The following is a 243366-nucleotide window of genomic DNA, read 5'->3' as shown; positions in this document are numbered from 1 at the left end:
GCAGTGAAACGAAACCTTTTTAATTAAATCTAAAAACAACTGTTTTTAGATATGACATAAATGATATTATCTCATGGATAAATATCGATATCGATAACGAAACATTCATGAAACCTATCTAAAACATCGTTGACGAAAATAGAATTCGACGAATCGATGTTTCCGATATGTCGAAGCCTGCTTGCACTCCCTTACATCTTGTCGATTGAATAGAATTGACAAGAGCCTTCTATGAACCGATTTCATAATATCCAAACTAGGGATTCTAGATTGAATTCGGAAACAGTTTCCACGAAAAACATTCCGTCTTTATATAGCGTGAATATTTCAGTATTTGCACGAATATTGAAGCCAACAAAAAGGGTATAAAACTAGGTATCAGAGCTCCAAAAGAAATCGTTGAAAAAGAATGTTGTATGGATAGGTATGTGCATTGAATTCGCAGAAGTGAAATAAATGGAATTCGCTTATATGTAATTGTACTTGTTCGAGCTTGTTATTCACCCATGTGAAAGACTTTCTATGAATATTGAGTCGTACATCTTTTTCATTCGTCCGAGTTTAATGGAACACAAAAGCTGGCACATTCATGACATATTTTCTTGCGATATTTTGCTTGAATTTCCTATCGTTCTCGAGACGAGATATATTAGGTTTCTTTTCAATATTCTTCGTATGAAGCAATCAACACGAAATGATACTCGAATCTGCAAATTGTTATTCTTCATATACAGGGTGGCTACTTTTTCGATGGGATTGTATTGGTAACTTTTAAACCATAAGATTTAGAAGGTCGGTCAAATGGAGAAAAAGTTGCATCCATAGAAGCATTATCAAGCAGTTCAAACAAATCGAGATTATCAGGTTCTGTTATTGAGATATCATAAAAAAAGTAAATTCTGCCATTTTGATTTTTCTTTTTTTCCCACTTTATTTCAAATATTATCAAAAAATGTTACTCGAATTTTTTATTCGACAGTAAATTGTTCTCAATTTGACCTAATCAGATTTCGTATCCAACGTTTCGTGCTCTATGGGCCACCCTCAACCTCATTTTTTTCAATACGGAACTGTATATTTTATGTCACTTTTCGAAATAACTTTTAACGCTGAATTCAACGATATATCATACAATGTCATTCAAAGTTGATTTTCAGGTGATTTTGACCCTTATCCAAATTTCTTTGGGTCGGATCTGTATTACATTTCGGTACCTTTAGTTTAATTACCAACAAGCAATTTTTCGATGAGAAAATCAACTTACTCATCTTGAACTAAATGGAACGTATCAGAATCAAATCAAGAAACAAACAAGTAATAATTATTTACATATTTCAATTCATAATAATTGAACGAATTATCATTTAATGAAAGAGAAATCGAATGATTATTCGAAAGTAAATGAAAATGAATGAAGTAAGTGTTCGAAATGTCCACCATTTTGTAAAATGCACTTAACGGTTCTGGAACCCATACTTCTTATACATTTGCTTATTTCGTCTTCTTGAATGCCTTCTAATACATTATCAATCTTCTCGCGAGAAATCACTATTTTGATATCATTACGATATAAGTTTTGCAAGGCTTGGTATTCAAATTTAAAATCATTGTATTCGCGTCTCTTGACTATTTTATTAACAGCAGTTTTTGATAAATTGCATTCACTACAGATCCGACCCAAAGAAAATTGGATAAGGGTCAAAATCACCTGAAAATCAACTTTGAATGACATTGTATGATATATCGTTGAATTCAGCGTTAAAAGTTATTTCGAAAAGTGTCATAAAATATACAGGTCCGAATTGAAAAAAATGAGGTTGAGGGTGGCCCAGAGAGCACGAAACGTTGGATACGAAATCTGATTACGTCAAATTCAGAAAAATTTATTGTCGAATAAAAAATTCGAGTAACATTTTTTGATAATATTTGAAATAAAGTGGGAAAAAAAGAAAAATCAAAATGGGAGAATTTACTTTTTTTATGATATCTCAATAACAGAACCTGATAATCTCGATTTGTTTGAACTACTTGATAATGCTTCTATGCATGCAACTTCTTCTCCATATGACCGACCTTCTAACTCTTATGGTTTAAAAGTTACCAATACAATCCCATTGAAAAAGTGGCCACCCTGTATACACAAAAATATCAAAATGATATGATCTGTGATCACGCAAATATATTCGGTATTTCTCTTCTACTATTTGTTCATCATTCGTCATTCTGTAGACAAATTTGAAATTTTCTTCACACGATACAAAAGTACTAGTATGTATGTTAACATGTACGAAGCTGTACATGTGATTTTTATGATTTAACAATTTCTGGACGTTGTTGAAGGTATGATTGAATGAATACAAATTACTGAATACAAATTACTGAATACAAATGACATAAGAAATGTCAAAACATAATTCCTAGACAGTATTAGCACTATAATAATTTAAAATTGTACCTACTTAATTCCTATTAAAAAAACCCTTTCATTTTATCTCCTGTGTGTTCAGCGATTTTTATGAATTACCAATGGAAAATTTATCTGCGCTGTCCTGATGGGCTGAAAATGGAACATCATTTGACAAATTTGGCCACGGTCCACATTTTTCTCTTTCCGAAAGTCAAATGACCAGTCTTCAGTTGTAAAATCGAAGGGAATTTAGGAATGAATATTGTGTCTTGATTGTTTGCCTTCGAATTCTCAAGATATGGTATTGCAGGAAAAACTCTGAGACCATCCAGATATTTTTTCAATTGAATTTCAGACTACACAATCGTGAGATATAAGAATCAGATTCATCAAAAATTACAGTACGAAAGCTTATTGAGAGATTCTAATTTTCTGTTTGTCACTTCCGTAAAGAGTGATAAAACGGAGTTTATCCTTCTCAAATAGACCTCTGCGACTTATAGCTTACTAAGACCTCCATTTTCCACAATCTTGAAGTGAACTAGACGGTTAGGGCATGTAAGGACCGAACAAAAGAGCCGGCAAAATTAAATTACATGCTCAATGTGTTCATGATCAGAAGGAATCTGTAATGATTCTTATTCCAGATATTGTTCAAGTCCCCCAAAAATCAATCGAAAACGAATAAGAATATTGATTATTTCATTATACAAGGTGATTCACCGGGATGGTCTATTTTATGAAAAACTAATCATAATTTTGGGATGAAAATTTGCATATTGCGGTTTGAGACAATGATCTTTCTCCGTAGAATATTTTCAGACCGCTGCAACTATATAAAAAAGCAAAGACTGAGTACAACCAATTATTAAGACACTCTAAATTGAATTATAATAAAAAAATTATACTTAATTCCGATAACGTTTGCAAAACAGTTTGGAAATTAGTAAACAACGAATTAAACATCAAAGTTAAATCTCAGAAAAAGATTACACTACGGGTCGATGGGGAACTCATCTCCTGTCCCCAGAAGGTTTCGGAGGCTTTTGCCGAATATTTTACTGAAGTGAATGTTGTCTCTATACTTAAACATTTTGGCGTTTTCTTGTCTGGTTCATGCACCTTGCAGACTTCCCTAAACTGTAATTTCTTCTTCTTTCCCGCTACTGCCGAGGAAGTTTCATCCACCATTTGCTGTCTGAAGAATAGTAGTAGCGCAGGTCCTGATATGATATCTGCCAGGGCCCTGAAATTCATTTCTCCTTTAATATCTGAACCCCTGGCTGCTCTGCTGAATGAATCAGTGTCCTCTGGTCACTTCCCAACTATCCTCAAATTGGCGAGGATTATACCAGTCCATAAAAGGGGTGACGCACAAGATATAACAAACTATCGACCTATCTCCATCCTTAGCCAATTGTCAAAAATCTTAGAGAAAGTCATATATAATCGCATGTACAATTATTTGACAAAGTATTCCATACTATCGAGTCAACAACATGGCTTCAGGCATGGCAGGTCGACACAATCGGCCGGTTGTGAATTTTTCGAGTATGTTTACAGCTGCCTGGATGGCGGTGACTACGTGGCAGGTATTTTTTTTGATCTGTCGAAGGCATTCGACACGCTGCAGCATGACTTCATTTTGAATAAGATGTATCAGATGGGATTCAGGGGCGTGTTTCTTGATTGGGTCAAGAGTTTTCTATCTGATCGAAAAGTTTATGTGAGATTGAATGACGGTTCATCTGACGAATACACCAACAACATGGGTGTCGCTCAGGGATCTGTACTGGGCCCGCTTCTGTTCTTATTATTTATTAATGATCTGCCTGCATACGTTGTAGCCCATACTCTCATAATGTTCGCTGATGATACTTCTATCGCTATTGGAGCGGAAAATTTGCAGGAATTGAAGTCGCTGTGCGAAACGATAGTACAGTATTTCATTGATTGGTGCCACAGAAACGCACTTATTCTCAATATGACGAAGTCGGTAATAGTTAGGTTTCGGAATCAAGATAACCCGAGTGTCGAACCCTTCATTATAAAACACAAACAGGAAGAATTGAGGGCGACCGACGACGTGAAATTTCTGGGCTTATATGTGGACGGAAACCTTAGGTGGCATCTCCACATTGATCATGTTTGTGGGAGGCTGAACAGTGCTTACTATGCCTTGTTGCGTCTCAGGAGTTGTCTTCCTGTCGAGGAGCTACTCACTATTTATTACAGCATGGTTTACAGTCATCTAAATTACAACGTGGTTCTTTTGGGCTCCTCGACAGTGTCAAGTCGAGTTTTCATTTCTCAGAAGCGTATCGTACGACTTATTTTCGGACTTCGGCCATGCGATTCATGTCGTCCGATTTTCGGTCAATTTGGTATGCTTCCCTTCCCATGTATTTACATTCTTAATTGCCTCAATTATATCCACCTTAACATCAGTAAATACAAGAGATGCTCTGACTTTCATGGGTATGAAACACGCCATACTGATACCATAGCCTTCCCCAAACATCGTACAGCTAAATATGAGTCCTCACCGAGCTTTATGGGCATTAAATTGTACAACCGTTTGCCTAGTAGGTTGAAATCAATGAATGGAAGGTCTTTCAAGCGAGAAGTAAAGTTGCTATTGATTAAAGGATGCTACTATAGTGTTGGAGAGTTCCTTAGGGACTCCATTCTTTGAATCTGTTTTTTTTTTGTTTTTTTTCTCTCTATGAAATTGTATACTATTTTTATATGACTTGTCCTATACATTTGTTTAATGTCAGGAAGGATCAATAAAGTTTATTATTATTATTATTATTATTGTTTGTACCGGAAACTGACTACTACTTCCTTATTTCAAATGGCACACTCAGTATATTATTGCATCATTAGATAGCTTTTTTGACGACAATTTCGGCAATATGCCAAACCTTTGGTTGAAACTCAACGGTTCATGAGTTAATGGGATTCTTATGGAGAAAATATTGTCGATGAGGAATCATATTTTTTCGGATATTTCGGCAGAAAAAGCTTTTTTTGGAAAAATTGTTTTTTTTTCGATTCTGCAAGTACGTTCTATTAAAAGACTGTTTTCGGTTTGGAGCAAGAATGTACAGGGTGTTTATAAGGAGATCATGAACTTGCACAACTCAAATTCATCAAAACTCAAGATTCTCAAATTAGAACCAATATTTGTTTTATTTCAGTCGATTCCACATACTAAAATAGTGGGGGTTACTTAAGCCCCTATATCCCCCTATACCTAAAATGAATACTTCAGGAGTTTTCCAAGAATAACGTTAAATGAGGAAAAACCGCAATTCTTCACTGTGTGGAGTCGTCTGTGACCTCCGTAAAACACAAAAAGAAACTTAAATTCGATGTTTGAATAACTTAATAAAAAAACTGTGACTCTTCATCGCCACAATTTTTTTTCTTAAAAATCCCTTCAACTCATGAACTATGATTTTATTGATTCTCTCATCTTTAGATTCTAAAAAATTTCAACTCCAAATGTCCTAAAAGGTTCATTATTGGACATACTGAACCAAACTACACCCAAAATATTCTTTATAACATAGCAGTACCACAGAATTATATTATTATAATTTCGTGTTGAATTCGCATATATGCCTATTCTGTATAAAGAAAAAGCAAATGATATTTTCTCGATTCTACTCAAATGAACCCATGAATCTGTGTAAAAGCGATTCATCTCCAGTATCTTTCAGCATTGTTCAAAATGATGAACGAGCAGACCTCTGGATTATGAAGTGCTAGTAAAAACAATCAGAGGATTACATAGATGATTAATTTTGTAACACAGTTCGGAGTGTTGACTAACCATTTCAGCATTTTCTCAAGATTAACTCAAATTCGAGATATTATCCATTCATCATAATCTGAGACTGCTTGGGGTATTTCCTAGCATCCCATCAATCCGTTTGAAACAAACAAAAAATAAAAGTTATTCAATTATTTCATATGAACCGTTATACAGGGTTTCCCGGGAAGAATGCGACAAACGGATGCCATGAATGGTCATCATGAAGGATTCGTATCAAGAGGTTTCAATCGCATCAAAATTTGAAATTATTCGGTCGATTAGTTAACCAGTTATTGAACTATGAAATTTCACTCGTGAGATGAACATCACCCTGTATATCCCAACCGAAGACACTCAGGCGATTGAAACCCCTTGATGACCTCCATTCATGGTACCCGTTTGTCTCATTCTTCCTGGGACACCCTGTATAAACATCATTTTGATTGAAAATATTTCAAATTTCACTTCACATCTCCTCTAACACAAAATGTATCGACTTGTACGGGAGAATTCATATAATAAAAATCAATTACGGAAATTAATCATCAGTTCCAAAATTTCGAGAATGAATCATTCTGAAACCCTAAGGGCAACCACCAGTCTTAAAAAAATATGGGTTCAAATATCATCTAATCAATACATACCCCTCAATTTCCTGATAATGTGTCCTCAACTTTCGAAGCTATGATATTTTATAAGTTTGAATCTTTCAATTTTTTACTTTCAGATTAAGCTATTCGACATTATGAAAGATATTGCGCTATTTATCGATTAAACCCTCAGAAATGATTAACAGTATCTGATAAAAAAATATGTTGTGAAATATGCATACTCTATTATTATTATTATCAGTTAGCCTTCCTTGAACTGTGACCAATTTGATCTTTTATTCTTAACCCTACCTATTCATACAAACCCAGGGAGTCCGTCGATACGGTTAACGAAACCGACGACATCCTTAGGAGCCTTGGCTATTACTTCGTGAATATCCTGATCTGACTTTCCCTTGTGAGTGGTTCTCAAGCCAGTCAGTCCCGGACATTTGAACAGTTGTTTTATGGTATTACGGCACTCCTATGTTAGTAGAGACCCCTGGCTATAATATTCCAGGGATCTCAGCGTAAGGCCTATATACCTTAATACCTGTGCCTCTTTCTGATTTTGATCCATCGGTATACCATAAGGAGGACTTTTTATCCAAGCGATTTATGAAGTTCATTGAACTGAGACGACATAAAGGAAGGTAATTTGAAATCGAATAAATTTATGATAATTTATTGAATTTGCCCTAGTTAGAAAGTTCGTATCGTCGGTGGATCATTGGTATAAACGATAAAAAGAAGAGGTCCCCGAATGGAGCCCTGTGATACACCTCGCGAGACACGGAATGCCTCCGAAATCATTCCTTTCCAATCAATTACCTGGGATCTATCTGTCAAAAAGGACTTGAGTATGGAAAGAGCCTCACCCCGAACACCGTAATACTCCATCTTGTCTAACAGAATTTCCTTCACCACAAAATCGAATGCCTTGGATAGGTCGCAGAACAACACTTCGCATTCTTCTCCCGTTCAAGGCATCGGTAATTGCTTCCCAAAGACTAATCAACGCAGTTATGGTGGACTTTCCCTTGGTGAAGCCATGTTGATCATTACTTAAGATATTATTTTTCTCCAGGAAACTCAGCAACCTCCGCCTGTGTAACTCCTCAAGAAGTTTAGACAGAACAGGAAACACCGATATAGGCCTGTAATTGTTTGGATCATTGACATCTCCTTTCTTGAATATTGGCACGATTCTTGCTGCTTTCAACTTTGATGTCTGTTCCAGAATTGATTGAACACCTCACATAGTATTCTTGATATGTGAGGAAATATCTTTTTCAAAACGATGGTGTTCATTCCCTACACATCTTGATTGAATTTGCTTTTCAATTTTTCTACAATGTTCTCAAGTTCTGTCACGTCTGTGGGATGGTTGAACATTGTATGAGGAGACATTCCTGATTTATATTTTTGAAGCTCGTTTCTACCCTGGAAGACTTACACGTGTGCGACACACTCTGGTATCACATCCGAGGGTTTTTGAATCCAATTGATTCAATATCCTTATATATCCATTCCAGTTTCCCGGATAGGGATTTTCAATGCGGGATATTCTTGTCGTCGGCATACGCGAGTATCCAAATCACTTTCAGCGAGCCTCTCCTGGAGATCATCCATGACCAAGCTCCACAATAGGGGAGGCAGCACCCCTCCTTGAGTATATCCCCTGCATGTTCCCCCCAAACAGACCACAACAATTCGCCCCCTCTACATAGCCGATATACACTCAACAGTGGAGGATTAAACTTTTTGCATCATCAACCCAACATATGGAGACATGCCCCCCAATGTCACCAAACATTGCTAGAATAATCTCCTAAGCGGAGAGAGTGCCCTCCACCTCTCCAAGGAGAAGATGAAGGGCGTCTACAGGTTATACCCGCCCAATAAGCAATCTGTTTTTTATAGAGCTTCAGATTTTCCCTTATATTGTTGTTTATTTTGTATCCATGGCCTTCAGGAGAAAGGAGGTGGGGCATATTGGCCGATTGGACTTGCATACTCTAAGAACCCGAATAATTGATCACGGAATTAGGAACGAAATAGGTTGTCATGACGTCAACTGGACACGTGTGACAGTTGCATTTTCGTTTGTTTGGATTTTTTAACATCTGATCCCTTCCCAACAATAAGGGTCAATAACAAAAGATTTCGAAGTCGGTAGTCCACTAACGAAGCTGCATTATAATAGAGGTCTATTGAAAAAAGCCCTGATTCCAGATAAGTACCTCGTTGAAATAATTCTTCATATGTTATTCCAATTATGCTGGATTTTCTCTTTTTCAATGTCTCATGAAAAACTGAACAGAATAATAAAGCTCCTTTTATAACGCACAATACAAAGTATTAAGTATTTTCTTCATATAAGAAATGGTAATCTTTTCCACGTGCGTCTTAAGTTTGACCTTCTGGTAGCATTGACGTCAATAGATATGTCTCTTACCCTAAAAATATCAACCACTCGTATTAAAGCTTATGATAAAAGCATACCAACATTTTCGAATAACGATGCAGCTTAAGAATATCAAAGGCGTAGAAATGGGGGGTACTGGAGGTAACCACCCCCTCCCCACCCAAGATTTTCAAAATATAAAATTCAGAAATCTCGCAATGATGAAAATGAAAATTTCTCCATAAAATGAACCAATAATAATCATTTTGCTTTTCTTTGAAATCGACACGTTAGTGAAAAATCGGACCCCTTTACGGTTTATGAATTTATTATCGCTTTCAAGATGAGTATTTTTATTGAACTACGAGCTCGTCTTTGTCCGAGGTTTATTATTTTCCTTTATCTATCCAGCTTTCTCGGCATCGAGCCTTATTTACCATCTGTGATTTTTGCATTCATATATCATCGGTATACACTTACCTGTTGTTTTCGGTTTTTTGTATTATTCTCGTCACAAAAGTACAATATGTAGTTATCAAAGAACTGAACTGAGTAATTCGCATCGAAAAATTGTCTAGGCTAGGTTGTACAATTTATTGTGTTTCATTCAAATTGCAATTTATTTGTGAAGACATCAGTTTTTAATTGATCTCTACAGGTATTCCTAAATTGGAGGTAGAAATGAAAATGATAGATTTCTCGGATCATTTCAAGAAAAAAGTGCAATAACATGAGTCCGCAAACGCTTTGTGGTTTTGAGATATAGGTTTTGAAGTTCAAGATTTTCTCCCAAAGCACTTTCCCTTCACAAGATATTCAACTTGAATTGGCATAGATATTCCAATTTCAAGTTTTCATCATGTGATATCCTAATTTCGAATGCAAATCTACAGGGTGAATTTTTCTGGAAGGGTGACCGCTTCTTTCCTCCAGAATTATTTTTTGTGAACCACTGGTAGTTTAGAAAAATTCAAAAAGAAACTCTGGTTCAGTACTACACTTCTTGGTTTGTTGTAGCTTTTCGTATCTGCAATCGATTTCGAGAAAAAAATTCAAACAGCTATCTAAAGTAATTCTCAGGAAAATCCGAATTATTATAAAGATCCAGTTAGGTAGCTGTGATAAATAATTTGATTATAAGTTTTGGTACTTATTCATCAACTATGTAGCGAATATTAATAAAGATTCGATAAACTGGTTAAGCATCACAAACAAGTAGGACGACAAGAAACAACCAGTATCTCCAAAACAAAGCATCTGCGTGCTAATGTTTATGGGCCATTTCATGATCCTAGGAATCTCTCATTTTCATTCAACTTCAATTCAGGAACACCCAGTATAAGATAACAACAATCGTGTTGGTAATGAAAAAAAAATTCGAGGATTTTGGTTCAAACTTCGTCATCAAACCTCTTTTTCTCACATTATAGATATGAGTAAACAATGTCGTCAAAAAATTTCTTTTCAATTACCCCCCAAGAAAAAAAAGATCTACGCCCATGGGGAATATCCGGGTATTTGCACGTGTGCTTTAGATGAATATTTTTGTGACGTTTGAAACCATCGAAAACATTCAGGATGATTGCGAGAAATATTTAATTCAATACAATTACAGAACATATTACTTCTCTCCCCAAAGTTCAGAGGCAAACATTATTCAGTAAAAATCAAATTGTGAAACGAAAAATGCATTCATCCTCTTCACCTCTTCTGATGATTTGAAACTTCAGCTGGGAGTTCTGTAAGTTGATTGTGACGCTACCAACATTCATGCGAATAGCTCTCATAGTTTCCGAGAAAATCCCTGGACGGCAGCAGGATTGTTTTTTTATTCGATTTTTGAATTCTATACATTCCAAAACGTTGTTAACAGTGGAAATTTCTGGGAAAAAGGATTGAAAGCTGTTTTCGTTGAACTATTCCGAAGGTTTGTTTTTGCAAATAATAAACCAGTTGGCCATTCTCGAATTTTCCGAGGAAAATTTTCGATATGAACCAACCTGAATAAAATTATTTCACTACTGAAATATACTCTACTTATATCATTCAAGTACCCATACAATATTCCGTTCTAATATATCAGAAAATATCTTCTCGCTTATACTCCATACGATTTGGGAGTTATCAAATATTAAATAAATAATAAATAAAACTTCCTCGAGTAGTGAGAAGTTTTTTCCACTCAGATATTATCATTTCAATATTACAAATATTTTGTTGAGTCTTTATTGAGATTTACAATATACTTTTTAGAGTATTGAGTGAATGTTATGTTATGTTATGATTATGATATCAAATTATGTTTGGCCAAGTCTGTTTTAACCTTCGTGAGTTAAATGGATTTTCTGTAATTTGATCAATCAGTTGGTTGGTATGATCTTCTAGTTTCTAGTGTTGTTGCAGATTTTCAGAAGCTGTTTTGACGTTTTCATGAGATGTAAGTAAAGCCACATCGTCTGCAGAAGTTGCTATGGTGGTGTTCTCATTTTCCGTTATGTCTGAAATATAGATGATATATAGAAGTGGTGCCAATAAACTTCTCTGTGGGACTCCGGATTTGACTTTGGAAGAGGTAAATATTTCTTCTCTTTATTTCACGACGAAATAACAGTATGACTTCAGAATCATGTAATATGGTTGTGGAAGAAGTCGCTTAAGTTTGATTTGCAGTCCGTTGTGCCAAACCTTGTCGAGTGCTTGAGATGAGTCCAGAAATACTGTTGAGCAGAATTTGTTTTTCGAGATTGTTGAGATGGTGTTTACGATGCATTGAATTTGATGTGCTGTCATGTGTTTTCTACATAGTTGATGGTCCAGTACCTACTAGTTGGTGCATGTCTTCTTTCAGCCTTTTCGGAGAAAGTTTCTCAAATAGTTTACCCAAGATTGTTAACATACTTATAGGCCTTTATGATTCAACTTTGTGTTCTGGTTCACCTGGTTTGGCTATCATTATAACCTCAGCATACTTCCATATGATGGAGAAAAAGGATATGCTCATCATTCTACTATTGTGGGTTGTACAACAACTTTTTAAGGTAACTTTTTAGGTTACGTTATGAAGTTGTAACTGGGTGCCTTCTTGTTTTTGAGTCTTCTTATTTCATTGGCCATTTCTATTGGTGTGAAAGGTTTTGACATTACAAATATGAATTTTCTTCTTTGAATGCTTCAAACCTTTGAGATTTGTCTATAACTGTTCCGTGTGAGCCTTCATCAGTTCGAACCTGCTTTTATGTATCCACCCCTGGAAAGTTTGACTAACTAATTAATTAATTACACGAGTTTTGCAACTCCAATACAAGAAAAAGCAGAATTCTACGAAATTCTGAGTATGAATAACCTCCAGTGAAATATCAGAATTGTTCTATGCGTATTTATGTTATCTTGTATTGTGTTATGTTCTGATAATGAAGCTAGTGCGTTGTTAACAGAACCAACTGATGTTGTAGTTGGCCAAAACTGTCGAAATACAGTAATATTTTCGAGCTTGAATACTCGTGTAGTCTATTTCACATGTTTCTGACTATAATTCATCTGACTTCAGCCGAAAAGTTATATCCGACTTTATTTCTACTGTGAAAATATAAACGACAGAAATTATATATATCATCTTCCCGCTAAAAGATTCAAATTGGTATCAGAAGAAAGCTCATCAAAAAACATAACTTTTGCAACAAGTCTAATCATGATAATGGAAGTCCTTCATACGTAAATTCGAGAAAAACAGGTTTGAGGGTGTTTTTCACCCTCTCATCTCCTCGCTCAGAGATTCAAATTGGTGTCAAAAGGAACCCTATCAAACGAAAAAATTCCACAAGAAGTACAAACTTGATAGCGAAAGTCCTTCATGTGGAAATTCGATGAAAACAGTTTCAAGGGAGTTTTTCACACTCTCATCCTCTCGCTAAAAGATTCAAATTCATATCAGAAGAAAGCTCATCAAAAAGCAAAAGTTTTATAAAAAGTCTCATCTTGATAGTGGAAGTCCTTCATATGTGAATTCGAGAAAAACAGATTTGAGGGTGTTTTTCACTCTCTCGTCCTCTCGCTAAGAGAATCAAATTGATGTCAAAAGGAACCCTTTCAAAAGGAAGAATTTCACAAGAAGTACAAACTTGATAGCGAAAGTCCTTCATGTGGAAATTCTATAAAAACAGGTTCAAGAGAGTTTTTCACCCTCTCATCCTCTCGCTAAAATATTCAAATTGGTATCAGAAGAAAGCTCATCGAAAAGCATAAGTTCAAAAAAAGTCTCATCTTGATAGTGGAAGTCCTCCATATGTAAATTTGAGAAAAACAGATTTGAGGGTGTTTTTCACCCTCTCTTCCCCTCGCTAAGAGATTCAAATTGGTGTCAAAAAGAACCCTAACAAATAGCAGAAATTCTACAAAAAGTTCCATTTTCATAGTGGAAATCCTTCAGGTGGAAATTCGAGAAAAACTGGTTTGAGGGTGTTTATCACCCTCTCATCCCCTGACTATGAAATTTTCAGTGATATTGAAAGAAAGTTTCTCAAAAACCAGAAATTTTCTGAATGTCCCATCTTGATAGTGGAAGTTCTTCATGTGGAAATTCGAAAAAACAGGTTTGAGGGTAATTTTTTATCCTCTCATTCCCTCCCTAAGAAATTTTCTATTGTATTGCAAGAAAGCTCCTCAAAAAGTAGAAATTCTTTGAAATTACCATCTTGATAGTGGAAGTCCTTCATGTAAAAAACAAGTAAAACAGGTACAAGGGTGTTTTCCACCCTCTCATCCCCTCGTTAAGAGACTCAGATTGGTATCAGAAGAAAGTTTTTTAGGTAGTAGACATTTTACAAAAGGCTTTATTTGGTAGTGGAAGTCCTTCAGGTGAAAATTCGAGAAAAACAGGTTCGAGGGTGTTTTTCACCTCCATATCCGCTCTCTTAGGGAGCGGATAGGGAGGCGAAAAACGGAATACGGAATGGTTTCGCTGAAAAATTGGACATGTTATCAGGTGAAGGTATTTCAGTTGCAAGGAACTTGTACTAGTCTTCATTATTATGTTCATCAAAGATAATTCTCGCTAAGAGATTCAGATTGATATCAGAGTACAGCTTATCAAAAAGCAGAAATTCTGCAAAAAATCCCATTTTGATAATGGAAGTCCTCCATGTGAAAATACGAAAAAAAACAGGTTCAAGGTTGCTTTTCACCCTCTCATCCCCTCGCTAAGAGATTCAGATTGGTACCAGAAGAATGTTTTTTAAATAACAGATATTTAACAAGAAGTTCTATTTGGATAGTGAAAATCTTTCATGTGGGAATTCGAGAAAAACATGTTCAAGGTTGTTTTTCACCCTCTCATCCCCTCGCTAAGAGATTCAGATAGGTATCAGAAGAATGTTATTCAAATAACAGATATTTAACAAAAAGTTCTATTTGGATAGTGGAAGTCTTTCATGTGGAAATTTGAGAAAAACAGGTTTAAGGTTGTTTTTCACCCTCTTGTACCCTCGCTAAGAGATTCAGATTGGTATCAGAAGAATGTTTTTCAAAAACCAGACTTTTTACAAAAAGTCCTATCTTCATAGTGGAAGTCCTTCAGGTGGGAATTCGAAAAAAACAGGTCTGAGGGTGTTTTTCACCATCCCATTCCCTCGCTGAAAGATTCGAATTGGTGTCAAAAGGAACCCTATCAAAAAGCAGAAATTCCACAACAAGCACAAACTTGATAGCGAAAGTCCTTCATACGAAAATTCGATAAAAAAAGGTTCAAGGGAGTTTTTTGCCTCTCATCCTCTCGCTAAAAGATTCAAATTGGTATCAGAAGAAAGCTCATCAAAAACCATGAGTTCTACAAAAAGTCTCATCTTGATAGTGGAAGTCCTTCATATGTATTTTCGAAAAAAAACAGGTTTGAGGAGGTTTTTCACCCTTTCATCCCCTCGCGAAGAGATTCAAATTGGTCTCAAAAGGAACCCTAACAAATAGCAGAAATTCTACAAAAAGTTCCAACTTCATAGTGGAAATCCTTCAAATGGAAATTCGAAAAAAAACTGGTTTGAGGGTGCTTATCACCCTCTCATCTCCTGACTATGAAATTTTTAAGTGATATTGAAAGAGAACTTTTCAAAAAGCAGGAATTTTCTGAAAGTCCCATCTTGATAGTGTAAGTTCTTCATGTGGAAATTCGAAAAAACAGGTTTGAGGGTATTTTTAATCCTCGCATTTCCTCCCTAAGGAATTTTCCGTTGTATTGCAAGAAAGCTCCTCAAAAAGCAGAAATTCTTTGAAATTTCCATCTTGATTGTGGAGGTCCTTCATGTAAAAAACAAGGCAAGGGTGTTTTCCACCCTCTCATCCTCTTGTTAAGAGACTCAGATTGGTATCAGAAGAAAGTTTTTTAGGTAGCAAACATTACAAAAGGCTTTATTTAGTAGTGGAAGTCCTTCATGTGAAAATTCGAGAAAAACAGGTTCGAGGGTGTTTTTCACCTCCATATCCGCTCTCTTAGGGAGCGGATAGGGAGGCGAAAAACGGAATTCGGAATGGTTTCGCTGAAAAAGAGGACATGTTATAAGGTGAAGGTATTTCAGTTGCAAGGAACTTGTACTAGTCTTCATTATTATGTTCATCTAGTACTGCGTTTCTAATTTGTGTAACTTCTATATATTCATAGAATGTCGGATTAATTCCCCAGATATTGCAATATTTCTCTTCTTTCCACCATTATAGTATTAATAATTTATTACCCTCAGTATTTCTACGCTCTTGGGGTAGGCGAATGGTTTTGAGGAACAACTATAAAGCTGATGGAACGCTTGAATGAAGGAAATCAAGGCTAGTAGCTCAAGGTTTCAGTCAACAGTCAATCAATCTCTTGCACCTGTTGCGCAATTAAGCTCAATACGACTCATTGTAGCTTTAGCTGCTCGTTTCGGAATGCAAATTCATCAACTTGACGTTACATGTGCTTATTTGAATGGTGAGCTTGAAGAGGAGATATACAGGGTGGCCATTTGAAAACGAAACAGACGAGATTACAGACGAAATAAAGTTTTTCGATAGAAATGCTCGGACAGGTCGATTTCTGTTTCGAGGGGGACAACTTAAGATGTAGGTTACGGACGCATAGCGCTTCAACCCTTGCTGCTACAACCCCCCCCCCTCCCCAATTTTTGAATAGGGAAGATGGGGTGAGTGATACCTCATTTGAAAGGTATTTTTATACTGATTTCAGCACAGTTATTGTTTTTTCATTTTATGCATTAGTTCTCGAAATATTCATGCGTTAGTTAGTTATGAAGGAAGCCACAGTCATGGTTGTTTTGAAGCTCAAAATGTCGATTTTTCACAAAACACTACAAGTGCCATGAAAACACCACTTCATTTTCAAATACTTAGTTGAGAATATTTCGAGAACTAATGCATAAAATGAAAAAACAATTACTGTGCTGAAATCAGTATAAAAATACCTTTCAAATGAGGTATCATTCACCCCATCTTCCCTATTCAAAATTTGGGGGTGAGGGTTGTAGTAGCAAGGGTTGAAGCGCTATGCGTCCGTAACCTACATCTAAAGTTGTCCCCCTCGAAACAGAAATCGACCTGTCCGAGCTTTTCCATCGAAAAACTTTATTTCGTCTGTAATCTCGTCTGTTTCGTTTTCAAATGGCCACCCTGTATATGGAACACGTAGGCAACTCACTGATATTCTCAAAATAATCATCGACAACGGATATACATAGGCCGATATTGAAACGAAAGCGGAGAATATGCTTGAAGATCTTCAGAGTGGTAATAATGTTTGTCTTCTGAAGAAGTCTTTAGATGGACTGCGCCAAGCCCGGAAGAAGTTGGTATGAAAAACTGAACTCACTATTGAAATCCATTGGAACTGAACCTACCATATGTGTGTATAGAATGAATAAAGGGAAACATTTAACTTTAATCAAGATCTATGTTGACGACATCCTGATTGCTTGTCGCAATGTAGCAATAATTTTCGAAGTGAAGAATAAACTTTGTTGGATATTTCAACTCAAAGATATGAAAGAAGTTGGCTACTGTCTCGGAATAGAATTCTCACGAAATGGAAACATCAGAGAGGTTATATCACAGACTTATTACTGCGTTTTGGTATGTCCGAATCAAAACCATTGAACACTCCTCTTGATCCGAATGTGAAGTTATTGAAATCAATCTTCAGGTGATGAGGAATACAAAGTTCCATTTCGATAGTTGGTTACATGGCCGGATATCAGTTTTACTGCCAGCTGTCTAGGTAAATTCAACAAGTTCTATGACAAATCAAACAAAATCCATTGGACTGCTGCAAAAGGAGTACTTCGATATTTGAAAGGAAGGCTGAATTTTGGTATTATCTACAAACCAGACATTGAGCCTCTAAGAGGATTTGTTGAAGCCGATTGGGGTAACAATCTCGTTGATACTCATAGATGATCTATGCTGGATATTCTTTTATTTTCGCCGGTGGACCTGTATCATGGGATTTAAATAAACAACGAACTCTTGCACTTTGATCCGCCAAGGCTGAATATATTGGATTTACGGAAGCTGCCAAGGAAGCGATTTATTTACTTCGATTTTTATCAGATTTGGAATTCAAGAACTTAGGAAATATCTCAGTTTTCAACGATAATCGGAGTGCTTTGATGCTTGCAGAAAATCCTATTTTTCATCCAACATCTACGGATTACATGCTAGCAGATATTTTGACAAAAAATTTACCCAAACCGAAACACGAATTGTGTATGGAAATTTTAGGAATGGTAACCTCACTGAAGAAAAAGACATCGTGTTTTGAGGGGAAGTGTTAGAGCAGAAGATTATACTCTGACACTACTACTATGGAGAACATAGATGACAGTTCAACAGGGACGGCTCGAGTAATTTTGGCGCTCCTGCTGAAAAAGTAACAATAACAACAGTGATCCTGGGATGAAACACTGCATTCTCACCGAGCGCGGTCCCAGGGGGAGGGGGGTCAAGGGGGTCATGACCCCCTCCCAAAATGGAACCACCTAACAGTTACTATGCGTTTCAAGCAGACAATGGAATGGTCCCATAAAAAAACATAAAACATAAAAAAAAGCCCATAAGGGGCCCCCCCTTTCAAAATGTAAGGCTAGGACCGCCCTTGACTCCCACGAGAGAGGGCGGATCTTCTAAATGAGATGGGAAGGACTCACCAATACATACTTTTAAAAAACAACAAGATGGACTTCATTTTAATAAACCAGAGTACGGAAAAATTGAAAAAATTCAGGGTACACTATAGAGGACATGATATCAATTTAAGTTCAATTATGTTCAATTTTACCCTTAACAAGTGCATTCATTATTCATGTCACATTCCTGATGCGCAAATTGTTGTCCCTTTGATATCGACGAGTACAAAGGAAATTGAAAGAAAATTGCAGTAAAAATAGCAGGAACGTTTTATTGATAATATTTCTTTGTATATCAACTACAATTTCGCCAGATATGGAATTGAATTGGTTCTAATTGAAAATTAACAAGAAATTATTAACTTCTATGTATTTGCCCAGGACTTCGGACATCAGACAATTTCTGAATGAAGACCATGGGTGCCCGCAGGGGGAGGGGCAGGGGGGCCATGGCCCCCCCTGAGATTTTGATTGCCTCATTTTTCAGCACAACTCCCTCAATATTACTTTCTCAATCCAAAGGTCAAGGAAAAAAGGAAAATGATGGATTCACAACAATTTTCCGGTTTTCAATGGAATTACTATACATGTGTATACATATAAGTGTAACTTATAGCAGAGGTATTTTTTGAATTGAAAACTTTTTTAGACGCGTTGAGCACTTTTTGGGTGAAGAAAAATCATGGAACCGAACGCACTCCATGCGTGTCAATTTTTTTATAAATTCATGTCATATATACTCTCCTATTGTCTTTAATAGATGAAGGTAAGAAAAAAAGTGTTGCAGAAAATAGAAAAAAAAATTTTACCGATTATAAAAACAATAGTTTTTTGCGGAACTCACGATATGCCTCATGGAGAGAGCACCAAGAACTCTGGCAATTTTAGTGATCTCTTGAAATTCAGAGTAGACGCGGGTGATAAAGATTTCGAGATCCAAGAAGAAGCAAATTTTTCGAAGTATTTCAGTGTAATGGCTGACGAGTCTGCTGATATTTCTGGACATGAGCAGTTATCTATTGGAATACGATATGTACATGAGCAAAATGAAAATTTTACAGTGAATGCAGAGTTTCTTGGATTCGTACAATTGAAGAAATTGAATGCTGATTGCATAGCTGTTTCAATCCTTGAGTTTATGGAAAAATCTGGTTTGAATTTTGACAAACTTGTAGCACAAGGTTATGATGAATGCTCAACAATGGCTGGTGAAATTCACGGGGTTCAAAAGATCATAAGAGATAAGTACAAGAAAGTAATTCATTTCCATTGTGCCTACCATAGGTTGAATTAAGTAATAAATGACATCAGTAAAATTACTGAAATTCGTAATAGCATTGGCACCGTTAAGCACATTATAGTCTTTTTTCGAGAGAGTACTTTGAAAAGAAATCTGATTCCAAATATTTCTTTGTCTTGTGAAACTCGTTGGTCAGCTGAATATAAATCTTTGCGGGTTTCCTCTGAAAACTACACTCAAAACTCTTTCTGCTCTAAAATCTGGAGAAATTTCAATGAATTCTTCAACAACAGAAAGAGCTGCTCAGTTATGGGCTGCAATAAACTTTCACTTTTGTGGTTTGTTTGACGGTAGCAAGTAAATATTCAAATATATTGCAACCAATAGCAAATACACTACAAGGTGTTTCTATTAATTTTGTGGATGTTCACCGTCATATAAATTTAATTATTGAAATATTTGGAAAACATGATGCATGCTTCACAGAAATTTTTCCAAAGCGTCATCTATTGCTTAGTCACAATATAGAGATTGGAAAACCACGAATTTGCGGTAGACAAATGTATAGATCTAATTATTAAGCAGATTCAGCTGAAGATTACTTCGCATATTTAGATCATTTGATTCCAGCCCTTGAAACGAGATACTCGAAAGAACATGTAATGCTTTTTTCTTTGTTCAATTTTTTGCCAAGTAATTCAAAATCACTAGATATTGAATTTTTTTTTGCATAGCCCTCCCCCCTCTTATGAATATAAATACAGAAATTGATAAAAACGAAATACTGATGTCGCCTATACAATCATGGACGTTTTTCAATAATTTTCATTTTGCCCCCACTGAGAAAAATTTCTGCGGGCGCCCATGATGACGGCATATTTGGAATTTGTATCACAAAGGAAAATTTAAATTGGTTACTATTTCTACTGTTCTGCTTTCACGTTTTTGATGTACATACCATTTTTTTTTATTATTTCCACGTTTTTGCCATCATGATATTTCAAAGAGAGGCATGCACTGCAAATTGATTATTTGCATCATATAGTCAGTAGAGAATGTCACGAAATACATCATGTACAATGAAATAATTTTTGGAATTTCATATTTTGGACATATCCTGTACCTTTTGTATATTTTTTTCTACTCATACATGTGAATATGTGGTTTTAGTGGATGTCTATATATTATTATTCATTGAAAAAACCAGATCGGATACATAAATGGAAAAGGTTAAATGAATTTTGGGCCAACCCAAAAAGTTTCATAGAAAAATATTGCTAAATTTTTCGAACGAATTTCTTTAATGCTATTTTTGGTATTAGTAAATCGCCAGAAATCGTAAAGTAGGGAAAAACACTGCAAAATTTACACTATGATCTTTTATTTATTTCTTATTGAAATTATTATTGAAAATAATCGACCAAAAGTGTTCAGATAGTTCAGATAGTTCCGCATGGAAAAAGAGAGATAGAGGTATATTGAAAGAAAAACTAGAATTTGAATAAACAACCTTTACAAACAAAGAACTGAATTGAAATTTCCATACTTACGACCTTCTCATCAATAACAGTTCTAATAAAATAAATTAGGTAAAATGGACAGAGCCCATGGGTCCACAAGTGATAAAAGAAAAAATAACTCATTGCCATGAACATCGATAAAAGCCGAGTGAGTCTGTTCAAGTAGGTTGGTAATATGGTCATTGAATAGACACGATATTTCACGAAATAAATTACGGTAATCTACAATAATAATAAAATAGACCAAAAAACAGCTGTTTTAAAGTTACTACCTTAATATTTCTTGTTGCGCTCTTCGATTTTGAAGATGATGCTTTAGAAGTAATACCTATTAGGGATGAAGGGGTTGAAAGGATAAGAATATTATTTCTGATCCAATTCAGAAAATGATTAAATTCTCCGAACAAGAATTCATCCACAATCTAAACTTAGTCTATTTAATGATGATACAAAACACTAATGATTTCAGATGAAGATGAAATAATATTTCCTCAGATGAATATGAACTATTTTAATTATTCAACGATGATAACCGGCGCAAGAAGAACTATAAATTTATCAAATTGTCACTTGAGCGAAAAGAATCTATTGATAACATGAATTTTACGGAGCCGAGATTGATGTGTTGCCTATAGATGGTATCAGGTCATTTTCATAAGCGAACGAACATAGGTTTTTTCCACATTAATATATCGCGATAGAGATGCTAGAAGCCGTGCAATTAAGACGTATTTATGTATATATCACTTTAACGAAAATATATGACTCAAATCATGTACAAAAAAATACTATGAGAAAATATAATGGATGAAAAATGATCTTCGAAAATGTCTGATATATTGCCACAGGCGCAATAATACCTAGATACGGCTCTGCTTTTCATTATTCCAATTAATTTTGCGAAGAATTGATATGAGAATTTCATATTTTTATGAACGTCACTCGGATATTTCACAGGTTGATTAATACTATGTATGTTCTTTCGCAGAATACTGTTGAGAATAGTAGTAGTTAAATGAAAAATACCTTTTATAATCATTTTAATAGGAATTCCCATCATTTTTGACTTCAAATGAATTTTCAGAATTCAGATTTTCATTATCTTTCCAGCTATGCATTGAGTTATTTGAATAGTTTGAATTTTTTAGCGATACAGGAAGTACACTATTGTTTCTCATCTCATTCAGGAGCGGTTTCAGTTCTTCTAGATGTAATGATTTTGCTATAAATTCTATTTATCAAGGTTAATTCTCAATTATATATTGTATTTCTAGATGATGAGATTCACAAATCAATGAATTATGTTTCCAGCCAATAGTAGCATTGAATTATCCACTTACTTGAATTTTCAATGTCGATATGAAATTATTCTTCATCATATTATGATTTTATCGTTGTGTATTTCTACTGAATGATTCCATAAAATTTCTGAATAAATTTGGTGTGTTCGTTGGGATATTTCAATATATACTTGCTGTTTCCAATGTCAGCGGTGAGAAATAGGAGAGTATTCATATCAAGGGCTATTTTTTTAAGAAAAAAACTTCTTTTAAGATCGAATACTGGATACGACGATACGGGATATAAATCCCAGAGCCCTCTAGCGAGAATGTCTCGAAGCAGTATCAGTGTTAAAGAGTGATACTAGCGCTCTATAAGGTACTGTAACACACGGCATCCTGTAAGTTTCAGAAACACAAACCAGTATATTCAAGGAAAGTGTACACGCTTTCAAGCTTCCTCTATCGTCCTATCAGAATAGAAAATATAAACGAACTAAAGCCGGCTTGTGGGGGTGTACTGTAACTGGAACGCATTGATTTAAAATTCCTTTTTTCATCAATCTTATATGCCCCATTATCAATGGTTCAAGCAGCATAAGCACTGGCGCTGATGCAAAACCTTTTTCAAGTAATAACAACAAAATCATTCGAATAATACATCTGAATACAAATATACCTATCAGATTTAAAATAACTTGATTTGAGGTAGAGAACCTTGAAGAATGCACTTTGACTTCATCTATCCTAAGGCTGATTGAGATGGTTCAGGAGAGATTTGAACTTGTGCTTAGAATGGATGAATTTCAGATCCCGAAGAAAATCTAATATATAAAAAGCCGAAAAATAACATGACGCCGCTGTTCTGCACAAACTACACTGGCGCTAAGAAAGTTCGCGCACTTTTTATCAGCTTTTCTCTGGAAATGATCGATAATTATATCTCATTTCTCTACAATAGATTTTAATTATATTAAGCCGGGGTTTTAGACCAGTAAATACTTCAAAATCAGTGGTAAAACGCGCTGAGAAGACAGTAGAGATATCAACTAAACTCATCAGCCTTCATCTGAATAAATGGAATTTTTCTCAAAAATTCGTTTATCCTACAAAACCAACGCTTCATTCGAACTTTGAAGAACTTCTTCAACTACCTCTTCATATCTTTTTAATTTATTTTTGTAGAAACAGACGAATGATCGTATTTAAATGAATAAGCCTCATTAATTACTTCCGTGTAAGCCAAGTTTCTGTAATATAGTTATATATAGGATTGATATTTTGAAATATATTTTCTGTTGTATAACTGGTGTGAGATCTTGAACTCGGAAAAGTATAATTTTATCAAGCCCCACTTGTCGGTATACAGTGGTCGATCGAGTTGCTTCAGCAACCAGAAGAAAGATGCAACTGTTGTCTAGACTGCCTGAGGCATACCTGACCATCAACTTTCACTAAGAATTCGTTTTCGCTGAATACTCCACAATCTCTAGTAGGTACAACACCTAGTATTTTGGGATAAAAGTATTATATTAACTGTTGAATTTGTGATCTTCAGTTACGGTACATTCCTTAGACATTTTGCGGTGAGGCATAATCGACTTCGTTTTCAGAATGGTTCAACGTTTCGTGTCGGTTGTGTAGTTCATTTACGTGACAAATACACAATTCTGTTCCGTCTGTATTTCACGAAAAAAAGTGAATCCATACGGGTAACACATCAATACCATCACCAGCGACAGAACGCCACCCATGACTGAGTCACATCGGACATCCTGTATATAAACGTACGTAAAAAATTTCCTTGGTTCAATCCGATGCATCCTCAATGTTTTGTGTATGTTTAACACTGTAGAATGCGTTTTGCAAAACGTATTTACACGTTCGAATCGATAAAAGCACATACCGCCATTTTAATCTATCTCATTCTGCTTTCGATGTTGTAAACAAACAACCTAGGAACACTATTGATTTTGGAGTTACCGCGACTGTATAATCCAAAAGTGGAGATCTGAGAATTTGTTCGAAATAGATTATTTCAAAACTTGGATAAAAATAGTATGTCACCTAGATAATTACATTTCCTAAGTCGATAACTCATTTCCTGTTCCAGTTCTTCAAAAATCCAATCTGAATAACGAACTATTCCCATAAAAACATCACCCTATTAGGGTATTTCGACCGAATATAACAACAAACCCCGAAGCTGAAGCTTCCGTTCGTGAAATAAACTACCTTCAAAGGTACCTGACTTTAAGGTCAACCCTTTTACTACTCGGTATATATTTATAATTCGAGTTATCCGAGTTTTTTACGACGAAATTAGAGAGCCTGTATTTTTTGTGCGTTCCGAAACATATGTTTAGTATCTCGTAGGGTGAAGAAGCATCCCTTTCATTCCATTCTGACTTTTCTCCTCAATTTTCATCAATCCCCTATAATTGACTAGTATCCTATCATAATAAATGTTTTCAGGCATAGATAATCGAATGACGTTCAATGGTTTTGAAGGTTTTTTATAATGGGAATACTTCTGAATCCTGGTCTAACCGCTTACGCTTATTATTTTGGAGATCAGATCCGAGCAGTTTGAATAAAGGTAGGCTCGTTAATGAATCGAATGTATATTTTTTCACATCATTATCACCACTCACTGCTTGAGCAAACTCGGACGGTTATCTCTGAAATCGAGTGTATTTCCATAATCTACGACTATCTTCCATTTGATCAACAACAATAACTCAGGGAACGGTTTTCACAATAGCTCATTCCATTTTAGGAAGGAGATATTTCTAAGTCTTGTAGTAATTAATAAGGCTAACCTAGATCTTTGACACTCAACAAAAACTCAACGTGTCAATCCAAGATATTCTCATCATAAAAATCTATTGCATTTCATGATTCCCTACACTTGAATTTTTGGGCGGGGTGATATTCATAAACATATTCCTATACAATTCTAATTCTCAATGGGAACCAAATCGCCTAAATTCAATATCACATAGATGGCCCCGAAGAGCTCAACTGAAAAAAGGAAATAGAGTAAAAATTGTCGAATCTAGTGCCTGCCCACAAGTTCATTCAAGTATTCATCGTTCTTCCCATAGAAAACTGAAATTAAAGATGATTACATAAATTTTTCAATATTTCAGCCAACTACCAATGATTGAAGGAATTTGAATGAGGATATGGGCACTAGATCGGACATTATTCCAGACACTTTAGAAAGCGACGATGACTTCTGTGACATTTTTTTCATGTTCGAAAACGCCGAGATTGGTCTCAAAAAAGACGACGTGTCTTCGGAAAATTCAGAAGATCCACCCACCCAACATTCCAATATCCTAGAAGAATACGCTGTGATTGATAATGACACTCCAACAACAAACTCCGAAGAAGAAACGAATGAATCATCATCAACAGACGATAACAAAGACTTGGAGAAATACAAAGAACTTGCTTTTCTTTATTTCTCTAAATTCGAGGACTTGGAGAAAGAATATAGAAATTTGCAGAAAAAATACAGCGAGTCGAATCGAACCAACAAAGAACTTACGGAAGTTCTTGACAAAGCCAAAAAACAAAGAGATGATGCTACCAAAGAAAAGGAAAATATGGTTATTAAATACGCAGTCGGCGAAAAAAAGATTTTGGCGGAAAATCAATCCAGGGAAAGAGCGGAAAAGCATTACAAAGAAATGAAAAGAGAAAAAGAAATTCAAGAACATAAAGTACGAACTCTGATATCGGAAAAGGCAAGAATATGTCAAATGTTCGATAACAAAGTTCACGAACAAAAAGCACTTCAACAAGAATTCGAGCGTCAGAAGAACGATATTGCCACATTAGAAATAGAACTGAAACGGTGCCAAAACAATTTGAAAAATGAAATAGAAGAGCATAAAGAAAGTCAAAAAATGATAGATAGCCTGAACAAGAAACTCCTGGAATCAGGTGATCAGATGGAACAAGTGAAAAGGGAAGCCCAAGAATCTATAAAATCTTACAAATATTCGGAAGAAAATCAAGCCTTTCTACTGGACCAAAGGTGTAAAGAACAACAAGCTGCTCTTATCCTGATGAAACACGAAAGGGACGACAGAGAAAACCAAGTGAAAACTTTGCAAACCTCTTTAGAACGACTTCAGTCAAAACACCAAGACATGTTACAAGAAAATAACGACCTCTCACAAAGAGTTCAACAACTGGAAATGGAAAGGTTAGAATCTAGGCAGAAATTGAGTGAATTGAGAGGTTGCGCTGACCAACAATTACAGTATTCTGCTGATTTGCAAATGAAGACTGCCCAGTTAGAACAGTACAAACTCCAGTTCCTCAATGAACAAGAACAATTGAAAGCATGCCAAGAGCAAATGACCATTTTGAAATGTAGAAATTCCGATCTAGAAAGTGATATTGAAGCGTGTAGAACCAGGGAAGCGGAACTCTTATTGTTTACCCAACAATTAACAGATAAAAACGTGAGACTTCAATCTGAATTTACCGCCCTAGAAACTAGAATTCATCAGTTGACCTCCGAACAAACTCATATAAAAAGATCGACAAAGGAGCATGAAACGAAAGCTGCTATGCTCCTTGGACAACTTTCTGAACAAAAACAGAAGTACCTGGACGAAATTGACCTATTAAGGAAAAATTTTAGTGAGGAAAAAGAACAGAATTCAAAATTAAAACAAGAGCTTTACGATCAGAAAGGAGAAAACACTATCATCAAAAGGAAATACGAATTGTCCTTGAAGGAGGTGCAAAAAGAGCTGAATAGTTGCAGAAAGAGTTTGGAGGAATATAAGAACGCCGATAGAAGTACTAGCTCCTCTAGGTCATCGCTTAGTGGTGCTATTGAGAAGAGTAGTGAAGGATACAGTGAAGAAAATGTTAAGGTCATACAGCCTGATGCAGAAATAAATCGACAAACCCTGATAGAACATATAGTTAAATTACAAAGGATAAGTGCTAGAAAATCTGAAAAGATCGATTTTCTGGAAGAACATGTTAACACCCTGATTGCTGAACTACAGAAAAAATCGAAACTTCTTCAAGTTTACATGTTGAGGGAACAAGCAGGTACTCTAACCTCAGATAAAATGGACAATACAAAAGCAGATTTGGCTAAACTAAACGGTATTATGGCGTCAATGTATAGTTCAAGGGTTGCAGATGAAAATTTAACTCTGGAACTCTCTCTGGATATCAACAGAAAGTTACAAGCTGTACTCGAAGATGCACTGTTGAAAAATATTACCCTGAAAAAAAGTGTTGATACACTAGGTGAAGAGATAGATAGGTTGAATAAATTGATAAAATGTTAAAATATATTATAATTCCAAATATACTTAAATTATATAACAATTGTTTTTCATTATTCAATTATTGTTTTATTAATCTCCTTATAATTTTAAGAATTCAATATGGGTGACTGAAACACCTATCTGATATCTGGTAGTTGTTTTAGTTTTACCCATTTCATACACTGCAGAAAGGGTGTTTCTTAAATAATTTCAATATAATAATAATAAACTTAATTTAGCAATCGGCTATTGAAAACAATACAATTCTTTTAAATAATCCCTTGGTTTTTTGCCCCTTAAATTATTGAATCGATATCAAATAAGCTTTTAATGGAATAAAGTCAACACTATCATTCGATTTGTGTAGAAATTTCTGAGGGAAGAAGAATTTTTTTTCTATATCAAATATGTAGTATTGCAGAATTCCTTGAATAGTGAATTAGAAAACTATAATATTATTATGTGATGGCATCGAGAGAATCGAACACTTAGGTATCTTCTTGAAAACTAAATATTTTGGGTATCATATATAAACCTGTTTTCCAGCAAATTCAATTTTCTCTATCACATTAATCGAATACTATTCGAGAAAGAACGAAATGTTCTGGGATGCACGTTCCATGAAAAAAACTCCAGTGGATTAGATACATGAAATCAAAATCGAAGCTTGACGATGTATCCAGCTATCGTAACTTTCTCTGGCTCAGTTATTATAACTCGTACATAATCAGCTTAACGGAACCATGGCTCTTTTGAATCCTTTCTCAAGCCACAGAAAGCAATTAGAATAGATAATGGAGGTGAGTATGCTGAGGGTACTGTCTGTTGGGTGTCATAAGAAAAGAATATAACGAACAATAAAATCAGACATTAAACACTAACCACTTTCGCTATCATATGTACGAATCGTCGTTGTACACGACACTCAAGGTTGTATCACTTAAGAGTCTATTTCGATCGATTCAAAGAATTGAAATTACTTTTATTATTCGGTAACTGTATCGAAAAAATATCAATAATGGTCATTGTGAGGCAGAAACGAAGAGCCTATAATACACAGATTGGTTTAGTTTCGAGTTCAGTCTCCTCCGTTTGAATAATCTACATTTGTTTATTTTTTATACACCACTGTTTCTCTTACGAAGGGTGGAAAGTTCTGCTTAGAAGTATTGATGGGAATATTAATTCGACCTTGAAAATTAGAGACTCTACTATCGCTTTCGTCTATCAAGTTAGGAACTAGTAGAAATATTGTGTTGTAATCATTAGAATACACCGCATATTACACTATGGTTTTTCAATTTCCTTTTTCAACGCAAACTATCTCGAATCTTGCAGGAATAAATATCAATTGAAAAAAATCCCGTCATCATTAGACAATTTCAAAAAAATCATATTCCCTGAACAATAAGTTCTCTATTTCAATTTTTAATTTTAGATATTCCAAAATGTTAACTTTATCCAGGGTGGGCTTAAAATTTATCTCCGCGACTAATTCCAAAGGTTTGATATTGAAAATGAAAAACTAAAATAAGACATGCTCTGAAATGAAATCAGGACCTTTTGGGCTCTTGTTCAATTTCGCATTCTGAAAATTCTAAAAAATATCTGAATCGAAAACTTCCTGATCTTTGACATGTCATGAAAATATACAGGGTACTCCGGGAGTAACTGTACATACTCTTTTTAGAGGTAGAGTAGGACTAGGTGAGTACGGATTGACTGCAAAATATTAATTTCTCTAATTCTGTGGTTATTCCGTTCATTCTTCCACATCTTGTAGAACAAAATCGTGCGAGAATATATCAGAAACGCACTGTTTTTATGGTTATATTTTATTATTCTATGTTGGCACTCCGAACTTTCCGCAACGGCTTTATCTGTCAATTCATCAATCTGCCTTAAAGAAATCAGTTCTGCCAACCAACATTTTTCAATGCAAAAATCACTAAATTATATTTATGGAAATATTTAATTAATTTCAATGAAAATGCAATGAATTAGAGAAAATAATGTATAATACTCGTACAGAAGGCTCATTCTACCACTCGTTCATTCCAAAACTCGCCACTTCGTGGCTCGTTTTTGAATTTTGAACTCGTGGAAGAATATCAATGCCTTCTGCACTTGTATTATAAATAACTATTCTGCTTTTCATTAGAAAGCTACACGGTGAGGTTGTATGTTCATAGAAATAATGAAACCACCATCAGAACCAAACTTATCGGCGGAATTTATTGAAACTTGGGATATAATTGACACATGCCAAGGTCCGGAATCATTTTTTCTCATTTCAAGTGTTCATGTTGAAAATATCACTTTGTATTTCGAATTCGAAGTCCAATTCATGCAATTTTGCCATTGTTTTCATTGATTTGTGACACGCCGCATTGTCTTGATGAAACAGCACCTTTTTTTTCTTCAAATGGGGCCGGTTTTTAACGATTTCATCCTTCAACCGATTGAATAACGCTATATAATAATCGCTGTTTATGGTCTGGCCCTTTTGGCGGTAATCATTGAATATTACACCTTACGCATCCCAGAATACTCATGCCATAACCTTGCCAGCTGACGGTTGTGTTTTTCCTCGCTTTGAATTCGGTTCATCGTGTGTAGTCCACTACGCTGACTGTGGATTGGACTACGAAGTGAAATGATTGAGCCATGTTTCATTCATTGTCACATATCGACGCAAAAATTCAGGTTTATGGCACTTAAATATCTTCAAACACTACTGCTCAGAATCATCAACACGTTGTTGCTTTTGATCGATTGTCAGCTCACGCGGCACCCATTTTGCACACAACTTTTTCATGTACAAATATTCGTGAATGATATCTCGATCAACTTCACTTCACGGTCATTCAAAATTATACTTTTTTTTCGTCGTTGACAGCCCCTTTTGGGCGTCCACTGCGTTCGCCGTCTTCGGTGCTCATTTCACCCCGTTTAAACTTAGCATACCAATCAAAGATGGTTGATTTTTCTGGTGCAGATCCCGGAAACTCTTCATCAAGCCAAGATTTTGCTTCAATCGTATTCTTTCCCTCCAAAAAGCAATATTTCATCAGCGCACGAAATTTTTTTTTTCCATCTTTTCTCGGACAACAAAAGTAGCTACACTCACGACGCAATATCTCACAAACCAATAGTCGGACTGATGTCAAATTTTGACACGTATCGTTTGAAGGTTAAACTGAAAATCATATGGATTTAATACTAGCACCGCCATCTGTGCATCAGACCGGGGACTTTTCAATTGGCCTAATATAGATTTTTCCGGTCGAATGTTATAGTGTTTACGGTCGGTCGGTTGGACGGACGGACAGAATAGAATTGAAGGATGGATTCGTCACTAATGAGTCAAACTTTATCGTTTGAGACTCAAACGTCTCCAAAGTTGGAAAATTACCAACATTGTGGCCAAATGATAAAGCGATGTGTTCGGTGAATAAACACTCAAAATTCAAATTAGTAGTGAATATATCCTTAATTACTTGAGTTTGAAAATTGATAAAAATTCCTTAAATTAAAAATTTGTATGTTATTCAATAAAAATTTGTTATGCTCTTCATGGGCCTAAAATACATTATACCAGTAATATTCATTCATTCGGTATGTTTTTTAATCCTTCTCCAATTTCGATTCGATACAATAAATTACCACGATTGAGGATACGATTAAATAATCAGACAATATTCTGGGAAGATTAACAATTATGGCGTATTATAAATAAATTGAATATGTCTGGGATGTCTCATTTATTTATTTATGCACTACTTATGCATTCCATAGATTTCGAACAGAGATTAATGTTATTCAAATGGTTATATATGTTTTCGTCGAATGAATTCAAGGTGATTTTTTGAAAAGTCATTATGACGATCGAGAAAAATGCATTTCAAAATATAATGCCGGACTCAGAGCCGACAAATATTGACGTTTGCAGTCTCGGGTGGAATAATCCCATCACAAATAAAAAAATTTACGAAAATTTTGTTTTTTATTCATGTGGGATTTGAACTGTCTACAGTTAAACCGCACAGCAACAAGAATGAGTTAGCAATTAAACGAAGTCTTAATAAATAACATTTTTCTCCTACACCCATTGTCAAATATTGATATATCATTGTTCTTCGTAGAAGATGTTTTTCGTCTAATTCCCCTGAAGAAGGCTGCAAAACTTGTGCGAGATTAATTATGGGATTCCTCTTGCTCTGTTCGTTTACTTCATCCAACATTTTTGGTGTTGGTGTTCACGCGTTTAATTAATCAGTATGCAGTTTATGTTTCTCACAAAGATTATATTGAAACAATTGAAGAACGTTTCCATTGGGGTACATTTCAGAAGATGTACCACACATAAGTAAAATGAAGATTATACACTATATCACGTTGGATATAATTCTGACATTTTCTGTTGAAGTGTTGTAAAAAAAGAGATACCCGATAAGATCAAAATCTCAGAGCTCAACAGACATAATGCGTTGTTATAGTCATAATCCAAGGAATACTGACCTAACCCTCATAATCTACCTGACTTGGTCCCACCTAAGTATTCACTACCTGTTCAAAAACTATTTTGATTTCAAACACAGTCAACATATCATTATGCAGTTATCTAATGTGGCTGCGTAACCATTAGCATTCTGACCAGAATCGTTGAAATTTTCAGCTCCTAGATTCATTTTGATGCGACATGATCCAACTGAGATTAGAATAGGAATTGTCATCACATGGGGAGTTTTGGTGAAGGTATGTTTTTACCTTGTATGACATTCTTTCTGTTAAAATACTCCTATGGAATATATGAAAGTAAGACGAATCCAATGTTATTCATCGAATTCAATTTAATATTTGCGAAAGAGGCACTTACAATGAAACATTCATACATTCTTATATCGGAAGTGTGTTTCTGCATAAATGTCCATTCTCCACCTCTGACATTGTTGCCCTATAGCAGTGCGGTTTTCAATCTAGAACAATATCTCTTACCGCGATCTACTTAAATAAAGTAACAATAAAATTGTGAAATCATTTTGAAGAAGCTGAACGTGAAAAGTGTATTCAACACGATGAGCTAACTGCTGCTCCTGTGTGCGAAATTCTTATGCAAAGCACTACCATCGTCCTAGAAAGTTGACTATTATTCGCATTGATATTTTATACATTTGTCGACCTCATACAATTTGTAAATATCGCGAAAAAAGGAAAGTGAGATAGTTTAATTCAGTCGTGTATGCTTGTCCTGAATTTGAAAAAAACCTTTTCGAAAAATCATGATCATCCTCTTTGGCACGCTAAGAAGAGGAATAAACTATTTGATCCAAAAGATGAGATGGCTTGTTTGCTACATCATAGATATAAACCTAGCAATATATTCATAAGTCAGGATGTTTAGGAATCATACTCCAACTTATATCGATCTTCATCAATCTCACATTTATAATTGAAATTAGAGAACCTGTTCTTGGGAACATTGGAGAGATAGACACTGAAGATACAGTTCTGTTTGGCAAACTTCTGAATTGGCTCGACCTTCGAATTTTAAGTCATAGACACAGCAAATCCATCCAAGTCTGAAAAATTGTTTCCTCACTTAATTCTGAAGTGAGTTTTTCATGATATTATCAAATGTTCAATTATTAAATTTAAAGATTATTCTGGTGAAATAATAGTGAACGATCTTGAAGAATAGTTGGTTATAAAAATCGGAAGTAACTAGAATTAAATATTGTTCAAGTGCGAATGATATCTTCTATCTTACTTAAATTTTCATCCTACATTTTTATTTCGAATAATTCTGAAAATCGTTCGAGGAATTCATTGCCAATGATTTTTTTAACCAACCAGAGCACTGAAAATGGGAGGATCAAATATAGAAAACATTTCTGAAAAAATGTACACGAAAAAATCATCAAGTTATTAGGTATACAACTTTGCTTCCACCGTTTTGTGATATATGGCTGTAGCGGTAAGAGGTAGTTGAAATAAATAGATCGAAGATGTCATACAATGAGCTTAGGTATTTGTTAACATAATTCCATCAAAATATTAGTCGATTTGTGTCTGCATCATCAAAAGTTATTCTCGATTAAATGTCAGCTTACGAGCCAAATTCTCGTCATTTGCGGGAGGTTTTAATGGTCTGATTCAATATAAACAAAACTGCAGCTGAGGATCATCGAATGCTCTCAAATACCTATGGTAGGGTCACTATTAATGAAAGAACGTGCCGAGAGAGGTTTCAACGCTTCAAGAAGGGTGATTTTGACGTGGAAGACCAGCATGGCGGTAGTAGAGAGAAGTTTTTCGAAGATGCAGAATTGGAGGCATTACTAGATCAATACTCGGGTCAAAAGCAAATAAAAATTGGCAGGATCATTGGGAGTGACGCAACAAGCCATTTCAAAACGACTGAAAGTCATTGGAATGATTTAGAAACAAGGAAATTGGGTGCCCTACGAGTTAAAGCCGAGAGGTGTTGAACGGCCTTTGTTTGCTTGTGAAAAGCTGCTTGCAAGGCGAAGACGAAAGGGATTTCTGCATCGCATTGTGACTAAAGACGAAAAATGTATTAATTATCATAATCCCAAGCGCATAAAATGATGAGGATATCCTGGCCATGCTTCCACGTTGACGGCCGATGCGAATATCCACCGTTCCAAGATCATGCTCAGTATTTGGTGGGACCACCTCGGTGTAGTGTGTTATGATTTGTTGAAACCGGCTGAAACAATTACTGGCAATCGTTATCGAATGCAAATAATGCATTTGAGCCGAGCATTCAAAGACAAATGGCCGCAATACAACGAGAAACATGATAAAGTGATTTTAGAGCATGCCAATGCTCAACCGATTGCGAAAGTGGCCAAGACATACTTGGAAACGTAGAAAAGGGGAGTCCTACCCCACCCGCCGTATTCTCCAGACGTTGCTTCCTCCGACTATCACTTGTTTCGATCACTGGCACAAGGCCTCTGACTTACCAGCACTTCCGGTCTCATGGAGAAGTAAAAAATTGGATCCATTCGTGGATCGCTTCGAAAGATGACCAGTTTTTTCAACGCGGGATTCGTACGCTGCACGAAAGATGGGAGAAAGTATTGGCAAGGGATGGACAATACTTTGAATCATAAATGTGTGACCAGTTTTTACAATAAAGCCTCGAATTTCGGAAAAAAACGGCGGAAGCAGAGTTGTACGCCTATGTATATTCCTATCAGGTTTTCGGAGTTGTAATTTGAAATATATTTTAAGTGGTGTAGAGGGAGATTTCAGCCAAACTTTTAGTCGTCTGTCCAAAAGGTTGGTCGAATTACCATTCGTCTGCAGCAATAACGTTCCGCTTCTTTCATTCTTGAAGATGGCAAGCATGTTAAGTCCGGTGTCTACCTGATAAATTTTGGAATTTTATGTTTGTGCTTTGAATTTAATTCGGTTGCTTCTCCTCTAAATAACCTGACAAGCGATCCCCTTTTTATCGGAAAGGTTCGAGCATTTCTTTTTCGTATTCGGTCTCTTTTATTGTTCATTAACAAGTTGAGGAATCCTGTTCGTAGGTCAGAATGTTCGGAAGATATTTTTCAATGTTGCTCTTACGAAAACTCCAAACAATCGAAGTCGGTCGACTTTTAGTTTCGTTGAAATCTGAACAGATAATCGGAATCTGGAATCTCTCGAACTAATTGGATGCCAAAAATGCTGCAGATCTCGATCGACTCAGTTTCTTCTCGATGGAATTACAAAACGAAAATTATTTTCGGTCAGATTTTTTCCTTTCATTTTTTTCGCCTTAATTTTCTGTGAATCTTTTCCTTCAGCTTTTATAAACTCAATTGACAACTAAACTGAACTCAGTACAGTGCATTCCATTTTGGGTGAGACAGCCAGGTTTCTCGCTTGTTATTTAAGATAGAGCCTTGCGGCTTTCACGTTCCTGTCCTACTTTTTCGTGATACTCAAGTTGGTCTAATCAGATTCTGTATAACTCTTTCCGTTCAAAAGATACAGGGTGATTTTGGAAATTGATACTTTTCGGACCCCTTCTTTATCTCCGAAATTATAAGAAATAATGCTGAGCTGAAAACTACGTCTGAATCAGAATTTTGCGTAGAATCCAGTGGCGTACTCAATATTTTTTTCGGGGTATGGTTTTGAAGATTCAACACAAACCTATATTTTTTTTAATGGAACACCCTATATATCATTACTTCGTTGAATTCGTTATTTTTTTCCCTTCAACGTTATTCCCTTCAATGATATATGATACTATGTAGGTAGGATGTTCAGAAATGTTAAAAAAACACTAAAACGTCAAATAATGATGATTTTTTTGTAAATGGGCCATGAATTTTCTATGTTTCAATAAGAGGATTATTACTTTCGATTTTTGAAAATAGTAGGTCATTGATGACACAAACATCCTTGTTGTTATTATGGTTACTATGCATTTGGGAGCATTGTTTTATCAAGTAGGCATTGGAGGGAAAAAACCAATCTGATCTAGCTGTCATCACTATAAATTATTGTTATTATTATTGATTCTTCTTTTCTATGGGAAATCCATTGCCCATTAACAAAAAATCATCATTATTTGATTTGATTTTTAGTGTTTTTTTAACATTTCTGAACATCCTACCTACATAGTGTCATATATCATTTTGAAGAGAAAAAAAATAACGAATTCAACGAAGTAATAATACACATAGTGTTCCATTTAAAAAAACATAAGTTTGTGTTGAATCTTCTAAACCATACCCCGAAAAAAAAAATGAGTACGCCACTGGATTATACGCAGAATTCTGATTCAGAAGTAGTTTTTACCTCAGCATTATTTCTAATAACTTCGGAGATAAAGAAGTAGTCCGAAAAGTATCAATTTCCAAAATTACCCTGTATCTTTTGAACGGAAACAGTTATGCACAATCTGATTAGACCAACTTGAGTTTCACGAAAAAGTAGGACAGGAACGTGAAAACCCCAAGGCTCTATCGAGAAGCGAGAAACCTAGCTGTCTCACCCAAAATGGGATGCACTGTACAGTTCTGAACCCGTTGAAGACAATCTGTGAATTGTTATAAATTCTGAGAAGAAATATTTTTTATTCTTCCTACCTAATACTCTCTGAGGCCCGTTGGGAATATTCGAATTATTTTATTTCTAAATACTGGAAAGGCTGGCATAACTCTGGCGTTTCTCTCAGGAACTTGATGTCCAGCGTTCTATTATCTGATAGGTATATTCAATCGGTAACTATATTCCATGTGGTGTATGTTGGTAGATAGAAGGCTGAAGAAATGTTCGAATGGAACCTGTTATTTCGAAATAGTTTGTGTTAATTCAGTAACTGATTGGGAAATGCTTGATTTAATATGCATTTCATTGACACAGGTGTTAGAACACACTTTGTCTAAGAAGACGATTTTCCTAGGTTATACGATACCAACATCATTTACAATATCGAGATAGTTTTGATGATGTGTGGAAATCTTCACACCTGTCAAATCCGATTTCATTCGACATAAGTTGTTATACACTTAACAGATGCTCTCAGACTGCTATAATTTAAAATCATGACGAAACAAACGTGATTTCGGCTATACTGAGGTATCACGTAAGATTTTGAATAACCATTAGAAATTACTGGAGAAGACGTATTCGAATATAAAATGATTTCCGTTTTTTTCTCACACTAAACCAGTTGATGCAATACATGTTTTTCGAAGGTTCAGTAGCAAACATTCAAATCAGAAAAATCAGAAAATTGCAATAGTTTTGTTCCCTTAGTGCTTATTCTTTTCCTATTTCATTAGAACAAACTCCTACTTACGATTGTTGAAATATACACTGTCCTTGGCATAACACCAACGATCTGATTAGCTATCAACATTGTCAATTATTGGTCTAGCAATTTTATTTAATGGAGAAACAACTTTTCGAACTGACACACCCAACTCAGAATTCATTTCAATCTGAAAATAACTCCGACAGAGGTAGTGTTCTACCATAATTTTAAAAATTGAATAAACCCTGAAACATTAAATTTAAGTAAACAATGAAAATCGAATTAGTTTACCTAACATATCACTACTGATTCAAGTAATTTTTAGTAATTTTGACATCGTATATCCTGAAAATAACAAGGAACAAAAATATGTAGTTTAGATATTATATTTTTTCGAAAAATTTTCCGAAAAATCTTAGTAAATTCCATATTCTCATCTCTAATGTCATTCAATGCTTCAAAATGATAGTGGAAAACAACAAATCGAGCTATCAGAATTGAATAAACACAATTTTGAATGGTGGCCAGCAAACTTTCGTAACAGACAGAAAAAATTGTTTGAAAAAACCCACTGTAAGTGCAATCCTTCTTATACTAAAAGATCTTCCAAGTAGAAATATAATATCATTGAAATATCATGTCAAAGTTTCAATATTATATTTCTTAAATCTTTTTCATCAATCTGTGGAGCATGAGCGAAAAAAACAGAAGTTTAGACATCGCGGAACCTACCACGAAGTGTAAGGAAGTGGAGGAAATAACTAACATTCAGGGAAATCAATTTTCTCTGATTTTTCATATATTTTTGGCCCTAGGAGAGGGCCTGATCTCCTGATCCAGCAAGCGAAGAGTATTGTGTTTTGTACTTGCTTGTTTTCATACCCAACTTAATTCGGAAACCACGGAAGTACGTCACAGACCGAGAAAAATACGTGAAAACAATGACAAACTAAGCACTAAATTCTGTTACGTTACAATTCCTGTCAGTTCTCACCCGTTATTGGTAAACAGTTACGATGACTTAAATCTTTTGAAATTTGTTTTTCTGTAATTTTTTGAACATTTCTGGCCCTAGATGAGAACCATGGGGTCGTCCCCGGTCTAGTACGCGGAGGGTGATTTTTACTTCCTTGATTCGTACCCAAATGAATTTGGAGGCCTCTGATGTCCGCCACTGACCGAGATAAATACGTGAGAACTGAGAATTGCCAACCAACTAAGCACTATATTCTGTTTAATCTATGAAAAAACCGAAATGACAACATACATATTTTCAATAAATGAAACTCCTTCTCCGTAATTTTTCGAACATTTCTGGCCCTAGAGGAGAACCGTGGGGTGGCCCTCGGCCCAGTGCGCGAGGCGTGTTTTGAGTTATAATTCTTGTCACCCGTAAGTGGTGGAGATGATAAACAGTAGCGATAACTTAAATCTTTTTGAAATTTGATTTTCTGTAATTTTTCGAACATTTCCGGCCCTAGAGGAGAACCGTGGGGTGGCCCACGGTCCAGTGCGCGGAGCGTGTTTGGGTTATTATTCCTCTCACCTGTTAGTGGTGGAGTTGGAAAACAGTTACGATAATATAAATATTTTTGAAATTTGTTTTTCTGTAATTTTTCGAACATTTCTGGCCCTAGAGGAGAACCGTGGGGTGGCCCTCGGCCCAGTGCGCGAGGCGTGTTTTGAGTTATAATTCTTGTCACCCGTAAGTGGTGGAGATGATAAACAGTAGCGATAACTTAAATCTTTTTGAAATTTGATTTTCTGTAATTTTTCGAACATTTCCGGCCCTAGAGGAGAACCGTGGGGTGGCCCACGGTCCAGTGCGCGGAGCGTGTTTGGGTTATTATTCCTCTCACCTGTTAGTGGTGGAGTTGGAAAACAGTTACGATAATATAAATATTTTTGAAATTTGTTTTTCTGTAATTTTTCGAACATTTCTGGCCCTAGAGGAGACCCGTGGGGTGGCCCTCGTTCCAGTGCACGAGTCGTGTCTTGAGTTATAATTCTTGTCACCCGAAAGTGGTGGAGATGGTAAACAGTAGCGATAACTTTAATCTTTTTGAAATTTGATTTTCTGTAATTTTTCGAACATTTCCGGCCCTAGAGGAGAACCGTGGGGTGGCCCACGGTCCAGTGCGCGGAGCGTGTTTGGGTTATTATTCCTCTCACCTGTTAGTGGTGGAGTTGGAAAACAGTTACGATAATATAAATCTTTTTGAAATTTGTTTTTCTGTAATTTTTTGAACATTTCTGGCCCTAAATGAGAACCATGGGGTCGCCCCCGGTCCAGTACTCGGAGCGTGATTTCTACTTCCTTGATTCGTACCCAAATGAATTTGGAGGCCTCCGATGTCCGCCACTGACCGAGATAAATACGTGAGAACTGAGAATTGCCAACGAACTAAGCACTATATTCTGTTTAATCTATGAAAATACCGAGATGACAACATAAATATTTTCAATGAATTAAACTCCTTTTCCGTAATTTTTCGAACATTTCTGGCCCTAGAGGAGACCCGTGGGGTGGCCCTCGTTCCAGTGCACGAGTCGTGTCTTGAGTTATAATTCTTGTCACCCGTAAGTGGTGGAGATGGTAAACAGTAGCGATAACTTTAATCTTTTTGAAATTTGATTTTCTGTAATTTTTCGAACATTTCCGGCCCTAGAGGAGAACCGTGGGGTGGCCCACGGTCCAGTACGCCAAACGTGTTTGGGTTATAATTCCTGTCACCTGTTAGTGGTGGAGTTGGTAAACAGTTACTATAACTCAAATCTCTTTGAAATTCGTTTTTCTGTAATTTTTCGAACATTTCTGGCCCTAGGTGAGAACCATGGGGACGTCCCAGGTCCAGTACGCGGAGCGTGGTTTCTACTTCCTTGATTCGTACCCAAATGAATTTGGAGGCCTCCGATGTCCGCCACTGACCGAGATAAATACGTGAGAACTGAGAATGGCCAACCAACTAAGCACTAAATTCTGTTTAATCTGTTACCCGCTGGTGGTGGAATTAGTCGAAAAAAGAACAGTGACGATAACCTACATCTTTTCGGTCCGGGTCGGATCCTCTCTGCGATCTCGCTTCGCCGTCCTCACACGAATTTAGTCGTATGCTAATGGCTGCTGACGACTGAGCAGACAGTTCTTACTGAGTCACTGAATCGATCGCTAGGATCAAAGCCGACGACGGAGAAAGTGTATTCTCGCTTTCGCAAAAGTTATAATCTGTTTCTGTTTCACCCAGTGATTTACTTCGGAGACTTTATTTTTAATAACGGCGGAGTGCAAGTGAATCTAGTTGGCTCGCATCGGCATGATTTTCACATAACAGGTGATGATTTTCTGCTAGAATTCGTTTTGCACATTGGAAATTGACAGTAGAATATTTTTGATATTCGAACGTCGATCATTTTTATACACAACAGTAGGAATGATATTTTTCTTGAAATGAATTTCCTAAATTTCCACTACTCAATGAAATGTAATATATTTTTCAAACACCCAAATTATATATATATATATATATATATATGCCGATTTTTTCCGGAGTAATAATAACACATACTCGTGTACAGTTTTCCACTTTATTTTTTCCATCAAAGATCAATAGAAGTTTTTCTCCAATAAATCTCTCAATAACATAAATATGAAATGAAATATTACGCTTTCATTATCAAAATAATCAAAAATTTTGTTATTTTTTTAATGTTCAATCATCAAAAATTAATACTTACTTTTATTTCCTTTACAACATGAATAATTTCATTCTTTATTAAGACATTTATTTTATTCATTATTTCCTTCACTATAAATCAACTAAATACTGCGTATTTCTGACTTTTATTGATTTTTAATCCAACTATTCATTAAATAACTATCTATTATTTGTTGAAGTACCTTTTCTTATGGAATTTTCTGAAATTCCATATATAAAAAGAAAGAAATATAAAAAAAACTTTTATTAAAGTGTTTTCTCGAAAAGACAATAAAGGAATATTTGATTCTCAGCGCTCAACATTCAAATGATGAATTCATTAAAAAAAAATTGAAATTGGTATATTTATGTATTGATATCTCTTAGAAGTTATGGAATATAAATGCCGGTTACTTTTTGAGTTTCATTACGATTATTTTTAATCATCAGTCGATTCAATTTCTTAATGTATTCATAATTCGTACGTTGATCGCTGAAAATCAAGTACATATTTCAGTATTCCATAACAAACAGTGAGATCTAAGTTTGTTTTCTTTCATTTCAACATTTCATGAATCCGTATCGTATCTTCAAAATTTCTGAAATAATCATCAACTTTTATAACTGAATTACCATTTTATGGATATTCAAAAATTTCAAAATACGCGCACCGGTTGCTGTTGAAGTTTGATTTTACGCTTCGCAATCATCAGGACCATTGATATTTTTCCAAGAACTAAAAGATTATTGCATCGGTCGACTAAATTCCAAAATATTAGCGTGTTTTCAGTTTTTTTATGTTATCGATTTCTGAAAGGTGCTGTATCATCAATTTAAATAATACCCTAATCTTTATTATTATGTCTGTTATTGATAACGACTTCTCCTTTGAAAGTGTAAAAGAATTTTTGTGCATTCACAAGAAACAACAAAAGGTACAAAAAAACAGTAATATCTTGTTGGTTCTTCCTACTAAAACCCTAAATATATTCAAGTGCCAATTAAACGTTTCTGGATAATTGAGTTTATTTAAATTGTAAAAATTAGAGTTATGATATTATTCGATGTTCTCTACTCAACTAATAGATCTTCGCAACCTATGGCCATCCGGGTATTGAGGGAATTAGAATGAGTTCAAAATATGGATTAAAAAATATTTGTTGTTCATTAGATTTATTCTCAGGGCGCAATAATAGTTCAGCTAAATGTAGTATATGGAATAATATCACTATCTCTATTTCCAAATTTCAAAAAGGCCCGGTTTTCCAGAAACTCCAACTTAGGACATCCTGTATATGAATATTTTCACATTAATGTGTCATCTTGTAAAATGGTCGAATGCTGATTTCTTCAAGAGAAACGAGGACATCTGCCTCAGACTTGCGTTATTATAATTCATCATTTCTATTTTTTTAAATTGTTGACAATTTGATAAGTGCGTTATCTCGATATTGCAGAAAGCATTTTGAATTGAGATCTCGATAAGAGAAGGCCTAGATTCTCTCCAGAAAGTGCATTTTTAAATTATCATTCAAATTTCGTATGATCAACGATAATATCTGAAGTGTCTGAAGATATGGTTATGCACTAGCTGAGATAAATGCTAGCTTGCATTTTTCCACTTTCACTTTTTTATCCCGATCAATTTCCTAGATATCTCTGAAAGTCATTCGAATTGAAATGAAAAGTTAAATAGCGTACGTTGATTATCCATGTCCTTGACCCCTATTCCTACAGCAATGTTACGATTTCTCCTAGTACAATGAGGCAAAGCTCTTGGCGACGAGTAATATGAAACCATTTATAGCAAAACTGACCTACCTGACGAATTTTCATATAGAGTATCATATGTTCGACGTCTACAGAACGATTTGGTCACGTACTGTTTTGACTGTTGTGCATATAATCATTCATAAGCTGTCCTTATGCATCTAGAGATGTGTCATTATGGTCCAGAAAACTATAACACTATCCACTACCTTGTAGACGTTGTTTTTGTTCCGCATGTTTCAATTGTTACTTTGTTGCCAAACCATTCAGTTGGAAACTGTGCTACATTTGAAAATTGATATATGCGATCCACAGAAAAAGGCTTTCTGCTCTCAATTCTAAACCCTAAAAATGTTTCCCCTCAATTTCATTAATCTTATTTTCCTATTGCCGGAGCTTTGTTGCTGATGGCAGCTTTGATAGATTTTTCATCCTTTCTTAGTAGAAAAGAAATTGTTTTCCGATTTCAAAATTTCCACTGACAGAATGCATTTCAGTCCATCCTGAACAACTTTGGTCGCGTTTTTGTCTATTTGCCACAGTCTTAGTGTCCGCACATTTTTGTAACAGCCTAAGATTTTATAATTCTTATTTAACATAGAAAATGGCTATTCAGTTCGGCCAGTTCAGGCTTTGCAAAAGTCAATTTCCATATCTCAGTTGTACTACGCTGGATACCGTTCCACTAGTCCGATTTTGATGAAATTTTGTCTTGGTATATTGAAATATCCTAAGAATTTCAATTTTTTTGAATATATGGTGTGCCTTGAACAAAATTTCACGGGTAACATTGTTACAAAACCAAAAATAACTTACTTTGAATGACGAATGAGCGAAGGCCGAGAAAGCATATAGTGGCACACCCATTGACAATGTTTATTACCTTTTTTTACAACCAAGAAAATATCTTGCCATATACCCGATATTTCATAGTAGCATGTATGTATTCCCATTATTTTCGTATTCAAATCTGCAAAATTCATATTTTATTAACAGGTTTCCTTATTCAGTAATTACATCGGTAATTTACCAATCTTGTCGTCTTTATTACAGAATATTTCCCTCCTGTCAAAAATTCTATGTATATGGAGAACAATTATCGAAAATTACAGCGATAATTGCATTGTAGGAAGCGAAACTGCACTGCGATAATTGTCCTGTTCATAGATGCATAGTTTCTATGCATCTTACACAGTTCGAATCTATGACAATTCCATTCTACATCAGTTTGACAAGTAATGTAACAGTTTATTCGGGAAATATTCCCCCGAATTACACTCGTGCATCAAAATGACCGGATAATTTCGCATTCCAGCGTGTTTTCTTTGAAAAACTGCATTCGGTCATTTTCATTTTTGGAGAAAGAGCCCTCCACCTTCGGTGTCGGGCTCTTTCTCCAAAAATGAAAATGAACTCATGCAGTTTTTATGACAACACGCTGTCATGCAAAATTATCGGTAATTTTGATGCACTTGTGCAATTACTTACGATAATTTCATCGCGAATGTAGATCATGACCTGTGTTCACTTTCACCTCAGAACAAGCTCGAAGAAAAAAGTATTGTTTGTTTACTTTTTTTAAAGGTTTAAAGGTTGAGAGATATTTTTATCGCATATACCTGGAGTTGCTTTTGCTTGCAGGCATTATGCGAATATTTGCTTGCCAGATAAAATGGTGTGTGAATAGAATAAGATAATATTAAAAATTGGGTCTGTTCTCAGAAATATGTCTGCCTTTAAGTGAATACTGCATTATAATGATCGATGGTTCGAGTAGGGATTCACGGATTGACTTGATTTTCAAGCTACTTGGCATGACTTGACTTGAAATCAAGTCAAGCTCGGGCCAAGTAGTAGTTTTTCAATCTCAAGTCCAGTATTTATTCATCAAATACTTGAATTCCATCAAACTACTCGATTTTCAGCATTTTGAAATGGGAACCAAAAATGAATCACTAAAAATAATAACAAAATAAAAATGTGAAAAAATACAGTTTCTCAATATTCAGAAAACTCCAAGCACTGTTTGATTACATTATCTGCTAGCTTAAGAGCTAGCAGAAGCCGCGATTTCTCTTACAATTCGAGAGGAAAAAAATGTTTCTATAGGATAATAAATTGGCCTAAAATTATTGCCAAAAATAAATCTGAAGTTTCAAAGTGCTTCTGCTAGCTTCCTAATATCTCCCCTAATATTTTTGAATATTTCCAAAAGCGAGGTATCGCTGGAAAAGATTTACAAGATAAAATAATCAAATATAGAATTCTTTAAATATGACTCTTCGAGGTACTACATACAAGATACTTTCCGAAATTGTATCTGAAATAGTAAATATTGAGTAGCTTGATATCCAGTCCAGCAATAACTATCTAAAATCAAGTTAAGTCAGGCTCAAGTATGTAACTTTTCACGAGCTTGATTCTCAAATCAAGTAGTTGGCTAAAATATCAAGCAACTTGGCTTGATGAATCCCTAGACTCGAGCATAAAAATCGCACTTTAATGCATAATCCAAAAATGGAGAATATGTTTTTGTCAGATCACAATTCAAAAACATCCAAGACACGCTCTTTGAATGAAGAACACAGTTGGCTTCCGTTCTGGATAGAATCAAATTAATTTTGCTATATTTGAACATAATTGCCGAAGAAAAAAAAATGTCTGACCTCGTTTACTTAATTGGAAAAGTATAGGTGTTCACCGAGTTTTATGTAACTTTCTGAAACATATTATGGAACGAGAACTAGATACGTATTTCACGTATACGACACCACGCATGTTGTCGAAAATAATATCATATCACTTCATATCAGGTTTAGATATTTTCGTTTATTATTTCCAATAATAAAACTCCAAACTTTGAGGAGAGAGCATAATTCTGCATGCACTCTAAGAAGTTAGATACATGAAAATCTGTTGATATAGGTGGAGCATTCATCCTCCTCATTCGATAATACAATTATTGAATTGTGAATACTATAAATCAAACGAACAAATTCACATAAATTTATTATTAAACAGAATTTATATGATATTCAAGTTGGTATCTTTCATAATAAATCTCTGAGATCGTTAGCGAATGAAAAATTCAACCTTCACGTTTTAGAATGTATAAAATTCAATAATTCGTGTGCCGTCCATAGCTTACGAATTATAAAAACAAAAACCAGAGTGGTAGAGTTTCAGTCAGGACACCCAGGTTGAGACTCTCAAGAAACCAAATTTATTTTTATTTCGTAAACCGCGAAATAAAAGGAAATAATAAATATAAGAATGAAGTATGATGTGTTTTTGTAATGATTCAAAATGTTGCGTGGAATAGCAATAGCTGGACAATAATTGTAATATTGTTATGGTTTCTGATAGCTCTATCACGTCACGATGTCTCTAATTTTCGAATATTGAGCTGGAAATGCAATTGCGTCCTAAAATTCAATTCTGCCCTTGCGTGCATAAACTCTCAGATGAGGGAACAAGATTTGAAATTAAGTTTGTTTATGTGAAATTATAATTCGAATGTTCATGCCGAATTCCAATAGGATCGTATCATCATAAATTATAAATCACAGTTCTGTGGTGTCCAATAGCAGAGCCGTATCTAAGTACTATTGCGCCTGTGGCAATATATTAGACAGCCAACCCCCCAGTATCGAAGATTTTTTTTTCTTCCATTATGTTTTTTTTATAATTTTTTTTTTCGTTATTTAAGTCATATATTTTCGTTTTACTGTCCTTGTGCTTATTTTAGGCTTAGTACTTAGGGCGTAGATTTTTTTTTTCTTATGGGGAGAGGTAATCGAAAAAAATTTTTCACAACAACGTTTACGTTTAAGAGGTTTAAATGACGAACTTTGAACCAAATTACTCGAAATATTTTTTTTATTAACAATTCGATTGTTCTTACCTCATACTAGGTTTCCTGAAATGGAGTTGCGAATGAGAATAAGAGATTCCTTGGATAATTTTAAGAATAAAATGTCCCTCAAACATGAGCTTTGTTTTCCAGATACAGGGTGTTTCTTCTTGTATGGTCGTTTTTTTCATTGATGCTTATATCAGTTTATCGAATCTTCATTAATCTTCGCTACAGAATGGGTAAATAAGTCCAAAAATTAATTTATTCATCACAGCTCACTTACTGGACGTTTATAATAATTTAGATTTTCCTGAGGATTACTACAGAGCTATTTGAATTTTTTCTCGGAATCGATAGCAGATACGACAGAACTACAACAAACCAAAAACTGTAGTACTAGACCGGAGTTTCTTTTTACATTTTTTTGAAGTACCAGTACTCCACTAAAAAATAGTTCTGGAGGAAATAAGCGGGTACCCTTCCAGAAAAAATATAAGCGGCATCGCCGACAAAGCGGATACATAAAAGAAAATAATAAACCTCGGACAAAGACGTTCTCGTAGTGCAGTAAAAGTACGCATCTTGAAAGCGATAATAAACTCATAAACCTTAACAGGGCTCGATTATTTTTAGTGCCGCGTCGATTTCAAAAGAGAATAAAATGATTATTGGTTCATTTTATGAAAAAAATTTCGTTCTTCGTCTTTGCGAGAATTCTGAAATTTTATATTTAGGATTTTGGGAAGGGGAAGGTTATTAACCCCAGTAACCGTCATTTCTACGCTAGGGAACGCCAGGAATATTTTGAATGCATGCCACCTTTGAAACGCCCTAGATACGGCTCTGTCCAATAGGCTTATAAAAGACGAGCGCTCGAAAGCTTCAAGCATTGACTTCACGTCGATGCCTTCCGCATCTTCTTAAAATTGACCCTTCAAGATGACCATCAATAGAATAATAAGGAATACCCTTTAAATGCGTTGAGTAAACGGAAACTTGAGGAGCTGTATTCGAGAGCCTAGGCCAAGCCTTTCTTTATGATAATAATAAAATTGTCACGACTACAGCCCAAGCAACAAACACTTGGTTGCGTCACATATTTCGGAGTATATGCCATTTAAATATTTAATAACTTGTCGACGATTGTTTTCATAATAATTGTTTTAGAGACTCAATCCTGCTGGGACCCAACAATTCATTAGTTCAATCAATGTGATCTAATTTGATACTGGGATTGTTTGACCCGTTTTATGGAATAAGTAGACTTGTAGTCACAATAATTTATTGTTGATTATGGGCAGACTTGATACGATAGATCAGACAAGAACGTCACATCATCGTTTATGCCAGTTTATCTCTGTACGTGGAACTATACAACTTTTGTCTACTCTTCATTCATAATCAGTTCAGTTGTTCAGTGCAGTACCGAACTGGTTCTGTACCATGTATGAGTTCTTGAATTATGCCCTTGGAGACCACAAAATTGTATACATACCAGGTGTCCCAAGTTATGGTATACAAGCAATATCTAAATTGCTTTTTATAACATCAAAGTACCTTCCCAATGATGTTTAAAAAAGGTTCGTACATTTGACAGCCTGTGGTAGCTACCCCTCACTTTTCATTTTCAAATGGCACCCCCTGTATATTGTCAGTGGATATTGCGTGTCATTCTATTTGGAATACAACGACAGCACATACTTGGTATTTTTTCATTAATAACAACAAAAACGTTAACATTTTGTGAAGTATGAATTGCAACCAAAATACCTACTATGCAATTCAAAAAACGCAGAAACATTTAAAGCAAGTTTTTCGCTATGAAAAACATCGGTTTTTTAAAACAAATAATTCATCTACTTCTCATATGTGATGTTTGTTCAATCATGGTTGGAGGCATTTAATTTTTATAATTAAATAACGTAAAAGAAGTCACAAAATATTAATGTTTTTGTTGTTGTTACTGAAAAAATAGTGCTATCGTTGTATTCTAAATAGAATAACAATTTTCAGCAACAATATACGGGGGGTGCCATTTGAAAATGAAAAGTGAGAGGTTGCTACCAAATGTAACAATTTTTTTCATACATACATCATTGGAAAAGTACATTGATGTTATTCAAAGCAGTTTTAATTTTTTTTTTTTATCTTGTCAAATAAGCTATATATTGCATGTATACGATAACTTGGGACACCCTGTATAGATATATCCGGTCAAAATCTCCGTCTTCACGAACTTTCTATGAATTTGATGACGCGATCAACACAAGTTTTGCATAAAGCTTGAAAATTTATTTTATATTCATTAGAAAATCTAAACTCAATGCGACATATTGTCACTCAGGTATTTTGATGAATGTACACAAAATAAAGCTTAAAATCCAAATATTCCAAATATACACTCAAAATCTCATCCCAATCGGAACTGTTAGCACAGAAATATTGGTTATCTTTTTCAATATTATTCTTACGTGATCAGCTTGAAATTCTGCAGTTAGCTTGACATAGGTTCTTCCTACCAACACTTTAAATTTGAACTACTTCAGTTTTGTGGTCACGGTACTCTTCTTCTTCGATATTCTTCTTGAATTTTTTGGTTTTTGTTATCCGATCGAAACAACATTTCGAACTGCTATATTTACGGAACTCCTTGTCGAATTATGCCCTTTATCGGAGCCACTTTGAAAATCTCAAACATCTTTCCGTTCGAGAGTTATCTTATTTACGACCGGACCACAGAATGTCACAATCGACGACAAAAGCTAGATTAAAATTATTTGTTTTTCTTACTATAACGTTGTATTTAACCTGATGTACAAGCAGAAGTAGTGACTTCGAATTCAATCACCTCAGAAAAATCTCAAGTTGACAACTTTCTTATGTCAAGGACATTTAAAAACTCACGGTAATTTACAGACGGGCTTACTACACTTTAAATTTAAATTCAGGAATAGAAACGCCTAGCCTTTGGACATTCCTACTTCACGGCATGCATTCTTCTCTTGTCACTGTTGAATAACTGAAATTCAAATAATTTCGAATTTGAAACACGGAAGAATTGTGGCATATGTCTCTGCCGGATCATTTGTGTGGCAACAAACTCATTATTTTGGAAGTGTTGCATAAGAAGGTTGTCGCAATATCTAAGATACAAAATTTCAGTTTATCTCTCTCTTCATTGCGACATTTCGATTTATGAAAAGAATATGCGGTTTTTGACTAATATCAATTGTTGATTTGACTCGTTTTGTTTATCAATGAATTACCAAATCGATCTTCACTGCTAAGTTTAACGCATTTTTCATATAAAAGATTTTTTGATCATCATTAAAACATATTTGATATTTCTGAATTGGAAGGGAATTAGAATTTTCCGATTTTCTACCCTACATTTTCATGAAAAAATGATCGAAATGAAACCTCAAAATTATTAATTCATTTGCAACATACGATTTATAATTTATTCTATATTTTCAATCTGTGAAAATTTGAAAAATTCATATCTCCAGAACTATGAGTGCTAGAACATTGCGGTGAAGAAATTTGTAGACAGTATTATTATAGAAATACAGTTTTATGATTGATCGTTGCAAATTATCTGAGAAATGTTTTTTTTTATTTATTTGTGTGCATGTTTTTTTGCTTTAAAAATTCTTGGATTATCTATTTGAACTTAGAAAATAAATGCTGTATGGTTTTTAAAGAAATTTCATATAGTTTCCGTGGAAACTGTGGACGGTTTACGAACGATTTTTTTTATATTCGATTTTTGGATTCTATACATTTCAAATTAGTGGATGGGTCAATTTTGTTACTCGAACGAATCCAAAAGTTTATAATTGAAAATAATGAAGCAAAATCAGAGCTTTCGCGGCTATATCGATTATGAGAATCGTAGTAGCACCCACCTTTCTGCACCTTCTATATTTCCAATCTGTTAAAATTTGAAAAATTCATATCTCCGGAACTATAAGTGCTAGAATTTTGCGGTACAGAAATTTTTAGAGAGCATTATTTTAGAAATATACACTGTGTCCGTAAAGTATGGAACAAATTCAAATTCAGCTAAACAGACCATTTTAGGAAATAATCCTGAAACACTTCGATTTTTGATTTTAATTTACCGTATTACTCTAGCTGAGCTAATTCCAAAAATGTATCACATGTTGATTCCCATTGGTACAGGGTGGACAAAAATACAATAATTTTGTGTGTGCTCATAAAGTAACGCGTAACATTCTTTATTAGTTAATAATTAAATATTATCGAAAATACTTATTGTTTAGCGGCAATTGGTTTGAATGTATCACTCTGTAGTTTGTTACATTTTTAGATTAATAAAAATGAGCTGTTTCCAAACATGTTTGGTACTTGTGGTCTAGCCGAAAGAATATGAAAGAAATAATTTCTTATTTTTATCCATTTTTATCAATCTAAAAATGTAACAAACTACATAGTGTTACATTCAAATCAATTGCCGCTAGACAAGAAGTATTTTTGATAATATTGTTAATTTAAATAATAACTAAGAATGTTACGCATTACTTTATGAGCACACACAAAACTTTTATATTCTTGTCCACCCTGTAACAATTGGAATCAACATGTGATACATTCATATAACTTCATGATTGATCGTTGCTAATTTACTGAGAAATGTTTTTTTTCTTTGGTTGTGTGCATGTTTTTTATGCTTTAAAAATTCTTGGATTATCTTTTGGAGCTTGTAAGATCAATGTGGTATGGAACATGATTTTTTCAAAGAAATTTCACGAGGATTGCTCATATAATTTCCGTGAAAGCGAAGGACGGTTTACGAACGATTCGATTTTTGGATTCTATACTTTTCAAATTCGAGGGTGGGTCAATTTTTTTTCTCGAACGATTCCAAAATTTTATCATTGAAAATAATGAACCAAAATCTGAATTTTCGCGGCTATATTGATTGTAAGAATCCTAGTAGCACCCACCTTTCTACACCTAGCTATTATCAAAATGGTTTCTAATGGTTTTTACGTCATATAATAGTAATAATGAAGCAACAACACATTTAACAACTCGAACGGGCAATGACCCAGATCGACATAAGTTTAAGCTGATAGCAAAATACTTCATCTCGTCTGAAACTTTCCTTTATACAGAGATGAAGAAGCCAATACGCAGTTCATTTACCTACGCACACGTTAAAATCGACCTGGTCTCGACGTAAGAGAGAAATTTCGTTCCCCCCTTCCATCTCAACGAAATAAATTTTCATTTTCGTTTATATTCACGCCTTCAAAATGCAAATGAACATCCAACAAATAATCGCTAATATATGCCGTACATTATGTAGAACCCAATTCCGAATTTTTATTTAGCGGCGAAGTGTGGTCGAGACATCTTCATCTCCTTTGGTTCACCATAACCTTGATTTTTTTTACATCCGGTATACATTCGAAATTCAATAGATACTTAGTGACTCTCATTATCCGTGTATTAGACGAATTAGTTTCGTAGTGCGGTGTCTTGATGGCCAACGCTGTTTTTAAGTTACGTAATAGTGGTTTTAACAGTTCCAAAAACTGTGGTTTGTTGGCAGTTCGACCAACCGCAATGTGAGTTTGATTACGGCTCTGCTACACTCTCAAAGGGATTTTTCATCATAACTTATTTATCGTTATACTTTAATACAAACGTGTAATCCGTCACTGGTTGTGGAACTATGCTTCTCTGTCCTCGAAAGTCGAAATACATTGTTTTCGGTCTTGGCTCAGAAGTAATGGAACTTAAATATCAGAAAATTGACAAATTTGTGTCTATTTCTTCACAATAATAAATCTTTATGATATATTTAGTTTATTTGTCTTGGAAAATATTTCCAATTCTAAAAATGACAAAGTTCATAACCAAACAAAAGAAAATTCAAAATAACTAAAACTGTACAAATTGAGTAAAAGGTTAACAAATTGAATAACTAAATTAACATAAAGGGAGATGTTCGTTTCGGAATTTTTGTATTTAATAATACAATTTTTCCTATAGTTCCTATAGTTCAATAAAATTACCGAATTTACCAAATCACCACTTGTACATCTACTTCACAAAAATTGCAATTGAGGAACTTCAAACTAACTAAACGTGTCTGTTTCTCTAGTGAAGATTCACAGAAAAATCAATTACTTCAGGTAGTCATAGTTTTCTTTCTTGTTATTCCCATGAAATACATATACAAATCGACATTTACAATTGAAAAAACAATTCTAGAAATTTTAAATTTATCCTTTTGTCGATAATGACTCTTAATCAATAGTTCAACAAAATCACCGAATTTACCAAATCACCACTTGTACATCTACTTCACAAAAATTGCAATTGAGGAACTTCAAACTAACTAAACGTGTCTGTTTCTCTAGTGAAGATTCACAGAAAAATCAATTACTTCAGGTAGTCATAGTTTTCTTTCTTGTTATTCCCATGAAATACATATACAAATCGACATTTACAATTGAAAAAACAATTCTAGAAATTTTAAATTTATCCTTTTGTCGATAATGACTCTTAATAAATGATTACTTCAAATTATAAATGTTGAATGAGTCTACTTGATGAAGTAGACTTATTTAACTTTTGTCATGGAACTTATTTCCGAAAAGAATCACCCATCTTCCATTCTACATTTCTGTGTTTTCTCGATGATCAGATATGGTATCGTTAAACCACACATATAAGTGATACCTACTCTAAATCGTTCAAAACTGCTTCTTATGTTTTCGATGAACGACAGGGTTTTTCAATAGGAATGATAGGTACAATTTTAATTGGTTTTAATAGCAACACTCTGTATTATTTTTTACATTTCCTTTGTTAATCATGGAAAGACACACGCTTCAATAACTGTGACATTGTTGAACTGTTTTAGTGCGATCAGTTGTGAGAAATGAGCAAAATTCAAGAAAATTTCATTGGCAATATTAGGTGAATACTGATTCTAGTTTCAGCTCCATCAGTTTCAGGAATTTTTTGGTTTTTCCTCCTGAAAATATCGCAAATCGTATTAGCATCACAACGAACAGCAGCCAAAGTTTCAAATCAGAAGAGGAAGACTGCTTTTTCATATCATAATTTGCTTTTTACTGAATAATATTGGGTTTGGGAAATTTTTAGAATATATGGAAATAAGAAGCCATTGACAAAATGTGCAGTGTGCTTTCTTTTCGTTTTCCACTTAATGAGCTATATATTCAATGACAGGCTTAAGATACACGTGGAAAAGATTACCGGTACCTATTTTGGTTTGTTCTGAAAGAAACTCTATTGTTCATTTCAGTTTTTCCTGTGACATTGTTATTGAGAAAATCCAACATAATTGGGAAATTTCAATAAGAATGAATTCAACAATGTACCTAGAGTTAAAGCAAAAAGAGTATTAGAGCTACCAGAATAGCAAGCGGAGCTGGTAGAAAATATTGCCGGTTTCTATTCAAAGAAAATCCTGTGTTTTGTTGGTTCTGAAAAAAAATCTATTATGCAACTCAGTTTTTCATATGACTTTGTTATTGGGAAAATCCAAGATAATTGGGAATCACATAAAGACTTTTTTCGAAATCTATTATTCAGTTCAGTTTTTCATGTGACATTGTAATATAAGAAATCCGGGATAATTGGAAAACATATGAAGAATGATTTCAACCATGTATCTGAAATAAAAGCAAAACGAGCGGATACTCCTTTGTTTGATATGACTATTGTATATTGCAGCTTCGATATTAGAATATTCCAGACTACTTTCTCTCCATATATTTTGAAATTTCTCGGTTTCTTACAAAAGGCCAATTGAAAAGTCCCCGGTCTACTATAGTAAAACACATTTTTCGGGAAAATTCGATTTTATTATTCAACATAGTTGCCTTCAAGGGCGATACAGCGATCATAGCGATCTTCCAACTTTTCGATACCATTTTTGTAGTACGATTTGTCTTTGGCTTCAAAATAGGCCTCAGTTTCGGCGATTACTTTTTCATTGGCGCTAAATTTCTTTCCAGCGAGCATTCTTTTGAGGTCTGAGAACAGGAAAAAGTCGCTGGGATCCAGATCTGGCGAATAGGGTGGATGCAGAAGCAATTCGAAGCCCAATTCATGCAATTTTGCCATTGTTTTCATTGATTTGTGACACGGCGCATTGTCTTGATAAAACAACACATTTTTTTAACGATTTCATCCTTCAAACGATCCGATAACGCTATATAATAATCGCTGTTGATGGTCTGGCCGCTTTGGAGGTAATCAATGAACCTTGCGCATCCCAAAATACTAATGCCATAACTTTGCCAGCTGACTGTTGTGTTTTTCCTCGCTTTGAATGCGGTTCATCGTGTGCAGTCTACTCAGCTGACTGTCGATTGGACTCCTGAGTGAAATGATGGAGCCATGTTTCATCCATTGTCACATATGGACGCAAAAATTCAGGTTCATTGCACTTAATCAGCAAACACTGCTCAGAATCATTAACACGTTGTTGCTTCCCATCGATTGTGAGCTCACGCGGCATCCATTTTGCACACAGCTTTATCATGTACAAATAATATTCTTGAAGGTTATGATGTACACGTTCAGATGATATCTCCACAATGTCTGCTATCTCGATCAACTTCACTTTACGGTCATTCAAAATAATTTAGTGAACTTTTTTGATTTTTTCGTCGGTGACAGCCTCTTTTGGGCGTCCACTACGTTCGCCGTCCACTACGTTTCACCATGTTTAAACTTAGCATACCAAACAAGTATGGTTGATTTTCCTGGTGCAGACCGCGGAAACTCTTCATCAAGCCAAGATTTTGCTTCAACTGTATTTTTTTCTTTCAAAAAGCAATATTTTATCAGCACCTGAAATTCTTTTGTCCCATATTTTTTCAAATGAAAAAAGTAGCTACACTAACAATTTTGAACGTATCGTTTGAAGGATGGTACTAAACTAAAAATCATTTATTACTAGCACCGCCATCTGTGCATCAGACTGGGGACTTTTCAATGGGCCTTTATTGATTAAGTGCCTTCCCCTGGTTTTCAGCTAGAACCGCCCTCTGTTGGACAAGGGTAATAATTGGTGAAATTATTGAATCCGAATCCCTCCTGAAAGCTCTCAGGAATGAATATGCCTTTCGATTTATATCAATTCAGAAAAAATATTACTTGTTATTTGTTATTATTCTCGTGTCAAATTTTGACACGTATCGTTTGAAGGTTGGAACTAACTAAAAATCATATGGATTTAATACTAGCACCGCCATCAGTGCATCAGACCGGGGACTTTTCAATTGGCCTAATATTAAGGGGGAATAGATATTGAGAAATATAAAACAACGTGACACATTCCTGTGCTTTAAAAAATACTATTTAAGAATCATGTAAATCAAAGAACGAAAAAACTCATATGACCATTAATACATTCTGATATTCTAGGATACTTCCTAAATCATTTTTCTATTCCTTCGCCAATATGGCTGCTTATATAGGGCTTCAAAATAGAAATTTTACAATGTATTATGGTTATACCATTTTAAATTATTTCATGCCTATTATCGCTGCGAGACTAAACCATTCTGATTCAAAATCTTTTTTCAGGCTAAACTGAGAAGAAGATAAAGCAGCGACGTAATTCGTCATGTCTATCAAATCCATATCCAATGCCAATATCTTGAATTCGCTGGATTCCAAACTGGAACCTCTTAACTCCAAACTGTTGAGACCCATCGAGACCAAATACATTGAACCTATGGATTCCAAACTAGAACCCATGAACACCAAACTGCTGAGTCCCCTTGAGCCAAAATTCATCGAGCCTATGGACAACAACATAAGCAACAATAATGGATCACAAAATGGCAAGATTCTAATGGATGACTCCGAGGTGCCGGAAGAAGAGAAAGCTTTGAACCAAACAGGTCATGATGATGGACCAGATGACAGTGACACTGAATGCGGCCTTGGAAGATGTGCTCCCAATAATATACAGAGCTGGGCGACCAAAGAAATATTCCTTATAGTGTTTTGTCTGTCGTGGGTGCTACAAGGGATGTTCCACACGTACTTCGTTAGTGCTATCACGACGATAGAGAAACTGTTTCAGATACAGTCCAAGGTGACCGGGATGATCATGAGTGCTACAGAGATTGGCCAGATAGGGTCGTCTCTGCTTCTCACTTATTACGGGGGGCAAGGGCACAGACCGAAGTGGATTGCTGGAGGAATGATGCTCTTTGCCATTTCCACTTTTACTTGTTCTTTACCTCATTTCATATATGGCAAACAGCTGATAAGAGCAAATGAGCTGAGTGGCTTAACCACAGATCCAAACACTTGTACCAGCTCTGGTGAAGCTATGGAGATCTTTTCTTGTAGTGATAGTCCATGGAATAACCTGACCAATCCAAATGGTATGGTATATGATTCTCAAGGTATTTTACATACAGCTGGAAACGTGACTGCAATCGACCAAAGGTTACATCATTCTGTCACCAAGATTGTCTTATCAGTATTCTTCATCAGTTTACTGGGTGTTGGTATGGGACAGACAGCTGTATACACCCTGGGAATACCCTACATTGATGACAACGTAGCTAGCAAGGAATCACCCTTATATTTTAGTGAGTATAAATATCTTTCAAAATATTTTTTGAGTAACTACGATGACGTGGGGTTGTGGTTATTTATATTGAGGAAGCACAATATTAAAGCTTGTCAAAAACAGTATAAAACCTCGTCAAAATGTTCAAATTGAGATACACTGCTCAAAAAAATTAACGCACATTATGGAAATCTCAAATTTATTCTACAACTGAAGGTGTTCTCAATGATAATTATTTTTATCAGAATTATGCATGCATATGTTATCCACTTTCAACGTTTTTCTTCAATACAGATGTTTTTTTCCAGCAGGAATAAAAAAAGATGAGATTATGAGATTTTGAATGTATTGGCTCCATTCTGAAATCAGTTGTTCTCGATCAATTCTAGTGATCAATAGTTTTTCTTTCGTTTGATTTTCTACACTCGATCGCTTGCAACGCGAAACATGCAATTTGACCCAAGCGGTAATTTTGCGAGAAGAAGGGTAGACATACAGAAGAATTTCTGAAAGGTTTGGAGTTTCCCATACAAGTGTGTCCAGAATGTTGCAGTGATTCAGGGAGACAGGTATGAATGTCCGAAGACCAGGACAGGGTAGACCCCGGATAACAACTGCCATTCAAGAACGTTACTTGAGAGTTTCTTCGTTGAGACAACGGTTTGCAACCGCTCGCCTCCTTCAAAATCAGCTTGAGCAAACTCATGGGGTCCAAATTAGAACTCAGACAATAAGAAATCGCCTCAGAAAATATGATTTAAGTCCCCGTGTCGCGGCAAGAGGCCCAGCTCTTACCCCAGCCCATCGAAGGGCGCGTTTGAATTTTGCGAGAGAGCATATCCATTGGGAAGAGGCTGATTGGGAAAGAGTTTTCTTCACAGATGAGTCTAGATTCTGCCTCTACCATTGTGATCGACGTTCCCTTGTATACAGGCGTCCACATGAAAGATATGCTCAGTGCAATTTCCTGAATACTACTGGTTTCGGGGGAGGATAGATTATGATATGCGGTGGAATATTTTTGACTGCTCGCACAGACCAAGTGGTCGTTTATAATGGAGTTATGAATGCTGATAGGTATATAAGGAACATTCTTGATGAGCATGTAGTGCCATTTGCCCCATACATTGGTGAAAATTTCATTTTTATGGACGATAATGCCAGACCCCATCGTGCGCGCATCGTTCAGGAGTACCTTGAAGAGGTTGAAGTCTCTCGAATGGAATGGCCAGCAAGAAGTCCAGATCTCAATCCGATTGAGCAGGTTTGGGACAACCTCAATAGAAGGCTGAGAAGTTCAGAAAATCATCCAGCTACTCTTAATGACTTAGGAATCCAACTCAGAGAAATCTGGGAAGGATTAGATCAGAACATTTTAAGATAACTCATTTTGAGTATGAACCGTCGTTGCCGAACTGTAATTAACGCAAGGGGTGGAAATACCAAGTATTAAATCACTTATCAGCATTCCAGTATTTTGAAAATTGTTTATTCCTTTTCTTTCACATAAAATTCGGAGAAAACCGATTTTTTTTCCATTTAATGTGTCTTGTTTCGTTTAAAACCTTTCCGAGAGAACATAAAAAATGAGTTATAAAGTCAATGTAGAGTTAACTTTCATTAAAATTGAGATTTTCAGAATGTGCGTTAATTTTTTTGGGCAGTGTATTTGGAAATGAAGTCATATTTTCAGTTTATGAACATTTAGATAATCCTCACTGTTTTTGAGCTCTGGAAAATAATTTGTACTTTTTCAGATTTCAGCATTCTGCCTGTGTGATATTGTTTATGGCTATACAGGCATATATTTTGTATAAGTTGCTCCAATGAAAACCTTCTTATGATCCCAATCGGTTGATACAAATTAAAAATACCGTATACTACCTACAAAATATGCAGGTACACGTGTATCCTAAAAACAAATTGTGTTCTTCCCAAATTATTCTACAATTACCATATCTGGGTCACAAAACGATCTGAAAAATGAAAATTACTCGAATTATGATATTGAGGATAGGTTATGTGGGACATTCATTTAGCCCACATCGAAAGAATTATCTTCGTGCGGTTTTATTATCGAATCATCATCAATTCTCAAGTCGTGTCATATTCGATGTTTTGTGCTTATTATAGGTTCTTTTTCACCGTGCCTTGAATTTCAAACCTAAAATTCATTGTTTACGTGATATTCTTTATAATGGATAATTTATGGAGGGAACATTTGAGATGTTTCCATTATCTATGTGGTTGGTTGATTGCCCAATTTGTTCTTTCTGCACTCAGTTTTCCCATATTTGTTTCGAATGAGATTTTGGGATTTGAACTCCGGTGATTTTCATTTTTCATTCCCAGTTCCCAGATGGGCTCGTTTATTTACAAATGTTGAGTTCTGAGTCATGTTGTCTCATAAAAACTGAATAATCCTTCCATTTCAGACTGACTTTTCTTGAAATAAAAGATTTATTCTCAAATTTCCATGTATGGGATCGTATTCATGAATCCATGAAAATTTTAGGAAAAAAGAATATTTCTACATGCGATTTCAATGTCGCACCTTTCTCCCAAGTGGAACCCGATAAAAATCTATTCCAGTTCTTTTCTAAGATCTATTTCTGATGTACATCACCCAATTCCGAAAACCATTCGCTCCAGTAAAATAAAATTCTATAGTCAACACGTGTTTCTTTGATGAAGAAGATCTGGATTTCTGGATGCCTTCTCGAAATATCTCCACTTCTATTTATATCACATATCGTTCAATTCCAGATATTAGGGTTTCGTTATTCCAGAGGAAAAAAGAATTTTCATAAAGTAGGTCATCTTTTTTATCAGATGCTACTCATGAGAAATGATTGTGGAATGAAACTTTCCTATTTTTACTCCACCAGGCATTTAATAAGTAAAAGGGGGATATTCCTTTTATATTTATGGTTATTTATTCCTTTTCATATCACAGCATTCCATACAAATTTTTCATAATAATAGTTCCTCGTGGACAAAATATAATGAAAAAAATACGAATGATAACTCGGGTATGATTCAATTATCTGTCTAGCTCTGTATATATTTTGAACTCATAAAATTACTTACTGTATAAAATAAGTAAGATTAAAGACGTATAATAGTATGAAAATTCTGAATGGAAAACTTTGTTATTTTTTTTAACCGAATTAGATTTCGTCAATAGAATAACATTAGGGACTTTGTCAAGAAAAAATGTGATTGCAATATGGTACAGCGTTGAAATGACATGGAGTCACCTCCACATCTCACTTTGGTCGTTAGCGCAACAATAATGAACAACCCACGCTTCTCTTTTCAATATTGCATTATTATCGAAAGATTATTTATAGACATTCATTTATATTCACTTTCTCACGTAGACAAACGATTCTATTCTGGTTAAGTTCTCGACATCGTAAACTCAAGCTTAAGAAATTCCGACAAACAGATATGAGTTTCAAAAATGTTTTGAGGTCAGAAATGAACAGTTTTTCTCATGTGTAACACATGCGCTCATTGAAGGTATAATTAACACATATACATACACGTTGAGAGTAGTCGATGTATATACATATAATTTATTCCATGGATTTGACGACCAGCATATGTATATTTCAGGTACAGAAATACAAAATTGTTGTATTTCTTTTACCAGTCTGAGGAGAATATGAACTGTAAAAAATAAAATATGGAACAGATAATGAATTTATTAGCCTCTCTGTAGTGTCTATTATCAATTAATTTCATTATCCGTAAAGTGAATGTTTGAGAATACATATATATTTCTTTTCTGTTGACAGTGTATTTCCTAGATACTTTTTTTTTCATCTAAAATTCTCTTTATCGGTGAAAGAACTGCAACTTGAATCCTGAAAATAATAACAGTTTAGTATGGAACCAGTTGCAAACTATAGCGAAACAACATATTTCAGTTTGCTATTTCACCTTTGACTTATGTTGATCATCAAATTTAATCATCTAGCTGACTCTGAAAACTGTTTCTTTGCCAGAGTAGGACCAAGATGATAACTCATACACTCAAATGCATACTATTAGTTATTTAATAATGATAACAGGTCTTTATTTTAACCTCAGCGAAGTCAAGCTGATAGCTTCTCCACTCAACTGAAGATGTCAAAAGATGACAGCTTCAAAAGTAACAGCGGGCTTTTCAAAATGTAACCTCTTATTGGAGAGTATCATCGAGTATATAAACTTGGTGATTTTATGGTTAGAATAGATAAAGTAGTGAGCAATACCATATATTCCGAATTAATTCAAAATAGGACCATTATTTGCTGTTCTCTGACCCCTACTATCGATTTTCTGTGCTCCAAAATCACATGGATCGAAACAACTAGTTCTGCACGATAAGAACTCTTCTATCTAAGCACGAATTGTATTTTCATTCAAACAATACGGGAACATTGGTCGTTGACGTATAATACATAGGTTGAAGCCAATAAAGGTACTCACGCAAGCTGTATATACGTGGTGTGAATAACTTTGTCAACTATATGATTACAGTTATAGAAGTTATATAACTTCGCAACATTATTTTTGCATAGCAGGAAGCAGTTGCTTTCTTATATGAGGGGATTGTCATACGGCTGATGCATAACTGTCAAGTTCAATATACATATCATCTAAGAGGGGTCATATTATAGGGTATATGGCAGTATAAAAATGTAATATATTAAGATTAGACTTTCAACATTGGTTCATCAAAAAATATCAAATATACAAAAAAGAACACTGGAAAGTATATAGGGCGAATTCACTATGACGCCAATTTGTAGTGCACACGTGTGTAATTTAAATTTTGCTCCTAATTTCGATATTTTTACAATAGAAAGTGTTAGAAATTTTGAGAATTTGAACAAGTTTATTTTCATAATAAGATCAAACGGATTTATACAGTAAGAATATCAGAATAATCAAAAGAGAAAACTAACATATCCGAGTGACGTCACTGATGACGTGTTAGGTAAAATTTTTGTGGCCTCTTTGAGTTATATTGTTTGATAGCTATTTTTTGTGAGAAATATTTAAACGAAGTGAAAATATTTCTTCATAAATTGAGAGAATTTGTCAAATAGCCTATCGAAACCCACCTATAAATTATTTTGGGTTCATCTGTGGATTTTGTGATATTGGATAAATTATCATCAGGATTCAATAAAAAGATTGCGATGAATTGGAATTGAAGTGCGTCCACCCTTCATTGTAAATCAACAACTTATTAGCACAATTCTTATTATTTCTTTTTAATAATTATGTGCTGTGGATGATGAACTAAGAATATCTATAACAAAAACAGTTCGATCTTCCTCGGTTATTTCTAATAGGGTCTTAACACCTTTAAAGTAGATTTCAAATCGGTCTCAAGACCGGCTTTTCGACATTCAAACAATTTCTTTTTCAAACGGTACTCTTATGAAATCGATAGGATATACGAATAGAGAAATGCGTTTCGGAGCAGTCAAAAAACCAAGCGAGAAAGATTCAGTTGCTATTGATGTACATTAACGTGGCCTCAGAGAAAGTACCTGCTTATTCTCATGAGACCGATATATATCTCAAAATGTGAAGTAACTACTTATATAAAAAAACATCAACCTCATTTTTGGGGACCTACTTCTGTGAGGTTCACTTGTTTCTGGTTTATTGAACTGGCTCAACAAATTTTCGAAGAACGAATAGAAATTGTTGGTTGCTCTACATTTGGAAAGATAAGTTTATACCAAGATTAATGAACCTTTGAGCTGTACGGGATATTGTATTGAAAAAAGTTCCAAACTTATTTCTCCTGCTATTTAAATCAGACTTTTTCACGTTCTTGGAAGGAATTTTTATAAATTCAAGTTCTGAAATGTTAAGAAAAGTTCCGTTCGAACGACTCATATAATGACATAGCGTACAACTTTGCTTCATCGTTTTTTTCCGAAATTCGAGGCTTTATTGTGAAAAACTGGGTATACATTCAATATTGATTGGGGTTTGGTGCGATAAAAAAATGTTTACAAAAAATATGAAAGTTATCGCATGGGAATGGGGAAAGCTCAATTCCAGAAATGCAGGTTATAACGAAGCTTCGTAATTATTTGCTCAACATGGATTGAGGTTTGGTGTGATGAAAAATTCCTAGAAAAAATATAAAAGTTATCGCATGTGAATGGGGAAAGCTCAATTCAAGAAATGCACGTTATAACGAAGCATCTATTCAACCCCAAAATTCAACTGGGAATAATAATTCATATTTGACTCGTAGTTTGAATACCTAATGAGATATCGAATACAGTATCGAGATTGATCAGAATCAACGATACGAAGAGCACGTGCAGGTTGATTAACGTGGACCTTCATCATAACACCACTTCTTGTTATATTTTTGAATAGCAACTCAGCAACGTGGATGACCTGAAATGCATCCAGAATGAAGGGAACTCGGAAGCGGCGAACGATCACTAATGATATTTCGAAAATTAAAAATGATCGGCATAATAAAATTGGCAGTCCGAACTCAGCACGACGCATAAATATTGGATATTCGACAATTGATTCTTGTTCAGATATTGCTTTCGCGTTTTTTTCCGGAATCTTTATTGTAAAAAACTGGGTATACATTCAACTTGGATAGGGTTTGGTGTGATGAAGAATTTTTACAAAAAATATAAAAGTTTCGCGAAGCTCAATTCAAGGAATGCACGTTATAACAAAGCATCTATTCAACCCCAAAATTCAACTGGGAATAATAATTCAATATAAGATATTCGACAATTGATTCTTGTTCAGATATTGCTTCCAGGTTACGAAATACTCGCCTGAAAACTGAATTAATTTTCAATCTTATCATGGAAACTCGATGAATGAAATTTATTAAGAATTTATTGGCTATACCTCTAGTCTTCTCTGATGCACTCGATGCACTGAGTGCTAATAGCACTGGCCTCAGTTCAGCCAGGATTGACACCGCTGAAGAAGAAAATCATCTATTTCCTCTAACCTGAAACCATGCGACTGGGTTTCTCGATTTTGAAAAAGTTCGCGAAATGAAAAAGTAAACTTGATTGATGGTAATTTCAGAATCTGAATGACTAGAACCCACATTTGAACTATATAAAACAATCTGAATCCCTGAGTACTAATTATCACCCAGCGCAGTCTATTGTCCGCTATCCTCAAACCTTACGAATGGATTTCTGTTCCGAAAAAATTGTCTAAGTGAAAACGTGAAAAGAATGATACATAAGCGTACAACTTTGCTTCTGACGTTTATTTCCGAAATTCGAGGCTTTATTCTAAAAAACTTGTTAGACATTTATGATTCAAAGTATTGTCCATCACTGGCCACTACTTTTTCCCATCTTTCGGGCAGCGTACGAATCCAGTGTTAAAAAAACTGGTCATCTTTTGAAGCGATCCACGAATCGATCAAATTTTTTCCGAAACTCGAGGCTTTATTGTAAAAAACTGGGTATACATTCAACATGTATTGGGGTTTGGTGTGATGAAAAATGCTTACAAAAAATATAAAAGTTATCGCAAAGCTCAATTCAAGAAATACACGTTATAACGAAGCATCTATTCAACCCCAAAATTCAACTGGGAATAATAATTCATATTTGACTCGTAGGGTGAATACCTAATGAGATATCGAATATTGTATCGAGATTGGTGGAAATCAACGATACGTAGAGCACGTGCAGGTTAATTAACGTGGACCTTCATCATAACACCTCTTCTTGTTATTTTTTTGAATAGCAACTCGGCAACGTGGATGACCTGAAATGCATCCAGAATCAAAGGAAGCTCGGAAGCGACGAACTAGCACTAATGATACCTATTTCAAAAATTAAAAATGATCGGTATACATGTAATTGACATTCCGAATTCAGCATGACGCCTCAATATTGCATATTCGACAATTGATTATTGTTAACTTCAGATATTGCTTCCGGGTTACGAAATACTCGCCTGAGAACAGAATTAATTTTCAATCTTATCATGGAAACTGCATGAAGCATGAAATTATTAAGAATTTATTGGCTATACCCCTAGCCTTCTCTGATGCACTCGATGCTCTAAGTGCTAATTAGCGCTGGCCTCAGTTCTGCTAGAATTGACACCGCTGAAGAAAATCATCTATTCCCTCTCGTTTTTGAAAAAGTTCGCGAAATGAAAAAGTAAACCTGGTTGATGGTAATTTCAGAATCTGAAAAACTAGAACCCACATTTGAACTATATAAAACAATCTGAATCCCTGAGTACCAATTATCACCCAGCGCAGTCTATTGTCCGCTATCCTCAAACCTTACGAATGGATTTCTGTTCCGAAAAAATTGTCTAAGTGAAAACGTGAAAAGAATGATAATAATAATACATAAGCGTACAACTTTGCTTCTGACGTTTATTTCCGAAATTCGAGGCTTTATTCTAAAAAACTTGTTAGACATTTATGATTCAAAGTATTGTCCATCACTGGCCACTACTTTTTCCCATCTTTCGGGCAGCGTACGAATCCAGTGTTAAAAAAACTGGTCATCTTTTGAAGCGATGCACGAATCGATCAAATTTTTTCCGATACTCGATACATTCAACATGGATTGGGGTTTGGTGTGATGAAAAATTTTTACAAAAAAAATATAAAAGTTATCGCGAAGCTCAATTCAAGAAATGCACGTTATAACGAAGCATCTATTCAACCCCAAAATTCAACTGGGAATAATAATTCATATTGGACTCGCAGGGTGAATACCTAATGAGATATCGAATATTGTATCGAGATTGGTGGAAATCAACGATACGTAGAGCACGTGCAGGTTAATTAACGTGGACCTTCATCATAACACCTCTTCTTGTTATTTTTTGAATAGCAACTCGGCAACTTGGATGACCTGAAATGCATCCAGAATGAAGGGAGCTCGGAAGTGGCGAACTATCACTAATGATATTTCGAAAATTGAAAATGATCGGTATTCATGAAATTGGCATTCCGAATTCAGCATGACGTTTCAATATTGGATATTTGACAATTGATTCTTGTTCAGATATTGCTTCCGAGTTACGAAATATTCGCCTGAAAACAGTATTAATTTTCAATCTTATCATGGAAACTGCATGAAGCATGAAATTATACCCCTAGCCTTCTCTGATGTACTCGATGCTCTAAGTGCTAATTAGCGCTGGCCTCAGTTCAGCTAGAATTGACACCGCTGAAGAAAATCATCTATTCCCTCTCGTTTTTGAAAAAGTTCGCGAAATGAAAAAGTAAACCTGGTTGATGGTAATTTCAGAATCTGAAAAAATGGAACCCTCATTTGAACTATAGAAAACAATCAAATCCTTGAGTACTAATTATCACCCAGCGCAGTCTCTTGTCCGCTATCCTCAAACCTTACGAATGGATTTCTGTTCCGAAAAAATGGTCTAAGTGAAAACGTGAAAAGAATGATAATTATAATACATAAGCGTACAACTTTGCTTCCGCCGTTTTTTCCCGAAATTCGAGGCTTAATTCTAAAAAACTGGTTATACATTTATGGTTCAAAGTATTGTCCATCGCTGGCCACTACTTTTTCCCATCTTTCGGGCAGCGTACGAATCCCGCGTTGAAAAAACTGGTCATCTTTTGAAGCGATCCACGAATCGATCGAATTTTTTCCGAAACTCGAGGCTTTATTGTAAAAAACTGGGTATACGTTCAACATGGATTGGGTTTTGGTGTGATGAAAAATTTTTACAAAACATATTAAAGTTATCGCAAAGCCCAATTCAAGAAATGCACGTTTCAACGAAGCATTTATTCAACCCCAAAATTCAACTGGGAATAATAATTCATATTTGACTCGTAGGGTGAATACCTAATGAGATATCGAATACTGTATCGAGATTGGTGGAAATCAATGATACGTAGAGCACGTGCAGGTTAATTAACGTGGACCTTCATCATAACACCTCTTCTTGTTATTTTTTTGAATAGCAACTCGGCAACGTGGATGACCTGAAATGCATCCAGAATGAAGGGAGCTCGGAAGCGGCGAACTATCACTAATGATATTTCGAAAATTAAAAATGATCGGTATACTGAAATTGGCATTCCAAATTCAGCATGACGCCTCAATATTGGATATTCGACAATTGATTATTGTTGACTTCAGATATGGCTTCCAGGTCACGAAACACAGAATTAATGTTTCAATCTTATCATGGAAACTCGATGCATGGAATTATTATGAATTTATTGGCTATACCCCTAGCCTTCTCTGATGCACTCGATGCACTGAGTGCTAATTAGCACTGGCCTCAGTTTAGCCAGGATTGACACCCCTGAAGAAAAAAACATCTATTTCCCCTAACCTGAAACCATGCGATTGGTTTTCTTGTTTTTGAAAATGTTCTCGAAATGAAAAAGTAATCATTATTGATGGTAATTTCAGAATCTGAAAAACTAGAACCCACATTTGAACTTTACAAAACAATCAAATCCCTGAGTACGAATTATCACCCAGCGCAGTCTATTGTCCGCTATCCTCAAACCTTACGAATGGATTTCTGTTCCAAAAAAATTTGTGAAAACGTGAAAAGAATGATAATTATAATAATACATAAGCGTACAACTTTGCTTCCGCCGTTTTTTCCCGAAATTCAAGGCTTTATTTTGAAAAACTGGTTATACATTTATGATTCAAGGTGCTGTCCATCGCTGATCAATACTTTCTCCTATCTTCCGGGCAGCGTACGAATCCCACGTTGAAAAAACTGTTCATCTTTTGAAGCGATCCACGAATCGATGAATCAATGAACAGAAAAACTGACGTTTATTTCAGAATTTTACAATTTCTATTTTTTCGAGCCTTACTTGCCAAATTGATAAACTGAATACTGCACACAAATTTCATCGACTTGAATTTATTAACTGATTCATAACTAATCTAAACTAGATAGCTTACTAACTTACAATCACAAAAGTAACATCATAACCATAATAGTCATAGATTTTTTCAATGAAACAATTAAACCAAATTCAAACATCATTTTAAAATTTGTCTTTTCAATTGTTATAACTTCAAATTATTAATTAATTTTTATTTCTACAGTTAATTCATCTATTGTATAGTCACTAACCCTTTCAATTATTTGGTGATGCCCTTGAAAATTTGAAAGAACATGAAGTTATACTTCAATTTTTGTGATGATAAGATTGTTACTAACTTTGATAAGTGAAGGTCATGATCATACATTTGAATGGTCAATCTAAAATTTCGGTGTCAGCTGACTTCCTGCGTTTTGGCTATTATCGAATCATTTGAATGAGTATTTGAAGGAGTAAATGTCTTTTAGACAGACAAAGGAATCCTCGTTGTTTCTCTATAACAAAAAAATATCGTACGAAGTTATTTATTTCTACATAAATCGAAACAGTGTTATCGAAGCCTTTCAAATTGGGAACTAGAAATCAATATTGTGTATTGTCGAAACTCGAGGAGCAATTCGGGATAACAACAGCATCAGAAAGTTATTATTGTTCTCTCTTTTATTACACAGGATATGATTCTAATATTGTGAACCAATTCTCAGGTTTATCCTTGGGATTTTATTTTATTCAGGAATATTTAGTTTTATTGATAGACAGTGAAGATTTAACCTTGAATTCAATTATCCCCCAAATCGATGAAATGAGATGGATCTGTTCAACAATTGGCAGAATAAGGTCCCTCAGAAACTGAATCACTTATCGCATTCAGAATAATCTGTATCTTTTATTATTTTTTCACCTTGAAGTTGGTAGTATTGAATTGTTGAATGCCTAAGTGATCGATCAACCACACAATAAATAATTTATGAGATTCAAAATGTACATACATGGAGGTTCCGAAATCAATTATTTGAGATGTGATGAATCGTTTTTTTGTATTGTTGGTCAATCAATGATTTGAATTATTTCTCAATAATTGGTTTGGTTTTTCTTCTTCCCATCAATTCTTTTTAAAATACATCATGCAAAAGCTCCTGACTTCTCATTTTTCAAAAATGATTTGCAGCAATCTTGGATAAAATGATAAAAATAATGAAGATAACAAATGGGGTGGTCATCATATTTGATACAAAATCAAATTTAATCTCCTTTCATCTCGAGTTTTTCAGTATACTATACTATTATTATTGGTAATATCCTTGAAGTGTATGAAAATTTTGTAAATTTTTTTCTTGAGTGAGATGTCCCCAATAAGAAATAATGTACAACCCACAGAGCCAGGGATGTTGATGGTTAGCTATAATTGTTTCAAGTAGGTTGAATCTCTTCCGCCCAGATAGAGATAACATCTCTTGTAAATTGAGATTCATCTGTAGAAATTATGTGCGGAAACAGTCACTGAGAATTTCACTCGTGGTGGTCCAAATTGAAATCTATTACCTACTTGTTGAACTTATTGCATTAATTTCTCTCCAAACCACGAGAATTTCCATGATTATATTCATTATACACTTCTGCAAGATTGCAAATTTTTTTGTCATCCTGTGAATCTCCAAGTTTCTCTTCAATGATTCTTTAAAAAAAAATGTTTTACAATTTTCACAATGGATTTTCTCGAACTCCATCTATCGATAGTTTTTTTTATGGTAGTAATTTTTGATATCATAATACAAGGTGATTCACCGGCATGGCCTATAAGACGTTTATGGAAAATGAATCATAATTTTGAACTGAAAATTTATATATTGGGGTTCGAGATAATGATTTTTCAACCTGAAATATTTTTAGATCTCTACAACTTCCGGTTATACCGAAAACAGACTGCGTTTTCCTTATTTCGAATGGCACACTCAGTATATTATTACTTTAGATGGAGTTATTTCCGACCTCAAATTTATCCAATAGGCGGATGTCAAAACGTTTTATTGAGGACAGGTACATAAAAAAAAAAAATAAAAAAAATAAAAATTCATATTCAAGCGCCATCTTTGGGCGACTGTAACTAAGCAGGAGGAGGCTCAAAAAAAAAGGTTAAATGGAAGACCCACCCTATTTTTTGATAAGGAATAGCTCCCAGAATTTTTTCGCAACTATTCATATAAATTCATTCAATATTGTGTATTATTTTAAAATTTCAACGAAAATAAATGACTCAAATTATGAACGAAAAAATACTATAAGAAAATTTTAGAAAATTGGGGGCGCTGTCTAATATATTGCCACAGGCGCAAGAGTACCTAGATACGGCTCTGCCCCCCTGAATAATAAGAAACCGAGATATTACAAAATATTTGGAAAGAAAGTAGTCTGGAATATTCTAATATCGAAGCTGTAATACACAATAGTCATATCAAACAAAGGAGTATCCGCTCGTTTTGCTTTTATTTCAGATACATCGTTGAAATCATTCTTCATATGTTTTCCAATTATCCTGGATTTTTGTATAACAATGTCATATAAAAAACTGAATTGCATAATAGATTTTTTTCAGAACCAACAAAAAACAGGATTTTCTTTGAATAAGAACCGGCAATATTTTCTACCAGATCTGCTTGTAGCTCTAATACTCTTTTTGCTTTAATTCCAGGTACATTGTTGAATTCATTCTTATTATATAATTTCCCAATTATGTTGGATTTTCTTAATAACAATGTCACATGAAAAACTGATCTGAATAATAGAGTTTCTTTCAGAACGAACAAAACAGTATTTTTCTTTGAATAGGTACCGGTAATCTTTTCCACGTGTTTCTTAAGCCTGTCATTGAATAGATTCGAATATATAGCTCACTAAGGGGAAAAAACGAAAAGAAAACACACTGCAGATTTTCTACAATGGCTTATTATTTCCATTTATTCTAAAAACATCTTTCTGTGTTTTCCGGAAGTCACGGACTAGTCCACACAGTGAGGAATTTTTCCTCATTTAAGGTTCCTCCTCGATAACTCTTTAAGTATTCATTTTAGGGTTTGCGTAAGTATTTGTAATTTTCATTCGAAGAATCGACTGCAATGATAAAAAATATAGGTTTTAATTCAAAAATCTTAAGTTTTGAATTCGAGTTGTCCAATTCATGATCTTCTAATAAACACCCTGTACATTTTTGGTCCAAACCGCAAACAGTATTATAATACTACGTATTTTCAGACTCGAAACAGAAAAAAAATATTATTAAAAAGCTTTTTCTGCCCAAGAATTCGAAAAAATGTGAGTCCTCATCGCCGCATTTTTGAGTTTTAACCCAAGGTATGGCATATTGCCGAAATTATCGTCCAAAAAGCTATCTAATGCTGCAATTATATACTGGGTGCGCCATTTGATATAAGTAAGTAGTAGTCTGTTTCCGATAAAACTGGAAGTTGTAGAGATCCAAAAATATTTTAGGAAGAAAGATCATTGTCTCAAACCGCAATATGGAAATTTTCAGCTCAAAATTATGATTAGTTTTCCATAAATAGGCCATCCCGGTGAATCATCCTGTATTTTGTTAACGATATACCTACTCTGATTTGGCAGAATAATAAAGTTATGAACATTTCAAAAAACTCTAATAATCATAATTCATACATGTTGTCATGAGAAAGTTGAACATGTGTATTATTTGTGTATTCTCGTTTCTTTGCGTTTAGAACTTTCCATTTCGACATTTTCTATAATAAAATATAGTAATTATTTTGGGAGATTATTTTTCTCCTCAAAAATATAAGTATTTTAAAACTCAGGGCAGCATGTAGAATATTTTTCGTCAATGATTGCAAAATAAATGTAAGTTATAAACCAGACAAGTTCGGATACATCTTGAGATCATTTTATAGCGATTTTCATCTGTAATGCTATCTGATTGGAATCTGAAATCTAAATTGACCATTTGGGGCCCTTTTCGGGTATAGCAGGGTCATCAGGTCAATCCGCCACAGTAGACAGCTGCCGAAATTGAAATTTGGTAAGGAAATGATGTTGAATAGAATGTTACGTAAGTAAATACCCTAGAGCGATTTAGACGGTCTGAACTTCAAGGTGAAACGAAGAGAAAATGTCGTGTTTTGTATCGTTCGAGTTTGGTCTAGGGACTGGGAATTTTGAGCGGAAGACGCAGACAAAGCATCTGAATGAATATGGAAGACATCCGTGATACATAATAAATAAACATCGAATCCGTTTCGTGCAGTAAAATGGGATTTTAAAGATGAAATATTGGTCCTGTCTGGCCATTGAAAATTTACAGAAGAAAAGATCTCCAGAATAAGCTTATTTGACTGTATGTGAATACCTAACAGAAATGAAGGCCCTGTTGGAATATTGAATTAAACTCACGTCTTTATCATGGGTAGAAATTCTTTTAACCACAATAATTGGATTTGTGCTGCCCCCCTCTGAAATATCGAACGAGCAGAACAATACAACATGAATTTAACGTAAATTGGATGGACCTGTTTCTATAGGTTCTGAAAACTATTTTTCGTTACCAGCACCATCTTTTTTATGCAACACTTATGAATACATATAATAGCAGGCCAATTGAAACGTCACCGGTCTACCATAGTTAAACACATTTTTTTTGGCAAAATTCGATTTTATTATTCAACATAATTGCCTTCTAAGGCGATACAGCGATTATAGCAATCTTCCAACTTTTCAATACCATTTTTGTAATACGATTTGTCTTTCGCTTCAAAATAGACCTCAGTTTCGGCGATTACTTCTTCATTGGCGCTAAATTTCTTTCCAGCGAGCATTCTTTTGAGGTCTGATAACAGCAAAAAGTCGCTTGGGCCAGATCTAGCGAATTCATGCAATTTTGCCATTGTTTTCATTGATTTTTGACACGGCGCATTGTCTTGATGAAACAGCACCTCTTTTTTTCTTCAAATGGGGCCGCTTTTTAACGATTTAATCCTTTAAACGATCCAATAACGCTATTTAATAATCGCTGTTGATGGTCTGGCCCTTTTGGGGGTATTATACATTGCGCATCCCAGAATATTGATGCCATAACCTTGCCAGCTGACTGTTGTGTTTTTCCTCGCTTTGGATTCGGTTCATCGTGTGCAGTCCAGTCAGCTGACTGTCGATTGAACTCCGGAGTGAAATGATGGAGCCATATTTAATCCATTGTCACATATCGATGAAAAAAGGCAGGTTTATTGCACTTAAACAGCTTCACTCTGATCAGAATCATTAACACGTTGTTTCTTTTGATCTATTGTGACCTCACGCGGCACCTATTTTGCACACAACTTTCTCATGTACAAATATTCGTGAATGATATGATGTACACGTTCAGATGATATCTTCACAATGTCTGCTATCTCGATCAACTTCACTTTACGGTCATTCAAAATTATTTTGTGAACTTTTTCGATTTTTCCGTCGGTGATTTAGTACTAGCACAGCCATCTGTGCATCAGACCTGGGACTTTTCAATGGGCCTTTATTGATTAAGTGCCTTCCTTTGGTTTCCAGCTATTGATCTACTAGAACCGCCCTCTGTTGGACAAGGGTAATAATTGAATACGAATCGCCCCTTACAATTCAATGAAATTTACGGTCATTCAAAATTATTTTGTGAACTTTTTAAATTTTTTCGTCGGTGACAGCCTATTTTGGGCGTCCACTGCGTTCGCCGTCTTCGGTGCTCATTTCACCACGTTTAAACTTCAATCAATGATGGTTGATGGCCAAGATTCTGCTTCAACTGTATTTTTTTCCTTCAAGAAGAAATATTGTATCAGCACACGAAATTCTTTTATTTCCATCTTTTTTCAAATAATAAAAGAAGCTACACTCACAACGTACTATCTCACAAACTAATGGCCGGACTGTTGTCAAATTTTGAACGTATCGTTTGAAGGATGGTATTAACTAAAAATCATATGGATTTAATACTAGCCCCGCCATCTGTGCATCAGACTGTGGACTTTTCATAGGGCCTTTATTGATTAAGTGCCTTCCTTTGGTTTCCAGCTATTTATCTACTAGAACCGCCCTCTGTTGGACAAGGGTAATAATAATGAAAGCTCTAGGGAATGAATATGCCTTTGGATTTATGAAAGCTGGCATCGCCAGAACTCAGAAAATGTGGCGATATGGCACTTTTTTTTCAAAAAATCAAATGCTGCAGTTTGTGAAGATTATTATTACTATGAAACTAAAGGTTTGGCTATTAAAGTTATTTCATTAGAACAATATCACCGTTGAGAAAAATTCAATATAATGAAACACAAAATAAGTATGATTCACACAAATTCATTATATTGTTCTCTGAAATAATACACTCACGTAAACGAATACCTAATGCAATCGTCAAATATCAATTATTTTTCTTTCGATTGAAATGTTTGCCTTGAAGTAGTAATTTGAGTTTAGAACTCAAAAAAAATTGTGAACCAAAAAAAAAAGTGGGCCTCAACGATTTGAGATGAATATCTACGGTAGTTTCTCAATAAGCTTTGGATTTGGAATCGCAACAAGTTCATCGGCACTGGTCAAATCTATTGCGTCTTCAAATCCTACTCATTGTTATTCCACTACCTTGAAATGGTACCCAACAATTTTCTTAATTTATCATGAGCTCAATTCGACAGTGTTCCAGAGGCCTATAATAATTATTCGATTATGGATTCATGGTAGGAATTCTTTGAATGTATTTTGATGTTATGATAAGGTATGTGACCATGAAAATAAATGTCAATTTTTTCGGTATCTAGGTATTGAAGGAATGGCGATTTAGTTAGTAACTCTAGAAACATCAAAAATTTCGGCCTATTTTTTTCATTGATGATTTCTCCACTGTCATAACTGAGTGGAATTTTCCAAACTATTCTGAAAAAATGATGGTCGAAAAACAATTCAAATATTCAAAAGATATTCACTTGTAGTCTTTCAGCTCTTCTCAATCAATTTTGATTAATTATTTCCAATGATGAACCTTTGGAATCGTTCGAAGGGAAAATTTCAATTCCCTCCTAAAAATTTCTCGCATCAAAATAGAGGTTTGAATAAAAATTCGTCCAAAGCTTTTCTGGGAAACTATTAGGATTATATGCATAAAATTTGGCACATATATCTGAATACGACACCGCTTTAGTAGTATCTCCAAGCTCTAGAATATAACAATGAATTTTCAAAGGAAAAATTCCAGCAATCCACAACGAAAATTTGGATAAACATAAGTTATAAACGTATATTTTGATGCAGATTTCAGAACCCACCGGTAGATACAAACTTGTTTCACATAATTTTAATCGAAAAAGAAAATAATAAACCATAGTGTACCTAAAACTGCAGTTTTGTTTCGGTATTTCTTTCCGAGTAATGATGAAGGAGTTCAACTCGGTTTTGAATATTTAAGATATTCAAACTATTGAAAGCAAAAGTCCAACTAAGTCATATACACAGATGGGGCATGTTAAAATTGAAAGAAATGTTTTTCACTCATGACACGTGAATAAATGGGCCATTGTCTGCAATTTGTTATGCTCTAATTGTGTAAGTGCCAAATGAAAGTGAAATTTCATTCATTAATTCACGTTTTATTTTCTACTATGACTTCATATATTCTCAGTTATTTGGATAACCATTTGATATTATTATTATCAATGAATATGTTGATTTAATTCACTTTTACTGATTATTATTTTATTCATTACGAAACTTCTAGCATATAAATTTATGAACATATTAAAAGTTTCATATAACTAATCCATGACCCTGGGAATAGGTTTGTCGGTCAAACCCTACCTTCGACTGGAAAAGTCAACCAACCATAATAATCAGTAACTGTGACGAACTTCTCCTTTCAGTTGATAAAGTTCAATTTTAATATACGACGAAATTTGACTACTTTCCAGAAAAAAATTCACGTTGGAATGACCAACTTCCAAAAACAAGGAAATAATAGATAACAGGCCAATTGAAAAGTCCCCTGTCTACCATAGTAAAATACATTTTTTCGGCAAAATTCAATTTTATCATTCAATATAGTCGCCTTCGAGGGCGATACAGAGATTATAGCGATCTACCAACTTTTCGATACCATTTTTGTAGTACGATTTGTCTTTCACTTCAAAATAGGCCTCAATTTCGGCGATTACTTCTTCATTGGAGCTGAATTTCTTTCCAGCAAGCTTTCTTTTGAGGTCGGAGAACAGGATAAAGTCGCTGGGGGCCAGATCTGGCGAATCTGGTAGATGCAGAAGCAATTCGAAGCTCAATTCATGCAATTTTGTCATTGTTTTCATTGATTTGTGACACGACGCATTGTCTTGATGAAACAGCACCTTTTTTTTCGAATGGGGCCGTTCTTTAACGATTTAATCCTTTAAACGATCCAATAACGCTATATAAAAATCGCTCTTGATGTTCTGGCCCTTTTGGAGGTAATCAATGAATATTATGCCTTGCGCATCCCAAAATACTGATGCCATAACCTTGCCAGCTGACTGTTGTGTTTTTCCTTGCTTTGGATTCGGTTCATCGTGTGCAGTCCACTCAGCTGACTGTCGAATTGTCGATTGGACTCCGAAGTGAAATGATGGAGCCATGTTTCATACATTGTCACATATCGAGGCGAAAATTCAGGTTTGTTGCACTTAAACAGCTTCAAACACTGCTCAGAATCATTGACACGTTGTTGATTTCGATCGATTGTGAGCTCGTGCGGCACCCATTTTGCACACAGCTTCCTCATGTACAAATATTCGTGAATGATATGATGTAAACATTCAGATGATATCTTCACAATGTCTGCTATCTCGATCAACTTCACTTTATAGTAATTCAAAAATATTTTGTGAACTTTTTCGATTTTTTCGTCGGTGATTTAGTACTAGCACCGCCATCTGTGCATCAGACCTGGGACTTTTCAATGGGCCTTTATTGATTAAGTGCCTTCCTTTGGTTTCCAGCTATTGATCTACTAGAACCGCCCTCTGTTGGACAGGGGTAATAATTGGTGAATCCGAATCCTCCTTACAATTCAATGAAAGCTATAAGAAATGAATATGCCTTTCGATTTATGGATTTATATCAATCCAGGAAAAATATAACTTGTTATTCGTCATTATTTTCGGATAGAATGTATTACAATCGTCGCATGTACCATCCATGAATAGCAGAAGGATTATAAATCAAAATCTCCAATTAAATATAAAAGAAAGTCAATTCAATAGGTCGAATTGATCGGAGAGATTCACTGCAGATAAAGCTTTGTATTGGTACACCCTCGCGTCCATATAAAGTACAACAATGCCTTTGTTTTACACAATAGATGACCATTTCAACAACTGCCATACATTCTCCAAATGTTTTCAATTTGAAGCATATTATGCCATCATTGAGGTAGAGTTAGTTGAGATAAAAAAAATTTGGTCCCCTGTCTACCATACTAAAACAAATTTTTTTGGCATTATTCGAATTTATTATTCAACATAGTTGCCTTCGAGGGCGATACAGCGATTATAGCGATCTTCCAACTTTTCGATATCATTTTTGTAGTACGATTCGTCTTTCGCTTCAAAATAGGCCTCAGTTTCGGCGATTACTTCTTCATTGGCGCTAAATTTCTTTCCAGCGAGTATTCCTGAGAATAGGAAGAAGTCGCTGGGAGCCAGATCTGGCGAATTCGGTGGATGCAGAAGCAATTCGAAGCTCAATTCATGCAATTTTGTCATTGTTTTGATTGATTTGTGACACGGCGCATTGTCTTGATGAAACAGCACCATTTTTTCGAATGGGGCCGTTCTTTAACGATTAAATCCTTTGAACGATCCAATAACGCTATATAATAATCGCTGTTGATGTTTTGGCCCTTTTGGAGGTACTCAATGAATATTATACCTTGCGCATCCCAAAATACTTATGCCATAATTTTGCCAGCTGGCTGTTGTGTTTTTCCTCGTTTTGGATTCGGTTTATCGTGTGCAGTCCACTCAGCTGACTGTCGATTGAACTCCGAAGTGAAATGATGGAGCCATATTTCATCCATTGTCACATATCGAAGGAAGAAGTCAGGTTTATTGCATTCAAACACTGCTCAGAATCAATAACACGTTGTTGATTTTGATCGATTGTGAGCTCGCGCGGCACCCATTTTGCACACAGCATTCTCATGTACAAATTTTCGTGAATGATATGATGTACACGTTCAGATGATATCTTAACAATGTCTGCTATCTCGATCAACTTCACTTTACGGTCATTCAAAATAATTTTGTGAACTTTTTTGAATTTTTCGTCGGTGACAGCCTCTTTTGGGCGTCCTCTACGTTTTATGTCTTCGGTGATGATTGCACCACGTTTAAACTTAGCATACCAATCACGGATGTTTGATTTTTCTGGTGCAGACCCCGGAAGCTCTTCATCAAGCCAAGATTCTGCTTCAACAGTATTTTTTCCCTTCAAGAAGCAATATTTTATCAGCACACGAAATTCTTTCTTTTGCATCTTTTTCCAAATAACAAAAGTAGCTACACTCACAATGCAATATCTAACAAACTAATGTTCGGACTGCTGTCAAATTTTGAACGTATCGTTTGAAGGATATGATTGAAAATCATATGGATTCAATACAAGCACCGCCATCTGTGCATCAGACTTGAGACTGGAGACTTTTCAATGGGCCTTTATTGATTAAGTGCCTTCCTTTGGTTTCCAGCTAGAACCTCCCTCTGTTGGACAAGAGTAATAATTAGTGAAAATATTGAATTCGAATCCCCCCACAGACTTTTCAATGGGCATCTATTGATTTTTTTGGTTTCCAGCTATTGATCTACTAGCACCGCCCTCTGTTGAACAAGGGTAATAATTGGTGAAATTATTGAATCGCAGAATGCATTTCAGTCATTCAGACAAGGGCGTAGAAATGGCGGGAAACTGGGTGTAATTACACCCCAAGATTTCCAAAATATAAAATTTTAGAATTCTCGCAAAGACGAAGAACGAACTTTTGCCATAAAATGAACTAATAATCATTTTACTTTTCTTTGAAGTCCACACGGCAGTAAAAAATCGGATCCTTTTACGAGTTTTAGGTATGATTATTACTTTTATGGCATTACGAGCACGTCTATGTCCGAGTTCTATTATTTTCCTTTATCTATCCGCTTTATCGGCGTCGCCCTTCTTTTTGAAATCTGCATCGGTATACACTTACTCGTTGTTTTCGATTTTGTATCAATTTCGTCACAAAATTTCAACACTGGAGTTATCAAAGAGCTGAACAGAGTAATTGGCATCGAAAATTATCTGTGCTATATTCTACAATTTAATGTTTCATCCAAATTGAAATTTATTTATTTGAATTGATTATGCAGGGTATCCTTAAACTGGAGGTATGAAAAAAAATGACAGATTCCTCGGATCATTTTAAGAAGTAAAGTCCTATATAACATGGGTCCACAAACGCTTTGTTTGCTTTGTCGGGATACAGGGTTTTAAAGTTTGGTTTTTTCTAGATTTTTTTTTCTCATAGCACCTTCCCTTCACCAGATATTCAACGTGAATTTGTCATAGATATTCCAATTTGTAGTTTTGAACATGTGATATGCTAATTTTAAATGCCATCTGAAGGGAATATTTTTCCTGGAAAAGTTCCCGATTCTTTCCTCCAGAATTTTTTTTTTGTGAATCACTGGTAGTTTGGGAAATGACCTAGGTTCGAAGCGAAAATTTATAAATAAATAAAACCTCTTTTTCTCACATTATAGATATGAACTGTTGGCTTTTTGAAAGAAGCATAAAATCATTACCATAGTTGTTTTTTCTGTTAAACATTTTGTTGCTTTCTAAATGCATCACTTTCTGCTGAGTGAAACAACCAAGAGCACAAACAAACTTGAATACTTATTATAATATTGAAAGTTTTATTTCCAAGTTAGAGGAGAGATTTGCCCCCTTTATTTTTATAGGTCTGCAAAATCAGTATTAAATCTTCTGTAAATAATATTGGGAAAGATCTTAATTCTTCTTTTTTTTTCAGCTATAACAATAGGAGTGAGAATTCTTGGTCCTGCTCTTGGTTTTATTGTGGGATCTTATTGCTCAACATTTTACGCTGATCTATCTGTAGATCCTCAAATAGACACTGCCGACCCTAGATGGGTAGGAGCATGGTGGTTGGGTGAGTATATATAGAATCAATAAGTACTAAATTTGAAGCTGAGGTAGAAGGTAAATCAGCTGTAGATTTTTCAATAATATTACTGAGAAAAACACTGTCATGAAGTTAAACAAGTTCGAGCGCCAATTGTACCGAAGAGAACCTTATAGCTGTATATAGGTTATATGAGGTCTCCAAGGGTGCAATTGGCTCATTAATTACCGAGCGCTCAAATACTGCTGATTTCACGTCAGTCCAAGCCGTTTTTTATTCTTCTTGAATTTATTCATTCAGCATGTTTCAAGAAGCTTGAAATTATTTTTCCCCTTATACAAGCAAAATTTCAGTTTTCATTAGATTTGATTATAAAGGAGAGAGTTTATTAAGGAATTGAAAAATGATGAAAGCACTAACGGGAAGTCAAAAACTTTTGGGATCTCATCAATTCATGCTTTTAAATTCCTATGTGAACTCTCTTCTTCATAATCAAATCTGATAGCAATGAAAATGCAGTGACAATTTAAATGTTAGTAGATTATCAGGTTTCTACCTGCACCATGGTTGATTGTATCAACGAATATAATAGAGTCTATGAAATTTTCAGGTCTGGTTGTTATCTCAGGAATGCTAATGTTGACATCTATAGCCATGTTCACCTTTCCCAAAAGACTGAAGGACTCAAGACAAGTTCGAAAAATACCTAAACGTGGAAATAAAAAACATCCAAGCATCAGAGGTAAATTTAGCTTGATATATAAAAACGCTACAAACTTGACTCAGTTGTCTATTATCATTTATTATTGATCACTAAGCAATCGATATTGTGCTAAAATAATCTGCCAATGAGTGTGCTTCCTCATTTCCTGATCAGCACTCCACTCTAAGTTAATTTTCAAATTTTCCTTCCTCTGAAGAAGTTTTCCAAAGAATTTTGCCTACTTATAATAAGATTGTGATATATAAGGTTGTTACATATAATGGATATTCCTCCTGGGGGGGATATATCACCCTTATCCCCCCTTGGATACGCCACTGGGTAATTTCGATTTTCTAACACTATTACCACTTGAAAAGTTTTAATTTACGCAGCTGCAATTCCTATTGAATTCCATATTTTAGCAAATTTTAACAAAATTGGTCGAGTGGAACGTCAGTAGAGCGTACCGTACATCCAAAAAAGCTAAAATTATCTACTTAACAGGCCAGTTGAAAAGTCCCTGGTCTGATGCACAGATGGCGGTGATAGTATTAAATTCATATGATTTTCAAACGATCCGTGGTCAAAATTTGACAGCAGTCCGACCATTAGTCTGTGAGATATTGCCTTGTGAGTGTAGCTACTTTTGTTAATTAAAACAAGATGGAAAAAAAAGAATGCCGAGTGCTGACAAAATATTGCTTTTTAAAGGCTAAAAATACAGTTGAAGCAAAATATTGGCCTGATGAAGAGTTAACGGGGTCTGCACCAGGAAAATCAATCATCATTGATAGACGCCCAAAAGAGGCTATCACCGACGAAAAAATAAAAAAAGTTCACAAAATAAGTTTGAATGACCGTAAAGTGAAATTGGCCGAAATAGCAGACATTGTGAAGATATCATCTGAACGTGTACATTATATCATTCATGAATATTTGTACATGAGAAAGCTGTGTGCAAAATGAGAGCTACGTGAGCTCACAATAATAATGACAAATAACAAGTTATATTTTTCCTGTATTGATATAAATTCATAAATCGAAAGGCATATTGATTCCTAAGAGCTTTCATTGAATTGTAAGGGGGGATTCGGATTCAATAATTCCATCAATTATTACCCTTGTCCAACAGAGGGCGGTTCTAGTAGATCAATAGCTGGAAACCAAAAAAATCAATAGATGTCCATTGAAAAGTCTCCACTCTGATGCACAGATGGCGGTGCTAGTATTATAGTTGAAGTTGAAGTAATCATATCTCATTTGAATTAATTTGAAGATTAATTGATGAGAGTAGTTTTTCCAGTTTTCCAGTATTAAATCCATATGCTTTTTAGTTAGAACCATCCTTCAAACGATACGTTCAAAATTTGACAGCAGTCCGATTAGTTTGTGAGATATTGCGTTGTGAGTGTAGCTACTTTTGTTATTTGAAAAAAGATGAAAAGAAAAGATAAAATATTGCTTTTTGAAGAGTTTCCTCGGTCTGCACCAGGAAAATCAACCATCCTTGAAGTTTAAACGTGGTGAAATGAGCACCGAAGACGGCAGAAGCAGTGGACGCCCAAAAAAAGCTGTCACCGACGAAAAAATCAAAAAAATTCACAAAATAATTTTGAATGACCGTAAAGTGAAGTTGATCGAGATAGCAGACATTGTTAAGATATCATCTGAACGTGTACATCATATTATTCACGAATATTTGTACATGAGAATGCTCTGTGTGTGGAATGGCTGCCGCGCGAGCTCAAAATCGATCAAAAGCAACAACGTGTTAATGATTCTGAGCAGTGTTTGAAGCTGTTTAGGTGCAATAATCCTGAATTTTTGCGTCGATATGTGAGAATGGATGAAACATGGATCCATCATTTCACTCCGGAGTCCAATCGACAGTCAGCTGAGTGGACTGCACACGATGAACCGAATCCAAAGCGAGGAAAAACACAACTGCCAGCTGGCAAGGTTATGGCACAGTATTCTAGGATGCGCAAGGAATAATATTGACTGATTACCTCCAAAAGGGCCAGACTATCAACAGCGATTATTATATAGCGTTATTGGATTGTTTAAAGGATGAAATCGTTAAAAGACTGTTATATCCAAAAAAGCATAAATTGACTACTTACCACCCCAACCAAACATCCATACCAATTTTGTTCAACATCGGGCTAGTCGAACACAAAATATGGAAATATTGGAAATTTCACGTACCTATGCTCAACACGTTCCCTAAATTTTCCATCTGAGGCTGAACGTTCAAAACAAATTTCATTGGATATGAATTGTAAGAGTGAATGAATTAAAATGAAACAAAACGAAATGCGATATTAAAATGGATGGAATATTAGAAATCAATTGTCCAATCTAAATATTTATATTCAGATATATTTTGAAGATTTCAATATTAGATAAGACACAAAGTTGCAAAGCAATAATTTTTACAATGGAAGTGGGTTAAAGACAATGCTGCAAACTAGAGAAGAAAGCAAGGACCTTTATACGGATAAACCAGTTTTAGCAAAAACTAACTATCGACTATAATTCGATAAGAAGGAGCGCTTATGAATTCAGGTCCCAGTCTGATATACACAATAAATTTCGTGAGGGAACTACATAAATTTTTGAACTAAACCGGCATTACGAGTCAGCCGAAATTGTTACCTCCATTCTTTCTCAAAGTAGTTCCATCAAAAAGCATGGTACTCACTCAGAATTTCACGACATTATAACAATAAAGACTTTATTTATCGAAAGGCAGCTTAACCCAATCGAAAGGTGATAACCTGACCTACAAACAAAGAATATCAACCCTATCAGACACTCTTGAAAGTATATGATATAATTTAATAATCTCACTCTTGTATTTATGCGACAGAAGGCCTTAGTATACTAAATACTTGAATCAGCAGTCAGTTTTGTGAAGCTTATATTGGAGTTGTTCCTTTTTGATTCAAATATTAAATACATTAGACGAAAAGATTCGAATTTACTTCTGGAACTTCATTAGTGCTTTTTAATGAGATATAATTAAAATGATGCAAATCATATAGAAACATCTTATTCAGCAATAAAATTTCAACGATATTAATTGTGAATCCATTATTTCACTTATCCCAATCGGCTGTTATTAGGACCTTAGTTAAGGGTTATCAATCAAGAGTTATCTTTTTTTGAATAAGAATAAAAATAAAACGGTGTAAGATACCCGTGTGTCATCTCATGATTTGTAACTTGTACATCTAATTGCAACGGAAAATTATTTCACAAACGGAATTTTTCAAAATTTATGATAGAATTTTGATATCTGATGATATTCTCAATCTGAAAAAAATTAATCATAAAATTCTGTTTCAGATTTCCCAAAAACTGTGAAAAGACTGCTCAAAAATGATATTCTCATGTACAGAACAGCCAGCAGTGTCCTGCATATTCTTCCTGTAGCTGGCTTATACACTTTCCTGCCAAAATACCTCGAAAGTCAATTCAGGTTACCAACACCATCAGCCAATATGATTTCAGGTAAGAAACAATCGAAGAAATCCAAAGAAAATTATAATTCAAAAAAGTTATCTCATATAGAACTGAGAATTTATCCACCTGAAGATGGTGTGGTTGTAGAGTAGTTTTTATATATTCAATGTGATAACAATTCTGATTTTGATTTCTTTCAGGTGTTGGTGGTATCCTTGTTATGGGCGTTGGTATAATCATAAGTGGATTCTTCATTTTGAGGGTTAAACCGAATCCAAGATTTGTAGCAGGATGGATAGCAAGCACAGCATTCATTTATGCTTTAGGTAAGCTTAATTTTCTTGCAACTAGAAAATTCCTCAATTCGAAATGTATTTCTAATAATTTTCTCTTGATCATTTTTGCAGGAATGGGCATTTTGATGTTTATAGGATGCCCTCTTGATGATCTAGCAGGCTTAACCATGAAAGAAAAGTAAACATTTAAGATAATATGAAATGTAAAAAGAAATTAATTTGTCTGTTTCAGTATTCATACTTTTGATATGTCTTGCTCAAGAGAAGCTTGTGACTGTAACCTTGATAAATTTGCTCCTATTTGTGGTGAAGATGGAATAACTTACCTATCACCGTGCCAAGCTGGATGTAAAAATGTGACACAGGAAAAAGGAAAGATCCTCAATTATTCCAACTGCGTATGCATTCCTTCCAGCAATCCATTCAATGATACCATGCTGAACGATAAAAATTTATATGGAAATGCAACTGTTGGATATTGCGAAACTAAATGCACAAATTTCACCTGGTACCTAATTGTGTTCTCCGTATTTGTCTTCGTTCATTCTACCTCAGAAGTTGGTTCTATTTTGCTCATTTTGAGATGTGTAGAATCTAGAGACAAAGCCATGGCACTTGGCTTGATACAATTCGCCATAGGGTTATTTGGGAATGTTCCTTGTCCTATCATTTATGGAGCTGTGGTAGACTCAGCTTGCCTGGTGTGGAAAAAAGCTTGTGGCGAGGAAGGGGCTTGTGGACTCTATGACTCTAAAATGTTCAGAATGTTTTTCCATGGTACGTAGAATCTCCACCTAAAAAACACACTATCAAGAATTATAAGTGTTCAATATTCAGTTTTAAGTATAAGTAAAATTCATTTCATCTTTATTGGAAATTTTTTTTTTCACAGGATCCACTAGTGCCCTATTGCTCTGTGCTTTTCTGGTCGATGTAGTGGTATGGTACAAAGCTGGAAATATTAAATTCTTGGACGAAAAAGACAAAGAAAAAGACGAAATCCAGACGAAAAATAATGAAATCAAGAATGATACAGCATCAGATTAACAAAAACCCCGGAGGATTTTCCTTCACAAAGATATTAATTAATATTTGTATACCTACCTATATTGACTGAATTTACTCAAGGCAGCTCGATTTTTGTATATAGAAAAAAGTTATTTTGAACAACTTTTACCTTGAATGACTATAGTGTAAGGGAGGACCTTCGTGTTCGTTTTGAAAAAATAAACGCGACATTTTCGATTTGTTTTATCGTAGTCTTACATTAATTTAAACCAAATTCAGGAGCATATTCGGCATCGAGTATAGATATGTTAGTTTTGATTGAATTTTTACTTAGGAATATCCGCAAAACCTATTTTATCGATTATTTTTAATTTCAGATGCATTTCACTTAAATTTTAACGCACTTATAAGATCTGAAAATATGAAACGAGCATTCTTCAACTGTGATAATAATAATAATTTTTAATATTTTACAGTTAATATTTTCGGTATGAGACTTTTAGGTATCATAAGCCGCTATCAATCCAAACAAACTATGTATTTTAATTCTAAAGAGGGGAACAGTGACTATAAGCTGTTGTTTCTCATACGAATAAAAACTTTATTTAGAATGTTTAACGTTTTAACACACTTGAAATATATTGATCGAAAATACATTTTATATGGGGCATCTAGAGAAGAATTATTCTTGGTAATTTTATAAAAAAAACTATTGAAATTGAAAATTAAATGAGATTATTAACGAACCATTTTAAATATAAAGACTTGAAAAAATGCTTTGTAGATCTAATTCTAAGTATATTTTTGTGGTAAATTTCAGATTGGATTCTGAATATTCTTTCATATTAAAAGCAACATCGACTATTTGTGATTGTTAGTGTTCGAAAATGTTATTGATGGCTAGAAAAAAGGACTGAATATTCGAAGATTATGTTATGTAATTGATCAACTTTTTCATCAGTGGCTTTCTAGCTCTAAATTCTAAGCTTGCTTTCGTATTCTTCTTATTACTGTGATTGCAGAAATAAGAGGACAATACCCACATCACATTTTCATTAGATTTACTAAAAGAAAATCTTGAGAGCATCACTATAATTAAGTATAATGTTATGAAACGATGTAATAGACTAAACTTCAAAAAAAATATAATGAATGATTGTTACTAGTATAGGAAATGTGTGTTCTTCAGATAATCTTCAGTTCCTCGTATAAAAGAAGCCACAAACAATTTAGTTTAATTTAGTGATAATCCTGTTCTTGTTTTTTATTTAGTTTTAACATAGCTTATACATTAAACCTACTTTAATCCTGAATTAGAAATTAGGTATAGTTACCAATTGATTAATTATCTATGTTGAATGTTTAGAAATATACATTGTGTGCCATACAACATTGGTATAACGTAAATTTTCATAACTACAATTTGTTAAAGGAGTAATATGCGATTACTCATTATTAATCAGAATTTAATTCTGTAGGCAATGTTGTCATTTAGTTTAAACTCGTTGTATACAAATTGGCTATTCACTTCCAAGCATGTTATATAGGAACAAGTATGGCCTAAATCGGATCACATTTTTTATCTATCCATTTCTTACTGCCATAATTACCTATTTTCGGCATAATGAAAATAGTTTCAGGGTTATTTTATAATAGATTTCATTACATCTGTCTCCATAAAGCTCAATACTTGAATACTGTGATCGCTATAATACTGCAGTTACATTGTGCAATTTTTACAATATATGTGAAAAAACAACAAAACACAATTAATTTATACAATAGGAATAAATCATCACAATATGTGATAACTTGTTACTGGTTATTTTATACAAAAGCTGAATAAACTAGTACCACTTTTGTACATAAACACATGATATCGAAATTATTTTGTTTTATTTTATGTCTTTTTTATGCATACCTATTCTTTGGAGCGAAAAACATGCTCTACGCTATTTCTTCTTGCTGAATGATTGCAGGTAGTTCAAATATACCCTACAAGATAAGATTATTATTTGAACAATACTCGAGTATCGTAGACATTACTTCAATATCAATTGAATTTTAAATTCAATGAAATTTTGAGGAGAATAAAGCCAGCAACTGGTATGAAAGTAGTCGTGAAGAATGTATCCATACATTAGTCAAGTGGGAAGTTCAATTTCAAATATTCCTATAATCACTCATAGCAATCAAAATTAGTCATAAGAGGTTATTTCATGGAAAATGTTTTATCAGGAATTACCTTGATATATTTTCTGATAATCTAATGAAATATTCAATTAATGCAGCTTGTTATCGATGATATCATTCAAGGATCAATTTATATTAAGTACTCATAAACAGGGCAGAGTCTACTAGGTAACAAAAATAGTGTCTGAAATGTACAGGGTGGGCAAATTTCGATGTTTTAGCACTACAACTTTTAAACCAGATGAGATAGACAAAATCTGATACCCTATTCTCGGTTTCTTTCTCTGAGAAACTAACAAGGGTAGTATTTATTTTTGGCCACCTTCTTTTGTTTTCGAGTTATAACCGAAAATTGGAAAAATGGCGATATCGAAAAACATTTATATCTCCGCTAATACTGATGATAGAGCTCTGAAATTAAAACATTATACAGGCACTTTTTTACGTAGAATCATGTTTTGTCAAATAGGAACACCAGATTTTTGTGCCATTTTCTGAAAGCTTAATTTTTCCTGATTTCAAAAATATATAACATCGAATGATTCGTATTAAAATAAATAATAGAAAATGGCCAAACGATTTATACTAACTGACAAAGAAACTGTGCACCCAGAAGGCGCTGTTTAAATTTTAAATTTTTTTGGTAAAACATATGTAGTATAGCAAGGAGTAAATTATTGAAATTTTCAGAAAAAAAACGAAGGGTTCACAATTTCTTTTTAATAAATTTGTCCACCGCGATTATCTTCACACTTCCCAACACGTCTTGGCATTGATGCAATAAGATGGTCTATTTCTTCTTGAGGGATACTATCCCAAGCTACTTGTACTTCATCTCTCAGAGCCGCCAAAGTCCGTGAAGGCTGGAATAAATGTCCAAGCCTTCTATCCATAATTTCCAAAACATGCTCTATGAGCAGAATATCAGGGGATCTGGTCGGCCATGGCAAAAGATTCACATGGGTCGCTTCGAAAAAATTCGAACTAACTCTGTCAACATGAGTTCGGGCTTTATCTTGATGAAATATTGGATTCTCGAGCCGGTTAAGGTAAGGGAGAACATATGGCTCCACAATTTCTTGAAGGTAACGCAGAGCTGTCATGTTACCTCGAATGAAGAATAAAGGAGTAAATGATTGACATTTACTCCTTGCTATACTATCTATGTTTAAAAAAAAAATTTAAACAGCTCCTTCTGGGTGTTGCAGTTTATTTGTCAGTTAGTATATATATACTACAAATTCCAAAATATCTCTCTATTCAATTTTCAAGGGTCCTTCGAAATTATCATTAATTATTTCACCTAGAGAAGTTCAGAAAAGATAGTATTTGAATCAAAGCTCAATCCGGTCCTGCGATAAGATATAAAGTCAAATGAATCAAAGAGTATTCGATGAGATAAGATATATTTTATACAATTAATAAAGGTGAGACCTGAATAGGAACTGACTAGCACTCAATAATGTACATCTTTGATCGTTTTTATAAATCGCTACAACAATGATATGGTGAAAATTGCAATGTTGTATTTGAAACGTAGATTCAAAGGATGTTTTCCTCTAGTTGAAATTGATAGAGATTACAAGAGAGCATTATTATTGTCCCCTTCAAACATCAAAGGATTTTTATGAACTTCGTCTTTTAGATTAACTCTAGCAACAATAAGTGCTTTCGGCGTTGCATCACTGCAAGAGACATAACAATAGACCTAACGATCCTAATAATATAGTTGATATTAACCATCACAAACAACAATTTACATTAAAAATAAGCCAGGGATGATTCAAATATCTAGTAGAGCAACTGTATTTCTCTTGAAGTATTAGCTATAGAAAACCAGTCTTCATATATAACATAAAAAGCGCAAGTCATTTTTTCCCTGCTCAGAAGCCTCAAATTACTTATATTTATTCTCCAACATTGTTCTGCGAGAAATACTCACATCCAATACAAGTTTTTTTAATGTCAAAAAGGATTTCAATCTATTTCATTTAATTGAACGCATTTCTCATTATTGACAGGACTTGCTATTTACGAATGCAGTCGCATGAAATATTATTTGTCTTCCAGATATTCTTTCTTGAAATTATATATTATTTCGAAAAAGGATACATATAACCATCGGCTAAACTGACGCAATGTCATGAACACCAGTTATTACTAAAAGTATATATCTAGTCAATTCTGAAATGATATTCGAAATGGTATTGTTTGAAATTATAGAAAAAGTTCTGATGTAATTAAAACGAATTCATGTACTGGACCATGAGCAATATGCATTGTAGCTTATACGAAGGGGTCTCTCGCTATAATTTTAATTTCTCATTTTTACGCGCTTAAGAACTGAAAAAGATCAGCGAGTTAAAAGAGAAGTGATTCCCAAAGTGGTCCAGTTGGACCCCCGGGGGTCCACAGGAGCCTCGAAGGGGTCCATGGTGTCGTTAAGAACAATTGGGGGCCCACGAAAATTTTTCTAGTTTCGATTGTAAAGAACAAAAATATCAGCTTGACTTCACTCACCAAACTGCGTAGTGCCACAGTGTAATCCTCTAATTGTTAATATCCAATTTTATTGTGTTATTCCAAAATATTCAACGCTTTCAAATGAATTTGCAAAAATGTTATCCTTCTTTACCGAATTTAATTGTATAACCCTTTCTTGGTTTTTACGATCACCCTTTTTATAACTGAATTTCCATAAAAATATTCTGCACTCTAAATAAGTTCAGAACTGCACGGTTCCACAATGTAATCCTCGAACTGCTAATATCCAAATTTATTGTGTTTTTCCTAAATATTCATCAATTTGTTCAAATTTCAAATAATTTACTAACTGACAAAGAAACTGCAATACCCAAAAGGAGCTGTTTAAAATTTTTTTTGGTAAAACATAGATAGTACAGCAAGGAGTAAATGATTGGAATTTGCAGAAAAAACGAAGGTTCACAATTTTTTAATAAGTTTGTTAATAATGTGTTTGTTCACCGCGATTATTTATACACTCCCCGACACATTTAATATATATTTATTTAATATTCTCGGCATTGATGCAATAAGATGGTCTATTTCTTCTTGAGGGATACTATGACAATCTAACTGTACTTCATGTCTCAGAGCTGCCAAAGTCCTTGGAGGCTGGGGTAAATTTCAAAGCCTTCTACCCATGATGCCCCAAACATTCTCTATGGGCGGAAGATCGGGGGATCTGTGCGGCCATGTCAAAAGATTCACATGGGTCGCTTCAAAAAAGTTTAAACTAACTCTGGCAACATGACGTCGGGCATTATCTTGCTGAAATATTGGATTCTCGAGCCGGTTAAGGTAAGGGAGAACTTATGGCTTCACTATTTCTTGAAGTTAACGCAGTGCTGTCATGTTACCTCCAAAGACTAAAGGTAACCTACTTGCATGTGCAATAGCACCCCATGCCATAACACCTACTGTCCGGTGTACATGAAGCTCAACATCAAACTATGGTTCACGTATTTCTCCCCGACGTCGTCTAACCCTCCTTCGGCCATCATGTGCAACAAAGCAGAATCAAGATTCATCAGAAAAGACGACCTGATGCCATTCCACATTCCAATGTTGACGTTCTCTGCACCACTGTAATCGTTGCCGGCGATGCTCAATCGTCAGAGGTAACACAAGATGGGGGTCGATAATGCTGCATTCCAAAAGACCTTATCCGACGGTAAACCGTTCAGCCAGTTACAGGATGGCCTTGTTGTCCTAACCACTCATCAACCAAAGATCGAGTTGTCGCAAATCGGTCTCTAACAGCCATAAGTCTTAGACGTCGATCTTGAACTTCATTTGTGCCCCTTCGACGTCCGGTGCCTACTCTTCTTCGATTTTGGGCATTATCAAACCAAGCTTGACAACATCTCATTACAGAAGTTGGTTTTCTGTCCGTTAGCGATTTCTCGAAATGGGAACCTCGCCTCTCGTAGACCAATGATTGGATCTCTTTCAAATTCACTTAGCTGGCTATAAATTTCGCGTACACGTGCTCTAGGCATTTCAACAAAAACTAAACGTCGACTTTGGATCTCTTCGAACAGCTGGTTTGTTGAAAACTTAAAACTTGCAAAAAACCACTACAATATTCAAGTAACAATAATTGCTTACATGAAAAAACCTTTACGATTTTTTCTCCAAATTCAATCATTTACTCCTTGCTATACTATCTATGTAAAATTTTAATTTACATAGCTGCCTTCAAGTGTTGCAATTTCTTTGTCAGTTAGTATAGCTGGAATTTGCATAATGGACAAAAATGTTATCCGTCTTTATCGAATTAATTGATTTATTATGGGTCTACCGAAACCGGTAAAGCTTTGAAAGAGGTCCACGAAAAAAAGGTTTGGGAACCACTGAAATACAGCATTTATTATGCCCAAACGTATCTATTTTCCGAATTTTGAGCTAAGAATGTTCGTAAATGATTTGATACGAATCACTGATGGACAATTCAAGGTTAAAATCATTTATGTCCGACAATTCAGCTACGCAGATTAAACACATAAAAAATTTCGGAGGATAGACTAGTTGTTTCGACTTTTTTCTTGCGAAGAAATGACACGATGCACAAAATTACAACAAAGACAATTAAAGTGTCTAGATCAGGGCAAATTTTTTTTATTGAAAATTCCGTTAATTCAAGAATTCAAGAAAAAGATAGCTTTCATTCGAAGCAGACCAATTTGAAATTCCTTCTTCTGATTTAGGGATGATGATACCTAATGGCATATATTTATCTGGAAAATCGAACCTTCCCAGCATGCATTTATTATTTTCATTGAAGGTATGATTTTTTGTTTCATTAAGATTACTGTTACAAAAAAGTGACAAGTTGTATTCTGATGAAAGTAGGTATCACATTATTTTATGTTTTTCTTTCCTGTTACATCAAAGCAATAGTATTATATTTGCGAAACTAAATTTCAGTCTTCACGACAGTATGCTTTTCTATTTTTCATTCATTGACATAAATAACAAATTGATGCAGAATAAACCAAGAAAAAGTACTGTACAGTATCTTACTTAAGTACTTGAGCGTGAAACATTCTGAAGATGAATAAATGAGCATTAGAGATAAAAAAATTATCAGTTCCTTCTTGAGCAATGAATTAATAGGTAAACATATAAAATGGTTCAGTTCATAAATAGTTTACAATCATTTTATTTGTTTAAACTATCGTTTTCATGTTAACCAAATATTGACATTATTTTTCCGCTTTACGTATTTGCACCAAATTTGTCATCTTATTACCTAATACCGTTGTCAGGAGTGAATCGAACAAGTCATACTTCAATTTTCTGAATGCTCTCTAGAATCTTGAAACACGATAACCGAACAAATATCTTCATAAAACCAGCTTGTTCTACCATCCTAGGAAATCTCAATAAAAAAATAAAAGATTAAATAACGAATTTATCTGCCAACGAACTGTATTCCTCTCTAATTTGGCTAGAAAACTTTTTCTCCAAGAATTTATATTTCAGAATATTTATTCGACTTTCACTTAAATTACGTTATGGAGTGAGATTTAAATTTAGTTCATTTCATTATTTTATCCACACATTATCTTCCTCATTATTTCATTGTGCATATTTTATTCTTTGCTCGAGTTCGTTAACATATTTTGGTCGCCTTTAATCCTCTTGAAGATTATCTGAAGAATAAATCATATTAAATTTCATTATGATTTATTATTTCTTCTTTATAGAATATCTCAACACGTGAAAACAAATGTATTGATAATAAATATCAGAAAAAAACAATTTTAATAAATATCTTGAGGTATTGGTTCCTAAATCTAATTGAAATTTCAAAAATTTCTATCTATACGTGAGATAAGTAATATAGGATTCACTATCATCGTAGTGATAGGTACCTATATGGGTGTTTTCATCATTTCATGATTGTATTTCCGAAAAATGAATTTGTTTTCATATTCCACAACATAAACTGTCAAATATTTATCCTCAAACGATTCAATAATGGTAATATTGAACTAAAATAGAAGCTTTATATTCTCAAGCAGCCAAGTAATAATTTTGGCAGGCACAGTTATAGCAAAAAATAATTCTTCATAATTTTTCAAATAGATATACTTACCGAATTTCATCATTATAAATCTCCTAGTAGTTCTAGTTAAGGAAAAGTAATTATTACTTTTGTTCTGAAATAAGGATAGCATTCTTCCATAGCTTTGATGGTTATATTTCTAGTAAACCTAAATTCAAATTAGTTTAGTTTAACCAAACTGTAAGTGGAGACTTCAGTCTGTTATTTCCAGAGGTGGGTGAAAAGTACAAAAATTGAAAAACCTCTTGATTTTGAGAAATATTTATTGAAAATATTAACAATTCTGAATTTCGAATTACAAGAAGGATAAATAAAAGATAAAACTATTTATAACTGACTTAGATTGACATCTAAAAAGGATTACAATATAAATAACAAAGATATACTTATATGAAATGATATATTTTTCTATAATTTTTGACTATTAATCGTAATAATGGATGAAGCGATCCAACAAGATTCCAAACTGCAAAAATATTCCAACCCTTAATGTGGAATGAACACAATTCAAATATTTTTGTTAATATTAGTTATCAAAATATTCAGTCTCTTCTTATCAATATTATCCATTATTTCGATGACAAAATAAAAAGGCTTTTGAAAGACTCATGAAATTGTGTTGCTTTAGAATAATGTGCTGGATATATCACAATTACGAAAAACTGTAAAAATAAATATAATGCATTCACTGGGTTCAACAAACTTCGCCAATATCTGTATGAAGCAATTTTAGAAAATAAAAATATTCTCGAAATACAATGATTAGAAACTGACGTGAATAAGAAATATGTCTGGTGATACATAACCCTTGTATTTCGAAGAAATTGTCTAATTGAACATACAAGAGCTCAATCTTTATGTCTTTCAAATAAGAGTATGCCATTTCCTAATCTGTTAATTGTATATAAATAAAGTTTGACAATACTAAATTATGCAGATGTATTTGTACGTTTAGATGGTGGAATTAGGTGATCAGGCAACTTCAAGGGTAGGTCGTTTCCTTCAACTTTTACCTCAATCAAATGCATTGCTAAAGCGAACTCGTCTTCATCTAACATACCATCCTTATCTATATCGGCAAGTTTCCATATCTTACTGAGAACTGTGTTGGGTAGCTTGGACTTGACCATTTCCGCTTTGGCAGCTGTAAGTAATTATAATATTACAAGATGGCAATATTAAACAATACACGAACTAATGACGGTAGAAAATTAAAACAACTGGTTTACTCCCCCTCCCTACAATCAAGGTCACGGGTTTTTCAGATACAATTTGCTCCAATGCAAGGATGTAAGGAGTTGCACTACATTTTGATTTATAAAGGGTTATCCAATAGGAGGTTTCTTTTTGATATCGAAAAAACGAGTATATTTTAAGGGAAATCAATGGATGTTCAATTCATTGTGAAGAGGAAGGAATGCCATTAACGTTGAAAAACGCCAAAATGGCAGCCACGGCTACGATTGCAGCACCACATCCCTTTCATGAAATTCGAACAATTGTGTCTATGTAACCGGCCAATTGAAAAGTTCCAGGTCTACCATAGTAAAACAATTTTTTTTGGCACGATTCGATTTTATTATTCAACATAGTTGACTTCGAGGGCGATACAGCGATTATAGCGATCTTTTCGGTTCCATTTTTGTAGTACGATTTGTCTTTAGCTTCAAAATGGGCCTCATTTTCGGCGAGCATTTTTTTGAGGTCTGAAAACAGAAAAAAGTCGCTGGGGGCGAGATCTGGCGAATACGGTGTATGCAGAAGAAATTCGAAGCCCAATTCACGCAATTTTGTCATTGTTTTCATTGATTTGTGACACGGCGCAATGTCTTGATGAAACAGAACTTTTTTTCTTTAAATGAGGCCGTTTTTTAACGATTTCATCCTTCAAACGATCCAATAACGCTATATAATAATCGCTGTTTATGGTCTGGCACTTTTTGAGGTAATCAATGAATATAACACCTTGCGCATCCCAGGACACTGATGCCATAACCTTGCCAGCTGACTGTTGAGTTTTTTCTCACTTTGGATTCGGTTCATCGTGTGCAGTCCACTCAGCTGACTGTCGATTGGACTCCGGAGTGAAATGATGGAGCCATATTTCATCCATTGTCACATATCGACTCAAAAATTCAGGTTTATTGCATTTAAACAGCTTCAAACACTGCTCAGAATCATTAACACGTTGTTGCTTTTGATCGATTGTGAACTCGCGCGGCACCCATTTTGCACACAGCTTTCTCATGTACAAATATTCGTGAATGATATGATGTTCACGTTCAGATAATATCTTCACAATGTCTGCTATCTCGATCAACTTCACTTTATGGTCATTCAGAATTATTTTATGAACTTTTTTGATGTTTTCGTCGGTGACAGCCTCTTTTGGGCGTCCACTGCGTTCGCCGTCTTCGGTGCTCATTTCACCACGTTTAAACTTATAATGGTTGATTTTTAAACAATGATGGTTGATTTTTCTAATGCAGACCCCGGAAACTCTTCATCAAGCCAAGATTTTGCGTCAACTGTATTTTTTTCCTTCAAAAAGGAGTATTTCATCAACACACGAAATTTTTTTTCCATTTTTTCTTTAAATAACAAAAGTAGCTACACTCACAACGCAATATCTCACAAACTAATGGTCGAACTGCTGTCAAATTTTGTCACGTATCGTTTGAAGGTTGGTACTAATGAAAATTCATATGGATTTAATACTAGCACCGCCATCTGTGCATCAGACCGAGGACTTTTCAATCGGCCAAATAAGTCGTCGATAACTTCATGAATTTCATCTTTAAGATCTTTAATCGATCGCGGAGCATTGGCGTAGACCCTATCTTTCACGAGGCCCGAAGAAAAAAGTCTTCAAGGGGTTGTCAAATGTCAAAAGATGACAGATCCAAAAGTGACAGCTGTCCAGATAGTGGGCTATTCAAAATGAAACTTCCTATTGGAAAACCCTTTACATCATTCGCGATTCCATCCATTGCCCAATCTACTCCAAATCAACCAAACATGAAAACCGCAGTCCAAATTTTGGACGTTCCTTCATTCATGAGCTTACTGGAAACTACAGCAGAATTCTAAAATTTTATCTAGTTAAGTATGATGAAACGATTTTAGTGATTATTTACATATTCCAAAATTCAACCTAGTTCTTGTTCAACTTGAAATTTTCCATCAAGCTTGAAATTGTTATTATGCATCTAAACGCAAAATTTTAATTTATATTAAAACGAGTTACATATTCCAGTTTCCACTATTCATATCAGAAATTCGAATAATTTTAGAACTATGTATATATAATGCAACTCTGCAATATCCGTGCAAAAAACCAGATAGCGATTCCTTAACATTGAAGTACTTATCAATGATATTATGAAACAGCGATAAAAATATAAGACCAATATAAATTCTATTTCGTGTGAACGTTCACTCCGATAAATTTATTGTTGAATATTTCTCTTTAAAAATGCCACATTTATACTGCAGATATGATATTATCTCTTTATTTATAAAACAATTCAAAAACTGAATTAAACTGGCAGAATTCGAACTTGGATTGTATTCAGAATGAAAATTTGAAATCTCAAACTACGAAAATATTGTTAGGTTTTCTACGTGGAAACTTCATGTTGTATTGTTTTTCAAGAATAATTTTCCTAGCCTTATGCTCAAAATAAATAATACTCGTCTGTTGGCCATGAATAATTCCATAAAAATTTTGGTGAGCGAAAAACAAGGAAGCATTGTGACATACCCAATGGCAGAATTTTTTTTCAAACTAGCAACCTTCAAAATAGTGAGAGAATTGCTGCCTTTTCGGAAGATAAAAATTGAAAAAAAAAACTTTTCCCACATTCAGAAAATGCATTGGAAGGATTCCATAGATATATAATTATAAACAACAAACCAAAAGTGCAATATGCCTGTATGTATATGAACATATTTCAACATCCTCATTTTGTTCATTTCAAATACCTCGCAGAATTATATAAGCCTATACTATATATTTCCATTTAGTTCTCTAAGGCGTTTGCCATTTAAACTGACTCTGAGAGGAAATTACAATTTAAGTAGCCATTTTCATGTCCTCATAATATCAAATTACCATAAATACATTTCGTTAATGCATGAATTGTATAGAAAATTTATGGAGTACAAAATGGCAAGAAGTTTTTTTTGCGTTTTCGTAAGTTCAAACACATATTTGTCTGATTTATTAACGTAAACACAAATAATACATTGCGAAATATAAATTATATATGAGTCATAGGTGAGATTGGTCCAGATGAGAGTGGTTTCTTATAGGAAAGAATGTAATATCTGATGAAACCAAATGTCAGGTGAATTTAGTAATAAAACAATTTAGGAGTTGTGAGGTATCCAAATGCAATTTTGAGCGTAAATGAAACGATTTTGTCAATGAGAACTCGTTGATTCTTCTCAGTTGACATATTAGTTATCATAATGATGATCATTCGTTGGATATCAGCGTAAATAGAGATACTCAATACCATAACAAAAATGAATCAATTCGTAACACTGTCCTTCGAAGAATTCAAAACAAAAGACATGATGAGCACTATAGTGAATAGATACAACTGAAAATTAGAATGGGATGTGGACACACCTTTCAAAACACAATAATTCACGCTGTTCAATCAATCTGATCGGATCGCCGCTATATAAGGTCATTTTATGCATTGTTCACAAAGGGATATTGGCGATTTTATATTTTACTCATAAATAATGAGTTTTGGAGGCATCCTGACGAGCGGATGAACAGCATCTTTGACGACTTAAAATGGGATATATTCAGGAAAACCCATCTCAATTAGTTACTCATTCCAAGTAAATTACACATAGATAATAAAACCTTTTTTATTTTTTCAGGAAATTTCTATGAAAATTTAATTATCTGTTCTAGATTTCTTGCTCATTTTAGTCTTCTCAATACCAAACATGTTTCAAAATAATCAAAAGAGGCTCCAATACATATAAATCAGCATAAACATGAAATAGTTTTATATACACAATTATAATCAATTGTGTGCATTCATTCTTCAAATGGAATTCAGAAGACTACATTTTGAGAAAATAATTCCAATAGTGATGTGCTTTATTATTTAAACCCATTCCACCGAACTGTATCAGTTATAGGATATAAAATATTTTCTCTCTATAAGATTAAAAAGTTCATCAGTAGAAATATCGAACCAAATTGATGAGCGAACAAAGTCATCTCTCCCATACCAGCACATGCAAGCTAATCGGTGGTTACTGAATCAAAATAGAATACTAGCCAAAGATCTGTACTATTGAATTCCTAATGTATTAGTATGGATAATGAAACTTACCCATGCCGGTTACTTTGCCATCACCAGAGGACAACCTCTGGAAGATTTCATCGTATTCATGTCTTTTCCTTCCAACAATCCAATCCAATTCCCCAGCACCAGCATCAATACCTTCTCCTCTCTTGTAGCCGAAAGGCGATGCAGTATCTTCAACACTGTTGAAAGCTCCTCCCTTAACTGGACCTTGCGTCTCAACATTATTAGTTTCTTCCAACGGAATTTGTGCCATCAATGTAGAAATATCATCAGCCAACATACGATCAACAATCTCTAGAAGTTTAGGTTTCATTGGTTGAAATTTAGTGAAATCCATGTTGTATAACACTTCCTGCATTTTCTTCAATTCAGGAAAATCACCAGGAGATATTAAATGTTCTTTTTGAATTCTATCATATATAGTACCTAAGTTCTTGATCAAATCTTTTTTCTTTGAATCTTTTCCAAATACAGACGGCATTTCTTTTCTTAATTCGGAGATGATGTAAGCATGCACTTTGGCTAACCTTGCTCTTTTAATCAAGTCATTCAATTTTCTTAGAGCCGCATTACGGGGTAGAGATTGCAGATCCTTAAATAAATCTTGTTCTTCATCTTCAAATAATCTTCTATTCACATCATACCTCAGAGGTTGGTCCCAAAATGATCCAATATAAACTCTGGCAACTTCAGGGGTTTGTAAAACTTTTCCTAGAGACCACATAAGAGCACCATAAACCCTCATCAATTGTTGATGGTCAATCATATCTGCTTTGTTCAAAACAATTCGAATTTTATCATCATGACCACGCAAAGCTTCAATGGACCTACGAAATTCATCTGAAATGTCCAATTTATGTGCATCAAAGAGTAAAATTATCCTATCTACTCTTTCGGCAAACCATTCTAAAACTCCAGTGAAATCATATCCTCTGTCAACTCTCTGTTTTTCCCCAGATAATATTCCAGGAGTATCAATAATGGATATATTCTGTAAGACTGGAGAGTCAACTAAAGAACATTGTAGACGATTTAAAAATGCATTCCCAAATTTAGATAATGGTCTGAATTGTCGTTTTGGGTCTACGACAAGAGCATTTCCAGGTATCATACCCTCTTTCTCATCGTACATGACAGCTATAAATCTATCTGTTGTTGGTTCTGGTCCTATTCTTATCCCTGGGAAATCTCTCTCCAACAGATATTTGATGAAAGTCGTTTTACCAGTAGAATACTGACCAACTAAAAGTATCATTGGCTTTGCATCGAAATCGGAATCCTCCAATTGAGGAGAATGGAAATCGTGGAAATTGTAGCATTGTTCTAGAGGCAATAGTTTGGTTGAGTATATGTTTTTAAGGCCTTCCACTACATTGCCATAACGTTCGCTCTTAGTACTGTCTCTTTTAAGCCAACTGAACATTGTTATGTAGAAAAATAGTTCTTTTCACTTATAAAACTAACCACCCACAACTGAGTACCTCACGATGTTTGACAGTGAATGAATCTAATCATCACATAGCTCAAACAATAATGACATTTCTCGTCCACGATTACCCCCACACGTTAACCAAACTTTGGATAGTTGTCAATTCTGACATATCTCCTTTGACATCGAAACGTCAGATTTCTTAGAACTGATGTATACAAGGGTATTCCATAAAATATTGGCTCTATTAGTCCGTTGAATATATTCTTCTATTCAATTCAATAAAAACCTTTTAACCACTTTCAGTGTGTGTAGAAAAAGATTCAATTTCATTATTTTCTATTCTATTAAGATTATGACTGCTACATAACCTCATCGAAATAGATTCTAGCATACTTCCAATGAGCTCAATTTTTGCTATTATGTGCTAAATTGATTAACTTCAAACATATTCAATTGAAACCTTTCAAATATAACAACTTTATCTATTCAATAGCACTCGCATATGTTAGATAAAGACTGTTCACTCAGAAAGTATATACATACTTTCATCGTTCTAAGTAGAAACGCTCTAGGAATATAAAGAAAACTAATAATATATGTAGATTGAACGGAATTTAATGTTGTTAAAGGTTGAATGATAAAATTATAATATACAAAAAGGAAAGGAACATTCGGAAAGAGAAATATTGAAATTGAATAACACTATACAATAAAACATGCAAACATTCTGAACTCTTATGGGAGAAACAATATTATTGATCAAAATACAGTACATCAAAGAAAAAGAACTAGAGTTCATGGTTCTACTCTTTGACACGTATCAAATCTAACGACATACATCTAAAATTACAAATTCAATTTTTTATCACAGATATATTCGAAGTTTAGCCTGGAAAATTAGTGGTGACATATCGATAGAAATGGCACAATTTTTCTGTATTATAAAACAGATACATTTAATTTATGACTGGTATAGTTTGTTGAGAATATAAATAATGTGCAGCAAATTTACATTAAATACATTCGATTTCATTAAAACTAATTGCTCAAATAGTTAATATATTGCACTGGTTAATACTTCCATTGAATAATTGAAATAAACTAAGAAATATTCATCATAAAGAAACTTCAAAAGATTTATTAACTGATATTCGTACAAGAAGAACAGAAAACTGAACTGATAACCCAAAATTTATAAATTTATGACAAAGAAAATATATCAAATTTTCCTGGTTGAAAATAATTTGAATAAACAGTATTTTGGTATTTCTCATTTCAGATTTTTATACACTTCCCACCACCTCAAAGTTGCTCTCTGAAGGGAAGGTGGCTTATTGCAGATATAATTAATGAATGAGATTTTGTGGATTTTTTGGGCAACATGGTCCTTTCTCAGTAGCAAGATAAATAATTGAATCACAGAATCTCATTCATATTCTACTAGTATAAAAAAGTACTTTTTCATTGGGTATCACAAACTGAATCTGATTCAGCAATACAAATTCAACCTTATTGTTGCAAGCCAATTCATAAGTTTCAATATGTACATGATTCAATCACCAACATCACTATCATGGTCCCCTATTAAAAACAAGAATTCAAATGCCATACTTAAAAGTAGAGTTCCCAAGAGATCTCCTAAGGCTGTCAAATAAGGAATAGCTGAGTTATCAGGATCAATATTCACTTTCCACATACCTAAAATCATTACTTGAGCTATATAAAGTAACAGAACAACCTGTATCATAGCCGCTGTCAAGTAAACTAATAAGAAAATGAAAGTGAAAGATGTATGTCCTGCTTGCAGATAACTTATAGTATAAGAGAATATTAGATGTCCAGGTATAACCATCAATAAAAGCATCTGAGCTGTACTAGCATGTGAAGTTTCCTTAGTATCACAAAATGCAGCACTTGGTTTCAAACAAATTGTCATATTACTTGGAAGATGGCCCAGCCTTGCTTTCATATGAAGTTCTGTAGAAATCCTACTGGCTTGGACAGCAACCAAATTACCTCCAACACCATTTATAACCAGCTGAAATACAGCAACTCCCTTGTATTTAGCAACGGTATAGTCCAAAATTAAACCACCAACACTACTTATAATCATGGCACTCACAACTGGTGTCCACCCAGTGCAAAGAACTTGTTGGGAATACTTTTCTCTACTTGCCATCCATGCCCATATTGGTATTAATAACAAGGCAATAACTATAGATACTACACATAACCAAATATTCTTTTCTAGAGTTTTAAGGTAGAAAGACGCCAATGATGACAAACATGCCAAAGTTGTTAGGTCCCCCAAACTAGCAGCAATAGGAGTGGCAACATTATCAGGATTTATATTGAAACTTTTTGAACATAATATTACCCCTATCATGACTAAACCTAGTATAAAACTAGCACCAAGTGCTGTTACTACACTGGATGCACAAAGTAAAAGTACATGTTCAATATTAATACCTCCATTTGGCATCCATGCAAGTAACACTGCTGCAATTGATGCTAAAAAGCCCACAACTGTAGCTTGACAGAGGATTAATGATAGATTTCCAACAATCAGATTTAATTTCATCTTTGGATTATCAAAATGTCCAATATTTGCGTGGGTAGACAGTCGTGATGCCAAAGTCATTTCCAGATTACCTTTTAAACCTAAAAGTGCTGGCACTAGTATATAAACTTCAGACACTTCTTGATATACTGGCCAATGTTGCACTTTATCAAGTAATAAACTTGCAGCTACCATACCAAATCCAGCAAGGATGAAAGGTATGAACATCTGTACGGAAGTAGCCCATAATGATTCTTTTACATCTGGTACTTCAATTTCTAACTCTCCTCCGTTGAGTAGCTGACAAGTGTCCGATGTTTCTTCATACTCTTCCTCATCCTGAAATAATTTAAATCATGAAGTAAATCTTAATTAGTATTAAGTACAGATCCTCACAACAGGATTATCATCTTCCAATGTGGGATTTTCTTCGAGCATAGTATCAGGTGAATCTGTTTCTTTTGAACTCTTAACTCTTCTCCTTCTTCTCAGATTCTCCAGGACCATGGTAAATTGTTTATTTTCAAAACAATGCTCTGTTTGAAGACTGGGAGCATTCTGATATTTTACTTATGCCACTCCTGCCAATGCCAAGATATATCTGGATCACAGCTTGTTTTTGTTACTATAATAATTATAGATTGCATCGTTTTATCAAGTGCATTTCGATGATAATACGGTTTCACAAATTTCACACGATTATTGATGAAGTGTTCATATATAAAAGAGTAAAGGATAAGTTGATTTTTTTTTATTTCTTCAAATGAATTGTGTATATTAGGGAACACGTAATCCGTACTCTTGTAAAAATAAAGGAGTTTGGATGTGTGTATTCGTGTCACTCACTTTCTGATTAATTTCAAACGTGTATTTACTTTACCGTCAGCTGATCCACACGGAATGCACGTCTTTGCTTGTTAATATTTTTTTGGGCATGGTTAAAAATTTTGAACCAACTTCATGTCTATTTCAACATGGATTGCATTGGTCAACTTAAAAATCTCAGAATTACTTAAAATTAATGCATAATTGATATATTTCCATTCCCGGTCAAAAACCGAAACAATCTGGTGGTGAAAACCTAACGGATCGTTAAAAATATAAGATTGAAAACTCTTTAAAACCTCAGCTAAGAATGTATTGAGTGTATTGTTTCTGATATTTCTTTTTTAACCGAAGGAATACCTATTTGATGCAGAATAACTGAATGAATTAAATGATTCTTTTCGGAATGAGAATAATAATAATAATAATTTCTTCAAAACTATTGAGTATTGATAACTTTATTGGTTGATTACAGTAGATTCAAAAACTGAATATATGAATTCTTAGGAATACCGAAAAAATATCTAATTTAACGTTGATCTATTAATCAAGGAAATGTTACAAGATTTTAATTTATCGAATTTGAATATAGTCCCATGCTTACAAGAGATTTCGAACTGAATATTAGATTCTGAATTCGCATTTGTTTTATTTATATAAACCATAATTATTTTAGATACCTAGTAGAAATGGATTACGAATACCTAATTGGTGCAAATTATCATATGTTAACTACATGAGAAATTTGCTGCAGTAGTACTCTAAAATATTCAGTAACTTGTGAAATGTTTTATTCTGAAATCAAATTTTCAGGATAACCTGTGACCAAAAATATCTTAACGCCAAAGGCATCTATTCGTCACATTTTTTTTCAGAAAATATATTCAAGGGCCTGCTTTTTCATAGGAAACTTTGTATTCAATCATATTTTTATGATTTCAGCGATAATATACCTCAATTCCAATTATTATATATCATTTGAAGTGAGTATCATTGACGAAAGTGATCCTAGGGAACCGATAGAAAAATTTCCGATAAAACTGGAATCATTTTTTTAATTTTAAATGAAAAATTTCATTTCATGAATATAATATAAAATTCCAATCTGTTGAATGGATGCGCTTAGGAATAGAGCATCCACCCTAAATTCGTTTCTGGAATTCTATTATATGGCGACATCTAGACGAAAAATATTTAACTCAGTTCCAGTTTGACCTACGACATCTAATATAGAATTCTATTGTTACTTTTAGCGGTCTGTATTAGTTCAATAAAGTGTGTATAGATGACATAGAAACAAATTTTGAACTGAAGTGAATTTTTTTAGAAAATTAAATTATTGCATGCCCTCTCAATAATCTCAAGTGCGCCTCTCAAAATTTATTCCACATAACTCCAAATATCTCAGTTCTGCGGTTTCTTAGGATGCAACCGATAATAGATAGACTTTCAGCTGGGAATATATTTTATTAAATAAAATTTTGAAGGTGTCCAAACAAAGTTTGTTTTAATGTTATGGGTAATCCGATATTTTCTTGAAATTTGTCACTTTGATCACATTTTTGAAGTAGAAAAAAGTGGAAATGTCGAGAATTTGAGCAATACATATTTTCTGATATCAAAAATTGCAAGACATTTCCACATTCTTCCACTTTGAAAATGTGAAGGCCATATTTAAGGTATTGAGAATGAGTCCCATTAACAAAATACTAACTACGTATATTTCCGTTTTTTCAAATTGATAAACATCAATTTTCTCATTTTATCTCAATTAGCTGTAAGATATGACATCTTTCCAAGTGTGTTAAATTGAAACAGAAATAAAATCATTAAATTATTTGTAACATTTATGTAAATAATCATTTTTTAGGAGTATATATATGTACAAATTCATAATACAGGCCTTAACAATATAGAGTAAAGGCACACATTTCTCAAGTGTGGTTATTACTTATTCCTAAATACACAGGGGTGCTAAAAAAAAACATCTTTGCTCTGGTATTTGGCTCTTTACAAGAGCTGAACAAAATTCTTCCCTAAACTTGTCGAAACTTCCTACATACCTGAGAAAGATACAATCATAGCCATCCTTTATAATATACACACCAAACAATATAAATTAAGAGGGGTAATATTCAATGTCAAGATGTTTGATGTAAAATCAAACTATCCGAATGAAATGTCTGCTCAAATTCATTAGACAGGCTTTGAAGTTTGAATTATTTCCATTGAATATTCTGGTTGAAATAGACATTGCATTAAAAACTTATCTTGTGAATAAATCATCCCTCCTCGTCAATCCACTACAAGTTAATTATAATTGAAATTAGATACACATCGTTATACAACATTGTATATCTAGGTAATATGGCAATAAAACAACATAACTTAAATAATATTACTAGTAGTATTAGGTATGAATAATAAATAAAAGCTTCAACTAAATTATTCATTAATTTCTAAACTTTCATAAAGATTTAACATTAATGTACATTCAGTCTTGAAGAGATGGATCTAGGATGTTTTGAGAAAATATCAAACAATTTAATTTACACTCTCAATATCAAAAATCTATTTTTTTTTAATGATTCATATATTCAGATATGTTTCAGTTCGAACAAAATATACAAATATTGATGAAGTTATTGCTATTCCACATTTTATTAATTTTAATTTTTTTGAAAATATTTGGAGATAATGTGAAGAGATATTTATTAAACATTGAAGTTGAAAATGCTGAATCTAATCTACTTTGGTCATATTAAATAAAAAAATGTTTAAGATACCATGAATATTCGAAAAAGGAAGGATAACCTGCCTTGTGTTTATGAATTGGAAAAAAACATAAGATCATAAATTATGTGTGAGAATTCTCCTCATAAATAAATGTATATTTGTACCACACATCGAACATGTGATATGGTAATTTTCAAACTATTGTCCAAGTTAACTCTAGTTGAAAATGGATGAATAATGAATGAATATTATTGCCATGGATTTATTTAACCGATGCGGTAGTAGTTTTGGGGCATCAGTTTATATTTTTTTATGTAAATAGCCGAATATGAATATACGGGTGATTTTTGATGATTTTAAGGATCTATGTACCACTATGAAGTAAAGTTTCAATAAATGCTCATTGTTCTAAATACATGCTTCGAAAAATTAATTGACTCGTAGAATTTGATAAAATCCCATTATTAACCCACCTTTAAGGTTTATTTCCTGTTCACATATCCCTTCGATTTTTCTCAGAATTAATTGTCATGTTCTTTTCACATGACTGTTCGTAAATGTATAAAAAATAAGACATGCCTATACAATAAAAAACTAAATTAATGTGGAAAATAATATTACACACAGCCAATTAATCCACTTTTACAGACTAGAAAGACTCTTATGGCCAACTAATGACTATTCGCGATAAAAAAAAATTATACACTGCATCCTTGTGACACTTCATCGTTTGATTTTTCTCTCCACCTACATTGCAAATTGCTGTTACTATTCCTCAAATTTTCTTCGAGTTCCAAAAGCTGTCCCATGAAATTCAAATTCGGTGATATTATGGGCCTGACTGTTTTGACCAGTTTATAAGCTTCTACCATGGACATCTGTTTGTATTTCATGATGTATGCTATAGCAATAGTTGCGCTTCTTGATACTCCTGCCTGACAGTGTACTAACACCCTTGTACCATTTTTCCTTGCCTCTTCTGAAACAATTAAAATATAATTTAGCAATTGAGGAATTTTTCAATATCTTGTGAAAATATCTTAGTTTAGTTGAAATAAAACGAGGTCTAAGATCCCAAGTTACCTTTGTCTACCTTCTAATATTCGGAACATCCCTTGTGATGATTGTCAAGAAAAAATAATAATAAAAAATGGTGCTGTTTCATCAAGACAATGCGCTGTGTCACAAATCAATGAAAACAAGGGCAAAATTGCATGGGCTTCGAATTGCTTTTGCATCCACCGTATTCGCCAGATCTGGCCCCCAGCGTCTTTTTCTTGTTCTCAGACCTCAAAAGGAATTTAGCGCCAATGAAGAAGTAATCGCCGAAACTGGGTCTATTTTGAAGCGAAAGACAAATCGTAATACAAAAATAGTATCGAAAATTTGGAATATCGCTATAATCGCTGTATTGCCGTTGAAGGCAACTATGTTGAATAATAAAATCGAATTGTGCCAAAAAAATGTGTTTTACTGTGGTAGACCGAGGACTTCTCAATTGGGCTGTTAAGTAAAGCCTGCTAAAATTTTTACTCAATAGGTGAATTATCCGTAGATTCTGGTGGTCACTATCGATCTCGCTATTTCAGTGTGTTTGTCTTGTTCAAATGTAAGTTTGGCATTATAAATAAACCCTGGTGTAAAATGAAAAGCGTTTTAAGAAACGCTGTAAATTTATAAGTAGGCTTTCAATCGAGCAGTGTAGTGCATTTTCCGGAATTGATGACTCTTAAGGTAAATAGAACGTGATATATTCGCGCAACGGAGTGTTCCACTATGTCGATTGCAAGTTGGAAGGTTGGATGATTGGTTGAAAAAACATTCAATTGCGGACTGTATACAAATAAAACTATCAATCGAATAGTGTAAATAAATAATCACATTGTCAAGTGTCGTCATCCTGTTCCACACTCAAGCAAGCCGAATCTGGCGGTATCAAACAAGGCATTGATCCCCGGATTTGGTCCAGGATTTATAAATAAAGAACTAGGAAGGGCTAAATTTCTACACGATGATCCATACTCAAATATAACCGGCCGGTGTATTTTCGTCTTCCTGTCTGCGTGAGTCATCTGTTGTCCCCTTTACTTCGTCTTGGGACATGACTAGGCCCCGTCTCTCCCTCAGCGAACTTATTAACACTGTCCTAATTTCTGAACGTTTATTATTGGAAAATGTCACGGATGGTCCTGGTGATTTATTCGGTCTAAGTTTAGAATTCCCCGTTAAAAAACCCATTGTAGCGTTTCGACATTTTGGATGTTGGCGATCGATGCCAAAAAAAATAATTGGTGAGGTCATTTCGGTATAAAAATTCGCAACAGTGAGTCACCGAACAGAGAAACGTAGATTTGACAAACGTCTAGATGTGTTTACATGCAACGAAAATATTCCAACGCAGAACTGTGTGTGTACCTTTTTCACATTAAAACATTGAACTATTGTGTCTGCATACGATTTTAATAGTTTCCACGAAAGTTTCAGAAAAACAGAAATGACCTTGGAATCGTAAATACCTACATCTATTCCTTTTTTTCTCTCCTGATGTCTAGAAGGTCTTTATTTCTATGAAAAACGGCAACTAAAAATACCAAATATGCCAATACGTGAGTTCCTTTGGCATTGGAATTTGAAACAATGACTCAACGAACCTCAGTTTCTGAATACTAGGCTAAATGAAAAGTCCCCGGTCTGATGCACAGATGGCGGTGCTAGTATTACATCCATATACGATACGTGTCATATTTGACAACAGTCCGACCATTAGTGTTGTGTGAGTGTAGCTACTTTTGTTATTTGAAAAAAGATGGAAAAAAAGAATTTCGTGTGCTGATAAAATATTGCTTTTTGAAGGGAAAAAATACAGTTGAAGTGAAATCTGGGCTCTGATGAAGAGTTTCCGGGGTCTGCATCAGAAAAATCAACCATCATTGATTGGTATGCTAAGTTTAAAACCTGTGAAATGAGCATAGAAGACGGCGAACGTAGTGGACGCCCAAAAGAGGCTGTCATCGGCGAAAAAATCAAAAAAGTTCACAAACTTATGGCATCAGTATCCTGGGATGCGCAAGGTGTAATATTCATCGATTAACTCCAAAAGGGCCAGAACATAAACAGCGATTATTATATATTATTTATTAGATCGGTTAAAGGATAAAATCGTTAAAAAACGGCCCCATTTGAGAAAAAAATGGTGCTGTTTCATCAAGACACACAAATCAATGAAAATAATGGCAAAATTGCTTGAATTGGGCTTCGAATTGCTTCTGCATCCACCGTATTCGCCAGATCTGACCCCAGCGACTTTTTCCTCTTCTCAGACCTCAAAAGAATGCTCGCTGGAAAGAAATTTAGCGCCAATGAAGAAGTAATCGCCGAAACTGAGGCCTATTTTCAAGCGAAAGACAAATCGTACTACAAAAATGGTATCAAAAACTTGGAAGATCGCTATAATCGCTGTATCGCCCTTGAAGGCAACTATGTTGAATAATAAAATCGAATTTTGACAAAAAATGTGTTTTACTATGGTAGACCGGGGCTTTTCAATAGGCCGGTTAATACACTGTGAACTGGTAATATTTTTTATAGCGAAAAATGATTTGAAATTACACAACAAGGACAATGGAATGAAAATAAAAATTTTTCGGAACGAACGAGAAATTTATCAATGAGAACCTCAATTGTCAGGCCAAAATACTTTTTCCGACAAGTGAGGAACAGCTGACCTGTACAGACATATTTTTTTCGCGTAAATATCAAAACACAACCTTCAAATTTCAACTCAAGCGATAATAATAACAATAAAAAAACCTATTCATTAGCTCAGTTGGTCCAATATGCAATTTCCAACATGATGTTTTTGCGTCATTGACGTTGCAATAACTTTCTTGTGGAACATTTTAGCCGATCACCTTGACGTATAAGTATAATATATTGCCGATAAATTACTTAAAAAGAACATCTCGGTCTTATCCACTTCCCGTTTCCGTGTTGAATGGACTGAAATGAGTATTTCCGGTAAAACAACAGGAAAATGGTTTAGCTAATCGTTTTATTTTTTCCATGAAATCATTGCGCTAAATGATTAAACGAGAGACCTGATCATTGTAACCCATTGCAAAAACGAAACCAAATTATTGCCCGACATTTGTTGGGCTTCCTCAAGGGTCTATTATTGTTCCCTTCAACTATTCTGAATGACTTAAATATCAGTGATTTTCAGATTTTTGAGATATTTAGTTTGAAGGGCTGATGGTGAATATACTATCTCTATAGATAACTTGATTTGTTCACAGCTATAATGATATTCTGATTGAGATTTTCCTGAATCTGAAGTCGTCAATTATTCTACTTTTGCTACCACCATATAATTTACATGGTAGACAATCTACTGCTTTGGTAAAAAATAATTGTAAACACTTACTACCTTCCACAGTTTTTAATAATTTACGACAATTGTTTCGCCGTCATTGCAAAGTGTTCACTTTGCAATGTAACCCTGATGAAGCCGCTTAGACGGCGAAACAATTGTCGTAAATTATTAAAAACTGTGTAGCAAGTGTTTACAATTATTTTTTACCAAATCAATATGATTTTCCACCAAGTAAGGACTGAATCAATTAAATACAATCCACTGCGTTTTCCGAAATCGATTGAAACATGCATTTCAAATTCCTGTTACTCAAAACGAAAAAATCGAAAGGTTTACCTAATGAATCATCACTTTCAGTTGTACTGTATGTAAATTACCAGCCAGTATTTATAGCATTTCGTTTACTTGTTGCATAGGAAATATCGAGATAGTAGCTACATACATAACAAACCACTGAACAGAAAACGATAGTCTTTGAAAACTACGTAAGCTTTATCAATGATCCAACGGACTGGAGGTCGATTCACATAAGATTTCGTTCAATAATATCGAATTCGATTACATTTTTTCTTTCATTTCATTGCAATCCGAAAATGCTTTGTGGATTCAGGATTTATGGATGAATTGATAAGGTGGATTTTTTCAAGCTATGGAAATCACACGAGAAAGATATGGTTTATTATTTTCAAGAAGAGTTGAAGAAAAAAAAATCAGTTGTTCCTATTTCAGATGGAGAGAGTGAAAGATAAGGAAAAACGAAAGAGCAAGCTGTCCGAAACATAATTCCTGAAAGCAATCCCCACCTGCCAATAAAAAACATGGAAGATCTTTGACTCGATTGATAACGCAGACTTTTTTCCAGCTATGGAAATTAAATGAGAAAGAGATGGTTTATTATTTCCAAAGAGAGTGGAAGAAAGAAATCAGTTTTTCCTATTTCAGATGGAGAAAGTGAAAGGTAAGAAAAAACGAAAGGACGAGCTGTCAAAAACAGAATTCCTGGAAGCAACCCCCACCTGCCGATAAAAAACATGGAGGATCTTTGACTCGATTTATATCCCTCCCAAAAAAACCGTTCGCATGAAGGAAAATATCTGCACGAAGTCTGTCACTGACAGCTCCAGCAGAGATGGGCGTTTCACAGATTCCAATACAGAGAGAAGCAGAATAGAAGCCAGTGACTCACTCTCTTGTAAGCTGGGGCAACGGCCCTCTTCCCATGTGCAACCAGGACCGTAACAAATCTTTCACATAACGAAGGAACACTTGATACCTTTATCTGATTATTCGCTCAACGAAAAAAAACTGTATACTCGATTCGGAAATCTATCAAAAAAATATCCTGCTATTGAAGAGGTTTTTGAGAGACACAGAAGTATTTTTAAGATTTTTTTTTCATCAATCATTTAATTCGATTACTTAATATTTCCACTGGAGTATCTATGAGCAGAGGGGACTCCATTATACAGGGTACCTAACTGAGCTGATCATGCAGAATAAGTTATCAATAACCGGTGGTGATGTTGGTGCAGAAGGAGCCGGTCCGGCCCTGGCGACGAAGTGCCGATGGCGATGAGTAATGAATGCCTCTGACAAAACTCTAGGCAACCGACAAGGCCGTTACCCAAAAGCCATTCATAACAACTCGTACACATGCTTTCTCTTCTTTTAGGTACAGCAGCAGCCGGTGTGGCTGGTCGGTCAACTAAATGTATGCCTGTCTCCTTATTGGCTGGCCAGATCGCTTGCTGGCGTTTAGAGAGACGAAAACGTTAACAGGAAATAGGTCCAGCATCCTTGGAGGTTGCAACGCACCGGTTCCATCGAAAAAGTAACTCGAGAAAAAGTATACGTATGTGCAGCTGTCGATTGGATACAGTCTGCACAGGAGATACATTTCTTTCTCTGGTTCCAGTTTCGTTCGAATGCAGAAACCTTTCTTGCTATATTCTCAGACTGGTCAAGTCTGTGTATGTCTCCTTTTGGTTTGCACCACACTTTGAATCCCTTCAATAAGCATAGAGCTCCATCGATAAGGTCAGCTGTCAGCTAATTTTTGATCTAGGAATAGCTTCGAAAACCTAATTGTATTGTCTGTCTTCATTTGGAGATGAATTGGAAATGATACAACAGCTCAAATGAGACCAATAGGTCTTATTCTTAGTATTACTCATCTAATGCAACAGGGCATTTCACTTTGAGTTAAGGTAGTACCAAACACCAAAGAAATGTAGCTCACAAACTCAAGTTACTAGGTAGGCAGATACATCTCAATATTAACCTTAATCTGAGATACTCAACTATTGTATTGATCAACAATTAACCTTTGTTGTTCATTACAAAAGAAAAATATTTCCTTTTCTATTTTACTCCCTATGAGAATAAGGAAACGAATAGCACCATTAGTGCTTTAATTGGCCGTCTCAAATAGAACCGTTCTTCAAAAAAGTGAAACCGTACATAGCTGCAATTGTTCCAGGCTGATTCATCTTTCGCGTTTTCAAGATCACCATAATGAGTGATATACACAACGAGTCATACCACATTTGGGGCGAATTTAACGACTCATTCTACATCATTATCAATAAGTCTGATTCACATAAATTTCCATATTCACATATGGAGCAACTCCAAGGTACTACTGATCTATAAACCACATCAATTGTAATTTCCACGAAAAAGGAAATCCCTATCTGTATTGATAAAAACCGGAAACTGCAGATAGCTCGGAGACTCATGATACCATGTTTTCCGTATCCGTAACCTAACTCTTTTTGAGCGCTCGTTCCCTGAAACAATTGCTCTATGATTTCGTCACAGTGCCTGTATTGGTCTCAAACGATAGGTTCGATTCACTGATGACGAATCCTTTCTCAAATTCTATTTTGTCCTGATAACTTTCGAAGGGAAGGACTTAGAAACTTGAAATTTTCAGGGTGGATTCGTATACTGAATGGCAAAAAATCAGAGTAGAAGTTCCGTAAATATTGCCGATCGAAATCCTGTTAATCTCAAAACTGTAGATTCGATTGAAAATTTGCATTTCGATGTAGAATGACAATGCTCGAACAACACTGTTGTTTGTGATCACAACCATAGAAAAACCAAGAAAAATATCGAAAAGAATATTTCCGTGACCACAAAACCGACTTAGATCAATGATCTAATAATAGAAAGAGTGAGATGGGGAATCGACACTCTAACATAAAGGTAAGACGCACGATGTACCTCGTGACTTACGGCCTAACCAACCATTATTTTGATTGGTTGAACATATTGAACCAATCGATCATTGAATCGCGTGATTATGATTGGTTGAAATTCAAACATTTTCATCCTATCCCTTGTTGCACGTGACCTAGGACTTAACCTTTTCCCTCTAATGTTGGAGTCAATGCTCTGCGCTGTACGATTATTGGTTGAGATTTTGAACCATCGGAAACTCAATCAGAATATCGAAATAATAACTCTTTAGAATCATTCGACAAAATAAAATGCAACCTCATACAGTTTAAATTTAGGAATGTATGAAATCGAAAAAAGTTTGAAGGCACTGATGTGAATTTAGAAGATTTTGAGCGCTCGTTCATACATGCCCCAGTTGCACCCTTGAAGACTACATATATACCTACATATTTACTCAAAATGTCCTGAATTTTCAATTTATGCATGTTTGTATTCGATAAACCATAACATAAGCGTTTTCAAATACATATTTAAAAACGCAAGATATGTTCTGTCATGATAAATTAAATATAAACCTCAAGGTTATAATTCTTAGAATCATTGAGAACTGGAAATCACAAATAGCGGATATTTCTGAAGTGGCTGGTTGGAAGAATCAAAAAAGTAATTTTTAGATTAAGTGAGATAGTTCATGTGATTAATTAGTTTATTCAACTATTCAAGTTTGTTCATGATAGAAAAATTAATAATTTATTAATTAATTGAATCTGAATTGGAACCAAACTGGGATAAGCCGCACTTAAATTAAAAAAATTAAAATTTAAACGATCCTTAACAAAATATAACCTTATTCACTACAACACAACAGCTGTAACTTTCGCACTCACCAATGAAATCGAAAGCCTCTTCAAAATACTGCTTGAGATTCTGGTGTCCCGAATCGGAAGCTGGAATCTGTTTATACTTGATCCCCCTTTCTTCGTGGTATCCAGGAAGTTGTGAAGTGACGTTCAGGACACATGTCGTTCCTAGGTTCTGCAAACACGACAAATCCGCAGCATCCTTACTGTTTCCCAGGTACAAAAAGGGCAGCAATCTAGACGCTGGGTGAGAATCTATATCCTCGAGTGTTGGACAGGAAGCGGATGTTGACAGACCCCTTGTTACAACTTCCTCGCACAGGTCCCTGTGTTTCTTCGAGAAATCTCGATGTCCCCCTGAAAAAGAAAAATTGCAATCAAAAACACTGCAAAATTTATTCAATGGTTTATAATTTTCAAATACTATTCAATGAAAAGTAAATTGTGAAATGAAAAAAAGCATTCAACATCTTCGGATTCGAACTTGTGAGCGCAATATTGGTTGTACAGGGTGAGCAAATTTCGATGTTTTAGCACTACAATTTCATATTGTAGATCAGTAAAAATTAAGCTTCCAAATAATGGCACAGAAATCCAGTGTTCCCATTCAAAAAGACATAACTTTGGGTCACAACTTCGTGATTAAAAATCTTGCTGAAAAGACGAGCACACCACTGGATTCTACGTGAAAAAGTGTCTGTATAATGTTTTAATTTCAGAGCTCTATCTAGTATCAGCGGAGAAATTTTTTTTTTTTGATATCGCCATTTTTCCAAACAATAAAAGGTGGCCAAAAATTAATACTACTCAAGTTAGTTTCTCAGAAAAAGGGACGACAATGGGTATCAGATTTTGTCTATCTTCTCTGGTTTGAAAGTTGTAGTGCGAAAACATCGAAATTTGCCACCCTGTACAAATCGTAAGCATCTAGACTAATCATATGTGATTCTGATATTATCTGAATTATTTTCAAAGATTACTGAAAAAATTATAACTCTGAAACTAATTGAGCAAGAGCCTTGCGGTGAAAATTAATCGATTCAGTTCACTTTCAAAATTTCATAATTCTGTTAATATGAACTTTTCAAAATTTGAATTCATGATTTTTTTGTCAAGCTTGAAATGGTTATTAAAAATCTGCATAAATTTCAGCTTGATTTGTTTATCGTCAATGAAATATTTTTATTCTGATATCTACTTGAATTTTGTGTGGTTCTGACGACGTCATCCAATGTAAATGTTCCAAGAAAGTTGAATAGTTATTAACCCACAAAAATATCAACTAGGTTGGATAAAAAAACTTGAATACAAAAATTACCAACTTCACTTTACTTCCAGTAATTTTTTACGAGTGAATTATCTGTTTATGGTTATCAACTTAGTAATATCCATTCGTAATATTTGAACAAGATGATTATATGATCAAAATCGATCCACTCCTTGCAATTCCTTCTGAAATAGGTCATTATTAACAAATTTACACTGTAGTTAGTCATTTCAATGTTGAATTTCCACAGAAGAAAAATAATCGTTCATACAAACATGAATAATTGCAAATATTGAACGAGGCAGACAAATTTCAGAGGAACAAAAGAGTGAGTCATTTTCAAAGAGTTCTACGTATTCTTCTGAAGATAAATAGAAGGCAAGAGTTGAATGAGGTATTTGTTTTAAGTTATTTAACAAAACCAAGTTTGAGTCAAGATATAGTACAACATGGCTGAACCGACACGCTGAGCCTTGGCCATCGAGATCTCCAGATATTTTACCAATTTACCAGATAAGTGAATGACGTTACTTTAAAGTGTAACCTATTGACGAAATATAATGTATTATATGTCTATAATACTACCTTACCTCGTATCGCTTCGAAGTTTATTGTTTATTGTTGGCGTTTCGATTAATTTTTGCATGATTTAATTGTCGTTTACTCATGATAGTGCACCCAATAAATTCTGTTGAATTTATTCAACATTCAACAAGGAGAAATTGTCATAATTTGTCTTGAAACTTGAATTTTTCGCCGAATCAAGTCCTTTTTAGGAATTCGTGACGTATTTCTAAATTACAGGAAGGGATTTCAGAACAGAATTCGATTGTGGAATGCGAAATTGAAACATAAGCCGTTTGCATCGCTATCCAACGCATCAGTTCAATTCAAGTTTATCAGGAAGATATCACAGTTTAGTCGAGAACTCGATGACTAATTTTTTAAACGACCTCTTTATACAAAGATACTTACACGTTTCTTTGCTGAGTCATTTTTCGCGATACATTTCACATCGACATTGATATCCAGAACTGCAGAGGGCAATCAATACAAGAAGAAATAAACAAATCGTATAAGTCGTTCTGTAATGAAAGGACCACTCTGTTGGAGAGTGAAAGACCAAAGATGAGTGAGTCATGGAACCTTCAAAGTTCTACCGGCTAAAGAAGGAAAACCCGATTCCATCATTCACAAGCAATGCAGCGTATTTATCACATCTTGCAAATTGAGATTTGGATGCTGAGTTATAAGTTACAACCCAATTATAGCAAACGAGGGCGGAATATTATATTTCAAATTAGACGTTTATATATCGCATTCATTTTGGTTTTCACCCCTGGAAAGTCGCACAGAATTGTGGAATATGCAATCTGGAATATCTCGCAGAAAAATGAAAGATTATATGACCACAGTTCAAACAAACATTTAGTTTCTATCCGGCTTATTCAACCTGACGATTTCGTGAGTCCACAATGGAAATATATAAATAGAATAATCTGAAATCGATTCTATAAAAGTAATATTAGACCAATTGAAAAGTCCCAGGTCTGATGCACAGATGGCGGTGCTAGTATTAAATCCATATGATTTTTAGCTAGTACCATCAACCATCAAACGATACGTGTCAAAATTTGACAGCAGTCCGACCATTAGTTTGTGAGATATTGCGTTGTGAGTGTAACTACTTTTTGAAAACAGATGGAAAAAAAGAATTTAGTGTGCTGATAAAATATTGCTTTTTCAAGGGAAAAATACAGTTGAAACAAAATCTTGGCTTGATGATGAGTTTCCGGGGTTTGCACCAGGAAAATCAACCATCATTGATTGATATGTTAAGTTTAAACGTGGTGAAATGACCACCGAAGACGGCGAACGCAGTGGACGCCCAAAAGAGGCTGTCACCGACAAAAAAATTGAGAAGTTTACAAAATAATTTTGAATGACCGTAAAGTGAAGTTGAAGATATCATCTGAACGTGTACATCATATAATTCACGAATATTTGTACATGAAAAAGCTGTGTGCAAAATGGGTGCCGCGCGAGCTCACAATCGATCAAAAGCAACAACGTGGTAATGATTCTGAGTGCTATTTGAAGCGGTTTAAGTGCAATAAACCTAAATTTTTGCGTCGATATGTGACAATGGATGAAACATGACTCCATCATTTCAATTCGGAGTCCAATCGACAGTCAGCTGAGTGTACTGCAAACGATGAACCGAATCCAAAGCGAGGAAAAACACAACAGTCAGCTGGCAAGGTTATGACATCAGTATTCTGGCATGCGCAAGGTATAATATTCATTGGTTACCTCCAAAAGGTCCAGACCATCAACAGCGATTATTATATAGTGTTATTGGATCATTCAAAGGATGAAATCGTCAAAAAACGGCCCCATTTGAAGAAAAAAAGGTGATGTTTCATCAAGATAATGCGCCGTGTCCAAATCAATGAAAACAATGGCAAAATTGCATGAATTGGGCTTCTAATTGCTTCTTCATCCAACGTATTCGCCAGATCTGATCCCCAGCGACCTTTTCCTATTCTCAGACCTCGAAAGAATGCTCGCTGGAAAGAAATTTAGCGCCAATGAAGAAGTAATCGCCGAAACTGAGGCCTATTTTGAAGCGAAAGACAAATCGTAGGTACTACAAAAATGGTATGGAAAAGTTGGAAGATCGCTAAAATAGCTGTATCGCCTTCGAAGGCAGCTATGTTGAATAATAAAATCGAATTTTGCCAAAAAAATGTGTAGACCGGGGACTTTTCAATCGGCCTGTTAGGTAACTTTCGTGTGAATTTGCAGCTTTCTTATATAAGAACTCTTTAGTGCCGTATAGCCATGAAATTACAATGTTTACAAACATTACAAAAGGCGAGCTTATCAAAATGTCATTTTGACAACCCTTCGAAAAACAATATTGATAAATAAAGCTAATAGACTCTAAAATTGAAAAAGGACTAAAACTATAGTTGATTTCAACTCAATGTTCTATAAAATATAAAACTGAATTGCTCCCGATTAAGGAATAAGCAAATAAGAAAATGAAAGAGGGAAATATATCTCTGTGTTGCCACTATATTAAATACAATATTTTGAACCCTAAAGTTTAAACTGCAATAGTTTCTGAGTTATGAATTTTTCAATGACCCCCTCAATATATGAGATTTAGATCCTAATTAGATCAAGAGTCCAGTTGTCAAAACCTTTAGTCAGTACCTGCAGCATTCAGTTTCCGCAGCGAAAAGCTACTAAATACTTTTTTTAGAAGTAGTTTTTCATTGAAAACTCATTGGATTTTTATAATTGACACAATTTTTTTTTAAGAACTAAACAAAATGGCGATAAAGAAACACAAAATTGGGCAATAATAAAATTTGCAACCATTTACGCTGTATATTTCCTTATCGATCAGACAAAAAAAAAATTGATATTTTCAACCACCTATACATTCTTTATTTGGGGTGATTTGAAAAGAGCGTATCCGGATTGGACCAAGATTTAGGGGGGTGACATGCGGTTGCCGTGCTTGTTGGGGTTGTAGTTTGAAAAAAAACCATTGTTCAATTGTTTGGTATTGGAGTATGGGATATTTTCGACAACGGATAAGTGATTCATACTTCGCAACCCTAATCATTTGCTAGAGGGATCTCCTCCGGATGGTAGATGACTCATGATGTTCGATGAGGGCAAGGGAATCTCCTTGTGAAAATTTGGTCAATTAGTCATAACGGTTACGTAAATATTGGGGCGTCAACGTATTCAAAATTGTTATTTATTACTCACTCCTCTATTCTTCCAGATTTCTGAATTGTTTGACCTATTGATATTGAAAACATTACCAGATGGTGGTAAACAGACGATCGTTTGGTATGCAGTTCTTTCATCTTACATTTTCAAATATATTTTTGGAAAATCTGGAATTTGGAAGAAATGGAATTTTTAAAAAAATTTTAAATACACCATTGATTCAATTCATGGATTTTCGAGCCTGAAAATTTATTATTTGAAAAAATTTCCTGACGAAACGATAGGACCAATTTCAATGGTGTCAATAGAATTTTTTTACTGGCAACTTCAACTTGAATATTGAATCTTTGAATATTTCTGAAATCGAAACTAAATATTACAACCATTGAGGATATCTGATATTGTAACGTTGTAACTAAGAATAAGTAATTTGAAAGATGCTTAAGTAGAGGAGTGTATCACAGAAAGCTGAGGAAGAAGATGAAGAAAAAGGAGAATTTGAGCCAATAAGAAAAATCAATTAGTCTTTACCCTCTGACAAAATTCAAACCTGGATAATTCTGTTTAATTTTTTTTAATGAGATGGAAAATATAATTCTGTATGTTATGTTTACCTTTACCAAATCAATAGGGAATTTCATCCCATTGGTATCTGGATATTGATTAATTGACTCGATACACTTCATTTATCAACAAAAATTCATGCATTGTAGTTTATTCAGGTAGGAAATGGAATAGTCAAACTGGCACGCATCAAAACAAATAAATTATGATTTGTTGAACTTTTTAATTTCTATAATTGAATTTGTTAGGTATTTGCCCAATTGAGATGATTGATTTAGTAAACAATAATCACCTAACAAATTCAATAATAAATATTTAAGTAGATATATTTTGTCTTATAACTGTTCCTATCGAAGCAAAAGTTTAGAAAGCGATTCAAATTGTAGTATTATGAATGATACTAAAACTTTTACAGTCAGGTATGGTGTGATTCACTTGTTGAGTTTTGTGGGGTCACTTCTGCCTTTTGAAAGATCTTGGATCATAATTGGTTGGGTGCATTAATTGTTTTCCAAGAAAAACAACCAGTTTTCCACAGTATCAACAAAGTGGAGAATGCCTTTTTTCCTTGTTATTTACAGCAGTTATATTGAGAGAACGGGAATGATAATATGTTGATTGCGAAGGTAGACCTTTAGATTTATGAGAAAAACTCTACAATCAATGAAAAATAAACAAGAGGCTGATTCAGTGACATATAGAATCAGCTGAATTATCGAATGTGTTGAAGATTTATCTACATGTGTGTGACATCAATAAAAAACTGAAATATCAACAAGGAATCACCATTTGTAATAATGAATATAAAAAAAGGACTAGAAGTCAGGAAAAAGTTCAATGTTTACATCACTTGTCATGAATGTTGAACTCACTGTTTGTTTGTTGTAGAGGCATGAATCTCAGCACAAGACATGCATTAGGCCTTTTCACTCTCATTCTGATGGATTTGATGTAAAAGTTCACTAAAGTATTAACACAAAACCGATCACCTAAGTGATGCTGTCACTCGGAAAACCACTATGTATACAATAATGGGTCATATACCATTGTTTATCACTAGCTGTGTTGTCGAGATACAACCAACCAAGTTGTAGTCGCTAGTGTGGATACAGCTGTCTGTTCTGTATGCCAGCAACTAAAAAGGTGGGGATGCCGAGGTATGCGTCATACTCGGGACACCACTAATGCTTATATCTGCGTCATGTTCCGACCCTGAAGGACGATAAGAATATCCCCTAGATCACACATCATTAAGTATTGTTTACACTGGAAGTTTTACCGATGGGTGATCAGTGGATCATTCAAAAGCGCTACCGTTCAAAAATAGCGTCGTAAGGTCGCATCCTTGGGGGACACCAATTTTCAACTACACCACTCCCCCATTATAATCAGAGTCGAATAAAAACATGGCAGATCTTCACAAAATTTAATAAATTTCGAATAATAAATAATATTGCTAGAATGCTTGAAATTTCCCTTGCCAATTACCAAATGCGAATTTTCATTTCGATCGAATTTGCAGTTTTGAAATGAACAGGAAAACAAGATTTCGAACGGTCATATTCACGGACCCTCGCATGAATTGGGCTTCGAATTGGTTCTGCATCCACCGTATTCGCCAGATCTGGTCCCCAGCGACTTTTTCCTGTTCTCAGACCTCAAAAGAATTTACGAAATTTCGAATAATAAATAATATTGCTAGAATGCTTGAAATTTCTATTGCCAATTACCAAATGCAAATTTTCATTTCGATTGAATCTGTAGTTTTGAAATGAACAGAAAAACAAGATTTCGAACGGTCATACACATACGGAACCTCTGGTCAGATTTTAGCGAACTGGACTGGCGGCATTCAAGCTACTTTGGAAATTGAACGTTTCTACAGGTTTTTTCTTTGGATATTTATCGAGTTTACAACCATCAGAGTCAAAATTCGGCTCAAAAATTGAAAATTACAGATAACGTGACGAAATGATAGAGTGGTCAGCTTGGTGACAAGACCTCGAAAATTGTCAAAAGAATATTCAAATTAAACATGTTACAATTCAGATTAAACATGTTCACAATTTTAAACCAAAAATTTGCGATTTTTCAGCTGATCTTGATTCATTCAAAACAGCAATTATGCCCAAAATGATTCACCAGATAAATACAGTAATATATTGATTTCGAACGATTATCCTCTGTTTACAGATGATTCTACTACCCGTTGCTCAACTGTTATTCATGTTTCTTCAGATTTCCTAGAATTCTGGAAGATGTAGATCGTGAGTCATATGAGTTTTTTGGACATTCATTATGTATGTTTCTCGAAAATAAAGCAGGTAACGAATTAGCACTATTAAAAATAAAATGATTGGTTTAAAATGAGCTGATATATCCTGTAAAATAGAAGGAAATGCTTATCTCATCGAATTATTCCAGTTATAATTTCCTTTCAAACATTACTTTCAATTTCGGGGCGAAAAATCTTTTCAAATGTGTATGTAAAGCTTTAGGTAAATTGTTCACGTAAATAATCAAACAATTTCGATGGTACGTAATTTGCTTGGTTCAAAATGCGCAAAGCGTACCATTTCTGTATGTATAGCTGCACTATACGAGCAGAGTTTGGGATCTAGTGATTCATTTTCATACAAATTTCGTCATTCATTAAATCTCCATTCCATTCATGATATGAATGTTATGTTGTATGAATAAATTTCCGGTCTGCAATATTTTACACGCAGCGAATTTCAGAGGTCACAAATCACAAATGCTTTATCAAGAAACGGGTTCTGATTCAAGAGGACCCATTGTGTTATCAAGAAAGCTTCGTTCGTCAACTTTCATCTGAGGAGTTGTACACAAAACGTATTCCGTAGTAGATATTTCATTTCTTTTGCTTCTCTACCGTTCTCATTCAACGGACTGAAGGAGGATTATTCTTTTCGAAATACGGAAAAATGCCATTGAATTGGAAGTTCGTTAATGGGCTCTTTTATATAATAACAATACCGTGAAAAATGTCCTAAAAACTCATATATTCTACCCAAGGGCGTAGAGCTTCTTTTCTTGGGGTGGATAATCGAAAAAAAATTCTTACAACAACGTTAACTCATATCTGTAATGTGAGAAAAAGAGGTTTTAATAACGAACTTTGAACCAAATTACTCAAAATATTTTTTTATTACCAATTTCGATTGTGTTATACTGGAGTTTCCTTAAATGGAAATGAAAATGAGAGATTCCTTGGATAATTTTAAGAATAAAAAGTCTCATAAACATGAGCCCGCAAACGCTTTGTTTCAGAGATATAGCGTGTTTCTTGTATAGTCGTACTTTTTAGTGATGCTTGTATCAGTTTATCGAATCTTTATGGGTAAATAAGTACCAAAACTTAATAATAATAATAATTAATTTATTCATCACAGCTTACTATCTGGATGTTCATAATAATTTGGATTTTCCTGAGGATTACTACAGTTATTTGAATTTTTTTTTCTCGAAATCGATAGCAGATACGACAAAACTACAACAAACAAAAAAGTGTAGTACAAGACTAAAGTTTCTTTTCACATTTTTCTAAAGTATCGATGCTTCTCCAAAAAATAGTTCTGTAGGAAATAAGCGGGTACCCTTCCAGAAAAGATATCACCCTGTAGATTTGCATACAAAATAAGCATATCACAGGATGAAAATTTTAAATTGGAATATCTATGCCAATTCAAGTTAAATATCTTGTGAAGGAGAGGATATATGAGAAAAAAACTTGAACTTTAACACCGGTATCTAAAAAACAAAGCGTTTGCGGACTCATGTTATAGGACTTTTTTTCTTAAAATGATTCGAGAAATCTGTCATTTTCATTTGTACCTCCAATTTAGGAACACCATTTAGATATAATCAATTCAAAACCGATATCTGCACAAATAAATTTCAATTTGAATGAAACCTAATAAATTGTATAACACAGTCCAGACAATTTTTCGATGCGAATTACTCAGTTCAGTTCTTTGTCAACTACAGTATTGAAATTTTGTGACGAGAATGATACAAAAAACCGAAAACAATTGAAGTGTATTCCGATGACGAATGCAAAATTTACAGATGGCAAATAAGGAGCATCGCCGACAAAGCGGTCAGATAAAGGAAAATAATAAACCTCGGACATAGACGTACTCGTAGTGCAATAAAAGTACTCATCTTGAAAGCGATAATAAACTCATAAAACGTAAAAGGGTCTGATTTTTTACTGCCGTGTCGATTTCAAAGGAAAGTAAAATGATTATTGGTTCATTTTAAAGAAAAATTTTCGTTTTTTGTCTTCGCAAGAATTCTGGAAATTTATATATTATTATTGTTCTTCAATAACAGTTTTTTTGAGAGTCTCAACAGATTCATTCTCTCTAATTTTGAAATTTCAGGGCATCAAAAACAACAATAAATTCTAACTTCAAACGAATTGATAAACAAAAAAAATTAAAAACTTTTAAATAAGTATTATCTACATCAAAATGAAAGAAAAGAGTTGATTGTTATAAAATTGCATATCTTCGAATTTTACTTTTTGCTTGCTATTTTATGTGAAACATTTCAGTGAATTGAAAATATCTATTTGTCAAAAACTTAACACATAATCGTGAACATTTTTACCGGAAAGTGCTAGCAATTTCGACATTATTTTCCAATATGTTTTTGGAACAATCGAATCCGCTGGATATTTATTCAAATTCAAATTCAAATTCAAATTTATTCATCGACAAGTTAGTACAATAGATTCATACAGTGTATGCATAACTTAATTATAACAAACCTACTTAATGTACATCAAATTGAGCATGTATCAAGGGTAGAAAATTTCGCCTAAGTTGCATAACAACTTGTGTGCTACTCTTTTCAACCCAACAAAATAACTATTACTTCTAATACAAACTATTTTATAGTGACAGAGTGGACCAATAGAGAGGCATTTTTTTTTTGTTGTTTTTTTGTAAAATGTAAGATGCGCAACATCATGTAAATAACTGGGCAAAGTATTGTGGATTTTCTGCAATAAAATTTTTAACTTCGGTTTTAAATCTTCGTTGGCGATGGATTAATCTTCTTATATTTAATGGCAAAATGTTAAATATTTTCGGAATCAAAAAAGTCAGAAACCGCTGGCAAACGTTAGAGTGAAACAAAGGCAATTGTAAGTTTTCATTGAGGTTCGATCTTGTTGAATGTCCATGTGATATGACAGGAAATAGCTGCATTATTTTCAGAAAGTATGAGAGACTAGAATTCACATATAAGTTCCTCAGGTTGAACAAACCACTACCGGAATATAATTCTATTGTTGGGAACATGCGTGGTTTCCTGAATATGATCTTTAAAGCTGAATTTTGGCAGACTTGTAAGTTGTATAAAGCATTGTCATAAGCACTTCCCCACATAGTTATACAATATTTCAATATTGATTCTATCAGCGATTTATACACAATTATGATTAATCTCTTGTTTAAAACGTCTCTTAACTGATATAACTTATAGAAAACTTTCCTCATCCTAGTACATAAATAAGCAGTGTGACAATTCCATTTCAAGTTTTGATCTATTATCACGCCAAGATATTTTATCATTGCACATTTTTTTATGAAAGTTGAACAACAACAATCTGGTTTGGTGCAGTTTTCTTCATGAATACAAATTTCAAAAATATCCGGTTGATCTGAGGATGTCGCAGAGAAAGTCATAAAGTAGGATTTCGATATATTAAGACTCAGAAGACTTCCACTCAGCCATTCTTGCATGATACCGATTCCGACTTCAGCTCTTCCGTATACTTCCTCCCAAGACCTTCCATCAAACAATAATACCGTATCATCCGCATAGGATATAACTTTACAATTCCTTATTAAGCTTCCAATATTGTTGATGTAGATCAAAAAAAGAATAGGGCCGAGAACAGTGCCCTGGGGTATACCTGTCGTAATCGTCTTATGTGTACTGAAGGAGTTATTTATTTTAGTTTTTTGTGTTCTGTTAGTTAGGTAGTCTCTTATTAATTCCAATGGTCCATCTCTAATTCCCATCCTCTCCAATCTATCGAGAAGAATGTTATGAGGAACGGTGTCAAATGCCTTCTTTAAATCAAGAAATATTGCTAGACTTTTTTGTTTTCTCTGTAAATTCTCATTGATGTTTCTTATTAAGGTAAATACTGCATCCTCAGTGCTTCTATTCTTTCTGAATCCGAATTGGTTTTCATAAAAATGATTATCTTTTTCCAAATATTCTACGATTCTATCTTTAAGACATTTTTCGAATATTTTATTGAAGTTGTTTATTATTGAAATTGGCCGATAGTTCGTGAGTAGTGTTGGGTCCCCATCCTTAAAGATTGGTGTCACAATAGAAGTCTTCCATTCCTGAGGTATTTTAGATGTTATTAAACAAAGATTTATCATGTACTCTAAAGGTTTTAATATATATATATGAATATTTTTGATAACCTCGGCTCTTATTCCGTCATCACCCGGGCTTGAATTATCTTTAAGAGTGTTTATATGTTGAATCAGCTCATTTTCGTTAACCGGACGTAAAAAAATAGAGTGCGGATTTATATATGCCGTGTGTCTCTGATTGTTATGTTGTACAATATTGTTTTGGAGATCGGAACCGATACTAATGAAGAACTCATTGAAAGTATTAGTCATTTTTTGTTCATCATGTATTACTTCATTATTATGTATAATTTTTTTAATTTGCTGCTTGTTTCGTTTTCGTGTTCTGGTCGTTTCATTTATTGTCTCCCATATCTTTTTGTAGTTGTTTTTTGATTCGACGATTTTATTCCTAAGATAATTGTTTTTGGCCAACTTAATTATCTTATTGAGGGTATTTCGAAAATGTTTATATTCATTTAGTAATTCGACAGAATAATTTACGTTTAGTGATTTCTTAAGTTGATCCCTCTTCTTTATAGATGCCATAATGCCCTCCGTAATCCACAATTTTCTCTTTCTATTTTTATTATTCAGCCTAATTGTTTGAGTCGATTGCAATATGTAACTCTTCAACCTTTCAATAAAAAACCCATAAGCCCGTCCAACACACTCACTCTGATAGACCCCCGACCAGTCCTCCTTGCTGAGAATCTTTTTGAGTTGATTTAAGTCAAGTCTCTGTCTGAAATTATCGTTATCATGTTTTAAATTTTTTTCTTTTTGAATGGATAACCCTATAGTATAATGATCCGTTAGTGCCGAGTGTAGAACAAACGGTGTAATTGTATTATTTTGTTCGTGAAAATCCTTAACTTTAATAAATAGATGATCTATGAGGGTAGCAGACAGTTCTGTTTCCCTCGTTGGTTTATTGATACACGAGAAATAAGCGTTTTGTGACATTATATTCAAGTATTTGTTCACTTGTTTATCGTTTATATCTAACAGATTTATATTCACATCTCCAACAAATATATCCACTCCAGTAGGTTTAATCTCAGAAAGTAAGTCTTCCAGTTCGCCTAAGAATGTATCCAACTTGCCGGATGGTGATCTATAACATGCGGTTATACCAAAAGAAGTATTGTCATCTAGTTCAATTTCACATCGTAAAATATTGGTTTCATTTAGTTGAAATAATGAATGTTTCACAGTAAAATTTTCTCTGAGATAAATCACTAGACCATCGTTTTTGTTTAATAGAGATTCATTATATAAAATTTTAAAGCCCTGCAGTTGAAAGTTATTCACATTTTCCAAAATGAAAGTCTCCGAAAAAATCATAACATCTATATTATTTAAGTTTATCATATTTAAATAGATAACAAGTTCATCGAAGTTTTTCTGAAGACTACGAATGTTCATATGTAGAATGTTAAGTTTATTTTTCCCAGTAAAGATAGCGCCTACCTCCACAGGATCCTCTACGATTTTAGCATCAAGCTCTGCAAGCTCATCCACCATCTCCATATAGTCCAACTCCACCATAATTCGAAGAAAAAATTTAGAAATAACAAATGCCCCGTAGAATATCACCAAAAATCAACTGTATTCATGTAAACCATTTAGCTCCCCTGTGCTGCATCAAAATTTGTAATATTAAAATACGTGGTTAGAGTGATCAAATATCTCCGCTAGAAGAAATTCTCTTAATTGTATTTTCATCTAATCTGATGAAAATGTTGCCAAAGCGTGTAAACATTTGTTTTCTATCATATTTTTTAGTTGCTTCTCTGTATAAATTTAATCTGTGTTTACTTAGATCTTCCGTAATGCCAATCTTAGTTCCTTTCAATTTCGATGTGTTTTTAAGTACATTCAGTTTGTTTTGAAACTTATCGAATTTAATTATCACTGGTCGCAATTTATTGTATTGTTTTATTTTTCAATATTTATTCAAATTCTCAGAGCAGAAATTTGAGTTGATTTAATACCAAGAGGGTAGGTTAATAGATCGTTACAAATAATAAAATGGTTCCATTCAGTTTATCAATGGGTGTTACAGATGAACCCACACCATAATAAACACTTTTCTCAGTCACACAATGAATGGATCAGAAACGCCCCTCATGAGTCACTAGGATTTTTCATTTGTTTTCCCGCCAATCTGTCTAACAAGAAAATCGGCAGCATATGGTCTCACATGAGGTCACTCCGTACAGTAGTACAAGGGGAGATTGTGAATCATTTTCATTCTTACGCAAGGTGACGTCATTCATTCATGGCAATGGGTAGGTCATGTGGTTGTACGGACAATTTCCTGTTGGGTAGTTTTCGAAATTGGGCGATAATGACTGTCTTAATTGTTGCGCCAGTTCCGCTTGGATGGCAGATATGTTTAAATTTCAGAGATAAGTTAATGATTAAGAACGTGTTCTTAATTGGTTGGATCTCAGTTTCAGGCAATGCATAATGTGCGAAACTCTGAATTTTCACAGAAGGTAATACATTTTTCGGAATATTCAGAGTTCGTTATGATGCAATAATATACTGGGTGTGTCATTCAGGATAAGAAATTTGAGGTCTGAAAATAATTTAGGGAGAAAGATCATTGTCTTAAACCCCAACATGCAAATTCTCAGGACAAAATAGGCCATCGCGGTGAATCATCCTGTATTTATTTCCCGGAAAAGACGGAATACAAGCAATTAAAAACTTTATCAGGAAAAGCTCGAGATGAAATCGTTGAAATAGCCTGATTCATACGAAAAACAGGATATTATCCGAACAAATGGAAAACGGCGGATATAATCTTAATTTGGAACGAAGGAAAAGTCAAAAAAGACGTAACGAACTATCCATCCATAAGCCTCTTATCGGCAATTAGTGAAGTTATAGAGAAATTAATTCATAGATTTCGTAGAAGAAAAGAAAATAATTCCAGATCACTAGTTTCGCAAAGATCATTCATTCACCAACTGGTACGTCTCACTGGAAATATCAAGGACCAAATGAACAGATACTGGTGGAATATTTCTCGACATAGAAAAGGCATTTGATAAAATGCGGCATCAACCTAACTTTAAAATATTACATGGCAAATAGAAAATTCAGAATGAATATTGATAATACCAGATCGACGATTATAGAGAAATTGAAGCTGGAGTTCCCCAAGGATCGGTGATAGGACCGCTGCTGTTCAACTCATACATGGCAGACATACAAAAAAAGGAAAGATGCAAGATAGCCCAGTTTGCAGATTACACCGCTATCTACTATCAGAACACGGAAAGCAATAACAAGTCAGTTACAGATAGACGCAGATAAACTGATGAAATACTTCAAGAAATGGAGATTCAAAGTAAACAAGACGAAAACAGTTTCAATATACAACAATAAAGAAAGAGAAAGCAGGAAACGTCTAAATAGAAAATCAGACGATAGAATGGAAAATGGAGCAAAACACCTGGGTGCAACTCTAGAAGTCTAGATGAAAGATTGAATTTAAGGAAATAGCTACAAGAAAACAAGAAAAAGGCATGAAAATTGTATTGGAGACTCTACCTGCTACTCAAGCTAACTAAAGTTAACTTCCCTGTCACCGACGAAAAGATCAAAAAAGTTCACACAATAATTTTGAAGTGAAGTGAAATTGATCGAGATATTCTGTACATGAGGAAGCGGTGGATATGTGACAATGGATGAAACATGGCCCCATCATTTCACTCCGGAGTCCAATCGACAGTCAGCTGAGTGAACTGCACACGATGAACCGAATCGAAAGCAAGGAAAAACACACCAGTCAGCTGGCAAGCTTATGGCATCAGTATTCTGGGATGCGCAAGGTATAATATTCATTGGTTACCTCCAAAAGGGCCAGACCATCATCAGCGATTATTATATAGTGTTATTGGATCGTTTGAAGGATGAAATCGTCAAAAAACGGCCCCATTTGAAGAAAAAAAATGGTGCTGTTTCATCAAGACAATGCGCCGTGTCAAAAATCAATGAAAACAATGACAAAATTGCATGAATTGGGCTTCGAATTGCTTCTGCATCCACCGTATGTATTTTCTAGATCTGGCCCCCAGCGACTTTTTCCTGATCTCAGACATCTAAAGAATGCTCCCTGGAAAGAAATTTAGAGCCAATGAAGAAGTAATCGCCGAAACTGAGGCCTATTTTGAAGCGAAGGACAAATAGTACTACAAAAATGGTATCGAAAAGTTGTAAGATCGCTATGTTGAATAATAAAATAGAATTTCGCCAAAAAAATGTGTTTTACTATGGTAGACCGGGGACTTTTCGGGGCCTGTTATATTTCACTTAACTTCATTTATTTGTTTTCCTCTCACATTTCCAACGAATCTAAATCATGATTTTCCGAATAAACCAATCGGTATTATACACAAACCCGTCCATATGTAGATCATGCAACGATTTCATGTCAATCAAAAGAGTTCGAAGTTTGACCTCTCTAGGTGAAGTGCATAATGAGTTAGCGTCCGTATGAAAATATGAATAGAATTTTTCATTCGGAAAATCATGAATACACACGTGTGTGAATCGTTTGAACGACGACTCAATGAATGATAATTCTAATTTATGCAGTGACTCACAAGATAGCACGGATTTTTATCAGTCTGTTGTCTGAACAATATTTGTGTAACATCCTCATATTATTCAGTGGTATAATAGGTCGTGTTCACAATTCCGATTATTTCCACCATAAGGTAGTTCTTCAGAAAACGTATGAATAAGTCAATCTGAATGTAAAAATAAGTGAGCTTTGGTCGGCGCATAGTGAATGCGATCTTTGCGCTTATAGGTTACGTTTGATAATTCCGAAGTTAAAGTCGAATGAAATTTCGATTGATGTTATAATTGAAAAGAATGCCTTCCTATACAGGGTGTTTCGAAATTCAGTATCAGGATTTTAGGGGCGTATTTTTCAGATCGTTAAAGTTTCATGATTTTTTTTAGGTTTTTTTCATAGTTCTTTCAGTTTTTAAGATATAAGACCAATTGAAAAGTCCCCGGTCTGATGCACAGATGGCGGAGCTAGTATTAAATCCATATGGTTTTTAGTTAGTACCAACCTTCAAACGATACGTGTCAAAATTTGACAGCAGTACGACCATTAGTGTGTGAAATATTGCGTTGTGAGTGTAGTTACTTTTGTTATTTGAAAAAAGATGGGAAAAGAAGAATATCGTGTGCTGATAAAGTATTGCTTTTTGAAGGGAAAGCAATACAGTTGAAGCAAAATCTCGGCTTGATGAAGAGTTTCCGGAGTCTGCACCAGGAAAATCAGCCATCATTGATTGCTAAGTTTAAACGTGGTGAAATGATTACCGAAGACGGCGAACGCAGTGGACGCCCAAAAGAGGCTGTCACCGACGAAAAAATCAAAAAAGTTCACCAAATAATTTTCAATTACCCTAAAGTGAAGTTGATCAAATGGCAGACATTGAGAAGATATCATCTGAACGTGTACATCATATCATTCACGAATATTTGTACATGAGAAAGCTGTGTGCAAAATGGGTGTCGCGCGAGCTCAGAATCGATCAAAAGCAACAATGATTTTGAGTGCTGTTTGAAAAGTGCAATAAACCTGAATTTTTGCGTCGATATGTAACAATGGATGAAACATGACTCCATCATTTCACTCCGGAGTCCAATCGACAGTCAGCTGAGTGTACTGCACACGATGAACCGAATCCAAAGCGAGGAAAAACACAACAGTCAGCTGGCAAGGTTATGGCAGCAGTATTCTGGGATGCGCAACGTATAATATCCATTGGTTACCTCCAAAAGGTCCAGACCATCAACAGCGATTATTATATAGTGTTATTGGATCATTTAAAGGATGAAATTCGTAAAAAAACGGCCCCATTTGAAGAAAAAAAATGCTGTTTAATCAAGACAATGCGCCGTGTCACAAATCAATGAAAAAAATGGCAAAATTGCATGAATTGGGCTTCGAATTGCTTTTGCATCCACCGTATTCGCCAGATCTGGTCCCCAGCGACTTTTTCCTGTTCTCAGACCTCAAAATAATGCTCGCTGGAATGGAATTTAGTGCCAATGAAGAAGTAATCACCGAAACTGAAGCGAAGAGAAAGACAAAAAAGGTATCGAAAAGTTGGAAGATCGCTATAATCGCTGTATCGCCTCGAAGGAAACTATGTAGAATAATAAAATCGAATTTTTCCATTAAAAAGATGCCTGAGAAGAATAACAGAGGATCTTTTAGAGAAAATTCGTATAAATTAGGCAAAGCATGGCGACGAAATTTTATTTTGCCGGGACGCTTAAATGTCTGGCGGCAGCCCTGCGTTCGATAATTTTCGAAAATTTCCACAAAAAAAAACCAAATATCATGTTAAACGGGGAAATTTATGAAAATTATGAAATGTAAGTAGAAAGATAGAGTATTCTCTATACGCTGGATCAAAAACACATCTGTTTTCAGATATCGTTGTATCGACATAGTTAGAAATAAACTAAAATAGATTGTTTCCATTTATCTATTAGAAGGTTACTTTGCAAATTGTAGAAAATATATGTTGAGAAAATTTTCGAGATATTTTAACGTTATTAATACATTTCCTATCAGTCGAAGATCGTGTTGGATTCATAAAAATTTAATTCGAGGTGATTGAAATGCTCAATTATCTACTCAATTAATTATAATTTTGTCGATTAAATGGCAAATGGCTCCATTTTTTTCCCAGATTACCTTTTTCGTGAACAAGCGAAAAATGTGTTTTTCCAAAACATGGCCATTCGATGAGTCATATATTTTTCGACCATGTGTTTCTCGTGTGTTTAGGTCCTTGTTCAGGTATCAAAGGCTGTTTATGACCTGAATCATTTCAATATGAACCCGGATTACCACAATATGACTAAGCAGTATACCTGTAACCCTAGCAAAAGACGATTGTTTCCAGGAATGCTCCAATTATATATATGATGAATTCGAGTGAATATTATGAAATCACAATTTCCCAGATTGGACACAAATTGTAATTATGCTAATTAATCACAAAGTAGGAGTGAGTAAGTAAGTCTTTTTATGTTTCCCTGTGTTACCTATAATGCGCAATTCTTTCAAACGCTGCAAATTTCACACAATACAGGGTCTTTCACGAGGAACCTCACCCATATTTATACGGGAAACTACTGAACGTATTTTCATGAAATTCAGCACTTATAAGTATTTCACGATGCTGATGAAATCTAAAATATTTTCAAGGCATGAGCACCTCCGGTTTTTCCGGAAATGACGTCAACTTCCGTTTTTCAAATTAGAACACCATTTTTTTATTGCAGAAATAGATTCCTTAGAAAATTTCAAGTTATTTTGATGTAACATTTTTCAGTTTTGGTTGGAAAATTCTCTCTGAGCGGGAAAATTCGAAAAAAAAATCGAAAATAGAGCTCCGCTGAAACAAGAATAACTTCGAGGTTTTTGGATGGAAAATTTTCATTTTTGGGATTTTTCAAGATGTAAGATTGATGTATCCACTTTAAAAATCGAAATCGCGATTCATGATACAGGGGGTGACAAAATCGCTTTCAAAGTTAGGGATGACAAAATCGTGAGAAATAAATTTTTTCAAATTAGAACCCCATTTTTTTATGACAGATATTGAATCTACGTTAAAAAATAATGTGAGTGTATGCATCGCACCCTTGCCCTAAACAGGATATTTTCTGAGTTATTCACAAAAAACTGTTTTTCGTCTTGAATTTTCAGCTATTTCTTTTCCCTTCACGCCAAAAAGATGAAATTTTCAGGAACTGTTACTTAAACCATGTTTTAGATTTTACTACCCTAATATGCAAGAGAAAAAAGTTACAGATTGTTCCTAAATAGATGGCGAATTTTGATTCGAATTTGTATCGGAAACCTCTTTATTTCAACTAATCGGCCATCGGTTTTCTCTCCAGTGATAAATAAATAATTCCTTATGAACCATATGCAAAAACTTACCATGTTTTACATTCTTTTTTTTTAATGATATCTATCATTAAAACTTACCATGTTTTACATTCTTTTTTTTTTATGATATCTATCATTAAAAAAAAGAATGTAAAACATGGTAAGTTTTTGCATATGGTTCATAAGGAATTATTTATTTATCACTGGAGAGAAAACCGATGGCCGATTAGTTGAAATAAAGAGGTTTCCGATACAAATTCGAATCAAAATTCGCCATCTATTTAGGAACAACCTGTAACTTTTTTCTCTTGCATATTAGGGTAGTAAAATCTAAAACGTTTCAGCGGAGCTCTATTTTCGATTTTTTTTTCGAATTTTCCCGCTCAGAGAGAATTTTCCAACCAAAACTGAAAAATGTTACATCAAAATAACTTGAAATTTTCTAAGGAATCTATTTCTGCAATAAAAAAATGGTGTTCTAATTTGAAAAACGGAAGTTGACGTCATTTCCGGAAAAACCGGAGGTGCTCATGCCTTGAAAAGATTTTAGATTTCATCAGCATCGTGAAATACTCATAAGTGCTGAATTTCATGAAAATACGTTCAGTAGTTTCCCGTATAAATATGGGTGAGGTTCCTCGTGAAAGACCCTGTATAATCCAGTATAATTTCTTCATACAGGGAATTGGGAGCATCAACACATTATAACTCGATTTTGAAACCCATTTTCATGTTATTAATTGATTTAACTAAATAGTGCTCGATCGGTCGATTACTGCGCTAGGAGAATAATTCAAATTTTGACAGCACTCAGCGCATAAGCTTAAATTATTTTTATCTCTACAGGCTGGTCCGAAAGTGGTCCCACTCTGTTGTTTCAATTTGGAATGCCCAATTTTTATATCATACTCATAATCTCCATGAAATTCTGATTTCGAAATACCCCACTTTCCATCATTTATATGTAGGGATCCATCAAGCTGAGTAGCTTGACATTTTAACCAACTACTTGAAAATCAAGCTTGTGAAATTTGACATACTTGAGCTTGACTTGACTTGATTTTAGATATTTATTGCTTGACTTGATATCAAGCTACTTGATATTACTTGAGCTTGATACGCATGGCATATATTTCTGCAATCTCGTGTGCGCTTAGACTAAATAAGGGGATTTCTCGAACCCCGAGAGACTTTTTGATCTGAAGGGCCTTCACTTTCATCAACCTCAAAGAATTCTATTAAATTGGAAGAGCTTTAAGTTATTGCGAAATTCATTTAATTGAACGGACTGTGAGGCTTTTGAGTAATAAAACATGCTAACTCGTCAAAGGACCATTCGAAATAAATGGAATTGTGAATGCAATAGTTGTTGCGGAAATATACCTACTGCTCTTTAAAAGTTAGGGAACATACGTATTGTATAATGTTCTGAAATGTATTTATATAACTAAGTACATAAAAACACATTTTAGAGCAGTTTTTGTAGCTTTTCCTTACTTATGTTACTTGAAACAATGATTGCACAAGAGTAAATTTGTATGAATTTTCTCTCAAGTTACTTAATTTTTAAAGAGCAGTTTGAAGGTTTCCATAAACCAACGAAATAGGGATTAATCAAGCCAAGTAGGTTGTCATTTTAACCAACAACTTGATTTGAAAATCAAGCTCGTGAATAAGTACATACTTGATCTTGGCTTGACTTTATTTCAGATATTTATTGCTTGATTTGATATCAAGCTACTTGATATTACTTGAGCTTGATATGCACGCATCGCACGGCATATATTTCTGCAATCTCGTGCGCGCTTAGACTAAATAAGGGGATTCTTCGAGCGCCGAGGGAATGAAGCATTCGCCATGAGTGACTTCATTAGTAGTTTTCTCACATACCTATCAAATTTATTGGTAGATATTGGTAGTTTCAGAAATATCTTTCCAAACTTGGCCAAAATGGCCGAGAATTTTTTAACAACGCCAGCATCTTCAGCTCCTGTTGAAAGATAAGTTTCCAGAGGTGCTCTTACTGTTACAAAGACCCGCAACAGGTTAGGCGACAAATCTATAAGATGCCTCATGAGTCTTAGAACCAGGATGAAAAATTATGAAATCAAACAAAGCCTGGAGGTTTCTCATATTAAGAAACTTTATTCTTTCATTATTTTTTTATTTTGTATGATTTATAGTGATTTAATTCAAATGTCTATTTCGAAACGTTTGATATTTTCAGTTCTTTTATACAAAAAGTTTAATTAATAGAAGTGTTTTTCGCAAGGTTTCTTCTCATTTCATTTTTTTTTATTGATGTGACACTACACAATTGAACTGCTAAAAATCAAGTAGCTTGATGTGATTCTAGTACATGATAAATAAATACTTGACTTGAAATCAAGTCAAGCTCGAGCTTAACTTAATATCAATTAAATACAAGCCAAATCCGAGGCCAAATCAAAGAAATTAGCAAAATATTCAAAAACATTTTTTTTTTAAAAATTAAATGGAGACCATGTGAAATTTTTCAAAAAAACTAGCCTACGTCAAAAAATACCACAGGGTATTTCGAAATCATAATTTCATGGAAATTATGACTACGATATAAAAATTGGGCATTCCTATTTGAAGAATAGGGTGGTGTCGTGATTCACCACTTTCGGACCAACCTATAGAGTCAGAAATGATTTGATTATTTGCAGAGTGTTATCGATTCCGTCAAAATTTGAATCATTTTCCAAGCCCAAAATTTACAAGAGTTACAGACCGATTGAGCACTATTGACTCGCCCTGTATATCATGATGTTCGAATTATATGTTCTGTTTATGACCAAACTCACACAAATTTCAAACCGTAATGCAACTTTGCGGAAAATTTGCAGCTTTAATCTGTTTACCGCATCATATATTCTGCATATGTTTTTCGTCAAAATCAGATGAAATAATTCTCAGTATAAATAAAGTTTCAAGATAAGAAAATTCTGTAGGATATTGCATCTTTCCAAGGTGATAATGATTCAATACAAGATCTGATTTTATATTGTCTATGTTTCAAAAAACAAATAAATATTTATTTTATTTAAAACCTTCCAAGTTTCTAAGTCAGTCATCATTTCTTACTAGAAATAATATTGTTGGTAGTTTTTTTTTTAACTCATCTAGTTTACATGATTATTTTCGTTAAGATATAATCATAAATGCTTAAATAAACCACTGACATAATTAGAATATATTTTTTTTTTAATATTGATGCAATGGGTTCAAGTTCATTCTGAATTCTTCGTAGTGAATTCAAATGACGTATCTCTGAGAATTTCAAGCGTATAATTGGAATTTTTGGTATTTTATCTAAATTTCGTTAAGAAATTTTATAATGCTACGCAAAAGTCCTCATTTGTTATTATTTTGCACTGATAACCACTAGAATATTATTCCAAATAATTAATTAATGTGAGCATATCTTTCAGAAGATATAAAATCATAGCGAAAATTAGATAATGAACCGAAAGTCTGCCTATTTTACACCACATCCCGTTTTGATTTATTATTTAATTTTCGAAAAAAATTAAAAAATAAAAATTAAAATTAACTACTCTGAAATGTTTGCGGAAATACAATCCGTACATCAGGAGCTTTCCTCGGAAACCTCAATAACGAATTGCATGCTACATTTCTCATATTTCTCTAATGCCTCGAAAGATTTAGCTCAAATTTCAACAGTATGAACACATGTTAAAAATTTAATATGTCTATTCGGTTTTGGGGAGAACAGCATATTTCATTTTGGGACAGTTCAATTTAGGAAATCTTTACATCGTAATGACCCTCAAACTGAAGCTTAGAAAAAGTTTTTATAATACAATTGGGCAGGTACCTGAAGCTCAAATTTTTTGCCCTAAACATAGAGCAAATCAACTAGTTAATCGACAGTGCCGGTAATAATATTGGAAAGTTATTGAGAAAAATATCACTGCGTTCCTGGGTTTTCAAATATACCCTTTCCAGAGATTTGAAGAGAAGAGGTGTAGAATACCATAAGAGGAAGAAATTTAGCAACACACAAAGTCATCGTCATGGATGATGCTAAGTTCTTTACCCTAAGTAACTTCAAGGAAACGACAAAATAGCTGATGAATGAAGGATTTTAGTTTGGTGCGTGATATTAACTGGTAAAATTTCCAGGCCTTAATAAGTTAGAGGTGAAGCTATGAGAATAAAAGTTACATTAAAAACTGCTCAACAAAATTGGTTGAATTTATCCACCAGAATCATGCTCACGATGATATTATGCAGGACTCAGATCTCTAATTGGTTGAATCCTGACAACATACCTATTTTAACAATCCACGAAATTTACAGCAAGCTCAGGCGATTGAAGTTCTAGGCTATTTTGTATATGAATATTATTTCAAATACCAGTTCTGAAATATCGCCGTAAAATCATGTTTTTTTTTTAAATGGAATGAAAAAATTTGTACCGAAACTTTTGAGACGTACGTTAGTCCTGGCAGTGTATTTTTCAAATTATGGATCGATGTTTGTAGTATATTCTTTATATAAGCTCAAGGCTGAGACAATCAGCTCCTGATTAATTATGATAATCGAGCTATAAGCACTTCTGTTTCAATTTTCGTCCGATCATTCGTATCCAAATCGAGGAAATTTGTCACAATCGCTTGTGAAATCCATATATCACACGTGATGAGTAATTGAATGAAAACAACAAAATTTTGATTATCTTTATGAGTTAAGCTGAATGAGTGATAGGTTGACTACACTACACAATGTCGTATTGATTTCGAAACAGTCAGTAGCTTATCTGGGTGACCTATCATGGAACAAATCGTTTTAGATTACGTCTGATACGTTTAAAAATAGAAACGCCTTCGAAAATATCTTCAGAAGATCGTGAGTCACCTTTTAGGTGCGTTGATCGAAAAGTCCATATTGAGTTTTAGAGCACTCACCTAGTAGAAGTGTAGGTTCCTTGTTTTCTTCAACTATGGATGATAATACCAGAAACAACGGATGCGTTGTGGTGATCCTATCCTTATCGTTCGTAGCTTCATCGTATACAATCACTTCCTTGTATGCCATCTTCCTTAAAGTCTCTTTGCTATCTCTAGTGGAAGCTAGATCAGCCAGTGTGGCTTTGCCTCTCTGTAATCTCTTCCTGTTGTACCTATCTGAACAGTTGACGTTTATTGCTCCGATGATATGGTTTAGGTTGTAGGCCGTGAAAGACCTACAGTCTAGCAGCACGAAATTCCTCGGTCTTCCACTTTCCAACTTTTGCTTAAGTCCATCGGTATCCAAGCATCTGACTTTCTTCAAAATCAGACTTCTTTGGATAGAAGAACTTTCTGCGCATGGACTGGCAGGTAGGCTCACACTCGAGGTATCCAGCTTGCAACGTTTCGGTGGTGAGGATGTTAGCACGTTTAGGGTTGATGGACCAGGTTCACTTTTACTTCTGTTGAGCAGAGGCAGCTTCAGACCGTCTCTAGATCTGCTCGACTCCAAACAAACTGACATGATGGCTGAGCGGTAAGATGGTAGGACGTCACTCGCTAAATCTGAAATAGCCAAAACGAAAAGTTGTGTAGGTGCCAACAAACTGATGATCAACCATGATGATAATATGCCATTGGTTGTGGAAATGCAGAGAACTCTTTCGACGAAAACGGAGATATTAGTAATTCCTACTCGGATAATAGGTTTTTTTTAGATCGAATGCATTCGTGGATGACTAAACCCTTCAGTTTCTACTTAGTTAGTATTTCTAGGGAAATTGAGGAGTCATTACTGACTGAATCAACACGAAGAAGTACGCTGAATGACCCCTATAAAGATAACATGGCACCTGTAGAACAAGTTGGTAAAAATGCAAACAAAGGACTTTACTAGTTGAATAGCAGGTGCCACAATGAATAGTATCTGCCTACACTGGTTGATAAGAAATCTGTTTCGCTTACATTTTGCTTCGATACAATCGGATGTTTCAAATCCTAAATTATTACGTTGCAAACGGAATATTATTCTAATTTGTTTTTAGAAAACTTGACACCTCGAGGCTTCGACAGTACTCGAACATTGTTAAATTTCGAACAACTTCATGTTAAAAATAATTGAACGTTACGGCTATTTTTGTGAAGGTAGTCTAAACTGAAGGTATCCAGGTAAAAGCATATTTCTTTGCATTCTTCCGCAGGCATTATTGAATAGAACTGGACGAGTCGTTAATCGAGTTTCAAGCTCCTATTGCGATAGGTTAGCGATAACGAAACAGTTAAAAAAAAATTCATCGACTTACCGTTTACGATCACAAATCGAATTATTCGAAAATCATTGCGGAATTGTCCAGATATTCACAATCATAATGGAACATGATGAAACCACGTACACTGTTCAACTCCCACTAAGGGAAAAGGTCCTGTCATTTTCCGATGACGAGGAAAATAACATTTTCTTTGGCGATATACGAACTATCAGCAGCTTTGTAATGTGTCTTACGTGAATACACTCTTACGGAATAAAACAGAATGAGTCACCAGGACGGTGAAACCCGCATTGCGATTCTTTGGGTATCATTGGTAGACAATATGCGCATGCCACAAAGTGATGACTAATATCTATCTGTCCTACATATATATATACATCATGCAGTGGATCCCAAACGTTCTACCTGTAAAGGAATTTACCGAACCATTATGCGATATGGACAATGAAGAATACAGAAAAAAAAAACTGTAATTTTGACAAAAAAATTTGTTTTTTACAATTTTTTTCTTCGCGTTTTTACTTAAAATTTTTTTTGTTCATTTCGCGGAATATCTTCACTCAATACTATACAAACACTACATGAATTTTCGTACCGAATCTATTTTTTTGTCATCCTGTATTCATTATTTTCACATGCAAATGTCAGTTTTGCACAGTTTGTCATGTTCAACACAATATTCTTTGTTTTGTACCGGAATTTCACAACACATAATCGGAAAAGAATAAACTAACTATGCGATTGTGCTTTAAGGTTAGTCAGTCCCCAATTTAATACACTATATGCATTTTTTCTTGATTCTTGCAAAATTTTCAAAATCTTGAACTTATTTCGAAAATAAGTTAGTGAAGTTACTTCCCATCCAGACTTAAATTTCATTTAATACTTCAATTAACACTTTTGCTTCAAGAACAAGAAGGTAGAGTTGAATTATATCATCGCATCCACCAGAATATTTATTGATAATATCCTATGAAATTAGGTATACATATGAAGATCTAGGATGTTTCTTATAGTGCACTATTTTTTGGATTACCTCGGTACCCATCTTTACCTTATTCTCAGAAAAAACCTATGGATGCTATTATTCTCATTGAATATAAGTTTGCTACAATAATAATCATACAATTTTATTTTAAATGGTATATTTTATTAAGAAATCATATGAAGATTTTTGCATCAATATAGGCACTTAATTCAGTATTCTAAACATGAATCTAAATCCAAACTTAGAAACATAAAATGATGTTATGAATTGAAAAAATAAATGCATGTTTGAAAGTTTAGATGTTTCTCTTTCCAAAAGTAGATAATATTTTGGCATCAAATTATGGGAGTCCTTCAAATTTGTCTATTTCGGATGATATTGATCATCGATCGGTAAATTTAAAACATTTTCGAAACTGATGATGCTTTTTTACTTTACTTCTAGTTTTTTCTTTAATCTTGGCGTTTTTTCTAAACTCCAGCAAATACCCAAAATATTCAAATAAATCTTCTCTGAAATATATAAGGTGTTTTATAGTTCCATTGGATAAGAAAAACTTTCATATTTTTTCCGTATATGAAAGCTAAATGCCAAATTTCAAAACTTTTTTATCGATGATTTCAGTGAAATTTAATCAAGTAATAGATGGACGGACATAATCGATGTTTACCTCGATTTTTTTTATCAGCTCATTATTAAAAATTTATAGAAAACTTAGCAAAATGATAGCTTACTGATCGCCTTAAAAAAGCAGGCAAAAATACAGAATATAAGACTTATTCTGAGCTACTATGTTGTTCAATTATGGTCTTTAATTTTTTGGAATGAAAGTAACTATTTGAAAATCAAAATTTTCTGAAATACCTACAAGTAACATATATTGTATGAATGAATGGAGTCGATTCATGTATATTTCGTTGATCGATTAGAAACACTGTGAAAAAACATTTTGAGGTTCTCTTTATCAAGAAATAAAATATTTACTTTATTTAGGAACTTGCTGATGTTAACTATGGATGACGGACTGAATCGTTGTTTTGACGATAAAAAGCTTTATTCATAACGCTGACAATCACGATATTAGCTACTGGAAAAATTATTCCTCGTTCTAATCTCGAGATCTTCATTTCGAAAATTTTCTACTAGATCTACAAGACTGTCATGATTCATTCTAAGTTTTCCGTAAACCAACTTGTTGATGGAAATCTAGTTGACCTTTTGAAACATACATCCTGTATAGAGTCCAAGAGTATAGGTCCAAGCTATCATTAATTTTAATTAATCGGAAAATCAGATTTTTTCAGGACAAATCAATGAACTTCTCAAAATCTCCAAGTTGTATGTTTATATCATTTTAATGAGTTGAGGTTGTATTCTAGTTGTTCTTGAAATAATAATGGAAAATGCTTCAACTGTGAAATCATAATTAATTCAATTTCTCGAACAATGTTTTGTGATTTATTGAAGTGAGTCATCTTGCGTCAATTTATTATTTATTAATTTTCGAGTAATGGTATTGTTTATTTTGTTCAACTTCTGGTATACGCTATATAGTTAATTATTACGATGATAAAATAAATCATTATCGACAATGATAAGTTCTAATAGTTATCAACAGAAACATTACCAGTGCATAGGTCGGTGTTATGGAAAAAAATTAAGTTTGGAAGCATGACTATTTTTCTACAAGATTTTATTATTGCCACGTTTTACGTGTGGGCAAATTTCGATGTTTTAGCACTTCAACTTTTAAATCAGAGTTTAAGTAAATTTAGTAAAGATTAAGTATAGAAAAATGTACCTAAAATACAAGGTTGAGTGGTCAAAAGGTTCAGGTCTGTCTCATCTTGTTTTTTGTTGATTTGATCTATTTCTATTGTTCTTAATTGTGGAGATCTTCAAAATTACGCTCAAGTTGTATTTTGAAATAATGCTTGCCATACAACGCATTGATATAAGAATATTGCTGTTAAACAACATAAAGTTGATACTGCAGAATTGTTGTGTTAAATAAATTTTATTTACTTTCAATCAATCATTCATCAAAATTCAAAATGAATTTTCGTCAAATGGAGGCCGAAATAACAAAACATGAAATGCATATCCCCGATTTTAGCCTATACGCGTAGGATATAAAACTCCTCGCCGTCGGCTTTCTCACTCATCGCTAAGAGGAACATTCACTCAATCCCAGATATTTTTCATTTTATTATTATTATTACACATAAGTAAAGGCTGAGGACAGAGTCCCCTGTAAGCCCAAGAACTAAAAAAATCAACAAGTTGATATACAGGGTGGGCAAATTTCGATGTTTTTGCACTACAACTTTTAAACCAGAAGAGATAGACAAAATCTTATCGTTCTATTTTTCTGAGGAACTAACAGTAGTATTCATTTTTCGCCAACTTCTTTTGTTTTCGAGTTACGAGCGAAAATGGGAAAAATGGCGATATCGAAAAACATTTATATCTACGCTAATACTGATAATGGAGCTCTGGAATGAAAACATCTTACAGGCACTTTTTCACGTAAAATCCAGTTTCAAAATGGATTCGGAAATAATGAAAATATCCACATGATCGATTCTTCCAATCGAGAGAGTTTTAATGAGATGCATGCATCAGAAGATCATTTTCATAGGTGCCCAGAATGGATACGCACAAGGGAGACCGGGGCTAGTCGGTTATAGGGGTAAGTTTCATAGGTGGGGCAGCATCTTGTTGGATAAAATATTTTCTCTCTCGATAAGAGCTAAATTATCTAAATAATGATTTGTCACCGTTATATTTTTTTCTGGGAACATATTAAGGACAAACTCTATAAAAATAGTTACGAAAATATAAATGAACTCAGAGAAAATTTCCTAGGTTTCTTTAACACAGTTTCAAATATTCATCTATTGAATTTGGTGCAAAGTAGGTATCGAGAAGAGGTGAGACTGTGCATTGCAGCGGATGGTAAATGTTTTGAGCATCTTCTGTAAAAACTCTATCCTCATTCAAAGTTGTTACTGACCAATTGTTATCACTATTAGGTTGAATATTATTTATTGTTTGTTCCTTTCCTAATTGAATTGTGGAGTTCAATCATATATGCGTTTATTTCATATGCTATTTTAAATTGATTGGTACTTGTGCGTATTCATTCTGGAGAGAAAATAATCTTCTGATATCATAAGAACTCTCTCTGTTGAAACAGTGGATCTTTTCGTTATTTCCGAATCCATTTTTGAATAAAAATTTATAAAATATATCTTAATTCGAATATTGAAGAATTTAGTAAGGAGCATAGAAATAATCAAATTGACGGAAGGACAATATTCTTTTTATATGAATTTCTTTTTTCTGTGCTCATCAACAGATGAACCATAGAAATATTAGGACTCTTAGATAAAAAAAGGTTTCTGACCATTTTCTTTTATTTATACACAATGTTATATATTTCTGAAATTAGGAAAAATTAAGCTTTCAAAAAATGGCACAGAAATCTAGTGTTTCCATTTGCAGAAACAAAACCTGTTGAAAAAACGAGCACGCCACTGGATTTTACGTGAAAAAGTGCCTGTATGATGTGTTAAGGTCAAAACTCTATCATCAGTATTAGCGGAGATATAAATGTTTTTCGATACCGCCATTTTTCAAATTTTTTCTTATAACTCTAAAACGAAAGAAGTTTGCCAAAAAATGAATACAGATAGGCAGATACATAGGTACATATGTGAAATAAGATTTTGTTCGGAATTAGATATCATGAAAGTACATAAGTAAAGCTTCCTAAAATTAAAAAAAAACTGTATATCTTTCGAGAATTGACTTAAGATAATTATTTTTCGTATGCTCTCTTTTCTTATTTACACAATTAGACTTTATTTATAATATATATTATAATTTATAAATAAGCTATTTTTTCATACTTACCTGGTTCTAGGGTGAACAAAAAAAATTTAAGGTAATAGTTTAGTAAAAAACTGGGAAAATGAATGGTAATGTTAAATTCTTATCTGCATTTAATAGAATGGAAGGTTATATAAGATTGAAAAATATATAGTAGTCAGTTCGAAAGAAGGATGATAGATAGTGTCTACAGTTCCTCATGCCTGGAAGGGAATTTCTTCAGTATCGCTACGTAGAGATTGTAGAAAGCATATATGCTGACTGTTATTATGACCACCAATGCTGTTCCAAAGACCACACTTAGGAAGCTTCCATCTATAACACCACCGTTTGACTTCCTTTGGTCTGTTGACTGATCTAAGTATTGTCGTTCAGCCATCATTTTCTTCATGACATTGAGCCGTTGACGAAGCTCGTCAACATTTTCTTCACCGGTAACAATATTGGGTAAATCTGAAAAAAAATACGATATTGACAGTACATATTTCCTGAAAAATTATTTTTAATATTGGAACTTCTTGCAAAGTACCTATCTTGTCTTCATCAGATTCATAGAAACTCAATCGGTACTTATATGGAAAAACAAAAACCTAATATTCGAGTGACAACAGATCTGACCAAGTTAAAAATTAGAGTGTTTATATATAATCTTATCTATACTAAGGAGAACGAAAACAAAATAAAAAAACTATCTAGTTTTCATGGTTATAATACAAGAAATGAGGGAACATTATTTATACCTAAGCATAAAACTAGTAAATTTGAAAAATCTCCATCATATCAATGTATAAAATTGTATAACCATGTGCCAGATTATATAAAATCTCTTAATGTAAATAAATTTAAGAAAGTTGTTAAAGCATTGATGTTGAAAAAATGTTATTATTGTGTAAATGATTATCTTTGTGACTCATTTGAAACTGGTTAATTATGTTTTTCACTGACTTGTCCTATGCACTTGTTTGTTTTACAGGATTAATAAACTATTACTATAAGTATTAATAGCAATTCTAAGTTTCGTGAAAAATTTCGTGATGAGAGTTGGGTATAAATCATATAAAATTAAATCAGAATATCAGAAAAAATGAAGAAAGCATTTAAGTGAAAACGAGAGCTTTTGAGTACTTTTGTTTATTTTGCGCGGATAGTGCTCCACATTGCTGCATGAATTTTTCGAGAATTAAAACATAAATTCTAAACTATTATTACTAATCCTTCATCACGAAATATTCCAACATATATAAAAACATGTAATAAATCACAATATAGAAATTCATCATAAAAATATACGGGGTTTGAACCCATAATCATTCGTTTCGAAATCCGAATGAAACATTCAGAAGTCCGTAACTTGAAATCTACACAGTCTAGACTCTAGAGCATTGCGGTGAAAATTCTTTCATTTTTATTCATATCCCAGATAGTATAATGGTATGAGAAATTTCCATGTTTTCATTCATTTTAGTAAAAATTTGAATAATTTTTCCATGAAAAAGAAGTCTGATATGCGATGAAACAAAATTATTTACCTACTACTATGGAAACATAGTAATGGAATCGATATGAATGAAAACAAACTCGCACAAACATGGAAATTTTTCTTACCACTACAATCTAAAAATTTCCAATGATTCGAGTTAAGAATATGATGTATATTTCCTACCTTTCTCCATTATGTTTTGAAACTTATAGCATCATTATTGATCGAAGACGAACTGCTATAGACTGATGGGAAAGAGGAGTTTCCATTTTCACCCCTTAGGATGTTCGGGGTGCTCTGTAACTCTGATACGTCGCGAAACTATCCCCTCTTCCAGTAGCGTAACCATAAGCCTTGGGGGATTAAAGAGTAATAACCGAAAAAAATAAATTGGTTATTCTATTCCAATGTCCTCTGAATTCACAAACACTTTTTGGTATTGATTTTTACCTGTGGAAGTGTCAGCTGTTTTATTCAAACGCGAAAAACATGAAGATTCGCCTGCAACAATTTTCCTTCTTTTGGAGAGGTTTTCCAAAGAAGCTTGCTAACTCATAATGGTATTTTGATTAGTTTCGAGGTCATGCAACAAACATTGAGACTTTACTTGTGACTATCTTAGTGATTTTTTTTCAATCATTCATTTCTGACATCAAATCAGTTGTAGAAAACTGGCACCGAGTTCCTCAACTTCTGTTGCCTCAGTCCGGAGGCATCACAGAATTTAAATCATCACATAATTTAAAATACCCAGCTCGGAGTGTATTTCAGACTATGTACATATAATAAATATTCCACAGGTCCCAGTTCTCAGCCCTGGGCTACGCCTATACTAACTTCAGTCTCTTCATTGATTTTCCCATTTCCTTCTGTGAACTGTTTTCGTCCTTTTGAGTATGATTGATAGAGTAGTAGTTCATGCATTTTCCGCGAAAACACGTTTTTTGAGGTTTTTCATTAATAGGTTGGTATCCACGATAGCAAACAAAAGCCTTTTGTAGAACACAGCACAAACATATCTACATATTTTTGTTAATGAATATGTTAAAGCAGTCACTAATGGAATCCAAAGAGCCCACAACTGGATTCTCAGCGACAAAGAGAAAATATGATATTATTTATTAGGTTTACAACTTTCCTTCCTCCATTTTGCAATAGATGGCTATAGCGGTAAGTGGTAGTCAAAATAAATAGATCGTAGATGTCATACAATAGGCTTAGGTATTTGTAAACATAACGTCATCGAAAACTTAGTCGATTTTTGTTTGCATCATGAAGATATTCTTGATTGAATATGCCAGCTCACGAGCCAAATTCTCGTCATTTTTAATTTTCTGCTTTAATATGAAGAAATCTGCGGCAAAGGCTCATCGAATGCTCTCAAATACCTATGGTGAGGCCGCTATTAGTTAAAGAACGTGCTGAGAGCGCTTCAAGAACGGTGATTTTGACGTCGAAGACCATAATGGAGGTGGAAGAGAGAAGGTTCTCGAAGATGCAGAATTGGAGGCATCACTTGATCAAGACTGGTGCCAAACGCAAAAAGAATTGGCGGGATAATTGGGAGTGACACAATAAGCCATTTCAAAACGCCTGAAAGTCATAGGAATGATTCAGAAACAAGGAAGTTGAACGGCGTTTGTTTGCTTGTGAGAAGCTGCGAGGCAAAGTCGGAAGGAATTTCTGCATCGCATTGGGACTGAAGACAAAAATGGGTTAATTACGATAATCCCAAGCGCAGTAAATCATGGGGATATCCCGGCCATGCTTCCATGTCGACGTCCAAACCGAATTTTCACGATTCCAAGGTCATGCACCCTATTTGTTGGGACCAGCTCGAGGTAGTGTATTATGAGTTGTTAAAACCGAACAAAACCATCACAGGCGATCGTTATCGAATGAAATTAATGCATTTCAGCCGAGCATTGAAAAATAAACAACGAGATACATGATAAAGTAATTTTACAGCATGACAATGCTCGACCCCATGTTGCGAAAGTGGTCAAGACATACTTGGAAACGTTGAAATGGGTAAGTCCTTCCGCATCTGCCGTGTTCTCCAGACGTTGCGCCCTCGGACTATCATTTGTTTCGATCAAGGCACACGGCCTGGCTGACCAGCAATTCCGGTCTTATGAAGAGGTAAAAATTGGATCGATTCTTGAATGACCAGTTGTTTCAACTCGAAATTTCTTACACTGCCGCAAGATGGGAGAAAGTAGTGGTCAGCGATGAATCACAAAGTTATAACCAGTTTTTTACAATAAAGCCTCGAAATTCGGAAAAAACGGCGGAATTAAAGTAGTACGCCTATGTATTTCTTTTAGGGTCCTAATTAATCTAGAAATTGCTATCAGGGGTGCCACCGATGCAATTCGAATAGTTTGGAGCTTTTTCTTCAGGATGTCATCAATTTTCACGCGATCATTTATCCTCAATTTATAGCTCGCATGTACATAAATGATCAGATCGAACCCTTTGATCTAACCGCTGGTTGATAAATTTGTTGATTCAATTTTTTTCACGATTAAATTATTGATTATTCCCCCCTTGGGTACGCCACTGTCCTTTCCCGCATGTGGGAAGGATTTAGTGGAAAACTACCCATTAGCTGCAGTTGTCCAACCAACACACAAAGCATCTATGGAGGATGCCCTCTGTAATCCAAACAGCTGAACTACCAATTACCATGCGCCAGATTCACGAGCGGAAAAAAAATGACAAAACCAATACAACGCGTAGTATGTTTAGATACGACATACATATCATAATAAGGTCAGGTCACTGCGACCTCGAGAACATATGATTAAATGACGTACCTACAGCAATGACGTTTAGTTATGACACAATGACCAACATTCAAATCTACAGGATGTCTCTCTAGTTTGAGGTCTGAGAGGTAAGGAGGATTCTGGAACTGATTGGAGGTTGTTGGAATGGTTGTGGTATGGTTCTGTATCAAAAATTTGGGAAAAGATTGAGTAGATTGAGTAGAACATTTAACTTTTCGGTTGACAGCATTCCAAGAGATCCAGTTTCCTGACACCCCAAAGCAAATTTGGACTCCACCCCTCTTCCCGCACAGCCTCCCCTAAGTGGAATGCGCACGACCTCTGCCCAGGATGCTAAAACACCACTGTGACTGCCTAAAATTCATATCATAGCACCTAAGCCCTACGTAATTTTTTTTAGTGTTCCACAGTTTTTCCTACTTGAGTTATTGAAACTGTACAAAATTTTACGTGAATTTATAAACAAATTTTGGTGTAAGTTTTACAAATAAGACCTGTATCTTGAGTTTGCATTGATCGTTGTCGAAATTGTATGTTCACCTCTACTTTCTACCACGAGAACGATGCTGAACTTTCTTTAAAATCTTGAAGAATTTGATGTAATTTTTTTTGGGAATTATTGGACCAGCTTGTGTGTGTTAATGTTGAGTGTTACTTGAGGAGCTACCACTAAAATCGATAGATACATAGACTTGGTAACTGATGAAATTCCATCAGTTTCTTTTGATTGGAAAATTTTCCAAAAGGAACTGTGTAGGATATGATATTGTTGGTGTTCAGGTATGAATGTTTTTGTGTTCTCTGTTTAGAATTCTCTCTTCCGAATTCCCCCATATAAAACTCAAACTAATCAAACTCTTTTCTTCGCAACTATTCCTGGTTGAACACGAACGCTACACGAACAATCCATTAAAACAATATTAATAAGTCAAATCCTAAAATCTCAACATAAAAGTTTCATTTGAATTGCACTCAAATCAAAAATTCAATAAGTACATACATACTCAAAATTTCAATTGATTTAGCTCATCACGAAGTGAAATCGGTTTAAAAAATGTTCAACGAATCTAAAAAATTCAATTAAAGTTAATACTAGAACGACAAAGAGAAAAGCATTCATGATGGCGTTTAAGGTTGTGGGAGGAGGTCGAAAGTTCAATTCTTGGATGTCACGGCAGGGTGCAACGTTTGAAAGATAATCCAATTCCTGAAATAATCGGATTATCCACTGAATAGAGCCTGGATATCTTCATAATATAAAAGAATTTTTCAGCTGGAACGATCAAATATGAGTTTTCTGCACCTAATTGAACATTTTTATGGGCGGTCCATTCTTGGTGAAGAATGGCAGACATTTGACATTATTGATTAATTCTTCTAATTTCAGGATAAGTCAAGAATCCTATTTTGTCCAGATTCAATTAACTGCTATGGAGAAGAACATTCTTTCCAGGAGAATTTTTCTCATTGAGAGGATAGAGAACGTCGAGAATATTGAAAAAGTTGCAAAACGGTAGTTTGTCATTTTATGAAGCAGCTATTGAATTGTTTTGAATTCATTTGTGAATGTTAAAAAAAAGTATCAAGTAATCGCCATTTTAGATGACCTTTATATAAGATTGAAAAATATTACTTACTACTCACGCAAAATATCAATTTAGGTAATAGTTTTTCGTTATAAATGTAAATACTGATCAATTTATACAACATTCAAGACAGAGATTGAATTTGAAAACGTATAGCTCTCTATATATGTTCGTGTTCAATGTAAGTCGATTGTAAACAGAACTCATATGCTGAATTTCAGGTTTTTGAAGAATTTTTTTTTACACAGTTGAAAATTTGATTTTCCTTTGTGTAAAAAAAAAAGTTATTAAATCACTGTACGATGTATGTGGAATATCTAACGTTAAAACGGTAATGTTATGTGCGAATATCCTGTATTCTTTGCATAGACGTAACTATAGTTGACTCATGGGGGTTACCCAACTTTGAAAAAAAAATCTCTCAATTTTTATAAATGTTATTTACAATTTTTTCCAATCAATGACGGGTTATGTCAACAACAACAACCCCCCCTTCGTGACGCCCATGATTCTGCGGTAACATCTCCATACTCGGCGAGTTATCGAACAGTTTTCATGTGACAATCAGTAAGGGTGGCGGACAACTCGTCGTATCTTTCGACCTCCTTCGACGAGCTGAAATATTTCTTTCATAATATTTATTCTGAAAGTTCTGAATGAATCTATACTCAATTCATTTTTAGCGCGCGCGATTCATGACGCTATCGATCTGGTTGAACTGTGACAAAAAGCAACCGCATTTAGGCACGTGTTTTAGACTGACGGTTGTAGGAATCTTTGATTTGTCCCTTATTCTCTATTGATTTCTGAAGGAAAAAAAGGAGCTGCCCTTATGTTGAAGATCCCCGCACGTTTTAAACAATGTGACCTCAGTGTAACCCTAGCGTTTGATTACTGTGACTGCATTGTCAACATGGGTACTCGCGCTGCTGCATGTAAGCAATTTTTACCTTTTAAGTTTTTCTCCACTGTCTTTTCATATTTTCATTTCTTTCATTTTCATCATCAAATGGAGTAGCTTACATTACGCCTTTGAGCAAAAAATGACTTTCAAGCAACCCTGACCTAATACGTCGCAGAGTTGTAGATTAATTAGAAAAAAAATTAGGAAAGCAATGATATAAAGTGAGAATCATTTGCGACTCGTTCATTCATGCGCCAATTACGGCCTCGGAGACCGCATAACTCTATTATGCAATTGGCGCATGAATTATCGACCCCTTAAAGAGCCTAACTATTGTCCACATTCTCATGTTATACTCCGATATTCTGCTTGAATATTTCCCTCCTGTCAAAAATTCTATCTAAATGGAGTGCCATTATCGAAAAGTACAACGAATATTTCCCTCCTGTCAAAAATTCAATGTAAATGGAGAATAATTATCGAAAATTACAGCGATAATTGCATTGCAGGAAGCGAAATAGCCCTGCGATAATTGCACTGTTCATAGATGCTAAGTTTCTATTTATCTTTCTTACACAGTTCGAATCTATGTCAATTCCATTCTACATCAGTTTGACAAGTGATGTAACAGTTTATTCGGGGAATATTCCCCCGAATTACACTCGTGCATCAGAATGACCGGATAATTTCGCATTCCAGCGTGTTTTCTTTGAAAAACTGCATTCGGTCATTTTCATTTTCGCGAAAAATGAAAATGAACTCATACAGTTTCTATGACAACAAGCTGTCATGCGAAATTATCGGTAATTTTGATGCACTTCTGCAATAACTTACGAATATTTCCCTCCTGTCAAAAATTCTATGTATCTGGAGAACAATTATCGAAAATTACAGCGATAATTGCATTGTAGGAAGCGAAACTGCACTGCGATAATTGTTCTGTTCATAGATGCTATTCATAGTTTCTATGTATCTTACACAATTCGAATCTATGGCAATTCCATTCTACATCAGTTTGACAAGTGATGTGACAGTTTATTCGGGAAATATTCCCCCGAATTACACTCGTGCATCAGAATGACCGGATAATTTCGCATTCCAGCGTGTTTTCTTTGAAAAACTGCATTCGGTCATTTTCATTTTCACGAAAAATGAAAATGAACTCATGCAGTTTCTATGACAACAAGCTGTCATGCGAAATTATCGGTAATTTTGATGCACTTGTACAATTACTTACGAATATTTCCTTTATTTCAAAAATTCTATGTATGTGGAGAACAATTATCGAAAATTACAGCGATAATTGCATTGTAGGAAGCGAAATAGCCCTGCGATAATTGCACTGTTCATAGATGCTAAGTTTCTATTTATCTTTCTTACACAGTTCGAATCTCTGTCAATTCCATTCTACATCAGTTTGACAAGTAATGTAACAGTTTATTCGGGGAATATTCCCCCGAATTACACTCGTGCATCAGAATGACCGGATAATTTCGCATTCCAGCGTGTTTTCTTTGAAAAACTGCATTCGGCCATTTTCATTTTCACGAAAAATGAAAATGAACTCATGCAGTTTCTATGACAACAAGCTGTCATGCGAAATTATCGGTAATTTTGATGCACTTCTGCAATAACTTACGAATATTTCCCTCCTGTCAAAAATTCTATGTATCTGGAGAACAATTATCGAAAATTACAGCGATAATTGCATTGAAGGAAGCGAAACTGCACTGCGATAATTGTTCTGTTCATAGATGCTATTCATAGTTTCTATGTATCTTACACAGTTCGAATCTATGGCAATTCCATTCTACATCAGTTTGACAAGTGATGTGACAGTTTATTCGGGAAATATTCCCCCGAATTACACTCGTGCATCAGAATGACCGGATAATTTCGCATTCCAGCGTGTTTTCTTTGAAAAACTGCATTCGGTCATTTTCATTTTCACGAAAAATGAAAATGAACTCATGCAGTTTCTATGACAACAAGCTGTCATGCGAAATTATCGGTAATTTTGATGCACTTGTACAATTACTTACGAATATTTCCTTTATTTCAAAAATTCTATGTATGTGGAGAACAATTATCGAAAATTACAGCGATAATTGCATTGTAGGAAGCGAAATAGCCCTGCGATAATTGCACTGTTCATAGATGCTTAGTTTCTATGTATCTTTCTTACACAGTTCGAATCTATGTCAATTCCATTCTACATCAGTTTGACAAGTAATGTAACAGTTTATTCGGGGAATATTCCCCCGAATTACACTCGTGCATCAAAATGACCGGATAATTTCGCATTCCAGCGTGTTTTCTTTGGAAAACTGCATTCGGTCGTTTTCAGTTTTGGAAAATGAACTCATGCAGTTTTCATGAGAACACGCTGTCATGCAAAATTATCGGTGATTTTGATGCACTTGTGTAATTACTTACGAATATTTCCCTCCTGTCAAAAATTCTATGTATATGGAGAACAATTATCGAAAATTACAGCGATAATTGCATTGTAGGAAGCGAAACAGCACTGCGATAATTGTTCTGTTCATAGATGCATAGTTTCTAAGCATCTTACACAGTTCGAATCTGAGGCAATTACAATCTACATCAATTTGACAAGTGATGTAACAGTTTATTCGGGGAATATTCCCCCGAATTACACTCGTGCATCAAAATGACCGGATAATTTCGCATTCCAGCGTGTTCTCTTTGAAAAACTGCATTCGGTCATTTTGATTTTCTCCAAAAATGAAAATGAACGCATGCAGTTCTTATAACAACACACTGTCATGCATAATTATCGGTAATTTTGATGCACTTGTGCTATTATTTACGAATATTGTTCTGTGGTCGCTTTAAACACAAATTTTTGTATCCAATGTCGACTTTCCAACCCAGTGTCCTTTGTCAATTATTATTGGATATAATAAACCTACAATTGAAGCTTAATCATTTAAAAAAATGAGAAAGCAGGACCAATCTCGTGTGAAGTAGGAGTGCAAAGAAGAAGAAATTCAGGGTAATAAAAGAGAGATGAATCGGAAAAAAAATGTAGAGGGTGATCCAGAATTTAGTACAGTAACTTTGGAGTCGAATAGGTCAACTCTTTTCATGAAAAAAGTTCATCTAAAAATGTATCCTAACATGCTTCGTTTTCGAGATACAAGGTGTTACAGTTTGTCAAAAAAAAATTTGAACAATCCTGACCTTATATTCACTGATACGTCGCAGAGTTGAAGATTTATTGAAAAAAAATTAAGAAAGCAATAGTGTAAAGTTAAAATCATTTGCGACTCGTTCATTTATGCGCCAATTACGGCCTCGGAGTCCACATAACTCTATTATGCAATTGGCGCATGAATTATCGAACCCTCAAAAAGCCTGACTTTTATTCTCATTTTCATGGTACTTAAATATTCTGCTTGAATATTTTCCTCCTGTTAAGAATTCTATCTAAATTGTGTGCAATTATCGAAAATTACAGAGATAATTGCATTGTAGGAAGCGAAACAGCCCTGCGATAATTGCACTGTTCGTAGATGCATAGTTTCTATGCATCTTACACAGTTCGAATCTACATCAGTTTGACAAGAAATATTTCGGTGTCGGGCTCTTTCTCCGAAAATGAAAATGAGCGAATGCACTTTTTCAAAAAAAAAAAACATGCTGGAATGCGAAATTATCCGGTCATTTTGATGCACTTGTGTAATTACTTACGAATATTTCCCTCCTGCCAAAAATTCTATGTATATGGAGAACAATTATCGAAAATTACAGCGATAATTGCATTGTAGGAAGCGAAACAGCACTGCGATAATTGTTCTGTTCATAGATGCATAGTTTCTATGCATCTTACACAGTTCGAATCTGAGGCAATTACAATCTACATCAGTTTGACAAGTGATGTAACAGTTTATTCGGGGAATATTCCCCCGAATTACACTCGTGCATCGAAATGACCGGATAATTTCGCATTCCAGCGTGTTCTCTTTGGAAAACTGCATTCGGTCGTTTTCATTTTTGGAGAAAGAGCCCGACACCGAAGGTGGAGGTTAACAAAAAAGAGATGGATTGGAAAATGAAAAAATATTAAGGTTGATCCAGAGTTTAGTACAGTTACGTAAGCGTCGGATAGATCAACTTTTTTCATGAAAAAAGTTGTACCCTAACAAGCTTCGTTTTCGAGATACAAGGTGTTCAAGTTTGTCAAAAAAAATTGAACAACCTTGACCTCATTATCAGTAATACGCCGCAGAGTTGTAGATTAATTAAAAAAAAAATATCAGGAAAGCAATGATGTAAAGTTAGAATAATTTGCGACTCGTTCTTTTATGCGCCAATTAAGGACCCGGAGACCACATAACTCTATTATGCAACTAGCGCATTGAATTGAATTATTGAACCCTAAAAAGGTCCTGACTTCACAATTCTCATGTCACCTCGATATTCTGCTTGAATATTGTTCTGCGGCCGCTATAAACACAAAGTTTTGCATCCAATGTCGTTCTTCCAACCCAACGTCCATCGTTAATTATTATTGGATGTAATAAACTTACAATAAAAGCTTAGTTAAATTGAGAAAGCAGGACCAAGCTCGTATGGAGTAGGAGTGAAAAGAAGAAGAAATTCAGGGCAACAAAAGTGAGATTGATCGGCAAGTGAAAAATGAACACAAAATATAGAGGGTGATCCAGATTTTAGTACAGCAGCTTTGGCGTCGGATAGATCAACTTTTTTCATGAAAAAAAGTTCATATAGACATGTAGGTATACTAACAAGCTTCGTTTTCGAGATACAAGGTGTAAAAGTTTGACGAAAAAAATCAGTTTTTTATTAATAATTCTAATTATAACATTCATTGTTTCAATTTTTAGGTTCTCAAGTCTAGGAGATGTAATTTCACGAATTAGGTGAGTCTTCTACCAAAATTATCCTGTGACTTAGATTTCCTATTGAACACTACGTTTCTGAATTTTTTCTTCGAAAAAATTATTCCATTTCTGAAATCAACAGAGTTTTACTAAAAAAAAAGGTATCTTGAATTTTTTCATAGAATGTACCTACCGTTTTCGAGATAATCGAGTAAACAAAGCAAACACTATCCAAAAAATTATTATAATAAATGTATTCGTGGTCATCGACCTGAGTCCTTCAGCCAATAATAAGTTTGGCTTACATAATGAAATTACAAAAAAAAGAAAAGGTATATAATATAAAGTTGAGGAACATTCAAGTCGTTCAGTTCTTGCCATAGTGTGCATGTGAATTTTTTTTTTTGGGTGTTGGGCCAGATCAAGTAACAGGTCGATTGAAAAGTCCCCGGTCTACTACAGTAAAATATATTTTTTGGCAAAATTCGATTTTATTATTCAACATTCATAGTTGCCTAAGAGGGCGATAAAGCGATTATTGCGATCTTCCAACTTTTCGATACCATTTTTGTAGTACTATTTGTTTTTCGCTTCAAAATAGGCCTCAGTTTCGGCGATAACTTCTTCATTGGCCCTAAATTTCTTTCCAGCGAGAACAGGAAAAAGTCGCTGGGGGCCAGATCTGGCGAATATGGAGGATGCAGAAGCAATTTGAAGCCCAATTTTGCCATTGTTTTCATTGATTTGTGACACGTGGCATTGTCTTGAGGAAACAGCACTTTTTTTTCGGAAAATGGGTCCGTTTTTTAACGATTCAATAACGCTCTATAATAATCGCTGTTGATGGTCTGGCCCTTTTGGAGGTAATCAATGAATATTATACCTGGGGCATCTACTCTTTTTATATTAATCGTGGAACACATATTGCACGTTTTATTAACTGCTGAATTCAAATCACTATATTCAGCATGTGCCCAGTTTGAACACTTTACATAAGGGTACCAAATTTCCTTGTTTCGCCCGAATTCACCGCAGACCAAGCACTGTCATTACTTTCAGCCGGATCTACATCATCTAATTCATAATCGTCGCATAATTGACTCTCATCATAATTTTCAGTCAGAATAATCAAAATGTAAAAATCTTAAAGAAGGTTTCTTATTTATAGCTCGTTTATTTGCTTCAGTCACCAGTTTTTCTATATCTTCCACCTTCCGCCTCTTGATTTCAGATTTCTTCATCTTTTTTTACTATCTTTCTTCATTTTGGTTGATTTCTAATCGCATTTTTAGTGACGAGGATGTGAAAATTAGTGGGTGTAGTTTTGCTCGTGATTTAGGAAGTGATTCCGAAAAAGTATTCACCAATTTCATTATATAATTATCCATATCGGCTTCCTGTTGATCGTTGAAAATAGTATACTCTAAAACAAGTTGCAGAATGGGCTCCTATTCCAACTCGAATGCGAAATTCGAAAACGAGCGACGAAGGAGCGAATTTTCGAACGCACGAGTGTTGGAATTGCCTTCTGCAACGGGTATTAGACGATATTTTCTCTATTTATCCCCCGACTTTTGCCTATACGCGTAGGATTTCTCCTCGCCGTCGGCTTCTCACTCCTCGCTAAGAGGAACATTCACTCATTCCCAGGTATTTAAAATATCAGAAGGGTAGAGCTCGGTCGTGTCCGGTCCTTGTGGTCTAACTATTTATTATTATAATTATTATTAAACATAGATTTAAGTTTAGGCAATGCCTATAAACTCACAGAAAAATATTATTTTTTTTTAAGAAGAGAACAAGGTAAAAGTGCTTGAAGAGCGAAATATGATACAGATGATCTGGAGAGAAAAAGAGAAAAAAAAATTACACAAAAAGGTTCCTTTCACTTGAATGCCAACTGTCATAATTGTTTTTGAACGAGTTCACCGACACTGACTCCACCACAGCAGGAGGTAACGCGTTCCAAACACCGAATATCCGGTTTGTCAAAAAGTTTTACCTTTGCACAGTCAAGTTTTGTAAAATATTGAAATTCAATGCGACATTCGGATTATATATCCTAGTGACTTTTGTATTGTATCTTAGCAGTTGGTGTAACAATCACGAAAATTGACAGATTACGGGATTTAGATATGAATCTTACGTTTCGAATTTTGAAATAATTTACAATTACGCATTAAATTCGTGAATTATTTCTGACGAAATCGATTTAACAACACCAGAATTGAAAGGAATGGACTAGTTTTCATTTCTTTATAAGGATCAATTTTAAAAATTTAAGTAAAATGAAACAAAAATTTGTGGAAGAATCATTGAAATATCTCTAGAAATGAAAAAGTTATGGGACTTTGAAGTTGCGCTTGGAAGAATAATTTCATAGTACGCAGCGTCTAGTGCGTGACGTCACGCCACTTACACGAGGCGACTCGTATTTGCAGAGTGCTTACGAATTCATTGGTGTACAATCACTCGTGCCGTTCGTGTCGTGTTTTGTTCGTTACACGATGGCTGAAATAAAAAAAATCCTACAAATATTGTATTGTGCCTATGTGTGCAAGCACGACAATATAAGTCCACTTAGATAGAATTGATTCATACCGGTTTTATTACGGGCAGTAAATATTGCTTTTTTTCTCTTTTTACTTTTTACTCCTCACATAAATATGTTTTGCTATTGATAATGGATAGACTTCAACAACCAGTACTCAACTACAAACTGTTTATGAAACGTTTTTTAAATAAATCATCGTTATAAGTTGAACCATGATGAAGCAAACTCAAAAGTAGATACTTACCTGAAAAGTTTGACTCCTTTTATTTCAGCACTGACATAAGATGGATTTGAAGAAAAAAACTCCACCACTGCGAATATATCTATTTTTAGGCAAATTGTCACTTTGTCCTTTCACGAAGCCTTCTTCCGTTATGGTGACCTAAAAACAAAACTCGAGTTAAAACAACACTGTACAACTACAAACGGCGCGAAAGCCTTGGCGCAGCTAAGTATTTAAACGTAATTTATGGTGTAGCGATCACAGGCAAGTGGCGTGACGTCACAGACGAGTCGGAGACCAAAGACGTTCCGCGCTAAAATACGTAAATTTAAATAATCTATTTCTCAGTCATTTATTGATGGATTTTCAACATTTTCACTGATTCATCAGTTTTGCTCTATATTTTAATTCTATTGTGTCAAATATAGTATTATCAACAGCACTAAACTAGTCCTTTGCGAATATTGTTGCAAATAATTTCGCTATATCCAAATTATACGTATTATATTGACGATTATTGACGTTTGTTGAAATTTGATAGGATTGGAAATCAGTATAGACAACCACAAAACGAAATATATAACTGAAAACGATGCTGTAATCGATTCATTACAGCACTGCTTCTAGAACTGTAATGAACTCATTACGATACTGAAATAGAGAAACTAGTCTTCTTCCTAGTTTCCTTTTTGTATTCATGTTGACCTTTATTTTATCAAGAAGATTCGTTTCTGGAATATTGAAAGATCGACTGACTTCCTGTATTCTTTGTCCTGATTGTATGACAGTGATAGCAGCTTTTAGCTCATTTCCGTCCATTTTGACTTTGCCTTTTTCCGAAAATAAGTACGTGGCATTTTGAATTCTGAAAAAACACAATATGATTAAATTATCAGCGGGAGTTCCCACGGGGTAATACCGCGCAGCGCAAAATTACCCCGCCATAAGTGCGCGTGATTCCCCCCAATATGAGTCATCTAACACAACTCATTGGGATGAGTAGTGACTTCTTGATGACGAAATACGAGGGTTACATTCATTTCCTTCAACAAATTGTTTCATACCAATCTGAATTAACGGTCTTTTGATTTTCAAGAGCCACAATTGCCACAGGACCAGTTTTCGTGAAGGAAGACGCCATCATTTGCTTCTTAACGCTTCGAGAACAACTTTTCTTAGCTTTGTTTCACATTGAACTGCCGACTCACCTTTTCTTTCTGGCTCGTATGAATAAATCCACAACTCGTTACCTGTGACGATGTTGTATACCGCTTTGGATACACCACAGTTGTATTTCGAAATCATTTCACGGCACCAATCGACACTAGCAAATTTTTGAGCATCATTCAACAAATGGGGAATCCAACACAGAGCTACCGAACATACAAATGTTCGTTCAAGATCTTATGAATGCTAGTCATACTAATGCTTAAACATCTCTCGATTTCCTGATATGTCACATGATGATCTTCTCCAATTAGTTTTCGCACAGCTTCAATATTGTCCAGCATAACGACATATTTTGGAGGACCTTCTTCAACATCGTCTGTGAGCAAACTACGTCCACGTTTGAATTCAGTATACCAGCGATATACACAGACTTTAAATGGTGCATCATCGCCAAAAGTTGAATTTAGTTGATAGATGCATTTTGCTCAAGTTAGACCACATCGAAAGTCATAATTTTCATAGCTCGAAAATTTTCACGAATTAATCCATATTTTGGCAAAGATGAAATTTTCAATTTACTGTAACAACAAAAATTGTGCTCGTACGTCAAAACGTTATAATAATTATAACAAAAAATGTCAAATTTTACGATGTCAATATCAGTTTTCACCTGGTATTATCAGTGTTGCCAATTCGCAATGCATAAATACTAGCCATCGTATTATTTATTGTACCTGTGGAGGGGAATTATGTCAACGTATAAGGCAAAAAAGTCGTGAAATAATTTTACTTCAAAGCAATGTAAAGAAAGACACTTAGCACGACTAAACCACAACCTTAGAAAAGGAGCTGATAATCTCTGAGCTAATATGAGATGTCGTGCTTTGATCAGGGCCGGCGCGAGCAATTTTGGCGCCTGAAGCAGAGATTTTTTAGCGTCCCTCCTGAAAAAGTATCAATAATAACAATATATAGCGAATATAGTGTTGCTTATTGTCTTTGTGAAATTAATTTCATCCCTCTTTCAATTAGGCTAATAGCCAATGCTGCTTATATTGGTTGGGTTGCCATGTGTTATTTATTGAACATGCGGCTTAGTAAAGACGGTTTGGAGATTTTTATTACAGAGAATGTTGATAAACGCAGCGGAGCGGAACAACCTCATGTTGTTTTTAAGAATCAAGACTATAATTTTTCAAAAATAATGAAAGGCGGCCACAAACTGGGCTAAATTGCCGCCCCTCAATTAGAGACGCCTGAAACGGTCGTTTCACTCTTTAACCCCTAACGCTGGCCCTGGCTTTGTTAAAATCTGGAAATAATAAAACTGCGATGCATAAAAAAAAATGTGCAAAATTTCCCCGTGAGTGGAATAACTCCGTTCTCCCCTACTCGATTATCTCGAAAACGATACACATTTTCTGTTGAATTCAGGAATGGAAAAAATCTTCTAGAAAAAAAAAGTGTGACGTAGATTTCCAATAGGAGAAGGTCACCGCATTCCTGTATCTACGCCATTGGATATTATTACCTAATTTGAAACATTACATCTTGACTTCGATAGCTGAAAATTAAAACAATGAGTGTAATAATACCAGAGTTATAAGTAAAACACTGTTTTTTCATTCAAACCTCACACCCTGTATCTCGAAAACCAAGTAAGTTGTTTATACGAAGCTTTTGAAGTTATTGAACTAAAATCTGGACCACCCTATTCTATCTTCAATGCATGATGAAACTTTTCACGAAGAATCGATTATGGTGTTGTGGATTATTATTTATGACAATTCCTGTTGACAAAATTAGTAGATATCATACTCACCAAATACCCGACTAATTTATGGCGAATATTTCCCTCCTGTCGAAAATTCTATGTAAATGGAGAACAATTATCGAAAATTACAGCGATAAATGCATTGAAGGAAGCGCATTAGCCCTGCGATAACTGCACTCTTCATAGTTGCATAGTTTCTATGCATCTTACACAGTTCGAATCTATGGCAATTCCATTCTACATCAGTTTAAAGAGTAATGTAACAGTTCATTCGGGAAATATTCCCCCAAATTACACTCGTGCATCGAAATGACCGAATAATTTGGCATTCCAGCGTGTTTTCATTAAAAAACTGCATTCGGTCATTATCATTTTTGGAGAAAGAGAAATCGAACTCAATACTCATGCAGTTTTTATGAATATTTCCCTCCTGTCAAAAATTCTATGTACATAGAGAACAATTATCGAAAATTACAGCGATAAATGCATTGAAGGAAGCGCATTAGCCCTGCGATAACTGCACTCTTCATAGTTGCATAGTTTCTATGCATCTTACACAGTTCGAATCTATGGCAATTCCATTCTACATCAGTTTAAAAAGTAATGTAACAGTTCATTCGGGAAATATTCCCCCAAATTACACTCGTGCATCGAAATGACCGAATAATTTGGCATTCCAGCGTGTTTTCATTAAAAAACTGCATTCGGTCATTATCATTTTTGGAGAAAGAGAAATCGAACTCAATACTCATGCAGTTTTTATGAATATTTCCCTCCTGTCAAAAATTCTATGTACATAGAGAACAATTATCGAAAATTACAGCGATAATTGCATTGTAGGAAGCGAAACAGCACTGCGATAATTGTTCTGTTCATAGATGCATAGTTTCTATGCATCTTACACAGTTCGAATCTATGGCAATTCCATTCTAAATCAGTTTGACAAGTAATGTAACAGTTTATTCAGGAAATATTCCCCCGAATTACACTCGTCCATCAAAATGACCGGATAATTTCGCATTCGATGTTATATAGTTTTGAAATCAGGAAAAATTAAGCTTTCGAAAAATGACACATAAATCTAGTGTTCCCATTTGAGAAAACAAAACTTTGGGTCATAGCTTCGTAATTAAGAACTATGTTGAAGAGATGAGCACACCACTGGATTCTACGTAAAAAAGTGCCTGTATGATGTTTTAATTTCAGAGCTTCATCATCAGTATTAGCGGAGATATGAATGTTTTTCGATAACGCCATTTTTCCAATTTTCGCTCATAACTTTAAAACAGAAGAAGTTGGCCAAAAATGAATACAACTCTTGTTATTTTCTCGGAAAATTGTGTATAAATAAAAGAAAATGGTCAAAAACCTTTTTTTATCTAAGAGTCCTAATATTTCTATGGTTTCATCTGTTGATGAGCACAGAAAAAAGAACTTCATATAAAAAGAACAATGTTCTTCCGTCAATCTGATTATTTCTATGCTCCTTACTAAATTCTTCAATATTCGAATTGAGATATATTTTATGAAATTTTTATTCAAAAATGGTTTCGGAAATAACGAAAAGATCCACTGTTTCAACAGAGAGAGTTCTAATGATATCAGAAGATTATTTTCTCTCCAGAATGAATACGCACAAGTACCAATCAATTTAAAATAGCATATGAAATGAACGCATATATTATTGAACTCCACAATTCAATTAGGAAAGGAACAAACAATAAATAATATTTAACCTAATAGTGATAACAATTGGTCAGTAACAACTTTGAATGAGGATCGAGTTTTTACAGAAGATCTCAAAACATTTACCATCCGCTGCAATGCACAGTCTCACCTCTTCTCGATACCTACTTTGCACCAAATTCAATACATGAATATTTGAAACTGTGTTAAAGAAACCTTGGAAATTTTCTCTGAGTTCATTTATATTTTCGTAACTATTTTTATAGAGTTTGTCCTTAATACGTTCCCAGAAAAAAATATAACGGTGACAAATCATTATTTAGATAATTTAGCTCTTATCGAGAGAGAAAATATTTTTTCGAACAAGATGGTGCCCCACCTATGAAACTTATCCCTATAACCGACTAGCCCCGGTCTCCCCTACCTGTGCGTATCCATTCTGGAGACCTTTGAAAATGATCTTCTGATGCATCTATCTCATTAAAACTTTCTCGACTGGAAGAATCGATCATGTGGATATTTTCATTATTTCCGAATCCATTGTGAAACTGGATTTCACGTGAAAAAGTGTCTGTAAGATGTTTTCATTCCAGAGCTCCATTATCAGTATAAGCGTAGATATAAATGTTTTTCGATATCGCCATTTTTCCCATTTTCGCTCGTAACTCGGAAACAAAAAAAGTTGGCCAAAAATTAATACTACTGTTAGTTCCTCAGAAAAATAGAACGAGAATGGGGTATCAGATTTTGTCTATCTCCTCTGGTTTGAAATTTGTAGTGCTAAAACATCGAAATTTGCCCACCCTGTACAAGTTGATTGTACGATAAGTAGAATGAGATAAGTTATTGAATATTTATTATTTAAAAATATTCCAAAATTAAGACCATTTTTTGGAATAGGAGAAAGTGAAACACCCTGAATATCAAAAACGAGGTTGCGATTAATTCCCAACGTTTAACACAAATTGATATTGGGTTGCCGAAGAGCTTAATTAAGGCTACCACAAACCAACGTGGCAAATATTCGTACCGCGTCTGAGTCTGAATCCTACTAATTCACGAGTTTATTACCGATTGATAGTTTGATAATCGGAAGTACCGATTATAAATTAGAAGGATTCAGACTCAGGTGCGGTACGAATATTCGCATTTGCTTCGCTGTACGGATTCACGGATTGGCTTGATTTTCAAGCTACTTGGCTTGAGCATGAGCTTGACTTGATTTCTAGTCGACCTCAAGTCAAGTAGTAGTTTTTCAATATCAAGTCAAGTCAAGTTTTTATTTATCAAATACTCGAATTACATCAAACTACTTGATTTTTAGCAGTTTTATTGTGCAGTTTCACATCAATAAAAAAAAATGATGAAATGAGAAGGATCCTTGCAAAAAACACTTTCTATTTATTAAACTCATTGTATAAAAGAACCGAAAATATCAACTTTTTCGAAATAGAAACATAAATTAAATCATTATAAATCATAATAAAATAAACAATATTAAAAAAATTAAGTTTCTTAATAATGAGAAACCTCCAGGCTTCGTTTGATTTCATAATTTACCATCCAGGATCTATGACACATGAGGCATCCTAAAGATTTGTCGCCTAACCTATTGCGGGTTTTTATATCTGTAAGAGCAGCTCTGGAAAATTGTCTCTCAACAGAAGCTGAAGATACTGGCGTTGATGAAAAATCCTTGGCCATTTTGGCCAAGTTTGGAAAGATTTTTCTGAAACTACCAAAATCTACCTATTGATTTCAAAGAAATGTGAGAAAACTACTAATAAAGTCACACTGTCGAATGCTTCATTCCCTCGGCGCTCGCAGAATCCCCTTATTTAGTCTGAGCGCGCACGAGATTGCAGAAATATATGCCGTGCGATGCGTGCATATCAAGCTCAAGTAATATCAAGTAGCTTGATATCAAATCAAGCAATAAATATCTGAAATCAAGTCAAGCCAAGATCAAGTATGTAATTATTCACGAGCTTGATTTTCAAATCAAGTTGTTGGTTAAAATGTCAACGTACTTGGCTTGATTTTTCCCTATTTCGTTAGTTTATGGGAACCTTCAAACTGCTCTTTAGAAATTAAGTAACTTAAGAGAAAATTTATACAAATTTACTCTTGTGAAATCATTGTTTCAAGTAACATAAGTAGGGAAAAGCCACAAAAACTGCTCTAAAATGTGTTTTTATGAACTTAGTTATATAAACACATTTCAGAACATTATACAATACGTATGTTCCCTAACTTATAAAGAGCAGTAGGTATATTTCCGCAACAACTATTGCATTCACAATTCCATTTATTTCGACTGGTCCTTTGACGAGTTAGCATGTTTTATTACTCAAAAGCCTCACAGTCCGTTCAATTAAATGAATTTCGCAATAACTCAGAGCTCTTCCAATTTAACAGAATTCTTTGAGGTTGATGAAAGTGAAAGGCCCTTTAGATCAAAAATGAAAGTGCGAATTCTTCACTACGTTGAATACAATTGAAATTGTGTTGTCGCAAAGCTGCATCCATCCTAAATCAACCATTGAATGAACTTCGTCATTAATTCCAACTGGCCCTTTGATGTTTGTCAGTTCTGAATCAGGTATATTCTGTTTATTGGTACCTATTGAATGAAGATAACAGACGAGCACGTAATGTCCAATATTGGCTACGCGAAATTTAAATTGAATGCTTTTTCCGTCTGGCCTTTATTTAGGTTGAAAAATACAACGTGAAAGCGTATAATTCAGCTTTTTCGAATTGATGCCGAGATTCCCATTTTCCATTCGAATCAATGTAATTCACCAGAATAGAGAATCGACGGGAAATATTCGACTGATAGAAAATATATCAATACCATTAAAATTATTTCGTTCAATTTGGAATGTGTTCTTCCAATAAATGGATGGCAATTTCGGCATTTTGGTTTATTTATAACTATTTAGACAATCGATATCTGAAAACACACTGGTTATGATGCAGTTTATTTCATAATTTGTGTTTCTACTCACGTTTCGCCTATATTTTAGATTGTTCTTTTAACTTGATATTGTTTTTTTTTTCATGGAAATTTTCGATAATTGTTAAACATGACTCTGGTCTGGTCGGATTGAAATGTCTTGATTTAAAAATATTAAAGAATTCTCAATGTTCTGAGTTTTTTTTGGTTCTGAAAAAAGAAGGAGCTGTTCAAGTTTTGATTTTTTTTTTGGAAAACATAGATATTATAGTAAGGAATAAATAATTGAAATTTAAAGAAAGATAGGGTTTACATTTTTTTATTAAATTTGTTAATAATGTGTTTTTCCACCGCGATTATCTATACACTCTCCAACACGTCTCAGCATTGATGCAATAAGATGGCCTCTTTCTTCTTGAGGCATACTAACCCAAGCTTCCTGTACTTCATGTCTTAGCGCCGCCGAAGTCCGTGGGGGCTAGGGTAAATTTCCAAGCCTTCCACCCATAATCTCCCAAACATGCTCTATGGGCGAAAGATCGGAGTATCTGGGCGGCCATGGCAAAAGATTCGAAAAAATTTAAACTAGCTCTGGCAACATGAGATCGGACATTAACTTGGTGAACTATTGGGTTCTCGAGCCGGTTCAAGTAAGGGAGAACATATGGTTCTAATGTTTCTTGAAGGTAACTCAGCGCTGTCTTGTTACCTCGAATTGAAACTTTCTTGCATGTGCAATAGCACCCCACGCCATAACGCCTACTGTCCGGTGTACATGACGCTCAACATCAAACTGAGGTTCACGTCTTTCTCCCCGACGTCGTATAACCCTTTTTCGGCCATCATGTGCACCCAAGGAGAATTGAGATTCATCAGAAAAGACGACCTGATGCCATTCTACATTCCAATGTTGACGTTCTCTGCACCACTGTTATAGTTGCCGGCGACTCAAAAGTCAGAAGTAACACAAGATGGGGTCGATAATGCTGCAGTCCAAAAGACCTTATCCGGCGGTAAACCGATCGGACAGTTACAGGATGGCCTTGTTCCCTTAACCACTCATCTGCCAAAGATCGAGTTGTCGCAAATCGGTCTCTAATGGCCATAAGTCTTAGACGTCGATCTTGAACTTCATTTGTGCGTCTTCAACGTCCGGTGCCTACTCTTCTTTGATTTTGGCCATTATCAAACCAACCTTGACAACAACTATCATAACAGTAGTTGGTTTTCAGTTCGTACTGTTAGCGATTTCTCGAAAGGACAACCCTGCCTCCTGTAGACCAATAATTCGACCTCTTTCAAATTCACTTAGCTGGCGATAAATTCTGCGTACACGTGCTCCAGGCATTTTAACAACAACTAAAAATCGACTTTGTATTTCCTCGAACAGATGGTTTTTTGAAAACTTTTTAAAAACTTGCAAAAACGACTACAATATTCAAGTAGCAAAAATTGTTTACATGAAAAAACCTTCTAATTTTTTCTCCAAATTCAATCATTCACTACTTGCTATACTATCTATGTTTTACCAAAAAAAATTTCAAATTTACACAGCAGTTTGTTTGTCAGTTAGTATATTTCACTCAATAATTTGCTGGCCTAACCAAAAGAAAGCAGTTTTTTTTTTAATTCGACTTAATTCGCCAAAATAATGGCCTTCATCTTTGTTTTTGAAATGGGCTTACAAATCACTTCTAGTCAAGTTTTTTTCCCTTGAGCATCTTTCAACCATTGTTGTCGACAGAACAGTGAATAACACATATCAAGCCATTGCTTTTTTCGAACAGTATTTTTTCCATCAGAAACCAGTATTTTATCAATACACGAAACTTGTTTTTATTGGTTACTCAAACAACAACACTAAACCTTCAGACTTAATCCAATGACTATCAAAACTTTTGTGATAAATATGTTATGCCATTTGAAATGGAAAAAGATGAAAAAATATTTTGGAAAATTCATTTAATTTTGCGCTGTCCGATGTTTTAGAATACATTTCCTCACTAAATCTCTCGTTTTTTAACATTTGAAATGTTCTGATCGAAACCTTGAACTCAATCAATTCAGGTTCAAATTTTTCAGATATCTCAGGACATAAAAACAATTTTTTCGATTTTGATTCTTCTTCTTACATTGCTTATCCACTTATGGATGTTTACCACCATTTCCATCTCATTCTCTTCTTGTACAAATATATTTTGATATGATTTCCCGGATATGATCAAAATTCGTTCAATTTTCTCAAAAATAACGTTGCTTCCCTTTATATGACAGTTTGAATGAAATCATATTATGTGAAGGTATCGTGAATATTGAGTATTTGGGATATTTAGCTTTCGATGTGTATAATCAAAACTGTATTATAAGGGTGATTTTTCATTGAAACATACCAAACTTCCATAAAAGCTCCACACGGTATTCACAATCACGATTCAGATCTATGCCGTATACAGAAAATGAACACACAGTTGAAGCCATATCTAACTAATTGCGGTTCATACATATAACATGTTGACAATAACGTATAATTAGTTTTTATTTCGGAAAAACATGGAAATCATTGCAATATCGGTTCTCTCTGAACTGAATATAGTATTGGTCTCGATTTCCAATACCACGTGGGTTCGATACCTATCAAATTCATTAAATTCCAAATACAAAATTCCACATCCTATCAAGGTCATATTTACAAGCATACCAATATTGAATTATAATTACAAGCTTCGAAATTCAACTCTATTGCCTGCAAAGCACATCAAAGCGTAATATAAGCTACTTCATTACTGTAAGACAATAAACGTTTATGTTGCTTTCTGTTCCTTAAATAATAGAATTATGAGAATATATCCACGATCTAGTTCATGTAAGGTTTCATCTTCCAACTAATGCAAATTAAGGTAAGTTGTGTGAATTGTATGTGTTGTGAATTGTTGCTTCAATTGTGGATATGTAACACGAAATAAGCTTTGAATGGATTTATTGTGTTCACTCGAATATGAATCACAATTTTTAATTCTGGTACATAAACCCACCCAGTGTATATAAATTGAAACCAATAACATCATGTAAATACGTTGAGTACCAAATAAGCCTTCTCACTATATCCGAGCCTATTCCAATGTTGATTGGATGACAATAATATTGATCAGTTCATGAGTGGACTATTGAGAAGATGTTCTGATTTTGCAGACCTAATTTGGGTATTCATCAAATTTAGTCCGTTTAGAATAACAAGTATTAGTATTAGCCAGATTGTACGATTGTCCAAACAGATTATTGGGAATATTATGGACAGAAGAGCATTGAAATTCCACATCACACTCTGCTCCCTGTGTTCATGAATGTTAAATGCCTCATATCTGAAGGATTAGTTTGGAAAATTTAAACGCTAGAAATGTGACGACCAAAATCAACTAGGAAACCCGAATTTTTTTTTTTCTGGAAATTTGTTCAATTGGGATGTCCTCGATAACTCCACGAATTCCTTTTTTGAGGTCTTGAATCCATTGTTGACCATTCACACCTCATCTTTCACGTTGACCCAAAGAGAAAAGTCTAAAGTTGTTAAGTCACAAGATCTAGATGGTCAATTGTCAACATCTCTCCGAGAAATAACATGACCAGCAAACTGTTCTTGTAAAACAGCGATTGTTCTGTTGCTTGTTGATAATAAACTGCGTCCACATCGATATCCTTCATTTTCGGCCATAAAAAAATCATAAATCATAGCTCGGTAGCGCAATCCATTCACCGTAACAGTTGCACAAGCATCATTTTTGAGTAAGTTAGGTCCAGTTACAGCATCAGCCCAGAAACCGCACCAAGCAATGAGACGTTGAGGATAGAGAGACTTTTCAACCATCATTCTTGGATTTTCCTAGCTCCAAATGCGACAATTCTGCTTATTAGGGTAGCCATCAAGATCAAAATGAGCCTCATCTTCTTCTTCCAATGCATATTCATTAATGGATGTTTGCGATAACATTTTCCATTTGTTCTTTATTTCTGGCGGTGTGTATCAATGACTGTACATCGCGTAGTCCTGTCCATTGCCTGATGTTTCGCAGCCAAGACATTTTCTTCCGTCCGATTCCTCTCCGACCTTCGATCTTGCCTTCAATTAACAAATGCAAGAACTGATATTTCGTGTTTCGAATTACATGCCCTAGATATGCTGTTTTCCTCTTTTTGATCACTTCAAACAGTTCACGTTGTTTATTAACACGTCTAAGAACTTCCTCATTTGTCATCCTAGCCGTCCACGGCACCTTTAGTATTCTGCGGTATAGCCACATTTCGAAAGCCTCCAATTTGTTCACTGTGCTCGCCTTCAATGTCCAACCCTCCATACCATAAAGAAGCACCGACCAAACGTAGCACTTTAGGAATCTCAGTATTAGGTTCAGGTCAAAAACGGTAACAGGTAAGTACTCTTCGAAGCCTCAGGAATGCCTGTCGGGCTTGTTCTATGCGACATTTCACTTCCTTATCTGATGTCCAGTCTTCACAAAGCCAGATGCCCAAGTATTTAAATTTTTCTACTCTCCCTATGGGCCTATGAGCCTCATCACTGAAGATGATTTTTCGATGAGAATCCGGATCATTTTGTTGCATATCAAGGCTTAGATACAATGTTGCTGGTGATCTACCGGCTTGAGTTTTTGTGCTAACTGAATTTTAAAACTCTATGGTGTGATGTCGTTTCCCAATAAAACGGCCAGCCTGAGTTTGGTCAGCACTTCGAGCCAAAGAGCTATAGCAGCACTATTCTCAGTTGTTCTTGAGCGATGCACACGGTTCCGATTCTTGACATTACTAACTTGTCCCAGGAGCTCAAACTTTGTCACCTATTCGACTATTGCCGCTCGAAAAATATTCATATTTCTAAAGTCCTTCTGATAGGACAATCGTGTGTCTATTTCTTCTCAATCCTCAATTATCCACTAATGCAAATTCACATACAAATTTATATTATAATGAAATATAAAATCTGAGGCAATGGGCATACTGCAAATCTAAAGAAGACTTTCGAGAACTATACCTCATAATATATAACAATGCATAATAATATTTAACAATGCACCTCACTTCGCTGAATCTGCTGGATTACATTGAAGGACCCTTTGCTGAATTATTATCCAGTAACACCATCTAAGAGCGACACAAAATAGGGAATATTTCGATGAATAGGGATAACTTTGATGCAAAACTTTAGTAGTACCACCAGAAGAAGGGAACATCATCTACAGGGGAACGCTAAATACAAAATAATCACTTAATATCAGTGATGTCCTTTTGAGAGGACAATAGGCATTACAGAGTTAATACGTGTTATTATAAATCAAATTCGACAATTTTCCTTGATAATTACTCAGTTCATCTATGGAAATTATGTTTCATCAAAATCCATCTTCTATTCTACTTTTTACGGCTGACGTAATGTCATGAGCTCTTGAGCACTCGTCATTCATGCGCCAATACACAGATCGTTATGAAATTATATTGCTCCCTGTTCGAAGAAGAATCCCTCAGAAAAAAAAGCCAGAGAAACTTTTTAATAGAGATTGTCGAATTCTTTTTTTCAAATTTCTTCTGAAGAATATGTCTTGAATTTTCCATTGAAGGAAGGGGAATGTGTGAACTGAAGTGCGAAAATATTGTATAATTCGTCGAAAAAGAGTAGATTGTGGAAAAAAAAACTCATGTGTGCCATGTCAAGTATTCAACAATGCTTATCAACTTCGAAGTGATTTATAGACGGTAGATGATATAAAAGCGAATACATTAGCGTAATAGTATTAATGATTATAAACCTTCATTTAGCCTTTGGATATTCAAAGTAATAAACTACAATCACCTTATAGTAAAAAATTTTGAATGCCAAATTTCACTAACAATTGTTGTCTTGATATTGATGATGGACTTTATGTTTGATAGTTTATTGGTCTGTTTCCAACCGATGATAGTTGAGCCTTTCTCTTATTAACGCTTGGCTTGCTCTATTGGAGATTCTGTCAGCCTTCTGCCTCTTATTGGGAACTTTACTCTGAAACCCTCAGAAACAAGTTCTACACTTTGCCAGATACCGTAACCCTGTTACTAAGAGTCTCAGAGTGGAGCTTGGAGATTCTGTCTGCCCTTCTGCCTCATATTGGGAGCTTTACTTTGATACCCTTAGGAACAAGTAACAGGTGATAGTTGAGTCTTTCTCTTATTCATCCTTGACTTGCTTTATTGAAGATTCTGTCCACCCTTCTGCCTCTTATTGGGAGCTTTACTATGAAAACCTTAGAAACAAGTTCTACACCTTGCCAGAGACTGCAACCTTTCTCCTAAGAGGTAGAAGGACAGACAGAATATCCAATAGAGCAAGCCAAGCATTAATAAGAGAAAGACTCAACTATCACCGGTTTCATCAATATCAAGACTAAAATTATAAGTTGATATGGGCCCGAATTATATCAAGAGGTCAGGAAATATGAGAAAACCTCATTGAAATTTGCCAAACCACCTAACGTTTCTACACTATTCCTAAGGGTCTCAGAGTTAAGCTCCCAATAAGAGGCAGAAGGGCAGACAGAATATCCAATAGAGCAAGCCAAGCATTAATAAGAGAAAGACTCAACTATCACCGGTTTCATCAATATCAAGACAAAAATTATAAGTTGATATAGGCCCGAATTATATCAAGAGGTCAGGAAATATGAGAAAACTTCATTGAAATTTGCTAAACCACCTAACGTTTCTACACTATTCCTAAGGGTCTCAGAGTTAAGCTCCCAGTAAGAGGCAGAAGGGCAGACAGAATCACCAATGGAGCAAGCCAAGCATTAATAAGAGAAAGGCTCAAATTTTCCTAACAATTTCTTGAATATTTACAAAGGTTCAAGCTTAGAGGCAAGTCATTGAATAGACAAAACCCTTTGCTTAATATGGACTTGTTCATAAATATTGTACTTTTACACATGCAAATCGTTCCAACGTCTTGATTCGTAATAATGAATTTCCTTTACAAATTGTATATCTTCAAGTGAATATTCCGGTAATAGCTTATTCCTCAATTTGTATATCAGATCAACGGTTTTGATTAACGCTCATCAGTCTCAATACAATTAGTGGAAACGACTTTCATTTTTTTATTGTTTAATGAATTTCCATCAAGTATAGATAGAATCCATTGAATAATTCCAACCCTGTATTCACAGAACTTCGTCTAAGTATTACATTTCAGAATTATTCTCATCTCTATTTTGTGTCTTTGAATCATTATATGAACCGAACATAAAATGACTACTCATTTTTTATCTTACCCAATTTCTGGTTGTTTTTCATTTAAATGTTAATAAATTTTAATTCACCTCATTTTCTGATCAATATTGAGTGTCAGATATTCCCTTTTCTATACAGTCATTTTCGTAAAACTGCTTCCACTGGCGAAATGATCGATTATTTAATGTATTTTATGAATATGCATAGTGTACTTATAAATTCCAATGAAATTATGAAGAATATGATTATGCAAGTTTATTAATATTACATCAATGCTGTTGGTTTTACAATGCATCAAGAACTCCACACTCAGTTGGACGATCCTAAATGTGTATAAAGATGTTATTTCTTGTTTCATAAGAGTTTTTCTGGTTCTCATATTTATGAAATAGGTATGCATTCGTCTCGATGAAAATTGCATTTTTTTTTATTTCATGTATTTTAATGGCATATATGGTTAGCTATCCCATGTTCCTAACTATACCTCTGCATGGCTGGTCATATATCATATTGGTAGGAATTCGCATTGTCCTCTTCTGCAACACAAATAAAAGTTTTATCTCTCGGGATCCATAGAAAATGAGGCGAAATTCTCAGTTTGACTTCTATCATTATATGATACACGTACCTACAGTTTTTTAGGTACGTTGACAAATATTATGATGTAATTCTGAAATCATAAATTGCTGTTTGAATTTTTTCAACAAGAAAATTGATATATTTCCCTTTCAGTCAAGATGATCTATGTGTACTCCCAAAATTTTTGTATGCTCTGATAATTACTATTCTTCTTGATTGAGTTATAGGTATCTAGACTTGTTCTCTGGAACACAATTTGTTCAGATCAAAAACCCAGCTAATTCTCTATTCTCAAAGGCTTCGAATATTTTATTGATGATTTGATAAACGGCCGTTTTTATTGATTTTTCTTTTGTGTATCCATAATGATTGTCTCTAAGTATTTCATTTTGTATCAATAATTCCACCAATTGAGCACATTATACTATCTCCAATATTTCGGAGAAACTGGGCAGTATTCTTGAATCCCTATAGTTACTAAATTAATTTATATCACGTTTTTTATGTACTGGTTTCACGATTGCTATTTTTAACCTATCAGGGCGAATGCCATATAAGTCAGTCGATATAATATGACTTAAAAGTTCAGTCGTTTCTTAGACTATTTGCATAATAATACCTATTTGATATTTTTTAACGATTTTATTATCAATTTGATTTCTGATTGTTTTTTGAAGGATTGATTCTTTAATTGTTCATATTTCTCATCATTATTACGGTTTACCATATTCATAGTTGAAACTATTTTATATTTATTTCATTATTCATTTATTATTGTTATTTGATTATAAAGAAAATGCAAGGATCTTAGTTTATTTCAATTATTTTGTTGAATTTTTCAAAGATTTTCAGCGATGTACGTACAGTTTTACCAAAAACCAAACAAACGTTGACCTGTTTTTTAAATCTTCGGGAATTCTTTGTTTCTGAGTTCTGGAGGAGTTCAAATTTTCGTTGGGACATACTGTAATGTGTAATCAGTAATGTGTCAGATGCAATACTTATAGGTGCAAACCAACATAAATGGAGAACCGACTCATGATAAATATTTACGAGACACTAATTTTTATTCTTAAAAAATTTTTGCTTCAGAATAAATTTTTCATTTTGATAGGTCTAAGTCAAATTGATAAGCTAATTATGACTGCAGTACAAAATCAGCCTGTGTATGTGCAGAATCTGCTATATGTTCGTTTTACCGCTTTAAATTCTCCCTCGAATTCGCGCGCAAGTCAGGAGTTGCTTATACGAATCAGGAAACGAAGAGCAAATCCACCAAAACCCGCGGTACCTTCCTTCAAACATGTTGAGTTTGGTGCTTTGCGCTTTCCTCTAGACCTATCAGTTTGAGTGACCTCAAACTTCCATCCAGAAACTAGCGACAACAGCTGGAAGACCTGCTAATTGAAGACATTGACTGCATATTGTGAGGTAAAATGAGAGTAGCTTCGTATCAAGGTAAGTCTCATTTTTTAAAGAAATTTTCATCTCAACCATAAAAAATATTTCTTTTCAAAAAGTACACCCCAATCTGTAATTTCTGACATAACTTCTTAATTTAGTAATCTAACTATCCACAATAGAATTTTAATGAATTCTATGTTCAAAACAAATACCTGATTCATATTCAAGATGCAGATAATCGGTATACGTAAAAATTTTCCAATGCATTCCTCCAAAACTCAAATTCAATCGATGACTTCAGCTCTCAAAGGTTTATGAACTGTGTATGCAATTGCTTTCAGTCTTTAGGAAATGGATTCAATACCTGCTTTCATGATCTTTTCAGTTCACTTCATGCAGAGCACTAACAGCAGTTCGGGTTTTATTGTTCAACCATGACAGTCGATGGCAAGAGTTGAAGCATAACTTTATGTGTAACTCAATGAAAACTTTTCGAACATTGAAATTTACCATCGGCTGAACAATTAGGTAGAGTCTGGTATCAATGATATTTTGAATTATGATTTTGTTTGATGAATCAAATAGATTTGGTTGACTAGTTGTATCTTTTTATTTTGCTGAAAGTTACTGCAGATGTTGAATTACTGTCGCCATTTAATTCAGGTATAGTATTGAATACGAGAACTGAAGCTACGGATATTTTTATAAGATCATTCTGAGCAATACTCTGGGGAGTGTTTGTCCAAAGGTAATAACCGTAATAAACAACCACCATCAAAAATATATGGCAACATGTAGTGTGAATTATATTACAGTTCCAACTAGTTGTTAAATATTTTACATCACCACTCTATCTTCTCTTAGGTTTCAAGCTTGTCTCAGAATTCTTTATAATTTCCATCCACAAGTATGGTTCCGTTTTTTAACAAGGCAACTAGAATCCTATATAAACCCATGTTTCATTTTGGAGCCATTTCAGTTATAATGAGTAACATACATGAAATTAATCTGACCGAAAGACTCAAAATGTTTAAAGATCATTTGTGGGGTAGATCTTCCTAGCATTAACTCGAATTGATGAAACCTAGTTATCATCAAGACAGACTTCACTTCTCCTTAGAACTGAAATGAATGAAAAGCCTCTAGATTGAGCAATTACGTAAGGCATTCCTGTTAATGTTGGGAAATTCATATTTAGTCTCCAATGTCCTGTTGGTCTTCTCAGTTTACTTATTAACTTAGTGATACGAGAGCAGATTACGAAGGAAATAAATTTGATTTGTTGGCAGAAGGAATTTGGTGACCTAACTATATACACCGTCAAATGATAAAGAAATTTGAGAAAGGCAATAACTTGATATGTGAGATCCTATTCAATATAATTGTCAGTTATTCAATCTAAATGTGGGACTCTAATGATTGTATTCTCTTTAAATTCAACCAAGTCGTTCCTGTATTATAATAATAATAATGATGAAGGACTTTAATTGATTAGAAATTTGATTAAACTTTTTTTGGCATTTATATATTATATTCAGTTCGTTCTGAGTATTTCATACCCCAAACGTCTGTTCAACTAACCCTTTTTACAAAAATATCAATTTTTTTTTTCGATATTCTACTCGCATTTTATAAGCTTCTAATGACGAAATCAACATAAAATTTTCTATGAAATTCCCATCGAATCTTTTGTCACTGAGAGATTGAGTTTTTTTCCGATATTCTTTTGAATTAGCTCTGCCTGTAGTTTACTCAATCAACATGAAATTTTGCATTGAAATTGAAATTTATATTCTTCTTATTCAAGTAATTATGATGCTCCATTCGAAAATTGAATTTGACTACTAATTCGTCATCAGTTATCATTTCCTAGCTAAAAATTAGAGACGAAGACGAAATGCTCTGTTAAGCGCTCAAAAACTGTTATTACTTATTCAAAAATAATTCGCCCTACCATAACTTCGGTATAACAAAAGCAACAATGTTAGAAAACAATGTTATAATGACAATATATATCATATACAGGTGGCCACTTTTTCAATGGGATTGTATTGGTAACTTTTAAACCATAAGAGTTAGAAGGTCGGTCAAATGAAGAAAAAGTTGAATTCATAGAAGCATTATCAAGCAGTTCAAACAAATCGAAATTATCATGGCCGGTTATTGAGATATCATAAGAAAAGTAAATTCTGTCATTTTGATTTTTCTTTTTTTCCCACTTTATTTCAAATACTATCAAAAAATGTTACAAGAATTTTTTATTCGACAGTAAATTGTTCTCAATTTGACGTAATCAGATTTCGTATCCAACGTTTCGTGCTCTCTGGGCCACCCTAAACCTCATTTTTTTCAATATGGACCTGCATATTTTATGACATTTTTCGAAATAACTTTTAACGCTGAATTCAACGATATATCAATATATCATACAATGTCATTCAAAGTAGATTTTCAGGTGATTTTGACCCTTATCCAATTTTCTTTGGGTCGGATCTGTATCACCTTCATTCATACCTTCATTTAGTTTAATTAACAACATGCAATATGCAATAAATTTTGATAAGAAAATCAACTTACCCATCTTGAACTAAATGGAACATATTAGAATCAAAGCAAGAAACCAGTATACTGGTTTCTTGGTTCTTCTTTTATAATAATCATTTAAATATTTCAATTCATAATAATTAAACGAAAGTATCATTTAATGAAAGAAAAATCAAATGATTATTCGAAAGTAAATGAAAATTAATGAAGTAAGTGTTCGAAATGTCCACCATTTTGTAAAATACACTTTACGGTTCTGGAACCCATACCTACTTCTTATACATTTGCTTGTTTGGTCTCCTTGAATATCTTCCAAAACATTCTCAATTTTCTCGCGAGGTATCACTATTGTTGTATTTGTCATTTGTTCCCTTGAAACAAATTACATAATCGAACTTTATTTTGAGATCATTACGATATAATTTTTGCAAGGCTTGGTATTCAAATTTAAAATCATTGTATTCGCGTCTCTTGACTATTTTATTAACAGCAGTTTTTGAAAAATTCCATTCACTGGCCACAGTTCTCGATTTTTTTTCTGGGTTCGATTGAATTCGGGTCAGAACATTGATATCGTTAATAGACTTGTTTTTTCTTAAATAAAGGATAAGGGTCAAAATCACCTGAAAATCAACTTTGAATGACATTGTATGATATATCGTTGAATTCAGCGTTAAAAGTTATTTCGAAAAATGTCATAAAATATGCAGGTCCGTATTGAAAAAAATGAGGTTGAGGGTGGCCCAGAGAGCACGAAACGTTGGATACGAAATCTGATTACGTCAAATTGAGGATAATTTACTGTCGAATAAAAAATTCCTGTAACATTTTTTGATAATATTTTAAATAAAGTGGGAAAAAAAGAAAAATCAAAACGACATAATTTACTTTTCTTATGATATTTCGAAAACCGGCCCTGATAATCTCGATTTGTTTGAACTGCTTGATAATGCTTCTATGCATGCAACTTTTTCTCCATTTGACCGACCTTCAAACTCTTATGGTTTAAAAGGTACCAATACAATCCCATTGAAAAAGTGGCCACCCTGTATACAAATAAATTCCCTCTTGAATTAACCTAATATGGCATCTTAGAATTTTGACAAAGAGTCAAAGAAATATTATTGAACAGTGGTTTCATAATTTAATCATAAAAATTTGACATATGATGATCAATCTAAATTATAACATCTCATATTAAACTAAATCATTGAAGAATATAATAGAGACAAAATCACCAAAAACCAAATGTGAATTAACTTACCTGTTATGGAATAAATATTACGAAATTATTTCGATAACATAGAGAATAAAATATATCTGTTATCCAAATTAATAATTTTAATGGCAGTTTTCAAAACCACATATTCATGTTTAAATTACATGAATCAATATTTAGCGTTGAAACAAACAAAAATAGATGCATCAAGCGAATCAGAGCTGGATTTGCTCATACAATAACCGAAAGCTAATTCTATCACAGAAATCGAATTATAGGTATGAAAAATTTTATACTCATTTCATGGTCTGAAGAGAAGCAAAGAAGACAGATTATTTCTCGTATTTCTGGCATAAATAATTCTCAAAAAAGAAAATGTACGAAACAAGTAATCCGCGGAATCAACAAATTGGGAAATATGTACAAACAAATTGTAAGTTATTTGAATCTTGATAATCCTGAGCTTACTATACACTAGACATTGTTATTGTTTACGGGGTATATATACGAAATACTGTGTTGCATATGGCAAATACGTCGTTATTTTCAATAACTGGAAATAACAAGCCTCCAACCTCAAATACTACGCATACAAACAAAATTCATCTTCTGAAAAACATGTTATAGAGAAGACTTCACAAAATATCTCCACTCGACAGCACCGGTTTTCAATTTCAATAATGGCCAGAATACAATACATATAAGTGTCAATGTGAAATAGGTTTTGACGTTTGAGATCAGTTTTTGTGTTTCTACCTATTGATGTTCCATGATACAAATAAAGGTATTCTCTTTCATTTTAGGTACTTCAACTGTCGCGAAGTATAGTCTGCAACTCGGATAGAATATACCAGTCAATTCGTAATTTCATTTTCAATTTCAAGCATCGAGAATTGATAAATGAAATATTGAATACGTATAATTGAAGTATATGTATTTCATCACCATTAAAATAGATCAACTTCGAGATGATATATACACTTACACTGACAAATAATCCAAACATCAAAGCATTTTTTAAATACCTACCTATGTTTCCAGGAAACGATTTCAGTACTCATACTCATAAGGAGTGTGAAGTGACGGAAAGGGAGAAAAAATTGTCCATGCCACGGAAATTTTGTCTGAGTTTTTGGCTGAACATTGATAGTTTCAATCCATGAGTTGTTTTTCCATAAATCATGCTTTATTATCAGCCAATTTGAGTTTATAACTTTTCAGCGCATCGGTACACGAAATCCCATTCAAAGTGCGAAATTCAAGACAGTTTTTCTTAGGATATTTTATTCATTGTAAGAATTCCTAACTACACCTCAAATTAATTATAAGAAAGAAAGCAATGAAAACGAAAATACAGTTGATGGTCGAACTTCGCGTAAGAATAGAGGGCAGTTGTACCAACATAGCAACAAAAAAAAACTGCGGCTATCCCTTGAAGCTAGCTTTTTTTATCAACTTTTGGTAGTGATAATATAGATAGATAATATAGATAATAATGATTAATAATGATTTCTGCAACCTATAAATAGACTAATGTGAATGTTGAAAAGCTTCTTTTTGTTGATTGAGTGCAGTTGTTTTATGTATATATAGAGTGTCCAATTTTCTCCGAGTAATTCTACAGGCGAATTGCAACAAAAAACTCCTTTAGAGTATGGTCTCATGATATTTCGTTGTTAAGTTTGTGTAACGTTTCACAATTTTTTGACTAAAATCATAGCATAACATGAAAATTATCATCTTGATCGAAATTTATTGTACACCATTGGAAAGAGCCGAAAATACTCCTCAGACAAAGCTGGTTTCATGGAGATTTCTATGGAATACTCTTTTGTAATAGAGTGGTTAAGGAAAAACTTATTATAAAATTTTCTTCAACCACAATCTTTGGAAAAAGTTTACTCTTAATTCCGCCCCGTACACCCCCATAGAAGTAATGTATAAAGAGTGCTCAGTTGGTACAACTTTCCACCGACGTATAATGCACTGAAAAAAACTGTATTTTCATAGAGAAAATAAATGATTTGGTTCTAATTGGAAGTGAGTTTAATAGGATATAGCAGTGGAATATTCGCAACTTTATGTTGATTATGTATGTATGATATGATTGTCACGCGTTTTTTACTCTGTCGAATAGCTGACCTAATTTTTCATTCCTCTTTCACGTTGAAACAATAATGTGTCCGTTGCATCTCTGTGGACGCCCACCTTCACATTAATTATCGCGTCCTTTTTTTTCCGTTAATTCAGATTGTGAATATCAGTTGTATTTTAGTACAGAAATTATGTTTACAATGGTGTTAAATGAATTCTGATTGAGATGACATTTCAAGTAAGTGAATTACAAGTTAGTAATTGTTCTATGAGTGTCCATTCTCACTTTTTGATCATAACCTCATTTTTCATCCGCGAGGTGTCTCAAGAGTCATGGGGGTGAAGTTTAGGGCTCCGTCAGTGCTCTGGATGCCTCATTCCCGAGATCCCCAAGATTTCATGTAAACGAGGATGCCATTTCTGGTAACCTATCCATTCTTTGTGCCCCTCGTTGGGCGCCTGATGCAGTTTTGTCCCCCATTTATTTAGCTCCCATATAGATGTACCTATATGGAAGCTATTCACTTCTTGTATTATGTTTTTAGTGAAAAATTGTGAAATGTTGCAAAATATTACAATTTCAACGAATTATAGTTGGACCATAATCTATAGGAACATTTTCGTTGCGAGTTGTCTCTAGAATAACCTTCTGAAATTTGGCTAGAGATAACTTGGGCACCCAGTACATATGTTTAGGTTATGCATATGTTTTCTATCCCAATATATATTCCATTTAGATGAAACTGAACTAGATCATGGATATTAGCTAGCTTACTTATATATAAATTTTCCTGATAGTATTTCAAGGTTTTTTCAACAGTTACAGCCAAAATTAGAAGTCTGTATGATTATCATCTCAGACTTATGCAAGGCGTCATGCCCCCACCATCGGGGGTTGACATAGCCAACACTGTGAAGTACTTCTCCCAAACCCTGTTATGTAAGTATACAAGGAGTCAAAAGGTTTGTTTTAGGAATGTAGCAGACGTTCCAAACCCGACGACGCATGCTCATTTACATATTGACCTTCAAGCATAAACGAAACCAAGGCTACAGTCTGTGAGAATCTTGGTTTTGGACAGTCAAACCAATCCCTAGAGTACCTGCATTCATTTTTGTAACTATAATTGAGTAATATTTGCAAAATATTAATTGAATTATTGTATCTAAAACTTGGAATTAAACACACCTATTAGATTGTATTACAACTTTGATGCTATTATAACTTTGTGCTTTGTAGCGGATTTTTATTTATTGCAGAGCAGAAGTTGAGATCTTTGATCTTTGTGGTAGATAATAGACAAATCTTTTACTTACGTAGATCACATATCTCTTATTTGTATTTTGGTTTTTGTTGTGTCCATGATAAATTCGTTTAGAAATCGAACTATTCAATGCTTTCAATAAATTTTTACACTGAGACGAGAGCCAGGCCGACATTTTTTAGCATATCCATAATTATAATTGTTGAACGTTTCAATTGCATAACAATAATAATTGTTGTGGTAGAAGCCGTCTGAGCTCTTGAAGTGTATGTGGAGGTGGTTGATGAGAATTCAAAGCTCTTTGTTGGTGAACCATATTGTGTTCAATGATATTGATATCTGGGCAAATGCGGAATAGCATTAATTTCCAGAGCTTCAACGACAATTATCGCACGATAGGGTGGCGTATTATCATGCAAAACTAATAAATTTGGTTGAATAGCAGCATGAAACAAAGGAATAATATTGTCAATAACTTGGTCCATGCAAATTGGCGCATTAATGGTAGCATCAAGCAATAACAATTCTGTAAGTCCATTGAAACAAATGTCTTCCCAAGAAGTATCTGTACCACCTCTGAACGGATAAACTTCCAGAGGATGGGTTCATACCCGAACACACCGACTATCCGAAAACCGTCTCATCTGTGAACAATACAGACCTCTAATGATCGTGCCAATTCATATGCTTAACAGGCCAATTGAAAAGTCCCCGGTCTATCACACAGAACACATTTTTTTGGGAAAATTCGATTTTATTATTCAACAAAGTTGCCTTCGAGGGCGATACAGCGATTATAGCGATCTTCCAACTTTTCGATACCATTTTTGTAGTACGATTTGGCTTTCGCTTCAAAATAGGCCTCAGTTTCGGCGATAACTTCTTCATTGGCGCTAAATTTCTTTTCAGCGAGCATTCTCTTGATATCTGAGAACAGGAAAAAGTCAATGGGAGCCAGATCTGGCTAATACGGTGGATGCAGAAGCAATTCGAAGACCAATTCATGCAATTTTGCCATTATTTTCATTGATTTGTGACACGGCGCATTGTCTTGATGAAACAGCACCATTTCATTTTCAAATGGGGCCGTTTTTCAACGATTTCATCCTTTAAACGATCCAATAACGCTATATAATGATCGCTGTTGATGGTCTGGCTCTTTTGGAGGTAATGAATGAATATTATACCTTGCGCATCCCTGAATACTGCTGCCACAACCATGCCAGCTGTTGTTGTGTTTTCCTCGCTTTGGATTCGGTTCATCGTGTACCGTCCACTCAGCTGACTGTCGATTGGACTCCGGAGTGACATTATGGAGGCATGTTTCATCCATTGACACATATCGACGCAGAAATTCAGGTTTATTGTACTCAAACAGCTCCAAACACTGCTCAGAATCATTAACACGTTGTTGCTTTTGTTCGATTGTGATCTCGCGCGGCACCCATTTTGCACACAGCTTTCTCATGTACAAATATTCATGAATGATGTGATGTAGACGTTCAGATGGTATCTTCACAATGTCTGCTATCTCGATCAACTTCACTTTACGGTCATTCAAAATTATTTTGTGAACTTTTTAGAGTTTTTCGTCGGTGACAGCCTCTTTTGGGCGTCCTCTGCGTTCGAGGTCTTTGGTGCTCATTTCACCACGTTTAAACCTAGCATACCAATCAATGATGGTTGATTTTCCTGGTACAGACCTCGGAAACTCTTCATCAAGCCAAGATTTTGCTTCAACTGTATTTTTTCCTTTCAAAAAGCAATATTTTATCAGCACACGAAATTATTTTATTCCATCCTATCTCAAATAACAAAAGTAGCTACAGTCACGACGCAATATCTCACAAACTAATGGTCGAAATGCTGTCAAATTTTGACAAGTATCGTTTGAAGGTTGGTACTAACTAAAAATCATATGGATTAATACAAGCACCGCCATCTGTACATCAGACCAGGGACTTTTCAATTGGCCTAATATTAGCTCATTCCAATCGAATCCGCGTATTATTTTGGGTTAGTGGATTCCTTCTCAAAAGTGGTCGATAATGTAGATTATGCCTCGAAGTTTTCGAGAAACACCAAAAAACACCAGAAGCGTTCAAAGGCCGTTATTGCATTTCATGATTCGACAAAGTACTCAAAGGGGGACCGCGTAGCGGAACACAGCGTGGTTCCTTAGGACTCGAAGGCTCTTTCCGTGTAGACACAGTCAGAAACCAATCTTGTGCATACGTGGTAGATATTGGGCGACCACTTCTCGGTCTTTCGGTCATGTTTCCAGTTTCTCGGTATCGATAGATGAGTTGGGAAACTACGCTTCCACTAACTTGAAAGAAATTCGAGCATCTCTCTGATTATGCCCTGCCTCGATCATACAAGTAGGCTTCATCCACACAAAGTTTACGTCTAGGCATTATTGAAAAATGAAATTTTGAAGAACGTAAAACAATAACTAACCCAAATTCTTAAATGACAAGAATTTTCCTGAAACTGAAAAGTTATCGAACGAGAATCAAAAAATCATTTGGATAAATTTACGTAGGGTGACAATTTTGCTTTCTTTTCCGAAATTCATGGCTTGATTGTAAAAAAAAACTGGTTATACATTTATGATTCAAAGTATTGTCCATCGCTGGCAACTAATTTCTCCTATCTTTCGGGTAGCGTACGAATCCAGTCTCGAAAAACTGATGATTTTTCGAAGCGATCCACGAATCGATCCAATTTTTTACTTCATTATAAGACCGGAAGTGCTGGTCAGCTAGGCCGTGTGAAGTTGATCGAAACAAGTGATAGTTCGGGTAGGTAGTGGGTAGGGTAAGACTTCTCACTTCAACGTTTTCAAATATGTCTTGACCACTTTCGCAACATGGGGTCGGCCATTGTCATGCTGTAAAATCAATTTATTATGTATCTCGTTGTATTGCGGCTGTTTGTTTTTCAATGCTCGGCTTGAACGCATTAATTGCGTTCGATAACGATCGACTGTGATTGTTTCAGTCGGTTTTAACAACTCATAATACACTACGCCGAGCTGGTACCCACCAAATACAGAGCATGACCTTGGAACCGTGAATATTTGGTTCGGCCGTCGGCATGGAAGCATGGCCGAGATATCCCCATGATTTTCTGTACTTGGAATCATCGTAATACTTTTTCGTCTCCAGTCACAAGGCGATGCAGAAATCCCTTCCGTCTTTGCCTTGCAAGCAGCTGTTCACAGGTAAACAACCGTCGTTCAACATTTCTCGGCCTCAACTCGTACGGCTAACAATTTCCTTGTTTCTGAATCATTCCTATGACTTTTGAACGTTTTGAAATGGCTTGTTGCGTCACTCTTGATGATCCTACCAATTCTCGTTGCGTTTGACACGAGTCTTGATCAAGTAATGCCTCCAATTCTGCATCTTCGAAAAACTCTTCTCTTCCACCGACGTCAAAATCATCGTTCTTGAAGCGTCAAAACCACTCTCGGCACGTTCTTGCAATAGTGGCCTCACCAAAGGTATATGGTGAGCATTCGATGAGCACCATCCGCAGAGTTCTTTATATTAAAGCAGAAAATTAAAACCTCCCGCAAATGACAAAATTTGGCTCGTAAGCTGTCATGTTTAATCGAGAATAACTTTATGATGCAGACATAAATCGACTAATATTTCGATGGCTTTATGTTTACAAATACCTAAGCTTATGGTCTGACATCTACGATCTGTTTATTTCGAATGCCACTTACCGCTACAGTCATCTATTGCAAAACGGCGGAGGCAAAGTTGTACACCTAATAAGAAAGTAGAATGAACAACTTTTAAAACGGCCATAAAATTTTTGAACTTCCTTAACTTTTGTGGCACAGCATAAATGCGATCTGCGTAGGTAAATATAAATTTGTCTATTATTATAAAGATAGATGAAACTTCGGCTGTAGAACTAGAAAATTCGCACGCTAGAGCTTCTGGAATAGTGCTACAGGTATATACCTAGTTTGAAATTCGAATTCCAGCTGTTCTTAAAGATGTTACCCATTCTCCCTTGGAACTCCTTAAGAGACCAGACATGGACAATTTCCGGCTCAGTCTGTTTCCCAGTTTGGATTATAAAGGCCTTTATAATTCTCTTATACCACTTTTGGAAGCAGCCCCTTTGATACAATACGGAATACACGGTGAGAAATGGAATATCACTCTGAATCGATATAAATATATAAACACGCTTGTGTCATTTCGGCGAATCTACTTTATTAATGTGTTGGTCTTACAGCCTTCGGACAAGCGGTCCTTCAATGTCTGGGATGCCTCTTACCGTTTTTAGAGTCCGATTTGATCGACAATCTACCTCATTTGGCAGCATCAGCTATGGTTTTTCTACCTCCTAGTGTACATCAGGACATCATCAATTCCCTATGTTTTTATATTTTACCCTTCACAATTGGTGAGTATTTACCCACAATATTTATCGAATGATATTACTAGGTAATATTGAAAACTACATAGGATACGAAACCCCAAACAGATTTATGCAGAGAATAAGAATAAAGAAAAAAAAAAAAAGAAGTACAATTTCAAGTATGTAATAATATCATACGATATTAATTATCTATCTGGTTAATGTATCAGCAGAAATGCCATCAACATAACCATTGTCAAACAGAAGACTTCCACGATATTACGTAGGAATCATAATCGAAAGTAACCCAAGGAGAATGCATGTCATCAAGGGTGAAACCGGTATATCGCTACTCTCCCTTGATGACATGCATTCTCCTTGGGTTACTTTCGATTATGATTCCTACGTAATATCGTGGAAGTCTTCTGTTTGACAATGGTTATGTTGATGGCATTTCTGCTGATACATTAACCAGATAGATAATTAATATCGTATGATATTATTACATACTTGAAATTGTATTTCTTTTTCTTTTTGTATTTTCTTCATTCATTACCAAGTATCAGCCATTTTATTTATTGAATAAGAATAAGTTCAATATTTAAATCAAAATAATATTCACAATGAAGAACGGCAAAATTTATAATGAAAATTGCTTTTATATACAGAGGAAGTCTTTTACTTGTACATATATTTTAATAGTATCAAAAAGAACAATTTTTTCCTTCACCTTTTTATAGTACCTATTATGTGTTTGAGAATGTTATCAAGTTAGAAAACCTCCATTATTTCTCCCACGTAAACGCTGCATAGCTGAAACCTTGGATAACTCAATTTATAAATGAACTTTCTATATACACAAACTTTCAGTGACACTTAATGGATAGAACCAGCGCGTATATTTATAACCCAGCATCATTTATTGCTTCAATAATAGAAAAAATTTCTTGGGAGTCGAATATCAAAGATAACCATAAAATTAGAATTCAGTTAGGTAGTATTCAAGTATTTCAACTTGCATATAAACTATTTCGTTAAATGCTGGCTTATTAGTCACTTCACAGCATTAATCAGAAGTTTGTAGTTGAATCCTAATTTTGAAACATCCTGTGGAATAATTTGTGGTCAAATTTTTTCAAATTACCAATTTTCATCAAGATCCATCTCTTTTCAAAATGTTGGTTTTTGTTTATGTCATTCAAGTGAACTTGTTCATTTTTAACAGAGAAAAATGAGCTTACCATCAACGGTTTACTTTAAGAAATGAAATATTCCTCTTAGGCTATTCGAAACCTAACCGACAGTATGAACCTACAAAGACGTATGCAGGCAGTAAATAAAAAATTATTGATCTGATTTAAAAAAGAATGTTTCTTAAGGTTATTTACTCTACAGTTGAATTGATTTGTTCTGATTTTTTACTTGAATTCAATAAGTTTGCATAAAATAAATTTTGAACTGATTGATTTTCATTATAACTGAACAACATATTTTTGCCTTCTCATTGGTAGACTCATAAAAATAAAAAATTTTCTCTATCTCTTCAACTTGGGTGAAATATATATTTATCCTTCAAAAATGAACGAGTGCACTCAAAGCCATGAACAGTAATTCTTGAAGAAAATTGATTATTTGAAAAAATATTATCACGAAATTATTCCATAGGATGTTTCAAAATTGGGGTTTACCAACAAACTTCTGATTTACCCAGTCTAGTGACTGATTAGCCAGTATTTAACAAAATATCGACTATGCAAGTTGACATTAATCATTCTATCTACGGTTATCTGAAAGAATTTCGAAAATTGAGCTAAAAATAAGAAAACTATAAAACTTCAAATTTCACCCAATATCAACTTGTTGCGGCTTTTTGCACCTTAATGTATTTATTGAACCCCTAGTCCAATTTTGCCAGCAACAAACGAAAATTTTTCAGCTCTCAGCTCTTTTCTTTTAGGGCCATTTTTGAAATTATAATTATTTTCTTGAATTTGACGACAAAATTCGTCATCATTGGGTCGAAACTTATCGTTTGAGACCATTCCTGGCTCAACATTCGAAATTCACATTGTGACGAAACATTGAAGCACCTAAAGAGCCATATCTATAAATTCATCGAGTAGTGGAGGAATTTAAAATACTAAATTCAAATAAGGTATATAAAGGTAAGTCAACTGAGATCGTGACACAAATCCTTCGACAAAGCCGATTGCAAAGCAGCTTTTCCATGATGATATTTACCTTGTCTTAGAACACTGTATTTTCATTTCGACGAATTTATTCTGAAATAATGTTCGATTCTTTTCAACGGAATTGGATTGGAATACATAATTCGAAAAGCTCAGCTTTAACTGACGTTCTCCAGAATATCATTGGAAGCACTCCACATCAATGTTTACAGAAAGATTTTCCTTTTCATGCCAATGCAACGGTGAATGCAACGGAATGCTGAGTGTAAAACCAATTCCCAATAGATTTTCATATCGCAATATAGAAGAAAAAGCCCGACGAAAAATTCCTCGCGAAGAAAAATTACTTCGTCTTTGAAAAATAAAATTCCAGGATAGATGAAATACCATAAAAATGTGGAAAGCTTCAGGTGGAATTCCCGCTGCAAAATGCGAGGAATGCATGTGTTTGGAAATAGTTATTTTTCCAGTTTTCTGGACTTATATTTTTTATGTGATTTAATTTGAAAAAATATACAGAGGGTTCCGGTAAGAGTGCGACAAACGGATACCATGAATGAAGGTCATCATGGAGGACTCGTATCATGAGGTTTCACAGTTCAACAACTCTTCAACTAATCGACCGAAAAATTTCAAATTTTGAAGTCTTGTACTGGGGGTAATAACACCCCAAAGTCCCCACCCCCCGAGATTTCTAAATTATCAACGAATTCTCGCTAATGCCCGCCACTCACGAAGCGTTTCTTCCAACGTTTGGTAGCTAGTGTCGAAGAGATTCCAGTCGGGCAGTCAAGTTCATACTCTGATTTACAGTCGTATGGCCGTGTCCCGAGTTGTCTGACTGGAATCTCTTCGACGCTAGCTACCAAACGCTGGAAGAAACGCTTCGTGAGTGGCGGGCATAAGACGAAAACCGAAAATTTTTCCATTGATCATTTTACTTTTCTTTGAAATCCACACGGCAGTAAAAAATCGAACCCTTTTACGGTTTATGAGTTTATTATCGCTTTCAAGATGAGTAATTTTATTGCACTACGAGCACGTCTATGTCCGAGGTTTATTATCATAGTTTCCTTTATCTATCCGCTTTCTCAGCCTCTTATTTGCCATCTGTGATTTTTGCATTCGTCATCGATATACAACCGTTGTCTTCGGTTTTTTGTATCATTTCCGTCACAAATTTCAATACTGAACTGAGGAATTCGCATAGAAAAATTGTCTGGGATATGTTTTAGCATTTATTGTGTTTCATTAAAATTGCAATTTTAATGAAACATCAGTTTCGAATTGACTATATCTACACGGTGTTCCTAAATTGGAGGTACAAATGAAAACGACCGATTTCTCGGATCATTTCAAGAAAAAATGTAATATTACATGAGTCCCCTAACACTCTGTTTTTGAGATACAGGTGTTAAAGTTGAAGTTTTTTTTCACATAGAACCATCCCTTTAAAAGATAAATCAATTTGAATTGGCCATTGATATTCCAAAGTTTTCATCATGTAATATGCTAATTTTGAATGCAAATCCACAGGGTGATATTTTTTCTGAAAAAGTGTAGGATTCTTTCCTCCCGAACTATTTTCTGGTGAACCGCTGGTAGTTTAGAAAAATGTGAGAAGAATGATACAGAAAACCGAAAACAACGGGTAAGTGTATACCGATGACGAATGCAAATATTACATATGGCAAATAAAGGAACCGAGAAAGCGGATAGATAAGGGCACATAATAAACCTCGGACATGGTCGTGTTTGATCAGTAAAAATTTTCGTTCTTCGTCTTCACGAGAATTCTGCAATTTTATATTTTGGAAATCTTGGGAGGGGTAATTACCCCCAGTACCCCCCATTTCTACGCCCTCGAACATCTAATATTCACGAAAATAGAAAAAGCATAAACTTTTTCCAGATTTAAGAAATATTGAGGGAAGGCTGACAAAAGGGTGACTTCAAAATTTTTAATCATTCGGCCCATTAGTTAAAGAGTTATTGAACTATGAAATTTCACTCATAGGATGATCATCACCCTGTATATCCCAAAAGTATCGTTTGTCGCATCCTCCCCGGGAATACCTGTATAGACGCATTTTCATAAATACTCTGTCCCATTTTTAAGAGCGTGCAGATTATAAATCCAAAAAAAAACCATTTTCCGGTTAATTCCTGCATCAGAAAATCATCCAATCATTTTCATTCTAGGCATAAATTGGTTGTGCTTATAAGCTGGAGAAATGCTACCTTCTGTTCATGAATATACCTTTTCATGTTCTCATACAACAGCATAGGAATTACGAAGTTCAAGGCGAGGCAAATGCCGTATAATTACGTTCGTTATTGCACTTTTTGTTAGATTTGCTCTCCTATAACAAACTATTGAATGAATAGGAGTGGAAGAATATCCTGGAGCTGTCAGGAATTTTCAGTTATTTGTATTCAAGGAAAAAGTTGCTTTTTCTTTCTGGTTAGTTGCTCACAAAAAGAATTTCGCTATTAAGAATTTTATGGAGCACGCTTTGAAATCCAATTATGTAATTTCACGATACGAATAAAAATATTTTCGAAATTTGAGGAAGGAAACAGTTCACAACAAAATTAAATATTTCTCGAGTATTTACACCTTATCAAAATAATTTTCGTCTTAATAAAAATTCCTCATACCGTGCTTCTATGAGTGTTCTTTTACTGGATATAGATTTGAGTAGCAAAAAACTGAAAATGTGCAGTTTTTTACTACTTAAGGGGTTAAACCACCACGTGACTGCTCAGTTCAGAACGAGTTATAGCTTTTTCCTCTTACAATCACCGATTTGTATAGTTTTCGCATAGTTTCTTTGAGCAATAATCAACAGTGTAGAATGATAATATTTTTAATTTGCGAATGAAAAAAAATTTTGGTAACTTTACGTTTTTCGCAAAAGAATTGATAATGTATGTTCACTATACAAGGTGAGCAAATTTCGATGTTTTAGCACTACAACTTTCAAACCAAAGAAGATAGACAAAATCTGATACCCCGTTCTCGGTCTCTTTTTCTGGGAAACTAACTAGAGCAGTATTCATTTTTGGCCACCTTCTTTTGTTTTCGAGTTATAAGCAAAAACTGAAAAACGGCGATATCGAAAAATTGTATACCTCCGCTAATACTGATGGTAGAGCTCTGAAATTAAAACATTATACAGGCACTTTTTAAGTAGAAACCAGTGGCGTGCTCGTCCTTTTAGCAGTGTTTTTGATTACGAATCTATGACCCAAAGTTATATTCTTTCAAATGGGAACACTAGATTTCTGTGCCATTTTTTGAAAGCTTAATTTTTTCTGATTTCCAAAATATATAACATCATATGGTTTGTATCAATATAAATAATAGAAAATGGTCAAAAACTTTCCTTGTATAAGAGTCTCAATATTTCTATGGTTTCAACTGTTGATAAGCACAGAAAAATTGAGTTTCCTATAACAAGAGCAGTGTCCTTCCATCAATCTGATAATTTCCATGCTTTTTACTAATCATTACAAAAGAGGAAAAACCATAATTTAGTGAAAAAAATGATCGACCGTCGTACAGTTCTGCCCTTTAATTATTTGCTGCGTAAATAGAAAAGATAGAATAGATAAAGTGAATGTACACCGTACAAAGTTTTGTCATCGCAGGAGCGCTAGAGGGAAAATGAATGTTTACCTAATATTTGAATGAAACAGTGGTGGCGACGCCAGCTTTCAAAAACAATTGAACCATCGGATTGAATTGGGAAGTGCCATTCGAATTATTTATGGGATGAAAGATTTCATAGTTATTTCAATAAAATGAAGATGACTTTCCATCAAGCAATCCAAGAAAAACTTATAGCTTTTTTGTGACTCTGCAATAAAAATTGTTGACGAAATAATTTGTCGATTCGTATTGTAATTTTTTTCTAGCCCGTCATAACAACAGCTATCACTTGGAACCTAGCGAAGTAAGCCTTTCTGTATCAGCAGTCATAATGATGGTCTTCCAGTATTCCTCGAATCCGGCTCATCACTGTCAACTCCTAGAATGTCTTATGACTTTGAAACAGAATGTTCTGAAAGATGTTCTAAACGTTATAGCCTACGGAACCTCAACAGCAAGATCACCAGCAGCTAAACTACTTTTTTACTACTGGCCAACCTTCAATGCAAACCTACTCGATAGAAAAAATCTTATCGGGAAAATTGCAGGTAAACCTAAGAAAAATCAGATCCTTATACAGTGGATGGAGGTAAAGGAAATAGTTTACTAAATAACTCTACACGTATTGTACTTGACCAAATAACTACTTAACATAACTCCTAATAAATAACCCTCACCCAATCTAAGTTATAACTGTTTTTCTGCTTATGATACCAGTTACGTTAGGTACTTTCGTTTGCTTCAAGGAGATCCGAGTCCTTTTGTGTGCCAGAGGGATATGTGCCCGAATGCTGGAAATGCTGAAGCTGCCAAGGTCTGTTTCGACCATTGTATAGCAATAACTTTCGCCAGTGATACTCCACCACCCCTTTATTTATGTATTGAGTGTGCCAATGAAATCCATAGAGAGCACCCTAATCAGATGTTCTTCGACATATTACATCCTATGCAACAAGTTTCTATGGTGTGTGAAAACAAGGTAAGATTCGAAATCATATCTCCCAAGGTAGAACGTATCCTAATTCCATATATACTAATTGACAAAAAAAACTGCAACACCCAGAAGGAGCTGTTTGAATTAAATTTTTTTTTTGTTAAAACACATAGTATAGCATTGATGCAATAAGATGGTCTATTTCTTTTTGAGAGATACTATCCCAAGCTACCTGGACTTCATTCTCAGAGCCCCCAAAGTCCGTGGGGGCTGGGGTAACTTCCAAGCATAACCCATGGTGTCCCAAACATGCTCTATGGGCGAAAGATCGGGGGCTCTGGGGGGCCATGACAAAAGATTCACATGGGTCGCTTCGAAAAAGTTCAAACTAACTCTGGCAACATGAGGTGGGACAATATCCTGCTGAAATATTGGATTCTCGAGCCGGTTAAGGTAAGGGAGAACATATGGCTCCACTATCTCTTGAAGGTAACGCAGCGCTGTCATATTACCTCGAATAAAGGCTAAAGGTGACCTACTTACATGTGCACCCCATACCATTACGTCTACTGTCCGGTGTACATGACGCTCAACATCAAATTGAGGTTCACGTCTTTCTCTCCAACGTCGTCTAACCATCCTTCGGCCATCATGTGCACCCAAGGAGAATCGAGATTAATCAGAAAAGACGACCTGATGCCATTCCACATTCCAATGTTGACGTTCTCTGCACCACTGTTATAGTTGCCGGCGACTCAAAAGTCAGAAGTAACACAAGATGGGGTCGATAATGCTGCAGTCCAAAAGACCTTATCCGGCGGTAAACCGCTCGGACAGTTACAGGATGGCCTTGTTCTCTTAACCACTCATCAGCCAAAGATCGAGTTGTCGCAAATCGGTCTCTAATGGCCTAAGTCTTAGACGTCGATCTTGAACTTCATTTGTGCGTCTTCAACGTCCGGTTCCTACTCTTCTTCGATTTTGGGTATTATCAAACCACGCTTGATAACATCTCATAACAGTAGTTGGATTTCTGTTCGTATACGGTTAGAGATTTCTCTAAATGACAACGCCTTCCGTAGACCAATAAATCGACCTCTTTCAAATTCACTTAGCTGGCGATGAATTTCGCGTACATGTGCTCTAGGCATTTTAACAACAACAACAATCGCCTTTGGATCTCCTCGAACAGCTGTTTTTTTTCTCCAAATTCAATTATTTACTTCTTGCTACACTATCTTTGTTTCACAAAAAAAATTAAGATTTAAACACCCCCTTCTGGGTGTAGCAATTTTTTTGTCAGTTAGTATATAATATGATCTCTGTTTTGAATTCACAGGGTGCGCTAGGCCTAGCTCCCACATTCGGAATAGCTCTCAAAAAATGCAAGGAATATTACAATAAAATATTATCCTGAAAGTAGGAATTTTCATGAATTACTATCTGTGAATGGAGGACCATTTGGATAGTATGAACATTGTTGAAATTTGTCCATTTTTTTATGAAAATCAGGGCATTTTATCGCTAACTTTCAACCGGTAATACTCTCGAATGCTTCATTAGATCTTAATGAAAAAGTTCAGACCAATGGATAAAATGAACAATATGATTCTGTCTTATCGACGGAACATACGTAGTGATGAGATTGATGCTATTAAAAACAAGGCGAGAAGAGTGTGGAGAATTATTGATTGGGCTCGAAATAATAATGTGTTTCCGGAGATGCTTTTATATTGTACGAGGCGGATCGGGAAGTATCGGATGCTTCATTATTGTGCGACAAAGAAGTCGATATTTCAGTTCAGTTGCCCAAGGGCTTATTGCTGGTCATTTCCCCCAGCTTTACTCTCGGCTGAATGCTCCACCACATCCAAGGACATTTCATATTCTATGTTTTTGCATCCTGTCATGTCAGGGGGGGTTCAAAGTAAATAGCGTCACTACCAGCTCGTTCATCAGCAGGCCGGGATGATATTCCAGTCTGTGTTCTAAAGCAGGCTGACCCATACATCTGCTTAAGCAGATTCAATAAATTATTCTGCTTCGAGCGGTTCATTTCCTGACTGATTGGAAATGGATCTGAACAACCCCACCTTCAAAAGAAATGATCCAGGTATGTTCGATAATTATAGAACAATTACTATTCTAAGCGTTTTATCGAAGATTTTTGAGAAGCCAGTCTACATATACACGTTCAGTTGATTTCATTGAAGTCACAATCTGTTTTTCGAATGCCAGCATGGTTTTCGATTTACTGAAACTGCCATCTGCAGTATAGTACAATCCGCCTCGGACAAGTTGACAGCTTCGACTTGCATAAGGCGTTTGATTTTATTGATCCATCGTTTTTGTAAAGAAAATTGTATAGTATGGGAATTCGCGCGAGTTGTATGATTGGCTTATATCCGTCTTGTGTAAAAGGAGATTAGAAATCTCTTTTTACGGATTTTGGCATTTTGTTTGGTGTCCCACAAGAAAGTTCATTGGTACCTAGTGAGATATATATCTATGCTGATGATACCAAGTTATAGTCAGCGATCTATACCCCAAAGTTCTGAAGGAAAAATGCGATACTATGCTCGATCAATTCTCAGAGTGGTGTGATAATAATAATAATAATATATTTATTTCCATAATAAAAATATACATTGGAAAGAAAATACGTCAAAATAACCAAAAAAACCATGCAAAACTGAAACGTTCAGATTTGAAAAACGGACTTTAAGAACTCCTCAACACTATATGGTTCCAGATTTATCAATAATTTTTTGTTTGAGTTTTGAACAGGTTGCCTTTGAGTATTTAAAAACTCCTGGGGATCAAATAGTTTCAAGCACATATACACATGGTCAAAAGCCTTGACCCTCCTCTATCAACTCTCAACTTGTTGAATGTAACATGACAATTTTTTGTATGTTTATGATCTCCAATATATAATCACTTAATAATAATCGTTTATTGATCTCATAAGACATATAATTATGTGTTAGATAAGTCACAGAAAAAGAAAAAAGTTAACATAAATAATTATTAAATGTATCGTTTAAAAATTCACCAACAGTATAATAACAATTTCTTAACAATAAAGCTTTTACACTGGCCTTGAATTCTCTAAGATTCAGAGACGTAATATGGGAAGGTAAATGATTGAACAATTTTATGCCCTGATATGTGGGCGACATTTCAAATTTTGTTGTTCTGTGTTTTGGCACAAATAGCACTACCCCACTTCTTGTATGGTAATTATGAAAACTTGATAATTTTGTGATGCTATTCTCTTTTTCCTTAATATATAATAAGGTTTCAAGAATGAAAATACAAGACAGCGTGAGAATACCATTTTGTGAAAAAACTGGTCTACAAGACGTCCTTGGTGTTATATCATATATCATGCGCAAAATCCGCTTTTGAATAATAAAGACCCTACTAACCTCTGAAGAATTTCCCCAAAGTAGGATGTTGTAAGATATATGGCTATATACTAAGCTGTAATAAATATTGATCAACGATGATATGGGAAACAAGTGTCTTACTCTACTTATAGCGAAAAATGAACTTTTCAATTTACCGCAGACCAAATCAATTTTACACAATCTTTAGATGTGGTTACAGTATCTAGATGGTGAAGAACGAGTTTCTTACTAAATTTACCAAATGAAAAATGAATACATTCAGTCTTTCCGATATTAATTACAAGATTATTTGTACGGCACCATTTTACAAAACAATCAAGAAGAAACTCGCACAATATTTGGAGCTCTTCGAAAGAAGAAGCCCTAACAGCAAACGATGTGTCGTCAGCAAACAAAATAATTAAACACATCTTCGAGAATGATGGTAACTCGTTTTGGGAACAAAAACTGAACAATTCATCTTTCAAACTTGCAGGAAGGTCATTGATAAAAATAAGGAACAACAGAGGTCCAAGGACGGATCCCTGTGGTACTCCTAATTTCAAAGTGTACTCAGATGATAGAGTATCCCCGACTTTGACATTTGCTGGCCTTCCCGCAAGATAGCTCCTCAACCACTCCAGAAATATACCCCTGAAACCCAAGTTATAACATTTTTCTATTATAGAGTCAAAAGAGAGACTGTCAAAAGCTCTTGAAAGGTCAAAAAACAATCCAGCAACATGAAACCCGTTATCAAGACATTCGTATATGTATTCAGTGAATTGAACAGCTGCCGTTTGGGTTGAACGGCCAGATCTGAAGCCATGCTGGGAATTATTCAACATATTATATTTGTCGATATATTTCATCATTCTGTTGAGGACTATCTTTTCAAAAACTTTAGAAAACGAGTTCAGTAGAGATATTGGCCTATAATTAGTGATATCATGAATGTTATTTTTCTTAAAAACTGAAATGACCGTAGCCCTCTTCAACGATGAAGGGAATGAGAACAATTCCCAGCAAAAATGTTTCTTGTTCGGGAGAATAGAGGAGAATAACGAGAGTTGTGATATTGAGAATATTCCCTGGAAAATGCAGGATATCCAATTTCTCAGTTTGACCGGGCAATAATAGTAGCCCTACATCAAGAAGCTTTATCGAAAAACCAGATTGCGCAACGTTTGAATATTCCACGGATTTCAGTAAGGAGCATAGAAGCCCTTTTCCTGGCAGCGTTGCCCGCAGACCGGTGGCTGGTCGACCCAGAGTAACATCTGCAAGGAAAGACCATTATATCGCAAATTTTACTCGAAGGAATCGGACGGTATCTGTAACAGCCCTTCGAAGTCATTTTTTGAGGACCTATAGACGATCTCAACCAGTACCATAAAGAGACGTTTGCATTACTCAAATTTAAGGGCAAGATGATCTTCAAGAGTACCTCGGCTATCACCAGGACATAGAGCTACCCCCATTAGAGAAGTATACTGTGCTCAACACCCCAGAGTCGGACTGCAACGCCAAAACACGGAGTGTGTAGAGATCAGAGTTCAATTTACTACGCAACTTAGCTGATGATCATTAAAAACACCCAGGAAACTAGTACTGGCGGACCTTCACAGCTTTTCCAGAGAGTACAACATTTTCAGGTTTGTTAATTCTTGAATGTGATGTACCGAAAACAACACATTCCGTTTTACTTGAATTGATGGTTATTTTATTCGAATAACACCAATTCGCGATGTCATAAAAGCCTCTTTCTGCAATCACAAGAACCTCCGAAATTCTAGAAGCCGCCAGTAGGTATATAGGTTATTGTATAACATCCATCTGATTATAAATAATAACAAAATCATAGGTATCGAGTTTCACAATCCCTACAGGAAGCCAGGTCGGCCCATCTTAACTTCGGAGGAGCTTTTCTGAGGCTGTGCTTCTTGGCTGCTCATTCGACAAACACTTTCGCTGGGAATCCAAAATCGATAACGTTGCTAGGTTGAATGAATGTTATTTCATCCTAGGAAATCTAAAAAACCATGTGGGCTTCCGTTGTGCTATAACTTATCACTCGAAAATTGCCTTTGAACTTCGATCTAGTCTGCTAGTGTGTGGGCGCGCTGCAGGATCTCACCGCGCATTTAGTTTGCTGAAGCGAATTATTCGTGTGTTGATTGGCCTTGATCCCCGATCCTTTTACAGAGAATACTTCAGTTCTCATCCTCTTCTTACACTTCCATCTCTCTATATTTATCATCTTATGATTTATATTCATGATAGAAGATTCAACATTCCCAGACTTTGTAACCACCACTCATATAAGGGAAAGGTGCCCAATATGTTCCCCTCAAGCGAGAATTGACGAAATTCTTTAGTTTCTCCTAGTAGCGCAAAACTGAAAACGAATACTCCATCTAGCATTATCCATCTTTCTGTTGCCCTACTCAAAATATTCAGTCACAAAAGATTTTTTGAAATATTTTTGATTTTCCAAAACCTTACTTAGGGATCATCTTATATACATATATTATAATATCTGCAGATATTATAAAATGATTTAATTGAGGCATTAAACATATTATAACTGAATAAGCAACTAAAAATCAACATATAGGATATAATATCACGAACAAACTGAAACTCTATAGCCAATAGTTCAACGCTTCAATGTCGACATGAAGAAGACAAACAAGAAGAACAAGAAGTTATAAGGTAATTAAACCTTCTTGCTCTTCTTCTTCGTCTTCTCCAATCTGGATCGTTGAAATGTCTTCCATGCAGGGACTTCTTCCATCATCTTTGTAGTTTTTCTTGGATTGTCTGGTGGTGGTAGGAAATATGGACATTTGACATCCTCCCGTGATATGTTGCATCGTCACTGATGGTCGAATCCTTTACGATATGTTTACAATAGTTTCTCGTTGAGATCACTTGATCTTGGATGGCTAAGAGAAATCCTCCCGTTTCTGGATACATTCCACCTTATACGAGCCAATAGTTCGACGCTTCAATGCCTACATGAAGTAGAAAAAGACGGGGAAAAGGAAGCTGCCGTTCATTAAGTAAACAAACTAGCTTCTTCTTCTTCCCCTCCTCTTCTACTTCTTCTCTCTCCTCTTCTTCTTCCTCCCCTCTTCTTCTTTTATTCAATGTCAACATTTTCCTGGTTTGTTGAAATGTCTCCCATGCAGAGACTTCCTCCATCATCTTTGTAGTTTTTCTTGGATTGTCTGGTGGTGGTAGGAAATATGGACATTTGACATCCTCCCGTGATATGTTGCATCGTCACTGATGGTCGGATTCTTTACGATATGTTTACAATAGTTTCTCGTTGAGATCACTTGATCTTGGATGGCTAAGAGAAATCCTCCCGTTTCTGGATACATTCCACCTTATACGAGCCAATAGTTCGACGCTTCAATGCCGACATGAAGTAGAAGAAGACGGGGAAAAGGAAGCTGCCGTTCATTAAGTAAACAAACTAGCTTCTTCTTCTTCCCCTCCTCTTCTACTTCTTCTCCCTCCTCTTCTTCTTCCTCCCCTCTTCTTCTTTTATTCAATGTCAACATTTTCCTGGTTTGTTGAAATGTCTCCCATGCAGAGACTTCTTCCATCATCTTTGTAGTTTTTCTTGGATTGTCTGGTGGTGGTAGGAAATATGGACATTTGACATCCTCCCGTGATATGTTGCATCGTCACTGATGGTCGAATCCTTTACGATATGTTTACAATAGTTTCTCGTTGAGATCACTTGATCTTGGATGGCTAAGAGAAATCCTCCCGTTTCTGGATACATTCCACCTTATACGAGCCAATAGTTCGACGCTTCAATGCCGACATGAAGTAGAAGAAGACGGGGAAAAGGAAGCTGCCGTTCATTAAGTAAACAAACTAGCTTCTTCTTCTTCCCCTCCTCTTCTACTTCTTCTCCCTCCTCTTCTTCTTCCTCCCCTCTTCTTCTTTTATTCAATGTCAACATTTTCCTGGTTTGTTGAAATGTCTCCCATGCAGAGACTTCCTCCATCATCTTTGTAGTTTTTCTTGGATTGTCTGGTGGTGGTAGGAAATATGGACATTTGACATCCTCCCGTGATATGTTGCATCGTCACTGATGGTCGAATCCTTTACGATATGTTTACAATAGTTTCTCGTTGAGATCACTTGATCTTGGATGGCTAAGAGAAATCCTCCCGTTTCTGGATACATTCCACCTTATACGAGCCAATAGTTCGACGCTTCAATGCCGACATGAAGTAGAAAAAGACGGGGAAAAGGAAGCTGCCGTTCATTAAGTAAACAAACTAGCTTCTTCTTCTTCCCCTCCTCTTCTACTTCTTCTCTCTCCTCTTCTTCTTCCTCCCCTCTTCTTCTTTTATTCAATGTCAACATTTTCCTGGTTTGTTGAAATGTCTCCCATGCAGAGACTTCCTCCATCATCTTTGTAGTTTTTCTTGGATTGTCTGGTGGTGGTAGGAAATATGGACATTTGACATCCTCCCGTGATATGTTGCATCGTCACTGATGGTCGGATCCTTTACGATATGTTTGCAGTAGTTTCTCGTTGAGATCTCTTGATCTTGGATGGCTAAGAGAAATCCTCCCGTTTCTGGATACATTCCACCTTATGCGAGCCAATAGTTCGACGCTTCAATGCCGACATGAAATAGAAGAAGACGAGGAAGAGGAAGCTGCCGTTCATTAAGTAAACAACCTAACTTCTTCTTCTTCCTCTCCCCTTCTACTTCTTCTCCCTCCTCTTCTTCTTCCTCCCCTCTTCTTCTTTTATTCAATGTCAACATTTTCCTGGTTTGTTGAAATGTCTCCCATGCAGAGACTTCCTCCATCATCTTTGTAGTTTTTCTTGGATTGTCTGGTGGTGGTAGGAAATATGGACATTTGACATCCTTCCGTGATATGTTGCATCGTCACTGATGGTCGGATCCTTCACGATATGTTTACAAAAGTTTCTCGTTGAGATCACTTGATCTTCGGTGGCTAAGAGAAATCATTCTGTTTCTGAATACATTCCACCTTTTGCGTGCCAATAGTTCGATGCTTCAATGTCGACATGAAGAAGAAGACGAAGAAGTAAAAGAAGCCGTTTTTTAGGTAAACAAACTGACTTCTTCTTCTTCTCCTTCTTCAACTTCTTGTTCTTCCTCTTCTTCTTCTCTTCAATGTCGACATTATCCTCGATAGTTGAAATGTCTTTCATGCAGGGACTTCTTCCACCATCTTTGTAGTTTTTCTTGGATTGTATGGTGATAGTAGGAAATATGGTTTTCATGCAGCTTCCTAGGAGTTTTCTCACTGTCCTAACTATACCTAAAAATGAAGCTTCTCTAGGATGGTCTCCGGTCGATACTTGTAGTATAGCACTTTTTCAGTAGGTATGTATTATAATAATAATAATGATAGTAATATTTATTGATACTGTTAATTTTTGTTAATACATTCACAAAAGTGAATTATGATCTTAGTATTCTCTAACAAACTGAAAACGAATACTCCATCTAGAATTATCCATCTTTCTATTGCCCTACTCAAAATATTCAGTCGTAAAGGATTTTTCGAAATATTTTTGATTTTCCAAAACCTTACTTATACACATCGGTGTTTAAGATGATCCCTGTGGTATCGATAAGATAATCCCAGGGATCAACTTATCCTTTTTTAATTATCTCCAATATTTTCAATGGTGAAGTCTGTAAAACAAATATCTGCAGATATTATAAAATGATTTAATTGAGGCATAAAACATATTATAGAATATAATCTGAATAAGCAACTAAAAATCAACATATAGGATATAACATCACGAACAAACTGAAACTCTATAGCCAATAGCTCAACCCTTGAATGTCGACATAAAGAAGACTAAAAAGAAGAACAAGAAGTTATAAGGTAATCAAACTTTCTTGCTCTTCTTTTTCATCTTCTTCAATCTGGATCGTTGAAATGTCTTCCATACAGGGACTCCTTCCACCATCTTTGTAGTTCTTCTTGGATTGTCTGGTGGTGGTAGGAAATATGGACATTTGACATGCTCCCGTGATATGTTGCATCGTCACTGATGGTCGGAACCTTCACGATATGTTTCTAGTAGTTTCTCGTTGAGATCACTTGATCTTGGATGGCTAAGAGAAATCCTTCCGTTTCTGGATACATTCCACCTTATGCAAGTCAATAGTTCGACGCTTCAATGTCGACATGAAGAAGAAGACGAAGAAGTAAAAGAAGCCGTTTATTATGTAAACAAACTAACTTCTTCTTCTCCTTCTTCTTCTACTTCTTCCTCTTCTTCTTCTCTTCAATTTCAACATTTACCTGGATCTTTGAAATGTCTTCCATGCAGGGACATCTTCCACCATCTTTGTAGTTTTTCTTGGATAGTCTGGTGGTTTTAAGAAATATGGTTTTTATGCAGCTTCTCAGGGCCTGCCACTGTCCCAACTATACCCAAAAGAACAGCTTCTCTAGGATGGTTTCCGGTCGAAACTTGTAGTATGGCACATTTTCAGTATGTATCAGTTCTATGATTGATAATTCTTGTTGGAGTATCTTTCCTACTTCATCGTGTCTCTCTTTTTATTCATATCCTGCCACCATTTGACATCCTCCCGTGATATGTAGCATCGTCACTGATGGTTGGATCCTTTACGATATGTTTGCAGTAGTTTCTCGTTGAGATAACTCGATCTTGAATGGCTTAGAGAAATCCCCCCGTTTCTGGATACATTCCACCTCATGCGAGCCAATAGTTCGACGCTTCAATGTCGACATGAAGATAGATAGATAGATATATATTTCATTGTTGAGTTACAATAGAATTATTTTCACAAGTCGAGAAATGAGTATAAACAGACAAAGTCATACAATACAGTGGAAATGTATACATAGGTTAAAAAGCAAACAAATATATAAATATACAGTTAAAAAGGCAAATAAATATATATGTTAAAAGGCAAATAAATATACACGCATATAAGGTACATGCCTACTGAATGAATATTTCACCAATAAAGTATCATAAAAAATCTTCGTTGTCTATCGTCATCTTATTAAATTCGTCAAGTGAATGAAAAGCTCTTGTCGTTAAAATCTTTATCAGCTTGAAATTTAGCTGCTTCGTTGACAGGTTCCTGGCCCCACCCGGAAGTTTGTTATAAAGGGAAATTCCCCAAAACTCTAGCCCTTGCTGTGATCTTTTTAGTCTAAAAAAGTCTCTTCTAAGGAGAACAAGAAGACGAAGAAGTGAAAGGTGTGGTTTTTTAAGTCAACAAACTAACTCCTTCTTCTTCTTCATCCTCCTCTTCTTCATCCTCCTCTTCTTCGTCTTCTTCCTTCTCCTCTTCTTCTTCATCTTCTTTCTCTTCTTCTTCTTCCTTCTTTTCTTCGTTCTCTTCTTCTTCTATTCACTGTCAACATTATCCTGGATCGTTGAAATGTCTTCCAAGCAGGGACTTCTTTCACCATCTTTGTAGTTAGTCTTGGATTATCTGGTGGTGGTAGGAAATATGGTCTTTATGCAGCTTTTAAGGATATGTCCTGTCTCCTAGGAATTTTATCTCTGTCCTCTAGGATGGTCTCCGGTCGATACTTGTAGTTTGGTACTTTCTCAGTATGTATCAGTTTTATGATTGACATATTACCTACTTCATCGTGTCTCCCTTTATATTCATATCCTGCCAACATTTGATATCCTCCCGTGATATGTTGCATCGTCACTGATGGTCGGATCCTTTACGATATGTTTACAATAGTTTCTCGTTGAGATCACTTGATCTTGGATGGCTAAAAGAAATCCTCCCGTTTCTGGATACATTCCACCTTATGCGAGCCAATAGTTCGACGCTTCAATGCCGACATGAAGTAGAAGAAGACGAGGAAGAGGAAGCAGGTGTTCATTAAGTAAACAAACTAACTGCTTCTTCTTCCTCCCCTCTTCTTCTTCTCCTCCCTCCTCTTCTTCTTCCTCTTCTTCTTCTTTTATTCAATGTCAACATTATCCTGGATCGTTGAAATGTCTCCCATGCAGGGACTCCCTCCACCATCTTCGTCGTTTTTTTTAAGATTGTCTGGTTGTGGTAGGAAATATGGTCTTTATGCAGCTGTAAAGGTGTTGATACGTCTACTTCAAACAATGTTTTGTAGATCTCTGATGTCTTGGTCTTTGAAAAATCTTCGTAGGTTTTCTATCTGCCGATGAGCAAGTTCCATAATCTCGATCAGACCCTTGCCTCCTTTATTATTGTTATTATTATAATCAATAGAGCAGGACGGACTCAGAAAATTATATTTTTGATGTTACATCTAGTGAAACAGCCTGTAAATATTTTTTTTTCAAAAACGAATATACGCTTGTGTAGGACATTTGTACATTTATAGGTCTCTATCGAACCAACTTATTGGCAATCCTGATAAACTTCATATTCGCGTTTTATGTAGCATTATATATCGAATATACTTCAAATCATTTCAAATGCGAACATATTAATCTCTGAATAATAATCCATTTTGCACAACAATTAAATCAATAAAATCTGAATGATCTGATCACAAATATTAATCAATAGATTGGAAAGAGTTACTTGATTTTGAAGATTCCCTCATTTCTTCTATATCTCAATCTTAACTGATATTTATATTGACTCGAAATAAAAAATTACCAGAATCGTTTGAAAGTCCATCTACATACGATATTAAAAACACAGATTTCTACTGTGCAAAAAACAATATTCGATAAAATCGCGTGAGTTTCCAATATATAATAATAATAATAAGGTTTTTTAATCCCAATATGTTCATTAGGACTCACAATATATAATATAGAAATGAAAAAAATGGGATCAAATGGCCATTACATTCAGCTTCCCAAGTTAGACCCAGGTGCTGTTGGGCCATGATTCACATAGCAACAGTAAAAAAATACAAGCTATAAAGAAGAAGAAACAGGCAATACTGAAATCGCAAAATTTAAGGAAAACAAATCGACATGATGAATAATGTAGGTTGTACACATATTGGATTCAAGTTAACGCCGGAAACGAATAGACAAGAGGAAATGAACATCAGGAAAGCAACAGAAGCCTCTCCTTGTATTTCCTTTTAAAATAAGCGCACGAAGGAGCGAAATCAAAAATTCTGCCTTCATTGATGACATGAGCGATTCTATAGGTGAATGATTTCTTGAAAAGCTGTTCTCTGTGCGTAGGAACGGTCAGCAAACCTCGCAGTCGTAGTGGTCTGTTATGAACGTTTTCCCTGAAAATTACTCGCTGCATCAGATAGTCAGGAGTTTTTGTCTTCAAAATTTTATAGAAAAAACACGCCTCATGGTAGAGCCAACACCTCTGCATATTTATCCAACCCCCTTCCATCAACTTATGAGAAACTCCATGTCTACGTGGAATGCCATATATGAATCTCAGACATGATTTTCGGAGTCTTTGAATGCGTCCAGTATTATACGAGTTCAAACATAAGGACTCACAGAGCATTATCTTTGTGCTCCGGCTGAGGGGATGTCTGTGTGCATAAATCGAATAGGCCAACCGAAGCTTCCAGTTAATATGCTCGGTGAACTGTAGCTTGTTATCAATAACTAGACCCAAGTTCTTTGCAGAGTCCTTTAATTCTATTCCACCATTGCCAATCCCCAATTTCAAACTCTGCTGAAGCTTTAGTCTCACATTATCAGAGTAAAATAGTAGAGCCACTGATTTATCGGCGTTAATTTCCAAATTATGCCTTTTCAACTCCAAAAATGAGTTGCTGATATCAATATTCACGTTCTGGTTGGCTTGGTTAACGTCAAAGGGATCGAAGGATATTATATTCGAGTACCATCAGCATTTGAGTATCATCAGCATACAAATGATAATCGAAGTACCTCAAGCATCTGTAAAAACTAGAGGTATATATAATATAAAGCAATATAGGACCTTAATCTATGATCTGGATGATTTCAGTCTCCTTTTCTATAGTAGTTTCTTCTATTTTCTTGAGGTACCTATCTTCTTTATGAAGAATGTTTTATAACCATTCCTACGAACTTCACTTAAAGGTTTATGTTTTCAGATTACAAAAGATATTCCTTTTTTCAGAACTGCCGGTCTACTGACAAATCAGCAATATCTATCTGCTTTTCTACCGAATGTGCCAGTTACAATGGAAATCATCCCATCAGATACTGTGAGCAATGTCACAACAACAGACATAATACAAAACGTGGCGGTGACCATATAGTCCATTTTTGCGTTCCACCTACATGGGATATGGATTCCGAGATGCAGACGTATATGGTGGAAGCAATAATAAGGTAAAAGCTGAAAGAAATAAGATCAATCTAGCTGATTCACTGTGTTAATAAATATCTTTCACGTGAAATATTGTAATAAGGTGATTTTGTTTTTCAGTTTATTGAAAGACTCGAAAGTAGAACTAGTTGATAACAAAGAAAACACTGAGGGTAAAAATACAATCCCAACAATCGATAACATAACGATTGAAGAAAGACAGCTCTTGGGAAGGTATGGCGTGTGGTTGCTTGTTGGCAGATGCACACCAAAAGAGAACACACCAACGGAGATCTTGGGCAGACTGCTCTCTATGCTCTTTCATTGGTTTCATATGACAGCGTACTCTTATGATGGTAATGTGCAGAATGCTCCCCTATGCCAACTTTTCATAATGTATCTTTTGTGCATAGGAAAGGAAGAGAGTACACTTGAAAAATTAAAGACTGAGAATGTATGTACCTGGCTCAGGGAAATCACAAACACGCACAATGATGTTTTTGTTTCATGTTTACTTCCTCACCCCCCCGATTATGCAAGAGTTGGAGGTCATTGGTGAGTCAATCTGACAGAGATTCAACAATAAACGAAACAAGTAAAAGTTCGGTTTCGATGTCAGTTCGATGTTGTGGTTCTGTTGACTGTTTTTCTACCTCCTCACGATACACTGACTTTTGAGACATCCCTGAATATAACGCGATAGCCAATGAGCTGTTCTCGATTGCTTCATCGAGGTTCTTCAAAACCCCTATCATTTTCACCAATGTATAATTTTCCGATTTTTCGAAACAACTATCTAGACCTTTTAACCAGTGAATTCGACTCTTCTAGCGTTTATATAACGCACCTCTACAAAAATAATTACCCTTAATGTTTCAAAACATGCTCCATGGAAATTTTTCGTATGGTTTTTCTTCCGAACTTTCCCCCCTTCTAATATCAAGTTTTTCGAAAGTCAGTGCTGTCTGGTTGTCTTGGAATACTGAAGTTCTGATGGGGCACGATCAGCATGAATGTCTTTGTTTTTCGATTCGAAACATTCAGCAAGTTGACATGCTGTTCATGTTGTTGACTTTTCACTCTGTTTACACTCTCTGTCGTGCATGGGCTAGACTGTATTACTGGTATAATTAAAATTCTTATTCAATTTTTAGGGACACTCTATCCTCCAGAACCTCACACCTCAAAGAAGGTCTCAATAGACTTTTTTGCCTTGTCCCATATGAGGTTATTAACCAGGACATATGGGACTATGTTATGCCTTTCTGGATGGAAGCAATAGTTAACGACGTGCCTGAAAAAGAACTTCTCGAACTGCGCGTTATTTTAAGTAAAATTCTAGACACTGAAATGAGTCCTCTGGGATTCGACGAGAAGAAAATGTATCACTTCGTCGCGGAGAGATTCAAGAAGAATAGCTCAAAGGTTCAAGAGCAGGCTCTACACTGGCTCCAGGTATAATAGCAAAAATAATCTTTATATCCACATAAAAAGCATATAAACACGAAGTGAAAGTGCATATTATTTTAATGGAAAATTGTGTCACATCCATAACTATTTTTTTTTATATTTACGGCTCCGACTATTAAGGTCATTAGCCGATGTGAAATTTCTATGTGAAAAGTACGAGGGATTACAAACTTATAGACATTTGTGTATACACGAACAAAACGAATAAATAACAATCAATTGTTAATTGTGATAACAATAATAAATATTTGTTTGTATAATTAGGATGAAAACAGTGTGTAACTAGTTAAGAAAAAGGAAAAATAAATTAGTAATTCGACTCGAAGTTAGATTTTGTCGATTAAATGTGTTTTCCTCAGGAACCGAAGAAGGTTTCGTATTTCAGTAATACCTTTCAAGCATTCAGGTAATTTGCTTCGCAAAAAGTAGAAAAACATTCAATAATTATATGCTTCACTGGTAAAATTGGTGGTCACAATTTGTTGGTCTGTTACCAAGTAGAAGGTGTATCTTGTGTGTTCAATTCGAAGGCAAATTACTATTCTCTCCGCGTTAGGGATTTAGGATATTCGTATTTCTCTAATGTTGGTTGAAAGCTTTGTAAGTGGGTTTGCTTGTTAGTCCTCTCTTTCTGCCATAGTTCTACGATTTTCTTCTTAAGAAGTATCGGAGTAAGTTTTCGGTCGAGTTGAGAGCCTCAAGATAGTCTATGAAAGGCATACTACCCTAAAGGCGTTCAACCCGATCGAAACCTTAAGAGTATCGAGATTTATTCTTTCACTTTTATTGTGTCTACTGATATTTTCAATCTGATTCTGAGTTGCTCCACTAGAGGGTAATGATCAGACCCTATATATGCCCCAAGATTATTTCTTTGCGGATTGTATGACATTTCGGCATCTAATTTCACTCATGCCAAAGACATCGATCTTAAGTCTTTTCATCTGTTTCACTTTCCATTTCCCACTTTCAGGCCCGGAAACCTGAGAGCGCCGATAGTCGCATCGCAATGTATCAAATTCATTCCTTGTCTTTCCAGTGGTAATATCTTCGTTGATTTCTACATGTAAAGTAGCATTCTCGTAGATGTATCAGAGTAAGTTTTCGGTCGAATCAAAAGCCAACTGGAAGTCTATTAAAGCCATACTACACAGAAGGCGTTCAACTCGATCGAAACCTTAAGAGTCTTCTTCTTCTTCATGTGTCCTGTCAGTTTTGTCCGAGGTTGGCGATCACCTTAAGAGTATGGAGGTTTATTCTTTCACTTTTATTGTGTCTACTGATATTTTCAATCTGATTCTGAATTGCGCCTCTAGAAGGATATGATCTCACCCTATATGGGCCCCATGATATATTTTTGCGAATTTTATGGCATTTATAATAATAATAATAATAATGATAAAGTTCATTCGAGAACTTCAACAAATAAACATAGTTTATCACAGAGGTAATATATACTGACAGAGTATATTAACCTTTACGTGATACTGAATTAATTTTACTTTCTAAAACTGTTCTACAAAGAAAGGAAATAAAATTTATAAAATCTAAAAAATGTAGAAGTGAAAAATTGGATGCTTCGAACCCAGATACTACCATCCACCACCACATGTAAGGACTTGAAATACAGGAAGTCCCATCTAATTTCACTAATGCCAAAGACATCGATTTCAATTCTTTCCATCTCTTTCAATTTCCATTTCCCACTTTCAGGCCCGGAAACCTGAGAGCGCCGATAATCGGATCGCAATGTATCAAATTCATTCCTTGTCTTTCCAGTGGTACAATCTTCGTTTATTTTTACATGTGAAGTAGCATTCTCGTAGATGTATCGGAGTAAGTTTTCGGTCGTGTCAAAGGCCTCTGGATAGTCTATGAAAGGCATACTACCCTAAAGGCGTTCAACCCGATCGAAACCTTAAGAGTATCGAGGTTTATTTTCACCCTTTTATTGTGTCTACTGATTTTTTCATCTGATTCTTAGCTGCGCCACTAGAGGATTAGGAAAGTGGTCGGAGTGATGGACGATATATATTGGCTCTGTGAGTTGCTATTCATTCTCAAAATGTAGCAACTTTCTTCTTACGGGTGTCTTTCCAGTGGGTACAATCTTCGTTGATTTTTATATGTAAAGTAGCATTCTCGTAGATGTATCGGAGTAAGTTTTCGGTCGTGTCAAGGGCCTCTGGATAGTCTATGAAAGGCATACTACCCTAAAGGCGTTCAACCCGATCGAAACCTTAAGAGTATCGAGGTTTATTTTCTCCCTTTTATTGTGTCTACTGATTTGTTCAATCTGATTATTAGTTGCGCCACTAAAGGATTAGGAGAGTGGTCGGAGTGATGGACGATATATATTGGCTCTATGAGTTGCGATTAATTCTCAAAATGTAGCAACTTTCTTCTCACGGGTGTCTTTCCAGTGGTACAAACTTCGTTGATTTTTATATGTAAAGAAGCATTCTAGTAGATGTATCGGAGTAAGTTCTCGGTCGTGTCAAAGGCCCCTAGGAAGTCTATGAAAGGCATACTACCCTAAAGGCATTCAACTCGATCGAAACCTTAAGAGTATCGAGGTTTATTTTCACCCTTTTATTGTGTCTACTGATTTTTTCATCTGATTCTTAGCTGCGCCACTAGAGGATTAGGAGAGTGGTCAGAGTGATGGACGATATATATTGGCTCTGTGAGTTGCTATTCATTCTCAAAATGTAGCAACTTTCTTCTTACGGGTGTCTTTCCAGTGGGTACAATCTTCGTTGATTTTTATATGTAAAGTAGCATTCTCGTAGATGTATCGGAGTAAGTTTTCGGTCGTGTCAAAGGCCTCTGGATAGTATATGAAAGCCATACCACCCAAAAAGCTATCAACTCGATCGAAACCTCAAGAGTATCGAGGTTTATTTTCTCCCTTTTATTGTGTCTACTGATTTGTTCAATCTGATTATTAGTTGCGCCACTAAAGGATTAGGAGAGTGGTCGGAGTGATGGACGATATATATTGGCTCTATGAGTTGCGATTAATTCTCAAAATGTAGCAACTTTCTTCTCACGGGTGTCTTTCCAGTGGTACAATCTTCGTTGATTTTTATATGTAAAGAAGCATTCTAGTAGATGTATCGGAGTAAGTTCTCGGTCGTGTCAAAGGCCTCTGGATAGTCTATGAAAGGCATACTTCCCTAAAGGCATTCAACTCGATCGAAACCTTAAGAGTATCGAGGTTTATTTTCACCCTTTTATTGTGTCTACTGATTTTTTCATCTGATTCTTAGCTGCGCCACTAGAGGATTAGGAGAGTGGTCGGAGTGATGGACGATATATATTGGCTCTATGAGTTGCGATTAATTCTCAAAATGTAGCAACTTTCTTCTCACGGGTTTCTTTCCAGTGATACAATCTTCGTTGATTTTTATATGTAAAGTAGCATTCTAGTAGATGTATCGGAGTAAGTTTTCGGTCGTGTCAAAGGCCCCTAGGAAGTCTATAAAAGGCATACTTCACTAAAGGCGTTCAACCCGATCGAAACCTTAAGAGTATCGAGGTTTATTGTCTCATTTTTATTGTGTCTACTGATTTTTTCATCTGATTCTTAGCTGCGCCACTAGAGGATTAGGAGAGTGGTCGGAGTGATGGACGATATATATTGGCTCTATGAGTTGCGATTAATTCTCAAAAGGTAGCAACTTTCTTCTCACGGGTGTCTTTCCAGTGGTACAATCTTCGTTGATTTTTATATGTAAAGTAGCATTCTCGTAGATGTATCGGAGTAAGATTTCGGTCGAGTCAAAAGCCAACTGAAAGTATATTAAAGCCATACTACACAGAAGGCGTTCAACTCGATCGAAACCTCTAGGGAATCGAGGTTAATTTTTTCACTTTGATTGTACCTACTTTTTTTTTCATCTGATTCTCAGTTGCGCCACTAGAGGTTTATGAAAGTGGTCGGAGTGATGGATGATACATATTGGCTCTAAGTGTTTTCTTTTTTTTTCTCTCTGATATCGACCTTGATCTACTTGATAGCAACTCTCTTCTTACAGGTATTTTTCCAGTGGTACAATCTTCGTTGATTTTTACATGTAGAGTAGCATTCTCGTAGAAGTATCGGAGTAAGTTTTCGGTCGTATTGAAAGCCTCTTGGCAGTCTATGAAAGTCATACTACCATAAAACGTTCAAGTCGATCGAAACCTTAAGAGTCTTCTTCTTCTTCATGTGTCCTGTCAGTTTTGTCCGAGGTTGGCGATCACCTTAAGAGTATGGAGGTTTATTCTTTCACTTTTATTGTGTCTACTGATATTTTTAATCTGATTCTGAATTGCGCCTCTAGAGGGATATGATCTCACCCTATATGTGCCCCATGATATATTTTTGCGGATTTCATGGCATTTATAATAATGCACATTATAAAGAAACGATGGCAATATATATCTGCATATACAACAATTCCACAAAATTTATAATAATAATAATAACGATAAAGTTCATTTGAGAACCTCAACAAATAAACATAGTTTATCACAGAGGTAATATATACTGACAGAGTATATTAACCTGTACGAGATACTGAATTAATTTTACTTTCTAGAACTGTTCTACAAAGAAAGGAAATAAAATTTATAAAATCTAAAAAAGTAAAAGTGAAAAATTGGATGCTTCGAACCCAGATACTACCATCCACCACCACATGTAAGGACTTGAAATACAGGAAGTCCCATCTAATTTCACTAATGCCAAAGACATCGATTTCAATTCTTTTCATCTCTTTCAATTTCCATTTCCCACTTTCAGGCCCGGAAACCTGAGAGCGCCGATAATCGGATCGCAATGTATCAAATTCATTCCTTGTCTTTCCAGTGGTACAATCTTCGTTTATTTTTACATGTAAAGTAGCATTCTCGTAGATGTATCGGAGTAAGTTTTCGGTCGTGTCAAAGGCCCCTAGCTAGTCTATGAAAGGCATACTACCCTAAAGGCATTCAACTCGATCGAAACCTTAAGAGTCTTCTTCTTCTTCATGTGTCCTGTCAGTTTTGTTTGAGGTTGGCGATCACCTCAAGAGTATCGAGGTTTATTCTTTCACTTTTATTGTGTCTACTGATATTTTTAATCTGATTCTGAATTGCGCCTCTAGAGGGATATGATCTCACCTTATATGTGCCCCATGATATATTTTTGCGGATTTTATGGCATTTATAATAATAATAATAATGTAAAGTAGCATTCTCGTAGATGTATCGGAGTAAGTTTTCGGTCGTGTCAAAGGCCTGTAGATAGTCTATGAAAGGCATACTACCCTAAAGGCGTTCAACCCGATCGAAACCTTAAGAGTATCGAGGTTTATTTTCTCCCTTTCATTGTGTCTACTGATTTGTTCAATCTGATTCTCAGTTGCGCCACTAGAGGATTGGGAGAGTGGTCGGAGTGATGGACGATATATATTAGCTCTATGAGTTGCTATTCATTCTCAAAATGTAGCAACTTTCTTCTTACGGGTGTCTTTCCAGTGGGTACAATCTTCGTTGATTTTTATATGTAAAGTAGCATTCTCGTAGATGTATCGGAGTAAGTTTTCGGGCGTGTCGAAGGCCTGTAGATAGTCTATGAAAGGCATACTACCCTAAAGGCGTTCAACCCAATCGAAACCTTAAGAGTATCGAAGTTCATTTTCTCCCTTTTATTGTGTCTACCGATTTTTTTAATCTTATTCTTAGTTGCGCCACTAGAGGATTAGGAGAGTGGTCGGAGTGATGGACGATATATATTGGCTCTATGAGGTGCGATTAATTCTCAAAATATAGCATCTTTCTTCTCACGGGTGTCTTTCCAGTGGTACAATCTTCGTTGATTTTTATATGTAAAGTAGCATTCTCGTAGATGTATCGAAGTAAGATTTCGGTCGAGTCGAGAGCTTCCTGATAGTATATGAAAGCCATACTACCCAAAAAGCTATCAACTCGATCGAAACCTTAAGAGTATCGAGGTTTATTTTCTCCCTTTCATTGTGTCTACTGATTTGTTTAATCTGATTCTCAGTTGCGCCACTAGAGGATTAGGAGAGTGGTCGGAGTGATGGACGATATATATTGGCTCTATGAGTTGCGACTCATTCTCAAAATGTGGCAACTTTCTTCTTACGGGTGTCTTTCCAGTGGGTACAATCTTCGTTGATTTTTATATGTAAAGTAGCATTCTCGTAGATGTATCGGAGTAAGTTTTCGGTCGTGTCAAAGGCCTGTAGATAGTCTATGAAAGGCATACTACCCTAAAGGCATTCAACTCGATCGAAACCTTAAGAGTCTTCTTCTTCTTCATGTGTCCTGTCAGTTTTGTCCGAGGTTGGCCATCACCTTAAGAGTATCGAGGTTTATTCTTTCACTTTTATTGTGTCTACTGATATTTTCAATCTGATTCTGAATTGCACCTCTAGAGGGATACGATCTCACCCCATATGTGCCCCATGATATATTTTTGCGGATTTATGGCATTTATAATAATAATAATAATGATGAAGTTCATTTGAGAAAATCAACAAATAAACATAGTTCATCACAGAGGTAATATATACTGACATAATGTATAAACCTGTACGTGATACTGAATTAATTTTACTTTCTAAAACTGTTTTACAAAGAAAAGAAATAAAATTCATCAAATCTAAAAAGAGTAAAAGTGAAAAATTGGATGCTTCGAACCCAGATACTGCCATCCACCACCACATGTGAGAACTTGAAATACAGGAAGTCACATCTAATTTCACTAATGCCAAAGACATCGATTTCAATTCTTTCCATCTCTTTCACTTTCCATTTCCCACTTTCAGGCCCGGAAACATGAGAGCGCCGATAGTCGGATCGCAATGTATCAAATTCATTCCTTGTCTTTCCAGTGGTACAATCTTCGTTTATTTTTACATGTAAAGTAGCATTCTCGTAGATTTTCTCGTAAATTTTTGGTCGAGTCAAAAGCATACTGGTAGTCTATGGAAGCTACTACCAGACAGCGTTCAACCCGCTCGAAACCTTGAGAGTATCGAGGTTTATTTTCTCCCTTTTATTGTGTCTACTGATTTTTTTAATCTGATTCTTAGCTGCGCCACTAGAGGATTAGGAGAGTGGTCGGAGTGATGGACGATATATATTGGCTCTATGAGTTGCTATTCATTCTCAAAATGTAGCAACTTTCTTCTTACGGGTGTCTTTCAAGTGGGTACAATCTTCGTTGATTTTTATATGTAAAGTAGCATTCTCGTAGATGTATCGGAGTAAGTTTTCGGTCGTGTCAAATGCCTCTAGATAGTCTATGAAAGGCATACTACCCTAAAGGCGTTCAACCCGATCGAAACCTTGAGAGTATCGAGGTTTATTTTCTCCCTTTTATTGTGTCTACTGATTTTTAATCTGAATCTGAGTTGCGCCACTAGAGGATTAGGAGTGTGGTCGAAGTGATGGACGATAAATATTGGCTCTATGAGTTGCGATTCATTCTAAAAATGTAGCAACTTTCTCCTTACGGGTATCTTTCCAGTGGGACAATCTTCGTTGATTTTTACATGTTGAGTAGCATTCTCGTAGATGTATCGCAGTAAGATTTCGGTCGAGTCGAGAGCCTACTGAAAGTATATGAAAGCCATACTACCCAGAAGGCTATCAACTCGATCGAAACCTTAAGAGTATCGAGGTTTATTTTCTCCCTTTTATTGTGTCTACTGATTTGTTTAATCTGATTCTCAGTTGCGCCACTAGAGGATTAGGAGAGTGGTCGGAGTGATGGACGATATATATTGGCTCTATGAGTTGTAATTCATTCTCAAAATATAGCAACTTTCTTCTTACGGGTGTCTTTCCAGTGGTACAATCTTCGTTGATTTTCACATGTAAAATAGCATTCTCGTAGATGTATCGGAGTAAGTTTTTGGTAGTGTCAAAGGCCCCTAGTTAGTCTATGAAAGGATACTACCCTGAAGGCGTTCAACTCGATCTAAACCTTAAGAGTATCGAGGTTTATTTTCTCCTTCTTATTGTGTCTACGGATTTTTTTAATCTGATTCTTAGTTGCGCCACTAGAGGATTAGGAAAGTGGTCGGAGTGATGGACCATATATATTGGCTCTATGAGTTGCGATTCATTCTCAAAATATAACAACTTTCTTCTCACGGGTGTCTTTCCAGTGGTACAATCTTCGTTGATTTTCACATTTAAAGTAGCATTCTCGTAGATGTATCGGAGAAAGTTTTTGGTAGTGTCAAAGGCCCCTAGTGAGTCTATGAAAGGCATACTACCCTGAAGGCGTTCAACTCGATCTAAACCTTAAGAGTATCGAGGTTTATTTTCTCCCTTTTATTGTGTCTACGGATTTTTTTAATCTTATTCTTAGTTGCGCCACTAGAGGATTAGGAGAGTGGTCGGAGTGATGGACGATATATATTGGCTCTATGAGTTGCGATTCATTCTCAAAATATAACATCTTTCTTCTTACGGGTGTCTTTCTAGTGGTACAATCTTCGTTGATTTTTACATGTGAAGTAGCATTCTCGTAGATGTATCGCAGTGAGATTTCGGTCATGTCGATGGCCTTCTGATAGTATATGAAAGCCATACTACCCAAAAAGCCATCAACTCGATCGAAACCTTAAAAGTATCGAGGTTTATTGTCTCATTTCTATTGTGTCTAATGATTTTTTTAATCTGATTCTTAGTTGCGCCACTAGAGGATTAGGAGAGTGGTCGGAGTGATGGACGATATATATTGGCTCTACGAGTTGCGATTCATTCTCAAAATATAACAACTTTCTTCTCACGGGTGTCTTTCCAGTGGTACAATCTTCGTTGATTTTCACATTTAAAGTAGCATTCTCGTAGATGTATCGGAGAAAGTTTTTGGTAGTGTCAAAGGGCCCTAGTGAGTCTATGAAAGGCATACTACCCTGAAGGCGTTCAACTCGATCTAAACCTTAAGAGTATCGAGGTTTATTTTCTCCCTTTTATTGTGTCTACGGATTTTTTTAATCTGATTCTTAGTTGCGCCACTAGAGGATTAGGAGAGTGGTCGGAGTGATGGACGATATATATTGGCTCTATGAGTTGCGATTCATTCTCAAAATATAACAAATTTCTTCTTACGAGTGTCTTTCCAGTAGTACAATCTTCGTTGATTTTCACATGTAAAGTAGCATTCTCTTAGATGTATCGGAGAAAGTTTTTGGTAGTGTCAAAGGCCCCTAGTGAGTCTATGAAAGGCATACTACCCTGAAGGCGTTCAACTCGATCTAAACCTTAAGAGTATCGAGGTTTATTTTCTCCTTTTTATTGTGTCTACGGATTTTTTTAATCTGATTCTTAGTTGCGGCACTAGAGGATTAGGAGAGTGGTCGGAGTGATGGACGATATATATTGGCTCTGTGAGTTTCTATTCATTCTCAAAATATAACAACTTTCTTCTTACGGGTGTCTTTCTAGTGGTACAATCTTCGTTGATTTTTACATGTGAAGTAGCATTCTCGTAGATGTATCGAAGTAAGATTTCGGTCGAGTCGAGAGCTTCCTGATAGTATATGAAAGCCATACTACCCAAAAAGCCATCAACACGATCGAAACCTTAAGAGTATCGAGGTTTATTGTCTCATTTTTATTGTGTCTAATGATTTTTTTAATCTGATTCTTAGTTGCGCCACTAGAGGATTAGGAGAGTGGTCGGAGTGATGGACGATATATATTGGCTCTACGAGTTGCGATTCATTCTCAACATATAACAACTTTCTTCTTACGGGTGTCTTTCCAGTGGTACAATCTTCGTTGATTTTTATATGTAAAGTAGCATTCTAGTAGATGTATCGGAGTAAGTTTTCGGTCGTGTCAAAGGCCCCTAGTGAGTCTATGAAAAGCATACTACCCTAAAGGAATTCAACTCGATCGAAACCTTAAGAGTATCGTGGTTTATTTTCACCCTTTTATTGTGTCTACTTTCTTTTTATCTGATTTTTAGTTGCGCCACTAGAGGGTTATAATCTCACCCTATATGTGCCCCAGGATATATTTTCGCGGATTGAATGGCATTTCGGCATCTAATTTCACTCATTTCCAAGACATCGATCTTAATTCTTTTCATCTCTTTCACATTCCTTGTAATTTCCACGTTCACATTTATTAGAGGAGATGCCTCCTCGAATGATTTTCACTCAAGAGATCTGACTTTTCTCTATATTTCAGTGGTGAGGGTGGTCGGAGTGATGTACGATACATATTGGCTCTATGTGTTTCTTTTATTCTTCCTGATGAGATTTCTCATATTAGCCCTCTTCCGCTTGAACGCAAACATAAAAGGTATTGTGGCGTATGAATCAATTGAAGAATCTCTCCTTAGGGCAAGTTCCTCAGATAATTCTAGGTTCCACCATGGAACTACAGTCTTTCTTGAATTCCCTGTGATTTAGGGAATGCTTTGGTTAGTTGCAATTATTATTGCCTCAGTTATGACGTCTGTTGATTCTGCTGGTATCTTCCAATTAAAATGTAGGTATGTGTTCTCGAAATATATTCCAGTTTCAGTTTGCTTTTTTCATGTTCCAACTTGCCAAGATTCGAGCTCGTAGTTGTAATTGTCTCACTATATGTCTCAAATCGTCTTTGGTACAGTTGCTATCAGGTAGATGTTAAATGTTACATTTCGTTAGTTTCCACGGAAGGCATGTCAGTATTGCTACAGCTTGCATAGTGGTAGTAAGAGTGATCTCATTATTTGGAAGATTATCTTTCGAAAATATAGCGACACCTCCTCTAGCACGATGGTCAAGTACATTATCCTTTCTGATACAGTCGTATCCTCACAAATTGAAGTTTCCTTTTCAATTCTGGGTAACTAGTTTTACATCCATTGATATTGCTCTAATTGCAGATTAAAAATTTTTGAAAAAAGTTCATAAAATGCTTGATCTATAATTTTCAAACGATCATCTGGTTCGTTATGAACCAGCTTCTAACTGAGACTTTTGAGGAAATTCCATTTATAAGCAGTTGATAATGTGAGAGAGTATCTGTTTTATACATATCATTACTATGCTTGTTGACGGCTACTTAATTCATATGTACTCAATTGATATGTAGTTTTTTATGTTAATTACTTCATTTAGTGTAATTGGCTTGTGAAAAATTGATTTTTAGTCCATAATTATTCCATTATATATTATAGGATCAGATGAATGTATTTATCAAATAGTTGGAGGTACTCATAACAATAAAATCGACACTAGATAAATACACAAACCTTCCAACCGAAATATTCAATGCCAACTTTGTTATAGAAGGTATAAAGATAAATGAAGGATAATTCAACCTAAAAACATTTTTTGATCGGTTCGATAACAATTGATTTATGCCAAGCCTTTGATCAAATTGTATCTCAAAAACCATTTTAATTATATAATAAGACAAATGTTGTTTCTATTTTTTTTACTTATTTCAATAGTTATCTCAATGATTAACATGATTAACAAAAAGCTTCTGTGAAGACAATTCTAATATGTGTAGGAATTGTTATGATTTCTATCAATATATTTTTTTAATTTTTAAGATTTGGGCTGGGTTCTTAGCCAGAAATTGTATATTTTGAAATTCAAAATTTAGAACTATATTTCTTCATCAACATAACAAACAACCTAACTAAACTAGCTATCCTAACCATCTTATCTTATCTCAATTATCAAAAATTATATTACAACAACTTAAAATTACTTATCTTATATTCAAAATCTTTGTATCATTTGTTTCATTTTATAACACTCATTTTTTTGTGTACTGATTTTTTTTGGTACTTTATGTTTGTTATAAATACAATAGATAATTTCTTCTTTCTTCATCTGTTGTTCCAAAAATTTACAATTCTTAACGATCTCTTTGTATAATCACTCATGAATTTTTCAAAATTATCAAACTGCCGCAGAAACAATTACTATCTAAAGTTTGTCAGATTTATTTTCCCCAAAAATAATTCAGAAACTTCAATTCAAATTCTTCAATGTTATTCACTTCTTTCTTACTATAAAACCATGAACTAGTGATGGATATAGAATAATATTTAAATAATTATTTGATATTTCTCATCTGGCCGATTCTTGATATCTCTAATTTTGACTTCCACATTATTCATAAACACTTTGGAATGGATATGCTTTGGATTTCCATCGAATTTGGGACTTTCTATAAATATGCTTACGTTAGATGTTTTTCTTTTTATTTTGTTTTATAATATTATCAACTCATTTCCATCTTCTTTCTGTTGTTATTTTTTTTTCAAATATTCGGCATCAATATCCATTATTTCGTTTTCTATTAGTCGATCAAATTCTCGACTTTTTCATTAAATTCTCCAATATTCCTATCGAGAATCATTCCAAATTCTTCATGAGTATTTTGTATCTTGCTTTCATCATATCAATTCTTGTATTTTGTTCTTCTGTTTTAATCTCCCACTTTCCTTCTTATTTGAATTCTCCCTTCATGTGACGCTTTGTTCATCAAGTTTTTCATTATTTTTTTCAATTTTTTGTTCAATTTTTTTCATTTGTTCATCTATTTTCTCAGTGAATTCATCTATCATAATTATGAATTGTAAAATCAATTGATTTGTACTACTTGCTGTTACTTTATTCATATCCATTTTTCTACTCTTTTTTATTTATTCAATTATAAACGAATAGCAGTTTTTTTTTCAATTGAAATTTTGTGTATGATTTGAGGAATAAGCCTTTTGATTATTTCAAGAAATTTGAAATAATTCATATGGAGTGTGAATTTTAATCAAATTATATTTATTATATCAAATTATAAACGAATAGCAGTATTTTTTTTTCAATTGAAATTTTGTGTATTATTTGAGGAATAAGCCTTTTGATTACTTCAAAAAATTTGAAATAATTTATATGGAGTGTGAATTTTAATCAAATTGGAAAGCAATTGAATAATTTAGTGACTATCCATTGGGCGCCAATTGCTATGATTTCGATCAATAATTTTTTTTTCAATTTTTAAGATTTGGGCTGGGTTCTTAGTCAGAAATAGTATATTTTGAAATTCAAAATTTAGAACTATATTTCTTCATCAACATAACAAACAACCTAACTGAATAGCTGCCCCAACTATGTCATCTAATTTCAATTAACAAAAAACAATTATATGACAACTTAAAATTACTTATCTTATATTCAAAATTCTGTTCAGCCTGCTAATTAATTCTTTAAGCTCAATTCTGCTCTACTATCGAATCCATCCTGTTCCAACTCAATCAATCATAATTCCTCATTCTCGATTAAATTATATTTTCCATTGATTAGTTTTCATTCAGTTTAGTTTTTGTTCGCTTCTCTTCTTTTTAACAATTTATATTCTCTTCTGAATTATCACTTGAATGCATGGGCGCCCGCAGGGGGGGGCCAGGGGGGGCCATGGCCATGATTATCTCATTTTTCAGCACAACACCCTCAATATATTTTTCTCAATCCAAGGGGCAAGGAAAAAAGGAAAGTAATGGATTCAAAACAATTTTCCGGTTTTCAATGAAAATCATGGCCTTATCGTTTTTCAATAATTTTCATTTTGCCCCCCCTGAGAAAAATTTCTGCGGGCGCCCATGCTTGAATGAATACTTTGTCGATTCTAGACATTTGCAACTTCTTCAATTTTTTTATTCTGACGTCTCCGTTGTGATGTTCCCCGGCAATTGTCGATCTTAATCTTGCTTTCCGCCTTTGATGATCTATTTTCATCTGTGTCAAATCTATAAAACTAATGTCTATGCCTTATCTATCAAACTGCTGTCACTTAAATTTTGGAATTTTCTTGAATCAAATTTTATTCAATACGCCATACTTAATTAAATTTTCACTATCCAATCTCAATTCTAAATTACATTTCAAAAAAATTCAACTTTGATGATATATAATTCTAATTTTCAATTTATGATCAATTCAGAAAAAATATCTATGAATCATTTTCATTTGAATTTGAAAGTTATCAATAGGTTTTTGCCTAATCATAACTTTATTTCAATATTCATTCTGAAAAAACCATAACAAATCCCCTAAAATTTGTGGTTATTTCAATAAAATTTATAATTTTCTTCAAATAGAAAATAATTTTATTTTCCTTTCTTTCATTTGGAAACATTTTTTTTTATTTCCTTAACTGGCTAGCTTACTCTCTCATAATAATGAATTTTCATACATATTATCTTGTTTTCTATTCTCAAATTTATATCTTTGATTTCCTTATCATATTTTTGTTATATCCCTTTCTTTTTCTCTTGCTACCATTTGTTTCACTCTATAACACTAATTCCACAAATTTTTTTTTTGTATGTAATGTTTGCTCACGAATACAGTAGATAATTTCTTCATTCTTCATCTGTAATTCCAAAAATTTACTATGCTTAACGATCTCTTTGTATAATCACTCATGAATTTTTCAAAATTATCAAACTGCCGCAAAAACAATTACTATCTAAAGTTTGTCAGATTTATTTCCCCCCAAAAATAATTCAGAAACTTAAATTCAAATTCTTCTTTCTTACTATAAAACCATGAACTAGTGATGGATATAGAATAATATTTAAATAATTATTTCTCATCTGGCCGATTCTTGATATCTCTAATTTTGACTTCCACATCATTCATAAACACTTTGGAATGGATATGCTTTGGATTTCCATCAAATTTGGAACTGTTTATACTTAAGCCTACGTTGGATGTTTTTCTTTTTATTTCGTTCTATAATATTTTGCAATTCATTTCCACTTCTTCCTGTTGTTTTCCATACAATGAATTTATTTTCAAATATTCGGCATCAATATCCATTATTTCGTTTTCTATTATTCGATCAATATTCCTATCGAGAATCATTCCAAATTTTTCATGAGTATTTTGTATCTTGCTTCCATCATTATCAATTCTTTTATATTTTTTTTCTGTTCTTATCTCCCATTTCCCCTCTAATCTTTTGAATTCTTCCTTCATCTCATGTCTCTGTTCATCAATCTTTTCATTATTTCTTTCAATTTTTTGTTTAATTCTTTTCATTTGTGCATCTTTTTTCTCAGTGAATTCATCTATCATGATTATGAATTGTAAAATCAATTGATTTGTACTACTTGCTCTCCATTTTTTCTACTCTTTTCATTTATTCAATTATAAACGAATAGCAGTATTTTTTTTCAATTGAAATTTTGTGTATGATTTGAGGAATAAGCCTTTTGATTACTTCAAGAAATTTGAAATAATTCATATGGAGTGTGAATTTTAATCAAATTGGAAAGCAATTGAATAATTTAGTGACTATCCATTGGGCGCCAATTGCTATGATTTCGATCAATAATTTTTTTTCAATTTTTAAGATTTGGGCTGGGTTCTTAGTCAGAAATAGTATATTTTGAAATTCAAAATTTAGAACTATATTTCTTCATCAACATAACAAACAACCTAACTGAATAGCTGCCCCAACTATGTCATCTAATTTCAATTAACAAAAAACAATTATATTACAACTTAAAATTACTTATCTTATATTCAAAATTCTGTTCAGCCTGCTAATTAATTCTTTAAGCTCAATTCTGCTCTACTATCGAATCCATCCTGTTCCAACTCAATCAATCATAATTTCTCATTCTCGATGAAATTATATTTTCCATTGATTAGTTTTCATTCAGTTTAGTTTTTGTTCGCTTCTCTTCTTTTTAACAATTTATATTCTCTTGTGAATTATCTCTTGGATGAAAGTTTTTTTGATTCAAGACATTAGCAACTTCAACTATCCTATCTTATTTCTATTTTACATTACAAAAAAATTCAACTTTGATGATGCATAATTCTTATTTTGAATTTATGATCAATTCAGAAAAAATACCTATGAATATTTTTCATTTGAATTTGGAAGTCATCAATAGGTTTTTCTCCTAGTCATATCTTGATTTCATTATTTATTCCGAAAAAACCATAACAGTATCTATCTTATGTCAATTTAAAATATATAATTTTTGAACAATGCGTCATTTAATTCAAGATGGTTTTTGTAACGACTTGAAAGCAAAGAATTGTTATAATTATTATGTGAAAAAAGATATACTTCCTGAAGTTTTCATAGCTTCCGATACAGTACCAATAATCACCAGGCCACTAAATACTATTAAATACAGGATATCCCAAATTCTATGCTCACTGAAAGCATGTCGAGAACTATAAGACTTAGAGAAAAAATATTCAAGGACCCCCGAGCTCTTTAAAAAAATAAAATCAGATAATCAACTATTTCGCTATATATTCGTTCCTTTTTTTCAGTAATTTTTATGGTTTTTATGATATCAGATCATAGAAATTAATTACCATTTTAGAGATATAGAGCGAAGTTGATGGTTCTCAAATGACAAAAAAACTGAGTTGAAAAATATAGTGTCCCATTTAAGAAACAATAACTTTGCTATGTATCTCTAAAGCGGTAATTAATCTTTATAATCTGTAAAGAGTATAATATAAACCATAACAATTACTGAAAAAAACGTTATATTTTATATATTATTTTTTTAATATTTTCAACAGAAACCAAGATATAGCAAAATATTTGAAACAGTCTATAACTCGAGAACGAATCAAGATATCTATGGTCTGCTTCCTGATATATTATTATTACGAAAAAAGAGCTCGGGGTTCCTTGAAGATTTTTTCTCTAAGTCTACTAGGTCTCGAGATGATTTTAGTGAGCATCGAATTTGGGACACCCTGTACAATGTAATTGTTAACATCACTAGTTTAACACTTTGTACACCACTCTACGAATAAAGTGAAAGTATTATTAAACAGGTATTTGGCATCTAATTTTCAGACACTGACCCTTCTGGAAATAGTGATACCTCTAAATTTGCTGTTCACGATATTCGAAGATGGAGTTCTTCACATGAAACAAGGAACTAACCGTAGTGATGAACTCCTAACTCAATTTCAAGAAACGGGATTCGTCGACGAAATACTCAAAGAAAAAATCACACCACGTGAGAGAATCTTATACCTTTATTTATAGGTTTCCTTTACTATTCAATGTTTCAGCTGTAGCCGAAGAAGATTCGGCGAAGACGTCCATTTCATCGCAAAACGAATTTGAAAATGACGCTGAACATAATTTGTCGTGTTGTATAATTATGTTGGACATTTTACTGAAACAAATGGAGCTCCAGAATATAGACAAGCATACAGGACTTAATTCCACACTATGCAAAGACGTTTGCTGGTTGTTGAAGTGTATGATCACCACTGCTTGGATAGGAACCCATACTTGCAATTCCAAAACAGAATGTACTCATTGCGAATCTTGCGTAATGTGGCATCAATTGTCTTTGCAACTTGTCAAATATCTGTCTCCAATTTATCCAGCTAGACCACCAGATGTGAGTACCACTCAAATATTTTGTTTCTGGTAGAAACTTGAGACGAGAACTTCAGCTATACTGAAATGAATCTTTTAATTTCAAGCCTCCCCTTGAAGAAACGCTAGAGGATCCATCAAACAGGAAAAGTCCACCGGAAAGCGATAAGAAAGAAAAATCAGAGGTGGTGTTGAACATGCCTATGCCTGAAATACACTCAATTGGCGGAGTGTTGGTACATATGCCACACGTGTGTTCTGTATGCAATTTTTTTTCATTCTCTAACTCACTTATATGTCTGATTTTCAGTCACCTTTATACCTATCATGCTTTCAGATTATGACAGCAACTGTCGAAACTGTATCTGAACAGTTGGACTTAGCTGCTATCATTCCAGCTGAGAAAGTTGTATCAGCTGTAGCTCGAGCAATTACTCTATCTGAAACTGATGTTGGTGAGTTTGTGGGTCTTATGAACTGAGCTCAAATGGTTCTAACAAGACTGATGTTTTTCGACTTGTCATGCAGTTTTTCAATTTTCAAGGAAAGCTCTAGACTAATTTCAACAAATAATTGAGAAAGGATCATATTGTCTTACAGAATTTATGATATTGTGAAGAGTCTCTAACAATTTTTTTTTAGCTACAGCTACTGTTCAAGTGGCCAAACCACAAGTAATAGGCGAGAACGATGAACCCATTGAACAAGATTCAAATGATGATTTTGATAACTTTTGGCAAACTTCTGTTGGGAAGTTCAAATTCAATTTCGATGATTTACCTCAACCTCTGCAATACATACATCAACTTCTCCAGGTTATTTTTGGATTCAAAGATACTTATTTTTTTTTGTAGTAATTAAAAGTATCAACTATTGAATATTTTTAGGAGTTGTCGAAAGTTGATCAACCGGAAATCATGTATTACATGCTTCAGTGTCTGAATATACTCATCCTTCATGGCGATGCTTGTACTAAAGCATCCAAAGAACACCGAGGATTTTTTATATGGTGTCAAGAAAATTCTCTCATAAAAAAGTAAGTATTGAAATAAGAAATAAATTAAATATCCACGAATAAATATGTACATTGAAAAATATCACTTTAATATTTCATACACCAAACATTCAAGTGAGAGTTCTTGAACTTACATTATTTGGGATCTTGATCTTCATATTAAAATCCAGCATATGAAAATTGTAATATGCAGCAGCTGACAGCTATTTTGGGCTGATTCAGATTTCATCGATATATATCTGGAGCGTAGGATTCTCCTGACACCTTTAATGATAAAGATAAATCATTTCAACTTTAATTATCGAAGGTGAACGACATAATATGAATTTCGAACTGAACTTTCCTCTTATTATTATTAATATTATTTGAAGACAAAAGCTATTCCTTTGTAAGTAATAAATTTTAAAAAAATATATGGAAAATATATTCATATTCAAGCATTCTATGAGGCAATAAGTGGGAGAAATCCATGTGAATCAAATCTGTTTTTGAATGTTCTATGAATGAAAACAAATCTTCCATTATTGAAGAGTTCCAGAATGGTCGTCACGGTGAGAAGACTACTTTTCCTCACGTCCCATTTTGGAGCTCCTTAATTTGAAAGAGTCTTTTTGAAGAAAATTATACTGAAGAGTTTGTGAAGTTGAAATTGTGAAAATAGTTTGTGATTGTTGAGATTTTTTGTGATTTGTGTTACAGATTGTTTAATGTGTCGATGGCGACTAGCCAAGCACATGGTTAAAACAATTAGAGAGAGAGAGAGAGTCCATTATTGAATATATTTTATCGATTATTTGAACGATATTCTTTCGTTTTTACCGATGACATTTGTCAAAACCCAACTCAAGCATTTCCTTGATGGAGGCAAAATCCTTATTGAATTAATTTAATCGATTATTCAAATGATATCATTCCATGTTTCTCTCTTGCACTTATACCTAACAGAGAAAATATGTTCATTCGCCATTTTGCATCGTCGCAGTTCGACAAATATACCGTTGAACTGGCACCTTCGCCATTTTGCATTTGATGAAATTCATGACGTCCAATTTACGTACACCTTTTATGAACAGAGAAAATTCCTTGTAATAGAAATGCAGAAACTTACCCATAAAGCTTTAGTCGAATCTATACTCTATCAAATGAAAACCTTGATGTAGGTGATAATCTCAAAACCAAAGAGAATTTCAACATATCATATCAAATATTTATTTCACCAATTCAATTCAATTCAATTCAATTCATTTATTTCCAAGAACAATTTTACAATTGTATAGGAATAGTCAAATCCAAACATATATTATCAATACTAAATTATACAGAAAAATTAAAAACAAGATAACATATCATATTAAAATTTTTAAATATTCGTCCACACGATAAAAACAATTCTCAATAAAAAAAGATTTTAACTTGATTTTGAATTCATTTAGTGATTGACAAGTTTTAATATTATCTAGCAAATTATTAAATATTAGAGGGCCTAAATTATGGGGAGATTACCTTCAAATTTACAAGGTTTGTCAAAAAATATTTATGTGAACCAACATACACTGTGTTTCACCCCTTTCTGACTGTGGAATCATGGATGTGCAGCAATTGTATATTTGTATATAAATTTATATACAAGAAGAGGACGATAATGAAACCACAAATGTACGTATTTATTACATAAGATACCTCAAGTCATTTGCAGCACTGTTACATACAATTACAGCACTGTTTCAGAAATGTGTGAGTAAAACTATATATAAGTGAATATATAACTTGTATTTACCTCTGTATCCCTGAGGAAGTGGAAGACCCTCCAAGAAATTGATACAATTGATTTTATCACATAAAAAACCGTTTCCAGATCATCTGAAACAAAATCATCATACCCTGTTCTTATTCATTAAAAAACCAGAAGACATAATACTGTTTTTTTTTCGAATTACTTTAAGAACGTGAGCTCTACCACAAGAATTTTTCAAAATAAAAATTTAAAAATCATTCACAAAATAACTGCCTTGGTTGTTAACTAATATTTCGTTGTTGAAAATTTATAATTAAAGTTGGAAAATATCGGTCTCAGGAACAACAAAAAAATTCAACAAGCCTTACCTCATTCTTTCATAACGTTTCGACCTTTATTAGGCCTTCTTCAGGCTAAAATAATAACTGTGTGGATGTTGAATTCGTTCAAGAAATATGGTCGATTTTATTTGATGAATCTTGTTGGAAAGGATACAGCAGTGATCTTCTTCGAGGTCAATCTAAAAGGATAACTGAGCAATATTTTCTTCCAAGGAGAATAGTCCAATAGCACTAGTCCACTGTTAGTCTATAACATCGTAGAGTAACCACATTTAACACGAATTTTTTGTGAATTATTGTTATTTCTTGCAGCCTATGGGAGTTGTGCAGTTCAGAATATTCGCATATTTGCCAAGAAGTAGTGCCTTTACTATTACATTGTATAACATTGCCGGCAGGTTCGGATGTCTTTTGGAGACTTATTGAAGAAGATTTCCACAGCTCCGATTGGTGTGTCCGGTTTATAGCGGTCGAACGTGTAACTGTTATAGCTCGTTTTATGGATTCAACACCTTTACGAAACATATTACCTCTCCAAGCTGCTTTAGCTAACGCGTTCTGTTACCTCATTTCCAGTATGGATGATAATAATATATATGTAGCTCAAAGAGCGACTTTGTACCTGGGAACTATACACGATTCCGCAATAACAGTGAGTAAAAGAATATTTTAAAAGTAACACAAATTCATTCACTATGAATTTCACTTGCAAAAAGCCGAAACACTTATGTGTTTAGGTTATCCTAGGTATCTCGAAAATCAATAAAGACTAGGCCCTGACATCAATCATCTTTCTCTATAACAACGGATGCTGCTGCGCAAGAGATATCAAATCTGAATTATTCCGAAAATATTCACAACTATTGTTAAGTGAAAACGAGATGAAAACATTAATCATATTTTGGTTTATTTTTCAGTCGTTGATTATGTGTTTAGAAACTCAATTCGATACTGTAATTATCGACAGGCCTATGGTTCTCCAATCATTATATCAGTTACATAACTCGATTAGTGAACGAAAAATATTAACATGGGAATTTTTCCTGAACCGTTTTGATACCTTATTTCTCGAAGCCCAAGTGAACTTAGAAAAATCTGGTGATATTTCATATTTAAGAGGTGAGTGGCCGCAATTAATTTTCAACAATAAAGAAAACAGAATTAAGTTGTCGAGATTCGATATTAAAATATTTCGATAATTTCTATACGTACCTATTCTGTAGGTTAGAAAAATAAATCTTGCTCTATATCTCCCACAAAAATACTTTTCAATTTTTATCGTTATAGATTTGCGAAACTCTGACATAAATAGCGAAGCATTTATCAGAAAATTACACAGAGCACATGAGGCCTTATCACAATCTGACGGAAGTGCTGCAAGTTCTGTTAAAACATTAAGTGCTAGTTTTGGCACGAAATGGCCATACAAAAGAACAATGTCAGCACCAGCATCTATTATAACAAGACAAGAGAATAAAGGTGAGTTTTTCTTTTTTTTTATTCACAAAAGATTGGAGATTGGAGTGAATTCTCCAAGTTATATGAAATTTCAAAATTCTGCGAGAAAGAGCGATGTTCTTGGAAATATAAAAAAAAAATGAAAACGTTTGGAACGGCTTATAGGTAATGCCAAAAATTGGTGTTGAGGTTTTAAGTGTAGAAACTTAATGTTTATTACTGTTTAATTCATTCGTACTGTCGCAGTTGTTTCAGAAATGAAAGAAAAGATATACAATCGACAATATTCAGCACCGATTTTAAAGAGGAAAAGTTCTCGATTTGGACTCGGTCAGTTAATAGGCACTAGTAACAGCATTCAAGGTAGATTTAGGTGTAGTGTCTTGCCAGAATAGCAGCATGTGAACAAATGGAAAAAAGTTAGGGACTCTGCCGGTGAGATGGCTTTTATTTTATACTTCAATTTTTGTGCATGAGATCCTAAATCCTAATGGATATTGGTTTTATGTTTCAATGTTGATTGTTGTTTTTCACGCGGTGAATTCTTTTGACGCTATACCGATTGGTGCGAACGTCTACAAATCGATGTGTTTTAAAGTGATGACTAGAGTGACATCAATCAAGAAATGAAGTGCTCCTGACAAAATGGAAAGAGAAGACATGCAACCTGAATACAAGACTTGAAAACTACATGTTGTTTGTGACCAAATGATTGTTGTTATTTCTAATGTTTCAGTTGGTGATGTTTATTCTTAATTTATTTATGATAAATATATGTCGTTCAAATCAATGTCTTTCAAGTATTTTTCCACAGTCCTAACTTTTTTCTATATGTGTATGTTTCGACTTGCGACTTGTGTATGCTCTTGATGGGGCTTCATTATAAGCTTCCAGATTTTGTCCGTGTGCGAATTTTTGATTTTTTTTGAGTGCTGCAAATCCTATAGGATGATTTTCCAAATGAAGATGCTGAAAAAGTCGCGAAACATTTGATAACTTCAAACTGTATTTTGTACAATGAAAATATGAATAGAATTCATGCACTCATTTTCTCAAAAGAACAATGAGGATACTGCCTGCTAAGCTCAAAAGGAAAACGTTCCAGGAATTTCTCATTGGCTGTAGTATTTTTCTAAGGGAGTTTTTTTGAAAAAAAAATATAATTTTCATCAATTGAATATTTCAAATTAGATGTATAGTTTTGTTATTTCGCAAACAAAAGAAATCTCAAAATTTTCGTAGCAGCTGCAGGAAATAAGGTAAAATAAAATGAATGGAGTTACAGCTAGTTTAGCAATAATTACAATATCTTTATAATATTACTTTCGTTCAAGAAACAGTTTTCGACTTTTCGAAACTGTTGTTGACTTAAATTGCATTTTCAAGTAGATATTTTTACATGAACACAGCATTGAGATGGCTTTTTGGCTTTCTATTTATCGAGAAAATAAATAAATTCGAGCGTACAGCTTCGTGAGATGTAATTTATATGTATATTTATACAAATTCGTAGAGTAATAAGGTTGCTTTTTTGTAAATAACTACAGCTAGATGTAACTAGAGATAGATGTTTTTGTTAAAACACATTCAAGCATGCAATTTTTCCATGATAACTGCTCCACCCTTGACTAATTTTTACCAATTATTTTCGAAAACTATCTCAGAGTCCCTGTCAATAACAACCTATTTATTGAACATAGATTTTCTGTCAGGAGTGGAGTTGAAAGTCACATAGTTTTGTCTAGAAGTTGTTAGATATCATAATAATTGAAAAGGAATACCTATAAAAGTCATTTATAGAATCAATCTTGAAAAATTTTAAAGGAAAGCAGTGAGATCAGAAAAACGTGTTGTTTTGTTACTGATTTAATGATTTTTTTTTAGATGGCCATATGCATTCTTTGAACATAGTGGATGATCAAAACATCTTAGTATTTCTACAAAGAGTTATAGATTTCGAAGAAGCTGATAGAGAAACAATGCATCTTCTGGTCTTCTTACTGATGCAATTTTTATCAAGATCTGACCAAGCCTATCCAACGGAAGAAAAATATCTGTCGAAAATACAAGGCATTGTTTTAAGACATTTATATTTATTATTAGGATACAGCCAAAACGATAGGGGGATCTATGTGTCCCCTCAGCGACTAAGGAATTCCCCTGCTTTCACAGTTTTCATTTCCAATCTGCCACAAGTCCTTGATCAAAACCATATGATGGGGCGCTTATTGATACCAACATGTCTGATTTTGTTACAATACGCACCCTCTCCTTACTATATCCCAAATACTATGGAATTTCAACAACCTTCCTATAGTCTATGGGCTTTAGATTCCCATTTCAGAAAACACTGGTTAATGTCATTGGTCGTCATGCTCTACAAGGTAATATTTTTTGTTGTTGTTATCTTCAATAAGATTGACAATTTTTTTTATTTCAGTACCAGTACACACAACAACCTCACTGTATTCAACTCATATCACTGATAAGAATAGTTTTGAATACATTAGATTCCCAACATCACCACTGTAGAAGAATCGCAGCAACCATTATAATGGGAGCACCACCGGCTAGATCCAGGGGTAAGATAGAATATTTAGTGTTGTATTTGAAGCTATTCCGACTGATTATTTTATCCCTATAACTTAGATGTAAGTCAACCATCTTTAGGAACAGAAAATGACCATGTAGAAAGGATTACTCCTCCTTTATCTCCTATGTACTCTTCAGATGGACAGTCTGTGCAAGTTTCTTTAGGTTCAAAAGGATCTAAGACGCAAGTTATATATGCCAAGCCGTCATCTACGACAAGCATGGAGACTCATTGGGAAGAAGCCATACATTGCTTACGAATTGGTAAATTTTGAACTTAACCTTATCTAACCTATTAAATACAATGAATAAAAGTAACCTTCAAATTCTAGATAAAAAATCTGAGAAGAAAATAACAGAAATAATAGATGACGATACGGAATCAGAACTAATTACAATTCCTGAGAGCGACCAATCCGACAGTACACTTCAAGGAAGTGTTCAAGATTCCTTCGATGATGTTCAAGAAGATTCAATTGGTGAAAAATCACCGAAACTACATACTACAGTCAGAATTCAGGATCAACTAGAATATAGATATCCAAAAGAGAATATGTTCAATTCTCTGCCGAAGTCTTCGTGTAAAAGACCGACATGGATAATTGGAGAAGATTCTGATTCGCCTAAATCTATCACAATGAAAAATGGAAAAAAAGAAGACGATACAGATTCCAGCAAAGAAAGTAACAGTTGCAATAAAGTAGTTAGTAAGCATGTTCAGTTGAACAACAATCACAGGACAACTGAGTTTCATAGACAATCATCTAATTCAAGCGATTCTAATAAACATACCAGACCAACACCCTTAGGAAAACATAAGAAGGTTATAGAACCGAGTATAACCCCTGTTTGTACTCCTGTATCGGACTGTGAGGATTGTTTCAAAAATAACCAAGAATCTCTGAAAACCCCATCCTTAGAACGTTTGCTACCGATAGGGTCTTCTAGAATTTCTGGTAAGTTTCTCCTAGAACACTTTATTAAAGTAATAATATGCATTTTTCTTAGAGAAAATATACACACAAACTTTAGAAGCTCAGCTTGAAATACCAAGTCAGGAAAGATTATTGCCCATCGGGCAACACACTAAGGATATATCCCAACTGGTGGAAAAAGTACGGCAAGCATTGGATTTGAACCCAATACTACCCCAAAAAATTGATAATAAACTGGATTCTACAAGTAAAAAGCAATCAGCACTTGATCATGGCTTCATTTCCCACAGTCCTCGAAGATTAATCAAGCAGGTAGCTCTTGAAAGTCCTCCGAATCAAATGGACCACGAAGATTTAAACAGACTTTATAAATCTAATCGATTGGATCAGCAAAGTGAGTTATTCCAAAAATGTTATGACATATTCGTAAATAATCATGATTTTGTTTCCGAATCAGGAGAGAACTTAAGCAACCAACGTCAGCGCATAAGAAAAGCTGGACCTTTCACAATGGGATCTTATACGTTGTGTAATCCTAGAAAACCTGGATCTTGGTTGAGTCCCCAATTATCACCTGGTCTGGAGGTGCAAGACTTGAAGAGGAGCTCATCCAGAATTGGAGAAGAGTCCGTGAATGAAAGATGCCCTGAGTGTGGAGCTGTCAGAGAAGAATATAGTGATGATGAAATAGGGCTCTGCATTATTATTTTGGGGACATTCATTCATAGAGAGCCAGCCTTAGCTGCTCCTTTACTACCTGATATGCTGAGTATTGTTGGAAGGTAAGAAATATCAAGCAATTCGTCAATTATTTTTACACATCAGTATTGTTGAAGGGTGGCAACAAATCCCTTATATCCATGGCAGAGTGAAACCAATATTCATTTACCGGGTGGAGCTATAAGTGTAGCTCACCAATTCCTGAGATGTGTATTGCATCAGTTAGCACCCAATGGTATATTCATTCAAATGTTCCAAACCAAAGCATCAGAGAAATTACGAATACAATTCTTCAAAAGTGTGATCCAAGCTCTGATTGATTTCAATGAATTGAATCCAATAGCACCATTACAGCTTCTCCTAGAGGTAATTACACATCCTAATGTTCTTCTACAAATTAAATTTTTTATTTTTCATCTCAGATGATGAATTCGAAGAAGACTATTCCGGTAGATACTTTACCAACGATTCTGCAAAATATTTCATTCTATCTAAATTGCCTGCCTTTGGAGGCAGGTTTAGGACCCAGTACACCAATGTGGAATTCAGTTTTTCAACAAATAGAAACATTATTCAGAAGGATATTACTGATATTGAATATTTTGGATGATGCTTCTTCCTTGTTGAAGATCATGGTATCGTTATTTAGAATACCTCCCATAACACAATATAGGGTAAGAGATATTGAATAAGAAATTAAAGGAACAAATTATAAGTGATCGTGTGCTTTTATATTTCAGGGCATTTTGGAACCTTTCTCGAAAATTTTGAGTTATGCGATACAGAACCACCAGTTGAAATATAGTTGTCTTGCAGAAATATGTTATCTTTGCAATAGAGCTTTCACCAAGGTAGGAGAAGTTACCTTATTAAACCTATAACCTTCTAAACATTTGAAGTATTTCAGGAAAGAGATAAGCTTATTCTCAGTCGAATGGTTGTTTTTGAACTTGTGCAAGCACTCAAATTCAAAACTACTATTCCTGATTCGAACCTTTTGATGCTGATCAATCTGATCCTCCAGGTATGTGTGAACATTTTGACATTATGAAAGAAATGAAGAATGTGATTTCAGGATATAGGAGGTTCTATACCTACAAATGTTGCTATGAAAGATTGGAAAAACTATGGTTTAGATTACACACCCTCTTGTACTACGGGTATTTCAGAATGTATGAAGCTGCATCTAACAGAAATTCTGGATTTTCTAACTGACTTCCATACTATATCAAAAATGAAAGTGAGGAAAATTTTTAACACAAATCGTAGAAAAACTCTAAATATCTTCAGTTATCTTTTGATTTCATTTTTCTGTATTTATGTCTACTATCAATTTTTTTTCAAACTTTTGCTTTTGACAATTAAGCTTATAATTTATCTTGGATTTCAGAGTTACTGTAAAGGAATTAATGTAGGACTCAATGATGATACAATAGGTGGAATAATAAAGTGTAGTGTTGCACAGTATTTAGCTCTAGAAATAACTAAAGGTAATGGAAGAGATAACAGGGCGGTTAGTAAATATCTGCCATGGTTGTATACTGCTTCGACTCCTCAACAAAGGTATATTTATTTCAAAGTTTTCAAATTATGACATTTCATGAAAATTTACACTTTTTTCTAGTCCAAGAGAATTTGTAGAATGCATTGGACATATAAGACTACTTTCTTGGATATTATTAGGGTCATTAACACATAGTGCTCTGCAAGGAGCAAGAATAACATTAAGTCAACCTATTCCACAGGAGGCATCTTGTCAAATAGCTGACCATATTCAAGTAATTTTAGTAGCGTTTGCTGAACAACCAAAAGCATCGATACTACATATGTCCTCCCTATTTCATACATTCATTTTGTGTCAGGTAATGTTTGAACAATTTTTCTATCAAAATGTGAGCTTTTACTTATGTGTTTACTTTTTAGTTGTGGACTATTTATTTGGAACAAGGCTTGACAAATCATCTCCCAAGTACTGAGGCTTACACAGTCACAATGAACATTCTCTTCGATTTTTGGGCCAAGGTTACACCTTGTATTCTACAATTAGTGCAGCATTCAAAGATGGTATGTGACTTTAACATTTTGCAAGAATTCACTTTAACCATTGTTTTTTCAGTTGAGTGAAATTGTTAGCCTTCATTTTTTGAGTATGATAGAGGCTCTACTAGAATGTCAGTCTACTTTTGTTGGTAAATTACTACCTTTGTGGACTCCTGTGTTGTGTTCAAATCAAATACAAGTAAGGCTTTCTGTAACTGAAATGCATAAATACTGATTAACTATATTTCTAGTTACCCGGTCATCTACAAGTGAGGTTGCAATACTGTAGGAATTTTCCACCATCAACTCAATTCGAAAGTAATAATCATCCTGATAAAGCGAAAATGAACCTCAATAATGTTTTATTACTGAAATGGCTACAAAGACTCCAGTTCAAAATGGGTCAGATAGAACTGCAGTCTTCAACAGCAACACATTTTTATTCACTTTAGCTAAGAGATTTTGATGATTTTTACAAGTTCAGAACTACTTATAGGATATTAATCGTATTTCTTAAATTTTTACTTCAGTTGATATTTACTCTGAGAATGACATTGTTAAAATAAAAGTTATTTTTAAAAAACATTTGAACTGATTTTTAATGTTTCCAATCCTTCAGAGGTGCCTCATATCCCAACGAAATCATATATTGAAAATTATCGTTTGTTTATAATAATCTGAAGCATCTAAAATTTTCCCATTATACCTTTTATTACAAGATTCGAAAATGAGAAAAAATTTCAATTTGTTTTCCAAAGATTTTCCGGAGAACTATTAAAGTTATTTGCGTAAAATTCTATACAATATTCAACCCCATCGGGTTACATTCTAAACGTTATATACAACATTGAACTACATTTAGCAGTATTAAAATATTTATTTTATCAACATAACACAACAAGAAATATATTAACAATAGAATCTATATTAAATAGAAATATTCTTTTCAAGCTGTTTTAAAGCTTCTTCGCCATCAATTGATGATGTAACTGGTCGTAGCTGTAAAAATTATCAGAAATTTAAATGGAGAATATATCTTAAGAATTCACATACCTTTGAAACGAAGTATATGATGTCTAATTTGATTTGTTCTCGAATCTTCATCTCATCAGTCATTGTTTCTGATGTAGACGATGAAGGCTCCTCTAAGGATGAGATATTTCTGCTTTTCAATCGACGCAAAGATTCTTCTGTTTTACATACTGATTGCAAAACATCCTTCACAAGATGGGAATATCTAGAAAATTGAAAATAATGTCAAAAAAAATATATGATCTGATTTATCAAAAATATATATTACAAATTTTTTTTTACATAGTATTAAGACATTCTCAAAGAAAACTTACTGCTGACTGATCTTGAGAATCACTTTATCAAGTAAGGGTTTGCTTATTTCATTACTGTCAGTCTCAGAGTATTTTTCTGCAAACTGTAGAACTGGTTTAACAGCATCAATCATGTAAGTACTAGCTTCTTTGGGGGGTATTCTATTGGTTCTTCTGAATAATCTTGGAATAGCAGTAACATTTTGCAGCTGTTCAGAAGTTTCATTCACCTTGAATGAAGTCAAAAAATTACCCAGATCAACTGAAAATTCACTTATAATTTTATTGTTGTTGTCAAATACTTTCTCTATCACAGGCTTCATCATTTCAGGGAATATGTTGTACAAGTTTCCAGCTGAATTAAGGGTATCTTTTTCACCGAGAATAGTGAGAAGTTTCTTAAAATCCATCAGAGAATTCATAATGAAGTACTCCCAATTCATATTAGTATAGCGCTAAAAAAAAATCTGATGAGAAATGTTTGTTATTAGTTAAATCAATAAAAATTCTGTAGATTTAAGGACTCTTACCTGTTCCAATATTTTCTTGAACCACATAATGTATCTAGATAGAAGAAACATCGAGAATTTGAGGAAATGATCTGCCAATTGATCAATGAAAACATGGCCATTGAAGCATTTTTTCAAAGCAACATACAAATCAAGTGTTATTTTTAGTTTGAATCCAAAGTCGTTATCACCATTGAAAATTGAAGAGTCATTTGGTTTAATTGTGAGATCAGTCTCAAATTGGCTTGCAATTTGCTGGAATCTAATTTCGAAATATACTGGTAAGTTGAATCTCTTTATATGGTCTTGAAATGATGGATTTGTTTTCACTATTTCCTTATTCCCATATTTCTTGGCAATTTCTACAAGAAGATTCCAGGTGCTTACAAATCTTTTTTGAAATAACTCAGGATTTCCTGGTGCTGTAATGTGCGGAAGTCCTTTTCTGCATTGACGATCTACTTCTGTCCAAAAACTGTTCAAAATAAAGTTGAAAGAATCTTTCAAGTCAGCATTCCTAAAATAATTATATTCCAATAATTGAATCTTTAATATTCTTTAATGAACTTACTCTTCCAGTACATCATCCAATATTTTCATGTCAGAATACATGAAATTCAATGTTTCGTTATAAATTTTATTGATATCTTGATTGAATCTATCTAAATTATTTTCTGAATACATCGGCTGCAAAACTGACCTAACAAATCTCACTTGATAGAACTCCTCAGCTTCTTTTTGTTTATCCAAGTTGCTATACATTCTAAGGCACCTTGTAATTGTATCAACGTCTTTGTCTTTCAAACCTCTCAAAAACTGTTGATGGATCATATTCAGCAGTTTATTTTCTATACCAGTTATTCTACCCTTTATTTCTTTGACACCAATCTCCAGAAGATAGTGACGTTGAAAAGAATAGTTGTATACTGCCCTTTCCAAGTCAATTAAACTGTCAACATCATTAGGATTTATATTTCGAATTATATTATCAACATATAAAGATATTGATATAAAGTTCAATTTAGCTATCAGATGGTTCTTCTGAGTTTCATTCATTTTTTTGTTCTCTAAAGTCTTCCTATAATCCATCTCGGCATTTTTTATTAACGTGTGCAGAATCTGAAAACACCTTCATATCAACATTCTTTGTAAAACACGAAAAATTTTCTGAAGACCATTTTTCAATATTACCTTCAGTTCTTCTTGTAACTGAGAAAGGGATATTGATAAACCATCTATTTTAACATTCAAATTCGTTAAATATTCAGCTAAATTTACTATTGCTTCAGTTTCCGTTTTCAATATTTCAGCCATTTGTCGATGCAGCTCATCCCCATAATTTTTCAGGAATGATTTTAGGGTCTCTAGATTAGCTTTTTGGGTAAGTTTTGTCAAACATTGATCAATGCTGAAGTCCTCCTAAGCAAATTGGAACGAAAATTATTCATCGACTTGAAGAACAAGTATATCAGACAAACCTGGAAGAATGTATCCTTCCATGGATAATTATCCAATGGTGACATTATAATGAAATTTGTTATATCACAGATGATTCAATTAATGATTTAAAGCTTTATTGTCAGGCTAATTAATTGCTTCAAAATTTACTTATTTGACAACTAATTTGTGGGTTATGGTTATCCAAACATCCTTGACGTCAATATGCCACGTTCTATGATGAATTTTCTTCACCTTATTGGGCTTTTATTATTCTAATTCACGTTGGAAGAAGGGATTTGAAATCAAAGTCATTTTTATGTGAATTTTTTTATCAAACTAAAGCGTATGCAGCATAATTCGCCACTCCACATCTATTTTTACGTCTTCTGAGCTTCATATATCCATTTTCACCCATCTTTTTTTAAAATTAAATTCCCTCAAAATGCTGGATATCGTTTCACAGTCCTCC

The 243366-nt window shown here is 34.6% G+C and overlaps 8 protein-coding genes across 15 annotated transcripts; 3 read left to right on the top strand and 5 right to left on the bottom strand.

Annotated features, from left to right (window-relative positions):
* The first annotated feature begins 19232 nt into the window (after positions 1 to 19232).
* LOC123686137 (52 kDa repressor of the inhibitor of the protein kinase-like) lies at positions 19233 to 19679 on the top strand. The gene has a single exon (XM_045626129.1). The coding sequence runs from the start codon at positions 19233 to 19235 to the stop codon at positions 19677 to 19679; it is 447 nt and encodes a 148-aa protein (XP_045482085.1).
* Positions 19680 to 23846: 4167 nt separating this feature from the next.
* LOC123685571 (solute carrier organic anion transporter family member 74D-like) lies at positions 23847 to 87883 on the top strand. 6 transcript variants are annotated; one of them, XM_045625246.1, is made up of 10 exons: positions 23889 to 24212; positions 24901 to 25024; positions 56449 to 57470; positions 80410 to 80550; positions 81134 to 81265; positions 84578 to 84742; positions 84895 to 85020; positions 85102 to 85168; positions 85223 to 85767; positions 85883 to 87883. In XM_045625246.1, the coding sequence occupies exons 3-10, from the start codon at positions 56489 to 56491 to the stop codon at positions 86035 to 86037; spliced, it is 2313 nt and encodes a 770-aa protein (XP_045481202.1). In that variant the 5' UTR covers positions 23889 to 24212; positions 24901 to 25024; positions 56449 to 56488; the 3' UTR covers positions 86038 to 87883. The 6 variants fall into 6 exon arrangements, with proteins under 6 accessions (XP_045481207.1, XP_045481205.1, XP_045481202.1 ...); XM_045625247.1 differs by lacking the exon at positions 24901 to 25024; XM_045625245.1 differs by lacking the exons at positions 23889 to 24212; positions 24901 to 25024 and adding an exon at positions 40534 to 40856.
* A 6647-nt stretch (positions 87884 to 94530) lies between these two features.
* Positions 94531 to 101175, bottom strand: LOC123686374 (EH domain-containing protein 1). Its single transcript, XM_045626450.1, has 2 exons — positions 99649 to 101175; positions 94531 to 95429 (listed from the first exon to the last, which is right to left on the bottom strand). Exons 1-2 carry the CDS (start codon positions 101045 to 101047, stop codon positions 95215 to 95217), a joined length of 1614 nt encoding a protein of 537 aa, XP_045482406.1. The 5' UTR covers positions 101048 to 101175; the 3' UTR covers positions 94531 to 95214.
* A 476-nt stretch (positions 101176 to 101651) lies between these two features.
* On the bottom strand, positions 101652 to 104548 carry LOC123686373 (solute carrier family 41 member 1-like). 2 transcript variants are annotated; one of them, XM_045626449.1, is made up of 2 exons: positions 104016 to 104548; positions 101652 to 103955 (listed from the first exon to the last, which is right to left on the bottom strand). In XM_045626449.1, the coding sequence occupies exons 1-2, from the start codon at positions 104121 to 104123 to the stop codon at positions 102609 to 102611; spliced, it is 1455 nt and encodes a 484-aa protein (XP_045482405.1). In that variant the 5' UTR covers positions 104124 to 104548; the 3' UTR covers positions 101652 to 102608. The 2 variants fall into 2 exon arrangements, with proteins under 2 accessions (XP_045482405.1, XP_045482404.1); XM_045626448.1 differs by having other exon boundaries at positions 104013 to 104540.
* A 1727-nt stretch (positions 104549 to 106275) lies between these two features.
* On the bottom strand, positions 106276 to 142095 carry LOC123686372 (dual specificity protein phosphatase 10-like). Its single transcript, XM_045626447.1, has 4 exons — positions 141842 to 142095; positions 140496 to 141104; positions 115623 to 115952; positions 106276 to 108156 (listed from the first exon to the last, which is right to left on the bottom strand). The coding sequence occupies exons 2-4, from the start codon at positions 141061 to 141063 to the stop codon at positions 107876 to 107878; spliced, it is 1179 nt and encodes a 392-aa protein (XP_045482403.1). The 5' UTR covers positions 141064 to 141104; positions 141842 to 142095; the 3' UTR covers positions 106276 to 107875.
* A 4690-nt stretch (positions 142096 to 146785) lies between these two features.
* LOC123685919 lies at positions 146786 to 148478 on the bottom strand. Its single transcript, XM_045625785.1, has 2 exons — positions 148354 to 148478; positions 146786 to 147143 (listed from the first exon to the last, which is right to left on the bottom strand). The coding sequence occupies exons 1-2, from the start codon at positions 148361 to 148363 to the stop codon at positions 146878 to 146880; spliced, it is 276 nt and encodes a 91-aa protein (XP_045481741.1). The 5' UTR covers positions 148364 to 148478; the 3' UTR covers positions 146786 to 146877.
* Positions 148479 to 151197: 2719 nt separating this feature from the next.
* Positions 151198 to 240200, top strand: LOC123685862 (protein unc-79 homolog). 2 transcript variants are annotated; one of them, XM_045625721.1, is made up of 37 exons: positions 151198 to 151742; positions 153232 to 153483; positions 184619 to 184738; positions 189067 to 189228; positions 189324 to 189494; positions 195560 to 195841; positions 196043 to 196272; positions 209729 to 209943; positions 210041 to 210276; positions 210334 to 210475; positions 211075 to 211375; positions 228251 to 228416; positions 228472 to 228809; positions 228895 to 229047; positions 229125 to 229242; positions 229430 to 229602; positions 229675 to 229823; positions 232191 to 232530; positions 232796 to 232997; positions 233166 to 233357; positions 233583 to 233666; positions 235221 to 235720; positions 235777 to 235918; positions 235986 to 236192; positions 236261 to 236884; positions 236937 to 237257; positions 237321 to 237645; positions 237700 to 237949; positions 238006 to 238257; positions 238324 to 238434; positions 238491 to 238607; positions 238659 to 238823; positions 238974 to 239146; positions 239208 to 239445; positions 239507 to 239647; positions 239700 to 239822; positions 239875 to 240200. In XM_045625721.1, exons 2-37 carry the CDS (start codon positions 153381 to 153383, stop codon positions 240073 to 240075), a joined length of 7767 nt encoding a protein of 2588 aa, XP_045481677.1. In that variant the 5' UTR covers positions 151198 to 151742; positions 153232 to 153380; the 3' UTR covers positions 240076 to 240200. The 2 variants fall into 2 exon arrangements, with proteins under 2 accessions (XP_045481677.1, XP_045481676.1); XM_045625720.1 differs by lacking the exon at positions 151198 to 151742 and having other exon boundaries at positions 153101 to 153483; positions 196040 to 196272; positions 210041 to 210475.
* Positions 240201 to 240480: 280 nt separating this feature from the next.
* On the bottom strand, positions 240481 to 243131 carry LOC123685702 (conserved oligomeric Golgi complex subunit 2). Its single transcript, XM_045625521.1, has 7 exons — positions 242936 to 243131; positions 242649 to 242876; positions 242029 to 242576; positions 241479 to 241974; positions 240970 to 241403; positions 240677 to 240860; positions 240481 to 240622 (listed from the first exon to the last, which is right to left on the bottom strand). The coding sequence occupies exons 1-7, from the start codon at positions 242978 to 242980 to the stop codon at positions 240551 to 240553; spliced, it is 2007 nt and encodes a 668-aa protein (XP_045481477.1). The 5' UTR covers positions 242981 to 243131; the 3' UTR covers positions 240481 to 240550.
* Between the last annotated feature and the right edge of the window lie 235 nt (positions 243132 to 243366).

Source organism: Harmonia axyridis, chromosome X (assembly GCF_914767665.1).
Source record: "Harmonia axyridis chromosome X, icHarAxyr1.1, whole genome shotgun sequence".
In the NCBI taxonomy this organism is placed as follows: Eukaryota; Metazoa; Arthropoda; class Insecta; order Coleoptera; family Coccinellidae; genus Harmonia; species Harmonia axyridis.
The sequence above is the reverse complement of the archived record's forward strand: the minus strand, read 5'-3'. Positions and strand labels throughout refer to the sequence as shown.

What these genes read in the sequence shown, in the direction of transcription:
- LOC123686137 (XM_045626129.1), top strand. Translation starts at nt 19,233, where the DNA reads ATGCCTCATGGAGAGAGCACCAAGAACTCTGGCAATTTTAGTGATCTC.
- LOC123685571 (XM_045625247.1), top strand. Translation starts at nt 56,489, where the DNA reads ATGTCTATCAAATCCATATCCAATGCCAATATCTTGAATTCGCTGGAT. An exon ending in AAAACATCCAAGCATCAGAG is followed by an intron (nt 81,266 to 84,577) that starts GTAAATTTAGCT and finishes ATTCTGTTTCAG; the next exon opens with ATTTCCCAAAAACTGTGAAA. An exon ending in ATCAGCCAATATGATTTCAG is followed by an intron (nt 84,743 to 84,894) that starts GTAAGAAACAAT and finishes GATTTCTTTCAG; the next exon opens with GTGTTGGTGGTATCCTTGTT.
- LOC123686374 (XM_045626450.1), bottom strand. Translation starts at nt 101,047, where the DNA reads ATGTTCAGTTGGCTTAAAAGAGACAGTACTAAGAGCGAACGTTATGGC. An exon ending in TGGCAAAGTAACCGGCATGG is followed by an intron (nt 95,430 to 99,648) that starts GTAAGTTTCATT and finishes AATTACTTACAG; the next exon opens with CTGCCAAAGCGGAAATGGTC.
- LOC123686373 (XM_045626448.1), bottom strand. Translation starts at nt 104,123, where the DNA reads ATGGTCCTGGAGAATCTGAGAAGAAGGAGAAGAGTTAAGAGTTCAAAA. An exon ending in TGGAAGATGATAATCCTGTT is followed by an intron (nt 103,956 to 104,012) that starts GTGAGGATCTGT and finishes AAATTATTTCAG; the next exon opens with GATGAGGAAGAGTATGAAGA.
- LOC123686372 (XM_045626447.1), bottom strand. Translation starts at nt 141,063, where the DNA reads ATGTCAGTTTGTTTGGAGTCGAGCAGATCTAGAGACGGTCTGAAGCTG. An exon ending in GGAACCTACACTTCTACTAG is followed by an intron (nt 115,953 to 140,495) that starts GTGAGTGCTCTA and finishes TTTCTTTTTCAG; the next exon opens with GGGGACATCGAGATTTCTCG. An exon ending in AGAGGCTTTCGATTTCATTG is followed by an intron (nt 108,157 to 115,622) that starts GTGAGTGCGAAA and finishes TAATTGTTTCAG; the next exon opens with AAGAGGCAAGGAAAAATGGT.
- LOC123685862 (XM_045625720.1), top strand. Translation starts at nt 153,381, where the DNA reads ATGTTGAAGATCCCCGCACGTTTTAAACAATGTGACCTCAGTGTAACC. An exon ending in ATATGCCACACGTGTGTTCT is followed by an intron (nt 229,048 to 229,124) that starts GTATGCAATTTT and finishes TCATGCTTTCAG; the next exon opens with ATTATGACAGCAACTGTCGA. An exon ending in GCAATAGAGCTTTCACCAAG is followed by an intron (nt 238,435 to 238,490) that starts GTAGGAGAAGTT and finishes GAAGTATTTCAG; the next exon opens with GAAAGAGATAAGCTTATTCT.
- LOC123685702 (XM_045625521.1), bottom strand. Translation starts at nt 242,980, where the DNA reads ATGTCACCATTGGATAATTATCCATGGAAGGATACATTCTTCCAG. An exon ending in AGTTACAAGAAGAACTGAAG is followed by an intron (nt 242,577 to 242,648) that starts GTAATATTGAAA and finishes AGGTGTTTTCAG; the next exon opens with ATTCTGCACACGTTAATAAA. An exon ending in TCAAGAAAATATTGGAACAG is followed by an intron (nt 241,404 to 241,478) that starts GTAAGAGTCCTT and finishes ATTTTTTTTTAG; the next exon opens with CGCTATACTAATATGAATTG.